This window comes from Aplidium turbinatum, chromosome 8 (genome assembly GCF_918807975.1).
Source record: "Aplidium turbinatum chromosome 8, kaAplTurb1.1, whole genome shotgun sequence".
NCBI lineage: Eukaryota > Metazoa > Chordata > Ascidiacea > Aplousobranchia > Polyclinidae > Aplidium > Aplidium turbinatum.
The window spans coordinates 29,283,994-29,519,011 of NC_137479.1; the positions used below are offsets into that span (position 1 = coordinate 29,283,994).

A 235,018-nucleotide genomic window follows, 5' to 3' on the forward strand; every position below is an offset into this window, starting at 1 on the left:
ATTGGCTTCTTGGTGCTTTGAACTTTCCAAATAAAGCCGCATAGGTCGCCAAGCAATGAAATGGTACAAGGGAATGGAAAGCAATACAGCCATAAATAGCTATAAACGCTTTGAACATGCTCTTGACCGAGAAACCAAATACACTTTGATTGGGATTTTCATCATCTGTTGCTATGATTTGCGATACTGTGGTTCGGTGGCGTCGAGAGAGGGGACCATTCAATTTTTTTTTTTCAGTTTTTCGGGAAAATGTCTTACTGAGGGATATTGTGTCAAATTTTAGCTTTTAATATGTTTTTGGTAAAAAATTTTCGACTGCTTCTAATCAAAAATTAAGCAAATCATTATTTTTATCTAGTCGTCTAATATAAACTTTGCAGTGGGTTGTTGTTCCGTTTAATTGGCGTTCTGGTGCATCGCAGTTGCTACTCCTTCTTTTTTGGCCCTGGCTCGATGACCGCAACACAAATAAAACATGGAGTAACCACGTAGTAGTTCGAGATTATATCGTTTGTATGACCTTAACAATAACGTATAAAGTCGTACTTGTAAGCCGGCAGTCGATGAAAGACGTTAAACTGTTTCTGAGTCACATAATAACTGACATAAAATCGACCGACATTTCCTAATCCTAGTTCTTAGCCTACTGACCTAAGTCTTAGCAAGATCCTTCCCTTTCTTCGTCGCTCAGTGCTCCAAACCCACCACTTCAAGACAAATGAAATAGATTATACTCATAATAGATTATTATTTTTAACAATGGATAACTAGTCGCAGCTATATATAGATCGTCGTATGTATTTTAGTCAATGTGACCTTTGATGAACTGACGAGGCTACGCATATAATTCATGCCACAAACTTTTCGTTGCACGGTGTCATAATATGCTCACGCCTGTCATGGACAAAATGAATAAAATGCTCTTCACTCTTTGCCACATGCTCATTTCCTGAGGAGTTAACAAATTAAACGTAATTCTTTGTTTCTTTTGGTGATAAAATGTCAAGAATTTTACGTATGTTACCACAGTAAAAAAATTACGTTATATATCAACGCATTTGCGTAATATCCATGCAACAGCATAAATTCCAGTGGCTTATGATTGAAATTTGAAAACATGAACTTAGTTTGTGACATTTCCGCATTAAGATTACAAGGCTTACGGTGTAAATGGAAACCCACACCACTGATACAATTACAAATCGCTCTGGAGAGGCATTATGGTCACGTTTTGTGCCTACCAGCAACATTCGTTATGGACATGAGGATTATGACCGTGTCGGTTAATTCCATTTTTAACATTCTAAACAGAAAATAGATTTTAATTTGCTAAATGTATGAAATTACAATTACAGAAATCAGTAATCATCCAAAAGCCATGAAGTACGTCATTAAGTGTCCTGCAATGCACGTGCTTTTGCCTGATGTGAAACAAACAACCCTGAAATCAGAAATTTAATTTCTGTGGCCAACAGTGAAAGTTTTACTCAAAAATTTGCAATATTGAGCAAAATACAAAAAAACTTTTAAAAAATTGCAACAATAAAATGTAAAAATGAGAATCTAAAAACCTTAGTCATTTTTTATTTTTAATTTAATCACCTACAATGTAGCTGCAAAAGTTGCAGACATGTTGTCTTCGGGATTTCACAATTTCTATCACGTCATCCGGCCGTTGGTGGCTGACTGTGCACATGAAGTTTATAATACTTCTGGCTCTCGTTTATCTCATTCTGACTGATTGCTTCCGAACGACGGCTGCCGGGAAGTGATCAGCGCCAGCTGAACCTAACAAGTGGCCCAAACAAACATTACGCAATCTTATTTATTTTAAAAAGTTATTTTTGTTCGATTTCACTTGTCACCATTCTGACAATGTCATTCTCGTTCATGACATCACCATGATATCATCGGCACATCTTTGTCACGTCATCATGATGTCATGAAAGGTTAACTCTTTGAAACTCTATTCAAATCATTGGGCGTTTTATGAAGATAAGGGTGAAGTAAGCTTAATATTATCACATTTTTGAAGACTTCTTTTTAAAGTTTGAAATATTTTGGATTCGAACAGATCTGGCAAAAACTTCGCAGCCCTGGTAAAGACACGGCCACTTGACGACATTTTGCCTGTTGAATGGAACGATGTTTATTTAAACAGTTTGTTTGAAGTTGTAACATATTTTAGAATAACAACATTTATTGTCACTTTATTGTTACTTTCAAAGCAATTCTTCTCTCGATGTTGAAATCTTGTCACGCAAACTTCCCATCAGCCTTGAAGAGTTGGGCCTAAGCACGTCCCCACAATGAAGCTTATCGAAGTCCCCCACAAAGAATGAGTGGGCCAATAATACAAGCGGTCCCATTAATTTAATGGGTTTGTGTTAAACGAACTGAGTTGCTTCAACTGATGGTCTCAGGCCGACTTCAATGCTAATCGATCATTGCGCCTAAAAATTTCAAAGCGATTCCTTGTTTTCGAAAGTGTATCTTCCAAGTGCTTTGAACAATCTCATGCGTAATATGCAGCGCCATTTTGGATGAAACTTTTGCTTTTAAGCTTGTAGCCTACGTTGCAACAACGTAATATTGAATTGGTCTACACACCATTTCATTGAGGTCAGTAGCAAGTGTTGCCAGAGTAACAGTTACAATTTGTTTTTATTTCTCACCATCACAACGAAAAACAATATATTCCAAACATAGCAGAGATCTAGAAAAAGGTAGAAGCGACAAAACACAGACATTATAACGGGCATGATACCAAAGTAGGACAATCAGCTTAAAATGTGGCACAATCGTAGCACTTTACATCAGCACCAGTCAAAAGCCAACCACGTGCGTACAATCAAAAAGATTCAGGAGTTGAGAAATTATTAAAATTTCCAAGATTTAAGAAACTTTCCAAGAAGGAAGTGTAGAAACTTAAATCATTCCGCAATGCACGTATCTTGGGTCTGCACATAAACTTTCACTTTCACAATTCGATGATCTAGCTGGAAGAAACTTGTCTCTGGTGCGGCGCCAGTCGTGAAACAACGATCGGGCTTTCGGATCTCTTTAGCCGGCGACTTCTATTTGTATTTGCAAAAACTTTTCGCAAGGTAGCCTATCTGTTTACTTTTTATGTTTGCTAGCTCTCTCTTCGTTTGTTGCTTTTTTTTCTTTTTAGCCTGCTATGCTACAAGACAATAGTCTACGACAGATTGCAACATACTTTGCATACGATATCATGTTGCTGAAGACTGGATAGAAGAACAATTATTTTGTTTTTGTTTGGAAAATATTGTATTTTTTGCATACGGTATGCATTAAAATTGCAAAAAATGGCAGTGGAAACCCTGGCGTAAACAATGTGATGCCTCCTGAAGAGTAGCCATGCAAAACAATTAAAAGTAACGCAAGTGGAATAAAAACATCTCATTATCTGGATCAATTTAACTAATCAAGTTTAATCACAACAATAGCCGATTCGTCTTATTCCGACGTTGTTTATTGTTATGTTGATGTAAAAAAAAGAACGGACATTGTTGACAAGATTTGTCTTATGTGACGTCACAAGGCCAATTGACCCCTTTCGTTGTTATGCGATAACTTGCTGCTGGATCAAGCTCACTTATCATTCAGCAAACCAGCTATTTGTTACTTTGATTCAACGTCTGCAGACGTTGCCATTACTGAGCTATTGGGTTGGTTAAAACAACAAGCATTGTGTCGTGTTCCAATCGCTCTTTGTTGATAAAGCGAAGTTTGCAGACATAAAACATTTTTTCAACAAGCTGCATTTGCTGTTTATCGATTTGTTTTGATTTCAAGCACGTGTCAGCTGACCTTTTTAGGTAGTTCTGGTATTATTATTATTATTTATTTGTATCAGACAAAGTTGTCCATATTAAAACCAAAACACAAGTATTCTAAGCTTCAAATTTCTGGATTTTTATGCTGTGCTGTCTGAACACACAGTTTTAGGAGCATGCACTATGATGTAATAATACGGGGTTTATTTCTTCATAATAAATCTGTCAGCCATGCTACAGGGCAATGTTGAGACTTGAGAGCGATTGAGCGCTTTCAGAAGCATCTTTAATTCGTTGTTTCTGAAGCATTTGATGACACAAGTGCCCAAAGCATTAAGCTGTTCTAAGATATTATTACAACTGTGATGCTGGCCTTCAAAAATCATCCTAATCTGGCAAGCATGCAGAACATACGGCCCGCGGGCCACATGTGTTTCTAAAGATCTTTCATGCGGCCTCGAGATGATTGAAATCATATTTTACAATGTGATAACAATGCCTTATTAATTCAATTTTAAATAAGTACGAATTTTTTAAAACTACAAAATACTGAGGTACGCTCCTTTGGCGGTTTTAGATTTAGAACGATTGGTTTTATTTTATTCCTGTCCGAATAGTATCCGTTATTCGATAACCACTTTTTAGAAACGTTGCAATAACGTTGGTGTGCGGCCGCTGAAGTACAGCATTTCTGTTTAGACTTTAGAATCTTGTAGCTGCTAACCTGCCATTCTGAGTTGTGAAGGCCTGTAGGCTATTCTGGTTTCAATGGTGGGTTTAAAAAAGCATAAATTGTTTCAGTAAAAAAAGTGTCTGTAATGAAAATCTGTCTCAACGATGCGCATGCGAAGTAAGTTGGAAATTAGTTGTTTTTTTCGATAACAGCTTTCCAACAATCAAGCGCAAGGGGTGGCCGTTCTTATCACGGCGACAAGGTTGATTAAGACAAAACAAGTTGAGATTTTTCAGGCTTTTGCTTATCGGTCGCGACAAGTTCTTTGAAAACAAAACCTCTTTTATCTCAAATCACTACCACATTCCCCAAACGATAAGGTCTAAATTGTGCAAAGCTATCAAACGTATTTGAGTAAGTTTTGCGAAACCACTAACCGCCCTAACCACGCTTCAAACACGTCTTCTTTGAAAAAAATGAGTGGAATAAAAGTTACAACGAAATAGCAAATAACATACTTTTAGGATCAATCGCGCAAGAAATTGAATAAATAAAGTTGCCGCGATGCGAACGCGATATTTACAGCTTTTCAAGATTAGTTTCATTTTTTCCAATATTTTGACAAGTACAATTACAAAAAAGTGTTAAGCCTTAACACTTTAAGGTGTCATTATTTTTCAAGTTTATTTTCGAAAATTTTGAGCTCAGTAAATTTGGACGATAAAACCAAAGATCGGCGGCTTTAGTAGTCTTCCTGTGTAGTCCGAAACATCGTGAACCTGTAATGGCAGGCCAGGGCCGTTGAGAGAATAATTTGGGCCCGGTACCACTGAGATACTCGAGCCCCAAATCAAAGTACTTCTTAGAAAAAAGAACTACATCAAAAGGATACGAGGTGGTTTTTCCCGTGCCCCTTGGAAAGGGTCTGGGCCCCTAAAATCATTCCGGGCCCGAGTCCGAAATACCCCCTGGACCCCCCTTTCAACGCTACTGTGGTAGGCCCTTGGCACCAGAAGCACAAGCGACGAACGACAAACGAAGCTCAAACGACGAAGAAGCACTATGAAGCTTAAAATGAAATTTAAGTTTTTTATTACCACTATTTGAAAAGTAAAACTTTTTAACGTGTTAATGCTCACACCAAACACGTTAAAAATGGTGCCAATCTGTTTCTGGTGTACAGCAATGAGGATAAGTTGGAGTAATATTATTATCACATCGCAAATACGTCGTCCATAGTCACAAAGACAACTTTGCAGTCATAGACCAACAAAAAATGAATGTATCATTATCATTTTTTGAGAATAAAATTTCTCGTGTATTCTTTTCTATAAAATACCCCAGAAAATGGTTCAAGTAGTTATGAGGTGCATAAAATCTTCCAAATCACCAACAAAAGATTTTCAAAATAGACTTCATAAAGGCCTCAGAAATACTGCAGGCCTGCAGGAAGTATATTTTCGTATATTTTTAGCAGCTCAGAAGTACAACTCATGTTTTCCTTTTTTATCAAAACTTGATATTAGCCATGTGACATGAAGTCCTTATTACTGCAAAGAAAACAACGCATAAGGTGTCCTAACAAAATGTCAAGCAGGACCAGAGGTTTAAAATTCTATAAATAATGTGCAGTGGCTATCAAAAGTGTACTTGTTACGTCACAATATTGTCCAGTGACGTAAGAATAGGTACTATACCCAATTGGAGTGTATTGACACAGCATGGGAAAAAATAGCGAAGAAAAACGTCGCTAAGTGTTAGGCAGGTTGATTTAGTGGGCTTTAGAATCACACCTTGCATTTTAACATCAATTCTACTTTACAAAACGTTTATTTATATGAAATCTAATCAAATTTGTCATCTCAAAATAGCATTGAATTCAGCCTTTTAACTTGCGAGTTTGTAAAATCTTGTTTTCATTATAGAACGTGTTTTCAACTTCAAATAAAACAAATTTTTGAATAATGTGCTTTTAAATCAGGTTGAATTGCTTTGGAATGCTTAAGAAAACTTGTGGGTGGGTCAAAAGGTCGGCAAGCCCTTTATTCAGATTCAAGATAAACTCCAGAAGTTTTTGTCTTTGCCTCACACACACTTCCAAAGCTATGTTCAAACACAACCAGTCAACTGCATTTATGTAGATGATTAGATGACTAGAAAGATGATTTCATTTAAAATCTGGCGTTGTTCTGCAGATATTCATAACGTTGTGTTGTTGTTACTTCAATTTCATCATGTACTGAAGTTTTCTATATTTTGAACATGTTTGTTTATTTCTTTATTGACGTGTGCATTCAAAAATATACCAAAAATTAAGTTTCAATTTGTGGATTTTTAGGATTCCTGACCCAATGCTATTGTTGACTGTGAGACAACTCTACTACCGTAACTGCATCCCGTTTGCTTGAATGTAAATTAAATAAAGTTTTATTTGAACTGTTCGATTCTTTTCGCTTGTCCGCCCCGTTAGCTCAGTGGTTACGCGTCCGACTCAAGATCAAGCGGCGGTGGTTCGGTTCTCGAAGTGTGCGGTTGAGCAACGCATTTCAGAGACTGCTCTCCATTCAGCGGCACCTAATAGATGGAATTATTCTCCAACAACAACAACAACAATCGGAAAACTTTACTGTGCCAATCTCTGTAACCGGCCCTGCGTGAAGAGCCTCGACATTATGCAAAACTATCAAGAAAAGCCTACCAAAGGCTTTGTCGGTCCGAGAATAAAGATTCAAAAACCAACTAACCTACTTTTATTCGATGATAATAATGTGGGATAAGCTTTTATAGGTTGCAGACAAAGTGTCTACTGCTTGCCTTTTCATCAATCTACCAGATCAATAACAACAGGCCTTTGAAAAGCAACACTCCAAATCCCCAGATTACGTAGAACCCGTCTCAACGAACAATTGATATGAAATGAATACAAACAGAATGGCCAAACAACACAAGACAACTAAATGGTAAACACACCAGTTATCTTTGTCATCACAGTATTTCTGAAACAGAAACGCTTTGTTTAGTTGGAAGCATACCATCCCAGCCAGGAAATAGATGATTTTTTACATTGATGCAACGAAAAAAATGTATGATTTTGTCAACATAGTCATGTACAGCGCCAGGGGCCCAGGAGCATAGTTTGCACAATGGATGTATTGTAGAGTTACTTGAATGCTGTTATTATTAGGCCTATAAAACGACTGATTTAGCCTACTTGCTAGGGAAATGCCAACCATAACTCGACCAGGAACAACTGGATTCAACGGAAACTTTTAATTAGGGTACGGGAGTTATTTCTAAAAACTTTAATGTCCGGTGACACTCTGTATCAATCGAAATTTTGTGAACACTACAATGACTTGTTTTAAGTTCCACCCATATAATTTCATTTTCTTTGTGATTTATTTTTTGCTTTCATTCTGTAATGAGAAGAGCCTGTCAGGTTTTACTGAGCCAACCGCAGTCTATTGTATCTCCCAGTGATTGTGCTGAATTGTCTTCTGGCTACCTTTACGCCGTTGCTGTGTATGTGCAACTGTATGCCATTCATTACTTGTGTATTTCTTTTTTGTTTATTAGAATATGGACATTCTTGTCTGACGAAAATAATAATAATAATAAAAATAATTTCAAGCCGTCCAATCATTCCCAGACAGCAAAATCCGTCTTTTTTACATTGATTCAACGCCTGTTTGGGTTGTTTCTAGACCTTTACACCTTCACAGCTATTCCTTGATGGTTGTCATATTGCAGCTGGTGCAGTTTTTGATTAACTACAGTAGGTACCAAGACAGCAAATCAACCATTTTTGACATTGATTTAACGTCAGAAGACGTTGAATCAATGTCAAAAATGGTTGATTTGCTGTCTAGGTACAAGTGGCTGAGTCAGTCAGCGTTCAGGCGTCGTGCAATGTCTCAAAGTGTCCTTGGTGAATATTTGATTTTTCTTGTTGGAAACTTGATGAACTGTTGTGCTCCCCGCTGTTGTGTCACGAGCACTCCTCCAAGAAGAGCGACTATCTCGGCAGAGATCTTTGATGGTATTTGAGATTTTGAGACAAGTTCCGACTTAGACTAATTATATTAAAAGTTCGGAAGATGAAATGCTCTGGTTGGGTAACTTAGTTTAATTTAGTTAGACGCTCTTAATTTTTTTTTTTTTATTATCTTATTTGACGCACTTAAAAAGATTGAGACCAAAATTACTTATTTAACTGTTGTATAAATACTAAAATTGAAAGAAAAATATATTTTACGTTTAGTGGTATCGTGCGCAATGTCCGGACGTATCTGTTTCAGCAAAGTTAAAAATCTAATCCTCTGACAAATTAAAGTTTTATAAAACTAAAAATAGCCCATCATTTCCTTCCTACTCGTATCAAATAACTCAGATAGCAAATACTTTTCGCTTTGTCACTTCAACGCCTTCTTTCTAAAGGTTCGAGCAAAAACATTGCAAATAACCGTGTGAACAACATAACAGTTTAAAGTTATTTTAAGTCGACAAAAATAAATAAAAATAATTTCTCTGTAACAAACCTCAGTGTAGTCGCCGAGCCATCCAGCAAAAGTAGTCAATTTTACATCCATCATCGCTTTCTCAGATTTTGAAGAAGTTACCTTTACGTTTGTGAAAACTTTTTATAGCCCGAAGGTTACTAAGCTGGGGTAATTTTATTTACTTTTAAATAACAAAATCGGTTATTACCTAAAAAGCTGCAAGCCAATTCTTAACATTGTTACAACCCCCTGATCTCAAAACGTCAAGAACCAAAAATAATAATATGGTAATTTATGCTAAAATTAGCACTGGATACACCTAACAACTCAATAAACCGTATTTAATTACCTACTACTACTACAGTATCATAGCCGATGCAACCTTTGGTAAACTAGATGCTCAGTTCGTAAATTCTTCCAATGCTCCCTTTGTCGTGCAATGTCCCAAAGCGTTCTTGGTTGGCTGATTGATGTATTTCGTTGAAATTAGGTACAAATGTTGTTCGTTGTCTCCAAAGAAGGCGACCGCTTAGACTTGAGAGATTTAATTATCTAGTTAGCATTAATCCATCAATGTCTCATCAGAATAGGCTGTCAAAGCGATGCAATCTTTATTAGGTAACAGCAGTAGCGTGGACAGGGAGTCCAAGGGGTACTTTTGCAACCGGGCCAAAGATAATTCTAGAGGCCCGTAACCTTTCTAAAGGGCCAGGGAAATTGAAGAAACCACCTCGTGTTTTTTGATATAGTGCGTTTTTAAACAAAGTATCTTAACTTGGGTCCCGAAAATTTCATTGGTACCGGCCATAACGTACCGGGCCCAAATGATCCTTTTAATGGCCCTGGGCAACACTGTTTCACTTGTAAAGTTAGATGCGTTTTAATAGGCAATGGTGTTAGACAGTTAAAACTTTAAACAATTAGCATTTTATAAAACAGAAAGTTTCAGGATGGGTCGTCCACGGATGATATCATGAAACCAAAAATCCCTGACAACGAATGGAAGATTTTTGAACAGCATTGAATATGAACAACTTCACTAGACTGTTTGTCCATTCAGAGTGTGCTTTATTATCTTGTTGTTTACGATAACAGTTCCTTTTACTTAACAATGATCACTTCAAGTTGATTCAACGACGTCAAATACAATCGACGTAGGCACAGAGATTTACCTCTTTTTCCACAAATGACGTAACTGTGTCTATCGAAACGCGCGCGCAGTTTGAGGTTTGATGGCATCTTGAACTTCCGGGGTTTAAATCTTTACGTTGATTCTATGTCATTTAACGTTGGCCTAAAACTGATTTACCTGTGTGAGTCATCCTTGACGCAATTCGAAACTTTCTGGCGACGATTTTGTTTACTTCCGGTCACGTGACTTTTGATTGTCCCCTTTATGCAATCGAACAACCTTCCGTTGGTTTGTTTGGTCACAAACAAAAGATTTTGGGATCCCGATAAAAAGTTGACAACCTCTGTTAGACTTGGGATTGTTTTTGATATTAAATCTTCTCTGAACGTGGTTTAATCTGTTTGTTTAGCGTGAAAACATAACTTGTTTTCGGCGGAGATAAGATACTTTACTGTAGCGAACATAAAACAAAGTATAGATCGCCTTGCTGATTTGGTGTACAAGAGTGTTTACTTGGCAGTTTATCAAGGCTCATCCTAGCTGAAAGCAGCGAAATCTCTCGTAGATCAATGTCATCGAAAGTAACAGACTTGCAACAAATGGTTATGTACTATAATTAGTTTTTTATCGCTTTCCAACAGGTAAGGTTTCACAGCAGCAACTGCGCAAAATATCATCATTCTTGCGATGTCCAGTGTGGATGCTGATTTCTAAGTTCAACCTGTTCAGTAACAGTTGGCTACTTTATTCATTTCCTCGATATGTTTTTGTTTTGTGCTGTGCCATTTGTCACTGAACATTGAACAGGTTGTGTTTGCCTGTTTCAACCCCCTTGATAAAGTCAGTAGTGCTGACTAACGAAATGTCGGTAATTAGTAAAAGCTAGGTATCATCCCTAACATCAGGAGGTAACCTGGTAGCCTATAGTCATCAGACCAACGCAAGTCACTTTATTCATTTTTTCTGTTATTGCGATCGATTTCTTTGATATTCCAGGGTTGTGGAGTTGGAATAGTACATTTATCGCCTGACTCGGAGTAGTGGAGTTGAAGTTTGGCGTGTCCGAAGTCGGAGTCGGCCAGTTATAAACCGAGGAGTCGGAGTAGTATATTTTTCGCCCCATTCTACAGCCCTGGTATTAACCATACAGTCCATACACAACTAACCATTTCCATGATTCATATATAAATGTCAATGGTTCATGGTAATTTGTCTGTGGTTAAAAAAAACACCACTTTACCAAAATTGAATTAGCCTACTATAATGGTTTTTAGATCAAAATGATGGTCGCTTATAGAACCCAGCAAAGAAACTGTCCTGGATCCACATACCCAATAGGGCTTCCCAAGAGGAAATATTTTGATGATGTTTAGAGACAGGTCTTATAAAACTACTACTTTTGCACTTTTCTTAAGTTTAAAATGTCTGGTTGGTTTGAGTTGTTTAAGATGTCATTAATATACAATTACGTTAATGTTCTGCAAATAACATTCTTTAAATACGTTTAAATTCATTTTAATTTTGTTAAAGTAGGCTGTATGAAAGCTAGGCAAATCGAGCGTCACAAGGGTGGCTGGTCATATTACAAAAATAAGACCTGAAAGATAAACCAGGGTACAGTTTTGAAATTTGCAGTTTTGGATAGTGCCACCACCCACAACACAACTATACTTCAAAATAGGTCTAACCATGGTATAACATTCCACAAGCCAAATTTTTTTGGGGTGTGTAACATTCTCAAATTGCATGTCACAAACCGTTGTTTTGTGTTGTGCATATTTGTGGTGAGTACATTATAATCGATAAGAGAGAGCGCTTAATGCATGAAGGTGCTACTTTGCATGCATTTTTCTTTATTTTTTCCTACATTTCGCATTCTATTGTCCGCAAGAAGCATGTATATCACAGATTTCAAATTCTTGTGGTGCGTGAGAATAGTATACTGAAGGATTAAACTTATGCGAACCTGAACTTTGTAGTGAAAAAGAGTCTTCATCTGATTCTTGTTTCATCTTATCTAAAATCAAACATGGCAGTTTGCTCAATCATATCATATTTGAATTTCAATCACGTGAAAGTATAAGATAACTTAGCCAATGGTTCAACCAACTACGAAAATCTAAGTACGAAAATCTAAGTAAGAATTGACACTGGTTTTATAATTTAAAGATCAACGTAACAGAGATAGAAGAAGCATGAAAAATGAATGAACCCAATTTTGTATCAGAAGGGTTTCTATAATGGTGGTTCCCAACTTGAAGAATTTCTTCAGAAAAAAATGTTAGTTTGTTGGAGAATTTTAACTGTATTGTTAAGAGAAATATTTTTTAAAAGTTTGCCAATGGTTAATTTAGTTTAATTGAACTTCTCTTTGTATGTGTACGTATTTGAATGCCGATCTGCAGTGTTAAACTTACTGTACCAAGAAAGTAAACAATCTTTAATTGTTCGTTCTTTTTTGGCATAAACAAAACTTTCATTTTCCAAGTCCTCTGCACGCCCGGCTCAGGGTTCGAACACACAACTACCAACAGCTAGAGTTTCAACTCGTGTATACCAGTGCTTTTCAGTCTAAGAAGGCTATGCCAGAAATGACAAATAAAAGATTAGAAGTCGGCCTTAGAATCAGCTGGTGTTACTTGCCTACGTTGTAAGCTACGCGCAATATGACCTCTACCTGATGGCAACCCTATCCCTACAATGCCCGATGATTCGAGCCGCAGCCAAAGGATAGAAAGATAAAGTGAATTTTGTGTTTTCAGCCATCACTCTAATACCAACTTTACCGTCTGAAGTTACACAAGTTGCCTGTCAAGTTGGTGGAACAATATGTTTTGGTTGATTTAAGGTATGTTTGATGTGAAATTTTGTAAGTTCAAGTTACAAAACTAGGTGTTCACTGTTGGCCAACCGGTGTAACTGTTTTCGATGATTTAAACTTTGTTGACGGTCAAACTACTAAAAGACGACAAACTTTGTAAGTCAAAGCCACTTCTACTTTAAAATCTCATTACGGATTGACAACTTTACCCAAAAATGTTGGTCTCTCACGGATTTGAGTTTCAGTAAAGTTTTTGAGGCGAAGCTGTCACGCAAACAACCTTTATAAGATAGGCCACAAATTGGTCCACGATCATTATCAAGTGACAATGAAAATTTATTTGTAAACCGATTTTACCCCAGTTTTAATAGTGACGACATAATTAGTGTTTATTTTTAAATCACAAAGTTTTTTTAAACAATTGTTACACGTAAAATAACGTTAAGCTTACATTCTACAATAAATTGTCTGCTTATAAAATACTTTAATAAAAGCTTTATAATTGCCATCAATAACATTTGTTTAAATTTCGTTGATTAATTGTAAATTGTTTAGCTTTGACCGTCAAACGAATACATCATATAATTATTGTATATGATATGAGATTTGTACTAAGCTATTTTAATATTATTGTTCAACATTGAGCGTACAGCGTTTCTCTATGTTTTTGAATTGTATGTCATTACTAGGGCCATTTTTATATGACCTTAAAAAATCAATAATATGACTTTATTTTTTGGAAAATATGACTTTATATGACTTTATGTGAAAATCGTTTATTTTTACATGCGAACAACGTCACTCACGGAACTAAAGAGTAAAACATACGCAACATAACAGTAATACACATCCATTTTTATTTTAAACCATTGTTGTAGTACAGTTTCATGTAGTGTGGAATGTTAGAGTCTTTGAAGTTACGATTTGGACGTAAAAATGACTTTAGTAACGAAAATGAGCGCTCCACAGACGCTGATGTGGGTTGACACTTCTGCAGTTTTGCATAAAGCGCTGGTGAAATGTCTTTTCTTTGTAGCTCCATGATTTGTTTCACATCGTTTTTGTCCAATCGCTTCTTAATGTAATTTTTGAGCTCAAGCGGATCTTTTCCGAAATCAAGGGCATTTAGATCAGCATGGGCCTCTTTGATGGTGTACGTAGGCTACAACTTTCCGTTTTGAGTATTTAGTTTGAAATATTGTTGTAGTGGAGGCATATTTCTGTTGACTGACTAGTCAACTTTGGATCGTTGACTGAATTTTTAACGCTCTTTACAATAACTCCTTCACCTTCCCATGCATTGACTATTTCTTTCACTTGTGGAAGTCTCTCGGCATAATATTGAGCAGCATTCAACCAGCTACCCCAACGAGTAACTATGGGCTGTGGTGGTATGCCACATGAATCGAAATTGGTACTTTTTATTTAAAGTATACAACGGTATGACTTTATAACTCAAAAATATGACTATATAACTTAAAAAGCTGATTTATGACCTAACCAGGAAAATATGACTTTATATGACTTCATAACTTTCTTAATATACCTCATAGGGATGCGGTTTTTGCGTTAAAATTGATTTCACGACTTACTGATGCATAGAAAAGAATATGACTTTAATGACTTTAAATGGCCCTAGTCATTACGATGTAAGATTGTTGTTGTATTTTATAGAATCTGATTGGCAAATAAAGTTATTTCACTCACTCTTTTCAGTAAGTAATGAAGCACTAAGTAACCTTCAAACAGGGCATCTTCGAACAGGCCTAGTTTTAGAGGTAAACATTGAGGGGTATGGAGTGTCTCTATTTGAGAAAAAACGAGCCATTTGCAACAAACTTCACTCGCTTTTCTTCGAGCGTTGTACGAGTATGTAGGTACAGTTCTTTCTCATTGTCACACTCATTGCACAGCGCTGCGGGTTGGGTGGCCTAACTGGGGTCGTTGTTCTCCGGTTCTCCATTGAAAGGGGCAGGGGCACTGAATAATTTTTTCTCGATTTTCAATATATTATTTGCTCATGACAAATAAAATCTGAGATAACTTTACAAAGAAACCAGCGGTTTGCAATGCATGTGTCTTTCAGGAGAAATTCACTAACTTTCACTTTTAATGTTTATCCAATTTAGATTAACGTTTAATAGAGCTTGGGTAGAGAGTTTGTCTTGTTGAACCATAGACATACGAAGCCGAGCAACGAGATCATGTTTAACATATTCGTGTTTATTACATTTACAGAAACACAAGCTAGTCAGAAGTAATGTGCAGTTTTTGTTTTTCCCTGTTTATACATTTAGTTAACCATTGTATTTTATTCAGATGTAGTTAAGTTGTATGTATGTTATTCCTGAAGAGGACATCTTGTGATGTCGAAAACGTTCGATACTTAATTTGTTGCGTAGTTTTGTGTTTCTATATGTAATAAACATGAATATGTTAAACTTGATCACGTTGCTCGGCTTTATATGCCTATGGTGCAACAAGATTAGCGTTTATCTGACGTAGAAATGACGTATTATTGACGATGTAGTTGCACACGCGAGATCAAATTAACACCACCTCTTCTCAAATTGAGTTTCTTTTATCATTCTGAGGCGTTGGATTTGAAATCAGCTGACCGGAATTTGTCTTCTTGTAAATGTAATGAAGTGACAAGGAGCGTGATGGTGAGTTATTATTTAAATGAAGCTGTTTCTCGTTCAAAACAAATAACGTGTCACCTCAATATTTGTCTAATCTATTTGCCTGCAATAATTTGAAGTAAACTATAACTTGAACTCAAACTTATGATTTGAACTATAAGTTTGCGTTCAAGATGGTTAAGTTTTTTGAAATTTTAGAAAATTTTTTGCTTATTTTCTCTTTTGTTAGAAAAAGGATGAGAAAGTTCTGCGAGAAATGAAAAAAATGTTGAAATTTGTATGAATGTAAAATCTTTGATTGCTTCTGCAGAAAATGACCGTCCAATATTTAGTGTTTAGTTTCAAGTAGGTCTAGTGACTCTAGTCTATATTCCATAAATTGCTATCAAAATCTAGCTATTATGTATGTGTTTTTGCGATAGCATGTGTAGCTTTAACAAGACACTCATAAAAAATGTTGAAAAACATTTTAAAGGATCCAATAGGCTACTAAACCACCAGTATAATTCGCAATCTAATTGTAAAACATGATAAAGGCCAATATGTGGTGCAATTTTTCTGAAAACAAAATTTTTGATTGTATTTAGCATTGAGAAATAGATTGTGTTTATTTAAATTGGCAAAACTTTTAAACTAAAATTGAAAGCAGCAGATCCTGCTCTTCAATTATGCTGAACTGACCAGAAATAAAAAAAATTAGCTTTTTGTCATAACTCAATAAACAACTCTTGAAAGATTACAACTTTTGCCACATTTTCTTTTCTTTGGTTTTGTTTTAGTATTTTATTTCCACAATATGGTTTTTATACATTTCGACAAAGCAAAAAAAATGAAGTTGAACTACTGCAGTTACACAAATCGTCGGTCAGTGTAGAAATGTCTAGGCAAGACCAACAGTATACAAAATTTGATTTCAACTTTGGCATGCAATTTAGCGTCTATCTTTTTCTAAATCTCTTTTGAAGCTTTGAATTGCTGTCTTCTGAGAATCTACTTTATCTGAAAGTAAGGCTTCAATATTATTTTAGTCCTTGTCGTTTTTTCGCCATGAGTGTAAAAAGTAAATACAGAAAGTTTTAAAAAGTTTGAAAGAAAAAAGCTGCCCAAACGAAGCAGTTGAGAAAACACAGCAAGCGAGCTCAGTCTGTTGTAGTATGCGCTGGTGGTGGTTGGCTGAGCAAACTTTGGTTTCGCTTCAAGGTAGCCTAGTTTTTTGCCCTTTGTTGTACTTGTGTTGATTCAAGCGAAGCAAGGTTTGCAAGAGTGCCCTGGCTGAAAAACAAGATCAAAATGCAGCTTTAGATTTTACAATGCCTTTGAAGAACTTTGCTGATAAAGTTTTAGTAAAGAAAAGTTTAGCTTTGCAAAAGTTTTTTGAGGCAAACCGGCCATGTATTTCCGCAAAAAGCAGAAAATCAAACTTTCGATTTCAGTTAAAACTTTGAGTTGGCCTACGGCAGTTTGATGGAAGCAGGCTACAACAAAATTTAAATAGCCTGCTTAGATCAGAGGTTTGGCAAAAGTAGCTTCAACCATTGAATAGCTAATAGAAAGCTAAATATGAATATGTTTACTTTATTGTTCTCTACATGTTCGCGCCAGCAATGAAAAAAAAAATGAACTGGATGAAAGTGTTTAACAGAAGTCAAGCCAAACAGTAATAACTGCAGCCTGTACATTAGGCTACGACAAAATGTTAAAATAAATACACAATCCTTTTTCCAATCTGGAAAGTGCTTCAAAGTTTTCACTTTCCAATGACTGCACAAGGGTTGGTGTCAGTTTAATGAAATTCTTGAGTGAGCAAAGAAAGTGTGTTTAGGAACTAGGTAGCCTACATATTTTAGTTTTACTAACAATGAAACATAAAAACAATAAAATCCAATTCAATTGCATAAAACGTGCCCAAATCATATCGTTGCAGATTTGACGACGAAGCGATTTGCTTGTAACTGTTATCGCTGAAAATTGCTTTTATGTGTTAAAAAAAACAACGTTTTATTCAACGACGAAAAGTGAATGATATTGATGAAAATGAACATTCTTCATTCTTCTGCCCTCATCTTTGTTGCTTTACTAACGGTAGGTGATGGAATGTTTATGATGTCATAATTGTGTTAAGCAGTGTGACCAGGTTAAGTGTCTGTTGGACCGGATTGTATTAAAGCGGAAAGAACAATGCATGACACTCCAATAAATGACACCATTTTTCGCCACAAAAAATAATGATGCTTTAGTTTGGATAAATGCAAGATAGAAAAAATCGAATTAAAGTCACATTAAAAGCTGTTTAGTAGGCCCTGATTTTCCAAGAACATTTTTTTAAATCATTCAAACTTGATATTGCAAGATTAAACTGTGTTGTGCCTGCATAGCTATTAACCGTTTGTTTTGATATTGATATCTAACAACCACGTGGAAAGGTGTGATAATCTTGTAACTTACAGATCAAATGCGTTTGACAATTAGCCTAACAGTTCTCGTGCTATATTTTCTGCTGATTCAACTTTACTAGAGGATAGGATGTTTAATTTTAATTGTTAAGGTGGTTGATTTAGTTAAAATTTCTTGCAACAAATAATTGTATCACAGGAAGCGACCATGCGTTAGCTTTTGCTGTGCGCACCTGAACTTTGTCCTCAGCAAAGCGAGCTTGAACGCTTCCGTTATCTGTGTTTATTTTCCATCCCATTGATAGTGATATCCAACTAATAACCTTTTCAAGGAAGTGAAAAGGGACGTTAGAAAGTGCCACATGGCTGGTTAAAAATAGGCTATCTAAAAATGTTCTGAGACAAATGACTCAAATATGAATATTTGTACAACAGTGTGCGCTCGACGGAAAAAATCATTTTCAAACCCAAAATATTTGCATTGAAGAAAAAACTACTGTTCAAAGTAATCTGGAAGGGTAAACTTGTGGATTTATGTCTACCTGAAGAGGCTTTTTTGGAAGTTTGTTTATAGCTGTTTATAGCCTAGTTGAAGAGTATTTTGAAAAGTCATGTTTTTGAAACATATTTTTAAGCGTCCCTTTTCATTCCTCGCATTTTTGAGCATTTAGCAAAAATTTGTTGTAAACCGCAAGTTTATTGTAGAAATAATCATGTCTTGAAATTTATACCGTACCGAGTCTGTCTGAATTGAACACGCTTGTCCTGATTTACTACAAATTTTGTCGAAGTTAATAATAATGAGTTGAAAATAAAATAGTATTGTATACATTTTTAACCACCAAAAGTTAAATAAACATTTTTCAAAATTATAATTTGCAGTGAATTGAAACAAAAACGTTTTCGTTAACCCTTTTCGAAACTCACAAATTTCAGCGTTCAATCTATTTCTAGAGTAGATGAATTTTATTGTTGTTTAACTTCGCACTTGACGCAAATAACCGTCCTTGGTTGTGGCAAACTCGACAGATGGAATGCTAAATTGAGATAAATCGTCTGTGAAACATTGACAAACATAAAGAAGTTTGAAAGTGAATTGTTGTTCACCTGTCAGTGTGGCTGTGGGCACTGTGCAAGCACTTCTGCTGTGACGCTAATTTAACCATTTGTTACGTTGAATCAACCAAATATTTTCGCATGGGCAGCTCATTTCGGTTGTCATAATTTCAAGTTGCTTTTTATTAATGAGACATCTCTATGAGGATGCTATTAATGAAACAGACAACTCACAAAAGCATGGATGATAAATGTGCCTTCAATAATCGCATTGCTGAAAAATTATAGACACAGTTTTGCACTCAGTTCTGTATTCTAATGCTTAATCAATGTAAGATTATAGATGACACTTGGTAAGGTGTGAAACTGGTTAAAGCACATAAGTTGATTGCTTTTTTGTCGTTGTTAGAAGGTTAGTTGACGTTATTTCTATCAAATTTATTACCTGAAGATCAATTGTCTGGTGTTGTCAATATTTAGGCAAATATGCGTGCGAAGTAACTCGAGTTTCATAAAAGGCCTGTTTAATCACAAAACCAAACAACAGAGTTTCCCAACGATCAAAATGAGTTTCTTATTTCAGTTTAGCTTTGAAAGACATTGATTTATTGTCAAAATAGCGCATTTTGTTCTTATTCCAGCCCTCATCCATCAGTATTGTGGATTATAGTGCCACCTGTTAACTTGAGCTGTTCACGGGTGTTAGAAGAAAATCAATTTTAACAATAACTTCTCGCTTCGTAGTCACAATATTGTTAGTAATACCATCACTTGTTGCTAAATGCTACATTACTAACATAAGGTGGCTATCCTTTTCGGAGGCTGTTCAAATATTCAAAACGCGTGTACTTTAGCGGACTCTCAGGGTTTTGCATGTTATTGTTTGTTTTGGCAACCGCGGTGCAGCTCTGTAATTTTCAGGTTACTTTCTAATGTTTCTGTTGGGAAATTGGCTTTGTTAGATAACTGAGCTAATTGGTTATATTATCAGCCATGCAGTAGGCTCTTCGAAATGACAAAAAATCACATATAGTCCAGTTGATATAAGCAAATAATTTTTTTTTTTTAGCTTAACAGCGCTGGTATTATAATTTAGTTGCTTTACAGTAGGCTATATTAACAACATTATTTTAAGCAAGATAGTCGACAGTGTTGCATTTTTCCAATTTATACTTTAAGCTTTATGTACAAGAAATGAGCTGTTCCTTTCATGCGACTTAAACTAGATCCTGCTATTGGCTTACTGTTTGGATTACCGTTTAGATTTGCTAGAATATAGTAGGTTATAGGTAGTGTTAAATTTTCACCTGTTAGGATGAATCTTCATGCCTTGGTTAACTAGACTATGTTGTTAAATACTTTCCAATATTTCTCAAACAAAATTCCAGTGACAATCGACTCATTCGCCTCATTACACTGATGACCTTGGCATCTTTCAACTTTGACCAGCTTAAGCTTTATGGATTGCGCGCAAATCTCACCTTGACATTACATCGTCATTCATTGCATAGTTGCTTTGTATCTGGCAACAGTGTTTAAACTTGTGTTGTTTTTTTTAAACGCCGTAGAATAAGAAAAACCACATGGGAACTGACAGGTGGTTTTCTAATATTCATTATTTTGGAAACGAATTTTATGTTTTTCTCTCGCCGTTCAGTTACCCAAGGGTCATGGGCTTTTGTGTTTGCATAACTAGGCTTAGAGGTCTGAGTTTAGCTTCTATCATTGTGAGGCTTGTTGTCTTATGTCTATATGCTACTGTTTGGCTAACGGAGTGCTGGTATCAAATTCCAAAAATCTGTGTGGCCTAAGGTCAGATCGTGTTAAACAATTAGCACGCCCAATCTTTTCATTTTGGTTCATTCTTCTGATAAAGATTGCAAAAATTAAACTTGAAATATAGCTTCGTTATTTTTTCCCTGGTATGTTTAAAGGCTGTCAATTCCTTGTATTTTCTTCACTGTGCCTCATACAAGAGTTTCGCCTTCCAGTGTTTGTAGATAAAAAGGCTTCTTCATTTAAAGGTCGCACCCCGGAATGTGAGGGTGAAAATCCATCACTTGGGCATTGCTGAGAAGTAGCTCAGTTTTTGTGGGCCGAGTTAATGCAATGACGCCGAAGCAAATTTAACCCGTTTGGTGCTGCCTGATTGAACGGATTCTTGTTGCAAATTCTAATTATTTTAATGGCGTTTTCAGTACGGGTTTATTTGTAAGCGTATTACCACAAATATGATGTTAGCAGAAAATTTCAATGTGCTCTTAATTTAAAACACGTCTGAGGACTCAAATGTTACAAAAGTTTAAAACATAATCAATCATTTGAACCTTTTCGGCTGTCATAGAATCATTGTCAGGAAATCTACACATAACGCAGTAGAACATAACTTGTGGTTATAAATAAAAGTTTGTTACAGTATTATATCACACTGGTTAAGTTTCATGGTGGTTTTGTTAATGATTAGTTTCAAGTAGGTCTAGTAGTCTATATTCCATAAATTGCTGCCAAAATCTGGCAATTAGCATGTGTTTTTGCAATAGCCTACGATCATTGTAGCTCATGTAGCTTAACAAGATATGATATACTGTATTCCATGCATGCATATATATATGTTGGTTAATCACACTGGTTGGTATCATTAAAGGAATTACGAATTGATTTACATATGTTCTCGTCTCAGCATTTAGTGTTTCCAAGCGTATGGTAGCTTCAATAACGCAATCTTTAAAGATTAAAAAGGTTTAGCTTCTTTGATAATTAAGATCAACATAAACGTAATCACCGTAAAATGGAAAAAAAAAACAATGAAATACACGGGTCTGCTACTATTCGGTGAGTCCGATTCGGTGAGTTCCTAACCTCTAACCCTAACCCCTAACACCTAACCCTAAAACGACAATGATAATTAGGCTACGGTACCCGATAATTAAAAAAAAATTGAAAAAATCCCCTGTTAAGGGATCGGACTCACCGAATCGGACTCACCGAAACGGGCCATTCCGGAAATACACAACCCTACACACACATTGTACACATTCCTTACAGTTCTCATGTAGCTGCGCATGTACGTTGTTTGTACGTTATACATTTATTGTGCATTGTTTGTACTTGCACCATGATTACATGCTTGTACATGTTGCTCTTGTATTGGGAGAGCAAGTCACAACCTCGCTATTTTACTGGTGCACTTTGTTACATCAACATCCTCGCTGGCTATTTTGGGATAATTAGAATTCGGGCATTTATGACGTAGTTTATTTTTCTGCTGTAGCAAATCTCCACCCGGATAGATTAAATTATCCTCATATAAGTTTTTTTTAGTCCAAATAAAATACAATTTTTCATAAAGAATTTTATTCGAAACGAATTGAGAGCAACTCTTGTGTGGAACTAAAACATTTCAAAATGTTTTTTAACGGCCCCATGAGAAAGCCTTATTATCTAAGGATGATTTTCTTTTTGTAGAGACTTACCGTAAGCTTTTGGGCCTCACTCTTGCTCCAAGTTGGTTGGCGAAACTAATATGTAAATCAGTACAAATACTTGTTAAACTGTATTGACATTTAGGTGCTTACTTGAGTGTTGCTTCGGTCGTTTGTCAATGTGTCAACTTCTTATTTTAAGCATGATACATCATTGTTTATTTGTCTTGTGTTTTGTAGCCGTTCATTACCTTATAGTCGTGCTCTGCAATCGTTGTTCCAGTACACAGCAACTTCCGACAAATGATAACACTAATGCTTTCAGAAAAATTATATTACTTATACGATAAATATACGCAAATATAACGAACATATCCACCTTCCAGCAAACCAATGTCATTATCTATTTTCGCGTAGTTTTGTTATTGAACAACACAAAAATTTTTCGCGATGTGGGGCCTGTTATGGTTACCTGGCTTGCTTGACTTGATGAAGCCGAGTTTCGTGTTTCTCGTTGTATTGCTAAATCTTAAATGCATGTTACTCGAAGGCGTGTCTGTGTATACTATTGGCCTAATCTGATTAGGTTACATGGGCGTTTATGATGTGCTGGATGGACCAGCAGATTTACTTAAAATCTTCACGCTGCGATATTGAGTGACAGCTGCTGTGAGTTCCATGTTTGCAAGTGATAACACGGGTTGAATAGCATTTGTAATAATAAAGCTTTGGTAGAGAGTTTGCTTTGTTGAACCACAGAGAAATAAAACAGAGTAACCTTAGCGGGTTTAACATACTTTTTTCACACACAAAAATATAACATAATTAAAATGGACTTAAATATTTTTCTTACTCTTATGTTTGAAGGAATAATTTTCCCATTTGTAATAATTTAAAAGATAGTTAATTGCTTATTTGCAGTGCTGTAAAAAATGTCAAAAGGTTTAGGATGCAACATTTTGATGCCAAGAGAGTGTTTAAACAAGATGCGATGCATCCTTGTTTTAATCTGTTAGGATGGAAAGTGGGTCTACCTTTTACAAGCCTGTGTATTTTGTAAAATCGATGACTGGTCACTTTGCAACAAAACGTTGATAACGAAGCTTCTGACAAACTTTCATTGCATTATTCATGTGTCCGCGCGTGGTTAGCATCTGCTGGGACTGATGAAATTATTATTTTTCTCGAAAGTTAGTTTTACGTTTTGAAATGTTTGGATACACCGATATTAATGGGAAAACTATAGTATTTAATTATACGGCTCACAAATTAAACGAAATAAACAAAGGAGAAATTTCTTACTTTAATTAAATTTATGGAAGGGATTTCAAAGAATTTATTTTTAAAACATTTTAGTTTACCATCTGTGATGAAAGTAAGAAAAACATTCAAAATCAAATCATTCGAATGCCTTGCTTGCTCTGCCATGTTTTAATCCAACCGCAAAGCCACTAAATTGACACATATTTGTGGCCACAAAAATGTGCGTAATTTAACTCAATAATAACGTTAGTTAACGTTACTTCATGTAAACAACTGCGCAATTTGTTTCCAAGCTATTAATTTAGCCTTCCATCAGGTTGTCTACTTTGGCGCCAAATCGACAGTCCTTGGGTTAAGTGTGCCGAAAGTCTGAAGTATGAAAAGCGATCAAATGCAAACACTGTGAATCTTTCACTCGAGCTTACTAAGCTTATGGATTAGTGTGGGTCACGCAATTTCTACAGCTCAGCTACCGTCTGGTTAGTATATTTGCTTTCATTTTTGATGGATCTGGTTCGATTCCAGGTCGTATCATACCAATGACTTCAAAAACAGCATCAACTGATTTATTTGAGAATAAGTCGCCGCTCTAATGTGGTTGTATCGTATAGTTGTGAAATCTCAATGAATTGTTTTCCTTATTTTTTGTCCTTCAACCTGTTCAGTTCTTCAATTGCCTTCAGTTGTTGGATTAATTTACACTCCTATTTGAGCAGGTTTTCTTCGGTTTCGTTTGCATTTGAACAAAATTGCATTCAGGTCACCCATTCACTCATTTTTTGCTTATGTTTGCTTGTTATTTCTACAAAAAGAGAAATAACTTTTTTAGAGCGAAAAAAACGAAGGTGTCAGCTTTTGCAAGAGATCATTGCTCACTACGCAAGCGAAAGAAAAATCCCGACACCTCCGCCTAGCTGCGTCAATCCATGATAAATACAATGTACTCGTCTTTCTTTGGAGCGAGACTTATGTTTGAATTGCTAAATCATCTCGATCATCGTTTCTCGGCCGTGGCACCGATTTCTACTTGACATCGCTTTGTGTTTAAACCCCAAGTTATGACGAAGATTATATGTGAGATCAAAATCGATTTCTGTTTAAACAAGTAAGGTTAAATTGACTCGGTCAAGTAAATTTGCTCTTGCCTTTTCAAAATAGTTGAATTTTATTTATTCTTTCACAAGCTCGACAGAAGTGTTTGCAAGAGACGACTGTCCATGAAAAGAATAGTCATCGATGATTGCATCAAATGCACAAGTTTCATGTTAGCTCAGCGCACATGAATCGTTTCTGGATTATACCGGTTTGATCAAGATGCAAACTTGAAATTGAGGTCAGCCGGATATGTGGCTCCTGCAAACTCACAGTCAATGTGTTGGATCTGTGGTCTGCATGGAGTTCATTTGCATGCATACTGAATGTTGGTTTTTGCAATGAACCCTAGTTTCCATATCCAACAGAGCTCCACTGTCTTTAGTTTGTTATTTTATTCACCCATTGCCTTCTATTTGCTAAACTTTCGAAAACTGTCTGTACTGTAAAGCTTTCATGACCATCAGTCCATCACGAATATCTGCAGTGTGCGCATCGCTATACAGAACAAATTGGTGGCCACTTATAATATGCTTACTTGCTTGCAAGGGTGGTTAGTTTTTAATAACGCAATTTAAAAAGATTGCTCATTTGTTGTCATTACATAGTCTTAGATAGCACCCGTGTGGACGCTCCCTCAGTAAGAACGAGTGTTTGTGCAAATTATAATTCATTTATTTCAATAGCACCTTTTTTTGACGTTGCGTATGCTTTATCTTTTTCTGTTTGCGCCATCGCATCAGTTCCACCACTCTATTAGGGTTGCCAGATCGGCTAGTTCCTAGGCGAATGTTACAAACTTGGTAATTTTTAAACAAATCTGACAACGCAGTTTGCAATAACTTAATCAGACAAGAGTAGTTTTTGCTGCTTGTTGCTACGCTATACTGTAAGCCGTCTCCTTTCACTGGGGTTGCAGGGTAGCGAATGGGTCAGGGACAGGGGTTGGGTTAACAACAGACAAACTAGTATTCCCATGTGATTTTGAAAGTCACTCGTTGTTATATTTCCAGTCGATTGGATAAAACTGCCATTCTTGAAACCTGATCGAGGTGTTGGTGAAGATTTAGGGTTGTTTTGCAGAAATTAAACAGAATGAACACACTGTTCAAATGTCGAGGATTTGCATTTGTGGGTGAACTTTTACCAGAATCATTTACGTTTATTTTTATCTTAAATTAATGTAAAGAAACGTTGCATTGACGTTGATACCTCGCTTCACAGTCTGAGTAATACTCTTCCCACACTTGTATCATTTTACTCGCGTGCTAAGCTGATGTTTTGCCGGCACGCCAAACTCACGATTAGTCGAAGAAAGTTGACCTTGTGGCAGGTAATTAGTATGCCCCTTGTCTTCTTACACCAGAATTACTTATTGCTGGCCGATAAAGCGATTAACCAGTTGGTTTTGTGAGACAACAATGAGTTAAGGAAAAGTACACTGCGCAGTTTAACCTTTTGAAAGGTGTGCTATGGTGCTGGTGGTATGTACGTAGACCTACGTAAAATAACGGGTGTGTTTTGCCAACATTTATTAGTCATTCATGCACATCTTTTGCATAACTTCACATTTATGGACTAACGGCTTTTACGTTTTTTTCATCACTTTTGACAAGATTACTTTTGCATAAAAGCTCCTTGTTTGCAGTTCTCATATTGCGATGTGAAACCGCGTCTTAAGCAGTCTGTGGATTTGACCTGAAGATTTAAAAGCCGTGAAGGTTTTCGTTCAGCTAACAAGATTAAAAACCGATAGGTTGCCACCTTATTGCTCCACGCAAAACGGTGTAGGTGGTTTCTGAGGTTGTAAGGGGAAAATTATTCAATTGCCAATTTGTATGTGTTTTAAACTTACAGTGTCTTTGTTTTACTTGAGAGTAATAAGCAAGGATTTGTTACCGTCTATACTCACGTTTGTTTAGTGTTCTTCCCCTATTCGGTATGTTGGAAGTAAACGAAAGTTACCACATTTATTTACATGTTGTTTACAATATTTATCTTGGTATCAATACAGCTGTAGCTCAAGAAAAGATGTCGAGATTTAGATGAGCCGTAATGCGTTTATAAAGTTCTGTGGAAAAAGGAAAATTTTGTCTCAAGAGTTCAATAAGGGCATTAGGTTTAAATCCACGTGTTGTTTAAAAAAGTGTTGTATTATCTCATACCCATCTCTTCATGATCACCCAGCTGAAAACTTGAAGCTAATGTTGCAATCAAGTGATAAAAAAGGGTTAATTAGTTTTTCTGTTTTGATTTTATCATGAAATTTAACACTTTCAGATAACGATGTTTATATATTTTTAATATCTTATCTCTGCAGCCTCTTATCCCTGGTTACTTAATGCTTGTACTGTGCTTATGTTTCAAGGGATTTGCGTATAATTATGTACAAACTGTGTAAGTAACTCTTTCAGCACCCGAAAGTGGCTCCATCTACGCTCAGGCAGCATTGGAATGCCTTAAGCGTCTAGGTGACATTGAAGTGACGTGAAAAAGGCAATTTTGACACTTGCATCGTCGACTTGATTTCTTTACAAATGGTAATGATTTTATGGCTTAATTTATTGTCGCTCTACCACAGCTAAGGTATATTAGCTACACGGCTCATTTTTAATTTTATATCAGGTTTACGATGTCATCACATTATTACCTAAGTTATTCTCACTGCGTTGATTTATTCAACAAAGAACACAATCGGTATCGTTTTTCAAATCTTCGGCTTAACTCGACCTGGAATCGATCTCGGATCTACCACCACCGAGTCGAAGGCGAAACCACTCGACCACTGAGCTAGTCCTTATAAATGATCGTACCTGTTCAGCTGGCAAATTAGTATTTTTGCATTGATTCAACGTCTACAGAGGTTTGCTATGATCTGCCGACGTTGCATCAATGACAAAAAAGGACTGACTTAGCTGCAGGCTACTTATCTTCAGCAGAAGTTTTGTTTATTCGAAAACGATGCGCGTTGCTGGATTACCAGATTTTTTGCACTTCTTTCGCCAAATCGTCGACCTTTGATGGTGTTTGTGCTTTACGCCAACTTATAATCATAATGATTGATGAATAAAGGCAAAGTTGCTGTTTATAGAAATTTTGTCATCTTATTCACTGGCAATTATTCATGTCGTAAATCCTAATGTGATTTGAACGTTTTTTAATATAAATTTCTTGTATAACATCAACATTTTTCTGAATATCGATTGAAGAGATTACACGAGGCATGATAAGGATTAGCCGATTTTCTTTATCAGTTATAATATCTTTGCAGATTTTAAATTTTTTCACACAAAATGGTACTCATGCGTATGTCTTCATAAATCATCGTCATGTTGAACGACCAGTATTGAAGGATTTTGTTAAAATGCTGGATTTTTATAAAATGTTTTCCAATACCTCCGTGATGATGTTTTGAAATCGAATCATTTCTTTTTTCCACAAGATTGGTTACTTTTTTGCGCTTATTTTTATGAGTTTGGTTTGAATTATGCCATTCCCCATAATCATATCGGTACGTCAATGAAGTGATGTTTTCGAAACGATTCAAATCTCTCTCTAACTCCCTGTTTTTGTTTGAATCTGTTTTAGACAAGCAACAAAGATCCCAGACAACAAAATCCGTCATTTTTACGTTGACGGATTTTGTTGACTTGGATTTCCAACATCCTTGACCTATTTGTGGTCAACAATGCTGACTCAGCAAAAAAAGTAGTCCGTCCTTTTGTAAAGAATTTCGTGACCTTACTGAGTGCGATGATGCACAGGTTAATCGAAAGAGAGTGTAGCAGTGTAGATGGAATGCTTTAGCTAAAACGTTTGCGTTTTATTTTAGAACCATGTCGTGCAAGGTGCACATGAGTTTTTTATTGTGTTTTTGGGGCACAGATAAGGTTAATTCCAAAAAATCTTGCAAAGATTATGAACATTCTTAGGGGAAAGAGGCACCTTTTTCGTTTCTGTGTTCATTGGCTATTCAGAGTTTGTTGCACGTTGCTAGTGGTATACCATGTGCACAACAAAACTGTCACAGGTATTGCCTAAGTTAACAATCATCAGTAGTGGTTTATACATTTCTATGCCTGGCAGAAGTTTGGCATCGTCATATCGCAGTTAAAATGCACCAACATTTGGTTTAACCTTTCGTCTAAATACCTGGATTTCCAATTTCAGAACACACACGCAAGTTGCAAAGCCGCATTCTCACTCAGAAGATAAATAGATAATAATCTCACCACTAAACACTAACTTTATTTTACAGGATTAAGGTTTTTGTAACAAAAAAGCAGGCAGAGACACCCTATGAATGCATCGGTTAATAAATTGACTACTGAACGGTGCCCACCCACAGGCTAAGCAAACTCCAAGTCTTTTTGTGCATGATTCATGCAAATTTTCAACCACAGGCCAGAAAGTGAATAAAAATATTAGTAACCTCTCAAGTACATGTACATGTCAGTTGCGGAATGGCCCGTTTCGGTGGGTCCGTTTCGGTGAGTCCGATTCGGTGAGTCCGTTTCGGTGAGTCCGATTCGGTAAGTCCGATTCGGTGAGTCCGATCCCTTAACGGGGGATTTTTTCAATTTTTTTTTAAATTATCGGGTACCGTAACCTAATTATCATTGCCGTTTTAGGGTTAGGGATTAGGATTAGGGGTTAGAGGTTAGGACCTCACCGAATCGGACTCACCGAATCGGACTCACCGAATAGTAGCAGACCCTGTCAGTTGCTGTATGTTTTGTTGATGTATTCAATAAATATCAGTATAAAAAAACAAAGAAAAACCAAAAAAAAAAACTCTCATGTACTTGAGAGGTTACTGATAGTTTTTATTCACTTGTTGATTTATGTATATCAGTTTGTATCGTCTATGGATTCTTCTCTTGAATCATGGGCCAATCCTATAGATGTTTGCTGGTACACCTCTTCGTTTTCTTTGAATTTTAATACAAGCCAGAAAGCCTGGAATCACTATGTCACTAAAATCACTTTGAATGGTTACGAGCCAAGAGATGTTTGTTGAACGTTTCTCAGTTGTACTTCCGTGCTGCATCTTGGATTCGATTCGGTTCGGAGAATCCCTGGATCGTTAAACAAGGTTCCATAAATTTTGTGCAAAAACAACATTTTGTTGAAGCTCTCAAACCCCGTTGTAATTTATACCATTCTGATATGTAGTATATCTCAAACTCTGATGAAGCAGGTTTAATCCTGGGACATTAAACCGGTTTGAAACATTTGATATTTTTTTCTTTACATTGTGCTGTGTATATCCGTTATCGTTGTATTAGCAGACTAGTGGCATTGCACTAATAAGAAAAAAAAGAACCACTGCACTAATCTTACGGTGACGGTGGTTAAGACAGGAAGTTTACTTTAAACTTTTATTATTGCTGCATTGATTTGAATTTGCTGTAAAGGGTTCAGCTGCAACACTGAGTGCTTTGTTGCCATCTCAGCTATTGCTGGCATTGTGACCGTCAAGAACAGCCTTGGAAGTGACTGAGTACCGTCTGCAGGGAGTGTTTGGTTACATAGCTGTCACTGCTGTTGGCCACATCCACACTCTTCAACGTTCTCGATTCTTCATTGGGTCCTTTTTTTCCACATGTTTGTCACAAAAAGTCACGTTCCCTTAGACTTGGAATTGCTTTTATGTGAATTTGATGTGGTCACGCGTCGTGACAATGCAAAAGAGGCGGCTCTGTTTTGACCACGTCCTTTGGTGGAATGAAAGGTCGAGAATAATGAATTTATGTTGATTTAGCAAAATAAAACGTATAATCAACCAAAGTGACTGGTTTACCCTTAAATGGTACCAACAATTCCAGTTCTTTGTTTGATATATGGATTTTTCGTTTCCTTTAACTTAACGTTGGAAAAACGTTCAAATAATAATACAAGAGACATTGCAATGACCTTCTTGTTTGCACAGGTGCTGAAATCCACGACTTGTACCTGGACAACGTGGGAGACTTGGAGTGAATGCTCGCTTACGTGTGGCGGTGGTGCGTCATTTGCGCGACGACGTTGCGTCGGTGCCACGTAAGTGACGTTCCATTTAACACGCAGCAGAAAAATCTGACTGTGATGTTGTTTTATTGGCGTTTCAAGTTTTAAGAGATCATAAAATTATCATGCTTGGTTCCATGAAACAAAGCTCTTACTCACAAGGGAGGTTATGCCAAAAACTTTATGGTATTAATGGTTAATTGCTTGTGTGGGTATGAGATTTGAAATGACCTTGCGATCACAGAACGTCGATTTTTGATTAAAACGTCAAAAGTAGCCTAATACTTTTTATTTTCACAGAGGAGAATGCAAAGGCAGCCGCATTCGTTATCGGACTTGCCAAAATGAGGTGATTTTCAATTTTAATATGCAATGGATTTACACGTTTTTTATTCAAACTAAATACTATTTTAAAAAGATAGTAGGTTGCCGCTAATTTGCATCCATTAAAAAGATCTTCATTTAGTACAGTGAGTAAAAATTTACACAGTAGTATAACATTAACTTATTGATCAAACAATTTCAAAAACGTTACAAGCTTGGGTTAGACATCTTTGTGCGTCGATCTTTTGAAACCATCGACTCAGAGAGCAAAATCCGTCATTTTTACATTGATTCAACGTCTGCAGACGTTGAATTAATATAAAAATGACGGATTTTGTTGTCTGGGAGAAGCAGGCCGGGACTCGTAGCACGAAATTATCTGCTAAGTTCATGATGCAATTCATCAGTGACAGCTCCACAACCTTCCACCATATCTACGGCGCTTCAAACCGCTCGTGTTCTTGTTGAAATGCTTGAACAACACAATTGCTGCCCTGGCATCTCGCTCAGATCATTGCCAGATGTCTTGAGGGCGGTAAAAGGCAGATTCCGTCGTCCTTTAGGCCAGCGAAGAAAGGTTTAATTGACGAAACTGAAATGATGCATCTTTATACCTTACCTGATTATACCACAGTATCCGCTGATAACTAATACCCCTATTGCAAAAATATATTCAACTTTTGCATAAAGATTTACACAGGTTGTTGATCCAAGTGAGTGAAGTATTAAATTTATGCAGTCAAATTGGGTGGGCGTAGTTGCTGAACTGCTGAAGGAAAGACGGCCGAGAAAAAGGAACTGGCCACCCTACTCTCGTTAGTGCCGAAGGCTTATTATAATGAGAACTTTATCTTCTCATTCCCCGATGCTTGGATTCAAGTATGGGACTCACCTTTACCTTTTATACAAATTACATCCAACACAGGACTGCCATGAACCGGTATCCGACTTCAGAGCGATGCAGTGCGCCGGTTATGACGACACGAAGTTTGACGGCAAACTCTATTCGTGGATTCCTGAGAACAGCAACGAACTTCCTCCTTGCGCTCTCTACTGTAGGGCGGTCAATACTGAGAAAGTGATGATGATGTCACCGAAAGTATTTGATGGCACCCGTTGCTATGGAGACTCTTACGACATGTGCATCAATGGCACTTGCCAAGTATGTATAAAGTGATAGAGCTTTGGTAGAGTTTGTCTTGTACCTTAAGCATACGAAGCCGACTAACGTGATCAGATTTAATGTATTTACGTGTATTTTTAACATTTACAGAAAATAAAAACTACGTTGAAACAAATTACTCATCGAACCGTTTCGACATCACATGATGTCCTCTTTAGGAATTACATACAGCTTAAGTTATATGTAAAGTTTTCAAAATCTTGCTTAGAATCGTTGAAAGTTCACTTTTTTTTAAACACTAACAATGTTTTGAAAGCCATCATTGCATTTGGGTTTGATGTAAATTTGGTTTTTAAAACAGTTTGTTCGCGAATCAACAAAGTAGTAAGTCTGGCCTGACTTTTGGGCACAACTTTGATAAACTTTTGCGCCAACTCTCCATAGATGTTGCGGCAGTCTCCATTCTCCAGCCGAGGTTAATTCATTTAGAAAATATTATTCATACCCTTTAACAAAGGCATGGACACGTGCCTAGCTTATCTGCCCACCAAAAGGATACCAAGTACAGGTTTAAGTCGCATCTAAATTCCAGGGATAGTGCACCCGCGATAGGTCGCTATTTACAGGCTTCTTGTCAGGGAGTAGCCACTGGCGACAATATCAAGTTGATACGAAAATTTCAAACTATCAACTTCGGTGATCTGGTCTGTGTATGTAGTTCAAAACTTGTGCTGAGACGCCAAACTAACCGGGCTTGATTCCCGGCTTTTGCTTTGGCCGAGAATGAGGAGTGTGCCAGTCAGAAACTATCAATAGGAATATTTGTCATCAGTTGGAAACCTTTTAGGAATTTTAATCTTTTTCCAGTCGAAGTTTTAATCACACTTTAGGTGAAGTAAAAACATTTAAGTCTAAAAGAATTCCGCAACTGACTGAATCTTCTTAGCTGGAATAGCGACAGCTAGGTGTCAATTAAATTCTTTGCAGCTTTTAATCCTACATCTTATAGTTTAGTTCACTTTCATGTTATTTTAATACGAGCTTCAAAAGAAGTGTTGACGCTTTTTGACCTTTCGATAGGCCGAAAGCTGCTAAGACAATCAAGTTTAACTTCAGTAAAACAAGTAAACCTTTACGAATTGTGTTGTCTTATGGGGCAACCTTCAAATTTGTGATATGTCGTCTTCTGGTCTTTTCTTAAGATTTCATACGGCCCGCAGTTCATTTTCCCACGCTTGTATATTCCTTTTAATTATTGACTAACTACAACGACGCCCATTACTCAAAAAGCAAACTTAATAAATAAAATAACTTGACATTGTGCAAAGTGGCACTACTTTCAACTTGCCTCGTTTTTCATATCGCGTGTGCACGACCGAGCAGGCCGTTGTTTACGTCGCCTGAGCGTCACAGGTAGCGGCTCATGACGCAAACTTAGGTCTTAAAAAGATTGCATCGAGTTTTTGATTTAGTTTTTGTATGCTTGTTGATTGGTATATTTTGTCGTTTTAATGGAATTATGATCTCATAAAGCATCGACTATTGATCTAGTGTTTGATATACGATGACTACTTGTTTGATTTATTTAACATGGATATACTTTGTTGAATGGTAAATAATAATAGCTCATTTATTCGCATTTGTCAAATGAATCTGCAATTATTGCGTCACTGTGACAACCGCTAAATCAACTTTCAGGTCAACATTTTTAAACCTTTGTTCAGCTTGATCAAGCTGTCATTTGCTAGTGATTTTTGGTCGTGGATTATTAGATTTACAATTATAAATCCTTTTTCGTTACTCTTAGTTATACAATTATACTTGTAAAGTTTTGATGTTGTTAGTTCATTTCAACAGCTATTGTTGCTGATTTTGTGTCAGAATGTCATGTTTGGTGTAGTGTTGAGTTAATCTTTGCTTGCATCGTTCTGTGATGCGTTAGCTAGGCAATCGACTTCGAAACTATGTTCGTATGAATTCCATGGCCAATTAAAAGTTTCAAATACATCTATTAGGCTCGTTTTGAAACTGCAACACCACGAAAAAATCTAGAGCTTCCAAAACCGCTTTTCCTTGACGAAGACGAACTGAAATTATTTGTTTAAAAACTCGATTCGAAATGAAAAGAAGTCGACATCAAGTAATTTTGTTTTAAAATGAAATATATTTTTTTCGTTTTTGCGCATGATACTAATAATGTTGTTTCAAACATGGTTGAACGTTGTTTCTCGGTAAACTACCATGCATGACATCAAATGTGGCTGCCATAATGGACGCCAATCTACCTCACAATGAGGGGACGAAGTAGTTTCCTCTTGGCCACTGATCTACCAACAATGTTTGGCTTGCTGCCGAGGAGGAAATTTCAAAGCTTGTACGACTACTTGTCTTCAACGATCGATGCCCCACAAGCGCCAAAAAAAGATGCCGACACATTAGTCCTGTTTTACATTGATTTAGCGTCTGCAGGCGGAGAATCAATGTAAAAAAACTGATTTGTTGAGTGAGAATTTGCATAGTAATCAGAGTGAACATGATCAGTAGCGTTCAGGGGGTCCAGATGGTACTTTTAGATTCGGTCTCCGGATGGTTTTAGGGGGTGTAACCTTTGCAAGGGGCCTGGGAACTTAAAGGACCACCGCGTATTTTTGGATACAGTGCGTTTTTTTAAACTGTCTTGATTTGAGAGCTGAAGATCACATTGGTATCCGACCCAAATCATTGTCTCAACGGTCCTGAACACGATGCTTCTTCGGCTCTTCATTTTCAACATTTGCAATTGAATGAATTTCTTAATTTTTGAAGGGGGCGAAGCCGCTTGTTTTGAACTTTACAATGTGTTTTACGTTTGATGATTCTCGTATGTTTTCTTTTCGTTCCCTGTTCACAATGAAACGAAATTGGCTGGATTTCAAAGTAAAACCAAAGCAAAATTTTTACTCGAAAATAAATGAAAGCCAACTAAAAAAACTTTGTGTCAAAACGAAATTTTGGTTCGTTTTATTGCAAAATTCATTATTTTCACTCGAGATTGATCGTCACCCTGCCAGTCACGTGTACGTATGGCTGTCGTCGATTGGTCGAAATCAGGAAAGAATAAGGACAATAATCTCTGTTAAAACATATAAGATTTTTCGGCTTCTTGAAGGCTCCCTTGAAGCATTGGGAAAGCTGCGGCCTGACTTTGTAAACGTGTAAAATTGCACAAAGGATTGGTGCCAGTCTGTGCGACTGCCTATCATCACTCTTCAACTTCCGCTTGCTGATGGGAACCGTTGCTGTGAGTTGCCAAGAGAACACTGACATCAAAATTCTTACGGATGGCTCTATTTTTTTGTTTGTAAAAGTTGCATATCTTAATTGGGTGATTTGGCCAACAACTTGGCGAGATTGCCAATCCCTTGTTCTTACAAGTCGTCGTAGCCTTCAGTTAATATGCTTTTTATACTGATGTAAGCTTTTTTTTGTAATTTTGTTGCCAGGCTTTGCTTGTGACACCAATTCTTTAGAATGAGGTTGATTTGTCATATGAATAAACCTAAGAGCTTTGTTATAGATAGAGTGTGCTCTGTTGTATCATAAACATGTGTTTTATTACATAATTTTGATAGCGAATAAGTTTGGAGTTTGTCATTTCTTTAAAATCAAACACTTTCTCAATATGGTGCCATGATGTAGTTTGTGTATTTTCATCATTCGCGCCTTCTTAAGCTACTGTATGTCCACTAACTGGCTGTTGTATAATGTGGGTGTGTTATTGTACTGTGGGGCGTATAGTTGTAGACGTAGCTGGGAAAACTGAATGGTGTTATTATTACTCTTTATTTAGACGTATAGAACCGTAGAGTTTTTGCAAAATCACAGGATTATCAGCTTTTCAGAGCACCTCTAGAGCTATTTTAGTAACTACAGCAAACAAAACATCTTGGAAATTCCGTGATAAATTATATTTTTGCTTCAGGTTTTTGAAGCTTTGTTTTTATGTTTGACAATGTGCTTTTAACAACAAATAAAGCTTTATCTGCACATGCAACAACTTGGCTATCGGACACGGCCAACCCCAGGGCCACACCTTCTTTCAGTTAATTACCAATCAGTGAGTCTTGTTCGCATTTCGCGTATTTCAACAATCTATCTGCTATGTCCCTTAAACACTTACGCCCTTCCTTTATATACCGAGTCAACTGATAGGGGACTTGGTGAAGGCCACCTAAACTACTTCTAGGTAGTGTTGCTTAGTAGCAAAAGATAATACACTATTTTTACTTTTTTTGTCACTTTTGCCTAAAGTGTCTTATTTTACTTCAATCATTCCACCGAAAAACGGAAAAAATTAGTAAATGGTACAAAGCGAAACAGTGAAACTGTTTTGCCAAAAGAAAAATTAACAAATTGTCTCTTTGTAAGCAGAGTCTACTATAAATGCATGACTTAGACATTTGAACACCATGAAACGATATTGAAATGTTTGGTATTTTTAGAAGGGTTTTGCTGGTGCTTGTTTTGTGGCCGGGAACAGTGGTTTGCAAACATTGTTCGTTGTCTTCAAAGTGGCTATCTCTTTCAACTTGACCTTTCTCCTTGAGTTTGACTCAGGCCGCAGCAAAAATTACCTTTTGTCAACGAGTAGCAACGTTGGAACGTTGCAAAAAATGCTACTTTTGCTCGCTCGGACTGATCTGTGGCTGTTGCTCCTTGATGTGACTTGCAGGGTCAGTGGTTTTCGTAGATTTTTCTTTGACCTTCAATGTTGTCAGCTCAATCTGCAGCAATTCAAACATGTGAAGGACTGGGGAAAATGTTCTAGAACAATTTGCCAGTTGCGTTGTCTTTGTTTCATTTCCAACTTACTGAATGACCATGATAAAAGCCCTTGTTCTGCGTTTATAAGGGCGCCGGTTGATACCGCTGAAAGCGCACGCGGCTGTGTCTTTGCAAGGCTCTTAGTGACGAGTTAGAAGGTGGACACAAAGATAGGCTTTGTTGCCCTTCTGGTACAATTAATCGAAATTTTCAACCAGCGGACATAACCCTGGCTACGACAAAAATGTCTGGACTACAAACAAAACGTATTCTACAGTATTTTCGGAGAAAGGAATTATTATATTAGCACTTGCACTGATCTAAAACAGCAGAATCTAAAGCCTCCACTTAAAAACAACACCACAAAACTACACATCCACACCGCCATATCTGCGCTGGCAGAATCATGATATTAAACATTTCACCACAAGTGTTTTGATGTGGTTGCCAACGATGACACCACTAAGATTTTGGCAAACCGTGTTTCTCGTTCCATTTCCATCATTCCTGGGTGGCCAATTTTGAGTTTTATTGAGAGGAATGAGCGTTGTCAAAAGTAAATAGATACCTCAGAAAAAGTAATCAGAGAAGGATTGTCTGGCCAGTCACCATGATGTCTTCAATTCTTAGTTCCCATGGATGTTTACGTGTGAATTAATTATTACATCACAACTACGCGCGATTTTCTTGTAAGTGCTTCAAAGACATAAAGTGAATTTTTTATTGTGTGTTTGCTTTTGCCGCATTGTGAGGTCACTTTCAAATGATGTCATGTTTTTCTAGCCCGTTGGCTGCGATCGCCAACTGAACAGTGAGAAGACAATCGATGTTTGTGGAGTTTGTGGCGGAGATGGAAGTTCTTGCAAGCTTGTAACTGGATTATACCGGTCTAAACCTGATAAAAATGAAGGTGAACTTTCTGTGAAGTGATTGAAAGTCTGTTTGTAAATGTCACTCATCTCGTGTGACAAACGACAAGTGAATTGACAAGATCGACACTTTGTCAGGTCAAGATTAGCAGGCAGCCATCTCTTCGCCTCTTGACAGCTCAAAATTCGATCGGCGACGCTTCACTTGTCCGTCGGAGAACTCTGCACGATTTGTTTGTGATGATAGTTATTTTTTAAAAGAATTTCATTTTTTTGTTTCATTATGTTGCCGCAAATTTCATCGAGATGAATTAACAAATTTTATTCTCATACCTAGACTAAGTTTATAAGTACTAAAGTACAATAATGAGCGCTTAAAGTTTTTGCTGCAGTCTACCTATTGTTGTTCTCTGTTCTATACAAACTTCATGACTAGGTGCTGCAGGTGAAACTCAGATTAACTTATAACCCGACGTGAAAATTACGTAGTCCAATTTTGGAGCCGGGTATCATCTTTGTGTGTGCATGCGTCTTTTTTTGAGGCTATGTCTGCTTGGACGATGAACCACTTCCCTGCCAAGCTGAATGTAGAATGCGCGAGCTCTTCACGTCAAAAACTAAGCATTGATAAAAAAAAATGTTGGCCATAAACACATTTTAGCTATGTTTGCCACCCGGCATGAATCTCCCCCAGTCAGTAAATCAGTTCAGACGTTACATCAATGCAAAAAAGAACTGACTTGTTGACTGGGATAACTCCACTCTTCCTTTACCCCATTTCAAGGCCCATTTGCGTGTGAGGTGTGATTGTCAAGTTTATTTGTAGTGCAAACTATTTAGACCAAAGATGTTTGTTCCTTTTGAAGAAATGTTTTCAATTCAGTGTTTAGATCAGTCATTCATTTTCATTGTAGATATGATAAGCAGTTATTTTTTGTTACTTGATAAGGGCTAACGTGTGTATGGCCGAAAACGTTTGTAGCTTATAGTTTATGTTCAATTTTAATCCATTATGTTAAATGCCGTGTGGTTGCTTGGTTGTATATGTCTGTGGCTGAAGAAAGTAACCTCTTTACCAAAATTGTATTTTGAAGAAATGAAACTCATAACCATCCTGGTGGCGTGTGAATCTGTTACGTAGCATTCTAGAATGCGTTTGTTTTGTGACGTTGAGAAATACTTGTATGACGCAACAAATTGGCGTTGACGTTGCATTCCACGATGACAATGACATTGGGGAAAGTGACTGTACCCATGATGGTTGTCCCAACAAACAAAACCCACCCTTTTTACATGGAATTAACGCCCGCAGACTTTGAATCAATGTATAATAGCTTGATTTTGCTCGCTAGGATATGTTTATATAATATTTATGACAGCACATACCACACGTTTTCTGATTGTTAAAAGCAGTTTTAAATGCACCCTGCATCCAGTGCTTTGAAGTCGGAAGTTTCACCAACGTATTTATTACGTTGATAAACTGGAGTAGATCGATGATGAGTGTTTGCGCCATTTTAATTAACCAAATAATTACTTTGACAATTTTGCGCAACTCCTTTCAAGAGTAAACATTTGACGTGGAAAGAAGTTTTGCTCTGATAAAAGCTAAATAATAACCAATATAAAGCACAAGATCCACACAACCTTTGTGTTACATTTTCAATTTTAACGCAAATTGGGCGCGTGTTGTTTATATTTGCGTGGTGGGAAAGTCAATATGAGGCTGTTGTGGAATTTTACTGCTGCTCATTGAAGTAAATTTTTCGTTTGGTTTTCTTATTTACAAAACTTCATTTGTTTTAAATTGTCTTTGGTAAATAAACTTTTATGGCACTGAACTGCCAAAGAAATTCTCAAGGATTATCTTGTGTTTAGGCACGGAAGTGGTCATTACCATCCCTCAAAACAGCCGCCATGTGAGTGTCTCTGAGAGAGGCTCAGGACATGCAGGTACAATGGTGCATGTGTTAGTAGACCTGTCTTCTTCCCAGGTAGCAAACCAGTCGTGTTTTACATTGATTCAACGTCTGCAGATGTTGAATCAATGTAAAAAGCGACTGGTTTGCTGTCTAGGTTGTAACATACTCACCCCAGTCGCCAAATCAGTGCTTTTTTACATAGATTCAACGTGTGCAGACGTTAAATCAATATAAAAAAGGATTATTTTCTGGGTTGAAGATATTTGGCACTTGCAATTCCCACATTGTTCAGTCTTTTCGCTCGACAATTTAATAGCTTCTTAGGAAGTTCTAATTAATAGCCGCGTAAGAAGTAATTGGTGATTTATTTATTTCACTTCAAGTTCCCACCAGCAAATTAATATTAAATGCTCATTCAACGAAACATAGACAACTTAACATTAAAATCAATCAAAAATTATCACTTTTATTGTTGTTGGCGAATTTGTGACTGTAAAAACAAAGAAGGATTACTCTGTCGAAGAATTTTGTCTTGTAACTGTATTTGATTGGCGTGTTGCAACATCACAAGCTACTTAAGAGCTTTTTCGACAAGTGTCATTATCTAAAACGTAAAGCGTTATACACTTTCTTATGTGATAGCCCGGATTAAAGAAAATCTCATCGTTTATTTCATTTAAAAACACATTTCTCCACCTATTCATTTAGTTTTCATCTTCTTACTTGATCTCCCACTTTATTTGGGGTCATTTTTGCAGAATGCCCGAGAGAAAGGAACTGGCCACCCTACTCTCGTTAGTGCCGAAGGCTTAGTATAATGTGAAATGTGAACCTTATCTTCTCATTCCCCGATGCTTGGATGAAGTATGGGACTCACCTCTATCTTTACCTATCCCCGCTACACTCTGGACAAGGCAACCTACATTTTTAATTTAATAATTTCCAAGATCTTTGATCTTTTCCAAGTCTTTGCTTGCGCTATTTTTTCATCCTCACTTTGGTCTGCATCTTTCGTCTTCTCAATTTCCAATCATCGCATTTTTTGCTCATGTGATGTCTTCTCATCATCATTATCTTGCGGGTTTTGTTACCGAATTCCCTTAATAAGTGTCTGAGAAGTCAACAAAAAGGGTCAATTCGAAAAACTCCATCTTCTTGCCTTGAATCATTGTTCAAATATGTTGTTGGCTTGAATTGAGATTATTTCATTTGGATAATAGCGTCCTCATCCTTGCTCGTTCACTTGAGTTAGAATCAAATCTTCATGTTTTAATCCTTACATACTTCTTTCCAGCCACAGTTCAATATTCGACCCATTGTAGCCTGTGTTTTTGTTGTACCTCATCATCAAAGCAGTTGTAAACTCACTTTTTATTTTAGGTTTAATGGTTAATGGTAGCAAGAAACTGGACCTGATCTTTTCACACACAAATGAGGCAACTCCGAGTGGAGTCAATGAAAGGTCAGGGGTCACGGAAAGGTCAGGGTTCGTACTCAAATATGGAAGATCTTCATATGGAAAAGAATATTTTGACGTACCGGGTCCTGTACCCAAAGATATGAAAGTTGTGGTAAGTATATAATTGCATTGTACGCAATAACAACCGATTGTTTTGTGTTTGTGTGTGACGCTGTGGTTCAACGTCTTCAGACATTAGGGTACATTGTGCTGATATAATTATTGATGTCAAATTACTGAAATTGTTTTGCAGGCATTATATGACCACAGTGTTTGGAAGTATATCAGATATGAGTTCTATCGACCTCTAGCGGTGGCTTGGATACATGACGAGACGAACGTAAAATGCACGGCCACTTGCGGCGGTGGTAAGTATTTGTCTTTGTAGTTTTAAGCAACTTAAACCTGTAAAACTTAAACCTGTTCTCCGCTTTCCATCTAAATAATCGGGAATCCCAGCGTCAACTGTCTGTCTCGCTAAAAGGAAATCCTTTACCATATACTCCAAACCCAACTTACCTTGGAGTAAAACTTGACAGACAGTTGACCTACAGACCCCACATCGAGTCACTCCGTGCCAAAGTTACCTCGAGAAATAACCTCTTGAGAAGCCTTGCAGGAACAGGATGGGGAGCCCGAGCATCAACCTTGCGTACAAGTGCACTAGCCTTGGTCTACAGCTCAGCCGAATATGCCACAGCTGTGTGGAACCGTAGCAGACACACAAAAAAGATGGATGTATGCATTAACGACACCTTGCGCATCATCACTGGCTGTCTCCGCCCCACACCTGCTGCTTATCTGCCAACTTTGGCTGGCATTGCTCCTGCTCATGTCCGTAGGGAAGAAGCCTCTCACAAACTGGCTTTGCATGCAAGACTCGATCCTCAACACCTTCTCCACAGTCACTCCCAAAGATATGGACCAGTCAGACCCCAACGCCTGTCATCAAGGCGCCCATTCCATCGATATGCTACACAGCTTGTGGATAAGAACTTCAGCTGCATGGAGACATGGGCCCAGGAATGGAACGAGCTGCCACATATCCCTCCCCAGTTTTCAGTTATACCAGCACTCTCCATCCCTCCTGGAGCAGACCTCTCAAGAAAGGCATGGGTCACATTGAACAGGATCAGATGTGACGTTGGCTGCACTGGAGCTAATCTATTTAGGTGGGGGTTGCATAATACGCCGATATGTGTCTGCGGAGCGGTAGAACAAACAATGCAACACATACTCCACGAATGCCCCATCTTACGGCCCCCAAGTGGAATCATTGGTATTCGAAAACTGGACCCAACTACCGTATCATGGCTGCACGATGAGGCATTGCCAATCTAAGCTACTACAAGTCAAACGAGAGAAGAAGAAGAAGAAGAAGAACCTGTAAAAAATAACTGTTACATGCATTTGTCATCCAACCATTCAAAAATTATCCAGGTAGCAAATCAGTCGTTTTTTACATTAATTCAACGTCTGTAGACGTTGAATCAATGTAAATAATAATCTGCAAAACTGTCTGGGATCCTCATGCTGTGTTGCATTTTTGCTTTTTTTTCAGGGCTGCAGTACATTTGGCCGATCTGCGTGGATGCTATCAATAGAGAGAGAAAGGATGATAAGGAATGCCATGAGGAAGGTCTCACTCCTCCTGCTCCTAAAGTCCACAGATGCAATATCGACAAGTGTCCAACTAGGTGGGTGGTGACAATTGCAGCTGGGTTCTTCTTGGAGTAAATTGACCCTATTTTTATGCAGTTAGTGAAAAGTGATTATTTTTAGACGATATTTAAGTGGTGACGCCCAATGACTAATCTCCATCTTTTGTTCGTTGTTGTCTAGCGCAGTTACGTGGAAGAACGCTACAATCTTGCATTTGAATTTATGGAACAATTGAGGTGAGAATTGCCTGCTTTTCCAGCTTCTGGTGTATGCTATACTTCTAGTTGGTAGTTTCTAGATTTACAGCGGCTATTTTGCTTAAAGTCTCGCCAAGTTTTGAAAGTAGCTTATGGTTTATCGCTCTGTTATTTTGAGTCCTTTTACTCGCTCATGGAGAATTTTATCATCATCATCATTATATGCCATCTCCGAGTCAAAGGTACCGGTTGTGAATTATTTTAACAACTCACAATCTTCTTTTCTTTGTTTTTCCGATACTCAACGAGTCAGCCCACTGTTATATCGATTCCTTAAGTTCTTCCCCTGCATCTCTTTCTTTGCACCGTACTACTGTATCAACAACTACTTAATGCAACTGGCCCACCAATCCTCTCAAATTATGTCCCACGATTTTCATCTTTTGTTTTATTAAATCATTTTCCTCATAATGTTATGCGAGGCCAAAAGACAATCTGTTAAACGTGTTTCAGTGAAACTAATTAAAATGATCTTGCACCAAAGGATGCTGTATCATTCCTCATCACAGGTGGATCCCTGATCCTTGGACGAGTTGCTCTGCCTCTTGTGATGGAGGAGTTCAGAGCAGATCAGTATCTTGCGCTGAGAACACCATCAACGGGCAAGATCTCATCACCAAAGATGACTCTCCTTGCTTTCGAGCTGGTATCCCTCTTCCTGAGATCAAGAGGAGCTGCAATGTTCATCCCTGTCCCAAATGGAAGGTCCAAGACTGGTCAGAGGTAGGTTGGGACTTATAACAAACTATTGTTACAGTCGTTTGCCTTGCTAGCAAAATCTGTTTCTTTGTATTGATTTTACGTCTGCACACGTTGAATGAATGTAAAAAGGACCGATTTTGCTAGCCGGATGAGTCTTTGCGACTGAGGGTATGTTATCTTACCGTCTTGGGGTATCCAGTAATTATAAACGATATAACAAGTAGAAGAGACAACTCAGTTCACAAAAGGTGCTTTTTTACAGTATTTGAACGTCGCCAAACCATGAAAAGGTGTAAAAAGGCAACGTTTGCTATGTAAGAAAAAGTTCGTCAAAATATACCAAAAAGGGAATAAATAAAATAAACCCAATTTTTTAAAGAAAATTTTCATATTTTTTGTTTTATCAAGGCAAAATTGGTATCCTGTGACATTAACTTCTAGACTACAGTAAAGAATAAACTTTTATACTGGTTGGTGCTGAGGTTTGGAGGACAGATGTACTGTGCAATGTGCACACAGATAATAACTCTTACCTGCCACCTTACGGTTATATTTCATGTAGTGTAGTGCCAGCTGTGGGCCTGGGTGGCAGTACAGAGCAGTGGAGTGCTTCGGTCTCTACGAGCAACCAGGGTTCCATTGTGATCCGACGAAGAAGCCTGTTGTGAGGCAAGCATGTCTTGTACGCAAAGCCTGCATTGAGAAAGGTGGGTGGTGGCGTGATCATATATAGCGAGCAAATGCTTCAGACATTAAGGATTCAACGTTGTTTATGTGCGATTGCGATATCTATCACGGCTAGGCGATGTAATAATCGTTTATGCCAGAGACTTGGGTTCGGTTCCGTGTTGGTCAGGTGTCACTCTGTTTGCAGTTTAAAGCGTGTTTTTTTGGCGAACGTAGTGGAAAGCAACAGGTCACTCTACCCCGATATGCCGTTCCCCTTTGGTGATTTCTTTCCCTAATAAAGGAGTTCCTGTTTTATCTCTTGGCATAGTTATGATAACAAGTTGAAAATTCGTTAGAAAACTTCCAACAAACAAGCAACTTTTTGTTTTCCTTCGATAGAAGATTGTCATTATTTTGTTTGATTTTTAAGTGTTCAATCTATAAGCGATCGGGAATGACTTGACCTTGCAGCTTGCACTGGTGATACCAGTTCTTTACCTTAACTTGCTTCTCTCCTCTTCTACGTGGTCACTTTGTTTATTTTTGTTCCCCAGAGAGTCCTGTGAAGTTTCTGGAGGAAGAGGAGCCTCATGCAGAGTTCGAGAACGCAGCATTCAGACTACGAGAGGAGAACTCCATGTCTGCACATCCAAGGTAATCTGATTGGTATGACAATAAATGAATGTGGAATATGTCACCTGCGGTTTTACTCCTTTGGAAGAAAAGCGCTATAGAGATTACGTGTTGGTTGTTGTTACTTTATGGAGAGTTGATGAAAAATAGGATAATTAAAGACGTTCCATTGCTTTCTCTTGACAAGTTACTTCAATATTAGCGCTAGCTATAGATTTTGCTTATCTTCTTTTTTTACTTACAAACCATCATTTATAAACAATAAATATAATTACTCGTGTTGACTAATTTACAGTATATAGTATATTTTAATTTTTTGCCAACTTTGCGACTTTTGCCACGAAAACGGCTTCCTGGTATTTTGATTCTATTTGAATAAGATACTAAACAATTTATTTTTTTTGTGGGGAAAATTTTATCCAAATAAATTATATAAGTTACTGCGCATCACTGATTTAACTTGCTTGGTATGTTCAATCGTCCGATTACATTCTAGTTGATGGATTCTAATACAACTTACTATAACTCTCCATATTAATTATCCATAACATCGAGAAAACGAAACACAGGTTGGAAGACATATTGTTCATTTTATCTTCCAGCTGGGTTTCGGAGAGCTGGGGTGGTTGCTCAGTGAGCTGCGGTGTCGGCATCACCACCAGGATCGTCAAGTGTCAAGCATTGTCCGAATACGCCGGTGCCATTGAGGACCTTGATGAGCGCCACTGTGTGGGAGATAAACCATCCACGGCACAGGTATGTTGTTCATCCTCTTGTGAGCCAATGCATTGAAATGTCTTATCGAGACACAGACGCGTTATTTCGTTTCCGTTGCATTAACCCGGCAATCCAACCAACATTCATCAGGGGTACCAATTGCTTGGTTACTTTATTATTTAATATTACTTGTATTTGATGTAAGTATTATTCGTTGTGTGTGGGTTGTTTTCAAGGAATTTCTGTCTCTCTATATTGTCTATTTTTATCTAAAAAAAAGTGATTATCATCTCAGCAACGTCTTCACTTTTTCAGCCTTGTTCCATGGGAAGTTGTAGTGATGACGACATCAATGATGACGTAGCCCATTCCGTAGCCGATAGAGATGACGTCACTGTAGGTGACGTCGATTATGACGTGGTTGATGATTTCAGTTCTTTCTTGCCTGAAACGCTCAACCTAACAATGTTCACCTCCGCCAACGACACCCAGACGATTGAGCCCAGCGAGGAGGGCCGGGATCTCTTTGAATGGAGGTTTGAAGAATATGGTCCTTGTGCGCCTTCTTGCGGAAAAGGTTTGTTTTAAAATAGGAAAGGTTATTTTGTCGCAGTTGAAACGTTCACTTTGTACTTGTAGCCTTGTCTGGTGTGCCTCGACACCAGAAAATTAGCACCTGGCAAGATGGTTAGAAGTCATATTTAGTGTCTTAGTGAATTATTTTATAAACTTTAATGTACAATACTGAATTGATTTAACGTCTTATGTCCTTAGCGGTTATGAAAACACGACGTATAACGTTAGTGCAACGTTTAATTCATGAACAATCCAACTTAGAAAATTAGTATAGAAATATGCTGCATTTGGCAGTTGGCAAGCCGTAGAGTTTAAATTATCTAAGAAGGTTTTACAAAAATTGCCTTAACTTTTTTGAATCAAAACCTTTTTTATGCCAGGCATTAAGACTTCCCGCCACCGTTGCTTCCATGTAGAAAGTGGATCTCTGGCATCGCCTCAACTCTGTGACGTCACGTTGAAGCAAAGCTCTCGCACGCTACCTTGTGAAAGTCAACCTTGCGTGCTACTTCCGCCAGGTGTCAACGGCACATAGTAAGAGAATGCATTTTCTGTCTTGTTAACATAGCTTCTGGTTTTATCAAGTTGAACAGGAAAAAGTTTCCTTCTCGCTGTGGCAAAGTGTTGTCCATCCTATAAAGCTACACCATCAAATCAGTTGCCACTCTGCCAAACTGCACAAAGGATATTCCACTCCGAAGAAGACCACCAGTTAGAAATATAACTTACAACTCTTTTAAGCCTCAAAGATTTCATAATGATCGTGGTGTAGTTTTTAACTGTTTAGTTTCCGGTTAGTTAGTTGGGTTCGCATTGCTTTTGATTTTGTGGTGAAAAAAAAAATTGTTTCATTTTCTTGTACTTTCTTGTTAAAATATTTAACAAAAACACTTTCCAGACAACAAATGAGTCGATTTTTACATTGATTTAACGTCTGCAGACATCAAATCAATGTAAAAATCGACTGATTTGCTGTCTGGGTTATTGCCAAAGGAAGTTCTTGAATCGCACTTAGAGGAATACTGCTAAGTTTCCTGATTGTTTGCATTGCATATTGCCTAAAATGTCCCGGTATTCCAATTACACGGTAGTTATTAGTGCACTGTTCATTTGTTTGTCAGCTTTCAACCAGATGATCAACTGGCCAATACTCCCGATAGTCAGTGGCTCTTTCAATTTCCACTGCTCCAAGTTAAATAAGCAGAATTTCTTTCTTTTCTATCATTCTTATTCATCTTCTATCTTGGCCATGTGGCTCTTCTTCTGATTACTTTGAGCCTACACTTGTCTTGACAAAGTCACTCAAATAGTTCAAAAGGTTAAGCCGTGTCTTTTTCTGATGAGATGTACTGCTTTAAAACATCATTTAGTGATTGATATCTGAAATTCATTTTTATCCATGACATTTGCCCTAAATCCCTTCGATTTCCGCTTCAAAATTTTTCCATTTCTTTACCCGATTTCATCAAAGAAAACTTATTAAAGTCTGCCAAAGTATATTTGGTAATGAGGTGACTACAATAACGCCACACCTACCCTAAGTTGTCTTCAGTAAGAAGGGCATTTTATTACTACAAACGCGGAAGCGTTAAAAACATAAATAAACACATTGTTCAGTACAACTTAGGTGTTCGGCACAGTACTTTGGAAGTTTTGTTTACAGAACAAGATCAGCCACAGGCCATTGAGTCTCCACAGTGGAGCCTGTTTACAGTAACAGAGGTTTAAAGTTACCCACAAACAAACAGCCCCTTTCTTTCTGGCAAGAGAACTTGATAGATAGCTTTGACCTCGTCACGCTTGATTGCACAGGCGACATTTTGAAAAAATGAACAATTTTAGCCAAAACACAATGGAGCCAGTGCTTTGACGTCATAGGTTGTATGTTTCTCTCCACGTGTCATCACTCAGACTTGAGATCTTCGAGCGCCTTCATCATGAACTTTTGGGTTCATCTGCGGCGGTTGATTAGTGTGTTCATTTCCGTTTCTACAGTAGTAGACGGGTTTCGATTCCTGGTCTGGTCACATAAAACATTTTAAAATGGCAGCGACTGTGTTTTTTAGCGTAGTGGGAATGCATTTTTACATCATGAAACATGACAGGTTGACACAAAGCATCAGTAAATATCAGTATATTGGCTACGTGGCCGAGTAGTGAGTGCGCTTGCATGGTGATCGGAAGAGCGTCGGTTCGACGCCCCTTCAGAGCACATGATGTGTCTTGGCAAACCGCTTGATATAAATTTTTTAACCATCAGATATTTTGGATACCGCAATTTTTTTTATATACAATGGAATTACAAGGAGCACAAGCGCTAAAAACCAGAAGTTATAGAGTGCTACATTAAACAAACGATATCACTGATATTACTTTGACGCGAATTATAAAATTGACAAAAAATTACAAACGTTATCGGCCATACTCATGTTAGCCCTTGTTCATGGTTCAAGAAAATCACCTCTTTACCAAAATTGCATTATGAGATTGTAAAAGTGCTCATGAAAAAGAAAAACCAAACGATGCGTTTCTACACAGTTGAGAAATTATTTTCTTGTTTTGTTGTTTGTAATTTGCATTTTAGACAAGATGAAATACTGGTCAACATATCAGCACCGGTTGTTGCTAGACGTGTTGAGATACAATGTATAATTGTATACGGCAAAGAATTAATTCCTAATCTAAGCAAGTGTGAATGTTTAAATGTTATGTGATATTTTGTGATTGTATGGTACTGTATGACCAAGGAAATTGTGAAGTAATACATTTATGAACTGCGATGTACAAACCACAAACTTTGTGCGAAGATAATCGGATTTGGCAGAAGTCTACAAATAGATGTTAAGGCCAACTGCAAAAAAAAAATCAGACTTCAAAATACAACTCAACAGGCAAGCTGTACTTGACTCGGAACAACTTGCTGAGTTAATGTTTCAGCACTTTTTGTCGTGGAATGTCACTTCAAAGCAAAGGTCATTCCCTGCATTTCAACACCTTTGTTTGTTGCCGAGAGTATTACTACTTCAATCAACTTTGACATTTTAAAACATCACATTCAAGCAAAACAGCATATTGTGCTCATGCAGTAAACAAAAAACCCAGTTTTAAGCAAATTCACGTTTGGGCCTCACTTGGGTTTTTGGGCCGAAGGTCTAAGGCTGGATTCACAACTAAATTTCAATTATCAAGGATGTAAATGTTGTAGACGAAAGTTTGAGCTGAAAAATTGAGGGTAAATTTATCTTGATGCAGTCAGTAAGCGGTAAACAGGATCAAGATGGCTGGAAATCTCTGATTTGAGGCTTTTTCTACCAAGAACTGCGGTGAAGTCAAAGTCGTTTGAGTGACGAGGGCGTGTGAGAAAGGTAGTTGGTTCGCTACCGATGGAAAGCACACGGCTGAGTCTCAGCAAGACATTTTATCATATCATTGAAGGTGAACACGAAGATTTACTTTCTTGTGTTCCTTTCCACTTAATCTAAATCTTTAACCACCTGGAGTAAGCTTGGATACGATGACTACCTTTTTACAAAGATGTTAGCGCAAACTGCGTAGAGAAGCTACAAGGAATAAGGCAATCTTTGGCCTTATCATCCAAGACAGGCAGATCTTTTTAAGCACGAGTTGGGCGACCACAACAGAAATCTATTTTTGTTTGGTTTTGGTGATTTGCGAAGATCAATTATTTTGGTGCAAGTCTTGAAACTGAGAGCCTCAGTTTTAGGCAACTTCAATGCTATTTTGATTTACTCGCTACACTCATTGATACTTTGACAACTTGTTGTTGCCATATTGGCGTCACAGTGGTATTGTTGTTTGCACAAAATGACATATATGGATGTGGTTAATTGTAGCTATGGAATGTTGTCAATTGTCAAGCATTACAAGCAATTACTTGTAAGTGATTGAACTTCGATATATTGTGTGAGCGGAAATAACAACTGATGTACATTTGTTTTGATTTTTTTTTACCATTAAGTTGCAGCCAGTGACAATGTATTTTGTTCCCGACCCAAGTTTCTTGTGTACTCAAAGGTTTTGCAACGCTTTAGTTCAAGGTCTAGTTTTATTTGTTTCAGTGAACCTGAAAATGAAGACAGGTTTTTGAGTTTGCATGGGAAATGACGTATTCGACTTTCCAGATTTGCAATACTTGAAGAAAAGTCCGGAAACATTGGCATCATTCCGGACAGCTTAGTCTCGATACTATCGACACCTTTTTCAAGTTTTCCATTTCCCAAATTGAGACTAGTCGGCGTCACTGGGTTTCTGGTAAAAATAAATTTGAATTTGATTTGTTAGTTTGGCATTTCTGAACGTCGAAACGTCAAAAAAATTACTGGAATTATTTGGATCTTAATTTCAGCTCTTGCTGTTATAGTTTTTGCATCTGTTCGATGGTTAATGACGTTGATTAAACATTGCCCAGGTTTCATTTAGTAAATCATTAAAAACCCTAGATGGCCTGTAAGTTGCAAATTTTTGTTCAATCGACGTGACAGTGCGTTGTTTTAACGCAACCAAACGCAATTGCAACTTACGACTAATTGCACAGTCAGTTGTCAACTTGGCCTCTGTCGTTGAATTGGTTCCATTTATAATGGCAACGGTGGCTTTCATTGTAACACAGCAGTTTAGTTCTTTGAATTGATTTTGGTGAAGTTGGATAAATAGTTTTGTGGCATTGTAGGCGACCTTAACTTTCTGTTGTTTTGGTTAGTTGTGTTCAAAATGAGAAGTTTTGTGGGAAATAAGAAAAACTTGTTACTTTATACTCTTTTATCTCTCCGCAGACATTTCTGTTTTAGATCCGGTCTACTTAGTAGCCAGGCAGCTCGAAAAATATTTGATAACAATTATAAAGATATTTTCCAGATATAGATAAGCCTAAAAATATTTAAAAGATTAAAATAAATTGCTCTTGCATAGTTTCTCTTATATCTTAACTCAAGATTTAGTAATTTATGGCAGGAAAGGTATGGAATGTCTAATTTTAAAGATCTAGTTGTCAATACAGGAAGTTGTAAGCCTTGCAGATTATTTTGGTAGATCCATTGATTCAAGGCAATGGTCTGGTTTACATGCAGTATGATGGTGCCCATTATAAACTATTCAACGAATTTAATCAAAAAGAAAGCATAAGATGCTTGTACTTTGAATTGATGCAGGGTTTTGGTACAAGTAAAACTTATAAAGTCTGTCCGTCAACAATTTCTAAGTTTGTAAGTATTTGTACTACAAAATCTATCAAAAAAGTTGTTTTTATGATTGTTTTACTGTATCTTGCTGTGTTTACATCTCTTCGATGATGTGTAAGTTGTACTCTGAAACTTACAAATTGATTTAGAATAATCTACGAAACCGCGATACCTCGTTTATTTGCAATTTGCCTAATTTGGTTGTATTGTATCCGCTTTGTGTTTTCCAGCTTGAAATTTCTTCTTTTTTACTTTGATTCAACCTCTGCAAACGTTAAATCAATGCACAAAAGAAGAGGTTTGCTGGTTTGGTTACAGCAAAACTATTGGAGTCAACTCTGTTGAACGTGATTGAACTCAACCAGCCTGATCAATTTTTAACATCAACATCAAACGTCTGTAGACGATGAATCAGTTAAAGAAGTCCTAGTTTGCTACCATGCATGCATGGAATGGGTCATTAGCAAATCTCGCAAAAGCCAAATAGTTTGAAGGTGAGCAGCATCTTTAAAAATATATCGTTGTAGCAATGACCAACAGCTTTCCCCAAAATAGGACAAACGAACTCTTTTATTGGTTGTTGCAATAATGTCACATTCCACCAAATTTTTCTTCCTCTTGCTTATACACTTGCTGATGAATCGGTATTCCAGCTGGTAGGCCTACTGCTTTTCATTGCGAACACAAAAAAGCTTGTAGCGAATCACATAAAATATATAATAAATCCCTTTTTGGTGATTCTTTTCTCAAGGAAATGCATGTAAAGTTGTCATTTTTTGATTTAGTGAATACGAACTTAGTAAATACAGCACCCAATCAAGTTGCGAGGGCCAATCTCTTTTTTGAAGTGGATCTTTATCTCATTTTAAAGTCATGCATTTGATTTTAAAATTCGATTTCAAGATACTTTGGTTTATTAGAACCTTCAGGATAAATTGTGAGACGTTTAATTTGTTCGAAAACGCATTCTCTGATTTTTACGATGTTGAGGTATTTCAATTTATTTCGTATATTTAACGACTAACTGATATTTGTAACAACGCGCGATGCTTCGGTTCAACTCACACCAGATGACCCTAAAGTTATTTCAAAGTTTATTTAATCGAAAAAAGATCTGAAGACTGGAATTTATAATTGCAGAAAATTGAGTCAGCCACAGATTCTGAACCTTCGAGAGGTCTTAATAATCTATTGTCTGCTTATGACGTAGCTGTTTCCACTCAAATGCTCACAGAGTGAAGCCAGGCGGACGAAAGTAATAAATATTTGCCCAAAACAAGAAGAACATGAGCGTACAAGAAACTTCTAAGCCTCTTTGCCTGTCAGTGAGCACTCAGAAGTCCGGTGAGGTAGACCAACCATATCGCCGCTCATAGCCAGCTCACATACCAGCTGCAGCGGTACAAGCAGTTGGGTGAGATGGGTTAGTCGTCAGATGAAACAATAGCAATGCTCGGATTGCTACTCTCGAGCTTTTGTAGTTGTTGAAACTCTACTTATAGAAAAGATTGGGAAAGTCGGTACAAATGACAAATAAATCTGTGATCACGAAATAAGAAAAAAACAACGCTGAGTTAGTTCAGTCAACTAAATTCACCTTTTATGCGTCAGACGAAAGCTGCTAAACGCTGTTGAAGGATACAAAGGTGCAACGTTGTTGAGACTTGTCGCCTGAGGAAGCAGCTAATGTGGAATGTTGTTCGAATCAATTGAGCAAAGTAACAAAATCAAAATTTTGGGATAATTTCTTTCAACAAAAGCTGTTTGTTTAGTTTCTCGCTGATGTTTTAGATATTGACACAGGTGGCAATATTCAACCGGCAGGGCTGTTCAGAAGAAGACTGATTTAATATAAATACATTGAATCAATGTTAAAAAGGAACGGAATGATGCTGATATGATACGCATACGATAGTTTGTTAGCTTGTTGAGAATATCTGTGTGCAACTATGTGTTTTAAAAATACTTGATTACTTTACAACTATTCTTTTAAAGAAGCTTCTGCTATAAGAGCGGTTGATTTACATGCTTTAGTGACATAGTTTAATGCGTAAAGAGCAGAATAATCTTCTAACTTTGCGATTCTGGGATAATTTTCGTGATGCTTTGGTTTGGAAAGAGTTATCTGCTCCTCTTGTTGATGTTTGTTGATGTCACAAACGGAATCTTTTCAAGAATATTTACACAACCGCGAGGTGTCTCACTTGCGCAACTACGTGCCTTCAAATTTCGTCCGAGGTTTCGGTAAGTGTTAAATTATGATGTCATTCTTACGTCAACAAGACGTGTTTATTGCAACACTCAATGCAAGGTCCACAGCAACAGCATATTGTCCGAGATAACAAACATAGATGATAATTTATGATGGCGGGGCAGCTTTTGTGGTCATAGCGATCGTCATCTGATAAGGTTTTGGGGCAAAGAGTCCATTCTGTTACTGCCCCATGTGAGGATGTTCCCGGAATACACTAAGAGGGTGCTGGAGAGAAGTCAGTTTTGATCTCGACATCCAAAACACAGACCTTACGCTTCTTTTGGTGAGCGTCAGATGTTGCGTTGTAGCAACCATGCTTATAGGCGTTGTAGGATATTACGCGTTCACTGGGATGAGATGTAACTGAGTAAGCTTTGGGCTGTGTCTACATGGCCTACCGTCTCATCGAGGGACGGGAAGTATCTCTTGGTCAATTTACATGAGTTCTTAATGGACGCTTTTTAATAAGACTACTCTGAAATACCCGGATGTAATGATATCTTGAATTTTAGGATTTTTTTCTCAAATCACTGTGAAATCTAAGATTGTACTTGGCACTTTAACGGTAAATATCAGCTTGTAACTCGATGAGGTGTGCAATTGCTGCATTGACTTGTTTTCAAATCGATCGGTTATTATTACAATATAATGACATATTCACAATGCAGGGATATTGTAAGTGCTCCACCATTTAAACATTTCACGCAAAATTGATTGACTTTTAAAAGGTCTATTGAGATATCCATTGTAGTAAGCTGTTTTTAATGAAGCAACCATATATAACCGTAAAAGATTTGCAATTATTCAGTGATCAGATTTGCATTTAATGACAAGTTTATAGTCAAAGTCCCGCTGCGTATGTGTGTGTGGCCTATTCGAGCAGTTTTACTTTTTTATCCATTTTTGACAGACATCTAAATTTTGTCACAAATGAACATCACATTGGATTCGTTTAGAAATTTTAAATTAAAACAACTATAAGACCTTTCGTAAATAGGAAAGCCACCACAAAAACGTTTTGTTCCACACGCCAAAGCAAGTTATGTTGGTGCTATTCCGGTTTCAACATGACGCTTTCTTCGCCTTTACCCAGATTGCAGGCGAAACCTTGTTACGTCCTTTTGCCATGTAAAACATTTTTAACACCTGTAGACTTGAAATCAATGTAAATAAGTAAAAAACTTTTCAATGTTTTGCTGGCTGGGTAGTTGTACCTGCCACAACAGAACATGAAAACATCCTGTTGTTTTAACTTGGGAGATAGCACAAGAGGCAGTTGATTGGAACCCGGAGTTGAGGAAGGTGATATTTTGACAGGGTGCTAGTTTTATTTGGTGTTGTTTTAGCCTGGGTTGAATGTAGGAAGTGGTAAGTTGATCTTAGTTGTACGTTGTTCTCTTCTTTTGTTCAACCTATTGTTACGTATATCAACGCAAAAACGGTGCGAAAATTTAAAGACTGTATTTTATGTTATCTTTTGCAACATGCAAATACAACAAAGATGCCGAGATATCCAATTAGGCCTCATACCATGCAATTCAAGACGTTGACCTGAAGGAGCGAATTCTCGGCAACTTCCCTACAGCTGGTTTTCAGACTAACTATTTTCTTAAAACCCTGGCTGCATGCTTTCTCTGTGTAAAGGTTTTGTAATCAACTAATCATTTTCCTGTGTATTCATCAACTTCTACATTTTCTTGTTGCAAAGAACTTTACGAATTCTATTTCAAGAAGTCCTAGTTATTGTTGACAGTTGGTTTGTTGTATGTTGTTGGTGTGATAAAAGTTTGCTGACTTTCTAGCACCCGACAATGGACCACTGGTATTTTGTTGCTAGACAGTCATCTAACAATAAGTTTTCCATACAGAGCTGTGTTTCTCGAAGGTTTTATTCGCGTACGGCCAAAGTTTAAAAACTTTTGAAACAGGGTCTTTATGTCATTGGGAAAACCGAAACTGGGTCTATCTGACCCAGTGCGGTGTTCGATGGGCTGTCGGTTTAATGTCGTGATTAACATATTGTGACAATACAATCATAACAAAGCCGATTATTATCTTCCGATCTGTCAGGCTTCAGCATGGCAGCATCGAAACGAAGTAGTTGATTGTCAGAGTTCATCAAATGAAGTCAAATCAATCTTTGCTTGGTGTGGTAGCTCGGTCAACTTTTAACTTTATGTTTATTAATCAAACTTTTAATCAATTGGTATTCCACTTTAACTATGACATATGCAATATAGCTAAGCCAAGTTTTATCCTGCAAAGCAATCGTTAAGGTGGATCTTGCGCCACAACGTTGAAGCGATGTATATAAACTGCTTTCATTAAGAAAGATTTCAGTTCTACGAAACACCTTTTAATCACCACATCGATTAATTATTGGCCAACAACTTTGTCATGTCATTACAGGGTTAAAGCAAACAAAAACTAATTAAATCATTATGGCTGGGCCAAAGTTGACTTTCGTGGCAGAGTGAGGTTTAAGTTTGGTAGCTTCAATTTAATAACAAAATAGGAAAGGAGTGTGAACGGACAGATTCTATTACAAATTAATCTTAGAAATTTTTTAATTCTTTTCTTGGTAAAAAAACTTACGGTTTTTCTAACTTGAAAATAATTTTCTTAAACAGAGATTTCTGCTTTTTTGAATTTCATATTTCATCATCATCATCATTATGTTCCTTCCTCGTATTGAGGGTTTGATGCAATTTCATATTTACGAAATTTATATTGTTTCATAAATGCTGTAGCAATAGATAATTCGGCATTGTTAAGTTGGCGAAGAAAGTTTTATCTCCACGATTATCACGCTTTGGGTCACTTCTGAATGCGCAGATATATCTATTTTCTTCCGCCGTCTTTTTCTGTGAGGATTGAAGCGAGATATTGAAAAACAAAGTTTTCTACTATATTTTTTTTATCGTAGGTCAAAACTTGGCGACTGTCATTACGCCGTCTTAGTAACTTGAAACGATTATCGAACGTAAAATCTAGTAGTTTCTGGCGCCATTCCGGGCCAATATTTATGAATTGCCAGTTCAAGAAACGCTTCTGTGATTTCAGACTTTGCGGAAACGTTGAAGGAAAAATCTATTTTAAATAAGTGAAATCATACACTAACGTTTGATCAATGCTTGTAGATGCTTAATCGACATCAAATTTGTTCTTGTTTGCTAAGCTTTTCGGGTTGCCTACAATTGACGAATATCAGCAGACAATGTTGTTATAAGCACATTAATGGATGGTTTATGGCCCAACGTCCAGTCTTTCCATAACTAGAAGCTAAAAATAAAGAGGATTACGTTTTATTTAGTCGCATTGGATCGAATACGTTTCCACAATATCGAGTATTTTTTTCATCTTCCAACATTTTCCCAGACAACAAAATCCGTTATTTTTACACGTCTGCAGGCGTTGAATCAATGTAAAAATGACGGATTTTGTTTCCTGGCTTAAGATAACACCTCATCATATCCCTGAAGATGTCAGTCGGAATCACTGACAAAACGCAAGAAAGTTTTAAAAAGATTCACTGAAGGCAGTTTTTCCATCATGTTGGTTTGGAGGGCAGTGTAAAACTACATTTTATATTTAGTTCTCACAAGAAACTTTTTTAATTGGCATTTTGGTGTCATCTGCGTGCTTTTGTTCATAATCACTTTTCGTTGATCCAACGTGAAAGAACGATGATGCCCATTTCTGACTTCCTAAATCATTTATCATGAACTTCCGAATGCTTGGCCACGTCTGGGAGGAGCAATGGAAGTGTGAATTGATTTTCACGATTAGAAAGTTTTGGTTCATTCATTGGCTCAACAAAATTTGTTACTGTTACGTTGAAATTGTCAGTTTTTACGTCAATTTTCCTTCCCATTGCAGTAAGTCAGACATTTTTACATTGATTCAACTTCTGCTGTTGTTGGAGCGAGGGTTCAGTTCCTGGCCAGGCTACAACAAGAAGAAGACTAATTGTCGATTGGATCTATAAATCTCCACTTCAACCGATTTGGCTATTCATAATTTTGTTATTTAAGTGGTAGCGATATGATGACTAATTGAATAACACTTGATTAATGATTTTGCGGGTCTTTTGTGAAACAATATATTTTGATCAAGAAAACATCTTGCAATGTTGACTTTGTGTAAAATTACTATCATTCAACAAGTGGTTGACAATTTTTGCGATACCCCTTCTGATTTTAACACCCCAATCCTCACAAATGCCATTCCTAGATAGGAAGCCGACGAAAACCAGCTCTGTTATGACGTAAATGAAAACATCTCTAACGTTGTTTACTGAAAACAAAACAATGACAGTCACCATGCTTTGAATTCTTGTGTCGAGTTTCAACGCTTGTATATTTTTGCAATCACATCGTTGGTGATTTGACGTTAAGTGAACACTAATTGAGTACCATTGTTATAAACAAAACGGTTGTTTTTGTTGGTAAAATATATTCTCTGTCATTTAAACAACATAAGTCGGTCTCAAACAGCCAACCTTCAAATTAATCCCTTCCCTGCCACTCTGCAACTGGACTCTTGAAGCCTGGTCTTCATACTGCAACCGGGCAGAGAGTGACAATTATGAATATCCCTATGCATTGCGTATATGTTGTCAGTGTGGCGCTTAGTGGTACCCTGCACTCTAAGGAGCAAACAAATCTTTTATAAATTGATTCAACGTCTAGAATTGAATCAGTGTTAAAAAAGGACCGATTTTCTACTTGGATGTTACTGCTAACAAAAGTTATTTTGTCTTTGAAAAAATATAAAACCTCAGTGTATCTGACATAACTGGTACATTTCGTCTTTTTCATATCAGCTGCAGACGTTGAATCAATGTAAAAGGGTAGGATTTTGTTAGCTGTTGTTGCGTTGTTTGTTGAGCTAATAATTATTTCGAAGTCGAGGAAATGAGTTTTGTGAGTTGTATGGACACTGACAATCATGTTTCTGACAGTGAGAATACTTTTAAACCTAATCCAGCGTACTTGAATAATGGCAAGTGATTGCGAAATAAACACTGTAAGTCAAATCAAACTTTTATGTTGTTTCAACTGGGCTAGCCCCCACTGAGGATGGAGGTCTTGCGGATGTGTCTTGTCATTCTTTCAAAGTTAATATCAATTTCGACAGACGCTACGCAATTAAACACACTGTAAGCTTTTCGTTGTTGTCAAGGAACCAAAATTGGTAGCGGGGAATAGACTGTTGGATCGGATTTGTTTGGTTTGTGATGAAAGTGAAATGGTTTGATGAAACGTATCTTTTCAAGGCAAGTTTGGTGTTTTGTTAATCGTTGGTTGAACGTGGTTTGCAAGAATTGCAGATTCAACCTTCACTGTTTGCCACCTGATAAAAGAAATAACAAGCTTCAAGCTCTGTTTAGTCATGGCCAAGTCAGTCTTTGACAAGAGAAAAATAACGGAGTGGTAGCCATGTCATGGATATGAAATTAGTAGGTACAGAATACCAGGGCTGGTTCACGCGTATGGTAGCCTGCAACAACCTCAAACCCCATCAGAACGTCATTGCCTTTTTTGCCTTATCGTCAGTTTAACTTATAAATAGAATGACGTCAGTTATGTTTCAGCATAAATCTTTTCTGCCAAGTCCAAACTTGAAAATCGTTTTTATCGTTTGTTAGCGATTGTGTTGTGTTGTTTTTTATGCTAACTTAATACAAGGGTCACGGGTATTTTACGATTGATAACGTTCCACTAATATTTATAACGTTTTGACAAATGTAGAAGTATAAAAGAAACGGTACATGAGTAGTTGTAAAGCATCCACCCATGTAACTTTCATATTCGTGTTTTGTTTGAGTGGTGATGCAGAAAATGCGAATTATGCTGATGCATTTAAACACCGTTAACTTCCGATAAAAATGAGCATTGTTTGGAAATAATCAGATTAATCGATCATAGGATTTGCGTTTGTTCCGCCAATGTTGACACTGTGAGATTACAAAGGAAATCTATTGCTAGTTGAGGGGCACTTAATCTTCGGCAGGCCAGAGTAACCGATAACCACGGACTAGATGCCTCTTTTGTTTCTTTGAAAGGATAAAGTACTTCAAAATGGGGATTACGTCATTTAGCGTACGTGAGTGCCCCAAAAGTGGCCTGAAGTGCCCCCTTTGATGAGGGCCGTAGTTTTTCAAAAATCGACCGATGGCTAGAAGCCCAAGGCAGCAAACATGCTATTTTTACATATAGGCACGTGAAAACGATGTAAAAATTCCAATTTTGATAGTAGGGACTGCCCGCTTTTCATTTTATGTTCGAAAATAACGGTTTTCCGTTTTTGCTCCTACAAAACGTCTTTTAACATTAAAGAAACGTATCAGAGTTTAAATGAACTTAAAAACAACCAATTTTTTTGCTTGCCTCCCACGTAACTATCTTATCATTTCGTTCGTCTAATTGCAGAAGACTAGTAATCGATATGTTAAATATGATAATAATAGGCTAATAGGCCATTCTTATCTTTCAAGCAGCAATGAAACAACAGAGAAGATATGAATAAATTCGTTTTGTACTATTTGATTAATTCGACTAAAACTGCCGGTTTGTGAGCACCAAAACAGATGATTTTATTGTAAGAGTTGTACTGCACCCATTCAGATCTTCATCAAGGCTCACGGCATTGCCTTAAAATCCTTGTTCTTACATTTTAGTTTGAATCAAAGCAATTCATTGTAACTATTCTAAGTCCACAACCTTTTCAACAAAATAAAGTTTGTTTAATGTATTTCATGATGAGCGTTGCGGTGTTCTACGAATCGACATTTACTGGCTCATGGATGGTAATCTTGACCTAACAACGGCGGAAGAAAGCATTTTTCCTATTTAAACGATTTTTTAATACTCATCTTACCTGCCAAACTCTTCCCGTGACGCTGCGCGAGATGGCAGCTTTTTGGTGACTTGGGGCAGACAAGGCAAAAATCTGGCAAGTCATGACATTGATTTTCTCCACAAGACCAGTTGCCCAATACCTACAGACAAGGACACGTTTGTTGAAAATTGGCACGACGTATAGCTTGGTCGATAGTTTCTTCCTTTTGGTCGGAATGTTTTCACCATGATTTGGAACAAAATCAACGTAGTTTGATATTATTCTAAGACTTCAAACAACGACGTCATGTTTTTGAATAAAGACGTTAAAGAAACGTCGGTAATTGTCTTCAGTTGGAATGTTGTTTTATTCTTAACGAAGCGTGGCAATGATTAGCCAGCGTAGCCTCCAAATAGTCTTGATGGGTTTCAACAGACTGTGGTGTTGTAAAGAAGTCCCCGTTGACTTGGCTCTGCAAATATTTTGAGTTACCAACTTTCGTTTTCTTTGATCTTCTTCGTCTTGAGGTACACCATTCCTTTCATTAGCATTTCTTTCTTTTTTATTATCCCACCGAGTTGGGTAGCAAAGTTTGCATAAAATTGGCTTTGAGCACTTAGCTACACTGCGATAAATTCTCATCGTAAATCGTGATTTAAAGGCGACAACCATTGTCCCAAATTTCTTGCTTTCACCGCAACCGCTCGACTAATGTTTGCACAGCGGAAAAAAAGCTCTTTTCAACCGCACTGAACGGCAAGCATACTACATAAGCTAGCCACCGTGAGCACAAGCTAGCAGCTTGTCCAGAGCGAGCGACGAAAGGTCGTTGTTGAAATTTGTTTCGATAAAAGTCACATTTCAAATTTAATGATTCCGTTGCATGTTGAAGAATAAAAATTATACTCTTCTAGCGATTCGTTAGAATTCAAAAGATAGGAAAGGGCTGAGAAGTATTTGTTTGCAAGCTGGTTAAAACTTTTTCCAGAAGCCTTGCTCACTAATTTTTTTAATTAACCTGAAAATATGACATGGCTATGAAGAGGATTGAAATGCTGTATGGCGAGGGAAAAGCGTTAAAGTTTAATTGCATACATTTAACTATATTTGTTAAGCAAACGTACAGTAATGAAAATTTGAAAGGTGAGAGTGTTTCTTTTGATTTTTGTGAGCAACGAAGTGTGACCGTCATTCTAGCTGTCAATCATCTTTCTGCAGTAAAACTTTACAAAATTACGCGAAAATACAACTCGTGCAGCGAACCGGTGGAGCAGTCGGTGTGCGCTTTTGCCAGTTGCGTGGTGACAAGTTCGATTCTCTAGCATTGGTTAAAGAAAACTTAAGTGACATCCGTGTTTGTTATTGTTGTTTTTCTCTTTAACGTGAAAATGGCTTAAAAGCTTTTATTGCTGGTGTTCATTGACATAATTTGCATCAAGATTTGAAAAGGAAACTGCGTCTTTATTTCCTTTTGGTTAAAATATTCCATAATTAATATTTTGAAAGATAAACGTAAAGCTTTGTTAACAAAACGTTTGTGTTTAATTTTGTTTCGCTACGTCCAATTATGTAAAAGCAACGTCAAACGTTTTGTCGTCTCATTATTTGCAATTCTTTCTGCTTGGAGACTTAAAACTTGTAGTTTTTATTTCAGTTTGTCTAGTTTTGAAGTTGTTAGAATTTTTATTTTTGCCTTATTAGAAACAATTGCGAGTAAATTTTAATTGACAAAAATTATCAGAATGTTAATTTGCAGATAAAGTCCAACTGTTGTTCCGTGTGAGGTTCTGTGAGAAATTGCGAGTGTTGTGTCTTTGAATGCTACGATCTAGCTATGATTTCAAGTGCCTTAATAACCTCTTACCTCGTTTCAAGTGGTTCACCATTGAGAGGTTCAGAAATGATGTCTTGCTTCAGCAGCATAACTGCTATCCCAGCGTTGTGTTTATGTTTTACAACGTTAGAATGATATAAAATTTTATTTGAAGTTTGTTTGCCTTGTTGGGTTTTAAAAAGAAACTTTTTGCACGTTTAGTGTTACTAGAAATACGATTCAAACAGCGAAGTATACCTGGAGAGTTTCCACATTTAGAAGTATATATTTGCAGAGTTTTGCTTTTATCAGCGATACTTTGCTGCAGTTTTAAGCAGACTTGATGTCATTTAATTTTAAACCGAATCAATTTGTCATTTCTTGTGGCTTGTTTACACTAACTATCAATTTATGTGTAATCGGTCACCATAGTGGCCGTTCGTGTATTTCTTGCATTTTGCAGGGAAGGAATGTTTTCTCGAACAAGTATTGTGTTTTACCATTCACAATGTACAAGCACATTCATTTTTTAATAAACTCTTATTCAATTTCAAGGCGATTTGAACTGGTTCATACCAGTCACTCCCGCAAGCAATAATTAAATAAATTAGTGGTTAAATTCTCAAGTATTGTTCTTTAATATTTCCGCTTGAGTAAGAAAATCAACCAATTCAGTACCGTACCCAGTAGGTTGGCAATTTGTACGTGGTTGGCTCGCCTGGTTTTTGGTTTTATTTGTGTTATTCAAGAAATAAGTTATACTTCAGTTTAAATTCACACTGAAGTGACTGAAATAGTTAAATTATGGGCCGAAAAAGTTGAAATGTTTTTTACAGGTTGTAAAATTATACATAAGGAAAAGCTGAAGTTGAGTTTTTTTGTGTATAGCTTCATTTCGCCCGTGTAGAATTTCGGACTCCTTTAGTAGAAATAGATGGAATTGTTCAGAAGACGCTTGACCGAAAGCAGCGTCATGTAGTACGCCAATGACGTCAGCGCCATTGCGATCATAATCCATAATTGTGTACGACGCATGAATTTGGGGTGTATTTAACATTTTTGTGGCGTATTTTATTTCACAATACTCGCTTTTCATCGAACCTACACTCAATGACGGAAAATAGACCAAACGTTTCAAATTTTCTTTAAGGTAGCACGTATCATTTTTGAAAGAGAGGTATATTGTTCTTTAAGTAGCAGTTTCGAAAGGTCTTTAGTTCATCTCAGCGAAGATAATAGTGAAATGTTGTCTGATTGCATGTAATAGCCAAACCCACCGTGGGGAGCATATGATTATGTCCAATGTCCGCTCAGTTCTCGTTCAATTTTAATGCTTATCTGAACTTGAAGTAACATTAAAAGGCGTCAAAATAACGTCCACAACGTGGAATTCATTGATGCTGCAAACCTTTGTGGATTAAGCTCATTGCAAGGTGTTTTCTTGTAGGTATTGGTTGTAAGAGCATCGTTATCATAACTTATCACATTCTTTGTAGTTCAAAAGCTCCTTAAGACTTGTCTGTGTTTGCTCATAACCCTTAATCCCGCTCAACAATGTAGCCGACCTCATGACTAACAGATAATTAGGCATCTGGCCTCACCAAGAAATCGCTTTTCGATTTACCATGCTTTCTTAAGCCTTAATTGAATTAATACGCAATTATTTTCAACGTTGCCAAACATTAAAACGATGTAAACGCCTTGTTGGCTGGTGGCGCCATCTATTGTTTTAGTGCAGAAGTTACCCTGCCAAATGGGCAGTGGAGAGGTTTGAAGTTTGAAACTGTATGAGAGTACTAACCCAGTTAGCAAAATTGGTCATTTTTACATTGATTTAACGTCGGAATCAATATAAAAATGACCAATTTTGCTGGCTGGAAACGTCCTTATGGAATAAAATATTATTAAAATTCTTTAATTTTGCAACAAAGTGTATTCTGATCATGAAGTACCATTTAAAAAAGGTGATTGTGATACACAAGCAGCTCAATAGACAGAAAGTTGCAAAGCCGAGTTGTGAGAGCCCAAGTACGTCGCTCAAAAGGGCGGCGGTTCGACACCGCTCAAGAGCATGCGGTTGTGTCATATGCAGGACACTTAAAAGGTATGTCTGAAGGTGGACAGGAATATTGGCTTTCTTGTCTTTCTGTTCGCTTGATCTAATTCTTCGACCACCTGGCGTAAGGGACACGACAAAAACAGAAAGCAAGTTGTACCGATCGCTACGTGTTATAGCTAACACGACCACATAACCCACATATCCTCACATGGCTCACAGATATAATTAAAGTTTTCAACTGACACAAAATCAAATGCTTGACAACATATCACTTTCAGAAGCATGTTTTTTGCTGTGTTGCGGTTAGCTTGAGCACTACGAGCGACTTTTCTCCAAACTTTTGCTCAAACACCTGATGAGGAACCTGGCACGACATCGTTTCGTCATATTGTCCCAATGCATTCCAAAGCAGTGAACAATAGCCAACAAACCCACCATTAATGCAATGTCATCGTTCTTGTGAAAGTCTCCTGTCTCTATCGCTCTCCTGTTTTGCCCCTTGAATAGTTTTTGGGCAAGGGGTCTTTAGTGTTGGCATGGCATGATACACAATCATAAGAAATATCTTCACGCTTTTCAAGTATGGTTGTTCATATTTTGAATGAATAACTATTTTTTTCGTTTACCCAGAGACACAACCTATATAGCAGGGCAAGGGGCGACCCCCTTATGTGAAGCTCATCATTTAAACTATGCTTTTGATCACATATTCCATCATAATATTGTCAATACCTTCGTTTAACCTACGGTTTTCCCTGCTCGTGTAAATCTCCAGAAACACGGCGTTTCATTTACTTCGTCCCCAGACGAGGCACAGATTTGTTGTCGTCGAATTTTCGTTGGTGTCCTTGTTGCTTAGTAACCACCCCTATTTGATTTGGCGACTTGACTTGGACCAATGGAAGACAGTGGCGCTGTCATCGCTGTTACTAAACCCGATCTTTGTGACTAGGGTGGACATTAGACGAACGATGATGACAGAAACCAAATCAGTACAGTGATGTATGTTTGGCGAAAGTGTACTTCGTATAGTTACGAGCATAGACAGGGCTGTTATCATTCTGGAGCCTAAGTTAACATAACGGGAAAAATACAACCTCTAAAGTGGGCCAAGATGCTATTATTTGCAGAAACGCTGTACACTCGCCATAAAGTAAATCTTAAGGTTGCAAGCTGACCGTTTGTTGTGTTTGTGTCTTTATGACGACATAAAGTGTTTGAGGACAAACAATCTGGATGAGATTTAATGATTGGAATTGCTTTATTACTGAATTACTTGAACGAGAAAAGATAACAGAACAAGAAAAAAAAATTTAGATGTTAAGTTACTAATCCTTTTAATGCAGCCTCTCAACATAAGCACAAGAAGCCAGACCGTTTATGGGGCTCTCGGTCGCAGATGGTAGTTTGTTGTGCTGTTTTTGTATTTTATTTATTTGAGATCTTTCGAGTCATTGTCAACGTTTCTGCTTCTTTTGAATTTCTTTCAATATTTTTACTCAAACATCTTCTAAAAACGCCGAAATCTTCAGGTGATTCGTCTGTAAACGTTGAAATGACGGCAAAATCCGTCATTTTTACATTGATTTAACGTTTACAGACGACGTAAAAAGATACTGATTTGCTGTCTGGGTTAATTCCACCGCTTTATCCAAAGCCAGACGTTCTGATGTTTGAAAGGTTGACGTTAAGGTGCGCCAGCAGTACCATGGAAAAAGATCTATTTTTTTTTATGGAAGACACCAATTCACATACATTAAAAATAGGTTCATGGGCTGAGTTTTAAATTCTGGGTGTCCACACCAATATTTGCAAGGGAAAAGATTTAAAATCTGGTCGAACCTTTGCAAAATCCTTCCACTAATATTTATACAAGCTATTCCAAAATAAATGTGGAAAGTCAACCTCAAGTTTATATCTATCCGCTTCGAAATTCTTTTCGTGATGACGTCATTTTGAATTAAAAGACTAAGGTCTTTTGACTTGCAATCTTTGATCTGCACAATCACACCAAGGGCGCTTTGTTACAGACGAAAAGTTTGTGTAATCTCCATAAACTATTTACCTTCTGATGCTGAAATTCATTGGAGTTTTCTCCAAAACTATTCTGCAGACAATTCCAAGGTTTGCGTTTGCTCGTTTGCTTTGCCGTGTCTGCAAATATAGAAGGCAAAAGAAGCTTTGATATTACTATGACCAAAGACTCAATGAAAAGACACAATAAAGCTTCTGTGTGGTTTATGAGGGACAGCATAAGAAAAGCCTGTTTCAATTGCGGCTACGATGTTATGTAGTTAATCATTAATTGAGTTTTTCTTCCAGTAGATTGTAGATTTTACCCTGTCAAAATCTACACACAAAGCTTCTACAACTGAGTTTCATATCTCTTAAATGTCGTTAAGATTTCTAGTAACTCAAGGATTCGAGAAATTGCCCAAACATTCTCACGCTTTGGGATGCCAAGTTACGCGCCTTTTTATATCGCAGTGTTGTTATCAGGGATAAATTCCAAAGCCCAGATAAATATTTCAGCTTTGTACAATGCAGAAGTTTGCTTGTTGTAATATGCAGAAGAACATATTTTTTTTGCTAATCTAACCTTTAATGACGTTACTTCAATGTAAAAAATAGAATGTTCAACAGATCAGAACTCTTCCACTTTTTCTGGTGATGTCATATGATAGGCTTGGCGCATGAGCATCATCTTGTCACAAGCATTTGTTGATCTTGCATTGTTTTGCCACAATCGACATGACGACTCCATTGCTGAATGTTTTAACATGATCTTCATCGTCGTACGTCGTTGCAAGCTACGCATTCGAACGGCACGTGTCATTTTCATTATTTCCTCTTCAATGATTGATTTTCAAATAGAACCGACTCGCGCACGTCAGTTTATGGCGGGCCAATGCTAAGATACTCACTGTAGTGGGTGGCACAACAAATGATCATAAAATAATATTTGTTATTGTGGTTATCTTTACAAAGCTTCCTCCCAAGAAATATCATTCGTCTAGCTTACTTTTGAAACAGAAGACTTTTGAAGCCGCGCAGACGTCGACGTGGTAATTGCTTGTTGTGTAATTGATGGGGCACGCGTTTTCTTTATCACAGCAATGAGTTGATCTCCTTATCCCTGGGTCGGCTCACGTTAAGTGTTTGTGCATTTTCAGTCAACGATTGTGGATAAGATTGGTGTAAACAACTCTTCACAGAAGTCTGTCTCAAACATCTTCAAGTGTGATTTACCACAGGGCACTCTTGCTCCGTGTTTGTCAGCAGTTTACGCAAAGAACTTGGAAAGTCCATCTTTGCTAGTTCAACAGATTTGCATTAATTTACATCTAATTTAACGTTGCCGTCAAACGAAAAGAAAATTAATTATCAAATTGCTGTACAACGACCTAGCCAGCAAATGATTGCTTTTTTGCATTTATCCAACGTCTGAAGTGGCTGACTCAATGCAAAAAGAGTTGATCTTTTGGTTGGTATCGTGGTTGCACAATGATGAAAGATTGGCACAGACATCAGTTTAAAGTTGTTGTTGTTTGAAAAGCACAACTAATTAGCCCCGCGCTGTGTATGATTCATGGCAACATTAGTTTCATAGGTGAGCACATACCCAGATATTTCGTCTGAACAATTATCAAGTTCCTAACCAACCATCAAGGGTTTATTTGATTGAATGGCCGAAGTACAGTACAGGATTCAACATAATTACTAATTAATCTATTTGAATAAGGTGAAGTTAGCATCGCTATGGCGGAATCCATTCTTCATAAAGAAATGTTGTTAATTTATTGTGGATATGTGACATGTCAGCACTACAACTAAAGTGATTCTTCTGCATGATTGGTTTTGTAAGAGACAGTTTCACCAACTTCAATTGCCCAAGTTGAGACGTGTGGTTGCGGAAACGACCTTGTAGATTTATTTGCTTTCGTCCCCAATAAAGCAGTGAATAGGAATTAGCAGTTGCACCTAACACTACAAGTGATTCGAAAGCTTTTACTCTTTAAAATTTGTTAAATGCATCTCATATTTTGGGTTGTTTTCTCTTTTAATAAGTCATACGTCTAGAGGTGTTTCTCTTTACAGCAGAGAGAAAGTCTTCTGTCAGATCATCAAATTAGTGGGGCTTCATAGTTTAAGAAGCGACTGGACCCTTAAACTTCGCTCTATATCCCTTGGATTGACAAAAGTAGAATTGCTTGCGTTCATGAAACTAAAAATTGTGATCAGACCTTTTGCGCTGGAGCTCTAATGCTGGAGGCAACATGTTAAGGTCGATATGTCAAGGAATGTTGTCCACTTGATAATGTTACAGTTTCATGAGAAATGATTTCGAACATTTTCTTATTATAGTATTGAGTTCTGAGGGCAGTGCAGGTGTGCGTTGGAGCTTTTCATCCCGTCCCAGGTTCAATATCAGCATTTAATGTGAAACGAGCGATAGCAGTCTTGCCGCCAGGCACTTTATCGGTGTGAAAATAATGATATCACCTGAACACTTGATATTAAAGTCAAACTATCTATTGCTTGTTTAAATTCCACCACAGCAATGCAATGCAACAACGATGCATTTTGTGCATTCATTTAAAGGAAACAACATTCTAACTACTTTTGCACCAAGACGCGGCAGAGAATCTATCGTGAACACTCACTTCTTGTACTTCGGCAGCATAGCCGAGTGGTGAGAGCCGTCGTTCGACATTCGAAAGGGCGCCGGTTCGACACCGCTCAAGAGCATGTTGCTTTGTCTCTGGCAAGACACTTAAAGGCATGCCTGAAGGTGGACACGAAGATTGGCTTCCTTGCCTTCCCGTCCCACTTAACCCAAATCTTCGACCACCTGACCTGGCCTGACCTGACCACCTGACCACTTAGCCTGGATACGACAAATGACATATCCATGGTTGTCGTATGCGTGGCCGAGTGGTGGAAGCGTCTGCACAACGCTCGCAAGGACACTGGTTCGACACCTATGAAGAGCATGTAGCTGTGTCGTTCACATTTGATTTCAAGTTTGGAAGTGAAATCGTAAATTTGATCTAAATATATTCAACCACTGGACCTGGATACGAATAGTTTCATGCAATGTATGTTATTAGAATAAAGTTTAGTTTAAAACTTATATGCTTTTCCCACCACTTACCGTGCATTAGTGGGCTGCTGCATTGCGTATTGTAGCTGGTACTTTCTTTTCGTATCGGACCCATCAATGAACAATAGAGTGAAAATATGTTCAATGTGGTCGGTAAAGTGTTCTTGTAAAAAGATCTTTTATTAACTAGCCAGCTTTTGTTTGACTTTGAGCTCACTTTATATTTACCAATTTGAATATGGGTACATCTTGATATTAAGAAGCACCTCCTTGTGGCGCATTAGGCACTGTCGGAACAGTTTAATCAGGAAGTGAAGCCCGATCAGACGAAATGTTATGGACCGTTTTGTTTGTCTACTGCTAGCTCGAAATACCTTGCCACGGGTAATTGATCTGGTTGTTTGTATGCTTTATCTGTATTTACGTTTTAAAATTTATGTAAATATGCCTATGCTAAGCTGAAGTACCTTGAGTTATGACAGAACAACGGTCTTATTGTGCAGGTCGCTTTATTACGTATAGTCGGTTTATTTGCTCGCTTAATTGATGCGGGGTGCCGCTTTATATTTTGGACGCCAGTTTGAAAGCTTAGCTGAAAAATGACAATACAAAAGCTCTTCCGTATCAGACATCAAGTGAAGTCTTGTCTAAAATTCATGGGCTGTAAAGTTTTGATATTTGTTTTTGAAAAAAAAACGTGACTTTGAAGCTGATACCAATTTACGAAGCTAGGTTTTGTGATTTTGACGTCACCTGGAACGCCAGAAAGAATAAATCATTTTATGAATACACTAGCAAAAGTTTAGCTGTTCGAAAACATTTGTATCTGTAACAATAATTTTTGTTGCCTTCTTTAAAGCTATTGAGCTACCCAGTTCCAAGATATTCTAATTAGATTGACGCGAACGGAGAGAGATGTTGGGTTTGAACTTGTCTCTGACCATTTTGTAGTATTGTCAGTTGTCCAATTGACGGCGATTAGTGATATCCTGTTTGATCTACTTCAAAGTTATTGAAAATTTCGGGAAAATTAGTTATAGAAAGTGGAGATGTTGGTAAACGTGAGACATTTTAAGTTGCTTTTATTTTCTAGTTATAGTAGGCGAAGTAGCAAGGTGACAGCGATATTAAATGTCCTGATGTGTCATTATTCAAGTGTATTAGCGAAAGCATCTTTACTAAGTAATTGACAATGAAAGTCAATATTGAATGATCTCTATTCATCAACTTCTCTTATTCTACGAAATTGTCATAACGGCCCAGCAACAAAATCTGCAGACGTTGAACCAATGTAAAAATGACAGACTTTGCTGTCAGGGGGTGTATATTGTTCTTATCACATGTATATCTCACATTATAATCAACAAATCTATCAATAAAAACATAGCAAGCATTTATACAGGCAACAATAGAATTTGTGTGCTTGCGAATGTACAGCAGCTACCATGGAGCATGTGACAAGGAAAGGAGCAGCCAACAACTACAACAGCACAAAGTGTGATGTGCGCATTCGGGTAGTTTAAGTTTTGAAACCTTTTGTTGGTTGAACTAACGTCTGACAACGGCTCGTAGACGAAAAACCAGCAAATTGTGATTGACAGTCAAATCGCTGCCGGTAATCTTGATTTGATTTCCCCTTCCTCGGATCTAAACATACGTCATAAAGGTCGAAGAGTGCAACTTCTGGGCTTAAGATGATGAAGCGCAAAATTATAGAGCAGCTTACGTTCAGTTTCATCACTTCTTGCTGCACAGTTTCTATGTTGCCCTAAGCTTGAACAGCCTCATGGCTTGAACATCATCGCAAAACATTTCAGGCGCTGTCACTAAAACGAGGGTTCCGCCAATGGATTTTCTGGGGGGTAGCACGGCACTGAGCACTCCAGCAGTCGGCATTGAAGCTTTGAGGTCAGGTAGCTTGTGAAAAAAAGTCAGTAGTATTTTTTAACACTTTGTCGCTTGCCGTACACCTTTCAAACGATCATTTTCCATCGGTTATGTTCAAGCTTTAAATTTCCGCTACGTTTCTTGAAACGTTTTGGCTCTAAAATGTTATCAACGAATTTTGTTATTGATCTTTATTTTGTATCTTATTGAAAGCTCATTGGCATTGACTCAACCCTAGTCAATTGTGTGATTTTAGCATAAGTTTTGTCATCCTACATCAGTGTGTGGGAATTCTTTCGTACGCGCAATGCTGCAATTGGTGCAGAAGAACTTCGCTTTGCGAAATGACTTCGTTGTCTTGAACTCTTGAGCGGGGCTCGCCTTTGTTCTTTATGCGGTCATTATTGAGTTGTTTGCTTTGTCGCTTTCTGTGCACTGGTCCGTAGAAATTCTACAGTTTCTGAGGCAAGAAGGCAAAAATGCCAACTGAGCTGCTTGTGCTGAGATAAGCCTGCTCTCTTTTCGTGACTTTTCCCAGGTATGGCCGTTTAGATGGACTCTTTGAAGCTCTGGCGAGTAATTTGTGACGAATACTACAAGGATTAGAAAATGAAACCAATCCGCAACTCAATTCAATATTTTTACATCGTTTCAACATCAGTTGATGACTGTTTCCGTGTAAAATTAACTCATCAGTCGCTGAAACAAAGCAAAAACAGCGTTCAATGCAAACTTGCTAATGTGACCTCTAATCAATTGTCGAACGATCTGCGACCAATACGCTGTCGATAGAACGCGTTGGTTTGGACCGTGAGAAACGCGATTTCGAAAATATGCCCACTTGTCTAAGTGGTGGCGGAGGGATTGTCTCTTTGACATCTTACTGGGCTGAAGATCTCGTTTCATCTTGAAGTTACTTCTTAATGTAGTGCACTTAAAATTTTATCCTATTATTTTTCTTCTTTCATGAAAGTCAAACTTTTATTATCATTTAAACGTCGCCTATAAACGTTCAAATAGCTTTTTCATCGGTTTAAAACTTTCTATTCAGATTTGTTTCTTTCTATCTTTGCTTTCTTTTTGTTCCATGAAAGCTAAAGGAGGTTTTAAATAATAAATTACATTGTGAACAAATATTTCTGTTTCTAATCTTTTAATGATCATCATCACCAGCTTATCCTTGACATTGAATGCTCAACCACTCATTGCTTGTCAGAGTAAGAAGTCAAAGTTACAGTTTTGATTCGTGGCAATGGTTTTGTGTTTCTCTTCCTTTATTGAAGCGAATGTTTAACTCTTTTTGTTTGAACGCGTTTAGAATTAACCAACTAATAGCGAAGTTCTCATTACTGAAGTCTAACAATAAATTTTTATTTGTGTCTTTAACCGATATGTCAAAAGTATCACCGAGAGCGCTGACGTTTCGCGCAACTCCAGCCAGCTTAGTGGCCGGGTGGTGGACGCTGGACACGGCGTCCTAGATTCGATTTCAGACAGAGTCGTGCAAGGAAATAAAAAATAGTAGTCGCGATGTTTTCACATCAAGCAAGCGATGTAGATGAGATGGGTAATAATGAGAACTTGTAGCTTGATCTTTCTCATGTAAACAATTGACTAAGTAATAGAACAGTTTACTAACAACAACTCAAACATTTTGTACACATAATCTGTAAATTTATTGCTATGAGGCTGCTCTTCCATCCTTTGTATATCACTGCATATCTGAGTTTAGTCATTTGCATCCCAGCATATAATGGTGTGGTTACTGTTTCATTATTTTTTAGAAAGTTGGAAGTAATACATTTTTTCGAATAGGTCAATTATTTTCACAAATTTCTTTGTTGATGAGAGTAGAAAAAATGTGGTTTAAATGACGTAATGCCAGACTTTCATCCCACATTCAAATATTCTTGTTTTGAGATGGATGCTGAAAGCCTGTAGGAGGCAGTGAGTGGTATTGATTGTCAGCTTGGAGCAATTTGCCATCTGTTAAAACAAAGTCATTTTCCTGCCGCAATTGCACGCAAGAAGATTTAGCCCCGGAAACTTCGCCTTAGTTTGTCACTGTCGCCCGCTTTTTAGGAGTGCTTGCTCAAGTATTCACTGTTCTGCGCTTGAAACTTCCAACTTTTACCACTGTCTCCGAGTGAAGAAACTTGTTTAATCGTCTCACGCAAACCGACTTGGCTTCTACGCACGACGTAATGAGGGAGCGTCGTTTGCGTCAATGCGTGGCTTGTGGGAAGACGTCTGATAAAATCTGGAGTCAAGGTCGAGACTGGACCAGACCAGCTAAGGTAGGGCCAATGGAAAGACAAACAAGCGTATTTCCGCGCGCGACAGACCGTGCGTCAGCGCCGCAATGCGAGCGAGATAGTTCGACATGGCCGCGAAAGAAACACAGAGATGTCCTTCTGATAAGACAGACTTCGATTTCTTCAACTATAAACTGTGATATAGCTTTGACTTCAAGACATGAGAAAGACGAAGTTACATTTTCCAGTTATGTTTTTACCAAAAAATATGTTTATCAAAGCCGTTCAAGACTGAAGCATTCCAATCCATCATGGCTTTTGAGCAACTTTGTTTTATTTCTTGTTTTATCTTCACTTGCACGTACTTCATCTGCTATTCCTATACGGTAAGTGACTAAGTGTGTTTCAGTTTCACGTTTGCTTGAATTTATAAGAAATATGTTACAATTTTTTTTAGTTTGTAAGGAACAGTTTTTTTTACTAATTGTTTGGGTTAACGTTGTCCGGTTCCGAGAAAACCTTTAAATCACGTTTGTAGCTTTACTCCTTTACCGACTTGCTATGCCACTGCATCTCTTGTAATGGTCAGGGATGAAATGAAGCAAAGTTGATTTAAAATAAATTGACGTTTGTCGCGATGTCACAGACGAAGCTGAATAGCACCATGTGGACTATTGTGGCATCCAATCCAAGTTATTATTGACATGCTCAAAATCATAATGGAGCGAAAACATGAATTTTAATCTTGGTTATAAAGTTTAGAAACACTCTGAATAGTAGAGATCCATGTTCAGTTAAAAATTACTCATTCTGCACAAGTTTTTTCTCTAGAGAGTCCGATTGGTAACTGATGGATTGCTAGTACTACTAGCAACTAGCTTATGTTGATTCTATTACCAGTTCAAAAGACACTTCCGCATAGCTTGAGTGAAATGATTATCAGTTAAAATTAAAGTCAATATGTTCGAGATTTTTACGATAGATGCCTCCACCTCTGCGAGATAACGATGTTGTCTGCCCTAATGGAGATGGTAATTCGTTGTCTTGTTCGGTTTTCTCAAATTGCGTTTTTATGTGTCCAAGTATTTGGTCATTGGTAAACACGTTTTCTTGGGCACTTAACGGGTTTGCAGTTTGGCTTTATTTAGTTAGATGCTTTTGCCGATGGAGTTATATTTTGTAGAGGTTTGGTTTGTTTAAGAAGCGAGGAGTGGACTGATTGCTCTGAGCAAGCAAATCAATTATTTTATTACATTGCTACTGCGACCATGCTATGACATGTTCTCTGCACAGCCAACATTTTGAAGATGCCTTTGTTCCTTTTCATATTTGCAATGAATGCCTACCTAGCAAACCACAGTGCTACATTAAAAATTTCCAATTTATTCTCTTATTTGTTTTGTTCTAGTTTAAATAATTTGTCTATGGTTAAGAAAAATCACCTCTACCAAAATTGTACATAATTTTAGTCAACCAAATTACTTTGTTGTTTATTACTTGTTCGTGATACAACACAACACCTGCCCAAATATGTAGCCGGAGTCACTGGTACTGCTCAACGATGGTAAAAGACAGGGCTCCTCAACTCTTGAAGTATTGAAGAATGGTTGAAGCGCAGAAGGTCCAGCAAAATTATTTTCCTGTGAGGTTACAACATAATAACATGACAGCTGTACAAAATAATACTTTGCTCTACAAACTGATATGTCATGCATCCGAGGTAGATGCAGATCAACTTCCTTTCTAAAACATCAAACGCAGACTAAACTTGAAATCGCATTTGCGGCTGCACAAAAAATTATTGATGCACCAAAGTACCACAAAATCCGAGTTAAGACTTGTATTCCAGGTAAACAAAACAGAAAGTTGAAAGAATTTTTCTATGAACAATTGAAATAGAAACTATCATTGTTAACACAAGTCAAAGTAGCAGTGTGCCAAATGTCAACATTAAACTGGATACGTGGCTGAATGAACCAATCCATGCTACATCATCTCATTTCAACGTGTACTCGTGTAGTTTGAGCCAAAAAATGGTTTTTGACCCTGACTTGGAAAATCGAATTGAAATTTCAAGAAAATGGTACAAAAAATTTTTTTTACGAAGTTATAGCATCAAAACATGAGCTGTGTAAAAAAATACTTTTCTCTACGGAATGGAAGTCATGCACTGGAGGTAGATGCAGATCATGTATCATTCCAAAGTGATGAACGCAATCTCAACTGTTTCTTACAAAAACTGAATTGGAAGGAAATTTCAGGGGTCACAGTTCCATGCTTTTTGTACCAGAGCCATAAGTTTAAATGTAGTTATTTTTTGTGTGTTGACTCAAGTTAGAAATGCGCCAAAACTTTGCATCATTCAAATACAATCTATCAAAGACTTTTTTCGTTTGAGGTGAAGTACGTTCTTGTGACTAATGCTGGGGTGTTGACCGATCGGAAATGTCGACAACTCTCTTCAAAACTTTTTGACACTAAAAGCCATCAATCTGCATGCATCAGTGCACGTGGATAGAAAATACAACCTCTCTGTCTACAGACGTTTGCCGTTTTTATGTTGTTAATGCCACATGTATAATAATAATTGTGTGCAAGGTTTTCTATTCTGGATTTCAATCATTTCACCGACATAAATCTTGCTTTCATCTTGATGATCCTTTTTTCAATACCACATTGTGATGAAGATCGATCTTCACCTTGATCTTGCTTTGTTCTTGCATCGTTTCAACCAACCAAGTTTGTGAGTAATCACGAACGGCGTCTTTAATATCTTTATATCGAGTGCTCAAATCACAGCATAGATATACGGATCACTTGTGCTATGAAATGTAAATCCATATAGTTTATTGCATAGTTTTTGCAATTAAACGTATCGTGTTTTACGTACAGTTTTGGGTCTGATATTCCATAAATTTGATAGAAGATTAGGTTACCACAATATTGCATAATTATTTTCATTATCATCAGTAAAGCTATCCCTCGTTAACCTATGTAGACCGGTCCGTGGTTTTTGCATTGATTGAAGATATATAGACGTTGATTCAATGCAAAGAGGTCGGATTAAGCAAAATAGGAACTCTGCTTTCAACCTACTTACATATCAAATTGCCCTCATGGTTGGATTATTGGACGAAAAAGGCCGTCGTAAAAAAGTTATAGAACATGGTTTTAAGTTTTTAAAAGAGTTTCCCTGTGAACAGTTGATGTTTAAATCTATTTGAAATATTTTTTTTCATATTGTCATTGTTGTAAACCTTAAATCATCGAACGGTTTATCACCTGTCACTTTCATTGTAGTGCATAAGTTGTCTAAAAGTGCAAGAGTGTAAAATTCTATAGAAAGATTCGTGATCAGCAACAGATGTTGCACATCGGTTGTAACAATTGAAACTTGAACATTTTAAATTATCACACATCTTAGGACATAAAATGTAGCCTGCCGCCTGAGCCATGCACATTGGTTGTCACGTAAAGTCCCATATCAGCCACTTAGCGGCAAATCAGTTTTATATTGAACGTTTATGTCGTTGGATCAACGTTAAAAAACTAATTTTCTTGCTGATGAAAGCTGATGTCTTGCAATCTTTTTATAATCCTCTAATTTCTATGATTTACTACAAAACAGATACCTGTCTCCTGTATTGTTTCTGTTATTTTAGTTTATCACAGAGCACGGCAGAAGAGTAGAGCTCACCCCATTATGATCTCACCGCGTTTCTTCCAAGTGAGATAACATAACCCATCTATGAAATCATCATCATCATTCAAGAACACCCATCTTGTTATATCTTCCCATGCTGAATGATGGTGTTATTTTTCTGGTTGATGGATTTTCCTTGACTTCTGTTAATTTTTCTACAAGAATTATGAATGTTTTGTTTGTTGATGTTGATACTTTAAACAAACAAGACTCCATGAAAGTGTAGTAGTGTGAGTTAAAAGTGCCCTTTTTTATGCAGTTATGATTTATGTTGCATTTTTCTTCATCTATTTTCCTGGTATTAGACATTGGCAACCATAACATAGCTATTTGTCATTGTTTGTTTGGTCATCCACATGACAAGGCGAGCCATCAGGGTTTCGTTTTCTATACCAGAAATAAAACTGACCTGAAAAGTCATTTTCTGCCAAACTTTGGGTCGTTTTTCTTCTGCACGGCCTTGGAGCAAAGGGCTCGTATAGAAAATCCTAACTCTAGTCTTTCTATAGTTTCCTGTTGCAAACCCCATTTACACCTTTTAAAAGTTCTTCAAATCTGTAGAGGTAGTCGCTATGAAAATTTCATCTATGCACATTGCCATAGATTTTATAAACATTTTCTTATTTCCCACCGATCTGTAACTGCGCTTGTATTAGACATGGTTATTATAATAACAAAAATGTCACGGTTGAATAAATCTTTTTGTTTGAAGCACGTGGTGACGCACTTGGAGAAGGTCTTCGCTTTCAATTAGTTACAAACTGTACAAAATGAATTTCGTTCATCAAAACTTTGACAGCTCTCTTATTTGCATGTTTGCATTCTTTCAAACAAAAAATCTAGTGTTGTTACTGCTTGTTGTGTGTAGAGGGCTATTAAACAGTGACTTGTTGGCGCACCAAGAAAGAACAACACCGAACAAGGTGGCTTTTGTTTCAACAACAAACTGTTGGCTATCGATATCACGAGTAAGGTTGCTTTGAAGAAGCTCTGTTTGACTTCGGTGAATTTTCATCTTTCTGCCGCGTTAAAGGTTTCAAATACGGTCGATAATTGTCGTCTCCGCCGATATAATATTTTCTACATACGCTGTAATACAAAAGCATTTTCCTTTTTGCAATAATAATAATAACAATATTTATATAGCGCCACATCCACAATCAAACTATGCTCCTGGGCGCTGTACATGAAAATGGTGATAATTAATACGGTACTTTCAGTCATAATGTTCATTGAAATAGAACGTTTTCAAGCGAGCTTTGAATTCATTTAAATTTTCAGCTTCTTTTACACAAATAGGTAAACAACTGCAAAATGTAAAAATCTTTTTTGCGAGACAGATAATGGCTTTTTTGTGACGTCAACATTTCATAACATGAAGTGACATTGACGTAAAAAGACGCAATTTTTTGCTTAAAAGGGTCGAAAACATTAAGAACAATCTGAAAATAGAATTTTGTCACTCCGATAATAACTGAGCAAGATTTTACAAGATAAAGCCGAGCGATAGCAGTGCATTGTTGGCAAAGGTATTATTTGGCCTCACGTCGCTTACCGATGACAAGCGATAAGACTTGCAAGTTGGCAATGTGGCAAATTACAAACGATTTAAACGTTCTTAAGTTCATCTTGTCGCTGCTATGTCATGGATACCAGGTGCGTCTCTTTTGGATTTGCGTCAATTTTATTTCGCACATCGCTGTATAGATGTAAAGTGACTTACATTTATACGTCATGTATTTGAGAATGAATATATTTCCTTTCTTTGCATAACTACGTGTTACTGAGACGGCTTGTCATAATTATGGACTGGTTTTCATAAATGTCACAGTTTCAGTAAAAAAAGGAGGCAACAATTTATAAAAATACAATCGAATTTACAGAAAATTGAACAAGGTATTACGTAGCCCACACCGCAGGCACGATAATCTAAGCCAGGGGTCACCAACCTTTTTTGCATGCGGGCCACTTTGGCACTAAGGAGAGCTGTGGCGGGCCGCACTAATAAAATGTTAGGTAGGTTGACTCTTATGCTAAAAAAGAACGTATTTCGTACACAGTATCCAGCGTTACATGTTGTTCATATTTATGTTAGAATATCGCAGCAACAAAATTAATCGAACAACGCTACTGCCAGGCCAAGCTCCTTTTACAACACTTTTGACTTTTTTTTAACAATGCCTAATAAACGAGGCCACTTGTTTTGCGCACTTATAGCGAGGCGAGCGGTTTCATCAGAATATTCATCGCCAAGCAAGAGTGGTGTTGTCACTTTGCTTCACAAAATATATCTTGCAATTAACAATTTTAGTAAACAAGGAAATGTTTGACACATCGCAATACAGGCAACAATAGTGACCTACAAACATATCAGCGAAAAATAGGCTCCAATAACAGGGAAAAAGAAACCAGGCATCATGAAACAAATGCTTGTAGAAATCACCCAAAAATCGTAATTCTATCGTAATTCATGAACAGTCTTCCCTTTAAAAAAGCAATGAGTTGGTTTTTCATCCTTTTTGTGAGAGTCTATAAAACCGTCTTTCTTTTGTTATAGACAACTGTCACTTGCGATGCTTATCAGCGTGGCAAGAATTTGTTGATTAATAACATTTTGCAGAACTTGCTTCGGCAGTAGATATACTAAAATTGGAACGATTCAGAGAAGATTAGCATGGCCCCTGCGCAAGGATAACACGCGAAATCATGAAGCGTTCTGTATTTCTTTAAAAAAAGAAGAAAAAAAAAACATTTTGCAGTACTAAGCTAAATATTTTCATAATAGGCTACAATCAGAAAAAGTCTTTAAATTTATATATAATATTTTGCCAATTTATTATAAATTGAGTTGGCACACCGACCTATTTTGCTAACAAAAACTTGCATAAAGAGAACACTGATCGTGAAACACAATAACGGTGAAGCGCACACTAGTGTTTACATGACATTTGCAAACTTAAAATAAGCAACCCTATGCTCGACATTTTCGAAATTCGAAAACAGACGTTTTAATTAACCACTGCGGGACAGTGTAGCTGGACATCGCATTGGAATAGCTTTAAGCAACCCCCACCTAGAACTATAATCTGCTTAGTCGGTCGGTGGAATCGTATGCAAAGCGAAAATATGCTTCCCGGAAAGTATTTTTTGCCTTCGTGCTCTTTAACTCCTCAAGAAAAGTATTTTTGTTTATACTTGTACGCTGATACCTTCCGCGGGCCGCATCGATACAGCGTGGCGGGCCGCATGCGGCCCGCGGGCCGCCATTTGGTGACCCCTGATCTAAGCAATCAATTTAATCGTAACGTGTTTCTAGTAACCTCAGAAATGGGATTTTATAATTTCTGCATGTGCAGCAAAGCTTCTTAAACAGCTTTGAACCCGTTGACAAATGATTTGCGTGAAAACGTCGAATCTTTCAGCGCTGCCAGCCACAGGCGTGCTATGTCGCTGGATACTTGCTGTATGTGAAGAAAGGTGTTAAAATGCAAAATTTTCTTCACTCTTGTTTGAAGTGCTGGGAATGTTTTGAAGCTTTGTAAATCTGTCGGTCGTTGTTAATGATCCGGTCGCACGATCCGATAATCTTTTCCTGTCTATTTTTAAAAAGTAAACTCTAAAATTGCAAAAAAGTTTTCTTTCATGAAGAGAGCTGTTTGACGAAATGGCCAAGAATGCCACTTGCAACCAATCGTGGTTTGAGCCATAAAACGATGACCATACAATAATTGACTTCTGTTTGATATGGTTTTTCGTTCCTCTGCCAAACATCGCCAATAAAACCATGGGTCAGGGCTAACCTAATCCCCAGCCATGATCTTACATTTCCCACAGCATACCGTCTTCATCCTATCAAACCGTCTTCATCCTATCAAACAGCACATTGGGGTTGTTGTCGGTCTGTTGCTTAGCAACTCGCGGCCGGTATGGTTTTTGCTTTATGATGCTTCAGGACATTACTTTGTTCAAACAACTGAAGGCGACAGAGCCGCAAAAGGTGTAAAGAGGTCTCCAAATCTTAAAATGTACTGCAAAATAAACAAGCGAAAGCAACCACATTGTTCTATTAGGTTCCTACATGTCTGGTGGGTTTGACCAAGCGGTAGCACCAGACAACAGTAATTCAGCTACAATTGAAGTCAATCGGAAATACACAGCTACAGAGCGTAAATTAACGTTGTTTCTATCTCAAAATGTGTTCCGATATTGCAAATAGGTTGTTTACTAGTTTTTGTGACACTCTTAATTCCTTGACCGTTTCCAATGTCTGTGACAGCTCTTACTTAGCGCTGTTTGTTCCGGACCGAGCACTTAAACCGCTTCTTGTGTCGTTCTACGATTGCGATGCAAACATAAAAAGCTTCGTCGAATAATACCTTGGTTATGCTACATTTAATGCTCGTCTCAGGAATTTCGATGGACCATTTCAATATTTAACTACCGCGGCTGTCCAAATGTGTTTTAAGAAGCTTTTTGACAATCCTAATCCGTTGATTGGTAGAAAGTACTTTGTCAAATCAAACCGTTTATTTTTGCATTATTTAACGTCGCACAACGTAAAACTATCATCTAAATCCTGTCTTCCGGGTTCTACTCTGCTGCCATCTTCGCACCAATCCAAAATACATTCTCAGATGCTGAAGGCGTTGCATACATGTAAAAATTGACATTTTCCTTGTCAGGTCATTTTCAGTGAACTAGAAAATGACTGCCGGTAATTATTGTTGAATATGACGTCACTCCGACTTCAAAAGGATTAGATCATGCGATGGCATTACACAGAACGTCAGCAGACGTTAAATCAACGTAAAAAAGGGCTGATTTGTTGACTGGGCGGTCATGACCTTTCAAGGTTATGGCGATGTTGCCTGATGCTATGATTTTGAAAGTTTGGGAAATTGACAAGATGGCCTCTATAAGCTTAACAAGGGACAAGGCCTTGAATCCCATCAAACGTGAACCGATGCCCATTGTTTCTCGTGCCGACCACATCAATCCTGGCATCTAGTATTGTTGCGTAATAATTGTCAAAGCTGTAGAAAGCCAAAGAGAAACCGTGTAGAAGTTGGATTTGTGCTCTTGGTAGATTAAGGGTTGAGGCTGGGAATGAAACACGAGCGTTCAAGTTTGGTTAACTTTATATTCAGACAGGCAAAGCACTTTGCTGGGGTGTTCATTAATCCATTTGGTTAGAAAATGAACGCTCAGTGATGCAATCAATCATAACATGGCATTTAAAATCCTGTAGCTGCCCCCCACAGCCCGACAGCGACCTACCGTGTTATGTTGAACATAGCTCTGGCGGTTTTCCGTCATTGTTTGTTAATTGGGAGTTGAGATATTAGTTGAAAATTCTGTTTGGTTGCGTCTTTACAGATTATGTTGTCTTTTCACATCAGTTATGGTTTTTTTGACCAGGTAAATTTTAAGGCGCTTATATCAACTAACTTGTGAATCATTGGCATGATTCACGAAGAGTTACAGTAACCCGTTGGAGACAGAGCTTACACAAATGACGTCTGTCTTAGTGACATGTGTCAATTGTGTGGCTTGTGGTGGATGTTTAGGCAATGCAAAATTGTGCTCTTCTTGCGAGAAAAGTTGCCTTTTCATATCATTTTAACCTCGCTAGGTTGGTCTCTACTAATTAGGGATTACATTATCCGTCAAACAACGTGATTTGTCCTTAACAGCTTCACAAAAATGAAGCCTGCTAAACGTTTCACATTTCCACAAATTTTCCAAATGCAAATTATTAAGTTTGCTATGCTTTTATCTGATCCTTTTATGTCAACAACAATGACACAACGTCGCTTTTCTTTGGGGATAGTGACCCTTTGTATATTTTGACTTAAAAGCTTCAGGGTTCAATTTCATCTTTTAGAAACGCACTTGGCCTTAACCTCGGGGTGACTTTAACTTTTCCTGAAACTTAACACTTTTCCTTTGAAGTCAAAGTGTGGTTGTTCCGATCTGCAATCAGTTACGTAAGCACACAACAAAAGGTTTATTTACAGTTATTTTTACACTTACGTCACTGTTTTATCACGTGACTGCATTTCACGGTTGACAGGGTATAGGGATGATTACTCAGCGCCATCTAGATGTGTTTTTTTAATGGGTGAGCGTGTATTTTACTGCTTGGTTCCGCTGTTACCATTGTAATTGTATATCTTTGAACCTGGGTAAATATATCCGCCAGGCATAAACATAATCGAGCCAGCAAATCATACTGTTTTTTTACATATATTCAACGTTTACATACGTTGAATCAATGTAACAAATGATTGATTTGCTCCCTGGGAAAGGACGACATAGCAAGTGAACCATCATCAAAGGACTAAAAATCATAATATTGTTACATTCCATTCCATACGCTTTCGAGTGTGCGGGTTCGTAGAATCAACAGCACCTCTAGACCACAAGTTACTATGAAATTCTATGCAAACAAAACTATACGAACACAATTTGTCACTTTTGAAGCAAACTCGCCTTTCGATCGCCTATCGACCAAACATGCAGCAGATGTAACCCTTTTGCACTTAAAGTGGCTTGAGCTTTTTATCTACTCTAAGTGTGGATTGTAAGCTACATGTCACATCAAATGTACTTCTTCTTCAACAGATTGATCATGTTTGATCAGCTGTGATCTTCCTTATGAACTGCCTCCATTTTGTTCTGTCTTTTGTTTTGATTAGTGCTTCTGGCATGCTTTTTATTTCCGTAATTTGCTTGATATTGTCAAAATATTTCATTTTTTGTTGTCCTTTTGTTCGTTTGCCTTGCACCATCCCAGTCAACATTGAATTTTCCAACGAGTTGCTTCTTGCTATGTGTCCGAAATATCTCAATTTTCTGAGGTTAATGTTGTTAATCAGACTCCATCAAATGTACAATGTACATCTTTGCGACAACCACAGTATGCGCAACAAACCGCCATAAAAGTTTCTGGATTTTTAAAAGACTTGATGCACCGAAGTATCCGTTGCATAATGATCGATTTAGAGCGATTTCGGTCATTGGCTGCTTATGTTAACAACCAGATACTTTTTGCTGTCTGTGAGGTTTGGTTTTTTGTTGATATGGCTAAAGATTTACTTGGTTTAGACAACACTTCCCAACTGCTGCAACCAACGCATAGTCTCAGCGACTAAAACGAACCTTGTTTGTTGTTCATGATCTTACTTTGTCATTTCTGTATTGATTTTCGAGCTCTTGCCTGATGGTGGTTGTTTGGCACGGTCGTACTAGCCAATGCAACTGGTGTTATCCAAAGTCACTGACATTTTGCCATTTGAAGTTACTGCTTCTGGTCTGCTTTGCTATTATAAAAAATTACATTTTAGTGAAGAAAATGTCCTAAAGTAGCGAACGATTTGTATAAAAAACTCTTTCTTACAGTTGGGTTTTGGGCCCGTACACCGACTGCAATGTGACCTGTGGAAGAGGCATCCAAACTCGATCGGTAATCTGCAAAAGGATGCCAGAAGGATCAAATTATACTTCCACTTCTCTTCATGAATATCAACATCTTGGAGAAAAACGGCCAGACATCATGTGTCCTCCTCCAAAACCTCAAGAGAGCCTAGAATGTGGTCAAAGATCATGTGATCCGGAATGGGTTGCTCAGCCTTGGAGCAAAGTAAGTTCAGAAAGAGTCTTGGATTCTTCTTAATTTGAATTGAATAAATCTATTTCCCAAATTTAGGTCACATTAAACATTACCAATTTCTGTGGTAGTATTTTATGTTTACTATTTCGCAACATGTTAGCCTTTAATTTATGACGTAATCTTAACCTGGTTGAAAACTAGTAATTTCTTGATCGAGCCGATTTTCGGGCCGAATTTCGAATTTTTTGATGCAAAAGATTGTTGGAAATAATTTATTTGTTCATCGTGTCCATAACCTTTTACGATTGTGCTTCACAATGTCTATCCATATGCATCTTTGTGATTATTTCTTATTCAATCGCAGTGCTCGAGGTCATGCGGACGAGGGGTACAGCACAGGGAATTACAATGCATGCAAAAACTTGCCACTGGCGAGATGGAGCGGGTGTCTCAAGGATTCTGCGAGAAGAGGACGCCGCCAACTAAACAACTCTGCAACTTGGTCAACTGCCTCCCTAGATACGTTGTACTTTCATGGTCACAGGTAAATGGTTTTCAATCTTTGGTCCAAAATCCAATCAACGAAATTCGTCTTTTTTACGTTAATGTTTTAAACTGGACATCAGATAAACATTGTTACTACATCAGATCTAGTTTCTTAAAGAAATCAATCGACTGTGGTTGACAAAACGTTGAAATAGATGCAGATTATCAGGTGCAACATCTTGCAATACAGTAGTTGAGTTTTACACCAAGAAGAACGCAGCTTAGTTTTAACGTATTATTTATTTTTTTAACAATTTTTGTCTATGACCATATGTTTGGCACCACGACCTTGAGCTTCCGAAATTGCTTCGAATACTTGTATTTTTTTCTTGATCTAACTTTTGACAGACCATACTCGTATAGCTTCTTAGCATGAAAATTGAATGAGGCTGTTTACCAGGCATTTAAAGCTTCTCAGCATATTCTAGTGAAGGATCTCATTCCAATTACCAAGACTGAATGACATTTTTGCAAATTTTCTCTTTAGTATTATTTTGTATTACTTTTTAGATCTTTTTTTAAATTTACAAACTTTACTAAATCTTAATATATCTTGAAATATAATTGTATTAATAATCTTAAAATAATTTTCACACACTCTCTGGGATTCCGTAGAACCCAATTTGGAGTCCCTTGCAATGCCGTGGAGAATTGTATTTGAAATGCTTTTGCACAGCTCAATGAGAATCAATTTTTTTTACATTCTGATATAACCATGTTGTGTAGGCTACTTGAGCCATTCTTGTTTAAAACCTTCATAACCCATTGACGAGGGTTACTTATTGTATAAAATTTTGCGGCTTTTTAAAAGGCCTTGTGTGTTTACTCCACGACTTTGTGAGGAGTTATTGCTTCCTTGTCACATTTAAATGGAAAGGCAAATAACTTCGTATCGGAAGTTTTCTATTATTCTTCATATATTGTTACAGAAAAGGTATTGACTTTTGCAAACACTTTCGCAATTGTCTTGTTTGAAAAACGTGATTTTTTCTAAATTTTTAGGATAAAGATCACTTCAGATGTTATTGTTAAATAAAGTTCGCCCTCTGTCAATAACCCATGTTTCGACAGTCTTCTCCCACCACGTCATATGACATTGTGTTAATGATAAAATATCTGGTTTGCAAACTAATTCTTGGACAGTTCAGACCTGTCCGTGAGGTTATGTGCAAAACGTTTTTGTTTTTCACTGTGCCAAAGATCACTCTTGACAAAACACGAAACTATTTACTTTCGTTGCTTTTGGTCATTACAAAATATTTTGTTTTCATTAACAGCACAAAAGCTACACAAGATAATCAGAAGCTTTAAAAAGATTTTGTTTTGAAAATTGACTGTCTAGTCAGCACTATGACAATGCTTAGCAGTTTGAAAATTTCAAATTAAACGGTGGCCCAGGTAGCAAACCAGCCGTTGTATACAAGGCACAAATGACGGGTTTTGTCGTTTGGGTCGTTTACAAAAATAGTAACTTCTCCCCCGGTTTGGCGTAGAAGAAGTTACGAGATACTTTGCTCCGAGAATGTTATTTTTTTAAAGTTTATTAAGCAACTTAAAATTGAGTGGTGAATGTCATAGAAATCTCCCGACCAGCCTGCTAGTTCGCAAAGAAATTGTGCAACATTGCTCTAGTCTAGAGTCTAGAAGTATTACACTGACATTCGCTGAGGGTTCTTAAAATGTTTTCGCTTATCACTACTCCCTTATCAAACGTGTATATCAGACCTTATACTACAATATGGAGGTCACCCCACGCGTTGGAGCTTCGAACAAAGCCATTATGAGACGTTTTGTTCTTTTGTGTTTGCTGGTACTTTAACTGTGTTTGTCTAAGCGTCTCATACTTGTGGTGGAGTTAAATTAATTTTAAGTAATAACCTTACAATGGTAATAGTGTAAAACAAACACCGTTTCTCGTTAGGCCTTTCACGTTGAGTGTTATTTCTTTATGCTCATTTTGGTTTATTTAACGTTCTGAAACGTTTGAAGATTGAAAGTATCAAAACTAATTGTTTTGCAAGACCTTGAGTGTGAAAATCACATTCGGTAAGCCGAATAAATAAATTTGCAGACTGTCTCAATTCTGACTTAGCAAAATTTATACCGCTTAGCTGATTGGTGTTTGACCATTCCAAATCTGAATGAGAGTTTTATGTCCTTCGTAAATTTTCTTTCTTTTGACAATTGTATTGGCATAAAGGAGTTTGTTTTACCACAAAGTGGCTATAAACTTGGTCGATTGAAGTTTGAAAAAGCGAACAAATGGCTTTGTATTTGAAGAAGGTTCAATTCGGTTGTTGACATTTCACAAATGTAATAGTTTCTTGCATTTGTTTAACGTCTGCATAAACATTGAGTCACTTCTGTTTGGTTTGAAAGGAGGAAGTGTCATAAGAGATTTGTGAGGTACTGGTAACGTCTATACAAGGGAGATGAAACGAAGCTTTTTTGCTGTGTACCTGGCGTGTTATTACAAATAGATATAACTTTTCAAAAAACTAGAAAGCAGTAATTCCATTTGAATTAACTTTTTCAATGCGAAACATTGAACTGGAATATGTTGCTTTCAGTGCCATGCAACATGTGGAGAGACCTTTCGAAGCAGGCCAATCAAATGCCGACAGATCAGGGCCGGTCAGGTGAAACCCTCTATCGTCCCCATGAGCTGCTGTGCCCGTCTTCGGAAACCCCCCCTCAGAATGCCTTGTCATTTAAAGAAATGCAGTGAGTGTGGTGTGTGATGTGACTTTATAAATCATTCGAAAAATTTGGAGTTTTCAGAACAATTTTAAATCATCAACAAAATGGTAATCGATGTTAGTGGACAATGAAAATAGGATAAATATGTAATATGATTCTATTTGAATAATTTCCTTCTGATGATCTTAATAAGGTCAAACAGGCTGTTATTTGTAGTATTAATAGCATTTATTGTTTAGTGGACAATGACATTTATTTGTATGACGTCATTACACGGGACGTCATTACGTGTAACTATCGACGCATTATGACGCCTTTCATTGTCCACCAGGCGCGTCTGACACGAGACCAATCATCCGTTCACGATCAGGCACAGTGGTCCAGAAACAACCGAAGACAAAGGTTCGACTCCAGATTGGTCAACAGGCCTCAGTGCTGCCAAAGACAATCGTAGTCATAAAGTGCAGAGTGGATAAGTAAGATGTTGTAATTGATTCTATTTGAATAAACTTCTATTGACAAAGTGATGTTTGCGCTGCGAAAGCTATGATGGAATGAACAACCAATTGTAACTAGATTGCAGCGGTTTTCATTTTGTAATTTTTAGGTAGACAACGTCACAAAATTTCAGATTTTTTTATTGATCGATGTGAAAAATTAAATTTGTAATTTTTGAAATTTTTGCAAAAATTATTGGCTATACTTTTGCACAAAAATATAGAAAAGTCTTAACCCTTTCAATTGAAACGCTTCCAAAGTATGTTTCTGTTTTTAAGAAAAAAAACGACCGGTTTGAAATAAGATGTCAGCTCACGACTGACTTTATCATTGCGGCGAGTTACATCACTGGAGAAGTCAACTAGGTCAACTGATAGCTTGTCTTCTTTGTAGGTTCAGAAAAGAAGACTTAAGATGGCGCTATAACGGCAGGCCGATTCGGGCCAAAGAGGGCCACGTTTCCATCCTTTCCGATGGGAGCTTGAGAATATTACGCGCTCGAGTGCCGGATAGTGGTCGATATACGTGTGTTGCTGGCCCAACCGTCGCCCATTCCATCGTGAGAGTTCAACGGGGCCTACCCAAACGTAAGCGATTGTGACGTTCATTGCGTGACACGTCATGCGTCATTTTTTACGTCTGGTAGGAGCAAAACTAGGAAGTAAATATACCAGACAGCATGTTAACCTAATAGATGGAAGAAGAAAAGGTTCCAGGCAACACAATTAGTCATTTTTACATTGATTCAACGTCTGTCGACGTTAGATCAATGTAAAAATGACTAATTTTGCTGTATGGGAGTTCGTCGCAAACGGTGCTGATATACAGAAATATTTAGTATATGCAGTTTTGAGGTGTAATACTTGAAATTTTCATTTTTAAAACTTCACTGCTGTCGTAGACGTTTATTGAGACGTTTAAATAGTTGGGATCTACAAAGTAATATAACTAATCCTGTATGTTTCAATTTGTTTAGATCGTCCACAGCGCAGACGACCGATATCTGAGGAATTGGACAGACCTGGGAATAAACCGCCTTCCAGGATTCCTAAACCTCGTTATAACAATCTTCCTCCGATTGATCTTGATGATTTCGATGCCTTTGACAACATCGACAATCCACGAGTTGTTTCTGCCGGAACAGAAAGCCGCATTCCCCGCTTCCGACCTCATCCTGTCCTTCTAGCCCCTAACGTGGAACCTCCGCCTCGATTAATTCACCCCGAGATATCTTACGTGGCTGCTCGTCCAGTTTTGCAAGTGGACTTACATAGCCCTGTAGAACCGGATTTAACCAGTACAGACGAGATCTATGACTACCCTGAAGGGCGGTTTGTGTCTAATCAAGCTTCAACCATCTCCCATCCCGATGTCATTCACTCGGTGCTAGAGTTCATGACAAGACCCGAAGTAGAAGAGAATTCAGAGTCGGTAAGTATTTTAAGTGTTGCCAAATGGCTTGAACTTCGAAAATGTATCTTCATCAATTTCAATACATCATGCTCAATCAAGGCACTTTCAACAAGTGAATACAAAGTTATTCGGAATATCAAATGAAAAATCCCACTCTGAATGTAAGATTACTGCAATACATTTTTCATTCTGACTCGTTTTTCTCATTTAGGTTAACGAATTACTGCAACAGTTCGTTGAAACATCTACCGGTTACGAAACCGGACAAATCACTTTGGAATCCAGGAATACCATCTTTAAATCCATCATGGGAAAGCTGGAGATGCTTCTTGATCCCTCCACGGATCAAATCTCTCCAAGAAGCAGCACATCTGGGATCCCTGGTACAACCGACTTGCAGAACATTATTCATCTTCTCCAAGGTAGCAGATATGTTTCATTTTGTGCTTTGTATACAACAGAATGCTGTGTTTATAGCTTTTGCAGGAATTACACGTCAAAGGATGGCCACATTCTGTTGGTTAAGTGTTGTTTTGTTATTATTTTTTGTTGTTTTGTTATTATTATTTTGGCATGAAATGCTTTGTATGTTATTCAAGAATGCCTTAAAGTGCTACTGCACGATGACTTTGACCGCACTTTATCTGAAAGAGCATGTTTCAATCTATAAATACCAACCTCGCCCTTACTTTTTAAGGCTATAATTATCTCAATAAAAATTATCAAAACTATGGTTTTCCACGCGCTTGTATTTTTGGCCACGTTCCGCCTGCATTGCGCAACACGCAGATTATGACGTCAGTTGGAGTCAGTCAGATCGAAGCGACAACTGGTTTTACAAGTCTTTTACTAGTTTTAGTTTAGCTAGTTGTGTTTGTCCTAGACCTAGAGGAAGGAAGTTTTTTTTCGCTGCTTCGATCTTGTTGCACGTGCTTTTTATGTGAAGACAGGTAGTATAGGCTCTTTTTGAAAAAAATAAGCCAGGTGTGTTGACTTATCCATTGAAATTGTTGGTGAAGGGACAGACCAAAGCTGTCATAGGCCATGCAAGGTAAAGTACGGTACATCTTAACCAATGTTATGTGACATTCTTGTAAGCTTCAAGTCTTTAGTTCAAATATATAAAACTTTTAAAACAAAACATTTCTCTTGCAACTTCGTTTCTTAGATTATTGTAGTTCTGAGCCAAACATTTAAAATGGTGAAAATTTGCTCTATCTATCACACAAAATTTGTTTCTGGTGCAAAGGTGACATTTTTTGCCTTTCCTAACGATTAACGTTTGCGAATTAACTGGTGCAAGTTTGCTCATCAAGTCCGCAAATGGAATGGACCCTTCCCTACCAGTGTTATCTGCTCAAATCACTTTCTTGAGCAGGATTTTGAAAATTATTTTGAAGTTAATATGAGATTTTGCAAACGTTACATTCTGAAGAAATCTGCTGTTCCCACCATAAAATGTACTTCTGCTACCGGTACGTCTGATGCTACTGCATCTAAGCTGGATAGAGATCATCGAATGCAAAAGCGGACAATAGTGAAGGTTTGTAGTTACACAATAGAAGCTATAGAAATAGGCTGCATATCCTATGTAATGTTTTTAGGCCTACTTGTTTTAAATTTTATGAACATACAATGTGCCATCTGCTCAAAACGATTAAGTAGTTATGTAATACCGGTACCACTGTTATTATATAGTCTAATTACAACAGATCACAACCTTGCAAAACAGCAAGGTTGCAAAACTTACTGTGTTGCTTACGGTCGGTACTTACTTTGACATAACACCTTTTATCTCTCAATTGGGATTAACAACTTTTGGCTCAGAATATGTGGCTTAGCAATTTTTTATACAAATTTGATGTCCAGATTGTTTTCTTTCCCAACTTTTACAGAATGTAGCTAGTGGGATTCATAATCTGATCATAATTCAATGTTGCCCAAACTACAATTGTGCTACCCAGGTCTTCATATGTGTTCAGGAGGTGCGTGAGACATACAGTAATCTGATATTAATTGTCAATTTTTTGTAGGCCATGAATGATGAAATGAGTGCGGGTTCGACCAAGAAAAGTAAAACCACTGCATCTCAACAAGCTGTGCCGTCTGCTGCTGAAGATTCCATTGACGTTGCTATGCATGATGAGATGACAGTATGTAGCCTTGCATTGTTGTATTGATGAACCAACATAATTAATATATGCTACAGGTTCAATCTAATGTGCTGCTTGTATTCAGTTACGGGTGATGTCCTCTTTTATCTCTGGTGGTGGCCGAGGGGTTTATCGTTCTATCATATTTCATTCTTTTTTTGTAAATTACCCAGTAGTCAAAATCACCGCATAATGCTGTTGCATTAATCTCTTATGTACAATTCAAGTGCATCTAATACTGGCATGGTACCAATTTCAAAACGTTATAATCTTCAATGGTTGTTAATAAAGCAAAAGTGTACTTTACAATACATATTAGGTATTGGAGGTTGCGGAATGCGGATGTTGACAAACAAATGGTTAGCTGCGAGTTTTCAAGTGTCATTCGGATGTTTCCACCCGGTGTGAAACAGCATCTTTCCAATCCAAGGCTTGTCAGGTTTCATTAAAACAGGAGCAGACTACAAAGCGATCTGTTGGTGAGTCACCTATCAATAAGTGCTTATCTGCTATCTTTTTTTTAAAGTTTGATTGATTCTGCAGTCAATGTTAAAATGTTTCTTTTTGCTTATTTACAACTACTCATTACAGTCTATTGTGCCACTACTACAGCATTAGTTCTCAACAGGTACCCAAACGTGGTTTGGACGAAATACCGTGGGCACGAACACTGAAACAATGTTGCTTTCCGGTCTGGTTAAGCCAGTTGCATCTTCTACCCCACTTAAAAATAGAGAAGCATCTGCTCATTCTTCATTTTTCTATCTGTCGTCTGAATATGAACTATCCGAGAAGTCGTGGGACACAACAATTGAAGGGCAGCAATGTTTGAAATAAAATAGTCAAAAAGATTGGTGGAGTATTGTAGAGTTACCTTAGTAGTGTAACAATTGCATGTTATAACCGGCATATCTAGTATGCTCTTAAAACATATCCATTTGCATATAGGTGGAACCAGTATATGAAGTATATTCCTTCATTGCCTTGTAGGCTATTAGGTTTACATTTCTATTGACATCTCTTTTTCTTATGAGTGCGTTCACTTGAGCTTGTTTACTGTTCATTGTTCAACAGCCTTTCAAGAGCTGGTTGCGTAATTGTTCCATTCATTATTAAACGACTTGCTGTTACATTTCCCAGGCAATTCAGGCTGCTCGCCTATAGGCAGGTGCTGGAGTGGCTGTTGGATGGAGAAGTTCTGGGCAAGTCCAACAGAGTCGTGCTGCCATCCTGCATTGTGTCATTTATCCGCAGAAAGTATCCCAGTGACGATGGAGACTATGCTGGGTTCCAAAGACCAGTGTTAACATTTTAGTCTTGATTTAACCTGGTTTATTGCAACCGTTTCGTTTATTTTTATTTTTCGATTTGGTGTTTTTTGGTTTGGTTTGTTTTCGATTTGTGTGTCGTAATGTGATTTGTCATCAGTATTGTATGTTGGTTTATCCTTTTACTTTATTTCTGCTTCAATTTGGCTTATTCTAGTCTTTTTTTAGCTTCATCTAGATTATTTTTATAGAACGGAGATGTCAACACCGCCGAAGACAGTCCCAATGAATGCTAAAGCGTTATCGCATGATAGTCGACTGTACTATGTCCTGCAATACCGTACAATACAACATAATAATAATGTTATGGTTTTATTTATTGTCGCTCTACAACAGCTAAGGTCTTTTAGCGACAGGGCTCATTTTTAATTTGTATCAGGTTTACGATGTTATCACATTATTACCCGACTCATTCTCACTGCGCTATGCAGGATAGAACACAATCGGTACCGTTTTTAAAGTTTTCGGTTTGACCCGACCTGGAATCGATCTCAGATCTACCAGCACCAGAGCCGAAGGCAAAACCACTCGGCCACTGAGCTGGTGTACAATACAACATATTTTCGATATAACCAAGTTTGGCTGTTGTAATCTACGAAACTAGCCTTCGGCGATGGGTTTCGCAAACCACTCCTGGCACACAAGCATGAACAACTAAATTTGTATAATGCTGGCTGAAAGATGCGTCTTCACTATGGATGCCTTATTGGATGCCTTATAAATTTGCGCATTCAGTAGCAACCAAGCCTATCTCGGCTAGTTTGGTCTCGACTCCAACTGACGTCATATCGCTAGGTGGCGTTGACGAGTTTGCTACTTCCAGGTAGCGTGAGAGAGAAGCGCTAGAGAGCGTGAGAAAAGGGTCGGTTTCTCGACTGTGGGCCTCAATTGTAAGGAAGTGAGTTATTCAACAGGTTCCAGATGTCTTGGCAATGGATTCTAGCCTATGTTAATTCAATCGTGCAGTTGCACTTTAAGACCGTAGACCTGGTTTGGGTTTAATTAAATGCTAGATAAGCAGTTGTGTTCCGTTTTACACATTGCTTTTAAATACGCTCTCATCATTATTTCAAGTATCTCAAAAGAATCTATTATTTTCAGAACAAGTTGAGGAGAACGATGAAGGAGCCCATGAACGGGCTTCCATCATATCCCAGCCCACTCTTGCTCCTCTTCAGCTGGAGCGAATTGTCAGCACCTACGTTGGAGGAAGTCTCATCGTCGCCGGAGCAGAACGGATAACAATCTTGTGCGAGGCATCCGGGAACCCAAAGCCGACCATCTCATGGTTCAGAGACGGCAACAAACTCCCGGAGCACAGGAGGTGTTTAAGTTGTTAGGTTTTGCAATCAATGTTTATGCAATAAATGTAAACTACGTTCAAGAGAATTGCTATATCGAAAAAAACTGGCCACCTTCACTAGTGGAAAGAATTCGAGAACAGATGATAGGGGCAAGCCTCTGGCCCATTTGTTGGTAATACGCGTGTCATTACTATTTTCGTTCCAAAGTACTGCCATATATATAATTATATATACAGTGTACACACATCATTGGTCTTCATGCTTTAACTGGAACAAAGATGAGTCTCGTCTCAGTCTTCTGTCTCTGTTCGCTGAGAGGTGCAGATGCAGTAGAAGCAAAATAACCAAAATGGGCTTTCTGTTGACGACAACTTTAACGCAAAGTACAAAATGGGGACCTATTTTGCGCTTAGCTTACCAGGGAGGGTATACCTCCCTATGGCCTCATGTTAACCACGTCCGTACTTGGGACTTTGCCCAATATATTTCTTTGATTGTGCGGTCATAATCGTTTGATGCAGCGATGGCTTGATGTCAATCAAGTTTGCACTTTATTTCTTTGATGTTAACTTTGCTTCAATAGACGTAAAACCAACGCAAAAACTGCCGTTATTGTTTTGCATATTTTGAAACTCATTATCTAACGTGGTACGTTAATCCAATTTCAAATGAACTTCAATAGGACTACTTTGTAAAATTGATGTAAGGATTAAGCTTTTGTGCAGCATGAAAAAGTAAACAAAGCACACAGATGATTGTTTTTATTCAATGTTAGAACGATTAATTTCTTTCATGTAGAACATTTAAAGATCCTTATCTGATCCAACGTAGAGCCTAGTGTAAATATTCGTCTGTCCTTGTGCAATCTGAAACCAGTTGGATAAATATGTTCTTTTTTCCATTTCTTCGCTTTGACGAAAGTGATATAGCACGTGACTTGGAGTTGTAAAATGAGTTATTGCACGGTTGCCATGGTAATTTGTTACAAAATAATCTTCTCAACATGGGAATCGATGCCTTAACACTTGTCCAACACTACTCAACACCGCTACGCCGTTACCATACAATTTCTTTGACTGCACCTCAGCCAACAAATCAGTCCATTGCATTGATTTAAGGTTTTGAGACGTTGAATTAACGTAATTGATTAATTTGCTGACTTGAAAGGTCAAACTTTGAGACATTGCGTATTCTTCATACAATGCGTCATGACCACGTCATGGTTACGTTTCCTCAGGAAAACATTTTTAAAGTTCCATGATTACATTTTCCTGGTGTTCATTGGAACGTCTTACTGCTTAATATTGATGCAAATCTAGCAGAGTGTAAAGATGCTGTTTTGTTGCACGACGCAGACAATACCTGCTCCAAGACGGCTCCTTGCGGCTTCTCTATCCTCAATTATCCGATGCTGGAGGGTACACTTGCGTCGCCTCAAACCGGTACGGGAAAGATTCGCAGACGACGGAGCTGAGCGTCACACAGGTTCCGCATATTGCGTCCACCACTACGACGCTGGAGGACTTTGTGTCGGACGAGTTAGAAGTCATCGTAGGATCGGACATCCGAGCGAAACTGGGATCAAAGATCACGATCAAGTGTCCCACTGAAGGTGATGGATGGAGAAGCATATTTTTGTGTTGTGTTTCATATCGAAAAGTATTGGTTTGCATTCGTATTGTGTGTCTTGGTGTATTTATATCATAAACAGGACTTTATTCAAATTAGATTTTTGTCGTCTAGGCTACCCGGATCCATATGTGGTCTGGCGGAAGGACGGCCCAGGACTGGGACAGAACACCAAAGTCCTGGCGGATAACTCCCTGCTCATATACCCGGCTACTGCGGCCTATCAAGGACTCTTCGGATGCGAGGCCAGCAATCCAGCTGGTAGCGACTACCAAGCCTCTTCACTGGTGCTTATTGGTACGAGTAACTCCTTACTTAGTCAGAAGGTTTAGGAAAACAGTTTGCAGGCTATTCCGCAGATGCCGCCTCTGGGGTGGAATTGGATTAGGTTTTTTATAAAAAATTGAGTAGATTTGAAAAAGACTTCATATTTGCTGCTTTGTTGTGTTTGACAACGTTGCTCAACACTTTGTGTTGGAGGTCCCTTGTTGAACCTACCAAGACGAACCTTTATAAAACTAAATAGTCTACTGCAACAGTTTATAACATCATTATTCTATGATTGAAAACTAACAACGAGATAAAACAAACTCTGTAAAGTAATTTGTTTACGCATGTGCTTTATTTGTGAAATTGACTTTCACAGATCCTCCACAAATCTCGGATGAACTGAACGTTCTTCCTGACATTGATGGAGCAATTGGATTACCGGAGTTATTGATGACAGGGATATCCACGGAGCTCTACCGCGTGAAGACGAACAGCAGCGTCATGATGGGTGAGAAGAAAGAATGTTTGAAATAATTTAGTGATCACGTTCCAGCATTAACACGGAAATAGGATTTCGCTTTTAAGCCGATCAAACTGCAAGGGGTTTGTCCTACGAAGCATGTTTTAGCTTGAGGTAGCAAATGTGGATCAAACGTTGTTCGATTGAACAGATTGAACTTAGATTGAACTTAGAAAAGGAGCTGGATTTTTCTTCCTACTTTCTGTGACGATCCATAACCCCTTATGAGAGCAATCTCATTTATATCCGGTACTTGAGCGCAAAGGTGCTCGTCACATATCAATGATTTCAAATTAGCCAATTACCTTATTTCAGCATGCCGCCCATTGTCTTGGAGGACAAGTTCGTTGTGTAGCCACAGAAGCCAGCCAACAAAGGCTTTACGTTGTTGCAATGTTTAGCGGCCTCTCTTAACCAGAGCGAGCTTAACGGTTCGTAATCTTTTCAGCAAACAACTTAAGTGCCACTTTGTTCCAGCCGTGCCTTGATCCTCCGTATAACGAAGCAATTGCTCTGTCAGGCCTGTCTTGTGCTTGCTGGCTTAACACTGATCAGTTTTTTGCCAGCGTGGTAAAAATTATTTGTTTTGCCTTGATGATACAGTTTTAGGCACTGGTACAATTCCACCTGAAAGAATTTTATAACCACTAGCAAACATGGTACCCCTAGTTAGAGTAGGATACCTATTGGGGGGGGGGGGTATCTGCTTGGTTAATCTCTGTTTTGTTCCTTCAGCTAGCCTATTCTAGCACAGCAGTTAATCAAAAGGCGGAAGGCAGTAGGCTACATATACAGCGGCAACTGCAGCTGATGAGTAACAATGTGAGATATCACGACACGGTCAATAATATAATTCACCTTCTCACTGCAGGTTGTCCTGTCGCTGGCTTCCCTGAGCCCGACATCACCTGGTATTTCAACAACCAGCCAATCACAGAGCTCGGAACCACGCTAGACTACCAACTGATGAAGCTTGGAAAAGTTCTGCAAATCCCCGAAGCTGGCCCACAAACTGAAGGTGTCTATACCTGCCATGCGCAGAACGATGGAGGTAACCTGACAACAACATTGGACCTCAATCTGATAGGTACGTTGCTTTGTGTCTTAAGATCTAAATATCGTTAGTTTACATCATTTCAACGGTTCTAATATGTAAAATTTTATAATTATTTGTGCATTTCGAACAAGTATGACAAAAGTTTATAGCAAAGCCACAAGGAAAAATGTCTATGTTGCATCTTGTGCTTCATGGCTGGAGACAAGAACAACAACTTCAGTCTTTCACGCTCTCGATTCCATTGTCCTCGTCTGTTTAGTTTGTTCGGGAGTGGGAGCGAGATTTTCACAGCAGCAGTGCCAGTTCACGGGATTGATCTATCATGAGCAATTTAAACATAGATTGTTTGAACTTTCAATCATAACCGAGTGATATTATCTGTTGCAGTTTACACCTATGACTTTGGTGAGATGACGAGCTGTAGCGCTTCTTGTGGAGATAGCGGCATGCGATTCAGAAGATTGCGATGCCTGCGAGATGGTGTTGAAGAAGTGGATGAATGGTACTGCACTGGGCTATTAAGACCAGCGCTCACAATGCAGCCTTGTAACCGTGTGGACTGCCCACCTAGGTTTGTAACAAGAGCATGGTGGTTTTGTAATCGATTATGCTTTGTAGCTATACTATACCTACACCTATACCTACAGACATGCGCCTTCCTACACGAATAACCGCGCATGCGCTTTTTAAAGATTAAACTTCTCAAGGTGCAGTGCTACTGGCATAGCATCATCATTAAGTTCCTTATTCTCGTCAAGGGTTGGAGTCATGACCAGCCCTAGTTCGTTTTTTATTTTTTCCTTTTAATAGTTGCTTCAAAAGAATTATTGCGAATCATGTGGCCAAAAGTGTCAGTAGCGGTGGTACAGCGTGTTTGATACTTTTCCGTTCCGAACTCGTTAGAAACATAAAATAAATTGACTTTGCTATGAATCTGGGGAGGTTAAAGGATAGATTCTCGGCCCTTGAGGCTCACAGGACAAAAAAAAAGATATTCATAATTAATTAAATTCGCGCGATTCCGGAATGTCTAGATTTGTTATTTCCGAAATATAATCAAGTTTACTAATTCTGGTTCCTGCAGATTTCTTCTCGGGCCCTGGCAACGTTGTTCTGTGACCTGTGGAAACGGAACCCGCACTCGATCATCATCTTGTGTCATATTGATGTCCGATGGCAGCACACGAGAGATCGCAACAGAGATCTGTCTTCGAAACGAAACACAAACAATCGAAACCGAATCTTGCTACGAGGAAAAGTGCCCGCAATGGCGACCCAGTGCCTGGCGATCTGTGAGTTGAATTCACTGCAACTTGGCTAGTTTTTAATTCACATTAAACACGACAACTTCCGACGTGGATCGAAGGAGCAATCCAGAAAAACAAGTTAATTTTTACATTGATTCAACATCTTCGGACGTGAGCGTTTGATTTTACAATGGGTATAAATAACCCAATGCAAATCTCTGCGATTATAAATATGACAGAATCATTTGACGTTTGTTGATTTCTTGAGGAATTTAACATGCGTTCGTTGTCATGTTGCAGTGCAGCAAGAAGTGCGTTGGTCGTGGAGTGGGAGAGAAGTACAGGAAGGTATATTGCGTTTCAGCCAATGGAACAAAAGTGCACCCGAAGCAATGCTCGGGACATATTAAGCCGAGAAAGTGAGTTCTGTTTGTTTTGAAATCAATTTTATTTGTCAATAAATTGTTAGGAGCAAAATGGTGGGACCGCCCGGTCATTGTAAACAACCAAATTGTAGATGTTAACCTCATGTTTATCAAACTGTTCAAAAGCTAAACTGTTTTCATCTTCAGTGATGTTGATTTAATTCATCTTTAAAAGTACTAAAGATAGAAATAGTTTAGTTTTTGAAACGTTCGCTGAACATGAGCTTCGTGCCTACAATATGGGTTCTTTATTTTTTGATTACAGGATTATTTTTGTTGACTATAACTAATAAGTATAGATGTTTTTGCACGTTTTTAAAACAACGTATTTGACGAGATTATGTAATTTATTCAGAAAAGTGATATGTCCAAACCCTCGCTGTGAACCTGTCTGGGTCACCAGTAGATGGTCGGTGTGTTCCAAATCTTGTGGTATCGGCGGTTTCAAAACGCGCATCTTGAACTGCGTATATCGAGGAAGGAAGCGACAGCCGGCGGGAAAACAGTGTCCGATTCGCCGCCAACCACGAATTAGAATCCCGTGCAATCGGAGAAAATGCCTCGCAGGTAAACATGTTAATCTTATGTCAACTGCAGTAGTTAAAAAAATTAGTCAATGAATTGTTTTCTAATCATTTATCCATGTCAATGTTGATCGCATGGCTGTACGGAGATAACTCCAAACCGAACACATAAGTTTGCCAGCTATCAAAGGCGGCGACTGTGTCTTGACAAGGCTAAGGTGGACACAGAGATCGGCTTTCTTGCATTTTAGTTCAATTTATATCAATCTTCATCCAGTAGGCTAAAGTTTGTGGACGTTAAAAGAACGTTACATATATATGAGCTGACGTGGCCGATCTGTCTAAAAGTGACGTTTACCTCACATCTTGTTTTGGATTTGAAGACTCATTTTATTCAATTTTATCTCATTTTTACCCAGACAATTTCTATCTATATCTATCTTCTTTTTTTCTCTTTCTTTTTATCTATCAATTAGATTGAATAATTCAAACGAGGAACCATATAAGAAAAATATAATTTTTACCAGACAATTCCAACTTCGTATATTTGCTCGACTTTTCACTTGATTGTTGTTTTAACCATGAATCCCGAGTGCGATCGTTGAATTGACCCGAACTTGTTTGTTTTGCTTCCAGCTCGTTGTGTGGACCGGTTTCAATGGTGCCGGATTGCAAAGAGACGAGGCCGGTGCAGGACGTTCAAGAAAGTCTGTTGTCATAGTTGTAGATGATGACATTATCATGACGTAGTGCAGAGTTGCCATCAACAACACTGGCCAGGGCGCCGAGAAGATTCAGTGCGTTTTTGAACGTGTTGAGAAGACACAGCTTTTCCATATTTATTTGTCTCCTCCTGTTCTCGATGTGAGATTTTTCCGATTTCGGAATTGAACATCGGACAGTTTCGGAAAGATCTGGATAATACCAACAATTGATGTTTTGTAAACATTCTTAAAGTCTTCACATTGTTTTTATGGTCTCTGCTTTAGGTGTAGGCGGCTCTTTAGTTGCCGGAAATTTGCTTATGTAACCAATGAAGTTCCAGTAATTTTTTAAAGCAACACAATCATAGAAATTTGTCGTTTTTAGTGTTACGAACGCGTGCCGATATAATGCACTTCCCGTGCGTTGTCACGTTTATTTTTCTGCTTTTTTAGATCTTTTTGCTTCTTTTTGCAGCATTTTTCTCGTGTATTTATGACCTATTGTGCGCACTTTGTGTTTAGTTTTTGTAAAGTATTTTGCTTTGAGTTTAATTTTCGGACTGCAAATGTTTCCATGTTTTGCATATTTTACGGTGGATACGTTGCAATTATGTAAAAATGGCAACTTTTGCTATCTAGTTCTTTTTGTGTCCGTCCAGGCGACATCTCTAAATTTTACTTGTTTGGTTTCGAAATGACAGAAAATGATCGAACTCATCGCCTGGAATGCGTAGAAATAAAATACGAGATTTTATTTCTGCTTATTTGTTCCCACCTGAGGAAGAAGAGATCCAAAACTTGGAGATCCAAAGTATGGGCATGAGAGGTCCAAAACTTGAATATAAGCAAGTCCCATTCTTGCATCTAAGCATCGGAAGATGAGAAGATAGGGTTCTCATTGTACTGAGGTTTCAGCCCTAGGAGCCAGTTCCTTTCTTTCGGCCGCCTTTCCTTCAGCAAGTATGCCCACCCGATATACCAAATCAAACCCTGGGTAAAAGTGAGTGATGTTTTTCAACAACCAGCTTAAGCCTGGTATCGAACTATGATTACATCATTGCAAAAAAAGCGCCTTATCCGCGCGCCATTTCACCGCGTGCGTCAAAAACATGGACATAGGAGATTTAAAGTATGAGCCAAGGAGATCCAAAATATGAGTAGGCCTATAAGCGATTCAAAGCATAGACATAATATAGAAGATCCAAAACTTTGGCTTAGAAAATCAAAAACAGGGGCATAAGCACTGGCGCGGGAACTATTTTTCTCTAGGGGGGGCTGAAGCTGTCGTAGTGCTGATAGCTTCTGGGGGGCTTCGCCTCCTAGACCCCCTTTGTGTGGGAGAACATTTAAAATTTGTAGTAACGATTCGCTTCTCTCCTGTGTAAAAAAAAAAACGACGCCAAAATACACACATTGTAAATTGTGACCAATGAAGAACGGCAACAACAAAGAAGCTGGCAGCTGTTTAGGAAATTGAAATGAAAACGAACAAATTAGAAAGTGATATCAAAACGACAGTCGGTGGAAATGAGTTCTCACACGCTTCCGAAGATGGCTTTTTGCTCAGGTGTTTTCTCTATGAATTGTGTCATGAGTTCTTTGACATCGACAGTGTCCAAAATGTTTTGGTGGACACGCATCAACGCAAGATGAGTAAGTCTTTTTTTGTCATTGAGCTTCTCAAGCACGTCTTCAGGCGTCTTAGAGATGAAAAAGAACGTTCTGATGGTGCAGCTAAAACTGGAAGGCAGAGCTCCACGAATTTTTGCATTTTTTTGAAAAGATCTAGTGTTTGAGGGTTTACTGTAGTTGCGACAGTATCTCAGCAACCTTTTGAACGGAATTTGCGGTTTTTCCATATTTTACAACGTCGCAGAGCAAGGTAAGTTCCGTTTTTAGGCAATCTTTTCTGATGGCATCGGGCAAGCTGATCTCAGTATCAGATCTTTCCTCACCGTTTGCACAGCTCAGAAGGGCCTTCTCTCTGTTGGCTGCTGTAAGCAGACCGCCTGGTCGAATCTTCGATCAAGCTCAGCTTGAACCAAATCAAGGGCTTCGATGTATTTCCGTTTCCACGCTCCTTCTCCAGCCGACGACGACAAAGCATCCGATTCCTCTGTGTTTCGAAATCTCTAATGGCGTTTAATGGCGTCTTTAGGTCATTGGCATACGCAAAGACGTTCGCTGCTTCCATAAGCTTGGAAATGGACTCATCTTTTCTGAGATGTTTGATCAGTTCGAGGAGAATGGTGATGTAGCCTATTCCAAGCTAAAGAAGCAGAGATCTTCTTGTTTTGGAACTGTCTTGCGACGGCTTCTGCAGGCTGAAAAACTTCACCGCTGCTGGTAATCGCAAAATAAAGCCTCGTCGTGCGCAGTGGTGTAGCAGCCACCTGGCGGTTCTGGCTCTGCGCCAGGGGCGACAGGCCGCAAGGGGGCGGCAAAATGAGGCTGCACTGTGCACACAGCACGTGAAATGAAGTAATGCAAAAATAAATAAAAAGTAAAACAAGAAAATGATTTACAAAGAGACAGCTAGCACACTTTAAAAAATTTAAGGATAAAACAACAGCTAAAAAGCTCGAGTTGCTTCTTGCGTGATGTTGGATAGCTGTAGCCTGCACTCCGTCTGTTGTTCAATTCTTAGTAACATTTATTACGTCATAAATCTAGAGGAGTTTCTCAAAGCTCAAAATGATAAAGTCGTATTTACGTTCTACCATGAATGATGATCGGCTATCAGCTCTATCGATTCTTTCTATAGAAAGAAACTACGGTACGTTTAAAAACTTAATTTTGAAGATACTATCGCTGATTTCCCCAGACCCCACACCGCTGGGTGTCGCGTTCGGCGAACACGCCGTCAGGCTTTGCCCGCCGGCCGTCAAACCCCCCTCCCCTTTCAAAATACTTAGCTACGCTACCGGTACTGAATTGGATCATTGTCATTGGGGCCAGCAAAGCACATTCCGCACAGGGCCCGAAATACCCTAAGACCGGCACTGCTCAAGCAATATAGAACTTCTGAGACGCGACACATTATTTGTAATTATTTTTATTGAAAAGATTGCTTGAACATGAAACTATTTCAAAATTTGCTGCAGTCTACTTAGGGCGGCATTTTCAACGAAAGCCAGGGGCGGCAGCATATGCTCCTACGCCACTGGACTCGTGCGTGCTTGTTTTACCAAGCCGAATATCTTTGCATGTTTGTCTCCTCTTATTGCACTATCTTCTGTCATGTCGGTAAGACATTGCAACAGGGTAGGGTAGCACTTAACAACACGAGCGAGGGCAGAAGCACGAACGCACCAACGAGTAGGACACAAACCCAGCAAATTGCAGGCAACTTCGTAGGAACCAAAAAGCGACATGAATAACGATGTACATTTAGAGTTAGACGATTCACGAATTACAACTGCAACAGTTTGAACGAAGTTTAAGGCATCGGCAATAAGCCTCATGTCCTTTACAACGTTATGTACTGCACCTTAAATTGTCAGAATTTTCTAGGGGGGGCTGAAGCAATTATCGAAAATTCCAGGGGGGGCTGAATTGGCTGTAGGGGGGCTGCAGCCCCTTGAGCAGCCCTACTTCCCGCGCCCCTGGGCATAAGAGAAGCAAAGTATGGGCATAAGAAAGATTGACAACTCGGGCATATGAGATCCAAACAATGGACAAAAAAGCTTGGGCATAGGAAATCCAAAACATGGTCAAAAGCCATTCAAAACTTTGTCATAGTCGAGCCAGCATCGCATGAATTAAAAGCGTGCGCCTTGTCGGCTGCGCCATCCCACCCTTGGGCAAAACTTGTGCATAGCAGATCTAAAGCAAGTGAATATGAGAACAAAAGTATGGGCATAAATAAGAGATCTTAAAAATGGTCATAGATGATCCAAGATACGGACATAGGAGATCCAAAACTTGGGCATAGTAGGCTGTGTCTAAACTATTGGTATCAAAGATTTGAACTTCGACATAGGAGATTCAAAATATGTTCATAGGAGATCGCAAACGTAAGCATAGCAGCCACATAGAATGGGCTAAGGAGATCCAAACCATGGTCAAAAGGTATCCAAAATTTTGGCATAGCAGATGCAAAACATGGCCATAAAAGATCTAAAACTTTTTCTAAGTCATCGGCACTCTAGGAAAAGGTATAGGCTACTTTGTTTTCAACAACCAAGTTAAATCGAGAGTCGAACCAACATTGCATCATTTGCATGATTTGAAAGGGAGTGACTTATCCGCTGCGCTATATCACAACTTGGGCAAAACTTGTGCATAAAAGCCTGCAGGTAGGCTACCTACGTTATAATATAGGCACTATTCATTGCAAAGGAGAGTGGTTTTAGTGAAATTAAGGTGTTGTTACTAAGGTGTTGCTATCGTGCCATATTTTAAAATGGATGTCTTGTTTTGGTATCAAGCACGTTATAACGTCCGTGTTTTGTCGCTTCTATCTTTTTCTAGACCTCTGCCATGTTTGGAATATATTAGCCTACTGTTTTTTGTTGTGATGGTCAGAAATAAAAACAAACCGAACTGAAAAATGATCGCTTTACCTTTAAAATGTAGCCTATTAAAGAAAAGCCTCGCCGATCGATTGGATTTAAACAACGGCTGCTCGTTTTATAAATAAGATACAAACGTGATTTTTTCAGGTTCATAGAACAAGATAGGCTATTTAGGATGGTCTGATATTTTTATTGGTAAAGATTAAATTTCTGAAAATATGTAGGCTACAAGTTGGTGAAGTTTAAGTTGTGACTACATGAAGCTAGTAGCCTACAGAGTAAGCTACTCATGATTGTACTTTTTAACGACGAAAAACAATGGCCTATTCACCGCATCGTCGGCTGCATGGTCGAGTGGTGAGAGCGCTGGAACGGCAATCGAAAGGACGTCGGTTCGACACCGCTCAAGAGCATGCGGCTGTGTCTTTGGCAGGACACTTAAAAGGCATGCCTGAATCTGATGGGGGACACGGAGATTGGCTTCTTTGCCTTCCCGTCCACTTAATCTAAATCTTCAACCACCAGGTGTAAGCCTGGATACAACAAACAAGGGGTGGCTTATAAAAGGCTTATAAAAATTAAATTAAAAAAGGTATTAAGGGTGGCTTATAAAAAACGTCCGACGTTGGTTTTATGTTTATATGTTTTCATCTTCTACTTTTCCACCTTCCACCTTTTCACCTTCAAAATAAATTGAAAAAAAAATGAATTGAATTCCTCTTTCTTTTCAAAAATAGTTCAGTCCATCCCATGACGTCATGAACCAAGGAGGCCGAATGTGAATAAAAAAACCACAACCACATTAATATCTTAACACAGCGTTTCTTAACCGGAGGTGCTGGAATAGACTGTAGGGGGTGCTAAATGCATGCAGTTTAATATCAAAAAAAATACCATTTTACTTTTCTGCATTTTTTTGTTTTTCTGCCAGTATCAGCAGTTGTCTTATCAATGATTGCTGTTTCGAAGTAGCCTGCATGATTTGCTGTTATTGTATTCATCTCCCAGTCAAGTAAGTTACAAAAATTGATCCTGAGTAGTTTGCCTGAACTTACCTGTTGGGTGCTTTGTTGTAATATTGTTGCTCACCTCTCGCTTCTAGAAACCACCATGGCAAAATACGTTCCCACAAATCACTCATATCCAGAGTGGATACAGCAGCCCTTCTTGGCAGACATGAGTGATGATATTAGACTAAAGGAGGAGCTGATTGACATGCAGGTGAATCAGAGTTGTGAGACAAAATTTCCTCCTTCCGCTTGCTGATTTCTGGTGTGATCAGTTGACAGCATATCCTGCATTGGCACGGGCAGCATTGGAATTGATCGTTCCTTTTCCAACTCCCTACTGTAGTAGTAGTAGTAGTCCAGTTTTAATCCGGTGATGTCCCCGTTACCGAGGGTGGCCGGATTCACCTCCAAGTGCCGCAATCGTCTTCACACCCTGCCTCCACATCGATCTGTCTAGCGCGTCCTCTCTTGTCAAGCCCACCTTGCTGCTTTCTTCCTCAACTTGCTTTTTCCATGTTTTCTTTGGTCTTCCTTGTTTTCTACGACCCTCCACTCGCAACTCCAGCGCTCTTCTCAAAACATCATCTTCATCCCTTCTCAAAACATGCCCATACCACCTCACTCCATTCGCTTTTGCCAACTTATCAACACTCTCATTCAACCCAAGCAAGCTCGTAAGTTCTTCGGTATTCCTTTTGTCCATCAGCTTTACACCACACATTGCTCTCACCATCGCTCTCTCAGTTCTTCTTAAAATCGCCAATTTGTTTTCCCGTAAGCACCATGTCTCACTTCCGTACAGCATTGCAGATCTCACACAACTAATATAAATTCTTCCTCTCATTTTCAACGGAAATCTTCTACCACATAACAACTCTCGACACTCTCTGAATTTCACCCAACCAAACCTTCCTCTTGCAGTCACTGCCGCTTCACAACCACCACTGGCATTCAATCTATCTCCTAGATAGCAAAAGGCATTTACTGATTCAACTTCGTCATTCAGCTTTTTAACAGGACCAATCATTCCTTCCTCAATCTTCTTGCATCTTTCACATTCAAAACCATCTCCAGATCTGCATGTCACTCTCTTCATCTTTGCACATCTTCCATGCACCCATTTCTTGCATTTCGTACATGTAACAGAATTTGCCATCACTCTTCTTCCGCAGACGCCACATGGGTCAATTTTGCTCATTGTGATTTCCCCTTCCGTTCCGCTTATTACGACCTTTGTCTTTTTGATGTTCACACGCATACCTTTACATTCAAACGACTCCTTCCACTTCTCAAATTTCCCTCTCAGATCTTCCATTGTGTCACTCAACAAAACCAAATCATCGGCGTACAGTATCTCCATTAATGAATCTTCTCTTACACATTCGGTAATCACATCAATCACAATGGCAAAGATTAGAGGAGAGAGGACAGAACCCTGGTGTACACCAACCTTCACCGAAAACTCGTCTGAGAGGGCAGATCCAACGCGAACTCTCGTCCTTGCACCGTCGTAAAGACCCATTACGGCTTGCACGAGAGCTTCTGGCATTACTTTTTTTCTCATTGCCCATTCCATCACTCTTCTTGGAACTCTATCAAACGCCTTTTCCATGTCCACGAAACACATGTACAAGTTTTTACCCTTGTCTCGATATTCCTCTTGCAACCTTCTCAAAATAAAAATAGCATCTGTCGTTCCCTTCCCAGGCATAAATCCACACTGCATCTCGTCCAGCTTCACCACAGATCTTATTCTATTCTCCAACACCCTTTCCACTACCTTCATTGCATGCTCCAACAGTTTTATTCCCCTATATGACCCACAATCCATTACATCACCCTTTCCCTTGAAGATGGGTATCACCACACTCATCTTCCATTCATTTGGCATTCCTTTTCCATCTAACACACGTTGACTGATTTCCTGCATTGCTTTCAGTCCTGTCTCTCCACTTGCGCGTATCATTTCCACAGTGACTTCAGATAGTCCAGGAGCCTTCCCCGATTTCATTTTCTTCATTGCTTGCGTTACCTCCTCTCGAGTAACTCTCTTTAATGGACCTGCTACCACGTCGGCTTCCACATTTTGATCCCAATCGTTTTCCTCGTTCATTATCATCTCCATATGTTCTTTCCAAATTCTTCCACGATCTTTCTCACTGAAACCAAGTTTTCCATCCCTTCCTTTAATACATCGTCCACCATCTACATCTTTCCCATCCCGCTTCATAACCTTCATAAACTTATATACTTCGTTAGGACTGTTTTTTAATTTGGTCAATTCCTGCTCAGCTGCTTTCTTCATAGCTTTTGCAACTATTCTCTTTGCCCGATTTTTCAATTGCTTGTACTTGAGCTTAGTTTCTTCTGATCTATTTCTGCACCAAGCCTTGTATGCGACTTTTTTCTCCCCAATCACTTCCCTCACATCTTCATTCCACCACCACGTATCTCCTCGATCCATCCTGCCTTTTGTTTTCCCACAAACTTCATCGCAAGCTTGCAAAACTCCATTCTTGAAGGATCCCCATACATCATTCACATCGTTGTGAACAAGACTTTCAACTCTCTTTTTAAACCTTTCTCTTGTGTCGGCATCTTCTAACTTCCAAACTTTTCTTTTGATCACCCTTTTTTTATTTACAGTTTTCTTCAGACCTTTCTTGTCCAAATCGATAACCACCAACCTATGCTGAAGTTCGCATGGTATCGCTTTCACATCTTTGATCAGTTTTCTGTTTTTCCTGCATACCAACCCAAAGTCAATTTCGGTTTCATTTCCACCTGCACTGAAAGTCACTTTTCTTCCTTCCTCTTTCTTAAACCAGGTATTTGCAACACACAGGTCCTTTTCATCACAAAACTCAAGTAGTCGCCTTCCATCGCGATTTCTTTCTCCCACGCCAAACCCTCCATGAACACCTTCAAACCCATCAATTTGTTGGCCAACATGGCCATTAAAGTCCCCAAGACCCAATACAATTTCCTGATCACTTCTTGTGCTCCATTCATAGGCCATTTCATCATAAAACCTTTCTTTTTCTGCATCGGATCTTCCACTTTGTGGTGCATAAGCACAAATTATTCTCATCACTACATTCTCGACCACCATCACTATCGCCATTACTCTGTCACTCTGTCTACGAACCTCAACAACATTTTCATATAGCTCTTCCTTTACCAAAATCCCAACTCCTCCGGTCCCAATATCATTGCCCGACCACCACAGCTTGTATCTCCGTCCTTTGACACCCAAAAACCTGGCTCCTTTGTTCCTCCATCGGACTTCCTGTAAACAGCAAACATCTACCTTCCTCATTCTCAGCTCTTCACTCACCTCAGTACCTCTACAACGCAAACTTCCAACATTTAGACTTCCCAGTCGTATCCCTGAATTTTTAACAGAAACGTCAGACAACCCGGAGATTCTTCGCACCCCCTGCCCATTTAAGGGCTGCCGGGGACTGGGGGCCATTCTATTTTTGACACTCATCATTAGGATTTTTTGGTGCATGTTTTTCTACAGGGAGCATGCCCTTGCTTACCCCCAACCTCCATTTAAAGACCGGAGTGGTCTTGATGACCGGATGCCTCTGCACGACAACTAACGAGTTCGGCCAACCCGGGTTTGACTTAAGTTTTCCTTCTTGAAAGATGTTGCCATTGTAGCCGTTGTAGCATGTAGCTATCATCCGCCTACGCCGCCAACCTGCCTGGCACGGGCATCAATGTCAGAAGTGAGGTCCAGAACTACCAGCGGGACGTGTTCCGGTGCCAACGGGCCCAGACCTGGAGTAAGGTGCTACCTCTCCTCCTGATATTGAGGATGCAGTTTAACGTCATACCCAGGACCTGTGTAAAAAGGCGTTCTCCACCATGCTCCAAAGCAAAACAATTGGCCAGAACCGCCTTCAACATGGGTTGCTCCACGATATGAGAGTGGCTTTGACCAACACGAAGCCTCGAATTGAGAAATTGGTCACACATAAGCAACAACAGAAATCACATTGATACATGTGTATTTGTGTAATTAGTTACCCAGCTGGGTAGTGGGTAGGTATGCTTAAGCTTGTCCATGTTCTTTCACTATTCTTGGGCTGTCCCATTTCTTTTATTACCAATGACGACAGTAGTTTTGATTAATAAACAAAATGATCAATTTGTACATCGCTTTTCTTTCAATAGTGCAGGCCACAGTTTAATGGCGGCGCCGAAATTTTGACATGCTTTTTGATCGCTGGCGGTATATTTTGTATTTTTTTGTCCCCTAACAAACTGTGCTGTTAAGAGAGTTGATTCACTTACATATGGTTATAATTGAATTTCTGTTGGTGAATGAAAGTCCAATAACAAATCCTGAATCAACTTCGTTAAAACAACTGCTCAGTTGGTTAGCGCGTAACTTCTGGAACGAAGAAGCATCAAGATCAAGCGGCGCTAGTTCGACTCTCGGGGTGTGCGCTTGAGCAACGCAGGTTAAGGACTGCTCTCCATTCAGCAGCATTTAATGGATGGAATAATTCCCCGGCAACAAGACTTCAACAATCGGAAACTTTACCCTGTCAATCTCAGTGACCGGGCCTGCGTCAGTGATTCAAAGCCTCTACAAGTATGCGAAACTGCCAGGATTAAGCTCTTCAAGAAGCTTTCCCAGTCCGAGGATAAAGATTCAATCAATCAATCAGTTTCTTAAACAACAAGAGACTTCATTACAAAATATATCACCAGCCATCTGAAGGCATGTCAAAACTTCGGCCTCTACTAAACTTTTTGCCGGCACTGTAGTAGTCGTATGTCAGCGATATTTAGGGGGTGCTAGACTGTTCAGGCCTTTTTACAGGGGTGCTAGAGTCAGAAAAGGTTAAGAAACGCTGTTTAATTGTTTCATGAAATTATTTTAGTCTTATGTTCATTTGTGTTGGAGTTGAAGAATTTTTTTTTGGTGAGTTTTGGTTGACACAAGGAGATATCTGGCCATGTTTACATTACAAAATTCCATGCAACAACTGTGCAACTGCTTGTTTTAGTTCATAGTTCTAGTTCACTTTGTCAAATTTTGTTTTGGTGTGATATTCCACACATCTACAGTACCGTAGTTTTGTAGAACAACTGATAATATGCACTACATTTTCATTATAAACGAATTGTTTTGGTGGCTGCGCAAATTAAAGACACTGATTACTTAAGAAAGTACTGTGTTTTATCAAGTACTACATTTTTTATTTTACCATGTATTACTTTTTATGAAAGTGGCTATTTTTCCACAATCAGGTGTTGCCAGAGTTAGGATTAAAGTTAGGAAGGGTTAAAGTAAGGGTTAGAGTTAGGAATAAGATTAGGGTTTTGATCTTCCCAGGACTAAAAAAAAATTCCAAAATACAAGTTTTTGTTTTCAACAGCTTTAAACTTTTCTCAAACTAGAGCAGAATTCCTTATCTGGCAACACTATTGAGGCTATTATTACACTATATAGTGTAAATATAGCCACAGCCTATTTTTATTGGTGCCAAGTTTATGAATTTACGATGCATGCACAAAATTGTGTATTGCAAAACTATCTGCTTGTGTGCTTATACTTTATGCTGGAGTGACCTGGAAGCCATAGCCCCAAAGGCCGTTGTTCTCTTACCGTACGTGGTAACTTAACTTATCTCTGCCTTTAATTTCATTACATTGTAGTTCAGTTTTGTTTTTATTTCTGACCATCACAACGAAAAAACAACATATGCCAAACATAGCAGAGGTCTAGAAAAAGGTAGAAAGGATAAAACACGGACGTTATAACAACGTGCATGATACCAAAGCAGAACGATCAGTTTAAAATATGGCACGATTGCAATACCTTAACATTACAGTAGGCGTAGGGTGCCTGTTACATTACTGTAGGATGATCATGTTATTGTAGCCTACGGTACTTCTTGGAAAATTATGTAGCTATGCAGTTTACTGATTTATCTGTAAATATTAACTTTCGTTTTTATCACACTGTTTTAAGGATTGTGTGCATAATAACATTTTGTAATACTAATATAGCCTATGATTATTGTATAAAACCTTGAAATTTCTAATGTCGTTGATTGACAATTTTGAAGAGGCAAGCAAGCAAGTAGGAACTGAGCACAATTCTCTTCAAGTGGTTGATCACGTTGCTCACATTGTTCTTCCTGCATCATACTTGGGAAAAATTAAACATGCCGTCGGATTGCTGTTGAATGGAAAATTACACAATTATTCTTCAACGTGAGACGAAATCATTCTGTTTTGTTTTATGTGAATTAAAGTTACTTTGTTATTGATTGTATGGGCCTACACATATATTACTGCATGCACAAAAGAACATTGTATTCACAGTGTTGTAAATACATTGAGTCATAAGCGTAGAGTTTTAGAAATTGCCGGGGGTGCAGTCATATCAGAATATCACACGCATAAACAATAAACATCAAATAACAACAAATCACGACCAAAGTTACTGAAAACAGCGAAACTAACTAACATATAACAATTCAAACAATTCAAGTATTCAACCACAAAACGTATTTTTTCGAACTGATGTTTTTGCAATAAATTCTACGATCAGCTTTTCTCTGCCGAGACAATCGACTTTTTTTTAGCCTAGTTTGGGTCATTGTTGACCTCTTAATCCATCTGAGTGTGCTGAACGAACGTTCGGCCTAGCAAGACGTGCATGGCAATGTCAAGTACAATCGTATGAGGATTGCCACATTTGGAAACAGGATTGGTAAGGTGTCGTTTTCGCGAAGTTAAACGACATTGTTGCGCTCTTCTGGTGACAACACTGTACGGTTATTAATGAACTTAAACCTCAGGCGTTGTTATGGAATGCTGCAACATGCTGGAATGCTGGTGAACGAACGAAGGAAACAAACAACATTGGTGTGAACTTGAAACAGATATATTTTGAATAATAACATTAAAATGAAATGAAAATAAAATTAAAAACAAAGATTTAAAATACCGATGAGTGGGGGTGCACCCGCCGCATCCCTGCACCCCCTACTCTACGCTTATGCATTGAGTTCTTAAAATCAAAAGGGGACAGAACAATTATACGCATTATCTGTGACTGTTTGAATTTTGGCATACATGGCAAAGAACTGAACTTTTTGAAGAGACAATTGTTTTACTAAACTTTGAGGTACAACACACAGCTCAACATACTGTTAATAAGTTCTGATCAATCGAAACCAACGTTAGTATATGTTTGATGGTATTTAACGTAGATATATTAATTATTATTAAGCAGTCCCTAGTCATTTGTGTGGTCAACATCAGCTGAGGCAACTGATCTCCACAGTTCTTAGAACTGGAACTTGTCAAGAAATATGAAGTTTGCAGTATTGGAAATATGGGGTTGGAAAAAAATGCTAAAAGTACTTCATGATCAATTGATCATACTAAACAAATGAGTGAGTTATGAAAGTGTTTCTCCGCAGTCGAGTGTAGCAAGAATTGACGGCGATATACACATGTTACACTCATCGCTCCTTCTCAACTGAAAATGAAAGTATTATGGGACTTGCTAGTCAAAATTTATTCAGATAAAACATGGCCATAAAGACAAAGCCTGATCAAGTATGATCTTGATCCCATTAAACCTATTTCATAGACATGCCTTTAGTTGGTTTCAAATTGTTTGTAGTTTTAAAATGTGTAATCAACTGCAAATTTTAGGCTGCATGCCCTGCCAATCGCTTACAACAACAAGAAAGTCAAGTTGCTTTCTCGAGTTGGAACAATCATAGGAACCCAACCTTGTGTACATTTTGATGTGCAAACTGAATTTGTCATCTTTAAGCCCTCTTTAAATGACATTTTAAAGGTAATCCCAGTTGATTGTTTTTGAAGAATGTTATTTTTAAAAGTTTTTTTTACAAATTATGTGGTATATATATATATATTTTTAATTTATATATATATATATACCACATAATTTGTAAAAAAAACTTATTTTAGTTAGTTAGTTATTTTAGTTAGTTAGTTAGTAAAACAAGATAGTAATAACTATATTTGATTTAACTTGCTCTGCTTTGTCTTTTTGCTCAGCATTGAGCACTTTTTGTAGTATTGATAGTTTTCATTGTTTTATATATTTTTAATTTATATATATATATATATAAATTAAAAACAATGAAAACTATTAATACTACAAAAAGTGCTCAATGCTGAGCAAAAAGACAAAGCAGAGCAAGTTAAATCAAATATAGTTATTACTATCTGAAGCCTTTACAAATTGTTTCACCTAACGGATCATCAGAAGGTCTTATTCAAATAGAAACATATAAATTATATATAGAATATATATAAATTACATTTTCTTTAAATTGGCGTAAAAGTATAATGGGTCTTTCAAATCAACCAATTATTTAAACTGATCAAAGTAACTTACATTTGGTTTATTTTTCAGGGTGATTTTTATGAAGCATAATTATAATTTCAAAAATATCTCATCCTTGAATTCACATAAAGGCTCTAAAAACCATAACATTAGTTTCGATATGTGTAACTTTGTGATTTTAACTAAAGGCTCTACCCTTTTTCTCAGGTAGAGTTAGCATGAACTATGTTAGAATTAAAAATTTTAAGTTATCACCACCAATTGAAATAGTTATTAGCGCCACCACGTAATTGTCTTGTCAAATTTCTTCTAGATTTCTATGGATCTGGGGATTTTAAATGTTGAATAACTTTATTGTTATATAGATTATAATTTAATATTTCATGACAATTTTATTGTATTTTCACTGTCACACCCACACGCATGTCTATGTTTCAACATATTTCAGTCGGGTTAAATTATTCATACTTTATATCATGGAGTTGTTGTGCTACGCAGTTCAATTGAATACTGCAATAACTAAATTTGTGAATTTAACAGTGTACGGTTCATAAAAAGCAACACGGACGAATTGGATGTTTGGTACATGGATATTTTTATGCATCTGTCTCCTGCTCGCAGAAGTAAGAATGTCATATTTGAGTTGTCTTCAGTTAAACCTGTTTGCTTGTGTTAACTTTATTCTCAGGGCAACTGTAGTGACAGATTTGGCAACTCTGGCCAGTTAATCTTTGGTTTTACTTTGCTTGCAGTTTAGAAGCAACTCAGATAGCAAAATCCATTCTATTTACATAGTCAAACTGTACATTCTTGTTACTTTACTTTTTACAGCGTCTGCAGACGTTGAACCAATGTAAAAATAATGAATTTGCTAGCCTGGAAAGTGAAGTGCACTAAAAATTTAGTGTTGGTATTTCAAAATAGCCTACATTTCCAATTGTTTGACTGTAAAGCTTGTTTCAAAAGTGTTGACAGCAATGTCGAAGGTCGGCAGTATTGACCGCGTATTTGTTGTATATCCTTTTTTTTAAATTTTATAGTGATAATCTATGCTTATAGGCTATCTAATGTTTGTAGATGTGCATTAAGCATGAGAAAGCCTTTGTATTTTTTTGTCTACTTTTCTGTTCATATTCTTAATCTGTTTGTCAAAACATAGCCACATATATTCAATTACCAGCATTCCTTCAAGCTTCGTGCAGGCTCCATCACTTGACTGCCGAACTGATTTGCATGCCTGAGTTGACCTGTCGACCAACTATTGTTGCTTAGACTGAGTTTGTATTGATTTGTTTGAAGCAATATGATTAAATTTTTTTTTGTAATATCTTCCACTTTATATACAGCGATTCGCCTGACGTTGGCGATATTATATTATTCAAAGTGACTAAACTTGAAGACGATGGCTATGGGTTCCTCTCCATCATTGGAGAATATCAAAGGTATGCGATATACCTCCACATTCGAATTATTATTTTGGCTTGCAAAGTGGTATTTATTATTTTGCCACTGTACTTGTGCATGTTAGCATTTCAATACTGGCAAATATTTATTGTGGTAAAAACTTTAAATCTTACTTCACTTCCATTTATAGAATACTAGTCACAGCGCAAGATCACGCAGATTTTTTATTACAATCTACATCAGCGTGCGCATGTAGAGATACTGTAATACTAAAATATGTGAAATACTTCAATTTGTTACTTTTGCTCCTGAAACACCGGATAGGTCAATTGTGCAGTTGAATTTCACTGGTTTCGTTTGGTCACTCAATGAAATGTCTTATAACGGTTTTGATTTTATGCAATGATGTGTTTCTAGATATTTTCAATGGGCCAGAGCATACCTGTGTGTTTTTAGTCTATAAAGTTAATATGTTTTTTTTTCAAATTTTGCCTGAAAGGTTCATCATTGGTTGAACAGTGAACACGTGTGTAATTGTGCTGTGTTTTAATTTGGGAAAATGCGATTTTCAGCACTATCCAACACGCGGAAATCCCCGAAGAGGAGAGTCAAAAAGAAAACGTAGAGCTTGATTCTGGCATTGATGACGATCATACACTCAACAAGTAAGTTCTTAGAGCTCTGTTGGCATTGCTAAATTGATCTATTTCTTCACAGCACTCGTAGCCTCAGATTTTGAGAATTTTTCTTTACTTTGATTTTTTAGCTTTAATCGTCGACCACGACTAAATGCTACTTGACCCGTCTAATTGTGTGTTTTCACATCGAATCCACCCATCTACACCCTTATGAGGTGTAGGTTTGGTTAGGTGGACAAGAAAATAAGACCTTAACTCTTCACATCATTAAGTGTCTTTCCAAAACATTGCCATGGGCTTCCAATCGAACTAACAACCCTTGGAACATCATTCAGATGTTACTGCCTGTCACTAGTTCGTTAGTTTTTGTTTGATTTCTTTGAAAAGTTTATTTGTAATCGTAATTTTTATGTGGTTCACATTACTTAGGTCGATGTCGGTGGTTCCAAGAGACGAAGGGGAAGTGATATCTTCATCTCCATTGTTGTTTCCCGAATGCGAACCATCTCCTCCTGAGGTTGCTGAAGAGGAGGATCTTACTGATCTTGATGGAGAAAAGAAGAAAGTTATCCAGGACAGTAATCCAACTGTCAAAAATCATGTGAAGAAAATTAAGAAAAAGAAGAAAGAGAAAAAGGAGAAAAAGCAAAAAAAACATAAGAAAAAGAAAAAAAAAACTGTCGAGTCTGTCCCGAATAATGATGATGAATCTTCTTTGTTGCACCACAGTACTTCTGTCGCTACTGCAGCACCAGAGATCGCTCAGTCTGAGAAAGAAAGTAAAAGTGAATATATCCCTGTTCGTGTAGTGAACGAATCATCATCTGCACTGCAATCTTGGCTGAGAAATGAAGTTCCCTCAGAGGAACCAAAGATTGGGAATGAAGTTCCCTCAGAGGAACCAAAGATTGGGAATGGAGTTCCCTCAGAGGAACCAAATATTAGGAATGAAGTTCCCTTTGAGGAACCAAAGATTAGGAATGAAGTTCCCTCAGAGGAATCAACGATTTGGAATGAAATTCCCTCAGAGAAACCAAAGATTAGAAATGAAGTTCCCTCAGAGGAACCAAAGATTAGGAATGAAATTCCCTCAGAGGAACGAAAGATTAGAAATGAAATTCCCTTAGAGGAATCAAAGATTAAGAAACAGGAATCGGAAGAACTGGGAAGTGGAATGTTTGGTTTCAGTCAATCGGTCGATGACTTGCTAACGTTTGAAAAGAAACCTTCCAAAAAAAGTAGCACAGGTAAAAAGCGGAAAAGAAAAGAAATTTCTGATCGAATTTCTAAAAAAACCACTGAAATCCCTTCTGGAAATGATGCTGGCTCAGCACCTGGGTACGATGCTGGATCAGCACATGGGGATGATGCTAACTCAGTACTACCAGACACAAATGTTTCAACTGATCCTCATCTTGTGACTGAAACTTCTCCAAAACTGTTGAAAGTCAAGATATTGAAAAATAAAAAGTTGAAAGACAGCAATTCAAAACAGCTTAAAGTTAAAGAAAAAAAGTTGTCAGATCTTCCTGATCCTTTTTCCACCAAATCAGATAGCGGGCTCACTAAATCTGCTCTTTCAATCACTGATGAAGTAAAATCAGTCTTTTCATCAGTTGATGCACAGATCCCTTCAAAAATTGCAAAACAAATGAAGAAGTTGGATAAGATGTTAAAGAGAGAAGAAAAAAGGAAAAAGAGAGAAGAAAAAGCAAAGCGGAAAGAAGAAAGGCGAATTAAAAAGGAAGAAAAAATGAAAAAACGAGAAGCTAAAAAACTCAGGAAAGAAAAACGTCTCAAGAAACAACAAAGAAAAGAAAAAACTAAAAGTTTGAAAATAAAGCGTCCCAAGAATGAAGACGAAAAAGAATCCGAGATCAAGTTGGTACCTTCAGCTGACGACACGAACACTCCGAGCTTTCCAAGTTTTGTTGCCTCGCTGTTACAAAATGAAACAAAAGCGACCAAGGTTAAAAGTAAAAAACGAAAATTGAATGACTCTGAGAGCACTTTTCTACCGGAAAATTTGTCTCCCAAAAAGGCGAGGAAAGCTAAGAAACACAAAAAGAAAAAAAATTAAGTTTTTAACTTTGCTACTTTTGGCGCAGAGAAAGTTGTTGTTTTTACATTAGAGATTTTTGCAACGCTTTGGAAAGTTCTTCGATTGGAGTCTGTTTGCATTGATTGGGGAACTCAGTCAAATGCGTTTGTTGTTTTGTAGGTAGGCGCAGTGGCGGCTGGTGGTGTTTGCGAACAGTGGGGCTGCAATAAATAGTCCGGGGGGCGAAGCCCGTCGCTGAGTTCGCCGAAGGCGAACGACCTTGCGAGAGGGTCTGGGGTCCCCCCAGAAAAATTTGAAAAGTTACATTACATTTGGAGCGTTCTGAACATGCTTTTAGCCCCAAATTTAAAAAAAAAATGCGTTCAAACTTTGTTAAAATGTTGATGTATTCCTAAGCTATAATTAAAAAAAAACTAGCAGTAGGCTATTGCTTTGGAGACAAACTTTACTAGTATTGAGCTTAGTCTTGACTTGCCTAGCCGTTGCATAGGCTACAAGGTTCAAGTAATTTTGAGATGCCCTAGGCTGGACTAGCACTAGTCTTCCTATAACCTGTTGAATACCCTAACTCTACAGCTAGCATTTCTACATTTATGGCTCATCGCTACTCTGCGAAATAAAAACTAACTTTAAAAAGTCTGTAAAGTTATTCGGTTAGGTGGGGCTGTTTTGCATGCAGCCCCAACAGATTCAAAAATTGCTGTGAAATACCAAAAAAGGTAGAGCTTCAAGGATAATTTTTAGCCAATCAGAGCGCTTGAAATCCAGAGTCTAGGGCGGCAGAGTAGTTTGCCCAATGGCGGTGTTGCCAAACGAAACTTTTAATATTTTAATTTTCGATCCGCAATTCTTAAGTGACGAAAGTAACCGGGTCGGACAAACACAGAGGAAAACATATTTTCCTTCTTTTCTTTCTTTCAGGTGGGGCTGCAGCCCCATGGCACGAGCCGCCACTGGGTAGGGAACAAGTTAGCAGTTTTTCTCGTTGTTTTTTGACTTTTTTAACTCCGGTGTGTTTGATATCAGCAAAAGAGGGCTGGACACTATGACCAACATATTAAACAGCTTTCCCAGCGTGAGGCTCCCAGCATGGCAACGAAATTAAAAATCTGGCGTTCATCGTCGCCAAATTTGCATAAAGTTAATAAGATTGTCTGTTTGCAATCGCACAACCTTTCAAGGCAGATGTCACGTCGTGTTGAGCACAAATTGAAATCGATGAAAAACCTGAACTTCAACTTAAGAAAAATGTAAATATTAATAAAACTTATAGGGTTTCTTTGCTCTTGTAGCACGTTGGCAATGAACGAATCGTTCACAGTCAAGTGTATTCATTAAGGTCTAACCTGGTCTTGAATGGTTGTGCACAGGAAGGTTGAAAACATGGTCACGGCCACAGCCATACTCTATCAAACACAACCAAGTGAAACCAACCTCTCGTGTGTTTTTATTTTTGTGCTTTTAATGTTTTTCTAGTCGATGTTCACATTCTATCGTGTTTTTGCCAAATTTTTCTCAAGCAATATTTTTGGAACGTTTTCTCAAAACAAGATCTATGAACATTATTTGTCCGCTAGATATGCCTCGAACCCTATTAAGAGTTAAATTGTTTTTATCACTGCATATCAACATCGTCAATTTTCTGTGCCCCTCAACCTAATGACAAGCAACTGAAAGGCAAGTTGCCCGAGACCGATCGGAATCATTTTCATGTGTCTGTTTCTCTTCGTGTCGTGGTAGCGAACATTTTCTCTGAATTGCAACAAGTAATTTGAAATTGGTTATTGTTAGGTGCGAACATCAACGGTAATGCACCCGTGGAAGGTTACGTTTTTATTTTTTATCATTTATTTTATGCCAGCATTACTAGGTCTACGTGTGCCAGATCGTGAGATGTGCTTCACTGAAACCCTTCAGTTTTCTTCTGAATTACCGAAATCTTTTAATTTGTCTTACAAAAGTTTCCTATGCTTTTCAAGAATCTTAATTACAGTCTAAAAATCAACATTGTCCAGTGCATCGATGACCGTGTCTGTGTTACCCGTCTTAAGTGTCTTGCAACTAAACATATTTGCAGCGGCATGATCATCCAGTTTGTATCATTCACTCTCCGCACTGTGGCACCTTCTAAGCTGTGGAGTTTGGTGACCAGCAAGCGTTGGATATCATCGTGTAAAGTCACGAGTGACAGCGGTCGCTCTGTGGACGAGTCGGGTAACATCACGAAGTCAAGTACACCCTGATATGGTAATGTGGACTCCATGTTATTTCAAACTTTCACCTTCCTGTACAAATGCTGTGTTGCGATGACCTCCAAGTATCATTTTTTGTGACATTGTGACGTCAGGCCATCTTTTGTGACGTGCTGTCAGAAGGCTAATTTTGAACAAAATTTTTGAGACCTGTGCGTTGCAATGCGTAGACCTTGAACTTTCTATCATTCAAACCTCGTCTTTGCAAATGAAACTGTATTTTCTTGATTGCCATATATGTTTCTGATATCTTATGGAGCGTTGCCTTTCTGTTTATTGCCAAAATAATGTGATTTAATTTTTTTTTTTTTTGTGATGAACTTAGTCAACTGCAATTTATATATGCCAACCCCTCATTCGTTTGATTTCTGCACTGCCACATATGATCGACCACCTGGTTCCATTTGGTTGCTGCTATCATGTGCAAACACTGCTGCGAAACATGGCGATCTGCTTTCATACTAACAAGCTATAACTTAAACGAATATCGAATAATAAAAATATCATTGTTGAAATTTAGTTTGAAGTCCTTGTTGATAACAGGGATCAGTTACAGAGATGAAAATGTGAAGAAAGGGGCGTTCTTCCCGGCTATCAGCACAAAGCGGCGGTCGAATACCCTTGTGGCAGAATTAGTGGTGCGATACTGACGAGCCCAGCCTCATGGGCGAAACACGGTGTCTATCGCTGTCAATTTTTGCTACAAATCGGCTGCCGAGAAACAGAGATGAAAAAGTTGAATTATCTGAGATGACCTCTTCCCCCCGTGGAGTTGTTTTATGTCCATGCAAATTGTGATGATTTCACGAGCTGGTGTGCTCTGCGGGAGTGTGAATCACCTTAATTTCTGCTATCTTGGCAGTGTCATAACTGACACTTATGATGATAGCACGAAAATTAGAAGGCGAATTGCTATGGCAAAAACAGCTGTGACATCACTTACAACGGTGTGGAAACAGAGATCAATTGGTAAAAACACAAAATTAAGATTGCTGCGAACTCTCGTTTTCCCAATTGCCACATATGGAGGTGAAATTTGGACATGCAAAAAACGTGACATTAAAAAGGTAAAAAGTTTTGAAATGTGGTGTCACAGGAGGCTATTACGTATCAGCTGGATGGAAAGAAAAACAAATGAATTTGTTTCCAAACAAATAAACGATAAATGGAGTCTGATAAACAACATTAACCTTAGAAAATTGAGATATTTCGGACACATTAGCACATTGTCCGCCCCGATAGCTCAATTGGTTAGCGCGTCACTTCTGGAATGAAGAAGCTTCAAGATCAAGCGGCGCTGGTTCGACTCTCGGGGTGTGCGCTTGAGCAACGCACGTTAAGGACTGCTCTCCATTCAGCGGCATCTAATGGATGGAATAGTTCCCCGGCAACAAGACTTCAACAATCGGAAACTTCATTCTGTCAATCTCGGTGACCGAGCCTGCGTCAGTGATTCAAAGCCTCTACAAGTATGCGAAACTGCCAGGATTAAGCTCTGCAAGAAGCTTTCCCAGTCCGAGGATAAAGATTCAATCAATCAATCAAAACATTGCAAGAAGCAACTCGTTGGAAAATTCAATGTTAACTGGGATGGTGCAAGGCAAACGAACAAAAGGACGACAAAAAATGAAATATTTTGACAATATCAAGCAAATTACAGGAATAAAAAGCATGCCGGAAGCACTAATAAAAACAAAAGACAGAACAAAATGGAGGCAGTTCATAAGGGAGATCACAGCTGATCAAACATGATCAATCTGTTGAAGAAGAAGAATGTTGAGAAACACCCCGGTTTGTTCGTAGCTACTTGACAGGACTGATTGCGACAATTTCTGACCTCATACCTTTCCGCCAGCTTTAATATTATCGTCAATTCTGGCAGTTTCGTATACTTGTGGAGGCGTTGAACCACTGACTCAGACTTGTGATCGAGATTGAAGTTTCGTGAGGTGTTACTGTCAGTTTTCATTCACTGGATGCTGTTGCACACCCCCGAAAGGTTTGTTTCTCGTTTCTTCATTTGGTCGCAATCAGCAACTGCGGGAACCACTATTGTGAATAGTCACGTGTGACCCGGTGACACCGCCAACCAATCAAAACATGTTTAAGTGGCTACCGTTCAATTGTGACCTTTCTCGCATTCAGCCACAGAGTTGATCCTACTTTAAACTTTATTTGGTAATCACAGAAGAAAATAGTTTGGGTGGGTATAAAAATGACTACCACTGCCTTAACCCTCTGCGCTAAGCTGTGGACAACGAAATGCTGATTACATTAGAACTTCACACGTTTCGCTTCTTGTGAGCAAAGTGTCATATTGCAGCCAATAAAGCATATATCAAAAGCGCAATATCCTGCACATGGAGATTGACACGGTATAGAGGTCCTAATGGTGTCCGCCGGCTTCCGAATTGTCGAATTTTAGAACTGAGCTCAAAATACAAGCACGCAGCTGTCTCTGTTCGTATGAATATGTCATTGGATTTATTGTTATGGGATAGTGGCTGTCTCGAAGATTGCTTATGGTCTTTCGCTACCATCCTCATCGCGCCTTCCATGACGCAGCGCATTGCTGTTTTATTTACTCTATTAGACTTACGTGGCGCTATTCGAAACAAATAAATTGACTTGAATTGTCAGAAACGTATTCACAAGGGGACCATATTTTCACTGACCAAAGAACGCTTGCCACCAGCCTACATGAGACTCGACAGAATACCTGACAGGTCATCCAACCATGTCAAGTGTGTCCCAGCATACGAACAACCTCTGTCCCAGAACACGCTTTTTTTCCAACGTATTTCTGTCGACGAATGTTTCGCTAACAATTCTTTCACCAGACACACGATTTTAACCGGACTTTATTGAAAAATAGTAAAACACGAAACTACAACCGCATCGTTTCCAACAATGCCAGATGACAAAATCCATTCCTTTTACAACGTCTGTAGACGTTAAATCAATGTTAAAATGACGGATTTTGTTGTCTGGGTCGGTGCCAGACGACCTTATTCAGCTGGTTTGAAAATGAATTGAAGTGTTTGGATACATCTCATATTATTTGGCATCTAAGTTTCAGGAAAACTAACGCTAAATCTACACAAAGTGACAATGAAACGATGTAAAAAGCGGCAAGCATTGTTTGATTGATAGCTTCTGGTCAAGTACCCCAGACAGCAAAATCCCGTCTATTTTATTTTTTCCAGTGTAAAAATGACAGGTCTTGCTGTCTGGTCAAGTACGAGACACGAGTACATCAAAAGCAGCGTTCCCAAAGCCCACTTCAACTTGGCAACAACGCCACACATATCAGGCCTATCTAATACATTGATTCGACATCAACAGAGACTGAATCAATGTCAAAAAGGACTGACTTTGTGGTTGGGATGTTAGGTAACTTCTGATGAATTGGAACAACATTGGAAAAATACTGGAAAACTCTCGAAACATTTGTTTGATTTTTCACGTAAAAGAGCGTCTAGAAATTCGATGTCCACATTAATTTTGATGTATTTGAAAGACTGAACATGCTTTCCGGTTTGTTTCAAATTGACGCTGTTTTGTTTTAAAAAAAAAAGAGTGCAGCACCCCACTGCATGGCAAGGTCATATTACAAAGTTAAGATGTTCCTGCATCCAACTCCGGTAACCGAACCAATCCGTCGGATTAAGCAGGATGGAGCAGTAACGTTGCAGCAATTCACGAAAGATGGTGCAATTTTGTCTCTACAGACGTCACACTGACGTCATAACAGCTGACAGAAGATTGTGTATGGGGAGTGTGAGGCAATAGCAGCCATGTACAAGCATTTTAATATCCAAAGTTTACAGAAAGCAACAAAGATATTTGTTTAAATCAAACAGCAATATTTTGAATGTAAATGACAAAAACAATTTAAAGCTTCAAAAAGAAAAACAGCTGTGTACAAGCAGCAAATTACAACATAGTAAAGTGGAGAGACAGTTTGAAAAAAACAGCTTTTAAAACATTGGCAAAAAAGGAAGCTGATAAAACAATAGTTGGTATAAATTGACAGGTTAGCTTGTTCTACGTGTTGAAAGCTTCTTCATACACTCAGGCTGTAGCAATAAGTACAAGCCTCATTAATAAAAACCAAGGAGTTTAAGAAAGAAAATCGTCACAAAAAGGAATATTGTGAAAACGTTTTCGAAATATGTCATTGTTTTCTGCCAGTAAACAGCTATTGTTCCCGGTCTAAGAAAAGTTGCCATTTTACAGCGTTAAAAAACAGTAAAACAATGTAAAAATGCAACTTTTGCTAGCGGATTCCTTTTCTGTTAGACTGTGACAACAAATTTACAAACAGATTGCGTTGTACAGCTAAACACATTAAAATAAAAACAGACTATTGTTAGCGATAAGTTGTGGATGTTGAAGACGCGTGTAGTGGGTCACGTAATAATCCCGTTGCTTGGCTGAGCTAACTTATCGTGGGAATTCCAAAACAATCGGCTATTCTGCAAACGCATTAAACTTCAACCAACATAACTCAGCAACAACACTACATTTAACATTATAAAAAAAACGTTCGCTTATTGTTTTTTTATAATGTTAAATGTAGTGTTGTTGCTGAGTTATGTTTGTGTATGGTTTACTTCTCTATCCAAATCGTATTAAAATTCTACCACCGAAATTTGTTTACAAAAAGACGTTGTGTAATCGGTAACGGTCCATAGCTTGGCTATCGCGTGAGTACGAAAACATACAAAGCATAAAAAAAAAAAAATCGCGACGGGCTGTGACGTCACAAGTTTGACCAACCAATTAAAAGAAAACAATTCAAAAGCATTGCTCAACGTCGTCGTTGTGAATGCATTGTTTCAAACTTAATTGTACGCCGTTGCTGTTTATAACAGCTATTCCTAACCTAAGCAATTCCTTGCCGAATAGCTTTCGTAGGTTAAAGTGCTCACAACTTTAATTTGATACCAGTTACTAGGTGAAATGATTCACCCACTCGACTAAAAAGGCATTTCTTATGTGTCTATTCTTGTTGTATGTGGCCTTTGCGTTGAAATAAACACAAAGATGAAAGTGATCTGGAAAGTGGGAATCCAAGGAGAAAATAGAAAATAAAACCCGACAGCGCAATTTTTAAAACTGAGCAAGTTTTCTTTGTCTTCATTTCTAAGGCTTCTCAGAATGAAGCTGGTTTTCAGAGTATTCTGATCAACAGCTTTTAACAGGCTAGACGGTCAGACATGAACCCGTCAGACATAAACTCGTCAGACCTGAATCCTGTCCTTCCCGGCGTTATCGACGACTGTGTACGACCACTCGTGGGGAATCCTGCCGTACTGCAAGGCACAATACAGATTGTTAAGGCCAAAGAATGTTGCGGCAAACAATCCACATTATGATCAACAATCAAATGAACATTGTGTTCAATTACTTGCATTCTTTTCATTAAACGCATTTTGTCTTTCAAGTATCCAAAATCAATAAAAAAATGTAGAAGCCATGTAGGCCTTCAAACTGTACAAGTGAGAATCAACCCTGGCTAGGTAGTATTGCCACCTTATTAATGAGACAAGATATATCATAGGCATATAACTATTTCTTGCATGTCTTTTTACTTGGCCTTATTCGACGCCAATATATTCAATAAAAATAAACGAAAATATGTGAAATCTGGCTACGTTACTCGGCTTTGTGTGGTTATGCCATTCCACTGTGGGTGTGAGCAAGCAAACAATGCAGTAAAATGACTGAAAACGTCAGTTTCACGCCTCTTTATTTGCTGGGCAACACCTACAAGAAAGCAGCTAATCAGCAGACGCAACGTTGCCACAGGGCTCTATACATCGCCGTTGATGCGAAGCGTTTTTCCGGGTTAGTGTCTGCACCTACAACGTCTGCAGCTCAGGGCTTAGAGCCGACACAACACAAAATACTTTGAAGCTTAACGCCGGCAGCAGAAAATTTTATAATTTTTTTTTATGTGAAAACTCGTTTTGTTTCTAATCACAGCCATCGCCAGTACCAATTCGAAAAACAAAGTAACTTCGGCGTTGCAACAACAACAACAGATTATCTTACCTGAATATCTAGCAGCTCTTGATAAAATCTCAAAGATATGTCGGGTCCATTCTCCATGGTGGGAATGTAAATATCAGAATCTTCATAGAGAATGTGTTCGATCGGGCACACAACACAGGCCGTTCCCGCCCCAAACATTTCCAGCAACTACACAAGAACGTTGTTAGATACAACTTTGCTCCCCTGACAACAAAATTTGTTATTTTCACATTTTCAACGACTGCAGACGTTGATTCAATGTAAAAATGACGGATTTTGGTGTCTGGGTCTTACATAACAACGCGGTTGCCATGTCCTGAAGGTCATGTATCAAACACAAATCTTTGAAATATTTTGTTTTCATCGACAGGGCACTTGGAATGGCGAGAAATGTTGCCCTTCTAAGACCTTGACCGACTAAACCAACACAAATAACTTAGCAGCATAAAACCTTCTTTATACGAATACAAGCGGCCAATGCTAAGTCAATAAAATCAAGACGACGAAAAATAAATCGATTGATTTTATAGCTGCAGGGAAAGGAAGGATGTTGTTTAGCCTTCTGTTGCAAGTGGCACAGCGCAATGCTGCAAATGAAATTATGCGAAATATTTCGGTGCTTTCGACTCACTTGACGACACTGCGACATTTAGCCGCAAGCTACACAGATCACATTAACGGTGTGAATCCAAATTTTTAAATCCAATCTCAAACTTGTTTCATAGTTCACCAACTCATGCTACCACTGTTTCAAAACCACTAGTTGATCGTCAAAGACTTTTATGCGGAGCTGACTGCAGCACGAATGAGCCAAAAGAAACTTTTTAAAACCGACAATTTCAGATGCAGCATCTTGTGTGAACTAAGATATTATTAACAACCTTACAAATAGAAGCAGTAAATATAGAAAAAGGAAATCTCCCCCGACCAACGTTTAACCTTTTATAAGGACCGCGAGTCCGCTACCCTAAGCTGCTTCTGCAAGGCAAACTAAATATCTCAACATCTATTTGTAACGTTTGTAACGTTTAAATTAGGTGAAAGTTTGATGGAGGAAGTTTTAAAGGATGTGAAACGTCACGTCTTGCAAACCTTAACTTCTATTCAGGCTTGTATTCCGTAGACGTTGAATTAATGCAAAAAAACAAATTTGAAGGTTTGCCTAATGTCACAGTTTCGCAATCAAAGGTTACTACAGGCCAATGACCGAAAATAACATATCGCATAAGAATTCCACCATTAAAGGCATACTAAAGGAAAATTTCAAACCGGAATTAAGCATTAAAATGAGTAAACTGAACATTCAAGAATACATTTCAAAAACAATTACCCAAAAAAATTTGTTTTCAATGGCGCTGGCAAGGCCCAAAGTCCAGTGTTTCATTTATTTTCATTTTTTTCAAAATGACCAAAACGTGCAAACACAGCTCAAGAATACGTCATAAAGTCCAGCAATAACAAAAACCACGTTACCAATCTGATGTTTTGAGCAAACTGTCTGCTGTTTTGATGTTAAAATGTGCTGTTTTGATGTAAATACATACATAGCCTACAGTCAAATCGCCCGCAGTAACAATTATTGCGTGATCGGTTGATTGCTAGACTTTATGACGTAGACTTTATGACGTTCTTTACAGTCGCACGCTTCGTTGCTCAGGCCAATCTCATTTTGAAAGCTCTGACAAAAGCACGCGCACAATGGTGGTCAGACCGCAATGGGGCAAAATTTTATTGAAAATCGTTTTATGGTAGCATGTTAAACACAAAGAACGTGGAAAATCGCCAAGTCAGGTTTTTCCTTTAATACCCCTTTAAAACAGCACGTGCGGTCAAGATACAAGCAGCCCGTCGCGAGACCTCGCACATTGATTGTGACACATAAACTCACTCTTTTTTCATCCAAGGCTTTGATGATGTCACCCATGGTAATAACGCGTTCCGTGACCTTAAATTCCCCCCAGTTATGTGCGAGTTCCATCAGAGAGGACCTAGTCACCCCTGGTAGAACGATCCCCTTGTTCAAGGGCATGGTGGCAAGTTCCTTTTCTAAAAATCGTGTTTAGTTCAGCTCAGTGTTTAATCTGTACTATTACAGTAAATTGCCATCATAAAACTCGATCGCTAACGTCTGCATCAGATCAGGACAACAATCGTCATCAACGTCATAAAACTATAAAAAATGGAAATTTTCAGGCTGGGTAGGAATTGAAACCGCAAAGCTAACACAAGTCATATTTTAATATTGCGCCAATAGCATCCACAAATATTACATCTTTAGCTCAAGCAAGGATCAAGAGTTACTTCCAGTTGGTCAATGAACGTTTTCCACTTTAGGACATAAATTAGCTCAGCAAAACCAGCATCAAAGAAAATGAACCAAAGTTCCAACCAGACGCATCACATACTGATAGTTCGTCACTGAGTTTGTAGCAAAATATACAACACCGAAGTGGCGTGACTCTGCAATTATGCAGTATTCACGATGCGTGCAAAAGCAAAACCTTAGACAATTTCTGCTTGAATACGTTGGCAAAATTATACAGTTTTATTAACGTTAAGCTTATTGTAGAATGCAAGGATTCAACTAAATTAAAGCGATGCACACCCAGACAAGCATTTTAGCCTCTCTAAGTCATCCAGTTTCTAAGTCACATTATTTGGCCATAATTTCAAGTTTTACATGATGACAGTTGCAGTGACTAGAAATCTGGCTATTCCAATGTTTTGTGAATGCACAACCATTTAAGAAAGGAGAAAGCAATGCTGTGCTCTGCGTGACGCCACAATTTACCAAACGACAGTTAATCGAACCACAATTCGTCGAAACGACAGTTAATCGAACCGACTGTTTATCGAAACGACAGTTCATCGACCCACTGTATATCGAAACGACAGTTTATCGGATGACGAATCTCCAGAAACAAATTTTATCTAGGGTTAGGGTTAGTCGTTCGATGAACAGTCGTTTCGATTAACCGTCGTTCGATTAACTGTCGTTCAATAAACTGTCGTAGTACCGTTCTCTGAGGGCATAATCTGAATCAAACAATTAAGTAGGAATGAAATTAAAAATAATAATAATAATAATAATAACAATATTTATATAGCGCCACATCCACAGTCAAACTATGCTCCTGGGCGCTGACATAACACAACTTACAAAATAAAAAACATAACATTAACATAATTAACATCATTTACCTCCGTCTTCGTTGATCCAGTAAACGAAAACATTCATCGTGCCCACTTCTGTGACCTGATGGTCAGGACCGTGTAGCCAGAGAACCTGCTGGCACCCTCGCTGCAAGGCTTCCTGCTGGATTTCAATGGTCGGTCCGTAGTTGCTGAAGCACAAGATGGTGACGATGAGATACACAAAACAATGCACAAAATAATGACAATTTTCTTTCAGTGGCTCTCAAGCTTTTAGCCAACACGCCCCTAAAACAATCAAGCGGAAATCTGAACGTTCCGTTCCCTTCAAAAAACAAAGTTATTTATACCTCTCAATTTTGCTTCAAACCGAACATTAAAAGAAATTGCAGACCCAGTGAAGACAGTAGTTTGAATAGATTCTCTACAAGGCTGCTGCAGTGTAGCCGTGTACAGTATTTCACAAGCGTAAATTTTCTGCAGCACAAATAATGCCAATTTCTTGTGATACAACTATTGCTTGAATAGTCAAATTAACATGTTAAAAACCTTCAAATTACTTTTCTTTAAAAATGACCCTTTTAGTTTGCCCTTATTTTTTGTGATACAACTACTTCTTTAGTCAAATCAACATTTTAAAAATCTTCAAATTGCTTTTCTTCAAAAATGACCCTTTTAATTTGCCCTTGACTGTGAGTAATTTCAGAATCTAACCACAACACTCAGTGTTTGCCACGACGCTCCGTTTGCATCAAACAACTAAGCGAGAGTAAAAAAAATTCTCTTGCAGTTATTGAAAGTTATCTGAGCCAGGGAAACGCGCTCAATTGATCAAAGTAACAAATAAAAGTCACTCGAGTTCAAACAACTCGGCAATTTGAGCCACAAGGGGCAGGCAGCGGGCGAACCGATACAGCAGTATTTGAGAGGATATCAATGGTAGTGCTGCGTGATAGACAACGACATACAATGACCAGCCTTTGAATAAACCATATATGGTAAGCCCAGGATAAGTAGTCAAAATAATGTGCTGAAGATCGAAGCACAAATTATAAACTGCAAACCTAAATGCGATAGAAGTAATCACCAGGCTCGCAAGATAGGCTATGATATTAAATACGTTGATTGAACTTCTGACAAAGTAGAAGTGATATTTGTTACAACGCAAACAAATTAAAACCAGTCAACAAACAGCCTTTTATAAATTTCCTATCTGCTGACGTTGAATCAATGCAGAAGCGTGTGTTTGCAAACGTATGATCCGGACATGACACTATTTTACAAGAAACACGATTTCGGTCATATCTCTAAAGCTGCTTCGAACTTAACAGTTAAACACAGTTGAGTATGTGAATGTTTACAAATGAAATAAAATACAAACAACGAAGATGCACCTTCCCAGCTTGTACGCTCCAGAACCTCCTTTGGCCGCACGAAGGTAACGCGGGTCCGCCATCAGAGAAATGGGTTTGAAGGCCCCGGTGTCAAAGTACGGCCCAACGGGGCAAAGAATGCAGTAAAGCAGAGCAGAACCGGACCTGTTCACGCCAAGCGACGGCTGAAATATAACGCAAAATTGATGGAGTTGCAGCAAACATTAAACATATTTGTTGGGTACCAGCTCAATGGAATCTTAGGCCATACAGAGAATGTATTTCACCTCCAAAAAAATGGCCACCTGTGTACAAATAAAGCTTCTTCAAAAGCTTTCATAACATTGGCAAAAACTAATGTGTCGCACAGCGAAAAAAAATCAAATGTGTTAATGATTACCATGCCGAGAAATAATGTGACTCACATGCGTGGGTCAAGTTCTATAAAAAGTTACCCAGATTAAAAAAAACCATCTCAGTTCCTTTCGTTATAAACCTCACAATTAAAACAGGAAAAAATGTAGGGAATCCTTTAGATTTCCAGCTTCGTTTCCGGAACCATGGCGGAAGGGTGACGCAATAGTTAACGCGATTACTGCACATGCACACGCGCTTCAGGGTAAAAAAGAACTGGCTACCTTGCCAAACAGAGGAGTTTCTTTTGTCTCAATCAAACACGGAGCTCACATTACTCACCTCAGTCCCGATCATGGTAGGTCGGACATACAGAGATGCTTTATTGGAATAAGGAACCCATTCCTGTTCTACTCGGATCAGATCACTGATGCATTTGAGCAACTCATCCTCATTGAAGGAGGTCTGGAAAAAAAAAGTGAAAAACGTAAACGTTTCGTGTTTCCATTGATCTATACCTGGTTTTGTGGTAGACTTTTCGCTGCATTTGCCCTGTATCTTAACATACTGATGGTGGATTTTCTTTTTGTCGTATTTCGGCTAATACGGGTTGTTGGAGATTAAGTGGACGGGAAGGCAAGGAAGACAATGACCGTGTCCTCGTCAAGGCATGCCACTAAGTGTACCGCTAAAGACACAAGTGTATACTCTCTGTAGGTGTACACTGTACAACTGACGTTCTTTCAAGGGACGTGCAAAGGCACTCACCGCAACCAATCAGGGTGGGATGCGGTTGGTAGAGGAAGCGAGAACGGGCTCACGAACAAAACCGTTTATTCAAATGAGTTGTTGGCGTTGACTAGCTTTATTTAGAGAAGTGTTGCTGCATAAGAAATCAGTTTTGCAATTTCACGTTCTGGAAACTTTTACACTTTAAATAAGAGCACTATAAAGTTTCATACCATATTTGGAAAGCGTCTTGTGCATTTCACAGTTCTATAAATTGCGACACAGTCCGTGAAAAGTTATTATGGTTGCATTCAATTGTTTAAAAAAGAACGGCAGATTAAAGCTGCTAGCCAACTGCAAGTTGACAATATTTGTTCATTCGTTACTTGCCAACACAAGATGCTGTAAACCATCTATGACGACATATTGGAGTGTCGGGCCTACCGGTTTGAATCTTCAGACAAATTGTTGCCTTTCAGAAAAAGCTTTTTATCAGCGGACACCAACTTTTTTGTCGTATCCAGGATTGCATCTGTCGTTGAAGATTTGGATGAAGTGGATGGGAAAACCAGGAGGCCAATTTTTGTGCCCACTTTCAGGCATCGTGTTTTGCCAAGAAAGCGCGCTGTCGAACCGGCGCCCTTTCGAACGTCGAAGCAGAGTTCTAACTACTCGGCGATGCAGCCGACTCTAACTGATGCCTAAAGTCTGCCACCAAATCCGTTCACTTTTCATACTGATCCAATATTCAAATGTTGAAACAATGTAAAAATGGACGGACTTGCTAGCTGGGAAAATATTATTAACAAAGCTGGCAATGCACTTCAACTACTTTTAGACTGTTCTCGAGACGAATGAAGTAGCCCTTGCTTTCAGCTTGTGAACAGGATCTGAGACTGTGAACATGGCCGTGTTCGCCAAGAACTAGTTGCAATTTAAAGAATTGTTAATATAGACCATGCACTATTGATTTACATTAAACAAACGTTGAATAAACGTTTCAGAACTTTTTTTTATAAATTAATTTGACTAAGACTACATTGCAACCAACAGGGCTGTGTGATAAGACGTCTAGAATATCTTAGTTCTCTTTCAGTCGGGAACGAAACAGCGGCCGTCAAACCATAGCCTTTTGCGTGAATACAACGTTTTGTTGCAAGCAATCCACGTAAAATATGCGCAATTTTGCTTAATGGGTCGAATTCGACGAATCGGGTTCAAACAAGTTCGAAGGATGTCGATTTGGGTAAATGGCGGCATATGGCGAGCCTGCAGACGACCGCCGCGATAGACCAGAGTAACCTACTTCGCCGCAAGTGTTTGCTTGATTTCGATGACGTAGTACATAAATTACGCGGTTCAGTTTTGTCGCTATAGCGGATTTCATTCCAATAATTCTCTCCATGCGAATTTTATTTTCAAAGCAATGATTCCAAGTTTATGAAATGAATACCTATTTCCCGTCCATCACATCTTCATAAAATTTATTGATTTAACCATGATGGGTGTTCACTGGTTAAGTATTTTGAATAACAACCAAAACGCTTGATGTTTGCAATTTATTGTTTTTGTTAGACATAGCAAATTAGCAATATGAAACAGCCAGTCATTCAAGCGATGCTACTAGTGATTTAACCACGTGGCAAGTTAACAGTTTTAACAGTGAAACCTTTTGCAATAGCTTTCAAGATTGGGTTTATATTTTAACACTTCACCATTTGCTTGAATAAATTTGATCAAAGAAGTAACAGCTCGGAATATATTTATTTTGATCAAATATGGCCGCGTTTCCCAACCTTATGTTGCATCAACGTAAAAAGGACGGGTTTTGATAACTGGATTCCACCACTCTGCTATCATTGATATCGCAAAATAACATTTCGTAACTACTGCACAAAAAGGTTGCAACAAAATAGAAAATGTTCAGACTGTCACGATGACTAGCCTCCAGTGCTTGACCACGATGACATTGTTTCATTGTCGTGAGGTAAAAACATAAAACAAACAACCCGCGACTGTTGCTTAATCAACTTTAGTAAATAGACCTATGTTTGGAACAAAGATGCATCATACAGTACATGTTACTCACAATAGCAGCGGGCTTTCCAATAACAAACCTATCCACTGGAGTAAAACTTTGCTTGTACGAGCAGTCGGGCATCAATAGAAAACTGGTTAAAAGGGCAAGTAAAGTAGCTAATAAAACTTTTAGTGAAGTGATTCCCAACCTTTTCCGGCCAAAGACAATTTTCAGTGAATTATTATGTCTCAGACCCAAACACTTTTGAGTGAAGGGAAAATTTACACATCAGTTTACGAATGTGTTGTTTTTGTTGTACTTTTCCTAAAGCCAATGTACGCACAGACTCCCTTAAAACCAATGCTCAAACCAGTGTTCGAAAAATTGTGATTGTAATAGGCTATAATGGACGTTCATTTTTCACCATAAATGTACTGCTTGTAAAAACAAATCAGTGGCCGCAGGACAAAGTGCGCCTCCTCAGGTGAGCATTGAGCCAGGAAAAGTTGCCATTCTTACATCCTTTTAACGTCATCAGATTGAACACGTGACAACATGGACAATTGCCCAGACAGCAAAAAAACGGTTGATTTGCTGTCTGGGGGGTTATGGTGAAAACAATTTCGGCTAACAAAATCTACAGTTGTTAAATCAATAGAAAAACTATGAATTTTAACAGAGGAAAGTGATTCTAAACACAGCGCCGTTCGAAAGGCAAATTCAACTGAGTTTACTTTGAGCGAACAACTAAAGCCTTTTTCCGAAATTAGTATTTTTGCTACACCCCACGGAAAGTGAAAAAATGATCCAATACCGAAACTAGTTTCAGTTTATTTTTATTTAGTTGCTGTCCAAATGTTGGCATGACGTCACTTGATATAAACAATTTCCTCCAGTGAAAAGAGCAACTGTTCATTAAATCAGGCTGTGCATGTGAAGAGAGTCTTGTATGGGACGCGTTGTTGTACGTTGTCTTACATCTAAAGCTTCCTGTCAACTCAATATAAACCTTTTGACTATGTGGATAAACCTGGGTACAACAAAAAAACCAACTCAACATTGAACTGCATCATTGTGAAAGAAATTTCAACGCTCAAGATAAAACTTACAGGTAAACATGCTCGTTTAGCGGACCGTTTCATTCGCTTCATGTTTTCGATTGGCCGGAACATAGCGATCCTGTTGTCTTCGGTGCGGTAGGCTTTCATTCCTTCGAATAACTGCGCGAAAGAACAATATTGACTTATCATGCTTTTGCGGGTAGTTTGTTGTGATTCACTGAATCACAATTGTGAGAAAGCAAACGTTTAAACAGATTAATTATTAAACATGCTCTTTATCTTATAATTTTCATTTTATGTATATTGCAGATTTAAATAATTGCTGATGAATACACACGTACGTGTCGAAAACGTTTGAATTAAATTTTTTTAATTAGGTTATATCTCTTTGCAATGCTGTAAAACATGTTAAACCCGTTAAAGTTACTTTGTTTTGTCTGTTTTTCGACAAAGCAAACTCTCTACCAAAGTTTATCATAAAACAGATTAGTGTATCAAAAAAGCTTCGCAAACGTCGTATATTTGCCGAAACAAATTGCACATTTTTAACCAGGTTTGCATCCTTGCTTCAGTTAGAGTTAGTCTCATGTGTTTGTTCATGGACTTCTAAATAGTAGCATCTGGACTGGAAACTCAGTGGGCAACAGTAGGCCAAACAGTTGGTACAACAGTTGGCCAACAGGGTTAGTTACTTGGCTGTTGGCCAACTGTTGTACCAACTGTTTGGCCTACTGTTGCCCACTGAGTTTCCAGTCCAGATGCTACTATTTAGAAGTCCATGGTTTGTCATTCCAGGAACTATACCTCAGTAGCGTAGTGAAACACCGATGTAGCAGGGTGTAAGCTAATGTTCTCAATCGGTTTAATCACTGGCGCCCCCCATCCCCTGTTCAAGGACCACTCAATGGCGAGCATGTGATCTGTAAAGTTCTTTCCAAATTGACATTTTTCAGCGTCTTCAGGTTTGGCTTTTGGCCTTGTAGTGAAACGATACCGCATGTCAGACGCCTGCGACAAACGACGTGTTATGTTAGTGTTCAACGTGGAAATTAAGCCAGTTTGGTGCTACCGTGCTGCTGGTATATGCGGTGAAACAGTATATCCGAAGGTTACACGCAAGAGCGTACTGTAGTTATGTATTGACAATGACATATTAAAGTTATTAATGCGTGCGTCCACCATATGTTAAGATTGCAATAATATGTTCTATCAGGAAATGAGTTCGCAGCCTGGAAGCCGTCGTCCAACGCAAAACCACTGCTTGTTGCAAGTAACTGATGGAATGTCCTGCTTACTTTTTCATGCAAAATTAGCAGAGTACATCAGTGCAGCATCACAAGTTAGCACTCTGTAATACCTAACACTTTTTTACAATAAGATTTTACAAAAAACTTACTTTGATGCCTCCGCTGGACGCAAAACGCTGAATCTGTGTGAAAATAAACTATTTAGAACTTGATTACGTTAGCCTAGTGTAAACCTAAAGATTAGACATGTGCAAAAAACACTCCAAACACACCTCCAGAACTGGTGATGCAGTGAAAAGTTGCGATATGTAGATAACGCACAGAAGAACGGCAAGTCTTTTCATTGTCAATTTGCCTGAGAAACTGTTGCGATAGAGTTACCAAACCGGACATAACCGCTGCCGTCATAACAACACCGCAAAATGTGGCGTGTCTAACCCTAGTACTTGATTATTATACCAGTGGCAATAATGTGCAAATATATTTTTAATACGAATCAGCAGCAGTACACCAACACATCTAACTTATTGGTGAGCTCATTTGATGGGCAACACAAATAAACCAATTACTGTTTTAGTGTATGGACAATGAACATACAACAGTGCTAAAGTACAAGTTGATAGACATGAATAAACTTCTATAAAATTTTAAATGTGGAAATATATACAAAGTTTAAAAAGTGAGAACTGGTACACAAACGAAAATGTATTTATTGGGTTTGATTTTACATAGACGACACGGAATTTAGCGCAGCTGTTCGCAAATGTCTTCAAAATTGGCGCCACTTTGTTTACACCCAGACTCTAAGCATGACGTTTAAATGGAAAAATACAAGTAGATTTCAGAGTAGGCTAGAGGAAAAAGGCAATTGTCGATTCATGTATTTGAAAGGCAGCCAAATAATGTGAAGAGTTATAGCGTATTTTTAAGTTTTTGACACAGACTAAAACGCACACATCCCTTTAAATTGCATGTGTTTCCTAGCAGAAATATCAAACTCCCGGTAATTTATAGGCCACAGTAATAACGTTTTTAGCAAAACTGATGCATGCAGTATGACATAATATGCAATATAAGTTAATAAATCTATTAAATAAAATCATGTCATTTACTGCGTATTACATTTATCGAAGAAAATGACATTTCAAAAGCAATCCTCAGTAAAACATACCAATAACGAAGAAGAATATTTGAAGCATTGATCCAACAACTGGAGTTGCTTGAATGTTGCAATGTTCAATAACTTCTTAGCCATAGCGTCGATTTCGGGTGATCAGTTGGACGGTTAGAGTTACAAGGACTTAGTTTGATGCAACAGAACTGCAACAACCACTTACTAGATCTGTGCTGAAAAATGCAAAATATGTGTTTGGTTACACACAAATCAAAGTTGCTATTTTCTATAGCTAACTGCTCTAGGCTGATGCTGAGCTGCGTCGGAGTCTGCCTCGCTTTCTGAGGTAGTCTTATTCTGAATCTACTGACAACTGATCCCTGTTACCTTAGCAATTGAGGTTTTAGCTTGCTATTTTCTAGCTGTGAAATAAATCAATCAATGGTTTATTTACCAGAAACAGTAGGCCTATATAGTCGAAATATGCAAGTTGTATAGCCTATACACTGCAAAATTGGCACAAGTTCCCATACTGGCAAAGACAACAATACGACCACATGGTCTACTAGTCAATTGCCTGATGTTTTCTTGGCACAAGTGTAAGATATTCTTGGTCTTTTCTACAATAAAACTAACAAGAGATGCTGATGATTTTGCATGAAGCAATTGCTGTTTTCTGTAAATCAAGGCTAGAAAATTAACAAAACCACATGAATCAGCATGGATGTTGTAAAAACTTTATGACGCCTGGAAGGTGCTAATATGCAGGTGGAAAAAAAAGATCTTTACTATCCCGGATTACAGACCATGAATGATTGAGATTAATGTGGTGTAAGAAGTGATTAAGAGTGAATGCAACCATGATATTAAATTGGCTATTTATATAATACTTTAAAGTCTTTGATAGACAATGGCCTGACCTGGAATCTAACTAAAACTACAGTAATTCCATTAAAACTGTGATTTTTACCTTCCAAATTTATTTTTAAAAGAAAACTTTAAAATATGACTGCTACAAAAGTCTTGCCTTGATGGTTAGATATAGAGCATCACTATAAAATAAAACAATATTGCAAGAAAGTTACGAGTCAAAAAAGTTGATCTTTAAGTTTAAGCTAAAGTTTGAACAATAGCCATTCTCTCTTATATAATATCTTTTCTTGAACAAAACAGTTGAGTTTGTGTTTATTTCTGACCATCACAGCAAAAAGCAACATATTTCCAACAAAGCAGAGGTCCACAAAAAGGTAGACACCTCAAAACGCAGAAGTTATATATAATGTGTTTAAAATTAAAATAAAAGAATAAATCGTGGTAGCCTACTCATCAGCCTCAATCAACTTTCAGGTAGGCTATTCATTTTTGCCCAGATCTGCCACTACACAAGCAAATAATCACAAAATCTGAATAAGTTCAACATTTTACATAAAGGTAGGAGTTACAGTCTCAGATTGAATTGGTAAAAACAGAGAAAAGATTTCATACCACCATTGTATTAGTTATTATATATACTGATTACTGAAGGACTTCGAAATTAATTTGATGTTGGTGAAGTAAACGTCATAAATTTGAATATGCATTAGACTAATTTTGATATTACTTTCAAGAGCAACATGACACTATCACAATATGAACAGCACAGAGAAGACAGAAGGTAAATGAAAAGTTAAAAACTGGAAAGGGTTGTTACAGATAAGATGAAGCTTATTTGATTTTATCATATACGACATCAATAAACCAAATACCACTCACCATCAGTAAAAGACTCGATAAAAATTATTTACAACATACTCAACTAAATATATGCATTACAAAACTAAACACACTTGATATGCTTGTCTTTCATCATAGACATACTGTAGTTGACAAAAATAGAAATGCATAAGATCATCAATTCACTTGATTTCTATTGTACATTGCATTGATTTGCAAAGCACATTGAAATTAAGTGGGCTATTTACAATGAGTAGGTTCAAGATTAAGGGGACACTCCTGTTGGAGTTTACTTTGCCGTTCTTTACATGTTTGCGCCAGCAATGAAAAATAAATTGAATTGAAATAAATTTTTTTATCAAAAAAACTTTTTTGTATATATCTAAAAACAGTAAATTTTATCACAATTCTGAATATGATAAAAAATTTTGACTCTATTCAATGTCAAAACTATTCGTTATAAATGTGAGTAATGTAGCTTGTATTTTAATGGGTGTTTTTCAAATGCTGTTTTCTTCGAAAGTCATTTTTTTATGTTTTCAACTACTCATTTATTTCTTGTCAGAATGGCATGAAATTTTGCAGACATAGGCTAATTAATATCCACTGGAGAAGTGATGTATATATGAAATGATTTTTGCTATTTCTGTGTAGTTTTACTTAAAATTAAACAAAAACTACAAATATATCATGTTTTTCTGGTACATAAAACTCAAAATTCATTTATTTTTTAAACATTCACCAATCACCCGTGGAAGAAAATCTTTCCTTATTCAATGGATAAGGGATGGCAACAATGCCAGCAAAAAGTTAGGAATGATATAAGTTCTCCCTGAAGACTTACTAATTTTTGGGTGCAACCTAGTTCGTACTTTGAACAGTTCGTACCCTGAAAAGATTGAAAGAAAAAATTCAAAAAAGCCGAAGTCGCTGTTTGGAGTTTCTGCAAACAAACAAACTGAAAAGATTGATAGAAAAAAATAGAACAAAGCCGAAGTCGCTGATTGCAGTTTCCGTTTTTCCGTAGTTTCCGCAAACATTTTAAAATTTCCGGTAATGATCCTAAGAGTCTGCCGAAGTCGCTGATCGCAGTTTGCGCAAACATTTTAAAAGGGTTAGGGTTAGGAAAAGATCGACAGAAAAAATTAAAAAAAGCCTAAGTCGCTGATCGGAGTTTCCGCAAACAAACAAACTGAAAAGGTCAAGAGAAAAAAATAGAACAAAGCCGAAGTCGCTGATCGCAGTTTTTGTTTTTCCGCAGTTTCCGCAAACATTTTAAAATTGCCGATAATGAGTAATGACCCTAAGAGTTTGCCGAAGTCGCTGATCGCAGTTTCCGCAAATACTTTAAAAGAGTTAGGGTTTAGGGTTGAGATCACAGTTTCCGCAAACATTTTGAAATTTCCGGTAATGATCCTGAGAGTTTTTGTATATTTGCGGAAACTGCGATCAGCGATTTTGGCTTTTTTGAATTTTTTCTCTTGATTATTTCAGGGTACGAACTGAGGGTACGAAGTGTTCAGGGTACGAACTAGATTGCATCCCTAATTTTTTTACAGTGGTAAAAATAAAACAACAATGAAAAAACGTTTGCATTTCTTTTGACGCTTTCTTTACAGAAACGTTTTTCATCTATTTAAAAGCAATTTTCATACTTTTTCCAAAGATATATATTATGTAAGTTTTTTGCAAGTTAAGCACATTTTTCAACCAATTTATTAAGGGTGATGCTGAAATTGATATGCTATCAAGAGTGTCCCCTTAAGCTTTCCAAAGCATCTCCTACACTAAACATAAGTCATCGCAACCTACATATCTTTCATTTTAAACTGAGTCACAGTTAATGCACGTTAGTATTTATACGTTGACTCAATAGATACACCAAGGTAGAAGACCAGACTTACAATAGAAAGTGAGAGAGAAACCTTTTGAAAGTCAGTACTGTAGTTAGGCCGACTTAATAATACAAAAATAAGTGAACAGTATATCACCTCTTTCTAGTCTAAGCTAAGAAATCAATTAGGAAGAAGGTTTAATTCACATAGCACTGTCCTAAGAAATCAAATAACTATAACCCTACTGGTGAAGATAACAACTAACCTTGCTTATATCAAATGTAGTTACTAAACTCTAAATCCATAACAGCCTGTTTTCTCTTTATTGGGATCTTCAGAAAGTTCTTCTTTTAATAAAACTAACCTTGCATACCTAAAAACAAACCATTTCGCAACAACTTGCCGGTTATAGTCCGTGAAAGCTTATAACAAAATCCCTTCACCACACCAACAGTGCTTTACCATTCACATAACCGGCGAATTCGGAAGCGTGTTACGCTCGCAGTGTGTGTGCTGACGCAATGATTCAATATTTCATCACATCACACACTCGCCGCTGACTGTGCAAAACGTCAGTGACTGATCAGGCGTTCAATTCTGTCAAAAGTCAAAACATCTCAAATGATAAGCTTGAAAATAAAAAAAGGAAAATAAGAAATGGCCACAAACCCTTATCTATTTACGATGTTTCAAAGCGCTCAAATATTAAAAAATAAAGCTCATTTTGAGGCATCTTGCTTTAAAGGAGGCGCGTCGAAATCCAGACATTCCATTCGCCAAGTCACGCTATGACCGAAGGTAACCTCGGCAAACGTTGTTGATACTCGATGTCAAAAATTTCCATTTCGTCACCAAGAGAGGATGTAACAGCCAATGAGATTAACAAGGTGGCGTGACGTGGGCGCTGCCCAAGCGGTTGGCAAATACGTGCACTGCTCATCAATGACTTAGCCATGGTGATCAATATGCAAGGTCTTGTCAACGTTTCAACAGGAGGCCGATGTAATTTCGTAGTTGATCTCCAAGCTAAATTTGTAATATTGGAAACGTGGCTTTAAGCTTTCAATTTTTGCGGGAACTTGCCCTTCAAGTTTGAACTTTGTGCTTTGCATTTCATTCATTTTATTTTTCGTCATTAACGCGTTCGAGTTGGAATGCGCTTTCCTGACAGCGTTGCGGCATTCCAACTTGAAATCGTTTTAGTGCTGCCTGTAGCTGTAGCCAGGGCCTCTGAGAGAAGTTTTCACTAGGGGTACGAAGAGTCATTCCGGGCCCCCCTCTCACTCCGGGCCCCCTTTGTCTTGGGCAAAAAGTGTGATGTTTTCTTAGGCGTATTGCACATCACACAACATTTTACTGCAGAATTGGACATCTGTGCGCAATAATAGTATCACTGTATCAGGCTGCAATAAAACTATTATTTTGTGTTGTGCATATCATGTGATCTGACCCTCGCCAATTTTTGTATCCTGCATTGAATTCGTGTGTCAGTTATTGATGGTGCTGTACTGCTGTTGAGAGGTGTCGCTTATTGTACATCTTATTAATGTAAAATTTTTAAATTCATTTTTTTATTTCTCTTAGATGTAGCTTTATTTCTGAAGAGGACACTTCCGGTATGTCATGTCGAAAACGTTGGATTTAGTAGTTTTTTCATGTTTTTTTTTTGTGTGTTTAATGTTAAATCCATTAACGTTACTGAGTGTTATATGTATCTGGTACAAAGCCAAGCTCTCTACCAAGGCTCAAACATAACATCTTAATAAAACATAATCAAGTTAATCATCTGACCAATCCTAAACTTTCTTCATTGACTTTTGCATTCACCACATGCCCAGCAATAGCAGAGGTGAACGAGAGAACTTTTTTTGACTCCGTCTCCTGTCCTGCTCCGAAAGTACTCTCCGGCTCCTGCTCTAACTCCGAAATTCATTTTGAAGTGAAATAAGCGTGAAACTACTTCTGTCAAATAGTTTTTGAAAAACACAAAAAAAAACACCAGGGATTTTTGCCTGGGTTTTTCTCAAACCTGCTTTTGCTACACTATACCACTCCCCCCCCCCCCCCCCCAGGACAGGAAAATAACTAACTCTTATGATTTAATTTAAGCTGCTTTTAGCAGAACATTTTTGCACGTAAAGCATTAAATTACCACTTTGGGCCCCTAATTTCCTCAAAAGGCACTCAATTACCTTTCTGGGCCCTTTTGCTAGATTACGGGCCCCCCTGGACTAAAGAAAAACAACTTTTATGCTTGAAATCAGTCGTTGAAGATGGTTTTAACCAAAAAATTTTGCGCGTAAACTATAAAACCACAATTTCGGGCCCCCAACAAACACAGGCCTGGGCCCTCAAGGGTACGCCGTACCCTCCGTACCCCCCTCTCATAGGCCCTGGCTGTAGCTAAGGCCTAAGGGAAACTGGAAAAAGCCCAACTTCAATAAAAGGCCAGACCAAACGTTGATCAATCTTTACAATACAAAGATAGTCCAAAGATTCAATATTTGTAAATTTGAATTGAAAAAAAAAACGAAAATGACAGCTAACTTACTTATCAAATCAGTAACATTACTTAATTCAAGCTATTTCAAACCTTAAAGCCTGAAAAGAATTTGACAGTTTATCATGCTATGCGCATCAAACTTGTACCTTTGAACAAAACTACTTTTAATACCACAAATATTGATATTATATTATAATGAAATCATAGTCAATGTTCTTTACAAAGATATTCTTACTGCATAATAAAGCAGCTACTCAAATCGCAAGCACTAAAGAAAAATGACTCCCGGGTAATAACTTCAAACTCAATCCTTGCCACATAATACTGACCACATTCCACATTAGCAACAGCACTGCCTACATTGCCTGATATATAAACTGCATGAATTGGATGGCAAAACAACAAAGCACGTGTCTTATATGGGATTGTTTTTGCTCTAATACTGTGTCGTAGATAGTAAATAGCTGAGCATATCAACCCCTGGACTGGCAAAGACAAACAGCAGTTTGTACAACAAACTTCTCTATAGAAAACAGTTAAACCGCAAAAGGTAAAATTCACCAATTATTTTCATTTAGGCTAATATACTTTTTCACTTTCTGCAGGCCTATAGTTAGTTGCCAGGATCAAATGCTCACAAAAGTGATGTATATGTGGCCTCACAACTCTTGATTTTTAAAGTTTATAACAAATTAAATAATAGGAGATGTTCTACTGGTGCAAATTGAGCTAAACTATCACAAGATGTATACATTGACAATTTGCTTTTATTCCGACGTTTCGTCAATCAGACACGACTGACTTCTTCAGGGGCTAGACCAGGTAGTGACTACCTGTCTAGCATGGCAAAACACAGGACCATGTTGTTGAAACCAACTAAACACGCAAAATGAAAATTCAAATCTAGACAAAATTATCGCGCGCAAAGTTTGAAATAAGTTAGAAAAAAGGAAAGATTTAAATTTTAACAATTAACAACCCAGACAAAAATCTGTTATTTTTACATCTACCCAACGTCCGCAGACGTTGAATCAATGTAAAAATGATGGATTCTGCTGTCAGGGAAGAAACTGAAATACTGACAAGAGAGGAGGATGAACGGCATGAGTCATGATGAAACGAGTTTAAAAAACGCACTACTGCACAGTTTTACAATCAGCGTGAAACCAATTTAAAAAACGTAAAATAACCACTTACAATAGTTTTTTGTAGATAGCAGGAAAAGAGATGCCATCATTGCGATTCATTACATGAGGCTTTTGATTGATGAACCAACTTTCAGAAAACATTCGCTTTCTATAATCACTTTCAACTTTTAGAATTTTAGAATTGCTCCAAGTTATTCTATGGTCTGAAGTTATGGCATGCATGCAAGGAGCAGAATGTTCCGGGCGTTGATATTTGAAAGCTCTTTTGTGTTCATTAATGCGAGATTTAAGATCTCGTTTTGTTTGGCCAACATAAATTAAATTACAATCATCACAAGAAACTTGGTACACCAAACCCGAGATTTCGCTTTGTTTCAAGGGGTCTTTTAAAGACGGCAAAAATTTACTGAACTGTTTAATGTTTAAGTTACTGTTTAACAGTGACGATCGGTGAGGGAAAGCAAGGAAAGCAGTGCTTACCTGAGCGAAAACTATGCAAAATATAATGACTGAATTCTAGGTTTAACTTCTTATTATTTTTATCATGTCTATTTTAACTTGAAAATTACTGTATTCGTGACTAGAATTACTCGTAACGCTTGTGAGTAGTCTAAGTCCTCACCAAACCGCATGCCTTGCCTATAAATGCCAATTAACGCAAACGCTTCTGTCAGAAACAACCACTGAAGCTCCAGGTAAGCAACTATCAAAGTTGCTTTCCCAGATTCAAAAATGTCAAAAAACGCCTTCGTTTTGTCCAATCACCACTCGTTTTGCAAAACGTCACCAGCTGGTTAGCCAATCAGATGTGTTATAATGATGGTATGGGTAGTTTTGCTTTCCCAGTGACGTCAATGCGTACAATGGCTAGACTATCTCGTCATAGAAATATTTCAGACCGCAGAGACTCTGCATTTCTTGTATAGATTCTCATGACAGTCTCTGTAACAGCTACCCCTGATGGTAGCCGACTGTGTTGCAGTTGGTAATAGAATCAACAGAAAGAATCAGCCTACATCAGCTTATTATTCATAAGTGCAGACAGTTGCCGTTTCGCCTTCCAACCTCCTCAGTGCAATAGGTAGCCTACACTGGATAAAGCTGTAAAGCAGCTGCTTTTAATTATTGCAGTAGAATTAGCCTAGCCCTAGATAGTAGCTAATAATGTGTTAACCAGTTGGAAGTAGGAAAATGCAACAGAAGCAATTAGCCTAATTAATATTATGCAAAGAAAGTGCTTATACCATGGAACTAACAGTCGTGGCGTAATTGTTAGTGCGTGGGGTTTGCAGTTGAGAGCTTGAGGGTTCGACTCCAGCCACCACCTGTTGTTCCTTGGGCAAGAAACTTGACTGTCAACTTTAGGCGAGTACTGGGTAGCTCCAAATTTAGTCACATTGTAGCTTATTCGAGTTGGTGGAAAACAGCATAGATGGTACCCTGAAACTTGAATGATTTGGTTGTAATGGGTTATGCTATGCCTTTGGTTGTTATTGCTACTGAGTTAGGGTTGCCATACCGTCCAGAAAATTCGGACATGTCCGGAATTTAGTGTTAAATTTTGCGTCCTGGAGGAATTTTAAAAAATGCTCAAATGTCCGGAATTTTGTGATGGGCGTTTTGGGGGAATTAGAAATATTTTTTCTAGAAAATTCGCTCAGCCAGCTCATTTTACTGCATCTGCAATCGTACTGTGCAACACAGCCATTTTTTTTACTTCCAGGTTGTACGGAATTATGATGTAACAGAGCGTTTTCCTTGTCAATGATGTTTACCACTTAGAACTTTCTGGAGCTTTGTAACTTTCTTGAACTTATTGACCGTGTGCTGAATCAGAATTGGTTAGATATACGGTAGATCACATGCTGCGAAAATTACTAGAACATTCCAACAGTTTATAAAAGCAGGCGATTTCGTACATATAGCCTAATCAGAGATTTACTTGAAATGTCATAGAGGAGAAAGCCTAATGAATTTTTGATATAGAATCCTTGACTAATTCTAATGGCTAATAGTTCGGTAGTGCATATATGGTCTCATGAAAATAGTCATGCACTGTCTGGAATTTTGCTTTTTCAAATATGGTAACCCTATACTGAGTGCTATTGCAAATACACAACTATCTAAACTTCAGCGTGAATATAAATTTCACTTGCTTGTAGGCCTACGGAAATTCCAAGTGCGCTTGTATATTTCTGAAGTTAGAAAATATTTTAGGAGATTTGTTAATAACTGATGAGTGCAAGAATTAATTGTTTCAAGAACTGCATAAATTAAAAGTAAAATGAATACTGTGGATCAACTTTTTGATAGGTCATTTTCCTCAAGAACGTTTGAAGAAAAGCGTAACATAGTAGATGCTGGTAGACCTCTGCCTGAACTTACTGAGCTAAGTGAACAAGACAGAAAATGCGTTCGTCGTTTTCACGTCTCGACTTATCAAAAAATTGAATGGCTTACAGGAAGTGACCAAAAAAATTGTTTATTCTGCTGGACCTGTCTTTTATTCTCTGACGATCGGAACGGACCTTGGGTAAAAAAAGGTATCCGGAGTCTGCGCAATCTTGCCGTTAAAGCTCACAAGCATAAAAAATCTACGTTACATATCAAGGCTACGCTGAGTGCATCAATCTTCGGAAGCCAGCGTGTTGACATGCAACTAGGAGAGCAGTGCCGGGTCAATATCTCTGCACACAACCGCATGGTGGAGAAAAACAGAGCCATTCTCTGGAAGTTAATTAAAATTGTCTGTTGGCTTGGAAAGCAGGAACTCGCATTTCGCGGCAATGACGAAAGTGCCGGGTCTCGAAATGCTGGTAATTACCGGGAATTACTAATTTACACTGCCCAATTAGATCCAGATTTACAAGAACACTTGAATTCTTCTAGTGTTTTTAAAGGGATATCTAATCATGTTCAAAATGACATGATACATGCTGTTGCCCACGCCTTAAGGCAACTAATCAAAAAAGAAATTGCAGAATCACCATTTGTGTCAATTTTAGCTGACGAAACTACAGATATTTCTTGTAAAAGTCAGTTTTCTTTGGTTTATCGCTACGTGTGTGACGGAAGTCCCGTGGAAAGATTCATTTGTATGAACGACGTGAGTGAAGATAAGTCAGCCAGTGCAGTGTCTTCTCTGATATTAAGTAACATCAAAGATTTTGCGGATTGTGGTAATAAACTTGTCTCACAAACTTATGATGGCGCAGCTGTGATGTCATCCTCTCTTAACGGAGTACAGGCTAAAGTTAAATCTGTTTATCCTACTGCTTTGTTTATTCACTGCTACGCACATGTATTAAATTTAGTATTGTCTCAAAGTGTCCAAGCAATTCCCTCTTGCAAAGTGTTTTTCGCTTCTCTGAATGGTTTGGCTGCCTTCTTTTCGCATTCTGCAAAGCGTACCAAGCTTCTTGTCGATATTTTACGCCGTCGTCTTCCACATGTGTGCGTAACACGTTGGAATTATGCATCTCGTCTCGTAAACACTGTGTACGAAAATCTGTCGGAGTTACGTCTTGTTTTTACTACCTTGCTGGATAATGCTGACGATGTGCCTTCTGCTGTGTTGGAGTCAGTTTCTGGTCATCTGGCTAACTTGGAAGACTTTTCGTTTTGTTTCTATTTGTCTGTTTTCAACAGAATTTTTTCTCACACGGACGTTTTATTTTCAGTTCTACAAAAGTCTTCGTTCGACATACTGAATTGCAGGCAAAAAATCGATGCTACCCTTCAAACAATTCAATCAACTCGCAATTTCTTTGACGAGATTTACGCTGCAACTGTCAATGATGTGGGCCCTCCAAGGAAACGACTGAGAAGCTCAAGTCCCACCAATGATGCTCAATCAAATTTTCGTGCTGCATTCTATGAAATCATAGATAATATTACCCAACATATGCGCACCCGTTTTGCTGACTATTCAAAAATTCGGTTTCTTGATTTGTTGGACAGTTCGAAGTTTAATGATTACTGCCGAGACTTTCCGGCTGAATCTTTTGAAGTTCTTTGGGACAACTACGGTTTTGCTTTTGACAAAGTTTCGTTAAAAAATCAACTAAAAATGCTTTATTCGACACAGGAGTTTCGAAGAAAATCACCAGCAGAAATGTTAAAGTTTTTGAATGCTAGTGTCTCAGCAAAATCTGCTTTGTCTCAATTGTATTTGCTTTGCTGCTTGGTAAACGTTATACCTGCTTCAACATCAAGTGTAGAAAGATCGTTTTCTTCTCTTAAACGAATTAAGTCCTACGCTCGCAATAAGATGGGTCAGAGTAGGCTGTCAGATCTGGCTCTTATATCTATAGAATCAGAGCTTCTCACCTCAGTAATAGAAAAAAAAACATTCCAGGATTCAGTCATCGCACATTTCGCCAGAGCAGAAAGACGTATGAATTTTACTTTCAGGTAAAAATTTTCAATTTGGTGCCCTTCAAGATGTGCGTTGCAAAAAGCAAGTTGATGAGCAGCAGATCTTAAGCAAGGGTAACTTTTATGAGCCAGTAAACTTCTTTAGTCTGAAATATTGCAGAAAATCTGTTTTAAGTGAATGATGTATTGAAACTGTGTTTAAATCGCCGCATTACTGCTTTTTATATCTAACCCGTGCCTATTCATGTGGTGAGAATTGTAGCTTCACTGTTATATTATGTACTTTTGTTTGTTTAGTTTATATTTCTTGCTGTTTTTTTATGTCTCCTCGCCATGTACTTTAGCCTACTAGCTTTCATAGTCATGCCTTTTCCCTTTTTACAGCGTTGATATAACGTTACTTCGCCAATGAACGTTCAGGTACGGATGCAATATTTAGTTCGTTAAGCTTCTATACGCAGGAGGCAAATTTATTTTGTACAAATTGCTTGCGGTTGTAATATTTAGGCCCATGGCCACCTGGAGATGCGGCCTGATTTGTCACATTTTGCAGATTTTGATTACAGCTACTGCTAGTGCTTGACTGACAATTTTTGCGATGTTTTTACTTTTTGCGGTTTCCTAATGACATAAAACTTTTTTGTTGCCTTGGGGAAGCAGTAGCAAATGAGAAAAAGTAAGTTGAAAAACGCTAAATCAGACTGTTATTGAAAATTAACAGTCTGACTAAAATCTTCGAAATCAAATTTTCTTTGTTTTTCAACATCTGAGAATGTTAAAACCTATTGTGTCATCTGGGGGAAAAGAATAAAGAAAGCGTAAAAATCTAATTTTTAGAAAAATTTATTGAACATTCATGACGAATTAAATATTTAGACAACTATTATTCCATGTCTAACACTGGATTTTGGTCCTGCAACGTTAAAATTAAGATTGTTCATGACTTCTAAACATTAAATGGATGTATGATCACGACATAGGCGAAGCACAATTTGACAGATTTTTATTTTTGATTTGTTTTGGAAATGCTCTCAGAGCGCACCAAATTGGAAGTGTTTTTCAAAAATTTCTGGGGGAGGCCCCCCAGACCCCCCGCTGGAAGTGTTGCCTTCGGCAACACGCCTTCGGGCTTCGCCCGACGGTTACGCCCTTCGTGCCTACTACCTTGCTGCAGCATATTTCCAAGTTGCTTTCCCAACAGTTTAAGCCACCGAACGTCACTGCTGTTTAATGAACACAAAAGAGCTTTCAAATATCAACGCCCGGAACATTCTGCTCCTTGCATGCATGCCATAACTTCAGACCATAGAATAACTTGGAGCAATTCTAAAATTCTAAAAGTTGAAAGTGATTATAGAAAGCGAATGTTTTCTGAAAGTTGGTTCATCAATCAAAAGCCTCATGTAATGAATCGCAATGATGGCATCTCTTTTCCTGCTATCTACAAAAAACTATTGTAAGTGGTTATTTTACGTTTTTTAAATTGGTTTCACGCTGATTGTAAAACTGTGCAGTAGTGCGTTTTTTAAACTCGTTTCATCATGACTCATGCCGTTCATCCTCCTCTCTTGTCAGTATTTCAGTTTCTTCCCTGACAGCAGAATCCATCATTTTTACATTGATTCAACGTCTGCGGACGTTGGGTAGATGTAAAAATGACAGATTTTTGTCTGGGTTGTTAATTGTTAAAATTTAAATCTTTCCTTTTTTCTAACTTATTTCAAACTTTGCGCGCGATAATTTTGTCTAGATTTGAATTTTCATTTTGCGTGTTTAGTTGGTTTCAACAACATGGTCCTGTGTTTTGCCATGCTAGACAGGTAGTCACTACCTGGTCTAGCCCCTGAAGAAGTCAGTCGTGTCTGATTGACGAAACGTCGGAATAAAAGCAAATTGTCACTGTATACATCTTGTGATAGTTTAGCTCAATTTGCACCAGTAGAACATCTCCTATTATTTAATTTAATGCCTGGTGAACAGCCTCATTCAATTTTCAGCTTTATAACAAATGTTTAAATTGTTTTGCAATATCTAAAAATGGTAAGCTTTCTTTGTAGTAGCCTGGTAGGCTATTTAAGTTAAGTTTTGTGAGCATAGCGTAACTCATGGCAGTGGCGCAGCCAAGGGGGAGATTTTAGGAGTTTCACTCCTCCCCCCCTTTGGCACGCGATATTGATAGGCTTGCCATTTCTTAGAAATGCAAATCCGGGACGCATATTGAAAAGGGCAAATGAACTTAATGTAGGCCTAATACAAGAAATTTTAAAGCAATTGATGAAATAATATGGGCAAATTACCAATATATGTTTCACCTATTTCACCAACGTAAACAAAAGAATTTAATAATATTTATGAGCAAATAAATCAGGCCTAAATAATATTTTTTTGTGCTATAAGCACCTTTTTCAAAAGTACAGTGTTCAATTTTATCTTTTCATAAAATTCACTAGGCTACATGTCAAATTAACATTAATTTTGCAAGTGAGGAGAGCTTTAACATTCTGTTCTTGCATTTGGCCTCTGTCATCGGTCCACATATTGTTCATAATTGAGAAAATTCGCTCAACTGGTGCTGATGTCCCAGGCAAATAAAGCACAAACTCGACAAGTTTTTGAAAGTTTGGAATGGTTATGTTTTTGTTGATAAAAGTTTGGAACAATTGGATCCACTTTTGTTCAAGAGATGTCGTTGCATTTTGCTATGATTCTTTCCTCTCACTCTCAGACATGCATTTCTTAACAAAACGTGCTTATCGAAAAGGAAGTCGATGTTGATCATTTGCTTCTGAAACATTTTGTTTGTTGATACTTTCCGCAGACGCACTTGAGAAAGAATTGCTAAAATGGCTAACTGAAGATTTTTTTTTGCAAATCTTAAATTGAAAATCCAGGGACAAACTGGTTAACCGGGCGGGACAACAAGACAAGGCCTTAAAATCGGGACTGTCCCGGCTAAACTGGGACTTATGGCAAGCCTAGATGTTGAGAATGATGCTTTTAGTCTCTTTATGAATCTAAAACAACGTTTGCCTAACTTTAAACAAAACTGCATTAAAAGAGCGAGTTTTGTCAATACTAAACATTCAAATAGCTCAGTCAGGAATTAGCAACAAGAAAACATAGAGACTTAGCTTTATTTCCGAAAAATGCTGAAGAAAACATGATGTTATCCTTTTGCTATGCCACCTGACAGGAATTTTACAGGAATATTCATACCCAAATTTTTGTTGAAACTGCTCTCAGAATGCACCAAATTCAAAGCAATTTTTCAAATTTTTTTGGAGGAGGCCCCCCAGACCCCCGCCGCTGGGTGTCGTCTGCAAACACGCCGTCGGGCTTCGCCCGCCGGCTGTCAAAACTCCCCCCTTTCAAAATTCCTGGCTACGCCACTGACTCATGGTAAGATTGATTTATCCAATATCTGGATATTTTTTCCCAAATATTTTTACAAACAACTATTTGTGGAATCGAAACTTATCGTTCTGCTTAGACTGCAATACCACATGTAAAAGTTTCCAAAATCGATAATAGCCTAGACTATATTTTAAATTCAATAGAAAATATTAATTTATCTCATAAGTTATAACAATATTATGTAAAGTTTCTAAACTGGTGAAATGTCGAAACATCGTAGTAAGATTGATTTGTCCAAATAACTGGACAGTTTTGCTCAAATTTGCATTGTTTGATTTTTCAACCGGGAAGGGACCGCCCTCCACCTCCCATCTCCTTCGGCTGTGTTCATGTGGCTTTAAACTGCTCTGAACTGCACAAACCATGGCTATGCAAACGCAGGGTAGGCTAATTAAGCTCTCGGCTGCGTTTATACTAATGTGAAGCAGGCTATGGTGTCAATGAAAAAAGTAAAAACGTTTCACCACAAGGTTGGTTAGAAGTAAATTCAAAATGTAAATGCAATGGTTAGAAGTAATGGTTAGAAGTAAATGCAAAATCGAATCATTCGCACAATAACCTTTAGCAACAGAAGAGCAAAACTTTCACCACTGTACCAAGATCTCGACATACTTCCTATCAGTAATTTGCATAAACTAGAGATTTCTAAATTTGTCTTTAAATTTAAAAAGATGCTATTACCTGGCTACTTTGAACCTTACTTTCAGGAAATTACTGAGGTGCATTGCCATCAGGACCGGATTAAGGGTTTATGGGGCCCTGGGCTGAGATGAAAGTGGGGGCCCTTATCAAGTGACATTTTTCGCTAAAAGTTAATGGTGGAGTGGGGCTACGACACGGGCCCAGTTGCATGTATCTGTGGCACCGAGTCCCGAACAGCGGACCAGTGGCGCAGCCAAAAAAAATTTTGGGGGGCCAAATATTTGATGATTTGAAAAGAACAACAAAGTGTTTGATTTAAAGCCATCGCCACTTGATGTGCAGTGGCGTATCCTGGTGGGTTGAAGCAATAAAAGTGGTAGGGGGGTTAGAGCGTGCCGAAGGCACGCGTATTCTAGGGGGGTCCGGGGGCATGCTCCCCCGGAAAATTTTTGAAAAATTACACTCAAATAATGGATTATAGCGCTTTCTGAAAACACTTTTAGGGTAATATTTGTATGAAATTTATTAGCAGATAAACAGCTATTAACTTATTAAAGATAGCTCTTACACACGAACGGGCAAAAACTGCGGCTAAAATTAGAGAACACTAAAACTCAGCTACACAAAAACTCAATAACTACACAAAAACCCAACAGAGTAAGCCATTCTGAAATTGCTTCCACAAATTAGTTCAAAGAAACGTAAATCGCGTAAATTTTGCGCGATTTACGATTTGTAAGATTTATTGGTGTCTTTCTGTGTGTCTAAACTCTAAAACAAGTCCTTGGGGGTGTTAATAGCCAGATGTCTTGGAAAACGATATAAATTTCTACAAACTTTATTATATTTTCAACAAAGCGCTCAACTTTAGAATCCAAACTTTGAAAATTTGGGGAGGGGCATGGCCTCTTTCGCCTTCCTGGCTACGCCTATACAGCGGATCACCTTCTTGTTTGCCCTCGGCTTGCCACCCGGTGCAGTAGGTGGGACCTGTCAGTGTATAACTCCGTTGCGGAAGAATGTGTCAATCTGTGGTGTATCAACGAACTTTAGAAGACTCGATAGAAGAAGAACTGCATCATTATTCATATCTAACTGACCATCTTGTATCAGATAATGTCTTCAAAACAGGCAAACCATCTAGGAATTTTAGATGGACTTGCCAACGATGAGTAGACGAGACGAGCCATGAGTAAAGGCTTTGCAACAATTCAAAAAGCTCAGCGGCAGAACGGCATATGTTTCTACTGGACATTTAGGCTACCGATTAAATTAAGTGAATGTGCTGTGCAAGGGACATAATGAGCTACACTACATTTCTCACGCAGAAGAGCTTGAAGACCGTTATACTTGCCACTCATATTGGCAGCATTATCATAACTTTGACCCGTAATCCGTACCATTTTCGGATATGAAAGTATCAAATAAATATGTTTTTTTGTTAAAAAAACGAAGAAAAATTGTATAACTGGGGTTTGGCAGGGGTGCTGCAGCACAGCAGCACATATGGGTGAGCCGCCCTTCCTTGTTTGAGATACACATTTAAGCAGTAATCTCCAGTTGTGCAACTAAAAAAATTAGTAGATTTTTTTCTTTGAAGTGGGGGCCCTGGGCTTCAGCCCAGTCCGCCCCCCCCTTAATCCGGCACTGATTGCCATGGCACGAGAGCTTCTCAAAAAAATAACTTTCACTTACGTAGTGTCAGCTCAAGAAAGGGTCAAGGCAGTTTGAAATTCTTAGGCCCAAAAATATGGAATGATTTACCTTCAGAAATAGCTGGGGCTACGAGTATTAAAACATTCACGAAAAAACTAAAAATTTATAATATGAATGAACTTGGTCCGTGACTGTTTTTATTGTCACAACATTGACGATTATTTCGGATTGAACATTGTTAGTACTATATGTATAGGCTTACTACTCACGAACTTGTGCTACGTAGCCTACTACTTATTAACGACTGCAATCTTATTAACTGTACTCAAGTCGACCTATAAACTGACTGATTTTGTTAAAGTATGAATTTATAAAGATTGGCCTACTTTTAGTGCTTTTGCTTCGTCCTTTATGCTAGCAGTTAACAGTTGTTGTTTTTGCATAGGTGTTTTTTTTCTCATACTAACTTACTTTTGTAGGGCATGATATTTTTTGATGTTACAATGAAACCACAGGAATCCACTTTTTTGTTTACATTTTTGCGGAACTTATGCTAATCTTGTTTGCAACGTAATGCCGATGCTTTACATTTGTCACGTTAAAAACACGGGAAGCAGCTGACTCGATGACTAATATAGTCTTTCGCTGCTTCCTGTCTGTTGTTGAATATATTTGTACCGGTTTATATTTGTACCGTATACTATTTTTCGCAGCAGACAAAATAAAAGGTCTCTCTCTCTCTCTCTCTTAACTTAAGTTTCTTTTTTTTTCTTGATTGGTTTTTGCAGTGTTTGGATTTCTATGCAAATAAATTGCGCCATTATTTATTTACGTTGCTAAGCAATGTGTTAAACATTTAAGTTTTTCTGCAAACTTTCTCACAGGTTGTCCTTCCACTCCAGGCCTTGGCTATCTAAACTTTAAAGCAATTTTATACCACCATGCCTTTCATAGTTAAGTTATATACTGTAGGTCTACAACTTTATTTAATGGTTTAAGTTTTTCAAAGATTTTTCTAATTAGGCCAAATAAATATTTTTCAGCCTTGTTTTCGAAACAAACTACCGTACCGTAGTTGGTTTCGTTTTTGAATCTTTATCCTCGGACTGACAGTGACAAGTCTTGATGAGTAGGCTACTGAAAATCCTTGGTAGGTTATTTCTGGTAGTTTTGCATACTTGCAGAGCGCAGAGGCTCTTGACGCAGGGCAGGTTACCGAGATTGGCAGAGTGAAGTTTTCCGATTGTTGAAGTGTTGTTGCCAGAGAATTATTCCCTTCACTAGGTGCCGCTAAATGGAGAGCAGTCTTAAAAGTGCGTTGCTCAAGCGCACACTACGAGAGGCGAACCAACGCCGCGTGATCTTGAGCCAGGTGCGTAACCACTGAGCTAACGGGGCGGACATAGTTGACATTGAGAATACTGCTAGCCTAATTTTATGCTTCGCATAGTGTGGCGTAGGCCGTGAGGTAACGTTCATGTACTTCACTAACTAGTAACTAATGTACTTTATACTTTTTCAAAAGTTCTGTGATCGGAGTAGAAATGAGTGTTCATCTGTTTGTTCGAAATGTCATAGGGTGTGTTTTTGCTAACTCGCGCATGATAGAAGACTTGGTACTTGCTGGTAGCCTACGAGCTGACGTCCTTTACGAACACCATTTAGTTCTACTTGCGATGAGCAAGACAATAATAAGCTAACACAGTTCTTTGTATATTATTATTAGACGAGTTGTTGATTGGAAAAAAATATTTTCATGTTTTAAAAGTAATGAATTTTGTTCCACGTCTTTCGAAGTTTTACTTTCTTTGCTTGGCTTCCTTGCTCGTGTTTTCTTTTTCAATTTACAAAAGTTATCGTTCCGGGATACTGAAGAAACGACCTCTCCATCGAAGCAAAAGAGGAGCAGAACATCAAATTTTGAGATATGAAGGTCCGCAGTCTGCTCTTGATCCTAAATCTGCATTTTATGGAATGATTTATAAAGACACTTACGGGCAATCTTTAAGTATATGGGGAAAGCATTCTTTCACTCGAGATAAGGAAGGATTGAAAGTTTTGTTTCCTGAGCTTACGGCTCTTTCAGCACTGGGCTCGTACAACAAGCAGAAAGAGAAGTGGAAAAAGTTATTTCCAACCTTGACTAAAGCGACGAGGAGATACAGGCTATACAATAGAAGGAAGAACAAGCTTATGTTTACCAATTCTGTCGTGGTTTCACGAAAAGGACCGACCTTTCCACGTAAAGTAGGAGACGAACTTATTGTAGTAGTCCATTCCATTGACAGCAGAAAACACAAGAAAACCTTTGGAGGAGATTGTCTTCGAGCTCGATTAATAAAAGAAAAAAAGAGCTCCAATCCAGACGGCGTACCATGTCGGGTGATCGACAACGGAGATGGATCTTACACGATACGATGCCCTCTCCTTCTGGAAGGCACGTTCCAACTGGATATTAATCTCGTCATGACTGTGGAAGGTATATATGAATCGATGATCCTGGTCAAAAAGGGGTCAATGCGCGATCGTTCTTATGTAGCCACCTTCGAGAACGGAGAGTCGAGGAGATGTGACATGAACCTCAATAAAGACAAATCGTAAGTCCCACTGTTTTAAATAACTTACATTAAAAATTGCTTCTAATTAAGACTTAAGAGCTAAGCAATAGTAAAAAGGCTGAAAACGTTTGTTCTGGCTTAAACTTTTGGCTTGTTCAAGCATAGGGTAGGGTACGATGAAATTACATATTCTTATTACATCTTGAACGTGTTAATCAGGCAGTGAATTTTTGAGAAAAAGTTTAACTGACACTTGTCAACCGAAAATGATTTTTTTCGAACTTGCTTATGTTGATACAAAGAAAATGAAGGGGTGTACCAGTAAACATCGGTAGAATTAGCCCATAATAAAAGAGAAGAATCCACAAAGGATACAAACTGATATGCATAAATCAACGAGTGAATAAAAAAATAACAGTAACCTCTCAAGTAATGTAGCTTCACATAAAGTGAAATTTGCAAGACTTTGTTTTAATGAAAAGATTAGAAGATCATTAGAAGACTCTTAGAAATTTTCCCAAATAGCAGCATATTTGGCCGTGTTCTAGTTGGCCGTAATAAGTGATAACAGTAACCTCTCAAGTAGGCTACATGTAGCTTCATACATAGTGAAATTTGCATAACTTTTGACTCTTTTTTTTAATGATGAGATTAGAAGACCGAAACACTGGCCACTGTCCGTAGTTACTTTTAATAATGTCTTTTTCCATATTATTTTTAAAGAAATAAAAAAAAAGAACAGTGAAAAGTCATCCAAATTTCATTTTGTGTGGAGCTACATGTACTTGAGAGATTACTGTTATTTCTTTTCTTATTAAACATTAACATGCTGCTTATTGGTCTGGGTTCTGCGGGGTTAACTTGCATTCTCGCACAATTTAGTTTGTATGAGAAGTGAAAGCTGAAAACTTTGATACCGAGCTAGATATTGCCTCCTGTATATCTTGCATTGATAGTAAATATGAATGCAGATATAGTTTGATTGATTGAGAGAGGTCTTTATCTTCTGACCGAGAAAGCTTTTTTGAGAGCCTATCCTACAGTTAATGTTACCAGTTTCGGATACTTGTTGAGGATTTGAGCCACTAACGCAAGCCCGGCTAATCTAGTCTGACAGAGTGAAGTTTCCGATTGTTGAATTGTTGTTATCCGTGATATATCCCATCCACTAAGTGCCGCTGAATCGAGAGCAGTCATTAGTGCGTTACTCGAACACACACACCCGAGAGTCGAACCAGCGCCGCCTGATCTTGTAGTTTCTTCATGTACAAGGTTGGGCGCTCAACCAATTGACCTACCGAGGTAGATGAGTTAGGAAAGTTATCTAATGACTTGAACTTAAAAAAAACTTTTTTTTTTTTTCATCTTACGGTATTGAATTTATGTAAAACAACTTGAATCAATACTTAACTGTAGTACAATTTTCAGGACAAGAAACTTTGCTCAATGCGACTACAGTAATCCGAGAAACCGAGAACCCTGGTTCTGTGCTCGATCACTGTTCGGTCCTTGCCGGCCCATAATGAACATTTTGTACACTGGCCCTGGCCCGGCTGACTTCATTAATCTCACACGTTTGTGTTCATCCACTCGGTGCCATCGACCAATCAAGACCGGTGTCGAAGTGAAAGTGAGTCGAAATGCAACCAACAGCAACTCAACGGAAGAGGACTTTCAAAACGGACTCCCGATGTGCAAAGACATGTTCGCCGTCGCCACCAACAAAAAACCTCGGTTCAGCATCAGCGGTTATTTTAAAAATCGCCATTGGGTGTCACTGAGGTGCAAAAACATACTCACGTCCATCCGCAGAATAAAAAAGTGTCTAAAAAACAAGACCGTGTATTTCCTCGGTGATTCGACAATTCGCTATTTCTTCTACCTCATCGTAGACAAACTCTGGCTGCACGTTGAAGGCCCGAACAACAACCAGACATGGCAGCAGCCTAAAATTGCTTATGACAATGTTCTGCAGAAAAACAACATTACATTGTACTTCCGAGCGCATGGGCCACCCCTGCAGAACAGTGGCCCCCCGAGTACTCGCCCCTACATCAGCGACTCGATCAGGACTATCCCTGTCGGTGGAAAAGACGTATTCGTCGTTTTTTCAATTGGTGCTCATCTTTTAAACTACGAACCCTCGGTATATATCCACAGACTTAAAGGCATCAGAGAAGCCATAACAATGCATCACCGACAATTTCCTGACACAAGGATCTTAGTCAAAGGTCTGTCTGTTGTCGAGTATCGATTCGAGTGGTATCTGCTTCGATACAACGAAATCCTCAAAGATGCTTTCAAACACATGAAAAATGTCGTGTTTCTCGATTTGTGGGGTCTCACCACGGTATGGCCCCAACAAAACTTCCATCCATTGCCCATTGACATCAATGAGCAAGCTTTATTAATGCTTAGCTACCTCTGTGACTGATTAGCGACGTGTAGTTTTGTCGTTAAATATACTACCGCTGTATTTCTGGCGCGCTGTCAACCGCGAGTCTTGTGTTTTAAACAGGGGTTTATTTAATTTTGAAAATTTTTTGTAAGCTACATAAAGTGGGCAGTCATTAAATAGGAGTGTTGGGTAGAACGTCAACAGTTCAAAAACAAATCTTTTTACAAGAATGTATGCTAAGAAACTTTTTTCCAAACTTTCCCTATGCAACCAGTTCATAAATGTTTAGTCATATAACCACTTCTTGGTATTGTCAAGCAGCACACGTTTACTCCGATAACAGCAATATTGCTTCACTGTGAGCGTCAATGAATGAGTTGCCAGATTTAAGAAACCAAACATTTTGTAGTCAATTGCAACAGAGGTTTATCTCTGCAACATCTCTATTCTCTGCTAGGTTCTATCAATGGAACAATTTCTTTTCTTTAATCGGTGAAGAAGTTGTGAATAGTAGAACGAAACTTTGCTTTCTTGACAATCGTATGTCCTGTTACTGTAGCGTGTTTGTAGCTACTACAGAAAGATTGAGCTTACGATTTATGTGCCATGATGTCCAGGCTTGCTACAACGACAATTGCAATGAACAATATTATTATCACAGCTATCCCCATCTTGATGTACCAGTTGCTCCAAACCGAATCCTTCGTAATTTCAGGAGGTCTAGCTTCTAACTTTTCCGGCTGTTTAAACAGTTCTTGGGAACTGCTCTAGAATGAAAAACAAACAAGTATTGTTAAAATTTTATGCCAGCATTAGGGTTTGATTCCCTGGTAGGCTACGGGATTGCCAGTATCGTTAAAAACTTTATCGATTTCCGGTTTCACAAAAAGCCAGAAAAACATCACGTTGTTGGATGAACAACTAAAGACGAAAATGTCTTGATTCCTTTTGAAAACCCAGGCCTTACTTTTAGCAGTCTTTAGTGATTTGTCATTCTATTATGATTCACTCTTATGAAAGATTTTAAGCAAGTCCAAAAAGATGAGCAATGAATATTTTTTCTCTTCTTATATGTAGCGTCTATAGAATGCGTAGCGGCCACTTTAAGGACTAATATGCCCACGTGCTTGCTTAGCTATGCACTTATATTATTACAGGCCGCCCAGCATGACGACTATAACCCTGGACTGGAGTGGCGAGGGGTGATCAGAGCACGAGGCTTTGCGATCTTGAACAACCTGCTGTTACTGAACAACTATTGCAGCAATACTGCTAACTTAATAACAGGTTACATCCAATAACATTCATCCAACAGAGTAATATGAGCTACGGTGAGATAAAAAATGCCAATTTGTGATGTAAAAGGCCGGGCTAGGTTTCAATACACTTCACCTCCAATGCGCAGGTTGAAGCTCACGTCACGATATCAGCCTGATGACGTGAAACGCTGCATATATTCATTTTCCGGTTCTGTTGTAATTCAGCGCATGTGTTGTGATCTTATTGACTTCATGAATGCGGAAATAGCAACTTAATGTTTTTGTTAAACTTACCTTCAGCTTGTGAAGCCAATCAAGACTTCGTCCCATCCTTTTATCCATCTTATGTAGTAAAGACGGCTTCATTTTGCCTCTCTGAAATAGACGCACAGCTTCAAGAGTAAGCTACAGGGCCAGTTAAAGCATGGGGATGCCCAAAATCGTATTGGCCAATTGGGAAGAATTTTTGCGGCTTTTGTCTGGCCTCATCATAAACTGTTATATCGCTTATGACAAGAAAGCTTAGCAGTTGCGGATGTCAATCAATCAATGGGTATTTTTTTCCCTCTCTATAATCAACCCAAAGACAGTAAACTTTTAAACGTTATTGGCCTTAACAAAGTTGAATCTCTTCTTGATGTAGCCTACTAGACACTAGAAATTGCAACGCCAATGTAAAACATGTAGCTTATCAACGATTTTAAATAAGTTAACCTTTGAACAAGATAAGCCTTCGTGCTTTAAATGTCAACTACACTGATGACCATATTTTTCTTGTTGTTTCGAACTTCCACCATTAGGTTAATTATATATTTAATAAAGCTTTGGTAGAGAGTTTGCTTTGTTGAACCATAGAGAAATAAAACATAGTAACTTTAGCGGGTTTAACATACTTTATTTCACACAAAATATAACATAATTAAAATAAATTCAAACGTTTTCGACACATACGTGTGTCCTCATCAGGAATTAAATCTGCAATACATAAAATGAAAAATCGTAAGATAAATTTGACTATGCACTGTAACTGTAACGACACTCTGGACTGAAAGCACAAACTGAACAAATGATAAGAGAATGATTGCGAGTAAATTATGCGGTGGGAAACAGGTCACGTGAGGTGTAGACTACAGGCATTGGACAAAACAATTAGAACACACACAAAAGGAACGATGAGCCACAGGCGAATAACTGCCGGTTGAGAGATGGATTGTTACGTTTAATTCTTAAGGCTTCCATGATCTTAGTCTGACTAAGTCTAACTGAACTGAACTAACAGTCTGAACTGAACTAGTCTGACTAGTACATAGCGGCTTAGCGGCTGCACATAGCGGCTTCAGGTATGGAAGTAAAATCCCGAAGTCGCCTGTTCCGAATTCAATTAAAGAAGATTTTAAGTCCTGGAATGTCAAGTCAATGACCAACCGGATAAAAACTTTACTTATGATTCTAGTGTCTGAGTATAAGTCTGAGTATATGTCTGAGTATAAGTAACTGATAGCCTATAGTACCATCAAACTGCTTCTACTTATTTTCACCGTATCTCGCTAATTACTGGATATTTGCTTTTGTCTTACCAGTATGCTGTGTTGTATGTATATTGTATATGCCATTTTGTATTTTTGCATCATTTCTAGTAGTTCTGTTTTTTTTTGTTTTTGTATACTGCACTGTTAAATTTCGTATGTGTATTGTTTTTTTTATGTTGTATATAATATATATCTATCAATCAAATCAATCAATATATCAATCAATCAATATTTGCGTTCAACTTCGACACCGTTCCATTTTAAATAAGCCATGACACCACACGGGTGTGGCAGACTCGATGACCAGTTCGGTCCTTCTGTCACTCCCATCGTCATCAGCAAACAACCTAGCTCACATTGTAATCTTGTATTGTTTTGTTTTTTCGCATGTGCTGATGATGCAAAATAAAAGAACTTCTTCTTCTTCTTCTTCTTCTAGTAGGCCTACAGGTAAGTTTGGATTTAATTCCCGGTCAACTACAATAAAACTGTTCAACAATATGCTACTAATTATTTTATTTGATTAAGACTATACCGAAGAAGCCACACTTGTGTGGCGAAAGCTCTATAGGCTATATTAATAAATGGATTTTTCTGATGTGGTGTGATATTGTTTACTTTATTTCAAATGTTTTGTCACACCGCGCATCCTATTGGATCATCAGTGTTGAATCATAAGAAAGTTTGATGAAAAGTTTAGGAACGAAGTTTTGTTTTGGAATACGGTACTAATTATGTTCGTTTCTGCGTTAAACAATGCAGATAAGTCTGGAGACTAAAGTTTAAACACTGTAATTATTATGTACTAGAAAATAGATTCGTTGAAAATGATAATATTATTGTTAGAAATTAACCTGCTTTTGCAAACGTATGGGAGCCTCATGAACCGAGTGACGTCGTGTGTACATTGGTGATGTCACAGGGCTGACAGGCACAGATGACGAACAAAAAATTTTGGAAGGCAAGGTGATTCCAGTTATTTTCCTTACCATGTAAGTGCTTCCAACTCCAAAAGGTTCTTAAAAGTAAACAAAGAAGTTTCAAATTTTATGTAAAATTATTATAAATTACGAAACAGGTTCAAAACAAACGAAACAAAACTAAAAATTAAAGCCAACGATGAATTGGCATCATACAACGCAGTTGACATCCGGCAAAATCACTCAGTTCTATTGGTGGGAAGGCTAAATCTGAACAACAAAAGGCCATTTCTTCACACAGGAGTTAGCTCAGATGGGTACGCGCCCGGCTCAAGATTACGCCCGGCACCTAGTGAATGGAATAATTTTCCGGCAACAACACTTCAACAATCGGAAAACTTCACTGCCAAATCTCGGTAACCGGCCCTGCGTCAAGAGCCTCTACAAGTAAGACAAGTAAGAAAAACTACCAGAAATAACCTATCAAGGCTTTGTCAGTCCGAGGATAAAGATTCAAAACCAACCATTCAACTAGCCTATGTATGAGTAAAAAAGCAAAAGTGAGACCATGGCTTATTCAGTTTCTGATCCTGGTAGAGAATTTTAGGTTCTTGTGATACAAAACCTTTGGTATTTGCACGAGTAAAATGACCAGTTCTTTTTTTTTGTGTTTTAGCAAGTATTTCCACTCAAAGGTAAGTGGAAAAGTGGAAAACAAATCAATATTTTTCCCCTGTAAAGTCTAAACCTTAAATGGGTTTGGCTAGGCTATCACTCACCGCAGCATTTCAATAGAACTTTTTTTATATTGCAGAACCGCAGTTTTAAACATTGATTGACTTTTTATCTAGAGCAGTGGTTCTTAACCTTTTTTCTATCAAGCCCCCCTTCAATAATGGTCATGTGCCTCGCGCTCCCCCTAGATTTTAAATCAGTATCATACCAAAAAATTGCATTTTTGTCTATTTATTGTAGGCTACACATCAGTGAGATACTTGACATTGCTTCTGAGCGACTGGATCTTTAATGCGAGGTTTAACTCCAGAGAATGAACAAGGTAAGTCTCTTTCAACTCTCAGCCGCAGAAAAGTAAAAATTAAGCAGCGTCGAGAAAATTTGATAAATCTGAAGGAGTTCAGCGTAAAATAGTTTTGTAAAGTTCTGGTCTAACTAATAATGCAAGAATTACTGAATACAATATAAAATAAGATAAAACACAAAATATGACGAATAGCATAGGTCCTAGGACAATAAAGTAATTAAAAAAAATTGAAATTGTTGTAGAGCTCGCGCCCCCCCCTCCTGAGAGATGCTCCACGCCCCCCCCCCCCACGGTTAAGAACCACTGATCTAGAGCATTTAAAATGTAATTTTTTTTCGTTTTAGTCTAGTTGTACTGATGTCAATCTATGTTGTAAAATTGTTTTCGTTTCGATCTAGTTGACTGGCGAGTCCTGATGGACGAAAACCACCCGTGGTTCTGCAGCATATTTGTTTTTGTTGAGTTACTGTTGGGAATGATAGTCTAGTTCTACTAGCCAAACGATTTTAAAGTCTAGACTTTAAGAAAAGAAAAAAAAACTAAGTTATTGATTAGTTTTCTTAGTGATTGCTTCTGTATTGGGTAGATCGCCCATTTGAGAAAATGTCTTAGTACTAGATCATGTTTTCCAGTTAGCATTTCTCACTTTTGACAAGGTAAGTGAAGTTTATCAACAACCAGCTTAAGTAGGTATCGAACCATGATTGCAGGATTGGAAAGCGAGTTCCTTATCCGCTGCCCCATAGATGATACCAAATCAACGTAGAACACCCCGTAGGCTACACGGCAGAGTCATTGGGAGAGGATATAATTTGTGTTCGAATTAAGTTTTGTTTAATTAAAGTTAGTTTAAAACCTGATAAGTCATTGATCCTTATAACTTAGCCTTTTTTGATGCAGGCTAAGCGCTGTTTTTGAAAACACGTTTTTTCTTTTCAACGCTGAACCTATTTTACACAAAACTTACTTCAGTTTTAACAACTGTGCTTTAAAAAAAATCACGTTGCTTCGTAATATTTCACAAATAATCTTCAATTCTTGATAAGCAATGTAGCACCATACCGTTTATTTCCAATTCCAGTACAAACTCCGTATCTGAGTAAGAACGAAGTCTTTTGTTCCGGGGAGCGAGTTGTGTTTGTTCGTTTATTTCTCCAACGTGTTCTCCTCTTTCAATGCTGTACAATAAGTTGGGATGGTAACAACATTGTCAGTGGGATACAAAATTAAAAGATATAGGCCTACAAACGTTTAAAAAACCTTTGGCTTTTTGGAAAAATGAATCATAACACGCTATAATAATTTATTATTTGGATGAAGTATTATGCCGATAAGAAACATTTAGTTATTTACCAAAGTGGCCCTTGAAAATCGTTAGCTTCGTTAATTAGGCTTGGGTTATAAATTCTAAGATTTTGTATAAGAAAGAATCAATCGCAATTTGACCTATCTCATGAAAATGCTTCTTAGGGAAAATCATATTTGATTAATTGTGGCAATCTTTATACAATGAAGTTTCAGCTTGCTATTGCATGCAAATTGATTCATTAGGAGGAACAACATGTTGATCTGTTTTAAAAGCGAGTTGCTCAAAGTCAGATGCCGAAAATGAGGTTTGAATCATCGCTGCTTGAACGTGCAGTATCCGGATTGCGCAGCGTGGTGTTTATCTATTGAGCTAACGTGCTTACCAATCCTCAAGCGACTTTTGCAAATGTTTAGGGCTTATGGATTTCATGCAAGTTGTTCTTACGTACTCTTGGCATTTCTCATGAACTTCTATTCCACACCCTGTAAAAACCCTCGTCAAAAAGTAGTTGAGACATTTTTTATCAAAAAAAAAGCAAAACCAAATAGGCTACTCAAAGCTCAGAAAATCTTTCTTAAAGACTCAAAATATCTACAAAATCAAGCTCAAAAGATTGTTCAAATATTTTTGCTCAAACCCAGGTCACGAATGAATAAGCACGATTAACTGATGAGAGCGTTCGTTTGAAGCTCATTTAATGCAGAGCATTGGTGGTACTTGGTAGGCCAGCATGTTGTGGTGGTTATTGCCACAGGGAAAGTCAAAGGAAGGGACAGCTGATTATTGCAATGTCTCTGACTTTGCTGCACCACGATCCACGAACATATACAACCAATCTATCAGCCACACTTGGCATTATTCTACACCTACAATTATTCAAACACAAAAAGCACTAAACAGAAACAAATCGCTGAAATATTTTCGACTTAAAAATCTTATTTCGAAGTTGTCACTTCAGTTAAAGCCTAAACCTAGATTCTCCAATGAGAACTTTATAAAAGCAAAAAAACATGTAGCCTAAGCTATGTTAAGTTAGAATAATCTAAAATTTTGTGGTCTTGCTTGTTCTTCATGTTAATCTTAAACCGTAATCCGCAATCTTAAACCGCTAACTAATGATGCTGGTTAATTTGTATCTCCACCGATGAAAATATCTCACTTGAGCATTGCATTCTTTTGACCAACAACCCTACCATGGATCTTTTGCATTTATCACACTTTGACCAACGAGCGCTGCGCTTATTGCGGAAGAGATGTTGACCGAACATCTGTAATAAGTAAAACATGTTAGTTTAAGGTTCAAAAGGATGTCGGTTCGATACCACTCCAGAGCACGCGGCTTTGTTTTGACAAAGAGGTTAATGCCATGCTTGAAAGTTGACGTGATTATTCGCTTTTTATGTTTGTTGCCGCAATGTAAAGCCTTCACCAAACGTAGGCTACAAGCTCGCTACGATAAAAAGTACTTGGAATTGCTGCCTTCATCAAACATCAGTTGTCAGCACTCAGCATTCATGACAACGCACCACAGCCCATAAACACGATAACAACCAATTCAATTTTGATGCTTAGCTTCGCATCTGATTGGTCTGAACTTGACTTTGCAATTTTTTGATAAGTTCTGTCATTTAAAATTAAATCAATGCAGACAATAGGTTGAAACTAAATTAAATTTTATTGCTTTACCAATAGCTTTACCACATTATAAAATCACAAATTATTGGTAGTCTAGTTTTAAGAGCTAAATTACTTACCGCTTTCATACAAGGCTTTTGTAAGTAGTTTTTGCATTTTTCATGTACGTCGATGTCGCACCCTTAGCAAATAGTAAAAACATTTAATTACGACGCATAATTGACAACCAAGTACCAAGATCAACTACTTTCGCTTTCAAAAAATAATCTACGAACTCATAGTCAAGTAAACTACACATAATGAACTGAATTACATGAATTGAATTAGTTTCAATTACTTGAATTCTTAAACTACGTAGAATTGATATTGTAAATCGGCCTTGCTATACATAGCCAGCATAGGCTTTATGTTTTACTTGCTTATTCATTACGCACGTTCGCAATGCAATCCTTGTCTCCCAAAGCCAGATATTATTAATTCTCCACAGTAATAGCAATATCTTAGCTGTTGGTAGTTGCTGACTTGAAAGAAATGGTCTTGGAAAAAGAAAACCGACTTTTCAAGTGTGGATGAAGGAAAGAAGACTGAATCCGTTTGTTTCTTGTCATCAAGGATTTCAGGCTCTACATCAGGAAAAAATACTTGTTCGTCCATTTTATTTATCCACATTAATGGGATTCATATTGCTAAGAACACTTGGAAGAATTCAAAATCGACATCGACATGAAAGAATTCAAAAATTACCTCAGCATGAAACAACTGTAATCATATAGTAATCACTAATCAGTAATATAGGCTATAGAAAACCGTAGCAAGTCTTTCTTCACAGACCAATAGTTATATAACTAAAGTAAGTAACCAGTGCCTCGTCTAGATGGCTATTTAAGGCCAACAGAAACAACCTCTTTGTGATTATATGTTTTTCATTAGACTAAATGCAACTATATTATAATAATTATGTTTTAATATAATTATATAACTACAGTATATAAAAATTGACTTTGTGGCTGAGTCATCAAAAGCGCTGGTCCGAGGTTTGAAATGCTCAGGTTCACCTATTGAGAGTCCGCAGTTAACAATCTTTGTACAAAGCTGTACGACGTGCGAAAGGGTACTGGTTCGACACTACTCAAGTGCACGTGGTTGAGCTTTCAGCAAGACACCTAATCATATGCTTGGAAGTGAATAAGCTCCATTTTGTCACTTGCAAGATAAAGTTGCCAAAGTTGTGTCGCGCTGATCAAACACTGACTACAATAGCTCAGTGGCTAAGCGCCCAAACTCAAGATTAAGCAGCGCTAGTTCGGCTCTCTGGGTGTGCGCTTGAGCAACGCATTTCAGGACTGCTCTCTATTCAGTTGCACCTAATGAATGGAATAATTTCCCAGCAACAATCGAAATCTTCACTCTTTCAATTTCGGTAAGCGGCCCTGCGTTAAAAGCCCATGCAAGCATACGAAACCACCAGGAATAACCTATCAGACGCTTTGTCAGTCCGAGGATAAAGATTCAAAACCAAACCCAAAAGTATTAATAGACTTGACACTTCATTTTGATTGTAATCACAAAACCATGCTCTTGTCCCATTTGAGTCCTTGCCATTGAATGTATCCATAAAGCTTCGTTTTTTGTTTTTTTTTAATTGATAGTTTTGCACTGACAGAAAGTCTCTTATCGCAAATATTTTGTAAAATCATAAACTTTGTTGAAATTTATTGTTGAAAATTAAATTAAGATTTGCTGATTACCAGACAAAAGATACTAGCCTAATACTGTAGACTTGACATTTTAATTAGATTGGTAGGCTATGTATAAAATGAGCAATCACAAGCCCATGTTGTTGCTCCATTGGAGTTCCTGCCTTTGAATGTATCCTTGGAGCTTTTATTGCTTCTTTTCTTTCAATAAGTTTTTTTCTTCTGAAAGAAAGTCTTTTCTGGATCGCAAACATTTTGGAAAATCATAAACTTTTTTGCATTTACTTTAAATAAGTTGGATTAGCCTACTTGAAGATTTACAAATATTCTGATCTATAACTTTCTTCATTTTTTTAGATTTAAGCAAGCAGCCTGAAATTTCCTGAAAGCAAAATGGTTGGAAAGCTTAGCAGCCTGGATCTGAGTAAAAAATACATTTGGTCTGTCGCATCGATGATAAAAATAGTTTAGTTTTAGAAACGTTTGCTGACATAAGTTTAGTTTTTGCAGTTTATGCTCTGCTATTCCTTGCTTTTATAAATTGATCTGTTCAATTAACTTTTTAACTGTCACGACTTTTTTTTATTCATTTAGGAAATATTTACATTCTGCGGCACTAACTTTAAAGTTGTTTCTCATTCTGACTACTCTTCGTGGTTCGTGAACGAACACACGATAAAAATTAAAATATGCCGCTAATGCTGCAGGAAGTCGGAAACTAAATCGCTGTGGATAGAATAACATAGGTGATGGTGTCGTGGAATTAATCACGGTGACGAACGCAATTGTCGCTTTCAAACGCGATTTTAATGATGATGCGGCTTGGTGCATAATATGTGCGTTGTGAAAGCGATATCTTTTCGACTTTATTCAGTAAATTTCTGTACCGTACATCAATTAGAAGCGTTTAAAACGTGCATGAACAATTCCTTGGGTAGTAAAAAACGCTGTAGGCTATAGATGTCACCTACTATATGTAGTTTTAAAGTCTTTCGACTGTAGCTTACTAATAGAATTAAGCTGCATATCTGGGGAGTCCTCTACCACCAAACTCAATCCTGATTCAAGCAAAAACAACTTTCTCAACGCCATAGCCTTATAGTTGTTTTGGTGTCAATTTAACAATAATCAAATCTTCGACCAACAAAAACTACAAACAACAAAGCATATTCTACTTTCTGCAATCGGAAGAGGGATTAAACAATTAAACATGGACAAATGTTTCAGCATAATACTTCCCAGCAAACGGCGATGGCATTATCTACAATTCTAGATAACCTAATTAACTTATTGGATCTTTATGCTCGGACTGACAAAGCATTATTTTTGGCAGTTACACATCCTTACAGAGGCTTTAAACTACCAATACACCACCTGGAGCAGAACTACCTTGGAAGAAATAGGTGAAGTTAAATCGCTTGCGAACTGGAGTGGGCGTTTCAATAATAACGTGGTCCAACAATGGGACTTCGTCGACTCACCATCTTGTGTATGTGGCTCAGATTTGCAGACTGCACACTACTTTATCTACCAATGTCCTGTTTACCGACTCCAGGATAGATATGTAGACGTAACAACACTCGATAAACACACAATCTATTGGCAGCTGTACCTAGATATAACAACGTGACCTGCGGCGGCTCAAACGCAAGAAAAAGCAGAGGCTTTGAACCAATGACGCAAGACCGGTTACAGAGATTGCCAGAGTGAAGTTTCCAAATTTTGTTAAAGTGTTGTTGTCTGTAAGCTATACTATCCATTAGGTGCCGCTGAATGTAAAACAGTTCTGAAATACATTACTCAAGCGCACACCCCGAAAGCCAAACCAGAGCCGCTTGATCACGAGCTGGTCGCTTAACCACTGAGCTGACAGGGCATGAGCTACGCCAACGACATACAAGAATTTACAAGAATTGCAACATAAAGTGAAGTCACAAATGTTTAACCCTATCTGTAGCGACACGGGGTTTTATGAGTACGCCCCACTCTAGTAGTGAAATATTTCACAGAAGGAAATATGCTAGAAACGCGAAATTTCTTGACTTTTAGTTTTTATTCTTTGCGAATTTTCTAAACCTACACTGGTTATTTTTCTACCTTCCTGTCCTTCACAATAAGCATTTCGTCTCCGGTGGCTAGACATTTTCGTCCAATGCTAGTTGTATATATGTTAATGTTAGCGTGATATAAATGTTAGTACATTTACTTTGAAATGTAAAAACTCTAAAAAATGCCTTAGGCTATATTTATGAGAAAAAGTAATTTTTTGTTCAATTTAGCATCACTCTATGTCATAATTCAAAAATTTCAATTTTGAAGCTATTTTCGAGAAATTAGAATAAAAAAAGACTTTCTGACGTTTTTTCATCTCAAACATTTTATTTCAATAAATTTGTTGGGTAAAAATTTAATTTCCATATGCACAATACACATGGCTATTATCTTGTAAATTATTTTGTCTTTGTGATTTTTATAGCTCCCGTTATTAGCGATTAATTAGCACGGGGTTAAAAGATAGCCCGTGATGTACTTTCCGCGTACGAAAACAGCTCGTACTAAGATAGGGTTAAACGTGACTTTACAATGCATGAAGTGAATTACAACTACAATGCATGAACTAAACAATGCATGAAGTGAATAACAATTACAGTTTCAATACATAAAGTGAATTACAGTTAAAATGTATGAATCAAATAATTCATAAAGTGAATTACAATTACAATGCATGAAATAAACAATTCATAAAGTGAATTACAATTACAATGCATGAACCAAACAATTCATGAAGTGAATTACAATTACAATGCATAAACCAAACAATTCATGAAGTGAATTACAATTACAATTCCAACACATGAAGTGAATGACAATTACAATTCATGAAGTGAATTAAAATTACAATGTATGAACTAAACAATTCATGAAGTGAATGACAATTACAATTAGACTTCATGAAGTGAATTAAAATTACAATGTATGAATCAAACAACGCATGAAGTGAATTACAATTACAATGCATGAACCAAACAATTTATGAAGTGAATTACAATTACAATGCATGAACCAAACAATTCATGAAGTGAATTACAATATTACAATGCATAAAATAAACAATTCATAAAGTGAATTACAATTACAATGCATGAACCAAATAATTCATAAAGTGAATTACAATTACAATGCATGAAATAAACAATTTATGAAGTGAATTACAATGCATGCATGAACCAAACAATTCATGAACTGAATTACAATTACAATGCATGAACCAAACAATTCATGAAGTGAATTACAGTTGAAGAAAGGCAGGCAGGGCACCAAGAAGCTGCCAAAGTTTGTTGGACAGACGATACAAAAGTTTCAATTTCAGCACAATCTTTGCCAATGTTTTCCAAGCAACTACTAGGGGTGCGCATGTGAATGACTGGGGTTATGCACTAAAACGATAATGACTATAATCAATATCACCAATAGCAATACTAAAACTGCAATTACTGTTTTGAGTGTTTGACTGCTTTTTGAAATGTATTTTTTCATCAACTCTAAAGAATTGCCCCCGAATACTTTTGCTTGTTTTTCTAAGTCTTCAGATTGGTTCTGTAAACAAAATTAAATTATCATCATTAAGTTTCTTCCTCTTGTCGAGGGTGGACAGTGGCGTAGTCAGGAAAAAAAATTGGGGGGGGCCAAATATTTGATGAATTGAAGAGAACGACAAAGTGTTTGATTTAAGACATCGCCACCTGATGTGCAGTGGCGTATCCTGGTGGCTTGAGCAAGGGGAAGCAATGAAACTGGTGGGGGTTAGAGCGTGCCGAAGGCACGCGCATTCTAGGGGGGTCCGGGGGCATGCTCCCCCGGAATATTTTTCAAAATTACACTTAAATAATGGATTATAGCGCTTTCTGGAAACACTTTTAGGGTAATATTTGTATGAAATTTATTAGCAGATAAACAGCTATTAACTTATTAAAGGTAGCTCTTACACACGAACGGGCAAAATCTGCGGCTAAAATTAGAGAACACCAAAACCTCAGCTACACAAAAACCCAACAGAGTAAGCCATTCTGAAATTGCTTCCACAAATTAGTTAAAAGAAACGTAAATCGAGTAAATTTTGCGCGATTTACGATTTGCAAAATTTATTGGTGTCTTTCTGTGTGTCTAAAACAAGTCCTTGGGGTGTTAATAGCCAGATGTCTTGGAAAACGTTATAAATTTCTACAAATTTTATTATATTTTTAACAAAGGGCTCAACTTCGGAATCCAAACTTTGAAAATTTGGGGGGGCCATGGCCCCTTTCGCCCCCCTGGCTACGCCTATGAGGGTTGAGGCAATAAAGCGGCAAGTTTCTCTGTTTGAGATTTATCTATTGCGTCTTGTCTTGTCTTTACTATCATTGGTCTAAATTTTTGGTGGTCTGCCCCAATTTTGTTCGTAAAAAAAAGTAGCCACAAAAATCTGCTCAAACACAGAAAACATATTTTGCAAAAAATGACGGTACGATCGAGCGTTATCATGGTGGGTTGTCTTTCTGTTGCATATTGGTTTAAAATTTACACTCCATATTTATAAATAGGCTACGTTATCTCGTGTAGGGTAAGTTGAAGCAAATGGCTCAAAAAGTCGTCAATTAGTCGATGTTGACGTCATAAAGAAGACTAAACCAAGAATAATAAGCAGAGGTATACAGAGTCAAGTTTTTTGGAATCCTGTTTCACTTCGACTCCAAAGTCCGTGACTCCAAAGTCTACTATTCCTTCAATTAAGGATATTGACTTCAAACTCCACTCCAACTTTGAGAGAAAACCGTAATCCAGGTTTTTTAATACTATAACTTGTAGGCCTACCTTCCCCATCCCTTGTTATAAATGGAAAAAGATATTCTTAAATGAAAAGATTTGTTGCTTGGAAACAAAAACTATAGAAGTAGCCCACCGTACACAAAAATAACAATTGCGCCAAGTACAGCGTCAATATTTGTACGCTAACAGTATCAACTGGCAAAAATATTGAACTCCAGTTCAATTCTATTCCTACTTTTGCCAAAAATTTCAGACTCCCACTCCACTCGGGCGGAAACCAAAGACTCCGGATCTTAAATACTCCAAATCTACTGCAGCTTACACCTCTGAATACACCTGTGAATCAGGCAACACCTTGACTGGTTAATCGCGAGGTTGTTCGGTGCTGCCAGACCTTTCTATTGCTATATTTTGATTTTTATGTAATTGTGTTTCTTTTTCTTGACTCGAATTAGGAAGGCAAATAAAAAAAACATCTCTCTCTCTCTGATAAGAAGGCACACACATGCAAAAATGGCATCAAGAAATTAAAAAAATTACATTAAACGACCTGTGCAACTTCACAAAAAACTAGCTCCAACACAGTGAAAATTATTTCAGGGGTTTGAAAGAATGAAACACTTTAAACCAAACCTGTGAAGCACAGAACTAACCTGCAGAACATCAAGATTGTCTTCTCTCTCTTGCATTTTAGTGACGTTGGCTTTCATGATCTCCGTGACTTGTTCAATCTGGTAGCAATAAGTAAGCATGGAAGCTACTTTAAAATTGGTCACCAAAATTCTTCGTTTTACAGTTTGGGACATTCAACTAGGACCAAATAGCTTCTCAATGTAACCCAGAAAACACTGCCTACCTAACTTGGCTTTTTTATAGTACCTAGTCTTACGCGGGATGGTTGAAGATTTGAAGTAAATGGGAAAACAAGGGAGCTAATCTTCGTGCCAATCTTTAGGTATTTACCAGAGACACAGTTGCATGCTCTTGATCGGTGCCGACCTGACGGCCCTTCGCGCGCCAGACAAAGGCTCTCACTGATGCGCTTACTGACAGATTGGTGGGATCGTAAAAGAAAAGAACCTCGAACCCTATAAAGAGTCGCATGACGAAGAGCAGTTGCAACCAGCCAGAGATGGGCAAGATCACCTGTTTGGGAGATCTTGAAGATCAAGATCACCAAGAATACGTGATCTTGAAGATCAAGATCGTGATCTTGAAGATCAAGATCACTTTCAAGATCACTTTTTGGGGTACTTGAAAAAATGCAGTTTTTGATCGATGAGGATGCAAAAAAAATTTTACTCGTAAGCAACCTAGTTAAAGGTGATTGGTATTGCAAACTTTTGTTTTTAACTACGGTACTCGAACACTGGCTTAAAAATTGTGCAAAGTTAATGACTGTTGCTATCATCAATCGTGCTGTAGTTTGAATAGGATCGAAAGTTTGCAACCTCAAGGCCGAGGGTTATTTTTGGACTACTTCGGTCGTGTATAGTCGACCCGTATTGGATGCCTGCGCATAATTTGAGCTACTATACAGTTCTATCTTCATCAAGAGCTTTCAGACCATCCAGCTCTGATAGAAGTAGGCTCAAATGGTTGTTTTGATTTGCATCCAATGGAATAGTTCTCCAATAGATCACTTGACAAAGAAACCTCAAGATCGATCGGCGCTGGTTCGGCTCTCTATAAACCGTTTCAAACAAAATCAAAATCTATATAAAAAGGGATAGCATCTATTTACACATTTTATGTACTATTTTTTATTTCTCACCTATACTATCCTAAACAATTCTCACTCTGGTTGGTGCACTGCAGTGTGCAATAAGCAGTGATGTACGCACATACAAAAAATATTGACGCCGTCAGCGTAAACGCAAACGTTCAAAAAACTATACGCCGCATGCGTCAACGCAACTAGTAAAAAAAGTTGGCGGCGTTAGCGTCAGCGCATAGCCTACACTAGCGTAAACTAATTTTGTTTGCTAGGTGCCAAACATTCACACGGTATATACCACTCGAAACAAACAAGTTTTATTTTGAATTTCCACGAAGAAACACAAGTATCTGAAAGTGTTCATCTGACATTTTGCTGCGTTTTGGTTTCAATATGTCTTTGCCCATTGAAAACATTCTTTCAACCGCAGCACTGGAAGGTATTGGCGTGTTGTAGCGAAAAAAAGTATTTTGGAAATCTTTCGTTGGAAAAGCGCCCACGGTTAATGGTCCTTTGTGTGGCCTCTCTTCCAAGTAGGGCCATGGATTTGTATTATCATGCTCCATTTCACTTGGAGATTAGTATTACCGTAAGTTATTCCCTGAATACAATAGTGTAGTGTAAGAAACTGTAGCATAATATGCCTATCAAGAAAATTCTAGTATTATACTAACTGTCGCTCCTAGTAATATACTAACTGTCGCTCCCTAAAAATCCATTATAAAAAACACTATTTTTAAAATGATTCCGTTTGAATAAGACTAATGTTGCTTTTAATGCCATAATTCTCTCAGTAAGCTCTATGCTTTTTTCTGATAAGATTTTTAAAAAGTGGGTTAATGGAAGACAAAACTGCCAGACACAAGCAAGTTTAGGTTCTGAACTGCACAACTCTTTGTTATTCGCATTCAGGGATAGTTAGCATTAGCCTACTAGCGTTATTAGCAGTAGGCTACTCAAAAGCCTCTCACAATTGGCCCCTGGATGGATGTTTTGCTAAACTGCTCATCAAGTTACAAAGCATATATAATTACATACTTACGCAACAGAATGTATAAATTGTCAAGTAAAAATTACCTTAGCTTGATAGCCTACTGTATGTAGGCCAATACATTACTACGCTACATAGCTTACAAGAATAACCGGCAAAGGCAAAGAAATGCACTACATATAACATACAGAGTACATCATGCAAGCAATCACGGTCGGAGACCAAATATTTGAGTTTGTTTAGATACATAGGCTGCACTGCTCATTGCCTGAGAAGTTTCCGATTTGCCCCAAAATGCAAGACTTAACTAATATAAATTAAAGTGCTCACAATTGCTTACAAACGCCTTCAACACGGCTTGATTAAAAAAAACTTCACACTACGAAGCCAAGTCATTGTTTACATTTTACATGGAGCGACATTACCAACCTACCCTACTTGCTTGCTTACATTACATTCCTGTTCTGACCCGTAATTTACTAATTTCTCAGTAGGCCTAAGTTGTTTTAACTAATTCTTTCTTTTTTCTGCAAGACTTCAGTCTCCACGTGGGACTCTAGCGTGAAAAGCAGTAGTCACGAAACAAATCCAGCTAACTGAACAATAGATGACACTGTGACACAACACAAGAGCAATGGGCAATTGCAAGACGTCAACATTTCGCAGTTTGACAAAAAAAAATTGCAAACAACAACTAAGACATTAAAAAGTATGCGTTGACGCTATGCGCTAAAAAAACGCGAAAACTTTGCGGCGCAGCCTCAAGCGCAAACTATCCAAAAAAATGTGGCCGCAAGCGTTAGTGCAAACAAAAAGTCTACGCCGCATATTTGCGGCGTAGAATTTGCGGCGCATACGTACATCTCTGGCAATAAGCCACTTCACGTGACCAAAGTCGACTAGAGTCCATTTTTTTTTTAGATTGGATCAACGAAAGCAAACAAATTTTTAGAATTCACAAAACAGAAATGTAAACAAAGTTTAGTCATTTTTTGTCATTTCTTTGATATACAGTCGTAGGCTAGGTTACCACAGAAAGCTTTTTCAATTTTGAAATGGCAACACTAACCAAACTCGATAGAGACTTCAAATCAATTTTTATTAGACGCAAGAGTCATATTAGGCTAACAGTAGCTAAATAGTAGTAGTTGCCATTAATTAGGCTACTTCGTACAGTACCAGTTCAAAAAAAATGTCTCTATAATATATAATAAGTCAACTTAGATTTCAAAGTGATCTTGATCTTATTGACTTTCAAGATCAAGATCACACAAAAAAAGTGATCTTAGATCAAGATCAAGATCACCAAAATAAAAGTGATCTTCAAAATCAAGATCACGCCCATCTCTGCAACCAGCATAGCAAAACCCGTCATTTTTACATTGATTCAATGTCTGCAGACATTGAATGACTGCAGATGTTTAATATAAAAATAACGGATTTTGCTGTCTGGGAAAGGCCAGTCAATAAGCTATCCCATGTGTTTCTCGGCAGTCGAGTGTAGCAAGAATTGACAGCAACAGACACGTGTTTTACCCACGAGGCTGGGCTCAACAAGCAATCCCATTGTATCAACAATAAGCTAACTTCTCCACAAGCCCTAACCCTAACCTGTTTTTCGATGCCGTTTGTGGGTTGGGACCCATTCGATGACTTCCTGATTTCTTTACGTCGGAACACTGGGGTTGCTGGAAGAGACGATGACTGAAATATCGACTTGTTGCTGGATTCGCTTTCAGACGAGACAGCGAACAACTTTGAAGAATGGAGCGAGTCATATTCTGAAAAAGGAACCCAGTAGAAACATGGAAACATCTGTTATGCGGATAAGTTTCATCTTTGTTTGTTTACGCTTTTGAAGATATCTTCATGTGTGCTCAAAACAGGAAACAGGAAAACCCGGCACCCGCAGCAACTATTGTATATTAAAAAAAATTGTTTAGATTTGTAAAAAACGAATTTCTATAAAACGGAAGATGTAGCCTGCCACTTTCATTGCTATGTAAACAAAGAACAACAAAAACTAGATTAAAGATATTTGGGTGTTGATTCTGGTAAGCCATGGCCTGCACCACGACCTACTAGAACACGGCCAAATATGTTGCTATTTGAGGAAAATTTCTAAGAGTCTGAATTATAACAATCATAGCTATGATAAACCTGTCATCTTCCCATTACCAGAAGTAAGTAAAATAAGTAATATTTGCACCTAAACATATGTTTGGCTTGTTTAACCGGAGATTAGGTATGTACGTTGAGCAAAGTTTACACAATAATAATGTAATATGTAAGACTTTTCAACTGCACCCTGGAGATAGTATCGTTTGGTGCAATTGCATGTTCCATTTAAAATATCAAGGATTTTTTGTGGATTCTATGTTGTAAGCTGTTCATTTGATGTGTCAATTTTAATTTGTTTGTTTTTCGCAAAGTTTAGTTTTGCAAGTAAAATATGGCTATCGGCGAAAGATTCCGCTTTACAAAAAAACCTAACGACTGTATGATGAGACTACCTTCAGGATGCAGTTGGAAAGTCTTACATATTTTACATTATTATTGCATAAGTTGTGCTTAACATACATATCTAATCTCTGGTAAAACAAGCCAAAAATATGTCTAGATGCAAATGTTGCTTGTTTTACATACTTCTGTAAGTGGAAAAATGATAGGTTTATCATGGCTATGATTGTAACAATTCAGACTCTTAAAAATTTTCCCAAATAGCAACATATTTGGCCGTGTTTTAGCAGGCCGTGCCTGCACATTCGACGAGGTTAGTTTGACAAATTAACAAACTAACATTTTCAAATTTATTTATAAAATCATAATGTTTTCATTAAAAAGAGAGAAACTTTATGCTGTTTCATTGTGCGCAGGTTCATAATAAATTAGTAATAATAATAATAATCAGGGGTTGACAATGAAGATTGTGCATGAAAACACAATCTTCGTGTCCACTTTCAAGCAGGGACGTAGCCTCGGGGGTTTGGGGGAACAATTACCAGCTCAAAAAATAAATCTTGGCCACCAAAATGCGTTTTTAATACTATTATAACGTTTAAATAACATTGTATTACATATTTAATAACGGTTGATAATATTTGGCTGCATTGAGTAGTTATTTTTTTAAACAAACTCTTTATTTCAAATATTAAAATAATCCCCCTCTCTAAATGTTGCTTTTGCCAAACTAAAATTTTCTTTCTAGTTACGTCTGTGCCTTCAAGCATGTGGTATGCTCTTGGGCGGTGTCAAACCGCCGCTTCTTCGAACGGATTAAAATGTCTCAAACTACTCGGGTATGCAACCGATTAAATTTTGTGCTGATTTTAAAAGTTGTCATTTTTACATCACTGCAATGTCGAGTTACATTGAAATGATGCAAAAATGGCAACTTTTCTTGGCTAGATTGTCGAACTTAAAGGCAAAAAACTGAAACATTAATTTTTGTAAAGTGCAAAATTGAAATAAATTGAATTGTGGTTCGCTAGGGTATCGAACCTGTATCCAGGAATTTATATGATCGCTTTTACTCAAACATCAGAGAGTTGATTGAGAAAATAAAAAAATGTTTAAAATTATGAAATGATTTGATTATTTTGCTCTGATTAAACCTTGAACAAAAGTTTTTTTTGATAAAATATTTCAAATCAAACTGATCTAAAAACTTTCCTTTTACAACGTAAATGACTGAACCAAATTTGTTTCAAGACGATAACATCTGTTTGAGGAGCTGCTTATCAAACTTTCCTGAGAATGTTAAACTTTTACTACATAAGGTCAGTAGTAAACCCTGTGATATAAGCAAATTAAGCTTTTGGTAAAACTTGGTTTGTTTCAACAAAATATATTGAGTTGAAAAATTTTGAAACAAATTTTCAACCAGAATTTTATAAAACGTTCCAGGCTACTTAATCATTATCATCATCACTTTCAGCCAGTAGTAGCTCATTGCTGAGCTAAGGCGTCCCCCTTTTCTTGCCACTCCAGTCGATCTGGGCAGTGTTGGCCCATAAGCCTCCATGCTGGCAGAATGCAGTTTGGAATGCGACTGTTTATTGAGAGGTCATATCTGCCTATTTTACCTATAGTTGGTATTTTACCTATTGTTGGGATACTTATAACCAGGGCTTTGGAGTAGGCGTAAATGTTAAGTTGCTCCAGCTCCAGTTCCGGAGCTCTCTTTTATCATAACTTAGCTCCAGCTCCTGCTCCGGAGCTTATTGATACCACTGCTCCGGCTCCAGGCACCGAAAAGTGCTTTCATTAAAATAATGACGACATATCAATTTAATTTCTAAAGCTTAAAATTGCCTGCAGTCAACTGTTGCTAAAAAATGGCACAACTTTTTAAAATTTAAGGTACTTTCATCAAAATGTCATGCGGAACTGCGTTTCAAAACATATTCGTTAATTCGACGTCTGATTACGAAAATAATTTATTAATTTTGTGAAGGGTTGCTGTTAAATTATGTGAATTCAGCCAATAGTAGTAGCATCTTATGAAATACATCGGAGCCGGAGTTAATTTTCAAACAACTGGCTCCAGCTCCTGCTCCAGCTCCACTTGAATTTCACGTAGAGCTCTGGCTCCAGCTCCATTGAAAATGCACGGCTCCGAGGCTCCGGCTCCTCGCTCCGGCTCCAAAGCCCTGCTTATAACTACTTAGTACTCAATGCTAAAACAAACGTTTTGAAAATGGACCACTTTTTTTTTTCAACTAAACTTTAGCATGTGAAGAAAATTTAGTTTCGAAGCATTTATGTCACCAACACTGCAATTCCTGCGTTTCAAACAAAATTTTTATAATGACGTCATCAACACCTTCGGATCCATCTGATCTGTAAAGCAAAGGTGTGAATTCGTTTCTTTTTATCGAATGGAGACTTGATGCTCTGAAAATAAAAAAGTACATACGTTATTCCTATCTAGTGCAATATCACATTTCCATTATGTTCCTGCATAAAACTACACAACCTTGAATCTTCAAAGCTTTGAAAAAACACTTGCCTCTTTTTTGTGTCATTGAAATCTTATTCCTGGCAGTTGTACATGATTGGCTACGCCTACGAACTACCGTCACAAGCCTGGTTTTCAAGATGGATAAAGTGAAATTCACACACAAACCTTTGTTTGGAATGCAGTTTCTTTGAACAGCGAATTCCGATCTTCTCTTGGCATTTTTCATGAACGTTGGTTCCGCATTCTAAAAAAGAGTTAAAAAAAAAGAAATAAAAGTAAAATGTAGCCTACTCGCTGAAAACTTGTAACCAACACGTGGTAGTTCATGGCAACCTATTTTAGACGTTGACTTCAGTGGCGTAGCCAGGAAAAAAATTTGGGGGGGGGGCCAAATATTTGATGAATTGAAGAGAACGACAAAGTGTTTAATTTAAGACATCACTACCTGATGTGCAGTGGCGTATCCTGGTGGCTTGAGCAAGGGGAAGCAATGAAACTGGTGGGGGTTAGAGCGTGCCGATGGCACGCGTATTCTAGGGGGGTTTGGGGCATGCTCCCACGGAAAATTTTTTCAAAATTACACTTAAATAATGGATTATAGCGCTTTCTGGAAACACTTTTAGGGTAATATTTGTATGAAATTTATTAGCAGATAAACAGCTATTAACTTATTAAAGGTAGCTCTTACACACGAACAGGCAAAATCTGCGGCTAAAATTAGAGAACACCAAAAACTCAGCTACACAAAAACCCAACAGAGTAAGCGATTCTGAAATTGCTTCCACAAATTAGTTAAAAGAAACGTAAATCGAGTAAATTTTGCGCGATTTACGATTTGCAAAATTTATTGGTGTCTTTCTGTGTGTCTAAAACAAGTCCTTGGGGTGTTAATAGCCAGATGTCTTGGAAAACGTTATAAATTTCTACAAATTTCGTTATATTTTCAACAAAGGACTCAACTTCGGAATCCAAACTTTGAAAATTTGGGGGGGCCATGGCCCCTTTCGCCCCCCCCTGGCTACGCCTATGGTTGACTTAGCCTTGAAGATTCTTGCAAAACTTACTTTTAAAGGTCTTACCGATTGATAGCACTGGGCAAATCTAAACATTGCCAAAAACAATAAATTAAAAAATGAAGTCGTGAATAACATCAAATATAATCGTGCACCATTTTAAATAATAAGTTAATTAGTAAATAAAACCGTGGCCTAGTGTTTTTAGGTAAGCAGCCTTAGCTATAGGAGAAAAAGGGTAAAAACTTTATGGTCATAGAATTAACAAAGGAAAGTGTGATTTACGAAAACTAGACAATAAAAAGAGAGACTATAATATTTTTTAAAGAATATGGTCTTTTTAGTCTTTTGTTTTTGTAAACCAAATTAGTTTTTCTTACCGCTTATGTCTTTCTTTGTTAAATCTATGACCATGTTAAAGCTTTACCCGAAGAATGAGGTTAGGATTTATTGACCTGAACACTTCAACCCTTGATACGACATTCCTTTGAGAATTTTCTTGCAGTAATCGCAGTAGGTAATTTTTTTGTATTTCTTCGTGAGAAAGTTATGATTGCCGATAATCTGTCAAGCATATTCAAGCAAGATGAAAACATAAAGTAGCTGTAAAGCACGAGAAACAAGGAGATGGCTTATTTTCATACTGGGTATATTTTTGCAATGTTTAGATGAGAAAAAAAGCAATTTATAAAAAGTTTGGATGATATTTGTTACCTAAACGATATTTATTACCATTTGCAAGTTAATAATTTGCAAATACATATGAAAATAACTCATTTAATAAAACCATGTTATTTGGCAACTCTGTTTCGGCTATTTCCTATTTACCGTATTCGTCATTCTCTTTTTAGAAAGTATTTTGATGATTTGATGAACACTTAGTCTTGTATTGACAATTAGAATGAAGGTTTATCCAATAACAAGCCTAATCTACTACTCGTTGGTTGTTTGGGGATATGAACATAATTGATATCAATACTGCCAAAAAGTGCTCAATGCTAAGTAAAAACGACAGTATTTATTGTTTATTTTTGATCCTAGCACTGAGCTAGTTGAACACTTTTTATTTATACTGCTAACTTTAGGGGGGAAGGGGGATTAATTTTAATTTTAACTTTAGCCCTGGTTTTTTAATACAATAGTAGCCTATATTCTAACCTCTAAAAATATATATTTTTTTTAATTTCAGTCCAAAAATTCCCCCTATCTTGAAAATTCCTTTTCACGTAAAATTACCTTGTTTGGGTTTGGACGAAAATTTCAATTTTTTTTTCAGTTTTCTTAAACCAGGGCTAAAGTTGGATTTGAAAAAAGGCCTATTAAACTTCCCCCCACCCTCCTTACTAACTGGTTGCTATATGGATCTAAACTAAGTTACCTTCGGTTACTTTTTGAAATGCGTTTCCATTTCAAGCAAACAAAAGTTTGCGCCAACCGTATGCTCTGCATCCATCAAAATGAGAGCTACCCCGGAAAGATTGGGCAAAGGGTAACTGCCTCCGTACAGGACTGGGACGTTTTTCCGAATCGTGACCCAGAACTTTCAAACTGTACAACACATCATCCACCACTGCCCTATATTTGCCTACCTCGAGATGAAAATGCTAAGCCCACAAAGCTTGATAGCAACACAGTTCAATGACTAAGGAAAAATCGTCACTGGTGCCAGTTTGAAGGCAAGAAGATTACCTTTATAAATATTTTATTATGTTACCGTGCATTTAATATCAACCACAAAAATATTCTTACATTACACATTTAAAATGATATAATAAGTTATTACGGATTTACGGCAATAGCAGATAGAAGTTGAATTCACTTATTAAGCTAAAGAGTAAAATGAATGTGCAATTTAGTGCGTTTGTTATTTTAAAGGTACCAATCGCAGTTTACATCTTGTTGACACGACAATACTCCGCCGGAGCGTTGCCTCTTTCTTGGGGGTGTTGTAAACAACTTGTTGATATTGTGTTTTGTTTTCGCGTTGTGAATCGTCATCATTGTGTGCCTTCCTCGTATTGAGGGTTGGATACAATGCGCTGTTGTTCGCGACCATGAGCTGTTCGTACTGAACTTTCATAATTTAATTTTGTCGTTAAATACGAACAAATTAATTTGGATACAACTGAGGAATTTCGTAGCTAAGCAAGTAATCTCAAGTAAAACAATCTTACCACTTCTATGCAGCTTTGCTTCAAACCAGCAACACAGGCTTCATGGACACAAGTCCTACAACCTGAAAGTAAATCACAACTCAAACAATCTGAACGCAAAACTTAGATATGCCAATCATTGATGACTTAATTGAGGCAACAAGTGGCCTAGAGAGAGTTTCTAGCGGCAGGAAACAATGGTATTTTCTGTGCCGCTTGATGACAATTGAGAACTATAAAGCATGATGCGTCACCGGAAATTTTGCATTTTTTACAATAATGCCTGACAGTGCGCCGGAAACAATCGTCTCTCTTTCTTCCTCTTTAGCTTCCCCACTGAAGACAATCTCGCATTCACATATGTAGAATCTAGACTTTCTTAAAAGATAGTCTTGGTACAATGCCAGCCATAACAATAGAGGGTTTTTTAGCATAGGCTAGTGTACGAGTTTTCAAGGTGAGTCCTTTTGATCGTTCTTGTTAGTACAGTTAATGTAAAGTAAGAAAGTAACAGGATATAGCAACAAAACAACCGATTCATATCAACTCTAATTACATAGGCCTACAGTGCGAAGCGATTTGTAATGTTTCAAAACCTGCAGTTGGATAATGATGCATGCTACTAAGTTGAATAACGCACACTGAATATAGCCTATAGTCTATACGGCATGACAGTGATGTACGCGTATACAAAAAATATTGACGCCGTCAGCGTAAACGCAAACGTTCGAAAAACCATACGCCGTATGCGTCAACGTAACTTGTAAAAAAAGTTGGCGGCGTCAGCGTTAGCACTAGCGTAAACTAATTTTGTTTGCTAGGTGCCAAACATTCACACGGTATAAACCACTCGAAACAAACAAGTTTTATTTTGAATTTCCACGAAGAAACACAAGCATCTGAAAGTGTTCATCTGACATTTTGCTGTGTTTTGGTTCCAATATGTCTTTGCCCATTGAAAACATTCTTTCAACTGCAGCGCTGGAAGGTATTGGCGTGTTGTAGCGAAAAAAATATATTAAAAAGTATGCGTTGACGCTATGCGCTAAAAACCGCGAAAACTTTACGGCGTAGCCTCAAGCGCAAACTATCCCAACAAATGTGGCCGCAAGCGTTAGCGTAAACAAAAAGTCTACGCCGCAAGTCTGCGGCGTATACGTACATCTCTGCGGCATGACTAGTAAAAACGACAACACACGACAACAAAAAAACAAGAAAAACAAAAACAAAACAAACAAAACATACGTTTATCAACTTACTTTCTAAAAAAAACGTTATCGCCAAACTGTTCATTAAAATCCTCCTTTGAATTCTCCATAATTAATTCAATGAGATGCTTAGATATGATAAAGTAATTAAAAATAGAAAGTACCCCCTTAAATTTGCAAATTCAAGTTTATTAGACCTTTTGCCAGACAATTGTGGCTTTTTCAGTATATAATCATATTCAAATAGAATAAATTTGATTCCATTTTTTATTTATTATCAATTTATTCTTATTAATAAGAATATTTATTGGTTGTCGTTGTATGAGCTTCTGCGGCCGAGGGTCAATTTTTTTATCCCCCCAGACTCGCGATATTCCCTGACTATAATGGAAGGCTGCTACAGAGCAGCCAGACTTTGGTTTCATCATCCAAGACTCGCAAACCTTCCATTCCATTAGATGGTTTGAAGATAGTGCAATCGTTGATGATGTGGTCTGTGAATGTGGTCTCCTGACACCACATTTACAAGAGGAGGAAGATGCCTCATTGGTGCATAGTTGAGCAGAAAAACTCGACACCCGTACGAAGACGGTTAAGGATGTACGAGTTATATAGCCTACTGATGAAGCCACAATTGTGTGGCAAAAGCTCTAATAATCTTGAATTTGCCAATATAGTGTGGTACAAATTACTTACGTTTGCAACTCAATCCATATTTCTTTTTACCAGAGAAAGGCAGTTTACAGTGGACGCAATTGCTGTTAATATGTTTACGGTTGATAAAGACATGCTGGTTCACAGTTTGTGTTACACTCCCTAGTGCTGGAGAACCGGAGAAAGTGGTTCTGATCTGATTTCCGGGAGTTTTCCGGCCAGGATCTGATGAGTCATCAGAAGAGGAGGACTAGGCATGAAAGAAATGCTCAGAAATAATGTGGAATGGACAAAAAATATGGAACTTATAAAAAGTTATTGACGCTCAGAAAGTGTGGAACACAATACAATTCAGGGTTACTTACATAGAAATTATAAATTGCTCGAATATTATTTAAACACTAGTCATTTTCCACAAAATACAATGAAAACTAAAACCAAAAGGTGAAATGCACAACTGTCAGTATTAATCTTAACCCTATAGATTATATTTTAATTGAAAGCAGGTCGAACAGAATGGTAGAGTGAGTATTCCATGCACCCGCATTTGACAAACTATAAGCACCATGTCGTTTAAATAAAATAAAACTCCAATCCGCCTTCCCAGCTGCTTACCGAAACAATGCAAGACTTCTTCAAATCTTTTTGGCATTTCCAATGTACGTTGACCCTACAACCTGTAGGAAAGTTAGTGTAGTTAGTTCCCCTTTGTGAATAACAAGCTATGGCTATACTGATTACTTTCAAAGTGTATCATTGTTACCGTGAGGCAAAGCGATTATAATTTGCAGCGGCGTATGCAAATAGAGGGGGAAGTTGGGGATTAACTTCCCCCATTGAGGTTAACATTTAAATTTCTTTATTGTTCATGATGGCTTTATTTAAATACGTTATCCTATATTTTTCTTTACCAACGCAAGTTATCTATAATTTTTATGTAAATCGAGTTTAGTGAACACGTGTTTGTTTTGTGATATAGCAAATAGCCAAAAAATTAACCGTGAAGAAACAAAAAAGTGAAAAATTGAGTAGTCGGTATCGAATTTTATTAGTCTTTTGCTTGCTTTTGTTGTTTGTAAGCCTATACAGTATAGGGCGGCTTCATGGGATACTTGAAGCAAAACTGGACTTTTGTTGAGCCAGGCTAACCACCTGGTTGAATAATAACCGGTCTATTTTTCTCTTGTGTCTCGCCAATTTTTTAGTAGGCAACAGTTTCCACCGTTTGCTGGGACAACTCGCTAAAATGAGCAACTTTCCTTTTACGTAGAAACGTTTTCAAAAATAAAAATTTTGTTTCCTTTGGACTATAAACCATTAGGGCATATTTGTCCTCTTTGCAAAAGACAAAAACCAGCCGAACACATTATTAGGACGTACTGTATATGTTCTATTAAAATATTATTAATGTAATTAGCAGAAAAAATTAAAAATGCGTTTATAAGTGATCAACCCTTCATTTTTGAGGAAAATAAACCATGAAAAATGCTTTTGTTGCAAATAGATAAATCAAGACATAAAGAGATATGCATGCCAGCCTTGTGGGACCGGGTAAAGACAAAACACTATAGTGAAGCAGAGTACCATACATACGTTTGCATCGCAGTTCTAGTTTGCTGAGCCCAATTAACAATTTGCCACAATGTGCACAAGAATGGAAAGTTCTGAAGCTGTGAGTCGAAAACTTGTGTTTCTTGAAAGAATTCTCATAAGATGCTGACATGGAACTGTCACTTTTGTAACTGTCTTTGTCCGAATCCATATTCTAAACGTTTATGTACAGTAATGTGGCATGTTCTCGTCATCTAACCAGGGATGTGGCCATGGGGAGCTTCAGAGAACAATCTCCCCCCAAAATGTTATTTTGTCCCCCCCAAAAAAATGTTTTCATAACCTACTATTACAAACGTTTTAATGTTGAATGTTTCAATTCAACATAATTCATGTTGAATGACGTTTTCCCACCAAAAGTTGCTTTTACCCCGTAAAATTTTATTCTAACGTCACTGCTTCTGCGAAGAAACTATATAACCGCGAAGAAACTATATAACTACGAGAAAAAGCAGAATGGCTTTAAAGCTTTCAGCTATGAGCAATAAATGAATATACCAGAGAAGTAAATTTCATCCTCAAGCTAATTGAGCTAACTTTTCTTATGTAAAAAGAATAAACTGCATTTAAAATACAATTTTTTTAAAGAACTTGCTTTTATAAACCATGAACAAACAAAATCAAGTAACAACCACACCAATAACATTCACTTGAACATGTAAATCAATTTTGAAGAAGACTTGACTATAGTTAGATGTTTATCCGAAAACGTTCGCAATTTTGTATTTTTCTATATTCATGTATTTATACTAAATGCCGTGTTGTCCCTTGGTTTTATTTGCTTACAATCTTAGATGGCTGTTGAGGTGAATTTATCATTAAAAATTTTGAAAAATTAAACGTTGAAAAACGCATCTGCCTGGAATAAATACTAAATACTTGAAATACTTACAGATCGGCAGGAACTTTCAAGACCTTTTCAGAGTCTTACATAGGGTACAGGACGAACATAAACTGTTGAATTTTGGTTCAAATTTGGGTGTTCTCGGTGCTGGAATTGAACCTCAGATACGTGAACAAAGGCTTGTTTACATAGTGTTGTGCAGACACCGAATGCCAAATAGTGAAACCAATTAAAAGTAATGTAGTAAATTGAGTTTTGCTTTTAGCAGCATGATCGTTGCTTACTTTGCAATATAGATATTAACAACTTGTTTTAGCCTGATGCTGCGAGTTCGCTGTGGCAATAGCGACTTCCACTAGCTTTCGGAACACAGTTCCATAGTCATGTGCTATGACGAATAGTGTTGAAGCCAGTTGTCTTTGTTTTATGCGGCTATTTTGTTTGGCCTGAGGCTGCTGTTTTGACTGCTGTCTCTTGAGTTTATGCGTTGTCAGGCGTTATTGCTGTAAAATTTTGTCGAATTAGTTGATCAATAGATTAGGTGACGTATTTCTTCTCTCTCGATACGGTTGTTGATTTATGGACTCCGTCTACTTATGAAAATGCTCTCTTTAAAGCACAATTGCACGCGTCGCTCTCTCTAGCGCCTGACAACACATAAACTCAACAGACAGCATTCAAGACAGCAGTCTCAAGCCAAACAAAAGAGCCGCATAAAACAACCACAACTGACTTCAACACCATTCGCTATTGCCACAGCGAACTCGCAACATCAGACTAAAACATGTCATTAATATCTATATTGTGAAATTAAAAGTAATCTTAAGATTGTCAAAACTTTACCAATATAGAAGTTTTGATTAAACACTAAACATTATCCAAAACCGTTTATTCAAGTGTAGCAACATTGCTCATTTGGTTCTTTTCGCAAGGGTTTGGTTATGATTGAAATACCGGTTACTGCAGCGCAGTAAAAATCTTCCAATGTGAACTGTTCCTACAAGGTGCTTGGTTTGACAGACACTTTTAAAAGTCTTGTCACCTTAAAAATAATCACAAAAGTGTGTTCTTACATTACTGGCATTCGACTTCTAAAGCACTCAAACACCATTGCAGCATTACACGTCTAGTTGTGTGTTTCCCACATCAGGACACTACATGCTAATTGCTCACCAATCTTCAAAGCGGGATTAAGCTCCACTCAATGTATAGTATTCCTCATGAAACCATAACATTAGTATTCCTCTTTTTGTGGAAAAAAGTTTCATTTTATTGGAAAACGGACTTTAAAATTTAACTGAGTGATATTAATGTAAATAAATTTCATTTCTATTCGGAATATTGATTAATTTTTATAAGTTGTGTGACTTTGAAAAAGACCTTCATCGTAACTGTAGCGATTGTGTAGGAACAATCCGAGGTTAGAACTCAGATAAATAATAACCAGGACAATAAATAATATCCATAACCAACCAGTGGACAGGCTTTCGGTATGTACAAGACGTGCATCTGCATAAAGAAGCGTTTAAATCAGAAGTTCAAAGACCCCAGTTAAAGAACTCCTGATCTACAGTCTTTGTCTACTGTGGAAACAAGAAAGACCTTGCAAACTATCGCCCCATTAGCCTACTTTCTCATATTTACAAACTATTTATGAAAATCATCAAGAACAGAATAAGCAGCAGTCCAAATGAAAACCAATCCCCTGAACAAGCAGCTGACAAACAAGGATTCTCTTGCATTGATCACCTGCATGCAGTTGGGCAGATCTTAGAGAAGATGAATGAATACCAACTACCCTTATTTATGGCATTTGTTGATTATGAGAAGGCATTTGATTCCATCAAGCACTCCTCTGTTTTTAATGCAATTCAAATTCATGGTATATCAGATAAAATAGTAAACATTATCAAAAATACATACACAAATGGCACGGCACAAATCAGAACCGAGAAACTAAGTGATAAAATAAAGATTCAGAAAGAGGTGCGCCAAGATGACACTCTTTCACCTGTTATGTTTACAGCTGCAGTTGAAGAGATATTCAAGAGGCTGAAATCTGAGACTGGACTTGTCATTAATGGACACCTGCTGACCAATCTCAGATTTGCAGATGACATCATCCTTTTTGCACAGTCAGAATGTACTCTGCAACAATTGCTTGAGGAACTGAATCGAGATGGGAAACGAGATGGAATGAAGATGAACAAGAAAAAGACAAAAATAATGTGTAACGAGATAACAGGGAAACAACCAAGGACGGGTATTTTGATAGATGGAGAAAAGATAGAGGAGGTTGATCAATACAAATATCTAGGGAAAATGAGAACACCAGGAAACGACATGGAAACTGAGATCACCCAAAGGATAACATCAGGCTGGAGAAGATTTAGTCAATATAACACTTTTTTGAAGAGCAAGAATATTCCAATTAGCTTAAAACGAAAAATCATGGACACAGTAATATTGCCAACATTAACATACGGAGCAGAAACATGGTCACTCACAAAACAACAAACAAGAAAACTGGCAGCCGCACAAAGGAACATGGAAAGAATAATATTGAACATAAATAGAAAAGACAAGATTAGAAATGAAGTCATCAGAAACAAAACTTGTATCAAAGATGTCATAGAAACAGCAACAAACTTGAAGTGGCAATGGGCGGGACATGTAGCAAGAATGAAAGACAACAGATGGGCCAAGATAACCACAGAATGGATACCAAGACATGCAAGAAGAACTAGAGGGAGACCAAAAAGAAGATGGCGAGATGACATAGAAGAAAAGATTTGCATCACCTGGATGAGAACAGCAAAAGACAGAATGGTGTGGAAACATATTTGGAGGCCATCTGCCAGCAGTGGCATGACCGGCTGATGATGATGATGATGATGATCTACATTCTACAGTATAGTCCTATGGTCATTTATTTTAACAAGAATCGACTAACTAATTCAAGTTTATATTTTATTCATAACTTGTTTGAGAGAGAAAGATTAAATAGAAGTATAATTTCCAGCGTATTGTGACACAACATAGGCTACCACATAAAAATGTTCAATCAGCTTTCAAGAAAAAACTGTTTGAACAACACTTGTGACACAACAAACAGCCATACTGATCCTGCTATATATCTGTCAATCATTTGCTTGTGCTGGAACAAAACTAATTTTCCTTTAAAGTTCTCCAAAGTGTCGTCACTTGCTATTTCTTGCTTCTGACAACAACGCCCTTCCCACAGAATTCAGATCTTGCTAATGTAAACCAAAAGTTACACTCGACCAAGGCGGATCAAATGTACACAACTTCTACAAGCAGGAAGGAAGTCGAAAAAGGAAGGGAACTTTGTGAAAAACTTTATACCGCCACGTTCTTTGCTATCACGATCAAGCTCACTCAATCGCACCAAAGTTTGAGATGCTATAAAACATTTTCGAAACATTAGCAACCTACGTTTTTGGCAACCGATCGTAGCAAGAATTGACAGCGATGGACACTACATTTCCTCGTTACATCTGTTCGCTGTTCAAGAGAGTAATCAACTTTGTGCTGACTGCCAGGAAAAACTCTCATTTCTACATTTGTCCGCCCCGTTAGCTCAGTGGTTACGCGCTCGACTCAAGATCATGCCGCGCTGGTTCGACTCTCGGGGTGTGCGCTTGAGCATTTCAGGACTGCTCTCCATTCAGCGGCACCTAGTGGACGGAATAATTCCCCGGCAACAAGACTTCAACAATCGGAAACTTCACTCTGCCAATCTCCGTAAGCGGCCTTGCATCAAGAGCCTCTACAAGTATGCAAAACAACCAGGAATAACCAATCAAGGCTTTGTCAGTCCGAGGATAAAGATTCAAAACCAACCAACCATATTGGCAACATTTTGTCACCACCTAAAAAGAAGGACAAATTAACCTACCGGTAATTCGAGAACTTTTCCGGTGGGACTGTGGGCCGGATAAGAAACAATGCTGTCTTGTCTAAGAGTTAAAAATCGAAGAATATAACAAATAAAGTTATTAGGTTGGTACTGCTATTTTGCATTCATCAAATGCAGGCATTTGCACAACAATCTAACCTCTTAGTGTAATTTATTAAGTTAAGAATCGATTTCGCTATAGTAATAGCATCTTCAGCTAGCACATGTAAAAAAGAAAATTTGAAAAATACGTAAAACGAACAAATAAAGCAAACTTCGACATTATCAGCATGCATAAAAATTCTATTTTAAATAGATGGTTACATAATATTAAAATCAAAAGCTGCAAGCCTAAATTTTAAAAAGCGAATAAAAAAATAACAGTTAACCTCTCAAGTACATGTAGCTCCACACAGAGTGAAATTTACATGCCTTTTGACTCTTTTTTATTTCTTTAAAAGTATTATTGACTCAAAAAGAATGTCTAAAAAGACATTACGAAAAGTAACTACGGACAAAGGCCAGTGTTTCGATCTTCAGATCTCTTCAGCCATTTCTTAGCTTCCTGCCATTTCTTAGCACAAATTCTTTTAAAAAAATCACACCTTTTAACAGGCTGTAAAACTACGTTTCGCTGAGGTTCAAATTTAAAACTTAAATCCAGTCTCATTGTCTCACAACAATCACTCAAGTTTCAAATCATCACCTCAACCAACGCTTCAAGACAACTTTCTACTTTAACTTTACTACGCTGAAGAGATCTGAAGATCGAAACACTGGCCTTTGTCCGTAGTTACTTTTCGTAATGTCTTTTTAGACATTCTTTTTGAGTCAATAATACTTTTAAAGAAATAAAAAAGAGTCAAAAGGCATGTAAATTTCACTCTGTGTGGAGCTACATGTACTTGAGAGGTTAACTGTTATTTTTTTATTCACTTGTTGATTCATTCATATCAGTTTGTATCCTCTGGGGATCCTTCTCTAGTATCATGGGCCAATCCTATAGATGTTTACTGGTACACCCCTTCATTTTCTTTGAACCTAAATTTTAAACTGGTGTTCTGCCACGATTTCCAACAATATACTGGTACGAAATTCAAGAAATACACATAAACATATATCATCCATCTAGTGAATTACAACAGTTCAACAAGACGAATACAAAGAAAAAAACGCAATTTAGTTTCAGTCCATTGCCATAAGTTTACATTGATATAACGTCGAAAAAGAATAAGTGTGAATGGGCATAGTTGAAGAATCTACACCACAGGGGTCGGAGGTTGCTGATAACATGGGATTTAAGTGGTCGGTCGAAATCAATTTCTGTATATTAATGGTGGCTTTGATTTTATGTATAGCCATTTATCTTCAGCGATGTCTAAATATTGTTCGCTGGGTTGTTCGGCGAAAGTAACGACAAAGCAGTCTGCCAGAGCTGGTTTCTTTTTCAGTTCAGTATTGTGGAATTTTGCATTATTAGGTTAAACGTTTCTGACGATTTCAAATATTGATACAAGTTCTTATGCTTTTCGTTTGGAAATCCTTCTGCTCTAAATTTAAGCGGCTTCTTTAGGAATTAGGATATATAAATAATACAACGGTGGCTCTGATAAAAGCACAAGGTTCCAGGCAGAGAAGGAAACCATTACCACAGGGATATCTACAACTACAGTTAAAGATATCCCTGCATTACCAAAGCACTTTACATCATTAAAAAGAAAAACAACAGAATCAGGAATCCATCAATTCGTGCATGCAAAATTTATTACAAAAAGATATCTAGTGACTCTGCAATTGGACGACGCCTGCTTGACAATAAAGAATGTGCATTAAACTTTAAGCAAGAATTGTTCTCCATTCTTGCCAATGGCCCAGAAACGTTCTTCTTTGTTTCACCTTGTAGCACTAGAAGCAATATTTATCAAAATTCTTAATTTAGACATATATCGCAAAAACGAATTTGTTTATACCTTAAAACTTCTTCGTTAGCCTAAAATTACTCTACTTTGATTAGCCCAATCCTTTATCTGTTTTGTTTTTCCTGGTTCCTTCTAGGGCTCCAGGGCTTCAAATCTAGCCTACCTATAAACATCTCACTGCATGTAGGTTGGCTTCATTCCCAACAGATGCCAGCTCAGTGGCCGTGTGGTTATCGCCTTTGGCTCCAGTGCTGGTAGACCTAAGATCGATTCCAGGTCGGGTCATACCGAAGACTTTAAAAACGGCACCGATTGTAGGCCTACAGTTTTTTTTCTTACATAACGCAGGGAGGATAAGTAACTAATAATATGATGACATCTTGAGTGCGATATAAAGTTAAAAGTGAAGTCTGTCGTTAAAAGACCTTAGCAGTTGTGGAGTGATATAAAGAAACCATAACATGGTTATTTCGACCACATTTGGATTGACCACTCGTTTCGACGACATATAGCCTAAAGACGAAGTCTTGAGAATACAACAGGCCTGTATATCCGGTTGCGTACTTGTAGTCTTTTAGTTCGTGCAGCAGATGAAGTGTGACATGCATGTGGTATTCTGAGCATTCTTTTCGAAACATTTCTGATGAAAAGAAAAAACGTTTTGCCGTCGACAGCGTGGTCTAGCGGTTTAGAATTAGAGTTAAGGAGGTAGTCATTTCGATGACGTGGGTACGATTCCCACCCTTGCCATTACTCATTTTTCTTTTTTAATTACTAATCATAGTTCAAAGCAAGAATAAAGTCTCTGGCTGAGTGCTAGAAAGGTCGCAATGAGTGCAGTCAACTGGTTCATACCGAAAACTGTCGTGCGTTCAAATTGTCTACCGGTCAAAACACTCCATCTGCTGCAGGGTCCTACAGATTACTAATCCGTTTTCCGGTTTAATGAGCACGAGCACTGACGTAGGACCTTTGAACTTTCGACGTAAACTCGATCACAGAGGTCAAAGTGAAAAAGTTTTCCCCTGCAGTTGAAGTGGAGTTGGTTATGTGCTAACTCTCCCACTGAGTGTCCTAATTGGAAAGTTGTCCTGAGTCAGATGCGCAAGCGCATACTCCTGAAGTTGAACAATGGCTTCTTGGTTTTTCTACGTATTGTCTTACAAAGTCGGGCGTTTATCCAGGCAAACAATTTTTATTTCTTCATAGGCATAGCAGAATGTTTGTGGATTGTAGGGACAAACAAACACAAACTTTGTAAGAGCTAAAACAGAATTATTGTTTCTTACACAGATACAAAACAAAGCTTGACACTAAAATGTCCAAGTCCAAAGATAAACCTTGTAACTGCTTTTGTTACTCTGAAATAAAACAAACAATTTTGTGTCATTTGCTGATATGTAACTTTAGACTTTTTCAAGCAAATTATATACTAAAATGAATTTAGGAAATTTAATGACAATTCCCAGTTACACTTGTGTACCACATATACCAACGTAAATCAGCGTGGCGTATATGTGACTTAAAAACACAACACTAAAACAAACAGCTTTAAAACTGTATCATTTTTAAAACTATAAGTAGGCTACATACTATAATATACAAAGTATATTTCACTAAGTAATGACTACTGTGTTGTATTGTTTGTTGTATCCAGGCTTACAGCCGGTGGTTGAAGATTTAGATCAGGGGTCACCAAATGGCGGACCGCGGGCCGCCACGCTGTTATGTGCGGCCCGCGGAAGGTATCAGCGTACAAGTATAACCAAAAATACTTTTCTTGAGAAGTTAAAGAGCACGAAGGCAAAAAACACTTTCCGGGAAGCATATTTTCGCTTTGCATACGATTCCACCGACCGACCAATCAGACTATAGTTCTAGGTAGGGGTCGCCTAAAGTTATTTCAATGCGATGTCCAGCCACACTGTCCCAGTGGTTGATTAAAACGTCTGTTTTCGAATTTCGAAATTGTCTGTGAGCATAGGGTTGCTTATTTTAAGTTTGTAAATGTCATGTAAACACTAGTGTGCGTTTCACCGTTATTGTGTTTTATGAGCAGTGTTCCTTTATGCAAGTTTTTGTTGGCAAAATAGGTCGGTGTGCCAACTCAATTTATAATTTTAAAAATTGGCAAAATATTATATATAAATTTAAAGACTTTTTCTGGTTGTATCAAGAAAATGAAATATCTTCTGACAGGTGTTGGTTGCATTACTTCTGGTTGTATTATGGTTGTATTTTCATAAGACAACTTCTGGTTGTGTTATGAAAATATTTAGTTTGGTACTGCAGAATGTTGTTAATCAACAATTCTTGCCATGCTGATCAGCACCGCAAGTGACAGTTGTCTAATAATTACCAAAGAAAGATGGTTTTATAGACTCTCACAAAAAGGATGAAAAACCCACTCATTGCTTTTTTAGAAGGAACACCGTTCATGAGTTACGATAGAAACTTTTTTTTCGGTGATTTCTACAAGCATTTGTTTCATGGTGCCTGGTTATTTTTTCCTTGTTAGTGGAGCCTATTTTCCGCTGATATGTTAGCAGGTCACTGTTGTTGCCTGTATTGCGATATGTCAAACATTTCTTTGGTTACTGAAGCTGTTAATTGCAAGATATCTTTTGTGAAGCGAAGTGACAACATCACTCTTGCTTGGCGATGAATATTCGGATGAAACCGCTCGTCTCGCTATAAGTGCGCAAAACAAGTGCCCTCGTTTATTAGGCATTGTTAAAGAAGTCAAAAGTGTTGTTAAAGAAGCTTGGCCTGGCAGTAGCGTTGTTCGACTAATTTTGTTGCTGCGGTATTCTAATATAAATATTATCAACATGTAATGCTGGATACTGGGTACGAAATGCGTTCTTTTCTAGCATAAGAGTCAACCTACCTAACATTTTATTATTGCGGCCCGCCACAGCTCTCCTTAGTCCCAAAGTGGTCCGCATGCAAAAAAGTTGGTGACCCCTGATTTAGATTAAGTGGATGGGAAGGCAAGGAAGCCAATCTTCGAGTCCATCTTCAGGCATGCCTTTAAGTGTCTTCCCAAAGAAACAGCCGCATGCTCTTCAGCGGTGTCAAACCGGCGACCTTTCGACTGCCGTTCCGAGGCTCTCACCACTCGGCTATGCAGCCGACAATTCGACAATGACTGTGTGTTTGTATTGTTTGAATGTAAATGCATAAGTATCTATTACAGCTGTTGATAATAACACGTAAGTGACATTCATCTTAGTTTAGTTCAGTTACAATGAGCAAGATCAGTAAAAGAACAACTAAAGTTATCGCTGTAGCGAATCCAATCCAGAGCTTTTTGTTGTTTTTTGCGGCCTCTTTTTTGATTTCCTTCGTATGATCGCTAAATATTTTGGAATGCTCTTCCAATGTGTCTGCTTGACTCTGAAAGTGTAGCACAAACATTGTCCTTCATAAAATTAAAACTAACATTAGATTACAGATGCAATTCTACTGAAGAGCAAGCTTTGTTGTAACACATATGTACTGTAGAATAGAGTAACTCTATCAGTTTCTGCATTAATTCAACGTCTGCAGACGTTCAATCAATGTAAAAAGACTGATTTGCTGGCTGAGAATTAAACTAGTAAAATAATATAAATCATTGTGAAACGTTTTAGTTGAAACATGAAAAGAAACCTTGTTTATTCTGCATTAAAAAAATACTGAAAAGCAAGAATTAGGCATTAATGAAGCAACTAAAATGTTGCAATCAATTTTTACGTTCTTTGTAGTTACTGTTTTACTGTATTTAATATTGTTTGTTACTATGTTGCTTGGGTTAAGACCTACCCAGTCAGTAACTAAGCTTTTTCATATTAATTTAACGTTTATACTGTAGATGTTGAGCCAATGTATAAGAGATGGAATTGTTGGTTTGAATTTTGGTCTTTAAACAATGATGTTTGTTTGTCGTATCCAGGCTTACGCCCGATGATTGAGGATTTAGATTAAGTGGACGGGAAGGCAAGGAAGCCAATCTTCGTGACCACCTTCAAGCATGCCTTTAATTAAGTGCCTTACCAAAGACGCAGCTGCATGCTTTTGAGCGGTGTCGAACCGGCGCCCTTTCGAACGTCGTTCCAGGGCTCTCACCACTCGGCAATGCAGTCGACAACTCTAATCCACTAGGCTACGCTGGTGACAAGATAATAATGATAATACCAAACAATGATAATACCAAACAATGATAATACCGTGTTACTGTTTGGTTCTCGACTAGAAAGCAACCTTGTCAGGGCAGATATAGAGCTTATTGATTGGTGATTAACTTAGTTCATGTTGTTTCAGAGCCGCAGCATATGGATCTTGAGCGACCAAGTTTTGACAACCACTCACCTGGCAGAAAAAATTTGTTATTTTTTTTGCCTGGGGTGTTGTCAAAACTTGCTTAAGTTGTTCTAACATACTTTATAGAAGCTTGAACGTTATGGCTTTATAGTTACCTTCAGTGATTCTAAACTTTCCTCTCTATCACTTAGTTTTTGTGCGTTTATGGAGATTACTTCAGTAACCTCTTCAACCTGAAACAAAACAATATCCCGATATGTTATAAAGATTTGGATCCGTTTCTTACTCAAAATATGAAACTTTTCAGCTATGTTTATCTAAGACAGGAAACATACAAGTAACCGAAATTTAAAGTTTTCATAGGTTTACTGACGTTTCAAAAAGCTACAGGCCTATTGCTACTTTTGGTTGGTTGGTTTTGGATCTTTATCTTTGGATTGACAAAGCCTTTGATACGTTATTCTTGGCGTTTCGCATACTTGTAGACTTAGAGGCTTTAAACCACTGACGGAACGGTCACCGAGATTGGCAGAGTGAAGTTTTCGATTGTTATTAAAGTATTGTTGCAAGGGAATTATTGTTGCAGGGGAATTACAGGTGCCACTGGATGGAAAACAGTCCTGAAATGCGTTGCTCAAGCGCACACCCCAAGAGTCGAACCAGCGCATCTTGGTATTGAGGTTTCTTGGTGTACAAAGTTGGGCATTTAACCACTGAATTAACGCGGAGCGGGCTCTTGCAGTGTACTTACTTGATGTTCTAATTCCGCAAAGGAGGAGTCAAGTGACTTTTTTTGAAAATCCTCTTGCTCATGCTTGGGACTTGATGGAACGGATGATGTATACAAAGATGTAGGCATAGGCACTTCACACGAAGACTCCAGTTTGGGCATTGTTAAAAATAATTTCGAGGGGTCTATTGTGAAAGACTCTACAAAAAGCAAATTAGTCAGAGTTGTGAAAAGTAATCCGTAATCGCAATAATCTGTAATCATACTAATCCGTAATCACACTGATCCGCAGTGACGATCGGTGAGGGAAAGCAAGGAAAGCAGTGCTTACCTTAGCAAAAACTATGCAAAATATAATGACTGAATTCTAGGTTTAACTTATTATTTTTATCACGTCTATTTTAACTTGAAAATTACTGTATTCGTAACTAGAATTACTCGTAACTCTTGTGAGTAGTCTAAGTCCTCACCAAACCGCATGTCTTGCCTATAAATGCCAATTGACGCAAACGCTTCTGTCAGAAACAATCACTGAGGCTCCAGGTAAGCAACTATCAAACTTGCTTTCCCAGATTCAAAAATGTCAAAAAACGCCTTCGTTTTAACCAATCCTCAGCCGTTTTGCAAAACGTCACCAGCTGCTTAGCCAATCAGATGTGTTATGGTTATGGTAGGTTAGTTGTGCTTTCCCAGTGACGTCAATGCGTACATTCGCTAGAGCGACTAGACTAACTCGTCAGAATGGTATCTCGTCACGGTACACGCACAGCATCATAATGCCAAAAAGCTTGTTGCTGTTTTTTTGATGTCCTCTCGCCATGTACTTTGGCCTACTGTACTAGCTTTCATAGTCATGCCTTTGCCCTTTTTACAGCGTTGATATAACGTTACTTCGCCAATGAACGTTCAGGTGCGGATGCAATATTTAGCTTGTTAAGCTTCTATACGCAGGAGGCAAACTTATCCAGCTTTTTGTACAAATTGCTTGCGGTTGTAATGTTTAGGCCTAAGTGTGTAGTGTAGGCTTAACTGAATATCTGAGAATGAACATTCATGACGAATTAAACATTTAGACAACTATTATTCCATGTCTAACACAGGATTTGGTCCTGCAACGTTAAAATTAAGATTGTTCATGACTTCTAAACATTAAATGGATGTATGATCACGACATAGGCGAAGCACAATTTGACAGATTTTTATTTTTGATTTGTTTTGGAAATGCTCTCAGAGCGCACCAAATTGGAAGTGTTTTCAAAAATTTCTGGGGGAGGCCCCCCAGACCCCCCGCTGGAAGTGTTGCCTTCGGTAACACGCCTTCGGGCTTCGCCCGACGGTTACACCCTTCGTGCCTACTACCAGGGGCGCCGGAACGATTTTTGACTGGGGGGGCAAGATTACGAAAAAAGGGCACTTTTGTTTACTAAAAGGCCAAATTTTTTTTCAAGTTTTAAGATAAGATAGGCTATACCGTAGCGACAATGCTAATCTATCAGCTCACTATGTATTGAGTAGGCCATGGCCACCTGGAGATGTGGCCTGATTTGTCACATTTTGCAGATTTTGATTACAGCTACTGCTAGTGCTTGACTGACATTTTTGGAGATGTTTTTACTTTTTGCTGTTTCCTGATGACAAAAAACTTTTTGTTGCCTTGGGAAGCAGTAGCAAATGAGAAAAAGGAAGTTGAAAAACGCGAAATCAAATTTTCTTTGTTTTTCAACATGTGAGGATGTTAAAACCTATTGTGTCATCTGGGGAAAAGAATAAAGAAAGCGTAAAAATCTAACTTTTAGAAAAATTTATTTAAACGTTCGCCCAAAGTTAGAAAAACCTGGAAATTTCTGCAAAATGTGACAAATCAGGCCGTATCTTTAGGTGGCCATGAGTAGGCTAATGATAGCCTACAAGTGTCCGGTATACAAAAAAGGGCATCATGCTATGTTATAATGATGTAACCTACTGTCAAGCCTTAAAGTAGCCTGCGGCCATGGCCGCTAAGTAGTGCTTGAATGGCCGCCGGTGCTACCTCCTCAATCGGCCAAGTTTGGCCGCCGGTCTCTTCTAGCCAATTATTTAATTTCGCAATAGAATGATCGTGGATTAACTGTCGAAAATATGTAGTATCAAAGAGTGACGCAAAATTAGGTCAGCGCGTCATAATCGCCACTGTTGCATTGTGCGGAAATATTTGTTATTGATGGAATATATCCATTTGCGATCACCAGCGCTGTAAGTCTTGTTTGTAATTCCCGACGTTAATTTTAACAAAGTCTTAATCCGAAGTGCTAATTTACATCGGCTGGCAATATTGTCGTTTTTATGTCTATTCGATGTTGTCGGACATTAAAAAGGAGAACTAGGTTAGTTGACATCCGAGGGGAAAACATTTTTTGATCATATTTTGCAAAAATGATGCTTCTTTTAGCAATGTCCTTCACATCATTGAAATACTTATTTTATTACCTTGCCGTCATCGTCAACACATGTCGAACGTTATTTTTCGTTGCTAAACAGAATTCTAGGGGAGTGGCGAACTTTTTTAAAATCAGCCACATTGGAGACACTCGTGCGAGTGTCGTTAGACGGTTAGATGGTCCCGCAGTACTGGATTACAATCCCGATAAAGCAGTTATTGCGTGGTGCAACGATTCTATTGTAGGACGTCGCCCAGGCCCAGACTTCAACAACGCTAAGTGATCATTTTTGCATTGTTTCAAGTTTAATTCTATTTAGGCCTACTTGTGCTATCGTTATTTTTATTTTGTATTTTGACCTCCAAGCACGCAGATTTGGCCGCCGAGAAGGAGCTCCCGGTAGGCCACATGGCTGCCGAAAAAAAAACGAGTTTTAAGGCCTGTACTGAAGCGAATAGCACAAATTGTTATATTGCAAAATGTGCAGTAGGTTACATGAATTTAAAAGGGCACCATTGCCCCCCCTGCCCCTCCATCTGCAGAAAAATTGAGTTGCAGCAGTTTTCCAAGTTGCTTTCCCAACGGTTTAAGCCACCGAACGTCACTGTTGATCCGTAATCACTAATCATAGCCTACTAATCCGTAATCATACTAATCCATATTCATAGTAATCCGTAGTTGTAGTAGACCGTAATCATAGTAATCCGTAATCATAAAAATCCGTAATCTTAGTAAATTGTAATCGTAGTAATAAAGTAATCGCAAGTAAAACTCCATCATCTGTTGTCTAGCGTTGAGGATGGGAAGAAAATATTTCTGTTTTAAACTACGACGGTGAAAGTAATGAAAGCTTAATAACCTTTCCCAAGACAACTGCATTTGCATTCACCCTGTTTGTTACACCCTGGGTGGAGGTAGGTTTTCATATGAATAACACCTCTCACCTTGTGATTTATGTGAAATAAGTGGCGTCTTTTCCGTCACTTCGTATGTTTCAGCGGTTGATGTGCCGGGGGTGGAACGCCTTTTAGGAGAGGGCGAATTTCTAAACCAAGTTTGCACATGTGACGCAGAACATCAAATATAGTTACTATACACTAAAAACCTTTACAGCCTGCTCCACCTAAAAGAGGGATCATCAGAAGGTCCTTATTCAAATAAAATCGCTCTGCTTGGCTTTTTACTTGGCATTGAGCACTTTTTGTAGTATTAATAGTATTTATTGTGTAACACAGAACAAATATCAATATTTAAGCATATATTGCAACTTCTGTGCTATGCTTCCTTTAAAATGCAATGATGCGTTTATCTTAATGTATGCGGCGTTTGATGCCAAATAAAATAATACAGTATATAACGATTTAAAGACAGTTGCTGATAAAAATACGTTTAATACTGCCCTACATTAGCAAATAAATTGAGTTTTATTTTACAGCCTTTTTGTATATCAGGCTCAGGAGCCAATTACCTAATGAAAATACTTACGAGCTTTGCTTCTTTCTGCTCTTCCTCATTGAACCTTCACAATGAATTTCAATTAATTCCTGGCATTTTGAATGGACGTTTGTACCACACTCTGTGAAGACATGTGAAAATAATGAGTGTGCTTCATATGATATTCATCCATCATTGGTTGCAAGTTTGGAACGTTTTATAAGGTAAAAAGTTTTCAGAGAAGCCGTATGAGGGAGCAACCAAGCACATTTAGGATCTGAATAAGTACTTTTCATATGACTCGGCGAGATGTGAAACCAACACCCAGAACCGTCTAATTTTGGTCCGGTACCAATAATATCAATGGTGCCAAAAACACACCATTGCAAAAACAAAACAACTCTAATGAAATATCTAAGTACAAGGTGGCTTGTAAAGTTAAGAAAAAAGAAGTGGGCTAATTTTCTTAAAGTGCCCCTGACAGGTTGGACCCAAGTATAGTAACTTTTCTAAGCATTTTCTAGCGCAGAATTATGCTTAACGAACTTTTTAATCTTAACCTCGAAGCTCGACTGGTAAGGGCGAAATTTATACAAAACGACAGTTCCACAGCGCCACCACAGGCGAAACTCCATATTTCACTGCTCTGCGACGACTTTGGTGGTATTACGTCATCGTGGGTGGGCGTCGTTAGCGACGAATAAAACAAATGCTTTCTAGATGTAATTGGTGGATCACAGTTTGGTCGGAGTTGGTACAAGCGGTTGCTTTCTTCGAATATTTATTCTTTTTTGCAGTTTAATAAAACTGTACTGGATACGTTCCTACAAAACCTAAAATATACTTGAAGTGAAAAATGAAGAAATCGTACGAATCATCATTCATATTTATTTCATCATCACTATTCATAAATAAATAAAAGTTCTCTCTCTCTCTCATAATGTGCCTTCAGTTGGCCATTAAAAACCGGTGTAATAGTCATCTGGACTTTAAAATTGTTTCGGATTTGCCAAACAATGCATGACGGCAGCACAATCCGATTGTTGCTTCCGAGAGCACCACCTTGTAGTATCCACTCCAATACATGTACATGCCTGTAAGCGACTAATTACCGATACTGCCTGCAAGGAAATAAAATCACTTTGTTTAGTGTGCATTTTTTAGCGTTTAGGGTATTTTTAGCCTAATGTAGCATCCTTACTCTTTCGATAGGTCTCCGTTTTCTCCTTTCGGTTTATTGCTTTTTCTCCAGTTCTTCCTGCTCCTCATAAAAAAAGTCCTCAGAACTGCAGGATGTAAGTGTGCCTCAAAATGGGTCAAATTGGTAACACAGCTAGATGGGTCTTTCTTCAAAAGTGCTTTCGTCTGTGGCACTTCATGGCAACATACACATTCATTGGGCTGGGACATAGACTCGCACTTGTGGCAAACGCACCACCTACAGTTCCCAGCACGCCACTCATTGCTGAGAAGATCCAAATCGGGTTTGTGGTGTTAACAAAATCATCTCCATTGAAGTAAAGAGAACATATACGACTAGTTTTGTATGGTCCATCCCACTTTCGAAGACTTGAAGAAAACTTTGACTATTTTCTTCTCAGCACCTTGTTTTGTTTGAAAGCATGAAAATATAGCACACGTCTTTGTCAGTGACTCTGTCACATAAACAGCAATTTCCAGGCATTACCTCAACCATAAATTAAGGGTACTGTCTGTGAGATACTGCTGTTACACTGCAAATGGCTATAGCCAGATTAGGATAAACAAAAAAATTATCCAAATTGTAGCCCTACAAGAGTTTAGAAAAACTGCAATTTCAATTGAATTGAGATGCTGTTTGATAAAAATAAACTCAATCTATTTGATCTAAACCTGATAGTAATAATAAGTTGACTTTTTCCTTTCGGTAATTCTCATTTTGCACATGCTTTCGACCAATAGAGCCCCACACATTGACGTTTTGGAGCAGTCGTACCATACCTTACCAACTCACCAGAGAGAAAGAATGTATCCTTCCAACCCACGGTGACGTCACAGCGGTGTTGCCGTTTTTATTTTCGTAATTGACTGATTGCCAGATTTGCCGAAAATGAACGAAAGTTTGCAAGCGTGTAACTTAGTAGCCTGTTGATATTTTTTACGATTTGCTGGTCAGGGAAGTTTGTTAGTGTCATCTCTTTGGTATCTTAGGTAAATTTAGCAAATTTATTTTCCTGTCAGAGGCACTTTAAACCAAAAAGTAGTTGATTCTAAAACTTGGTACCTGCCACAATTTGTTTCTATCTCTTACACGTAAAGATACTTTGAAAAGATTGATGACGTAGTATATAGGGATATTACACGCTAAACATCAAACAAATGGTCGAATAATTTTACTTGTGAGATGAAAGATGAAATGGACTATAGCCTTTATTATGTTCCCGGATATCTTGGAAAGGTTTTAGCCCCCAAAATCATCATGGGTCCAAAAGTGCCCTGTGGACCCCTCAATAATACCACATCTCAATGATGGTATCTATCTTCTCGGCAGCAAACGTTGACAAATGTAAGCAAGAAGATGTAGAGTATTTTATATCTTCAGTGCAAGTTGTTCAGTTATTATACCAACTACTCCTTTGATTATAACTACCACCGGAAATTTAATTAGGCCTACCAGGTATTTCACTGTTGAAGTCCACTGGGTTGAAAAAGGTCTTTACTGACTTGTTTTACCACAGTCAGTTGCCAATATTCACGTATAGGTTGCTAACAATAACACAAAGGTTTCACTATTAAAATGACATGAAAAACAAGGAAAAATGTGTATTTGCAAAGTCATACTTAGACATCGTCATTGCATCCATCATTCTGTTATTAATTGTTTTATCACAGCATGATTATGACATATACCTCATCCTTTTTACAGGAGTGATGACACGTTAATGGTAGTTTAATGTTTTGTTGGCTAAAACTGCAAAAGCTTGGTTCTAAAGTATGCTGAAATGCCTTCTCTCTAAAGTTTCCAATGGAATCTGCCCCTGGGCCAACTGACCTGAGCATTTGAGTCCCTGGTTCATCATACCAGCAAGTAACCTCTTGCAGTGATCACAGTAAGTTGGGCGGGTGTAATTTTTCTGACGGAAGTGATGATGTCCGACGATCTGTGAGGTAACAAAGATTTAAGAACAATCGATAAACGCGCATGGCAAACGAAAATTTTGAATGGGAACCAGCAAATAAAACAGTGTGATAAAATTTCATATTTTAAATATGGAAGCACGCGTGCAGTACAAACTTCAATGCAACATTCTTTGACGTTTTTGTGAACAATTTGTCAACATTGGAATTATATTGGTGATAGGAATAATGAATTGATGTAAAGTTGTATCTTTAACGTCATTTCTAAATTGTTTCTGCGTATTGTTTCTGCGTTTGCAGTGCATCGCGTCAGAAAGGCAAGAAATCGTTTTCTGGATATGCCACATAATTACCACTTCGACACAGCTCTTGGTCAAGTCTTCCTGGCATGCTTCGTGGATATGGATACCACATCCTGAAAAATAAACGATAAAATTGTAAATCTAGGCTTCAATTTGAAGATAAGTTGAGACTCACAATTTGAGGGTGCACACGTACCCTCAATTTACCAGCATTTTCTCGTATTTAAACTACAACACCGTGGCCTAATGGCGAGTCGATCGTTACGTGACTCGAGTGACGATCGTCCGCCTCGTTAGCTCAGTGGTTATACGCCCGGCTCAAGATCACGCGGCGCAAGTTCGACTCTCGGGGTGTGCGCTCGAGCAACGCATTTCAGGACTGCTCTCCATTCAGCGGCACTTAGTGAATGGAATAATTCCCCGGCAACAACACTTCAACAATCGGAAACTTCACTCTGTCAATCTCGGTAACCGGCCCTGCGTCAAGAGCTTCTACAAGTATGCGAAACTACCAGGAATAACCTATCAAGGCTTTGTCAGTCCGAGGATAAAGATTCAAAACCAACCAACGTGCGCCATGACAGCCAAATTAGAAGATTTAGGTATTAGATTAGCAAACAGCGATTGTCCATATTCCGGCGTCGCATCGCTGCACAATCCTTAGCGGATTTGGATTGAACACAAGTTCCGAACTGTTTCCAGGAAACAGATGCTAACATCGAAAGCTTCCTCGTTGGAATGCGCGCAATGAAGCTTCAACCAACCGGAAATTTGTTGTTAAGCTGACAAAAGAATTATACATTAGTTTGCGTGTGTACAAAACGTTTCTGGGCGATTTGCAGTGGATCCGAGATTTCACACTAACTGAAAAGTGGAATTATCTACGCTATCCGAAGATGTGGATAGAAAGAAACCATCCTTGAGGGTGGGCTACATTGAGGTGGAATTTTATTTTTTGCTTGTACGTTAAGTACTCGACTTTGTGTAGGAACAAACCCCAAGATGAAGGGGCGCTGGTTCTGGGTGTGCGCTTGAGCAGCGCATTTTAAGGACTGCCATCTATGCAGCAGCTCTTGGTGGATGCAATAATTTACAAACAACAATACTTCTACAAGCAGAAACTTTACCCAGCCAGCAAGCCAGCCTTTTTAGCAATCCCAGCCAGCAAATCAACGTCTGTAGACGTTGAATCAATGTAAAAGGTGGTAATTTGTTTGTTGGGTACTTTGTCGATCTGGGTAACGAGCGTGCTTCAATAATTCAAGCTTTTGCAATTACGCAAAACAGCCGGCAAAAATCTATCAGAAGCTTTCTCATTGGAGTTCAAAGATTCAAACGAACCAATCAAACCAACATACGTGTGCAGCGTAATCCAGGCTTCTTGAAAGTGGTTCGAATTAATCGATCGCAATACGCGCAGCGCACAAAGTGTCGGAACTGTCGAGCTTTGAACAGATGATCTGAGGTTGTTAAAGTAATATTGCCAAGAGCTGGAGATCCCGAAGTAGAAACTTTTCCACTTATCTTATCATAAGCAAGAGAGATGCGGTCTTCAGAAGAACAGTTCTGCAATAAACAGCAAACTTATATATACCTACAGTATTCCATTTTTTCATATCCCTTTCAAGCTATTGGATAATGCGTGGGGCCTATCATATACAATGTAAGACATGACAGAAGTGGGCGTATGGGATGAAGTAGGTAAGTGGACAATGTAGTGCTAGGATACAATAATGCTACAAAAATAACTGAACTACAATTTCAAAGCAATGTTCGATGTTGGTGAAATTTCCTATGTGCTTTCTTGTGTTTTTGCAGCCGGATTAAAAGATTTCTCTTGATAGACAGCTGGAGACCCATCATGTAACAATATAACTTCCGGTGGAAATTTTTGATTTCCCAAGCTTTCAATGTACCAGTTAAGTCTTCAACTGTCCAACAAACTTTTCGATGCTTCAATATACAACAAGCTAGGAATGTTAGAAGAAAGGAATTGCCCACTCAAAATGAAGGTGGACGACTGGAGGGTCAAAGTGTTATGACGAAATTTGGTGCAACTACGGCTTGAGGTCTACCGCTACATGTCGGATACCCAGGAGCAGCGTGTGTGACCTGTCTACGAGTGTATACAGTGCGTAATGCCAAAACAAATGTATAGAAATACATGATGTCATGTTTATTTAATACTATTTAAGTCATAATCAAGCAGCAGTAAACTTCACGCTACAGTGGCGACGATAGGTAACCTCACGCTGCTGCAGTAAGTTTCTGCTGATGCTCTAGCACCCAATATTCCAAGAAAAATTTAGCATTTCATTTGATAAGGTTGAATTCACGTAAAACCAAAGAAAACTTTGTGCAGTTCTTCCAATTTTTCTTAGTGACCCTCCAGCTGTGCATATCGCAAGAACAGTAAAATGAGTCGTTCCGGTATTCCGCTGTCCCTACAAAATGCTTATTAATTTGCTACGAATTTTTGTTTTATGGTTTTTATGATTTGTCTCAAAAATTGCTGTAACGTCTTTGCTTGATTAAAAAAATGCATGAATCAATTTTGTTCCTTTCGAAAAAAGACATAAAACACATTTTAATATTAACTTTACAAATCCTTTAAATAAAAAAATTCAGGCTAGTATTAAAAGTGTGTCAAAAGCATTATCAGCTTGTAACATCAAGAAATAAACCCTTTTCATTTTTGTTGCATGATATGTTTCGTCTGGTTGTTGACAGATTTTAGCATCCGATTCTAAACCTGAAGTAGGTGTTTGTCCACATGCTTCAGTTTTCGTGCATATGTATTTTTTATAAAAACTGATTAGTACATGTCTATAGTCATGGTGTAAGCCTATGCTGTTCACTGGCGCACGGTAACCAGTTTTTTGAGTGTTTACTTTCTAGGGGCGTTTTAAACGCATGCTTGATTTGCACAGTGACTCTGTGTATCATATCACATTTTATTTTGATATGAAGAGCTGCACAACGAGCAATCTTACAATCACAGATGCTGAATTAAACTATTTTTCCTTTTTGAGTTCGTAGATTAGTCCAAAGAGAAGTTTCTTTAAGTAATCCTGCTTTCTTGGCATATTGAGCTTCCGAAATAGAGAAAAACCTCACTTTCTGTAAGAGCTAGGCGAGCATTTTCCATTCCCAACTGTTAGACGGCTGTTAAATTCGGCTTGTTGAAACAGGCATTGAATAGTCTTCATACCTATAGTACAGTGGTTCCCAACCTGGGGTTCGCGGACCCCTTGGGGGTCCGTGAGAAAGCATTTGGGGGTGAGTGATTACCTTGATGAATTTTGGGAAAAAAAAGCAATCTTTTTACTTTCATTTCTCTTTTTAAATGCAAATGTGTCAAACTCAAGCCCACAAGATGAACTGTACCGGTACCGGTATGCATTAAAATAAATCTAACTGCTGTCTACAGTGTGTACATTGACCTTAAACTATACATTTACCACAACGCATGTCGATTACAGTCAAATCAGGATTGGCTGTCTATTATTGCCTGGACGTTGAAGATGACATGCGTGTTGCATTGTCAAAAACTCAACCACAGTTCAATCGTTTAGTTCAGGAAATGCAACAATCAGCCCTCTCATTAAATTTTCTTACGTTGAAAAAGTTTCAGCATGGCACTTTGGGTCACCTTAATATTCAAATACTGCTAACATTTCTTGATCAATTCATTCATTTTCTTATTTGAGCAACTGTTTAACCTGATATTTGCCGCAGGAGTCATAGCAGCAATGCAATATGACACACTACAGTAGTTGAGTGGCATAATTTTTCCAATTGTCCATAGTATGTTAATTGAGTTTCAGGCAAAATTTAGGTAGGGGTCCGCAGAATTAATAATTTGTTTAAAGGGGTCTGTGACAACAAAAAGGTTGGAAACCACTGCTATAGTACAAACCTTGGTTGGTTTTGAATCTTTATCCTCGGACTGGCAAAGCCTTGATAGGTTATTCCTGGTAGTTTCGCATACTTGTAGAAGCTCTTGACGCAGGGCCGGTTACCGAGATTGACAGAGTGAAGTTTCCGATTATTGAAGTGTTGTTGTTGGAGAATTATTCCATCCACTAGGTGCCGCTGAATGGAGAGCAGTCCTTCTAATGCGTTGCTCAAGCGCACACCATGAGAGTCAAACCAGCACCGCTTGATCTTGAAGCTTCTTCGTCCACGAAGTCACGTGCTAACCAACTGAGCTATCCGGGCGGATAACCTACACTTTATAGGTCTACAGAGTTTGGAATACTTAAGGTTGGATGTACCAGCATTGGAACTTTCATTTTATCCAATTAAACTGCGTTGCTTAATTTAGCTGATTAACTTAATCGGTGGATTATCCGCTGAAGCAACCAAGTGATTAATGAAATAGTTCTCACCTCTTCGTCATGTACTTCTATGGGAGAGTCGAAGCTGCTCATTATCCCAGTAATCTACGTTTAGGCTACAGCTAGCACCTAAAATATATTTTGAATTTAGATTTGAAAAACAGTGAATTATTTCAACAAAAACTCAATTTTGCAAACGATTTTTAAGGTAGTCCTAAATGTAGCGCTATGTGTAATGTAGGCTAATGATAAAGCGTAGTAATAATGGTAGAGAGTTTACTTTGTTGAACCATAGACAAACAAAACAAAGTAACTTTATGTTATATTTCTTTGTAATGTTTTATTACAAAGAGATATAACATATTTAAAAAATCAACTCAAACTTTTTCGACACATGCAAGTGTTCTCATCAGAAATTACTTAAATCTGTTTGTTTGTTAATTTGTTAATCTATTTGTTTGTTATTACTTCAATCTATTTTGTTTGTCTATCTGTAATTTTATGTAAGTTCTTACAACTCCAAAAGTTTTTTTTATTTTTTTTTGGGGGGGGGCTGTAGCTCTTTCCGATTTTTGTGGGTTCAACACTTTGATGATATTTTATTCAATACTGTTCCGCATCTCCCTTGTATTTATTTGTCCGATGCAAAACTTAAGTATTATAGGTTTAATTGCTTACATTCAGCGCGAAGTTGATTTTTAGTGATGCCATACAAATCAACAATTGTTATATTTTGATTTTCAGTAACCCCCAGCGACTAGTTGACGACTTATTATTCCATTGTTGGTCATTCCAGTCACATGCTTGAAAAGGAAGAGTTGCTGACTAATACCAGGAAGGGATAGGCGTTCGATATCCGCCTAACTAATGCGTACTGGTCAGTGGTCATGTCGTGATTATTAAAAAAAAATTCTCTAATTGCTTGGAGAATAATTTCTGCTTTTGACGTGTTTTGTCCCTGGGATGTCTAGATGAAAAGAAACTTCAATAAACGGCCGATAGGCTGCACATCCATGATGACATCAAGTTATTTCGAGCATAGACGAATCAATAAATTTAACTGTTGATTTTGTTGTAGGCTACTGTATGTTCATAGGCATGGATCAAAAGCTCATGTAGAATACATTTCCATGAATGGCACGATTAGGTCTGAAGTCACAATATGGTTATCTCATCGTCTGGTATCTTTTTGATTACCACTCCAGATTCACAATGTTCCCGGACTAAGCTGGAAGTCTATGCACTGACGTCAAGCTACTGATGAGAGTCAAACGAGAACTGCTAAAAAAGCAATGAATCACTTTTCTTCGCCATCTTGAACTTTGGTAGCCTTTTTAGCCTTTTCCGCCTTCCTTATGTTGGTTTTATTTTCGTACTCTATTTTTTAACTTCATCATTGACTGTTGTACTACAACAGAGAGAAATAAATAGAATTTAATTATCACCCTTTCAAGCTACCTTTCACGTTTCCGAAGCAAGCAAAACTTTAATGGAAATTAACTATTTTGTTTTTTGATTCTCTCACGAAAGCTAAAGCAGGCACTTCTGTTACTGACAATGCATATCATTCGCTTTCTAAACATAATGTGTGATCAAATCGTTTGGGTTAGTCCCAGTTGTAAGCATGAGAGTACAAGCTATGAATTGCCACAGTGGTGTCACGTTTGGGCCATATGGAAATCTACAATGCGCTTATTGATTTACAACTGTTTGGAAGCTGCAAATTAGGAACAATTGAAAATCTTTCTATAGACTCTTTTTGTTCAATCCTTTTATGATCATAAACCAAAACACCTAAGTTAGATATTCTACACGGTTTTCACATTTCATCTTATCTCAACACTAATGTTAAAAAGAGGATGCGTTAAAATCGACTACAAACTTAGGAGTTCTTCTGAGCTTGAGCTCGAGGTTTAAACGTCAAAACTAGGAACTAAACTACACTATTTACACAAAATCCAGGGTGTTAGACATTTCCCATTGTCTTCAATAAACCGTTTCATTTTTTTTTGTGCCTTCTATACTTTGTCAAGTTGTTAGTAATGTATCGCATATTATAAACTACGTATCCACACGTCCACAGCAAACTTCAAATGGTATATCCTATCCTGAAGCTCTTTCAAGTTGTATATTTCAAAAATGCAATGTGTGACATGCTTAAAACTTGAAAACAAGTTTCACACAAATAATTATACTCAAAAGAAACGTTTTTAAAAACGGTATGGCCTTGATTATGTCTGTAAGTGTAGACCAACCACACAATCAAGTCTACAACCTCTTGATTTGGTTTTAAATCTTTATCCTCGGACTGACAAAGCCTCGATAGGTTATTCCTGGTAGTTTCGCATACTTGTAAGGCTTTTGACGCAGGGCCGCTTACTGAGATTGGCAGAGTGAAGTTTTCCGATTGTTGAAGTGTTGTTGTCGGCAAATTATTCCATACATAGGTGCCGTTGAATGGAGAGCAGTCCTGTAATGCGTTGCTCAAGCGCATACCCCGAGAGTCGAACCAGTGCCACAAGATCTTGAGCCGGGCGCGTAACCACTGAGCTAACGGGACACTGCATACGATCCAAATTCAAAAAAATTAAATTGATATTATTTCAAGTTGATAAAGAAATTCAAAATGGAGTTCTTCCAGTTACAACTTTTCAAGTTCAAATTAAGTTTTGCTCATTTACTGGCACGGCAATTTATTCATGTTCAGCAAAATACAAATTTCTCCTGACTGATCATGGAGCTTGGACGTTGAATAATATTTATTTCACAAATTCAAGGTTAATTGGAAGAATAAAATTCTTCACAAACTGCTACAATTTCATGAGATGCGTATATTACTGTATGCGCTTATGATGAAAAGAGAAAAGCGCTTAGGAAAGTCATCAGCGATCTACATGGAAACCTGGAATGCTGAGACGAAAAATGAAATCGTAATAAACTTGAAAATAAGTGTACAAAACAGTATATCGATGTATAACTATGTAAGATCTCACATCATGGTCGAAAACTTGCTTGAAACGCTGATGCAGCAAACACATTCCATACAATTAAGATGCAGAGAGGAATTAAGTTCACTATACGTACAGGATCATTTACTCTAACTACAGAAATGGATGTGTAAAATGTCAACAACAGACGATTGGCGACAAAGTAATTTTCATTCAAAAGACTTCGGGACCCAAAACTTTCAAACTTGTTTTTGTTTTGTTGGTTTCATCATATACGTTTTTATCAGTTCAGTTTGTTTTTATTTCTGACCATCACAACGAAAAACAATATATGCCAAACATAGCAGAGATCTAGAAAAATGTAGAAGCGACAAAACGCTAGCGTTATGACGTGCTTGACACCGAAACAGGACAAACAGTTTAAAAGACGGCACGGTCGCAACACCTTAGTAGAATTTCTAAATATGAAAAAACGAAGAGAAAGACCATGAAACCATGAAATTCCTTTTTTTGCCACAAAACTTTTTTGTTGTTGTTGTGCTATTAATATAACTTCTACTTTCAAATAAAGAGTAAAGAATTTTTTAATTGCACGAAAAAAACTCAGTTTTAATAAACAGGAAAATATAGTGTCCAACAGTATAAACAGTATTTGTTGTCATAAATTAGATTTGTAGACAATCGGAAAAAATAATCATCAAAGCTGTTTGACATTGTTCACCAACAACAGAACCTAAACTTTTAAAACAGTAACTATAATTGTTTCACGCTAAGATTCATTATGCAACGACTACATAGCCTACTAGACTGAGCTTATAGTGAAGGGAAGTGCATAATATGAGTAATCAATGTAGTCCCTAGAAGAGCTGTGGTTGAAGTTTGCTGATCAGCTGAAGTCGCTGAGAATTGAACCATGGATTGGTTGAACTTGCAGTTCTGTCTGGTGCAGAACCAGAAACGTTTGAGAAACAAAGAATAACGTTTCTTCTACGTTTATCTACGTATTTTTCTGCCATCGCCACATGGACTATGCTTTATTGTTTGTTGATGATGCGGACACAAAATTTATGAGCAGAAATTATGAAATTCATATACAAATTTTTTTTTTATTTTCATAACTTAATAATTCAATTAACAGCGCATACTGTTGGTTGAAGCATTAAGTTGTAAAGTTAAATGTCTTACAACAGCAATGAAATTAAAACGACCTCGTATAAATACGTGACCTTTTGTGATACAAGTTGGTTGGTTTTAAATCTTTATTCTCGGACTGACAAAGCCTTGATAGGTTATTCCTGGTAGTTTCGCATACTTGTAGAGGCTCTTGACACAGGGCTGGTTACCGAGATTGGCAGAGTGAAGTTTTCCGATTGTTGAAGTCTTGTTGCGGGGAAATTATTCCATTCACTAGGTGTCGCTGAATGGAGAGCAGTCTTTAACGTGCATTGCTCAAGTGCATACCGCAAGAGTCGAACTTGCGCCACGTGATCTTGAGCCAGGCGGGTAACCACTGAGCTAACGGGGCTGACGGACTACAGTAGGCTACATACAACTTGTAAAGGATGTGGGTGCAAGTGTTCATGTTTTCAAGATGTTGGTGCAAGTGTTCATGTTTTCATGATGATTAATATCACTAAAATGGCAGCCAGTAGAAGTATTACAACAGCAAGCACAATCCAGTACTTCTTATTCTTCCACCAATACTTCTTCTTAATGTCTTTTGATACTTCCGCAAATATTTTTGATCTCTCATTGAGTTCTTCGGATTTGCTCTGCAACATTCATCTTTATTACGAACAAAACACACGCAAGACTCGGTCTTGGTTGCAAAGAGGCATTTAAAAAAAGCTGTTTTAAAAAAGTAATTTATGAATTATAGTGTTTGTAGATTCAAAAGTTGGAAAAATTAACTGGAAAAGGTGATCTGGTACTATGACACTTCTTCAATGGGCGATCTGTTGTTTATAGTTTATAGACGTTCATGCAGGGTCGCTGAAAGGATAATTTATAATTTAGGTCCTGTACCAAGATACATGGAACTGAATGAAGATACATCTAAGAAAAACGTACTGTATCCAAAGAATACGTGGTGGTTTCTAAAAGTTTCCGAGCCTCTTGGGAAAGTTACAGGCCCCTGGCTCCAGGCCCCTAAAATCATCCCTGGCTTGGTTCCAAAAGTACTTCCTGGACCCCTCGTGTCAACGCTTTTTTATGTTTTGTCATAGTCTCAACACAAGAAAACTTAAAAGTAGCCTACATGACTGCAAACACCATTTTACAGTATATCCAACCAACGACTTTCAAATTTTGGTTTTGCCATGTTATGTGATAATAATGTTATATAAAAGTTAAAGGTGAGTCCCATACTTGATCCAAGTATCGAGGGATGAGAAGATGAGGTTCTCATTGTACTAAGCAATCGGCACAAAATCGGTGTTTTTCAACAGCCAGTTCAAGCTGGGAGTCGAACCAGGATTGCATGATTGGAAAGCGAGCGTCTTATCCGCTGAGCCATATCGCACCGCTATTGCGTTATATATAGGCTATGTATTAAAATCTAATGTTAGTAACAGTTTACCTGAAGACTGTCAAGCTTTTCGTTCCGCATCAGTAACTTTTCAGCGCTATCTTTCACAATATCTTGTACTTGCTCGGCCTGTGCATAAAAACAAAACATGAATAGGGGTTTCTATTTTAGGTTGAGGTTTTATTCCGATCAACTCAGCAGCTTTTTTGTTAGCCATTTTATAAAAACATATCACAGATTTACGAGGTCTAATCTCTAAGCAGTTTTATGATACATTGCTCAATGAATATTCGCATTTTTGCAATGATTGAGGAGCATTTTCTTTATAAAATTTTGAGGTTTCAGTAAAATTTTGTAGTTTTAATTGCTTTTATTGGCTAATGTCTATGCTTTCCATTTACATGTGCTTTATCAGATACTGAAAAAGCCGTAGTCGTGATGTATAAATCTTTTCCGATAAATTATGCAACTAATCGAACTGGCTTATATTACTGTATTTACTTTGTATGTTCCAATACAATATCAAAGTTATTATTTTTTTTTTATCAAAGTTAAGTTATTGTCAGTTTTGCCTGTGACAAGAGTAATGGCCACATCTAGCGATGAACCTTTAGGGCACAAACCTTAGTAAAAATAAAACAAAGAAATTGATCTCACTTGTTGTTGTAGAACGTGGACTTTGGCTGGTGATGCCTCAGGGCTGGTCCATTGTGACGACACATTGGACCCTCGTCCCGACCACCCTACGGGCGAACCAGGTTCGGGCAAACGAGGAGATTCTGCCGACAACAAGAAATAAAACATGAAATAACTAAATGACACGCATGAGTGATGTGTGTGTTTTAAGCAAAACTATTTCGTTTTGTCTCCATCCAAAGTTTCTCTCTTGGTATAACTTTATACAAAAAGCAATTGAAAAGTTGATCGCAAAATGTACTTAAGTCACATCTGAATAAAACATATTCAGAGCTCTGTATGCCATTGTGCAAACAAACATTGAGTTAGAGTACATAGGCAAGATGTCTACACTAGAAACATACATTTGAAGACTTAAAGATATCTTGACAATATGCTTGATGTTGATTGTACAAATTCTTAGAGTGCTTTGTATTTATTTTATTCAAATGTTATTTAAATACTTCTCGGAATCAGCTCTTCAATTTTTGTTGCTTTGAGGCATCAAAGCGCATCTAATTTTGCCTCAGGCTCACAAGTTTCTTTGCAAATAAGATCGTTTCAACAGCCTTGCTTATTGCTGAGTATCAATCAGTAGCGGATCCAGGGGTGGAAAGTGGGGTGATTTTCCCCCACCTAAAAGCCAGAAAGGTAATTTTATTTGCGGTGTGTTTGCAAGGTCGGATTAATGTAGATCTAGCCTACACATCATTATGTTTGTTGAAATCGACCCCTCCTTGAAATTGTGGGATCCACCCCTGGTATCAATCTCAAGATGCTATACCTGCTTCTTGAGCTACTTGCATGGAATAAAATCTTTTTCCTCTGCTTTTTTTGGGACTATCAAGAGTTCTGCCGCTGCAAAAGAAAAAATAGTCAAAGTTAATAGAATTTTCCTCAACAGGTTGTAGCCAAGAGCTTATAGATATACAGTAGATAGTCCGAATTTATTTCGAAGCTGTTTAAAATAAAAAAATATAAGTATCTGTTTAAGAACTTACAAAATGCTTTTGCATATATACTGTGAAAATTTATCTTCATAGAAGAATGATTGTCCTCCTCAATACTTCAAATTTATATATTTTTTCTACAAATCTGAATAGTATAGCTTTGGTAGAGAGATAATTCTTGAGTAGTATAGACATATGATTGATCACAACTTGATAAATCAAAAAAAAACAATACATAGGGCAAAAAGAGTAGAAAGTCTTGACGAAAACGTTCGAATTTAATATGCTGTTAGTTTTATGTATTGTTTTTGGATTATGCAATTCAATCCTATCACGCTGTTATCGATCATATTATGTCTATTCTACAAATCTCAAAACTAATAATTTCATTTGCCTCTTCATTAGTTAACAAGGAAGTCAAACAAGGCTTTCTAAGCAGGTGTTAACGAGATCAAATCGAAGCGACCAGAAGAGTGCTTTCTTATTAACTATGACAGAAAACATTGATAAGCTGCTGATCAGGGGAAAAGGCCAACACGTTGAACTACAAGGTAATGTGCCTGATGCTAAACTACCAAATGTCATACCACATCCCAGCCAGCAAATTAGTTCTTTTTTACATTGATTCTAAAAACAGGAAATTAAATAACACTAAATTAGATAACAAATTGAAAACACTTACATTGAATTAATATTATTTTCTGAATGGAAACGGAAGACTGGAGATAATGAAGTAAATTTCATAAATCAAACGTTATTTAACAAAAAGCCAACCTTCCTTGTGATTGGGTTCTCAATTTCAATTCTTCTTTCATTTTGTCGCAATGCACGTCAAACTTCTCCTGACATCTCTCATGCACGTTAGCTTTGCACTCTATGAAAAACAACAGTTTAAATCAATGTTTTTGACGTTGATACAAAATTTCAAAAGCTGTTGTCACAACTGAGTTGCAATTGAGTTCTCTTTTCGGATAAGATAAGGCGTAAGTGATAAAAATGCACAATCCCTGTTTGAGCATTCAAGTCGACATGTTATCAGAAAGAAGTGAATGTTTAAAAGAAGTCAGACAAGTTAACGTTCTTATTTTGGTAACCACTAGCATAATGATTGCAGATGTCCCTCGCTTTCATTGTGTATGTATTGTGTACAGTGGCGTACGCAGGATTTTCTGAAGGGAGGGGCATTGACAGTAGCGTAGCCAGGAATTTTGAAAGGGGAGGGGGGTTGACGACTGGCGGGCGAAGCCCGACGGCGTTTTCGTCTAAGATGACACCCAGCGGCGGGGGTCTAGGGGGCCTCCCCCAGAAAAGTTTGAAAAATTACTTTGAATTTAGTGCATTCTGAGAGCATTTTCAACAAAAATGTGGGTATGAATATTCCTGTAAAATGGTGCCGTCAGGTGGCATAGCAAAAGGATAAGATCATGTTTTCTTCGGCATTTTTCGGAAATAAAGCTAAGTCTCTATGTTTTCTTGTTGCTAATTCCTGGCTGAGATGTTTGAATGTTTGGTATTGGCAAAACTTGCTCTTTTAATGCAGTTTTGTTTAAAATTAAGCAAGTTTTTTTAGACTAAAAGCATCATTCCCAAGCATAAAGAGACTGAAAGCATGATTCTCAATATCGTGACGTCACACGCGTGCCAAAGAAGGGGTTGTGACCCCCAAACCCCCTTGGCTACGCCACTGGCCATTGATATCCCAGACGTCTTCATGATATCCCAGTATGGTTTTAGTTTAGACTTTATCCATTTCTTTCTCACTATAATAGGCTTACAGAACACTATGTTATATTGGCATACCTGGGGTGGGGTAGGTGGATTGGGACATGTATTTTGTATTGGCTTAGTCTATAGAACAACATTGTTAATTGCTTTGACAGTGCAATCCAAAACATATTAAATGCCTTAATCTACGTCGTTAACTAACTTACTAAAACATTTTTAAGGGGGGGGGGGGCATGGCCCAATGGCCCCCCCTGCGTACGCTAATGTTCGTGTAGGTAACACGATCAAGCACATCTCTCCATCAAAATGGTGTCACAATCAAATATAATTAACCTGAACATCTTAATCCTTGCCGTACCAAGCCAACCAAAAGTTCTTTGCAATAGTCACAGTAGGTCAAGTGTCGGTAATTCATTATCTGGAAGTTGTGCCTGCCGATCATCTGCAATGCAAAACCAGAGTAAGTTTTGTGATTCAACTAATTTTGTGTGGGAATCTTTATCTTTGGATTGCAAAATTTAATTCCTGACAGTTTTGCGTAGACTACTTGTAAATGATATATGAACCAGTGCCGCAGGCCCAGTCACTGATGTTGACAGAGTTAAGTTTCCGATTGTTGTTGAAGTATTGTCTGTAAATTATTCCATCTACAGAGTGCCGCTGAAGAGAGAGAGCTGTCCTGGAAATACGTAGCTCAAGTGCACACCGTGAGATTCGAACCAGAGTTGCTTGATCTTGCTATTGCATTGTTCAAAAATTCGGGCGTTTGATCGTGCGATTGGAGCAGACTGAGATAATTTTGTTCCGGAACTTTTAAGGCAATCATCGCTATCGTGACAAAGTGTTGAGTATTTGTTGGAAAACTTACGGGAAATCCGCCAGTTTGGCGACGTGTTATCGTTTGCCGCTCTGGAATTTGTACAGTCACAAACTCTGGTAACTGCCAGGGATAACCTCCCATTCAAGACAAAGCTAAGTTGTTTTTTTTTCCAGACAAAAATCTACTGGTATATGTTTTGCAGGATGGAGTAGGTGATATAGATCACAGATAGTCCAGCAATCAGAACAGAAACAGACTGTTGTTGTGGTGTACACAGTACACTTTAGTTCTAGTAAAGTTCTAACACATGACTTAAAAGCGAGTGGAAACTCTTTTGTACTTTGTTTACAAAAGGAACCATCTTTGGGTTTTTATGATTTTATTGCAATTAAATCAACGCAACAACAGTTACAAACAACCCATGGAAGCGTTGTCAAGAGCAACATGATATATTTGAAATCCTTCACCAATTTTTACAAATGAATGAAGCCTAAAATGCCAACAATTAGTTCATGATTCAGAAGAGACTTTTTATTCAGTTTCGGGCAGCTGCTAGAGTTAAAAGACAATTGCGTAAAATCAAGAGAAGAATGTACATTTTATGATTTTGACACAATCAATTTATTTCATTAACACAAGACATACCCCAGGCACATAGCCTACCCCAGCACACATACCCCAGGCAGTAACGTAAGCAGGGCTTTCTTGAAAAGGTCATTTTCAAAACCAACCTGGCAATCTTGGTACAAACCAATAAAGTTCGTCATAGCACATAACTAGGGAACTGTGTTCCGAAAGCTAATGCATTTCGTTAGTACCACAGCAAACTCGCAGCATCAGGCTACAAGAGGTTGTTAGTATCTACTTTGTAAAGAAAGTTCTACAAGCTCTGCGTTGATGAGTTAATGGCATTTTGGTCGCTTTTAATATATTTCTTCTGAGATTTTAAAGATTTTTGACTGCTGCTACTCAAAAACTAGGCAAATCATTTGTTTAAAATTTAGTTATCTAATAACAATTTTAAAGAGAAAGTCATGGCTTGCTCCCCCCCACCCTTCTGCGTACGGTACTGCGCGCAGAATACTCAAAGACTACAGCAAAGGGAAATCATTATTTTGAAGAGTTGTGACAAAACTTAATGCATTCCGGAAGTTAGATTTCTGATCTACTTATGGCTTTTGCTTTACTCTGAGATGTAACACTGAATAACGCTAATATGTTTAACATATGTTTTTATTTTGTTGCGCAAAATATACTTACGTCGCATAAATAATACATGGTTACCTAAAGATACGGCCTGAGTTGTTGCGTTCTGCAGAATTTTAGGGGTGTTTTAGGTATTGGGGATTTGTGTTTTGGGGTATTGGGATTTTGGAACATTTTTAAACCGGAATTTTAAATTTGGAAGGATTATCCCCTTAAAATCCCTATCCCGAAAAATTCAACTTTTTCAAACCCATAAACTGCAGTTCAAATAATAATTGTTGCATAGTGTCATTATAATGCTGGTTGACTTTATCATCCCGTAAAGTTGAATCAATAGTCTCTGTTGAAAATGAATGGTCGGCTGCATTGCCGAGTGGTGAGAGCCTTGGAACGATGTTCGAAAGGGCGCCGGTTCGACACCGCTCAAGAGCATGCGGCTTTGTCTTTGGCAGAACACTTAAAGGTATGGCTTGAAGGTTGTCACGAAGATTGGCTTCCTTGCCTTCCCGTCCACTGAATCTAAATCCTCAATCACCAGGTGTAAGAAACAAAAATAGTCTGTCCATTTAAGGCTTCATGTTTTGTGTATTCTAGTTTGCATGGTTGTTACTTACAATTTCCACGCAAGACTTTTCAACGTCATCTTGACAACGATCGTGCACGTCAATCCCACAACCTGTAAAAAAGTACAATTGGTTTGGTCTAAGACTCTAGAGCAGTGGCTCCCAACCTTTTTGTCGTCACGGACTACTTTTGACAAACTATTAATTCTGCGGACCCCTACCTAAATTTTGCCTGAAGCTCAATTAACATAGTATTGACTATTGTAATAATTATGCTACTCAACTACTGTACTGTGTCATATTGCATTGCCGCTATGACTCCTGCGGCAAATACCAGGTTAAACAGTTGCTCAAATAAGAAAATGAATGAATTGTTCAAGAAATGTCAGCAGTATTTGATTAAGGTGACCCAAAGTGCCATGCCGAAACTTTTTCAACGAAACAAATTTAATGAGAGGGCTGTTGTTGCATTTCTTGAACTAAACGACTGAACTGTGGTTGATTTTTTGACAATCCAACACGCACAGGGCTTTGGAGCAGGCATAAATGTTAAGTTGCTTCAACTCCGGCTCCGGAGCTCTCTTTTATCATAAATTAGCTCCAGCTCCTGCTCTGGAGCTTATTGAAACCACTGCTCCGGCTTCGGCTCCAGGCTCCAAAAAGTGCTTTCATTGAAATAATGACGACATATCAATTCAATTTCGAAAGCTTAAAATTGCCTGCAATCAACTGTTGCTAAAAAATGGCACAACTTTATGAAATTTAAGGTACTTTCATCAAAATGTCACGCGGAACTGCGTTTCAAAACATATATATTTGTTAATTCGACGTCTGATTACGCAAATAATTTCTTAATTTTGTGAAGGGTTGCTGTTGAATTCAGCCAATAGTAGTAGCATCTTATGAAATACATCGGAGCCGGAGCTATTTTTCAAACAGCTGGCTCCAGCTCCTGCTTCAGTTCCACTTTAATTTCACGAAGAGCTCCAGCTCCGTTGAAAATGCACGGCTCCGGGGCTCCGGCTCCAGCTCCAAAGCCCTGAACACGCATGTCATCTTCAACGTCCAGTTATTTCGATGTTTAGTTTTTATTGTAACAAGATCTGAGAAACCTACTTCGCAAAGGCAAGTGGTTATGAATGGTAAAAAACAATAATCGCTTGCTTTGCCAAGAATGGGTACGGTAGGTTTGCAGTTGTGAGCACCAGAATTCTTCCACAGTTTTTTAATGAAATTCAATGCTTAATAACTCTTTTGATCTCAAATCATGAGAATGTAATCGATGTGAATTGTGGTAGATGTAGTTTTTAAGGTCAATGTAGGCTACACACTGTTGGCAGCAGCATAGATTTATTTTAATGCATAGCCTACCGGTAGGCCTACAGTTTATTCTCGTGGGCTTGAGCTTGACACATTTGCATTTAAAGAGGGAAATGAAAGTAAAAAGATCGCTTTTCGTTTTTTTTTTCTTCCAAAATTCATCAAGGTAATCACGGACCCCCAAATGCTTTCTCACGGACCACCAAGGGGTCCGCGCACCCCAGGTTGGGAACCACTGCTCTAGAGTCTTTATCCTCGGACTGTTGATAGGTTATTCTTGGTAGGTTCGCATACTTGTAGAGGCTCTTGACACAGGGCTGGTTACCGAGATTGACAGAGTGAAGTTTTCTGATAGTTGAAATGTTGTTGGCGGGGAATTATTCCATTCACTAGGTTCCACTGAATGGAAAGCAGTCCTGAAATGCTTTGCTCAAGCGCACACCCCGAAAGTCGAACCAGCACCGCGTCATCTTGAGCGCGGCGCGTAACCACTGAACTGAGCTAACGGGGCGAACAACAATACAATAACAACAAATTTACTAACTACATAACTTGTCAACACCAGGCAAACAGGAAGCGCTGTTTATTGTGACGACGCATATGCTACAACATTTCCTTCCTGTTGGTTAAAATGTTTAATATGTAAGAGCGGAATTAGGCCACTCAAACAACTTCTTGTTGCTCTAAGTCAGGGGTCACCAAACTACGGCCCGCGGGCCAGAACCGGTCCGCGAACTGATTTCATCCGGCCCGCCACATGCTGCGGAAATTACAGCTGCACTACAATTCTGTACATGTGCTTCCCTTGGCATTAGCAACCGTTTTTGGCTTTGCCTTTTTGTGTAATAGAGACTTCTTTGTTAAAATTGTTCGTTCTTGTAGTTCGTTGTTGTAGGCTATGTTGAATTTGTACATTTTTCCACCAGGCAGCCTACATGTTAGTGTTCTGTTTTTATCATTAGGCCACCACAAATGGGACAGCCTAGGCCAAATTTGGAAAGATGTAATGTTTTTTCAAGAGCACGATGCCCTGTAGTGTATCACAGCAGGAGATAACGTTTCCAGCAACCTTTTCGATTTTCATCACAACTTTGCTATTCCACCGCTGACTTTGTTATTTATTGTGCTCAATTCAAGTCAATGGAGATTCTAAATAGTTCTATATCTTTTTGTAATTTGCATCCGACCCTCAGCTGTTAATCTCACAGCAATTCGGCCCTCAGTGAAAAAAGTTTGGTGACCCCTGCTCTAAGTGAACCACATCACTCGTGACTGTAAACAATATTGTCAACATTATTAATTTCCTGCTTTTTGCGTTCATTGATCTACAAATTTATAGAAGTAAGCTAAAAGCTGTTGCTTAAGAAAGCAAAGACGTTAAACCATCCTTAGGTCAATGACCAGTCACAACATTCTGAGAGTGGTTTAGCTAATCACATCGGGCTGACAATCATCTGCTAATTTAAATCAAATCTTCAATCACAGAGGGAAAGCCTGAATACGAATGATAATAATCGGGCGACAACCGACGAATGGTTGATTTGTTGGTCTAACAAGCAACGCTAGACACAAAGAAACTACAAGATCAGGTAACGATTGTTCAATCACGGAGATGCGCATTTTTACAACAACGCACAATTTCAAAAGATGTCACACGTGTAAAATTAAATGGCGCACCATTGCAAGTGTTTGAAAGAAATTTGTTTAGCCGAAACAAAATTCTTTACGAAAAAGGCTGTTACAAAATGAAACGAAAACAAAGCATAGAAATTTTGCTTTCAGACGAACAAAATTTTGTTTCAAACTCTTATTTTTTGACATTTTTGCAGGAATATTATTCCTTCAAATACATGACGACCACACATTCCAAATGGTACATTGTTTTCCAAGTGTTGAAATTCTCACACGACACCGGTCAGTTCAGTTGCTTTTATTTCTGACTATCACAGACAATACAACACAAGTCAATATAGCAAAAGTCTAGAATAAGGTAGAAGCGACAAAACGCGAACGTTAAAAGGTGCGTGAGATCGAAACAAGTAATTAAGTTAAAAGTAATTTGGCACGGTCGCAACACATTCAGAAAAATTTAAGATAAAAGGAAAACAAAAAGGTTACAAAAATAAAAACAACAACATTATGTTCAAGCAACAGCTTTATTAGCTCATATAGCTTTAGTTGATATTTTCAAGATTTGTATAAATAGACACTTGCTATGAAGATCCTCCATAGTGCGTTATCAAGAGTGCTGATGGTCGTGAGGGGAGCACATCTTGATGCGTTTAGCTCATAGCAAAGAAGAGCAAGGCATGCAAAAAAACACACAAAGAAATCCAATCACGGGTGAAGTCATTTCAAGCGCAACGCACTAGGCCTTGAACGATTTACAAAATTGTTACAATTCGACGATACGATGGAAACTTTATCTTAAAACTTAATGAATAAAGACAAGGAAAATAAGATTATTAATGGCAAAAACATTCATGTCAAAATCACTCATAGTAAAATCTCCTATGGCCTAACGCTCTGCATATTTTCTGCTGTTGCTTGACCAACGAATAATTTCAAACGCAGTCAGTTTGTATCATAAAGTTATTTACCGCGGGATTTGTAGCCTATGGTGTGAGACTTTACCAGCTGCTACTATTATGGTGTACTGGTTAGTGGTTACTCTATTGGTGTGCTTGCTGTTACAATTAGACTAGGCCTACTCATTACTGGTGTGGTTGCTGTGGTTACTATTAGTTCACTATTGTCGTTGGTATGGCCTACTTGTTATTGTGCTATTAATAGCCTATACTTGTTAGTAGCCTACTATTGGTATTCTATTATTGCTACTATAGTACAGGTATAGTATAATGAGAACCTTATCTTCTCATTCCCCGATGCTTGGATCAAGTATGGGACTCACCTTTACCTTTACAAGTAAGAAGTAGCCAAGTAATCCGATCAGAAATGCAATTCAAAGTACTCTATAGTCTCTATTGATATCATGGGGCATATTTTTGATGGAAAGCCTTTAACTGTGAGAAATCTTTACCTACATTTATTTTACTTACGTTTGCATCTTTTTCCTTGCTTCGTAACTCCTATAAGGAAGTATCCACAATGAGCACAAAAGGTTGGGTGCTTGTAATTGTGAACTTTAAATATATGCTTTGTAACAGTTGGTGTTGATGTTTCTAGAGCTGTCTTTCTTCGTTCACTAGCTTCATCAAGTTCCCAAACATGCATGGCTGAGCTCGCGGAGGCCTGACAAATATTTTTAGAAGTAACTTAGAAAAGCTGGTTAAGCAAAGAAAACAGGGATATTGACTTCATAAGCTTATTGCATGTCTTGAATGATGAAACCAAGACTGTCTGCTTTCTAATAGGCTTTTAGTTTAGTCCAGAAGCATCGTGAATCTGGAGTGGTAAAAGAATAAACCCTCGGCCCTATAAGCTCAAACAAAAACGAAGATACAAAGAATATTACAACTCGCTTTGCATCGAGTACTTTATTTGTAATAGCTGCATTTTATTTCTGGAGTAACTTGAAAAGTAAGTAGGCTAAGTCCGACATATCAAAGTTTAAGTTTTTTAGTGTCGTTTAAACTCACCATGTTCCAAGACTCTTTAGAGCAGAACTATTTCTGTTTTCAGTAGTGACAATAATCTTCTTTGTAATCTTTAAATCAGTCTTGTAATTGAGAGCAAATCATACCAAAGCGAATGATTGACATCAAAGCTAAAACACGTGGTTTTATAAAAATTCAAACGTACTAGGCCTATACCAAATGTAAAAAAGTAAATAAAAATCTAAACAAAAATATTTGTATAATCTTTTGCGTTTCACTATATCCGTAGTTCTATGTTAATTTTTCTGTTTCGTTCCTGCTGGTTTACAGCATTGCACTCCATCGAGCGATCTATATCATTGGCCAAGGTGATTACCTTCTTCACAACGTGGCTCTTGACGCATGATATCTTTTGCATTTTATTCGATCCTTCTCTGGTCGACTGTGGCGCTTTGTGAAGATGATTTTGACATTATACAATCATAGAAAGACTATTGAAATAGCACCACAAGACCTGATCAGCTTAAATGACATTTAAGCATGCATCTAGTTCTGACACGCCAAGAAAAAAATATGGGTGACTTGAAATCGCCTCCTTGTTGAGGTTGGTCGCGCCAAGCATATGCTTCAAAAGGGTCCATGCGACTTACCAGTCTGCACCTGTGGTAAACCTCAAATAGCACATCATCCATCTTTGTACTGTAGGAAATAGGAAAATTTACAGACCCTGACGCTGGTCGCTGAGATTATATAATTACTCTGGTCTATGGTTGCAACAATTGGAGGACGTTACCTGAATTGCCGATCCTTAAGCCAAAAGCATTGGATATTTCTATGGAAAGACGTAGATGCTTAATGATACGCTTAATGCTACGCTACGCTAAATGCTACGCTTAGCCTATCTGACGAAAAGACATAAATCAACACAACCCAATAACTTTATTGTTGATCTAATTTTGAATATTTATCAAAATTTGTTTTGTAAGTAATGTACTGGGTTGCCCTTCCATTGTATACGGCAGCAGTGGCGTAGCAACGCAATATGCCGCCCTTGGAGTTTTGCACGAAATGCCGCCCCTCTCCCTCCCTTTACACCGTCGTAAAAGTTGATTAAAGTTCCACACAACAGAAGAATTAAAGCAGTGTTTGTTTAGTTTTATTGAAAATTCCAAATTAAATACGTCCAGCTTTCATTGAAGTAAATTCAGAAATCAAAATTCACTAGATCACTTTCAATGGATAGTAGGCTGTTGCCAGCGCAGACAGCCCGCTTTTTCCCACAGTCGATCACCAGTAAGATTTTATCAACTTAATTTTTGAAAAACTTCTTTCACAGCTTGCGATAAAAACGGCAACAGTGAGGTAAAGCTTAAGACTCATAAATAAATAAGGTGTTGATTCACATAAACGATGTTTGCTTCCGACGATCCAACTGCGTGAACTCCTGCAAGGTTAAGTGAGTGGTTTCCACATGGGATAAACAAGGGCTCAGGACTAAAAATTTTTTCTGCATTTTACTCCAGTGCGGATTCCTGGCTCCTGCCATGGTGAAAGCATTGTCGTATGCTTGGCCTCTACACATCATTATGTCTAAGCCATTTTGGATTTTTGCTGAAGCTCATTGAGAATAGACTTAGTAATTTCGTCTGCATTTTTTCCGTGCAGTGGAAAAAAATTCAGAAAGGATTCCTTTTTGTAGGCTACCTCGTTATTGCTGTCGATTTTGAAGTATCTAACAATAACAGGCAATTCATCGATATGAGAGTCGTCATGAGTAGCCTACTGTCAAGTAAAATTGAGAAATACTTTGCTGTCTATCTCCTTCAGCATAAGATCTTTTACCTTTTTTCCAAAAAGTTCAATTAATTCATTTTGGATAGCTGGTGAAAGGTAGCTTACGTAGTCATGCTCTTTTTGGAGAGTTTGGTACTAAAAATGTGTTCCTGAATGACTGTACTGAAATTTGCAAGGAGTTTTAAAATTTCAAGAAAATTTTTCTGGTTCTTTGAATTAGAATCTTCCCGATGACCACGAAAAGGAAGATTTTGTTTACTGAGAAACTATATGACTGCGATTACGCTCTGCCAGATTTCTCTCCATCTATTTTGAATCTTATTCATAAGGATGTGGATATCTTTGTCAGTTGTTTGATGAACCTGAAGCCTCAGTGCGAGCTCATTCCATTTATCAAAGCACTGCTTGTGAAGTTTTGTGTTTTCATGACTAGAAATGCATGGGTTAAGACGCCAAGAATTTACAAAGGTTTGAAAACAAATGGAGAATTATCATCTCTCGATTGAAATAATCTGCAACAAAAGCAATAATAATCTGGAGTGCATGGCTATCTGAATATAGCAGCCATAATCTGAGAACTTCATCATCATTTTGTAGCGTCTTATAAAACAACTTTTTGCTCAGAAAGCTTAAGGATTCCTTCTCTTTGTCTCCTTCTTTAATTACTCTAATCGCCGGCTTGAATGGCCCTTCTTTATTCTGAAACTTTTCAGGCCCTAATTTGATCATCTCAACTCTCATGTTATGAGTAAATGTTTCTGGCCAAGTAGCGACATCGTTATGAGAAGAATATATATCATCTGTTTTACCTTTGTCTGAAAATGTTTCATTCATAGGTAATAGGTTGACTTCTTTCAATAATCACTTCGTTATTGTTTTGCTTGAGGTATGCTACACTTCTTCTTCCGTCTCAACTTGAGGTAGCGATTTACTGTGGCTGCTAACCTCTTCTGTTTCTTTAGCAGAGGACATTTTTACGAATTTTAAAATGGATCCTTCATTCTTTTTTAGTTCCTCTTCTCTAGCTTTCTTTTTCTTTCTAAAAAAAGCTCCACTTTCTTTAACTCTTTTCATATGCAAAAATTACCTTAAAAAAATTTGCTACCTGTTATCACATTTTGCCGCCCTCCAGCAACGTGCCGCCCCTGGATTTATCCACAAGAGCCAATGGGTAGTTACGCCACAGTACGGCAGCGCTAACAGTATTCGCTTGTAAAGCGCTGAAGAATCAAGTATTGTAGCATCAAGTGATTTCATATTATGTTTGTACTGTGATAATTTGTCAAATGCCCAGAACACTTATTGCTTTTCAATGCTAATGCCGCTTACTTTGAAAAAATAAAATCTAAAAAAACTCATATAGAATCTCCACCATAACTCATCTCAAGCCCTGTATTTTGGTGCCTTGCTAAACGTGCTATCCAAATATGTTTGTTCAAGTTAATAATAATGAAGATTTTCAATGTATTGACCATCCGTTATATTTAAACCCTTCAGCAAACTAGAACAAATTTATCGGAAACCTTCAAGAGCTTGGAGGAAATTAAACCGACACCGACCAAAAATGTGACATGCGTCAGTGTAAATAATTTCAGAGGAAGCGAATCAAAAATCGCGAGTTGTTCTCGTGCAAACAACCTCGGCGTGATTGTTACGCGTGATTACTCTATTGTTGCCAGTTGTTTCTCGCCTTTGTTGAACATGTCATCTCTTGACATTTACACATATTCACCAATTGGTGCGATGAAGCAAAATATGCGTCAAAATGGGTTTTCCTGTGAGACATACGCAATTGGTGAAAACACAAAAAAAGTGATATTTGTGTCGTTAAGCTGAAAATTTTGAAACAAATTCAAACGCAGGTAAGGTTTCCTACATTAGTCTGAACAAAGTGACGCGTTTCAGCGCGGCGTGCGTGTGATCAGCAATAAAAGTGCGATCCATTATTAATACCGGCATAGTGTCACTTAACGTAGCAACTTCTTCCGTGTTGTAGTATTGTGCATTAGCGACTTAGCTATCAAGCAAAGTATGAGGTTGTTCCATTACCAGACAAATTAAACTCAACAGTACCTTCACTATTCAATCGGCGTATTGGGACCAGTAACAAACACAGCGGGGGAGAGGGGGGATTGAGACGACCACTGCTCTCCCCTAAAACACAGAAAAGTAACTTTAATCACGATGTATTTGCAAGGTCGGATTAATGTGGATCTACACATTATTGTGTTTGTTAAAATCTCCCCCCCCCCCCTAAGACTACTTGCTGGACCCGCTTCTGATTGGGTCCGCCCCGTTAGCTCAGTGGTTACGCGCCCGGCTCAAGATCATGTGGCGTTGGTTCGACTCTCGGGGTGTGCGCACAGACAGTGTCATGTTTACATCATTTTCATGACGTTTGGCAGAACAAAGTAGCTTTAAAATTGTATAAAGCATTCCCGTAGGGGTTTTTGTTTGTAATGTTTGGAGCAGTAGAAAACGCTGTAAAGTAATTTTAACTTGAAACTTGTTTCTCAACTGTAATGTCTGATTTCTTTGGGAGAAGTAGCCTACCCATATTGAGTTTGATATTTATTAACAAATTTACCATCCGGTGATGATTTGTTATTTTAAAAACATCTCCGCATTTTTAAACATTGTGTTGTAAGCAATTGATCACAAGATCATTTCAAACTACGTTTTTGAAAAAGCAGAGCAGCTACTTTGACCCAAAACATGACCAACCAATAAGGCTCAGATTCAACATTTTTTGTGTGTGGGAAGGGGGAGAGGGAGCTGGTTCTTTGATCCAAATAAACAAACCAGTATGTGTGCACTAAATGAAATTTCTATAGCAGGCCTACATAGGCTAATTACCGCAAGTAAGAAGTTGCATTAAGATCGCTGGGAAAAAAGTAGACTATCATTATATCAACAACGGTTTTATTTTGCAAGCTTTGCCCGAATAATTGTAAGTTTTTGCCTAAATTGGCAACATGTTTGATGACAGTGGGTCGAATGGCCGTCCTGCCTCCTATGGCTATGTCGATCCTCATGTGTATATCACGCATTTCACTTACAGAAATTGTTACAAAATGTCGTCAAATCCAGTTGATTCAATGACCAGGGACCATCAACCGTGGTTTCGGGCAGACACAGGCTTGCCCAAGGTTCTGTTGTACTTTCAAACGACAAAAAGATATCATAATGAAACTCAGCTGAGATTTGACCTTACCAAATGCTACAGTAGCGGAAGAGATTTCAAAGGGCCGTATCAGATATCATTGGAACCGGCATCATTACTCGCACTGAACAAGCTGGTGAAAATAATCTAAAACAATGGAAGCGCTTACACGATCGCCCGAAGAAATTGTTGAAAGCACTGCAAGAAATTCACATAAAGTGACGCTTATTGTGTTAGGGAAACTGTTACTTTGCTTCTTAAAACTTTGGAATACCAAATGAAAGTTTGCGCTTTGAAATGAATTGACGAATCTTTACAGCACAACAGTAGCTTAAAGTTTTTGAATCGATGAGTTGTATGGTATGATAAAAAAGTTTAAAAAATATGTAAAACTATGGCCACTTTGGCTTCATCTACCTAAAGTAGAGTAGTTGCTCATTTTAAACTCTCCCATAGACATGATTGTGCAATTTCATCAGTGAATTTCACTCTGCTTTTGGGCTCAGAACTTTGCATTCTCTTTATACAAGTTCTCAAAATGCAAGCTGATTTAAATTTTTAGCAATTTCATCATTTGATTTTAACGTGCCGCAACGTGTGTAGTTATAGTTTAATTACAATGATCAGCATTATTTCGATAAGAACGGTGGTAAAACGCAGAGCCCTTCTACCCTTGGAGTTGCGGAGAATAAAGGTTCAAACGTAGAAGAAGTATTATTTTAAACTTAACTTTGCTTTTTTTCGATGACTTCAGTTGTGTCCTCATAACGTTTTGTGGATTGACGGAGCCTGGAAT

The 235,018-nt window shown here is 37.9% G+C and overlaps 9 protein-coding genes, 1 long non-coding RNA gene and 1 other non-coding gene across 12 annotated transcripts; 6 read left to right on the forward strand and 5 right to left on the reverse strand.

Moving 5' to 3' along the window:
• The first annotated feature begins 17,526 nt into the window (after positions 1-17,526).
• LOC145775328 (ADAMTS-like protein 1) lies at positions 17,527-102,318 on the forward strand. The gene is made up of 33 exons (XM_082586604.1): positions 17,527-17,649; positions 30,726-30,835; positions 31,103-31,151; positions 32,052-32,288; positions 37,836-37,962; positions 39,800-39,874; positions 41,224-41,414; positions 41,556-41,670; positions 42,864-42,999; positions 43,150-43,200; positions 43,731-43,944; positions 44,486-44,630; positions 45,147-45,246; positions 45,828-45,981; positions 46,258-46,519; positions 46,899-47,052; positions 85,036-85,276; positions 85,611-85,790; positions 88,363-88,516; positions 88,824-88,968; positions 89,384-89,577; positions 89,967-90,421; positions 90,615-90,825; positions 94,986-95,208; positions 96,544-96,800; positions 96,932-97,114; positions 97,464-97,595; positions 98,479-98,694; positions 99,052-99,235; positions 99,749-99,956; positions 100,212-100,330; positions 100,692-100,903; positions 101,497-102,318. Exons 1-33 carry the CDS (start codon positions 17,587-17,589, stop codon positions 101,589-101,591), a joined length of 5,592 nt encoding a protein of 1,863 aa, XP_082442730.1. The 5' UTR covers positions 17,527-17,586; the 3' UTR covers positions 101,592-102,318.
• Positions 80,258-80,360, forward strand: LOC145776485 (U6 spliceosomal RNA). Its single transcript, XR_014290271.1, has one exon. It is a non-coding gene; the product is annotated as a U6 spliceosomal RNA (small nuclear RNA).
• On the forward strand, positions 91,272-94,387 carry LOC145775329 (uncharacterized). The gene is made up of 4 exons (XR_014290145.1): positions 91,272-91,946; positions 92,437-92,556; positions 92,876-93,035; positions 93,185-94,387. It is a non-coding gene; the product is annotated as an uncharacterized LOC145775329 (long non-coding RNA).
• On the reverse strand, positions 101,624-110,566 carry LOC145776246 (uncharacterized). Its single transcript, XM_082587648.1, has 4 exons — positions 109,119-110,566; positions 108,542-108,758; positions 102,340-102,428; positions 101,624-101,774 (listed from the first exon to the last, which is right to left on the reverse strand). Exons 1-4 carry the CDS (start codon positions 110,564-110,566, stop codon positions 101,624-101,626), a joined length of 1,905 nt encoding a protein of 634 aa, XP_082443774.1.
• Positions 110,567-113,089: 2,523 nt separating this feature from the next.
• LOC145775543 (uncharacterized) lies at positions 113,090-122,303 on the forward strand. The gene is made up of 6 exons (XM_082586843.1): positions 113,090-113,331; positions 114,787-114,934; positions 115,991-116,073; positions 116,797-116,892; positions 117,427-117,519; positions 117,922-122,303. Exons 1-6 carry the CDS (start codon positions 113,159-113,161, stop codon positions 119,570-119,572), a joined length of 2,244 nt encoding a protein of 747 aa, XP_082442969.1. The 5' UTR covers positions 113,090-113,158; the 3' UTR covers positions 119,573-122,303.
• A 2,346-nt stretch (positions 122,304-124,649) lies between these two features.
• Positions 124,650-142,803, reverse strand: LOC145775205 (branched-chain-amino-acid aminotransferase, cytosolic-like). The gene is made up of 11 exons (XM_082586446.1): positions 142,710-142,803; positions 138,954-139,129; positions 137,932-137,964; positions 137,340-137,543; positions 136,584-136,694; positions 133,068-133,190; positions 132,393-132,556; positions 131,047-131,189; positions 129,734-129,891; positions 127,867-128,013; positions 124,650-127,124 (listed from the first exon to the last, which is right to left on the reverse strand). Exons 2-11 carry the CDS (start codon positions 139,035-139,037, stop codon positions 127,053-127,055), a joined length of 1,239 nt encoding a protein of 412 aa, XP_082442572.1. The 5' UTR covers positions 139,038-139,129; positions 142,710-142,803; the 3' UTR covers positions 124,650-127,052.
• Positions 142,804-148,379: 5,576 nt separating this feature from the next.
• LOC145776247 (zinc finger MYM-type protein 1-like) lies at positions 148,380-150,512 on the forward strand. Its single transcript, XM_082587649.1, has one exon. It carries the CDS (start codon positions 148,380-148,382, stop codon positions 150,510-150,512), a length of 2,133 nt encoding a protein of 710 aa, XP_082443775.1.
• Positions 150,513-157,920: 7,408 nt separating this feature from the next.
• LOC145775764 (NXPE family member 3-like) lies at positions 157,921-161,230 on the forward strand. The gene is made up of 2 exons (XM_082587129.1): positions 157,921-158,781; positions 160,171-161,230. Exons 1-2 carry the CDS (start codon positions 157,955-157,957, stop codon positions 161,174-161,176), a joined length of 1,833 nt encoding a protein of 610 aa, XP_082443255.1. The 5' UTR covers positions 157,921-157,954; the 3' UTR covers positions 161,177-161,230.
• Positions 161,231-161,267: 37 nt separating this feature from the next.
• Positions 161,268-169,588, reverse strand: LOC145775914 (calcium-dependent protein kinase C-like). 2 transcript variants are annotated; one of them, XM_082587317.1, is made up of 8 exons: positions 169,269-169,588; positions 168,954-169,015; positions 168,359-168,467; positions 167,582-167,681; positions 166,953-167,068; positions 164,783-164,946; positions 162,694-162,774; positions 161,268-161,907 (listed from the first exon to the last, which is right to left on the reverse strand). In XM_082587317.1, the coding sequence occupies exons 1-8, from the start codon at positions 169,501-169,503 to the stop codon at positions 161,731-161,733; spliced, it is 1,044 nt and encodes a 347-aa protein (XP_082443443.1). In that variant the 5' UTR covers positions 169,504-169,588; the 3' UTR covers positions 161,268-161,730. The 2 variants fall into 2 exon arrangements, with proteins under 2 accessions (XP_082443443.1, XP_082443444.1); XM_082587318.1 differs by having other exon boundaries at positions 161,750-161,902.
• A 6,067-nt stretch (positions 169,589-175,655) lies between these two features.
• On the reverse strand, positions 175,656-189,831 carry LOC145776248 (serine/threonine-protein kinase D1-like). The gene is made up of 10 exons (XM_082587650.1): positions 189,630-189,831; positions 188,652-188,713; positions 188,079-188,286; positions 186,196-186,257; positions 184,477-184,585; positions 183,174-183,252; positions 182,871-182,941; positions 179,657-179,826; positions 175,991-176,068; positions 175,656-175,673 (listed from the first exon to the last, which is right to left on the reverse strand). The coding sequence occupies exons 1-10, from the start codon at positions 189,796-189,798 to the stop codon at positions 175,656-175,658; spliced, it is 1,026 nt and encodes a 341-aa protein (XP_082443776.1). The 5' UTR covers positions 189,799-189,831.
• Positions 189,832-199,542: 9,711 nt separating this feature from the next.
• Positions 199,543-208,806, reverse strand: LOC145775116 (uncharacterized). The gene is made up of 7 exons (XM_082586323.1): positions 208,686-208,806; positions 208,247-208,355; positions 205,267-205,357; positions 204,726-204,826; positions 201,386-201,564; positions 200,790-200,867; positions 199,543-199,728 (listed from the first exon to the last, which is right to left on the reverse strand). Exons 2-7 carry the CDS (start codon positions 208,272-208,274, stop codon positions 199,561-199,563), a joined length of 645 nt encoding a protein of 214 aa, XP_082442449.1. The 5' UTR covers positions 208,275-208,355; positions 208,686-208,806; the 3' UTR covers positions 199,543-199,560.
• Between the last annotated feature and the right edge of the window lie 26,212 nt (positions 208,807-235,018).

Bases quoted from the DNA above. Each gene is read 5' to 3' on its own strand.
- LOC145775328 (XM_082586604.1), top strand. From the start codon at position 17,587: ATGATATTGATGAAAATGAACATTCTTCATTCTTCTGCCCTCATCTTT. The intron at 43,945-44,485 runs GTAGGTTGGGAC...TATTTCATGTAG, and splicing joins AGGTCCAAGACTGGTCAGAG to TGTAGTGCCAGCTGTGGGCC. The intron at 46,520-46,898 runs GTTTGTTTTAAA...TTTTTATGCCAG, and splicing joins TGCGCCTTCTTGCGGAAAAG to GCATTAAGACTTCCCGCCAC.
- LOC145776246 (XM_082587648.1), bottom strand. From the start codon at position 110,566: ATGGCCCCCAGTCCCCGGCAGCCCTTAAATGGGCAGGGGGTGCGAAGA. The intron at 102,429-108,541 runs GTTGGTGTACAC...TCCGATGCTTAG, and splicing joins CAGACGAGTTTTCGGTGAAG to ATGCAAGAATGGGACTTGCT. The intron at 101,775-102,339 runs GTGGGAACAAAT...GGTATTATCCAG, and splicing joins TTGGATCTCTTCTTCCTCAG to ATCTTTCCGAAACTGTCCGA.
- LOC145775543 (XM_082586843.1), top strand. From the start codon at position 113,159: ATGTCGTTGATTGACAATTTTGAAGAGGCAAGCAAGCAAGTAGGAACT. The intron at 113,332-114,786 runs GTGAGACGAAAT...TGCAAATTTTAG, and splicing joins TTACACAATTATTCTTCAAC to GCTGCATGCCCTGCCAATCG. The intron at 117,520-117,921 runs GTAAGTTCTTAG...CACATTACTTAG, and splicing joins GACGATCATACACTCAACAA to GTCGATGTCGGTGGTTCCAA.
- LOC145775205 (XM_082586446.1), bottom strand. From the start codon at position 139,037: ATGGCTAAGAAGTTATTGAACATTGCAACATTCAAGCAACTCCAGTTG. The intron at 137,965-138,953 runs GTATGTTTTACT...ATTTTCACACAG, and splicing joins AATATTCTTCTTCGTTATTG to ATTCAGCGTTTTGCGTCCAG. The intron at 132,557-133,067 runs GTGAGTAATGTG...GTTATATTTCAG, and splicing joins CTACCATGATCGGGACTGAG to CCGTCGCTTGGCGTGAACAG.
- LOC145776247 (XM_082587649.1), top strand. From the start codon at position 148,380: ATGAATACTGTGGATCAACTTTTTGATAGGTCATTTTCCTCAAGAACG.
- LOC145775764 (XM_082587129.1), top strand. From the start codon at position 157,955: ATGAATTTTGTTCCACGTCTTTCGAAGTTTTACTTTCTTTGCTTGGCT. The intron at 158,782-160,170 runs GTAAGTCCCACT...TACAATTTTCAG, and splicing joins AACCTCAATAAAGACAAATC to GACAAGAAACTTTGCTCAAT.
- LOC145775914 (XM_082587317.1), bottom strand. From the start codon at position 169,503: ATGTGGATAAATAAAATGGACGAACAAGTATTTTTTCCTGATGTAGAG. The intron at 167,682-168,358 runs GTGAGATATTTT...GGGTTTTTACAG, and splicing joins CAAAAGAATGCAATGCTCAA to GGTGTGGAATAGAAGTTCAT. The intron at 167,069-167,581 runs GTAAGCACGTTA...CTTATTGTACAG, and splicing joins CAAAAGTCGCTTGAGGATTG to CATTGAAAGAGGAGAACACG.
- LOC145776248 (XM_082587650.1), bottom strand. From the start codon at position 189,798: ATGGATTCGGACAAAGACAGTTACAAAAGTGACAGTTCCATGTCAGCA. The intron at 184,586-186,195 runs GTAAGATTGTTT...TATGCTTGACAG, and splicing joins AGCAAAGCTGCATAGAAGTG to ATTATCGGCAATCATAACTT. The intron at 179,827-182,870 runs GTGTTGATGACG...TTCCTTTTTCAG, and splicing joins CAGATCAGATGGATCCGAAG to AATATGACTCGCTCCATTCT.
- LOC145775116 (XM_082586323.1), bottom strand. From the start codon at position 208,274: ATGATGAACCAGGGACTCAAATGCTCAG. The intron at 204,827-205,266 runs GTAAGTATTTTC...AACTTGGTTTAG, and splicing joins AGCAGAAAGAAGCAAAGCTC to AAATTCGCCCTCTCCTAAAA. The intron at 200,868-201,385 runs GTAAGTACACTG...GTTTTGTTTCAG, and splicing joins TTGCGGAATTAGAACATCAA to GTTGAAGAGGTTACTGAAGT.